Raw genomic sequence first — 288,358 nt, forward strand, 5'->3', positions numbered from 1 at the left:
TCTAAAAGCATATTACAAAAATAAAATGTATGGTGTGAATTTATGTTATGATTTACAAACATCAACAAACCAGTAATGTGATTTATGAATGTTTGCGTTACCATTATTGATTTAATACTATAGGATTTAGAAAACAATCGACTGAAAAAAATGTATTTTCATATACTGCAGCAGACCTTTATCACACTGGTAAAAAAAAATAAATTAAAAAGTAAATTATGTGACATTTATATTCAAAATGTTGAGCTCCAGAAGACAAGCGAGGCTGTCAGTGTAAAAGTGTGTGATGTTTGCTTCATTTCTGCTTGTTTTTGACTGTGTTTGTGTGCTACATCAGTTTCCTCCTCCACAGGCAAATGCATATGTAAAATATACCCAGAATTTATATTTTTCTGTAAACGGTGGAGGAAGGTGTCAGCTGATGCTGTCTGATCTGTGAAGGGTTCCTGCATTAAAAGACATTCAACTGGTTGTTTAAGCCTTGAGTCCTCGATGTACCTTCTCTTTCCTAAAAATATTTGTCAAATCTACTTCTTACAATCGCATATATTTAATTCAATTTAATATTTTTTGGTCTTTTATATATTTTTTTTAAAGAAAGGACTGTTGTCATTGAAAAAGTCAAGTAGACTCTTTTTTCTTCAAGAAAATATTTTACTATACCAGATAAAACTCATATTGTGAATTTCTGCAGCTTCACTTTCGTGCAGTGACATGTTAGAAAAAATGAAATAGCCATGTTTTAAAAAGCTTCAAGATTAATACCAAACAGAGTCTAAATTTTCTTGGTGTCAGTTAAAAACACCCAAAGCATCACAAAGTGTTGTAACTTACTGTTTTAACATGTAGTGAATCGTCAGTAGTAATAACTCAGTATGGAGCATTTGAAAGAATCAGTAAAGTCTTTAACAACTGTCATTAGGATCGGGGAACCTCAGCTTTCAGACATTGTGTTCCGATTAAAATCAGCACTGACATGATATTTATAATTGCATATAATTACAAATATCATTGGTGGTATAGTAACAGTGGAGGAGTATGACTAACAAGAAAGAGAAGAGAACAAAATAAATGTTCAACAATCTGAAAACCCGGTTTCGATGGCTGTCTGCCAGGTGTGGGCAGCTGTTTTCTCTGTTGCCTCAGCATTGTGTAAAATAAACAATTACAAGGAGCCCAACGGAATTATTTATGAGCAGTTCATTTCTTATGCGCTTTTCTAGAGCTTTCATTCAGAAGCAGTTTGGCAGGACTGGTTTATCTCTTATTTCTAAGAATAATATCTATTGTACTTAACTCTGTAGATATGCATTTGTGCTGGAAAAGAGGTTCAGACTTAGTCTCTGACCCACATCTGAGCTTCTACTCACCAACCCTACACCACCCAGTCCTGGGTTCTCTAATTGCTCTAAACCACTGAATGGCAGGTGTCCAAAAAAGACAAATCATTGTTTTTAGGCAGAAAACATCTTAAATGATAATTTAGCACTTTCTTACAAAGTCAATTCAGTGTAAGCTGTGTTTTTCCCTCTGTAACTTCGGCAAATTTTCAAGGTGTTTCAAGGCCTTAAGAGTAGTGTTTTGCAATATGCTTTCACACCCCTGCAGCAGATATTACAATCAAATAATCTACAAATTGAAGTCTAGCAACTGGAAATCACATTGCAGTCACAATGTTATGATTTTGTAAGATTTTCTGTCGGCTTGTATTGCATATTTAATGCATAATCACGAGTAAGACAAATGCATCTTCTTTGCATGGAAACATGAGACCAAGATGACATCTTGACTGTGTACCTCAAGTAGATAATAATCACAAAAGCACACAGCCCAGACTCATGCCTCTGTTTGGATTTGTTGAATTTAACAGAAAAGGACACAGATTAGAAACTTCAATACTGCATATTCAATACTTTTAATCCAGGTGTGTGGGAGAGGGGCTCATATAAAATCTCAGAGAAATGCAAACACTCCCATGGCAGGTTACGGAAACATTAGTATGATGTTGTGAGTTGACAAAATGTATCTTTTGCAGGAACAGGGTTAATCTACCTTTCTTAAAAGCAAGTAAATTCAGTCCTTCATACTCCTGCATCTCTACTGAATCAGTGTTGTTTATGACTTGTACGCACCCTGTAGGCTACAGTTTGCGCTTACATGAACTGCAGGTTTGGCTTGGTGTCCTCCGGAAGTTCACCTCGACCAGACAGAGGCAGTGTTGTTCGAAACGCACACTCTGCTGTGTTCAGACTCAGACGCGGCTGAGATTAAATTTACAACCTTTGCAAGTAAAAACCACCTTTTGCATTCAAATGTTTATTGAGACTGCAATAGAGACGGTGTGATTCAACACAAGAGGGAGCAATTCGTGGTGTTTGATCAATGTGTATTTAATGTCCACATAAAGCACCATGAAGATGTTGGGATTTATTCCACTGGCCTGCAAAAACACCACAACCCAGGAGCTTATATAGACTGATAGACAGACATACAGATGGATGGATATTTGTGCAGAGAGATGGATAGATATATAGATAAGTGGCTGAGTGCATGTACACGCCCATGTGCCCGCCGCCCCTCTGCAGGCGGTGCAGCAGGCCGGCCAGGGGAGTGTCATAACGGGGAGTGTCCCGGGCCAAAAGCATAAACAGCGGCTCTGCGCTCCGCTGCCCCGCCGTCTCGACGCCTCTCTGCTCCCGCTGCAGCTAGAAGCGCTCACCGCGGCTCGGTCAAGAAGTCAGTCACTCACCACCTACGCGTCCAGGTACGTCCATGATCCACTTTCTTCTATGGCACAGTACAGCCTGCACACAGATTGCAGGACGGTAATTTGATGCTGTGATTAGAGCTACAGATCAGTGACCCGTTACTTTCCATGCAAATGGGAACAAAGCTCTGCTATGATGGGAAAAAGAGAGCGTGTGGAGTGGAGGAGGAGGTTTGGCCTCTCTCTGCATGGATAGTCTCCCTTCACTTCTACACAAGTTCTCTCTGTCCGGCTCATTCACAGAGGTGTGGACCATCTTTTGCCGTGAAAAGCGCTTCGCAGCTGCTGCCATATATGGTCAGGCGGTGGATAAGCTGGATGGTGATTAAAACGCAGTGGTTCCACCTTAACTGGCCAGTCTTCCTTAACTGTATCAGATGGATTGAGGCTGCCATGATGTGATTCAAGCCTCACACTAAATGCAACTTGCTGTGTTTCGCTGCATCATAGTAAAAAAGCAGAAGGAGTTTATTTGAGCATCTCAGTTAAAAACTGCAGGAGATCTCAGCAGCTGCATGCTGTCTATTCAGAGGCATCTGAGGTCTGACTATTGGGTTGTCTGTTTCTATGGCAACCTCAGATGCCTCAAAATAGATACCCTACAGCTGCTGAGGAGATTCACACAGAGGAGACTGCAGGAGGGGGATCTTCTCAGCAGCTGTATATGCTGTATATTTGGAGGCATCTGTGGTTGCCATAGAAACATGCAACCAAATAGTGAGGCCGTTCACTGAGGAAGTTAGTCAGAACATCCTGAATGTGGGTTTTTGTGAAAGCAAACATGAGGTGTGTGCGTCAGACAGTGTGCTGCATATGTGTCCATGGCAGCCAATCAGAACGCACTGCCGGAGCCGCACTCAACTGTCAGACAGACTGAGATTACGGGATGCCTGAACCCACCAACTGTGCTGCACCCACTTCAGATTAAGATACAAGTCTGAGACAACTGTGTGCACACAGAGGACGGGACAGCTGAATGTCTGCATGTGAACATATTCTCTGTCCTCACCGAGGACAGAAAGAAGAGAAAGAAAGGGAATATTGTTCTTGTTTTACTGCAAGGTCGTTGTGCTTAACACATTTCCAGTGCTAGTTTAGGATGCTAATTTACTTCTGGGTGTTTCTGTTTGTTAAAATTTCTTGTCCAGGCTCAAAAACATTGAAAAAACAGTGACGAAGCATCTGTGAAGTCACCAAAAAGTTTCTGTGTTGCCACACTGAGGCCTGTAGTTTGGGTTTGCCCCCTTCTGTGAGCCAGAAATCTAAATTTGGGAGAGTGTCCTCATACAAAAAATGACAGCATGTCTTTTGGTATTTAAACATAAACATAGGTTATGTTTATGTTTCCTGACAACCAACCTATTGTGGTTATGCAGTCATGCTTTGATTGTCTTCCTAGTTCTCTCTGAGGAGCAAAAGTGGAGGTGGCATGACATTGTTATACTGCTGCAAAAAGTGTTTGGGAGGACATTGGATGGATGGTTTGGCTTAAACATTAATTTGGTGATTTACATTTCAGAATTCAAACTAGGCGAGTGTTGTGTAGGTTCACTATAACCATTGTTTCAGCATTTAAATTACTGTATAAATGTATAACAGGTTTCAACCAGGTTTTCAACCTGAACTGTAGCAGTTGAAATGATGTTAAAAACAGTTAGACATACAAAGACCTTTAATTATTTAATCCAATTTATCTTAATTTAAATCAAAAACATCAGATTGAAATCATCAATCTAAAGTTTAAGTTGTGTAAACTTAATCAGACCATAAGCACAGAGGTGGCAGATCAGAAAACACTCCTATGAGTCAGTGTTGTGAGTCGATGTTGGGTGGGGCACCGACTAAAGACTGATTTTTGTCATTTAGCTCGGGCTGAAATTTCAATTTTATTGAATGTGGTGAAGCTGAGACGGGACGAGTGAGTCCCCTGCAAATTCAGTTACATGTAAATCAAACATCGAACTTTAAGAGGGGTCTCTTAAAGCCTTAATGTCTTCTACACAAGACACTAACTTTCATAACCTCAACCAAAATACACATTAGAGGAAGCAAAGTCAGCAACACACAGATTGTTGATGAAAATATTCACTGTTACTCAGAATGGAAGTTGCAGCTTTCCCCATTGACATTAATATGGTTAATGTTTTCCCAGACAAGGAAACAAAGGGGCACACTTCTCACTCAAAACGAACATCATGTCATCTTCTAGCTGTTTTGCATGAAGGGCAGGACCGTGGTTTAGAAACTCTGCTTCACTGTCTTTTTTGTGACATGTGTGTGACAGATATTGATATATATCCTTATCTGCACATATAAAAGTTAAATAACATGTAAAATTGAACTGCATTGTGATTGTCAATCAAACAAGATGCCATTTTGACATATATATGACCAGCAAACTGGTTCCTGTGTTCCTCTCCCACGGCTGGTTCCTTCAAGTGTGTACAGGTGGATTGTTCCTGAAATTGCCCTCTCATACCCTTTAATAACCATCCATATATTAGGGCTGTTATTGACCGAGTCATAAACACTCATTTTGGTGGTGTCTGTCCTGCATTGTGTAAACAGATGAAAAGGTAGCGGCTGTTAAAGAGTGCAGAGTCCATGCAGTGTCATCTGATGTGTCCTGAGCGAGCTCCGGGCGGTCGGACAGCTCTCGAGAGGCTGAGAGTGGCATGCATGGAGAAAATGAGTCATCAGGAATCCCCCTGAAAGGAGAAGCTTTTCTGGGATAAACTCAGGACCCAGAAATCTATATCTCACAGATAAAAGTATTTAGTGCTTGCTTTTGAAGTGGGACACCAGCAGACAAATCACAAGGCGTTAAAGTATTTCGTGTCATATGAATCCGCTTTTGCTATCTGCACAGTGGATCAAGTTGTGAGTTTTCACTCGGGCCTCAAGCAAAGGCAGACACAAAAGAGAGGCTGGTAAAAGTGGGGGAGGGGCTAAATAACTGCAGTGGGAATGACACACTCACTCCATGTGGGAGTGGGGCACTAAGAGCCAGCAGATGAGGGTGTAGAAACTCGACAAATACCTCCGGCTCTGCAGAGGTGTGGGGTGGCTTGCAGACACCATCTGCTTTTCCCAGCGTGCCTCTGAAGACCCACTACCCGACAGTCATGTGACCTGTTCTATTTCAGCTCGTAGCTGAGTCAAACTAGAGTTTCCTTGAGTCACTTTATCCAACCTGGAGCTGCCAGAAACATTTAATGGTTAATGTTTGTTTTAGTCAGCTGCTGCCCTTCATCAAAAAAAAAAAAAAATGTTGCACAAAAATATTCTAAAAAACTTAAACTCTTTGTCTCTAGTACTGGCTTTGATTTTTCAAAGCGTGAGGTGATTCAGATGCTGCGTATCTCCTCTGATGTTTGCTTTATTAAGTCACAGGCAGTTTCTAACTCTGGGGTGAAACAGCTTTGATGTGATGCAGAGACAGACAGAACGTTTCTCTCCATCAGAAGGAAAGATCACAGTCAAAGGCAGCCGTTTTCATTTAGTGCCACAGAGACTCAGATCGTTAGGATACGAAGTTGCATTCTCCATGAGTGAAATATTTCAGAGTAAAGGTATGTTGCTGTTACTGGATGAAAAAGCTGTCTCCTTGAATAAGTCAAGTTTTCAAGTTTTCATAGGTGCTTTTCACACACAAATTCACACTGCATGGAAGCAAAGATGCAAAACTTTACTTCAAGTCATCAAGAAGTGAAAACAGAAGTTTTCCTGTTGCTCTCTACACTGGCCACAGTTTTCAGTGTTAGTATGCCCTGTGTTGCCTTCAGGGACTTGGTTCCCTTTGCTGTAAATCCATCTCTGAGTTAGCGAGGATCCTCTAGCCTAGCTCAGATCTGTGCATGCAAGCTGTTCGGATATTGCTGGGTGTGGCAGATGACATTAATGAATGGATGTAGTATATCAAGCAGGAGTTACTGATTTATTTCCAGTTGCTTGGGAACATTGGGTTATTGTCTTCTGTCACCACCGATGCTTCGGATGGTTCCCTAGATATTTGAGGAGAAGCAGCAGTTTGGAGGATGTGGTATCTGCCTCATTTAGATGCATTTTAAATACAAAGTGATGATTGCTACCATATGTGATTATATGATGCTAGCTGGGGTCACTAATACCACTAAACTCATTATTGTCATAGAAGTTAACATAATAGTTGATTCTTGTGTCTGTGTGTAAAGTGTGAAGCTGGCGACGGGAGGTGATGAGCCTAGCTTAGCATAAAGATTTGAGGCTGGGGGAAGCAGGTAGCCTCGCTTTGTTTCCCCTTGTTTTCAGCCTTTATGCTAAGCTAAGCTAATGGCCTCTTGACTCCAGTGGTATACATTTTCTCATCTAACTCACAGAAAAAACACAGTCTCCAAAACCTTGTGCTGTTCCTCCAAGTTGAAATATTATGATAACTGTGCCTCTTCTTCAGCTGGAATTGGTTTAGAGATATGAATGAATTCCACAATACTGCAGACAATATTAAGTACATCGCTTCACTTAGTGCACTGGACATCCTGTGCAAGAAGTGCTTTGGTGCAGTATGACACACTTTACCATTTTGGTTACCTAAAGGACTGAATCGTTGCATCCTGACAATCTAGTCACTGGTTTGAACAGGGACAGAAACTCTCACTATTTGTTCCTTGATAAACATGGTTAATAGGAAAACAGAAGGACTGAAACGCCCTAATCTGATCCAGTGGATTGGTATCAACGCTGGATAGCATATAAACCAGGTCATCCACATTGAAAACAATTTCTTGGTCACTATTGTTATAAAATTGTAATAAAACTCTTACAGAACCCTCAATTGTCAAGTGTATAGGCCAATATATTCAGAGTTTCCACATTTGATTATTTCCATGTCCCAAACATGACTGCTTACTCTTCCATAATGAAAAAAACTCATCTAAATCACCATGGAGACCATAACAAGACACTGAAACCAGCAGCATCAGCACCTCCAGAAGCCAGAGACCTGAAAGAGACCAAAATCAGCTGATGACTAAGCTATCAATTTATTGGCTCCCCTTTCCATCTATTGCTCTGTTGTCTGTGTGTGTTAAGGCTACTAATACCAGGACTTGACAAATTAAAGATTCAAAATTGCTAATACTTAACTCGCTGCTGTAAATGTGCCGGTGTGACCACGGAGTCTGCAGAAGTGCTATCTGGCTTTGAGGGATTCAGGCTTCTTCCAGCTGGAAAATCTCCACCAGGCTACTTTAGGAAAATTCAGCTTTCCACTTCCTCCATCAAACTATAATGACCATAATGGAATTGCCCAGCAGCCCCAGTTGTTATATGTCCGGCCAAACATGGGCACAGATGCTGCAGTGTCAAGTTCAGACTGAGCACACCCTTGTATGACTCTGGGGCACCTCGCTGTTTTGGCCACATTTTCACTGCGTTCAGTTCATACAGGCATTGTACATGTGAAGCTATCAAAAGGTGAGGTCTTCATGGTGTGACCCAATGAGCACCTAAACATTAGTTTCCTTTCCTTAGTGTCAGATATATCTATGCAAATAATTCATATCAGAGAAATCTTTCAGCCAGTCACCGCAATGTTACAAAATGTCTGGAAAAAAAAAATCAGGAAAGTTGATTGTGAAAAAAGTGGCTGCTGCCAAAATGATCCACTTACTTTTCCATGTGGGAACTCCCCATAGCTGCAGAAGACTGTGCAGTGGGTCTGGGTGTTACATAAAAGAGCAGAAATGGGGAAAAGGAACCCGACATTTGTTGGGTCGATTCTGAGCCACTTCCTTTTTCCAGGGTCAGCAGCAGATTCCTGCCATGTTTGTGGGCAGACCGCCACGTAGAAGAATGGATGATTCTTTTCCATTGTGGATGGTTAGTCATGCAAATTGAGAGGCAGCATGTCCAAGCAGCATTCCTGTGGAGAAATTGGATTCTGTGTCCATTTTGAACTACATGACCCCGAGTTTATACATGTTTTTTTAACAGCTGAACCCTTATAGATGTCATATAAGCACATCGTCATTTAAATAAATGAGTAAAATAAATAAGAAATGTGACATGAGAGGTCACAGAAGCTCTTTTCAGAGTAATCCGGATCTAATTTGAGAACACAGCTTCAGTTATGAGAAAGTGTTTACGCTCTCTGTGCACTGTTTACTGTGGGGGTTGTTGGAGTTGTAGGGTGTGTCAGCGTCTGCTGAAAAAACACTTGTGTTGCAGAGAATTGCCTCAAAGAGTTGATTGTGTAAACATCATGTTTGCAAAACACCACAAAGATTTAAGTTGAACCACAAAACACTTATCTGAAGTGAAAGATGCTCTCAGATCTTTTACTTAACAATCTTAATGTGACAAGTAATTAGCAACTACAGATATAGTCGGGTCAAAAGTACAATACTTGTCTCTATGTAGTGGTATTGAAATATGTAGTAGCAAGTAAAGTGCATCATATATATAGGCTTTTCAAAGTTTAAACCCCCATGTGCAGCAGAGGAACCATACGTTGTCATGTTTATGCAGACCAACAAACATGTCCACACCAGCAGAATCAGCTGATTTCCTCTCTGTTATCTCTCTATAAGCAGTTTCCAGACAGCCATAGCAAAGATCTTAACAGGATGCTCAACTCCCATCTTAAAAATCTCAAACATCCACACATGTATAATGAGAGGCCAGCGGGCCGTGAGCCAGTGCACAGACACATACTTGAAACTCTCGATTGGGCACCATGTGTTTTTCTTGCTGTCAGATATGACTGAAGTGCATAGTATGAGTGTGAGTGTGTGTGAATGTCTGACTGCTGAGTACAATAATGCACAGTGATGTCCTCTGCTGCTCCGACAGAGCCTGTCAAGTCTGGTCAAATGAACTCAATAGCCACCTGTGTTTGAAGACTGCACATTTATAACAGTGTAACAACTGGAGGTGTGAAGTTTGAAATATGAGGACATTTACAGATCGAGGAGCATCTAATGAAATATATCAAATGAAAAGTTTCAAATGCAAAGATGCTATCAAGTTGCATTATGGGAAGTGTAGGCTGCAGTGATTTAGAGACCAGAAGTCAGGATGTTCCAGCCTCTGCTTGTAATAATGCTGGTTGGATCAGAGATTCAGACATAGACAAACACACTGGAAGTAAGGATGAGTGTGAAAAGGCGAAGTCTTTACTGACCACCCGAAAGGTCATACACAAGTATGCAGTCCAAAAAAGGCAAACAAAGCAGGCAGGAGTTGGGCAAAAATCCATCAACCAGGGAGACACTAGAGAGCTGCACTGCACGCAGGAGGGAACAGAGAGACTCTGGTAACGAGCATGAGAAACAGGAGAGTATATATACACAGGGATGACCATGGGGGTAATCAGGGCCATGTGAGTAACTGGGAACAGGTGATGACAGGCAGGAAATGCATGAGAAACAGGAAGTAAAATGAGAAAATGTAACCACTACAAAATAAAACAGTAAAATATTCAAACCACAAGACAATGCTGCTTTGATTTGATAATTGTTCCTTAAATGTATAGTACAAAAATGTATAGTTACAAGACAGGCTTCTCCTCCTATATATAATTATAGACTGCGTTTCTTCAGCCACCATCACTGGCAGTTATGACTGAGTCATTACTAGCAGGACTTCCTCTTCCTGCTCACTGAAGGAAACACCCCGAGCACAGGCCACCAGTGACTCACCCTGCTGTGCATTAATATCTAACCATAACCCTAAACTTTATCTTCGTATCCATGGCAACATCTCAGCCATAGGGGGAGTGGCTTCATGTTTCCCAGAGCAAACACCTCACAAATAGAGATCCCCAGTCTCACTCTTCAAAGGTTATTACAAAGCTTTATGACTCTTATCTCTGCAGGATTTGACCACAGACTTGGAAAAATCACAGCTTGTTGCCACGGGAACGCAGCCGTGTGTTCAAACCTGTGGGGTAGAAAAGCACTAAAATCTCAGGTGTGTGTGATTTCTCTGCAGGCAGGATGGCACAGCACCCAGAGTTTGAGCGGGCCGGACAGAAGCCGGGCCTCCAGGTGTGGAGGGTGGAGAACTTCAACCTGGTACCCGTCCCAGAGAACCTGTACGGGGGTTTTTACACCGGAGACGCCTACCTCATCCTCAACACCATTAAACAGCGCTCCGGGAACCTGCAGTACGACCTCCACTTCTGGCTGGGTGAGTGCAGTGGGGCGGAAGTAAGCAGGGGCAAAGGAAAAATCCACTAAAATCCACTAAAAGTATACAAGACGGGGTAGACAGCAGAGGAAATAATGTAAACACTGCTACCAAAGAGAGGTCATTGGATTGAAGGCCACTTAGCAGCCCGCAGGCTCACTGCATTTTGCATCCAAGCGACATGAGACAAATATGTTTTGTTGATGAATTTTTCTTGTTTCCATGGACATGTGACGAAACATAGAGGAGCTGATCATATTTTTCCAGTGCAGCTACGATCCTGTTTGACTTACAAAGCAGATGAGGATCTGTATCTGTGTTCCTGGAACCTGATTTCACCAGACAGTGTTGCTGCTTTGCAGTTTTCACTGTACCTGCTGGGCACTGCGTGTGCAGTTCTGTCCACTGGAAGTTCACAGACACTGCTGTCTGTCTTGTTTCTGTTAAGTCTCATCCTGCCTGCTTTGACCAGCCTCTAAGGAGGGGAGGACAGATGTGCTTTTATAATTTGTATAGTTTGTGAAAGTTGAATGAAATGGTTTTTTTTTTAGCATGAGATATTTTGTCTCAGTTATTTTGCACCAACATTAAGCTTTAACAAAAATATTGTCTTTGGTTGATGAAGTCCTCAGACCCCTGACTATAGTAAAATCAACAATACAACATTGTAAAAATATTCAATTTCAAGTTAAAGCTCAGAATTTAAATTTTGACCTAAGATGACATCTGAATAACAAAAGTAAAAGTCAGAATAGTGAATTATTATCACTTATGAAATCATCAACATCTAAGCAGCATTTAAATGTTGTACCTGACAGGGGTGATGCTAACTTGAACTACTTTATAAATGAAGGTGTACTTATTAATTATATTTTAGAATAAGATTAACTTTATTGGGAAACCAAAATCTCACAGATGCACAAACAGATACAGAAAAGTGGTTTGTTATAGACAAGTGACCTAAAAGACTAGAATATTATGTAATCAAATATGTAGCATGAACAATAAAAATGAAAAGAGGTGGTGCATATAAATTATATGGTATAACTATTTATATATATATACAGCTATATAAACAGCTATTTTACTACATATATAGTAAACATATGTATATATGTAATATTTTATGGTAAAATCTGAAACTGCAAAGTAACCTGCTGCTGTCAGATGAAGTTTTAAGCTTTTCTGTATCGGAACACTGCAAATCACCAAATATGGAGATACATGGTTTCCACTGGACAATGATTGATTTCAGTGTCAGTATTTTAAGTCAAACTAGGATCTGGTTCAGCTGACAGTATTGACAGAAGGTGTGTCTGACTGGGTCAGTTATTAGAGTAAACAGAAAAGCCAAAAGCTGAGTCTGGTCTTTTTTTTCTTTATTGATTCTATGTGCTTTTAGTCCGCTTGATGGATCATGGAAACAGCATTCACCAGTAAACAGGATCTGATGTAACGCTCCCACATGCCTCTGAACTCTATGTTGTGACCACAAATAGAATAATGCTGCGTGCATTAATGTGTCTGCATGGATGTGACCCCCTGCTGCTCCCCCACATTGATCTCCCTTCCGAGTCGTCAGTGAGAGAAGCCGTCAAACACAAAATGTGACTCTCTGGTTGGACGCAGAGAATGTCTGCTGAGATCAAATAAGACGAGGATTAACATGGAGCGTGTGTGTGCTTCTTCTGGTGCAGGTGATTTCTGCACTCAGGATGAGAGCGGCTCGGCGGCGATCTTTACTGTCCAAATGGACGACTTCCTGGGGGGGAAACCCATCCAGTACCGCGAGGTCCAGGGACACGAGTCCAAAACCTTTCTGGGATATTTCAAGACTGGAATCAAATACATGGTAAGATGCCACGATTCTACATGCAAAAAAAAATCTGCATGAACTATGTCACATACTTTGTTTGTTTTTTGCTTTTGTTTCGATGCATCCCAAACCTGGGATCATGGGATTTTTGTCTGTTTATTGATCTCTTTAAGTTCATGTTTCCTCATATATATAAGTTATTTATAATACAATACCGTATCAAGTATTAAGAAGAGTCACTTCACACTGAAGAATCACTACAACTATTAAAAGAAATAGCACATTACCTGAATTCTGTCACCCAGCAGAAATGAAAAAAATAGATGATCCATTTTGTTATGATGTCATTATTTTGTCAGTGAAGTGTTGTAATTTCTCAGTAACCATTCAAATTATTCCCGATGTTTTTAACTTCTTTTAGTTTGGCTGAGTTAGGAGCAACTTTTCTTAAAAGGCAGGTTTTTTATTTGGAAAATTTAATATGCAACTCTTACCTTCCAGAAAGGGGGCGTGGCGTCTGGGTTCAAACATGTTGTCACCAACGAGGTGGCTGTGCAGCGGGTGCTTCAGGTCAAAGGTCGCCGTGTTGTCCGGGCAACAGAGGTGCCGGTGAGCTGGGACAGCTTCAACCAGGGAGACTGCTTCATCCTGGACCTGGGAGATGTGAGTCAGACTGAGCAGATTATTACACCATATATATTATTATACTGTAGTATTATTAGATTATATGATTGTTATTATCACAATATGAATTATTAGTTGTGGTAAACAACATAAGAACAACACTATAGGACCCAAAGTACATGTTGAATCTGTTTATCAGAGTAAAACAGGTCTTTGAGTTTTGCTGATTCCTCCTTCGGTAAAGTCTTTATTGACCTACTTTGTAATCTGCTCCTCTTTCTGTAATACAGGAGATTTTCCAGTGGTGTGGCTCCCAGAGCAACCGCTTTGAGAAGCTGAAGGCTACGCAGGTCGCCAAGGGTATCCGTGACAACGAGCGCAGTGGGAGGGCCAGAGTTTATGTCTGTGACGAGGGGAGGGAGAGAGAGAAGATGTTAGAGGTGAGATCAGCGAATTATGGGAACGAGCAGAGTCTTATTTCACTGTGGCAGACCTTTGTTAAAACTGCTGCTTCTGCCCTCAGGTTTTAGGTCCTAAACCAGATCTGCCTGTCGGAGCCTCAGATGACATCAAAGCTGATGCTTCGAACAGGAAGATGGCCAAACTCTACAAGGTGAGAGATTTACAGATTTACAGAGTCTCTGGTGCATAGTCAGCAGCTCATTTACTGTTTCTCTTCACTTTTTAATCACCCGTTATTTTTGAGTTTATAAAACAAAACACATGTTGGAACTCGCAGTGAAAACCCTCCATACATTTTTGAGTTGATGAGGTTCATGTTTGTAGAAGAGTCAAGTCATTCGATTTTCATGACGGACATGTCGCTGTCACAGCTCTGCTTCTTGATCATGTCCAAGTGATTTTATGGCAGCTGATATTCACCAGGGTAAAAATCCCAGGATTGTGATCAGAAAAACGACCCCTCTTCCCTTTAATCAAACTCTCTCTGCCTTCACAGGTGTCCAATGCTAGTGGAGGCATGACCATCACACTGGTGGCAGCAGAGAACCCGTTCGCCCAGAGTGCCCTGGAGTCCGGTGACTGCTTCATCCTGGACCACGGCTCTGATGGAAGGATCTTCGTCTGGAAAGGTCAGTGGAGGCTGCTGCTGCAGTGGGTTCACCAGTGGTTCACCTTCACAGGTGGATGATTAACACCACGGTCTAGTAGATATGTGTTTTCTTCTCAATAGTCAGGCTGAGTCCACAATCAGCTGAAGTACTTGTCACTGCCAGGTCTCAGATAAACTGTGATTTGGCCTCTGAGTAGAATCAATAGTTTATATGTTACTGTACAGACATGAGAGTGGTGTCAGTCTTCTCATCACACTTTGAGTACAAAAGCAAATAAGTGTATCTGCACAAATGTTAAACAAGCCCTCTTGCTCATTGTCTTAATCACGTTAACTCAACTTTAGTTAGAATTAACAAATCATTATAAATTATTATGATATAATAATACATTTTTTATTTCTAAATTGTTTCTAAATAAAAAATCCAAACCATTGATTTGTGAGATTTTCAATGAAAAACAAAATCTATAATATTTTCTCACTTGATTAAATGATCTTTACTATCTTTTCCCTACAGGCAAAGATGCCAACATGGACGAGCGAAAGGCGGCGATGAAGGCAGCAGACGAGTTCATCAAGAAGATGGGTTATCCCAAACACACACAGGTCCAGATCCTGCCAGAGATGGGCGAGACACCGCTCTTCAAACAGTTCTTCAAAAACTGGCGGGACAAAGACCAGACAGAGGGCCTGGGCATCGCCTACATTGCTAACAGCATCGCCAGGATCGAGAAGGTGCCCTTCGACGCCGCCAGCCTGCACGACTCCCCCGCCATGGCGGCCCAGCACGGCATGGTGGATGACGGCAGCGGAGAGAAACAGGTGAGAGGGTGGTCAGAGATGCTGTTTTAGTGCCACCTTGAAGACATGGGGCTTCTGGGATCACCCGGTTTCACTTTCCCACCTGTCGGGGGCGCAGGTTTTCCTCTGGAGAGCTCCCTCTTGTGGGAAATCCTCAGCCTGAGTGTGAATAAATTTGTGTTGTTCGTAATTTGTAGTAAATAGTTCAAAACATTGAACACAGTTTTCTCACAGCCATCTTCCTTTGTCTTCTTCTCGACAGATCTGGCGTATTGAGGGATCCGACAAGGTGGAGGTGGATCCGTCCACATATGGTCAGTTCTACGGAGGAGACAGCTACATCATCCTGTACAACTACCGCCACGGAGGGCGTCAGGGACACATCATCTACATGTGGTGAGAATATGACAGGCAAAGCAGTTCGAACTCAGAAATGAAAATATTTTATACAGGTGCAAAAGTATATATCAAACAGCAACTGTGTTTGGTTTGGAAGTTAAAGGTACCCTGTGGAAATTATGACCAACCGGAGCAGTGTTTTTCAGGGTGGGCCCTTGTTTTGATCGTTCTCATGCAAACACAAGAAGACGCTCAGGCACAGGCATGTGGGTGAAGGCAATAAATGGTTTCTGCTTCCTCTCCGGCTTTTATTTATATTATAATCAGGACTGTGGGTGTGAGGGCATGTTCCACAAATGTGCACCAGAGAGCATGATGACCACCTCCTGACTGCAAGAAGAAGCACTTCTTTGTTGGTTGTATTTGGCTGAAGAACAGGACAAAGTCAAGAAAATAAAAAACACTTAACAAGAAGGATGGGAAATAAACAGTGTGTCCAGTTTACTTGTCTGGCCCAGTTTCTCTTCTAATTGGTGGGATCATGAGTACACAGCCGGCCCTGGTTTGTTCCTCTCGTTAAGTGTGAATGTGACAGTAACACATTTGAATTCCCAGGCAGGGCATGGACTCCAGTCAGGATGAGATCGGGGCCTCGGCGATCCTCGGCGCCCAGCTGGATGAAGAGCTCGGCGGTGGTCCTGTCCAGGTAAAACACATCCTTCCCTCAGTTTGTCTGTTTGCTTTTTGTTTCCATCGGCTTATCTGCACTTTATCATTCCTGTGGTTAATGTCTCTGCTCTCCTCTGGCTCACTCATCACTGTCACCTCCGGTCTGACCTTTTTACATCCTCTCACTCTCTCTCCTCTGCCTCCTGGTTCCCCGGCTGCTGCTGCTGCTGCTGCTTCTTTCCTCCTTGGTTTCTGACCTTTTCTGTGTCCTCAGGTTGTTGGTGCTCCTATAACCACTCAGGTATTTTCCGTCCCTTCCTTGCTCCTCGTCCTCCTCATAATGACTCATATGGTTTTGTCCAGAGCCAGAAATGAAAAGAAGCAAATAATAAAAACTTTCTCTGTCTGTTTCAGATAAATATAAATATCTTGATATTAAAAAGGACCTTAAACGTCTTTTCTTTTGGCTGTTTCAATGCGATAATGAGTTCAATCAAATCTACAGTGAAAGCATCACAGTCAAACACAAACAGGACATTCCAATGTTGGTGTTAATGGGAGGTTCCTCCTCCTCTGTCGCCAACTCTGACTGCCTCACATAAACAACAGCCCAGTTTCCACACTGTCCTCTGAGCCGACATTGGAGCGACAGCGTGATGATTTAACCTGTCAATCAGCAATAAGGTTTGAAATGAACTGAAATGAAACAAGATCAGTCTGTGAACACTGAGGCGTTTAGAGTGAGTTCTGGCTCTGTGCTCATCTGAGTCTTCATTCATCCGTTTAGTGATTCATTCATCTCTGTGTTCGGCACTTACACCTCACTCCCCACGTGTGTTTTCACTTTGCATGTGCAACCTTTTTGTTCATGTCTTCATATCTTTGCTGACTCTGCACTGAGCATGACTGTGTGTGTGTGTGTGTGTGTGTGTGTGTTTGAATCTCCCCAGTGTTGAAACATCTGTAAATGTTACGTTTATTTTTCCAGGTGTTTCCCTGCTCTCACTTTCAAAATAGAGAACAGCTGTCTTGCAAATGTCTCTCTTGTATTCACAGTTTGTCAAACTAAACTTGACTTTAATTCAGCTGGTGAGGGCTGGGTATGGTTTGAGTGTGTTTTGTTTTGAGTACAATAAGTTTTGGTGCAGATACCAAAATGATATTTTGAGGAAACAAAGGGAGCCAAACATCTGAAATGTTAAACGTTGTCTAAACTTTGCTCACGTATAAAGTCGTCATACCACAGGGTGCACAGATTTATGTGTGCTGGGATTGTTTGCAGCTCTGTGGACTATAATGTGTTAACTCTTCAGTGAATATTCTGAATATTTCCATGTTAACTCAGGATTATGACGACTGTGAGAAGAGCTGACTGCACCACCTCACTGCCACAGATATTTATGACAGAAGCTGCAGAACAAAGCGACTCCTAACACCGTTTCAGTTATAATCTGCATCATCACTTTGTGTCCTAATCTCACAAACCTTGCCTCTCATCACTCTGTGGCACAGACAGTGAACACGTGGCTCAGCTCCGTGCTGCCATCTTGTGTGTGTCGTGGGGATTGCAGCAGACATTTTTCACATATTGTTGATGCATATTTCACAAGACACAACATGAGGAGGATGTCTGCTGTGATTTAGTTGCACCACCTTTAGTTGCGCTCGCAACATCAAAATGCATGCAGTGTTTTGCTGCAGGAGTTGATGTAACAACCATCTCGTCATTCCTGAGATTTAATTGTGGTGTTGGTGTGCCAGGTGAGGGTGGTGCAGGGGAAGGAGCCGGCCCATCTGATGAGTCTGTTTGGAGGACAGCCCATGGTGGTGTACAAGGGGGGGACGTCCAGGGAGGGAGGTCAGTCTGCTCCTGCAGAGACTCGACTCTTCCAGGTGCGATCCAACTCTGCAGGACACACCAGAGCTGTGGAGGTAAGAGAACATACATCATTCGCCTTCTCACTTCACCACTGCCACAGCTGATATTTAAGCACAAGCCTGGTGATATTCCCTAGATTTCCTGTTCCTCTATGCCACAAATCTCCGTTGTTGTCCAAAAACTATTAATCTGCTGGTGAAAATAGTCCCCAGCAAACACATAATTTACTCCTCTTTCAAAAGACTGCAGTGCCCAGCTGTTGAAGGTAATTATAACACTCTGATAGACTAAATGGCTTGTTAAGATATTGATTTATTAATGGCAAAGGGTCAAGTAATGAATTTGTTCCCTAGAATTTATGTTTAAACATGATGAAAATCATGACACTAAAGAGAAAACACAGAAAATCATTAGGGAGAATGAAGTGATTTAAAATAAAAAAATTTAAAATAAAAACAGTTTGAACATTGGTCAGTTGATTGTGTATAAATTAGAAAACCCTGACAGGGACCAAGATGAAACACACACAGTAGTGCTGGAGTGGCAGAACTGTGCACATGTCAATCTACAGCACCTCTGTGTTCCTGCAGCTCGACGCAGCCGCATCTCACCTGAACTCCAATGACGCTTTCATTCTGGTGACCCCTGGAGACGCCTTCATGTGGGTGGGAGTGGGCGCCAGTGACACAGAGAAGCAGGGAGCTCAGCAGCTGTGTGGCATCCTGGGAGTGTCGGCCTCCGAGCTGTCTGAGGGAGGAGAGACTGGTGAGGAAACGTGATTAACACAGAACACATTTTCTCATGTTTTTGTGCTTTTGAGGCAAACTGAATATAAAACCAGTCACATCTGCTGACATATACATACTTGGTTTTTATCAGCCTCAAGCTGTGAAAATAGTGCTTTCGTGTGAAGCTAAAGAGTTTTCTTTTTGTATCTCAGCTACACTTTTTTATAGATGAACTCGTGTTCATCTATAAAACAAAGGAGTGATTGTATCACCCTGTATCTGTAATCTTGTGATTTGCTTTCAAATATCGAAAAAAAAAAACTGAATTCTCTTCAAACAATTTCAAATCTACAACCTCAGGCTAAAACAATACACACAACAACAACAGATTAAATTTGGTTGTCCAGCAGCTCGCACATATGTGCAGTCTGGATTTTAAAAAAGCAATGGACAGACAGTAACATGGGTTAAAAATGGGTGACCAACAAGTGATCCGTTCAATCAAATTCAACATTTTATCTCTGAGCTGAAGAAGATGCTTTGTAATCTTGTCTATTCCAAATTCATGCTGTTGACACTATTGAGATTCAAATTTTCATAGTCACTGAAAAAACGTAATGTGAAAGGCTCCGTCCATAGTGACAGCACCAGCTCTGCAGCTCTGTGGAGCCTTTTAGCCTCTTTATACTACAGACTGTAGTTCTGCTTTTAAGGCCTGTGCACTGTGTGGTTCAGTGCTCCTGTCCCCAAATGAATGCTAACGCCCGGGTTCAGCGGGATGTTGAAATATACAAATGCTTGCTAATGAGTTAGAGACAACAATTTGAAGTGAATAAGTTGTGTTTTTAACTTGTTCTTCTTCCCTCAAGTGGCCAAAAAATCAGTTAATGCAGCTTTAAAGTGAAAGTTTGTAGATTAATCTTGTCCACTTTTCTTGCCAAGAGTTTGATGAGAAGATTGATACCACTCTCACGTCTGCCTGCTGAATGGGAAGCTACCATCAGCATTAGCTTAGCTTAGCTTAGCACAGAGACCAGAAAAGGGTCAACAGCTAGCCAGGCTCTGTCCAAACGGAGCAAAATCCACCTACGAGCACCTTCACAGTTTATAACGGTGCCTAATTTGTAACATGTTATACCTTGTGTGTTTAATTTGTTAAAAAAATTAAAAAAAATAAACTTCTCAGAGCCAAGCTATCTGTTGTTCCTGCCACTCTTCATGCTAAGCTAAGCTAAGCTAAGCTAACCGTCTCCTTCTCGACTGACTCTTGAAGTGTGTCTCTTCACAGACCAGTTCTGGGAGATTCTGGGAGGAAAGGCAGCATATCGCACCTCTACCAGACTCAAGGACAAGATGGACGCTCATCCACCCAGACTCTTCGCCTGCTCCAACAAGACTGGAAACTTCATCGTAAGTCTTTGGACCGAGCTTCCTCTGCTGCAGCAGCATCAGTCATTTCAAAGGGACACTTCGCACAAAGAAATGTTTTCACTGGGAAACTGTGAACCAACCCTTTAAAACGGACAGAATACAATGACCATTATCTCTAAAATGTAAATGTGCTGAATGCTCCCAGGCTCTTTGTGCGCACAGTGCATCAATCACATCATCATTAAATCCTTGTGCTTCTTCTCTCTCAGATTGAGGAGGTGCCCGGGGAGATGACCCAAGATGACCTCGCCACTGATGATGTCATGATCCTTGACACCTGGGAGCAGGTAAGCAAACCGGAGCTGTGAGTGCTGTTGCTGTGCTGTATATGAATTCAGAGCATAGCCAGGGTCATTAAATAATTAAAAAACAAATATGCATCAACCGTTCCTGTTTTTAGGTGTTTGTCTGGATCGGAAACGAGGCCCAAGAGGAAGAGAAGACCGAAGCCATGGCATCTGGTAAAGACGTCTAAGCTCAGCATCTTATTATTTAGATATGAAATCTATATATGTGGCACTTAAGAGCTAAGATCAATCAGAACTGTTTGACTGAAAAGGAAAAACACCAATAGATCTTCCTCCATTTTTTTTTTTAGAATTTCAACTCCAAATCTGCCCCGATTCTTACCCATCAAACATAATATTTTATTCAAAATAAAAAAACGCTTCCAGTCATACTTACCCCAAGAAAAAACCCCACACTGCACTGAAAAAAGAAATAATCCAAGAGTTATACAATCTTATTTGAGGATGACTAAATCTTAAATCTTATTTTTTCTTATCAAAGTTAACTTATCTCTTAAAGCACCATGTTCATTAGATTATTAAATTTAGAATCAAATGATTGTTGAATCTGTGATAGGCCCAGTCTCAACTGTGAAGGCAGCGTAGTGTATCTACAGGAAGTCAGCAAATGAATCTTGTGTTTAGAATCCAGAAAACCAGATCACTGCACCAGTGCTAATCATACAACAACCTGCATGTTGTGGCAAGTGTTTTTGTTTTGTTTGTATCATTCCTCTATATTACAGAATATTTTTAACATGTTTGTCGACACATTTTAACTGCCTAACCCCTTAAGATAATTGAACTTAGTTATTTCTCTGTAACATTAGAAATTCATGACTAAATAAGCAACAATCAAAGTTATATAAAAAAAAAAAGTTCATCACTAAAAAATATGTTAACCTCCTGCATCAGGACTGTCGGTGTGGTTTCATCAGACCAACTGTTATCAGATTCTGATTTCAATATTCTTTTTTTTTGTTTTGTTTTTTTTAGATAAAATTGTTATTTTATATCTTAAAACAAAAGAGACCCAGTGGTCCACCACTATGCATAAATATATAGGTTTCTTAAATTCTGATTGGTGCACAGACATGACATCATCTTTTTCCAGCTGAGCCTCATATGATTCTGCTTTGCATTTGTGATTCAGCTTTACTCTCTGAGACACATGACTGTCAGTAAACCAAACCTCTCCTCCTCAGCGGTCCGTTACATCGAGACGGATCCGGCCAACAGAGACCGCAGGACGCCCATCGTCAAGATCAAGCAGGGCTTCGAGCCGCCCACCTTCACCGGCTGGTTCCTGGGCTGGGACCACGACTACTGGACCAGCGACCCTCTGGAGCGTGCCATGGCTGCACTGGACGTGTGAGATCTCACCTGACCCTCCCTCCCTGTCAGCCCTGACCTTTCACCCTGCTGCTCTGCTGCAAGCTCCAATCATAAAGACTTTTTTTAGCTGTGCCCTGAAAATGAGTCATTTCTTTTTTTTTTTTTACATTTTGTTTTGTTTATTTGTTTTTAAAGGGACAAATGTCAATAACAAACAAATGTCAACCAATAACAGTACAGCTTTAACAGATACACAGGCTTCCTGTAGGGTTTTTGCACTAAATAGTCTACTATGACTTTTATTGAAGGTAATTTTATATTTTGACAATAAAACCTTTTCACTAGTGAAATGTAATAACAAACATATAGCAAGACAGTTTAAAGACTTGGTGTCAGCATTGGAAAACTCATTGCCAAGAAAACACTGCTTATTAAAAGCAATACAACCGATGCCTTAATATTCTTTCCTCTAGTTTACAGATAACCTGTTTAGCTTTCAACCTTTTTAAAGGTACTGTTCTAGTTTAAGGACGCCTTTGTAGACAAGTTGTTTGTACCTTCAGTTTAGATGTCACTTATGATATTTATTATTTTTTTAAATACCAGATTTATGCCCAGGAAGCTTGTGTGATGCTGCAGTGGGAAACCGATGCTTTGCTGCTTTACAAACCAGTTAGGTCTTCTGTGACATTTTCTGAGGTTTCCCTAAGCCTTGTTATCATTTCAATAAAACCAAATTAAACACGTTGAAGAGTTATGTCTCTACTTTTACAATTACTTGTAGCACTGTTGTGAAAGAATGAAATCCATAGAAAAAAATGATTTTAATTGGATCTTTATTTCAAGTCTTTTGATATATATGTAATATATCGAGATAAAATCATGTCAAACATTAGCAAAGTGTACAAAAAAGTAGTTGGCTGCAAAAACGAATGTAACCAGAAATCCTGAATAAAGCTTTAAGAAAATTTCATGTTTTAGTTTATAAAAATAACACAGAAACTAAAATCCTTTCTTTTCACAAGATGAGGCTTTTCTCTCTTTACTAAAAGTTGAATGACTAAAGTGAAAGTAGAAGCAGAGAAGCTGCTCAGTGGTCTGCATCACAGTGTGGTCATGCTGTGACTTAATGTGACCACCTCTCTGCTTTCTGTAACAGGCTTTAAACTCAACTAAGAGCAGGTCTAAATGGTTCCCCCAATGAAAGGCTAAGTATAGCTGTAGCAACGTAGCAGTAAATCAAATATACAAGTTACTGTAGTAAAATAATGTAACAGGATTCAGATTCCATCACAAAAATAAAGTAGAAATTTCTAATAATATCTAGACTACATTAAACCTGGGCTCACTTGTAGCAAACTTAAACCCTCCACCCCACAGCAAAACTATAATAATTCACAAGGCTGCAATTACATATATACACACATACACACACACATAAACACAATATGTATCAGGGCTGCACGATATTGGAAATAGTGACACTGCAATATTGCAAGAAAGTTATGGTAGAGGTTGACCATTGTTTGGGAATCCAGTGGGTCAAGGGATTCCCGTGGGATTCCTGTGGGATGAGAGTCAGATTAAGTATTCATCACGTGGTTGGGACGGGACAGGAAAAGAAAACCCAACAAGGAGCAACAGGGACCATAACAACTATTTTTGAACTAAAGTTTTGGCCACACACCTGTCTGCGTGTGAGGTGTTTAGGGAACACTGGTAAATTGTAGCTTCTACCAAGTCTGGATGTCAGGCGTTTAGGGGATATCTGTAAACTGTAGCTGCAGAAAATAACCTGGGTTACAGTCTCCCCCTCTAAATTGCATGACTCTGCATGCACATAAGTCACATGAGGCGCCACCCACCACAAGTAAATTCTCAACCTGTGGGAAACAAAAGAATGCCATTGTCAAAATAAAGTCCTCTAATGGGACAGGATGGGAAAGGAGTTAATCCTCTGGCACTGAGATTTATTATTTTTTTATTCTGTCATGGGATTGGAACGGGACAAAAGTATTTTTGTGGGGGTGGGATGGGACAAGAGTGACAATCACTCCTGTGTCAGCCTTTTAAGTTGTAGAATGTCGTGTTTGAGTTAATTTGACATTGCATGTGCTCACATCACGATAACAATGCTCAAACAATATACTGTGCAGCCCTATTGTCTGTGCGTGCATGTGTGTGTGTGTATATATATATATATATATATATATATATATATATATATATATATATGTATATTTTACTGTATGTATAGTAACACTTCTAAGTCAGACATACACTAGATACTGTAATGTACATTTATAGCACTAATATCCTTTATATATATCAAAAGGAGGAAAAATATAATAACTATATACTATTTGGCTTGTGAGAGAGCATATAGATCATGTGTGATAAAATATTGCTGATAAAAAAAAGATACCCAAAACCCTCAGTTATTTCCATTTGGAAATGCATAGAAATGTCATATTAGACTGTAACATAATTGATGGCAGTAAGTTAAGGCTTTTGGCTGAAAGATTTGCAATAAATTTCAGTATCTGCTCCTCCTCAGCAGACTAATGAACCCAGATAGGGGGTGGACAAAATAACAGGAACATCTTACAGCCCTGCAATACACACAGTGCTACCTGTGTGGCTGATAAGGTTCACTTTTTGATTATGTGCGAGGGATGCTGAGTCAACTTAGGATAAAAGTGTTCATAATATTTTGTCCACCAGCCTGAATATTACATGTTTTGTGTATGAACAGAAAGCACACTGTAAACATATAATAGCAACATCCAGTCTGACAACCAGTAAGAATCTGAGTGACCTCACAACCACCTTTTAGCTTGTAACCTGAAACAGCAGTAACGGCAACAGAAAAACATTTATTTAACAGAGTGTTACGTGTATGGGTGGGTGGGTGGGTGTGTGTTCCTGTACTATTTGTATGTCACTGGCCAATCTCTACTTGCTGAAGGGGTTATTTTAAGACCTCTGCATACCTCTGGAGCTGGTTAGTATGTGATTAATTCTGCCAAACACAAAATTTAAAGATTACATCAATACAGCTTTTGTCTGCATCCATCTGCACCTTTCAAAATTTTAACAGTTTAGTCTGATCACACACAACATTCGCTAGATATACAACACTTGATGTTGTTACAAGGCTATGAGGATTTTTATACCAGCATGTCATTGTTTCTGTCTTTCACTCTCCTGATTAAAGAGAGAATGAAACAAATGACATACAGTAAAGCATATACTGTATGTTGGGGGATGTGGTTATATTGAACCTCAGCACTAAGTTTTGGGGTTTTACACCAAAATTCTGTGAAAACCTATAATGGCACAACAAACAAATAGAAAACATAGATACATGGATGGATGTGATGAAAATAACTCTGGGTATAAAATGATAATGGCACTATGGTAGTGGCAGTGGTTGCAGTAGTGCCACATCATCAGGAGATAGTAGTTATAATACAGGGATGTATGTATATGTGTATTTGTGTGTGTGTGGTATGTGTGCATGTGTAATATCCAGCTAGAACCTTTCAAGTGTTTGTAAAACGGATGATGAGGAGGTTTGCTTCTGACTCTATGCTGACAGTCAGGGAACCTTTATTTCTACATTTGTGGTGTAACATAAAGACAAAAACAAGTAACACCTGAACATTCTGCACTATGGCTTTGGAGATCAGTGTCATTCACAATAACAAATCTAAATACTCTACGGCAAAATACCTACTTTGGTCATTTCTTGGCAGACAACAGTGTAGTGTGTAACTGGTGTAGATTTTGTTGTGTGTTTGATACCATTGTCTTTGGCTGACTATTTAAAATTTTTCTATTTTGGCACTTTGGAATGAAAAAAACAAATACCCACATGTTTAAGTTTGCCTATTTAGAATACAAATCCTGACAGCTTTCTTTGTGTGGAGTTATTTCCTCTCACATAGGTGTACAAAATACTTGCATGTGGCTCTGCTGTCGACTATAATCTGTGGTGTGTTTAAATGCAAAGATGGCGAGGTGATAACAGGCATTTAAACAGTTGGTGCTGGTCACCACTAGTGTTTTGAGGACAGCTTGGTGCGTCATGACCCACAATCACAACTTCCTAAACCATTGTGTTAGCACTGTACATTTAGAGAGACATGCTTAATGGACACAGGGCCTAAATATGTGTGTGTAAATATGTGTTGTGTGAGTGTGTACGTGTGAATGATGCGTATGGAGACTCAGTGTTTGATGAAGCCATGCATCATCTCCAGCGGCAGCGGGAAGATGATGGTGGAGTTCTTTTCAGCAGCGATGGTGTTGAGGGTCTGAAGGTAGCGCAGCTGCAGGGCTGACGGAGACTCGGCGATCACCAGGGAGGCCTCCTTCAGCGCCCGTGATGCGTTCATCTCTCCCTCCGCTGCAATCACCTTGAGAAGGAAACACAAGGACAGAGAGCTTTGTTCTCACAGCTCATTGGAAGAAAGCTCTTCTGTAATCTTTCATCACTTCTTTAAAAGGTATAGATACTCTATAAACAAAAATGATTAAGTTGGAGTAGACCAATATGTTAACACCCTGCAACGCAATGTGATTTTTCTCAAATCATCAAGTAGAAGTTGACATAGAAGCTCACATAGAAGCTAATGTTACCTATAAAGGGAAATGAAGCATGGGAAAGGGAGGGTGACATTTCAAACGCTTTCACAATCAATACCAATATCTAGAAATAATATGGAGCAATTACTAAATACACATTAATTATGTTGCATGTGTTTGCTTTCATAGTTTCTATTTTTGGGTATTGTTCCTCCACGAACTTGACATTGCCCTTAGGAAACTGTCTTCATTATTAGATGAAGCTTTAGCCATCATTTACACTCACATCAGAGAAAACAGCAGCCCAGATGTGCAAATTTGTGTGACTGTTGTGCGGTTTGAGAGGACCTCCTACTTTAAACACAAAGAACCACCTTACCTTGGCTCGGGCCTCGCGGCTGGCCTCAGCCTCAGCTGCCATGGCTCTCTGGAGCTGAAGGGGCAGCTTGACATCTTTGATCTCCACCCGCTCCACCTTGATCCCCCAGTCATCTGTCGCATCGTCCAGAGAGGACTGAGAGGACACAGAGGCAAGTGGTAAACATTTCCTGTAATGGGTTAGCCGTCATAAAACTACACACCCGTAAAGTCTGCTTTAACCCCATTTAACCACTGATCTCAACTTGTCCACTTTGGATAGAAACAGGCAACACGCATTTTTTATCCCAGATATTCTCACTAAGTTAAAAAAAAAAAATTCCCTCCATTCTTTTTTAAAAACTATCTTGGTTTGTTCTAAACTGTCCAGCAGATGGAGCTCCACCAGGCTGCATGTTTGTCACACCACAATACACAATCCAAAAGCTACACTTTCTGGAAAAACCAAAACCAACATCATATTACTACAAGTGGCAGATTGCAAGTCTGATCTTAACCTTTATGAAGGATGTTTCTGATGATCATCTAAAACAGACTGGTCTCTGTTCTGAGTACAGTGACTGTGTTGGAGAAAGGCACTTTGTTCTTGTTCTGGTAAATCAAATCAAACAAAGCCTCCTACAGTGAAAACAAAAGTGGAAGGTACAAGACTAAGCCTTGCTCTGCAAGCTCCTTGAATGTATGTGTAATTGCAACTGTGTTTATATTCATGCTGTCAATAATTGTCACTACGTATATTTATAGTTATCACCTGTGCGATTACATGCTGTATATTCAAAAACATGTTAATGGCCTCTTAACTCAACCCTGCTCCAAGCCAGATGAAAGCCAATATGCACTTTGCCATTTTCAAACCACCACAGGAGGAGGAAGTTCTTCATTGTATTTCAGTGGGGATGGTGAGCTAGTGTGGGGGCTGACACACAAAAAACTTTACACACATTAGTGTATGTGCAGATGTGGTCTCAGACACCCAGCATCTTCACTTTTAAAGTAATGAAAGCTGGCAGCTTCTGTCTGCAATGCTGGGTTCTAATAAAACTGGTGAAAAGTGTAAAAGGGCAGACTCAAAGGAAATTTATCACAAAAAACTTTATATGAAGAGTTGGTCTTTGTCAAAAGCCTAAAAAGTAAGTCAACTTGGTCATGACTAATGCTAACTTGTTAATGGGCTGTCAAATTTATCCATCTAACATGAGCTCTCCTAAAAATAGATTTTTGATCAAAGACAAACCATCTGACTGGATCTGCATGAGAAATAAATGTTCTATCTTTTACAGTAGCTTGATGTAAACTGAAAGTAAAAGTTTAATGAATAAATAAATAATTAAGCTCAAAGGCAACAACAATTAACTGCAGTTCACTCACGGTTCCCTGAGGTTTCCTTAGTTTATAGCTGTTACATTCTTATACACTACAGTTTGTTGGTGTAACTGACACTGACGCACACTTCAGGTGATAGATGTATTAAGCAGCTGGTAAACCTGGCTCTAAGCAAGTTGTCACCGTAATCCTGCATTCTGTTAGAGTCAGACTGTGTTACTGGAGTCTCATATTATTACCTGCATCTATTGTTACTGATGTTTGCTGTATAATACCTCACTGTGCATTTTCCAAGGGTCCGACCTCAAAAACAGCACATCTACATTTTCTTTTCTAAGAATCACAGGAACATCAGCATATTTACATAATCTGGGCTGTAGACAGTCTGGCGTCACAATATCACATTCAATAAGACAACTCATTCTGTAGTACAGACATAGGCACATGTTTGACATTGTTCTAAAATAGCTACTAAAACCTAAGAATGAAAAATCATCTATTAAAGTGATCCATGTAGAATAAGACTATAAAGATCGACAAAAATATTTTTAATGAAAATGTTAATTTGTCGCAAGGTATTCATTATCTGTAGCAGCTTTGCAAACACCTGTTAAAAGCCAAGTATAGCTAACCAACTGAATTATCATATTATCATCTATTAGGTTTTTATGGTACATGTTAGCTTGTTAGTCATATTAGGCAATATGAAAAATGCCTATTTACACATCCAGCAGAGACAGAGAAACATGAGTGATAATTTGTGTTTCTGTCCGCCTGACAAGTCTCAGTCTAATTCACTCTCCTTTAGATTGAGTCTGGTCACTGACTGCAGAGATGGCTGACTCTCTTCACCAGCTAGCTGCTAACTGTCTCAGCTGCTAAGTGTCTCAGTGTTTTTTGAAACAACTTTTTTGCCTGAGAGTCTGCAGGGCCAAAAATAACTGATTCTTTTCAGTGAGTTTGTCACTATAAGCAACACCTTCCATACCACACATATATGTTGATTCATTACCAATTTAAAAAAATATTATTCAGTGCAACTTTAACTTAATAATAACACATTTTTGCATTGTAATATTTAAACAGAACAGCTTAAATATATCAAACTCAGAAATCTGTACTGGATAAAAAAACACAACATGAAGATGAGACTAAATGTGGACAACCGGAGTGATCGTCAAACATCTCCAAGCCATACATAGCACAAGAGCTGATGGCTGTGTATAGCTGTAGAAAAAGGCTAACAAGCTTTCTATGGCATATTAGATAAACTACTATTACCAGCATATTTAAAGTTCAAATGCCAACCTACCACAACGGTATGAACTGTTTGGTAAGTGTGTACAACTACTGCTGTACTCTACCTGCATACTGTGTGCGATTTCTTCACGGTCAGAAAGGATCTCTGCCAGGTTCTTGGTACCCAGGACGTTCCTCAGGGTGGTCTGGGCCAATAGTCGTGTAGCAGCATCAGCATTAGTGATGTTAGCCACAGCCAGAGTAGCATTCTGGACTCGGTAGTAGACCACACCATCCACACTCACTGTCACAGAGTCTTTGGTCAAAACCTGAGGGCAAGACAGTGATTAAACACATACAAGAGGAAATAACAGGAAGAATTTGATTGATGTGAAGGAAAAAATGTTTGACTTGTATCATTTTATTTGTCAAAGACGGTATTACTGGCGGGCTCTGTCAAGAGTCTGTGCAATTATTTTGATGTCCTTTGAATTTCAGGGGATGTGACAATGTATTTGTTTAATGTAATTGGAAGTGTGCATGTCGTACCTCTTGCGGTGGGATGTCAAAGGTGATGGTGCGCATGTCCACATTAATAAAGCTGTCAGTGCACGGCAAGATGAAGAACAACCCTGTGGAATCACAAGAATGCAAATAGTTTTAACAAAGACTAAAGCCACTGTAAACACAATAATGAGAACGCTTCTTCACAAATGTTTGAACACACCGGGATGAATGAAATTCTGACAGAAGGCCAAGTCAAGCTCTCTTTGTAAGACTGCAGCTGTGCTGACAGCAAGGCAAAGCTGCAGATATTTGCAGCTTTCATGAGCCTGTTTCACGTCACAATAATTGAATTAGTGCAATAAACACTACTAGGCATGTGCCTGAGTGAAATAGACATGTGCTAGGTGTGCAGTCATTTAGCAAACATTAATACCCCAGCAGTTAGAGACTTATGGGCTGCGTTTCCTCTCAGGATATTGTGCATTTAAATGGCAAGATCACAACCATCTGTTCACAAGGGGAAAAGAAGACAACGGCAGTCTTTTCATGCTGTTTCCATCATGACATTACCAGCATTCTCAACAATTTACTTCTCATCACACATATAAAGAGGCCATAGTTGCTTTCACACATCCTGTGACGCAGAGGAAAATTCCACTGATAAGCACCCTAAAAAAAGCTCTGCTGATCAAAAAAAGTTCCAACACACTCTTTGCATCTCATGACAAACTGTCCTCAGGAGCCTGTTTCAAAGAAAATATATGGAGATGTGTCCTAAGTCACTATTGTATCACAGCTGTTGTAGATGGAGAGGAAACCCAGTTTTACGAGGGTGATGGTAAGGGGCATTATGGGAAACCAGATGCTGGATTGGCTCTGCCGGTGCCTCAGGAATGTGAGGTTTGCTGGTAGAGAGCTATTATTACCATGTGCTGTCATAAAAAGGGCCCCCCCTGGCTCTCAGAGGAGTCACATTTCAGCATTTTGAGAGGACACTGCCTTGTTTTTAGATCCAGTAAAAACAAGAAATCAAAGATAAAGAGACAGTGACTTATGATATGTATGCAAATTATTCCTTGTGGGAGTCCGTATTTTTATTTAAACAAATACGCTGCCTTACAGAACAAAGTCATATCACTGAGAATAGGATGATAAAGGCATTCAGACTCTGACAGACACATATGCAGCAGCATTGCCAGTCATATGGCAGTCACATATCCTTCATACATTAAACTACGAATGTGGCCACACCTACTAAACATCAGTACCCTTTGGGCTTGAGTTAAAACTTTCTTCCTAAGGAACAGATCCTAACCTCCCATAGTATAGATTTAGCTCTCCAAAGTACATTCCTGTTTGTAAGTGTGTTGACTGTATTTTGATGCATTTACTATTGCTTGGCTTTGTCTATCAGCACCTCATCACTATGAGGTTAAAGTGTAAAGTGTAGGACTGTTTAAACACACTCCTCCAGTTCCACAGCAGCGATCAAAAAATACTAACAAGAACAGACTGAAGACAAAAAGTCTCTGAAACAAGAAATTGGTGAGGATGGCAGCAGTAGATCTGAGGCAAAGCATCTACAGGGAAGATACCAAAGTTATACTGATGTCTGTGGGTCATTTAGTCAGTCACTGCCTTTAAACAATATGATACTAAACATTAAATGTGATCACTTGAAATTTATGTTAACTTGTCCAATGACTATAGCCTCCCTAAAATAGGAGGAGTGTGTATGAATATGGCTCCAATTCCTGCACTGTTTGTCTGATGTAAACACTTTCATTTAGAGCTGACAGTCAACACCTTGTTACTGTTTCATTAAACCTTGTTACTGTAACAGGGTTAAACCTTGTTACTGTTTCATTTCATCCCAGAGTGCTGGGGTACTGAGACAAAACAACAAAACATTAGTCACTGTTCAAGCATTTATGGTCTGTACTGTGTATATCTGCATACTCTCAGTTGTACGTCTCAGTTGTCATAGCAGCCAACGCCATTAAGCCTGCTGGGAAAAGGAGTCATCAATCAGGAGTCTAACTGCGTCACCAAACAGAGACCGGCAAGATCATCTGAAAAGCTGGTCATGTGACATCTCACTATTGTTTCTGGCAGAGGCACCACGCCCCAGAATCAGTCCTGACTGGACAAAGACAGACCAGTGCTTGGTTTCCTCCAGCTACACTGTAGGAGGTCAGTGTTAACTCAAACTGATCCACAAATTCACTTAGTGAAAAACAGCACGCTAGAAAATCAATTTACTCCGTGTAAAGCTCAACAAACTCACATCCAAGTATCAAGGTAACCAACTTTCCTTTTACATTAGTCACACAATGGCATGATCTCGCAATGAAAATATGGTCTAAAAATGATGATGAACTTTGTGTTGAAAAGTCAACTGATACAATAAACAGAGAGGAGGCGCACACACTCTCTCCAACACTATCATGATCTCTGTGCTCAGCATGCACCTTTCAAATTATACTAAATATACATATGTCAGTCAACTTTTATCTCATCTTTGTGGTTTCCACTGCTAGTTTAAACTTTAGTCAGTCCTCCTCCTCATGCTCTCAACACAAAAACAAGAACATTTACAATAGGAAATGTGCAGCCCTCCGGTTTAAAAGCTTCACAGGAAAAGACAACACAACTCTCCATTTAAGCAAAACTAAAGAAAACCAGAAAATCTAAACATGACCTTGTGAAACAACCGGTCCCAGAGATATTTAACTTCTAGAAAGTTCTTACTCTAACAAATGGATGCCAGAGCATAAACAAGTTATACATCCATGTCCTGTTATTACTCAGTTTACAGCATCCTCTAGGCTTGCAATCCAAACTGTGCCTTAGTTATTTTAGGTCCATGCCACCTAAAATAGTGTGTGGAATTTCAAAACAAATGTGCAGACAACTGAATTGTGATCCTGGGGGAAACAGAGGTACCATACACATAGACATGCTGGAAACATGTCTGAAGTACAGTGATGATGAAGTAAAAAAAAAAAAAATGCTGGTGTATTAAAAAAAACAAACAAAAAAAACAAAAACAATGATAGTTTCTGACCTGGTCCTTTGGCTCCTCCTCGCAAAATGCGCCCCAGGCGAAAGATAATGGCTCGCTCATACTCTTTCACGATCTGCACACAGAGAAAAACCAGACAAATGATTGTATAAGAGTCTTTTCTTTTTTCTACAAAAGCATTTACCCTGTTGACTGAAGATGCTTTTTAATTAAATAAATACAAAACAATGGTTCAACAACTTCCAAAGACTGTTAAATAAATAGAGAAAAAATAGAGGATGACTCTGCAGTGGAAATTTCCAAAAACACTGGATAAACAGACTGGGCACTCCTCTGTAATCTATTATACTCTATCACCATACCAATCAGCTTTGCTAGTACAGTGGAAAATAAACACTGAACTTGACAAGCAGCTCACCTTAATGCACATCCATATGGAGAGGGGGAAGGTAACCAGCATGAGGAGGATGGAGAACCCGACCAACAGAAAGCCACAAAAGCCAATGTCAGCGTCTTCATTATCCAAAGCTGGGGGAAAGAAGACAAATACATGTGCAGTAATAAATTCAAATGATTCTAATTGTCTGTGGGAAACTGTGCATATATGTGCATTTAAAACAGCGGTTCAAAAAGCAGATTCATTCAGATTAAACTGTTAATGTTATCTTGTTAAATGAACTACAGTTTAGTCAAATCACAGCTTCCATCCATCTCTGATGTACACGGTTAGTCAGGTTTAATGACAAGTGCATTCAGGCCCACACCCACTGCTCTAGTAGGCGTCTGATCGGTGTAACACTGGCTCCCACACCATCCGCCCTGCCTGCAGAGCTCACTTTACCTGTGACATGCAACCACTCACGGCTGAGATTCGTACCTTCAGCATCATGTAAACCATACCTGCTTGAACCTACAGACAAAGTTAGAGGTCAAAACGCCATTGAACGAGCGACTCAGACAAATGTTACAGGTCGACATTCAGTGAGAAGTCAGTGAGTGAACGGATACATGTTAGAAATACTACCTGATGTTTAAGCGAGTCAGTGTCATTAATGTCGTTACCCGTCGGTTTATCTCAGATAACTGTTAACGGTTACATCAAAATGTCTCTGAAATAATCAACATTGATTACCTTTGGGTTTAACAAATACATCCCACCCTGTGGCTGAAGGTGAATTCAGATAATACCGGCTATAACGCTAGCTAGGCTGGCTGTTTTAAAGTTTGTCGAAACTAAAACGTTACTCAGAGGTTATCGATCACTTGCTAATATTAGCATGCTAACTAACTAGCGGCGGCTTTTAGGATGGCCGCTGTTTGCTAACCTGATTTACTGTTTACTGCTGACGCTGGGATTTTCACACCAGCACACCGGGTCTTTAAGCAGTTCTGCGCTATGTCTTGTTCATGGAAAAGTCAAATAACCTGGCATTAGTATACATGTTTGCTTTTCAACCGCTGAACGATGAGCTACACTAATTGCTAGCCGTCCGGACAGCGGACCGTACGAACCGAGCAGACCCTTACCCGACTGACGCTCCCGTCTGCTTCTTTCTTTCATTGCAACATCCTCGTCGTCCATAGTTAACGCTAAACGAAATATCTCACACTGGCAGGACTGTGTTGACTAGAGGAGCTGTAGTCGTGTGGGCTGCTGTGGAGCAGAAGACCCTCCTTCACCGTGAGAGTGACTCCGCGGAGCCGTGACGCAGTGGATCAAAGTGGGCGCGGCTCGGCCTGATCACACACACTTACGAAAAACTGGTGATTTCAAAGGTCATTTACTGAAGGCTAGCTAAATGGTGCATTTCCTGTCACACATCACCCCACCAACCAAAGGTGTAGCCCGCTAATAGAGCTGGAAGTGCGTTTATATTTTTTGTTTACATTTGGAGTCATAGTGCATTAATGACACCAATAATCTATACACACCCTAAAAAGACAGGATTAGGAAACTCAGGAGAAAATGCTGGTTGAAAGTTTTGGAAAAAGATATTAACAGGACTTCCATTTAAGATTATTTTGTCAAATCTGAGATATTGGTCCTGTATCAGTTTCATAAACGCCCACTGCGCTGCAGTTCCCACACCGTGGCAAAGCTGCAAGTAAAAAGTCAAATGGCACAGACACATGAGACGAGGCCGCCACCACAGAAATGTTCTCCTATATTTGGCTTGTGCTGGTGTGTGGATGGTTCCAGGCAGAATCAAACTGTGACTGACTAATCAAGCTGCAGATGATTGGGGCCTACACCCACAGGGGCCACTCAGAGGCCTCTGAGGTCCATTTTTAAAGGTCTCCCCAGACACCAAAGACACAGTGAGAATGAAGCACTCTTCTCTGTGGCAGCTGGCAGCTAAATTAGCCAGCACTTTAAACTAGCTCATCTCAGCTGGCTATTTATAAGCCACGGTGCAGGATTAGTTAACAGCTGACAGCCGCTTCCATTAATAACCTTCCAAATTCACTTTCTATTGTAATTCTGTCTCTTAGTGCAAAGCTATTGCAAACCAGTCATGTGTCCTACTTTATGGCTGCATGATGCTGATAATCTTCAGCCATGCCTTTTTCTATACACTAGAAAAATTAGAAATGTCACCAGATATGGCAAATTATTTGCTTTTTGGTTTGTCACTTCAATAGTGGTGAGTGAATAAAGAGCTTTTAACATCAACAAACATCTATGAGGATGGCAGTGTTTTAAGACATGGACAGAACTGGACATACTGTATCGGCATTTTGTCATTGTGGACACGCAAATGCACTAGGACATATCTGAAGCATCAACAAATGGTGAGCACCTTAGTGGTGGGAGTGATGATGGCATGACATTTCTCGGAGGGGGGGTGGGGTTATTGTTATTCTGCCTTTAAGCAAACAGCAGGGGTTGTCACAGAGCCGGATTGACGTCTGTTTGAAAGGGAGGATGATGACACTGTTGTGTTACACGTCACACAACAGAACATCCACATGCTATCTAAAATCACACGCTGGGGCGGCATTATATCAGCTTTGTTTGGTGCAGTGTAAACAAGCAAAGGCAGCATAACAAGGGGTCTTCTTAACAGCAACATAGCAGGATTGAAAGGCTGGTATGTAGCTGTCAGGAGGGCTGGATCAAGTCAAGCTACCTACAAGTCAAATCTAATTTTGTCTGAAGAACAGACCAATCACTCTTATTTATCTGCTGAGATTCAGTTTACAGTTCAGAGTTGATTGATCTCTTAATTCAGTAAATCCTCCAACTTATTTACTTTTTTTCTACATCCCTAAATTAAAATAAGTTGATGCAAATTTTATGATTTAGCAATTTTCAAGAGAATAAATAGACTACTGTAATGACTTTAAATATCACCACAGCACATGCACAAATGACACATATGATGCTGAAGCCATCAGGATCATGTTATAATCACAGTGATGAAACACAACAGTGGAGATGAAGGAGATTTGCAGTGTATAGGTTGTATATAAACACCAGTTGGCGAATTGCTTCAGTGCCCTTGTACTGATGTATGTCTGTAAGCCTCTTTAGTCTTAGCTCCAACCATTTCAGTGGGAGACCTGCTCGTTGAGTTCAGGTGGTGGCCTGTACAGAAAATCCAGGCAATTCCAGGGAGTGTGATTATCCTGGGAGAGCAAAAGGGATGGTGGCTATGCATGTTGGAGTGGCCTAGAGCTCCATCCCATCTAATCCTCTTTTAATTAGGGTGAGAGAAAATGCGGGACCCCTCCTGGATTAGTCACAGCACATTGACAAAGCACCAAGCTGGGACTAGAGTACAGGACTGGTGGCCAGTGTGGCCAGTTAGGTGCAGCAAAGACCCTCTCAAGCGTGAAAAAATGCCCCCTCCATTTCCCTGCGGCTACCTGGAGTTTGGCTTTCCTGCTTCTAAAACAAAGTGTCTCTGGTCTCTGGTGAACTGGGAGGATAAGTTACAGCATATGATTCGCTCATTTCCAATCCTTCCCCCATTTTTCACTCTCACTTGATAGGCTACTGTATCTGCGGTCACACTTGCTCCCTATTATCCACCCTTTTTGCTAAGCCTACAGGGTACTTTGCCCTCCTCGTTATCGCTCCCCATCCCTAACTATCTCTCTTCATGCTCTGTCTGTCCATTTCTCCATTCCCTCCTTATTTTCTTGGCCAATAATAGAGTTTCAGCCTCATGCTGATGGGGATTGCGGTGAACAAAAGAATCAATAAAGAGCCAAATAGTCTGTGCTGCCCACTCAGATCTCTGAAAATGCACAGATAGGGCTTAAAGAAGCTAGTTCAATAGTACACAGTACAAAGTCATACAGCCTTGTTCTAGATTACAAGTTCTTACAACGCCTCAGGTCTATATGCAGAAGAATCTGGATGCAAGTGGCACATTTAAATGAATCCATAATGCAAATTGTAAGTTTTACTGTAAAACAGTAATGTTTGCGATTTTTTCTGTTGTGTTTTCAGGATCTCAGGCAGATGGACACGCACTAGGGTTCACAAATTTAATCAAAGAACATCAACTGATCATATAAAATCAATTCTTTGGTGCTAATCCAAAAATAGATAAGCGCATCTGGCATGAATAATACAAGTCTGAAATGTGACGTCAGTAGGGGCTCTATTTTCTGTAAAAAAAAAAAAAAAAAAAAAAAAAAACAGGATGTAGATTATACAGTAGATGTTTGATAAGTCATTGGATAAGTGGCCACTAGGGGTCATTGAGGTGGTTCCAGTGAGCTGCCTGCTAACACTGTCACTCTCAGCAGTGCTGAGCAATGTGTAAACTGATTAGCTAACTAAACAGGTCTAATGACTGTCTGAAACAGTGCTTCAACTGTGCTGAAGAAGAAAATGCTTTATAAATAGAATGAGTTGAATAGTTTTTTATTAGACTCTGAACAGTCAAAACCAAATTCCTGCTCTTTGTAAAACAGAAACAGACTGAGAGCTGGTCACTGATGTTTATTTTATATACAGTACAGGGTAATTGTTTCAATGGCTTTAATACACATACTGTGGTCCATTAGTATATGGACAGCTATGTACCAAATACTGATAAACAAATATCATTAGACGCATCAGTTCTGCAGTTGATGCTGTTAAAAGGTTTGCGGATTGATAAATGACTAGTCACCAGCCAGTATGTGAACTCATCATTTCAAATTCACTTTCTTAGACGGTTTGTGTATCCGCTCTGGTCCAACGCTGTACTTCCCTGCATGTTCTCAATATCACAGCAGTCTTGCAAGAGATTTTAATGGCACCTAAATGAACAGTGACCGATCAGTGTTTTGATACCATGAGATCTGGGTGTTACGACGATCATTAAACCAAGTTTTAGCAAATCCAACAGTTGTTAAATCAGCTCTGTTGATTTTAAGAACATTATGATTGATTGGGAGGATGTATTTCTTTCCAAATTTTGAAGCAAATCTAATCAGCATCATAGACATTGTGCACTGACAACACGACATGTTGGGCAAGTCAAGTGTAAAGAGCAAAACAGTGGCATACACTTTTTAACCAGAGGAATCTCAAGCAACAGATGCAAGTTTGCAACTGAGCCGATCACAGGAGACACATTTGGCATCTGTCACACACACACACTAAAACCATCAAGGTTTCATTGTGGTAGGTAGGTTGTAGAAACCTGCTGAAGGTGGCAGACATTTTACTGATCGATGGGCAGAAGACTAACAAAAAAAAAAAAACATTCAACCAGACTCAAACGTTCTGCACTGATTTGGTTATGACATGAAACACAGCACTCCTCTGCATCACTGATATACTGTGTGTCTCATTGACATGAACCTGTTTCAGCAGTCACCTTAACACCACTGAACACACTTTCCTAACTGTCTCATAATTAGGACAAACGTAGGACAATTAATTTCATCATGCATAATTATAACTGTAGTTTATTATAATTACATAATGACATGGGGCAGCCATGTAATTATAACATATCCTGTCTGGTGTAATTTATTTCACATCAGACAGGATCATTAAAGCTGAGGGGAATGAAGTGAAGGGGCTGGACTCAGAAAAGGACAAACTGCAGCTTTTCCTGCCTCACAGCCTGTAACACTGGGTGGCAGTATGTCCCTCTAAACAAAAAGGTTTCACCCCGTGTCTCCAGCAGAGGAGCTCAGTCTGTGGGAAGTGAGAGTCTCTGAGGTGACTTTAGAGGATTCCTCATCTCGCTTTGACCAGTCTGGAGCTTAAAAGAGGTCAAACCTCCTAAAACTGTGTTTGCCCAGGGTCTAAATCACTGAGCGTTATTTTAATTCACTTCTATCCACCCAGATTAGAACTATACATTAAAATTGCTCCTTTTTGTCTTTTTTCATCATGTTCAGCATATTTCAGGAGAGGGTCGGTACACTCAGATGTAGACAGGTTCAGACATTTAAAGTCAGTCACTATAAAGCTTTGCTTGCTTTAACTGATCAACAAAAACGATGCCACATTCAATCACTAAAAGCTAATTGTAAAGCAATACACGGCCTTTTTTGTAGGTGACGCACTATATAAATATCAGTTTCATAAAACTACAATGGGTCTTGTTTATTTGTTTAACTATATTTGTATGAAGACCTGTGAAAAAGACTTCCTAGAGTTTTTTTTTTTAATCTGGAAATATTGTATAATCTTATATTATCTTGTGAAATACAAGCTTCATTTAAACTGTGTGAAGAAAAATTCAAAAACACTTGTATGTTTTATTGTTTAAGACCATAATCTGCATGCTGTATGTTGTTATTTACATGTATTTGTTTTTCACTGATCCTTGACTGACATTAGCAGAAACAAAGGTATTAAATTTCCTATAGAAAGCACATAAACTAATCCACAACGTAGCCTGTTTCTCAAAGAGCTGTTGTTCTATTACCACTGTGGTTTTTCATCCAATGAGATCTTCCGTAGGCAGAAGAAGTGTATTAAATTCTAACAGACGGACAGAGAGTCACAGGAGAAGCCTGAGGGGATTTATCAACTCCGCATGAAAGAGCAAGTAAGGTCAATTATAAAATCACACTATATAGTCTTCTTCTTTTGTTTTAGTCTGGCTACATTTCCACAGATTCAAATGCAATATAAAAAAAAAATCAATTTCCATTATTATATATAATACCAGATTATCCTGGAAAAGTCTGCAACAACTGTGAATAAGCCTGCAACATATGACTTTACTCCAAAAGTTGACAGTGAAGATAGAGGTCACAGAGGTCACAGCGAAGATAAGCTGAGAACTTGTAAATCCTGTCAATCTGTTTTCAAATTACTGCAGTAACAGCATGCGAGGTGTTGTTTCCGTGTATTATGGTAATGTAATAGCTGAGGCAGGCCTTGGTCTGCAGCTCCTGTTTGTTCGCAGGTACCGCGCTCGCTGCGTTTGGCATTCTGCTCCACTTCTCCCACTGAAATGAGTTCTCTCTCTCCCTCTAAACTTACAGAGGATGCGGCGCCCACACAGCTGTTCTCCCCTGAGCTGGCGTACATAAAACATAAAAGGCGAGCCTATATGAAAAATGCACAGAGCGCTGGAATATAATGTGCTTGATAACCTGCTGCTGTCGGGCAGGAGAGAGATAAAGAGAGAGGCCTGCCCTGGATAGATTCCTTTTCTGCAGAATTCGTTTGACTGCAGGCTTGGATGGCTGCCTGTGCAAACATTTACTCACCGCGCTCAATCCATGGATCACATTACAAAGATTGATTGTTCACTTGCCTCTCACCCTCTACTATTTCATTGGCCAATATCAAATCAAATGGGATTCTTGAAAGAGGAGAATCTGAGGGGTAGAGTTGTTATGCGCAGAATAAGTAACTGTGCTTCTCAGGCAGACGTGAACAAGCCCAATGAGTGTGTGTGTGTGTGTGTTTCGAGCAAATTCCTCCCATTGTTCTTGTGTATTTGAGATGAATTGAAATGCTGAGTGCCAGGCAGCGAAAACAAGTCAAAATGATTGTTACAGCTGAAGGAATGGCACATTGCGCTGTGTTTCTCTCACTCATATCGCCACGTAAATTAGCCAAGCTGCAACGCAAACTTGCAAGGCAATTAATTTGTGACACACAGGTGCCTCGCTACCTACCGCCGTGTAATTGCAAAGTTCACAAAAGCGAAATTAAACAAGGGAAACACTGGATTGCGTGCGCTCTCTTTGGAGAATTTGTAGTCCAATTAAAGCTCAGTAGGTTTGAGTTGTGGTGGCACAGATACTGCATCCTGTGGTCGTGCCAAACCTTGGCTCATAATCATCATTTCAGCTCGAGCAATTGCCAAATATTTGCTCAGTTGTTTTTAGGGGCCTCTGGGTACTGTATCAAGAAGCCTAACTAAGAAAACAATTGTTCAGGAGGCAGAGCGAGGAGCAAAAACTCATAATGAAACAATGTGAAAATGCCTCCGGTCCCTCGACGCGCCGCAGAGAACCAGATCGAAACAGACATTACTCTCAGTTCAAGGTGACCCACAGCTTTTACCCCAGTCTTTTCCAACCAACTACACCAGCCAAAGCAAATCAAATCTATAACTCTATAAATCTATTCTGTGCAGCAGGAAGACGCACTCCCTTTCTGCTTTAATCAATACAAAAGTGAAAGCAGGTTAAAAAAAAAAGAGCAGAGAAAAGGCAGGAAATGTTGGTGTTGGTGTGTCAGAACTGTTCAAGAGGAAGTAAAGAACCAAGATGTGGTGCTTTGACCCCAGGGATGGAAGGTCAGCACACAGGACGTTGGGCTTTCTCCTCAGCTAACCTGCTTTCAAAATAACCAAACTGCTCCCCGAGACCCTGAGCAACAGCAGATTAGCCCCCCTCTGCTGCGTCTTGTCCTCTCCTGCCAACACACTCGTGCTCTCTTTTTCCATTTCCCCTCGACGCCTTCCTCCCATCATCATTTTCCTATACCCTGCTCTCCTACCCTCCTCGCTCTCGCCCCCTCACATCGTTAGCATTTAGATAGTTGAGAGCAGAGGAGCTTGGGTAATAGGCTTTTCCCTTCCCTCCATCCCTCTTTCCCCTCTTGCTCAAATCAGCTGAAGTAAGAGGGATTAAATCAAAAGAACAACAATGATGATGAGAGCGACTGCGAGGGAGAGAAAGGGAGAGAAAGGGAGAATCAGGGGGTGGTGGGGCTGGCGGTGCATAACGCTTGATCGGCTGCGAGCTCATTAACCCAGGCCTTGACAGAATTGATGTTAGAGGTGATTGGAGATTATCACATTTAGGAGATACTTCATCCCCTTATCTCTCTCACCCCACCCCCCCACCCCTCCTCCCTCCCCTTTTTTTTGTCCTTTCCTCCACGGTTCTCTTTCTCTCGATTTCATCCAGGTCAGCTGCCCCTGGTTCGATTCTCCTGGGTGCGTGTGTGTGTGTGGAGGGGGGCTTGCAGATACCATCAACGCCGGCTCCCGTGTCTGCTTGATCTCCTAATTCTGCTTCATTTAAACTTCATCAACTGTTCCACTGGACCGGAAGCGGAGAAGAATGAAAACAGCTTGTGTGGAAACAGCTTTTTCTCCCTTGCTCCTCTTTTGTTGTTCAATCTGATATGATATCCCCAAAGCTGCTGCAGCAACCCCGACCAACGCCCACACACACACACACACACACACACACACACACGCCACCTCCCCTCCTGAAACACACACTCTTGCTTATGCATATAGACACCTGCACTGCAAGAAATGTCCACCCTCATCAAATCATCTTTGTCAATCAAGTCCTAAAAGTTGTGTTTTGCTGGTTTTCTTACACGTGAACAAACTTGTGTCAGGAGATTTCCGGTAGTGAGGGTCGCTCTCTTGAAACAAGGCAGAATGAAGCAGGTCAACACAGAAGAGTAAAGAAACAGGACACTAGCTTTTAGTGCTAAAACAATGAACTGATTGTCAGAACAGTAAAGGGGAATTAGTGTCCTTCAAGCATGCACAGCTTCTGGAAACAAATGTATGAAGTCTGACAAAATAGCCCCTGATGTCTTCAGGGTTGTGTGGGGTTAGGAGTGAAAAAGATGGGGGCCTTTTAAAATACCAGTCAGTGATTTTCCAATAAAATATGCTATTGGTTGCATTATGGGAATTATAGGATGAAGCATTTTTGTAGCTAAACCCACACCTGAAACTAAAAGTCAAGACATCTTGACATATGCTTCTTTGATTTTGACTTTTCTAATTTTAAATCTGTCACAATGTGATGGAAGTGCAATAGTGAACTGCAGCAGTGGCCCTTTAATCCACAATAAACAGTCTGGCTAAAGCTTCTTGTAAACTGAGTATGTTTAGGTTTTGGACTGTTGGTTGGTCAATACAAGACATTTGAAGATGTTTCCATGGGGATGAGGAGCTTGCAACAGGCATTTTTCACTATTTTCTTGTATTTCATAAAACTGAACATACCAGTGATAATGGAAATATCTTAGTTGCAGCCTGAGTTTGTTTTTGAAAGTTGAATTGTACTGTGAATAAGTAGTCGACTGACTGCTCTGGAAGCTTCTATTACTTGTTTTAGGGGATAATATTAGTGTGTTACAACTTGGGTCTTGTTTTCAAAGGTCTGTCCAACATTTCTATCAGTTACGATAAAGTTGTTTTCACCAAACATGGACATTTCTGAGATCTGGAAACACAACGATATTGCAAAAAATGAGTACAATCAGTCAGACAGGCTGAAAACAAACCAACAATTTAATCAGATCACCCAAAATCTCATTCATAATCCCTCATCGGGATAACTGTGGTGGATATTTACAATTCACCAGTTTGAATGATAATTTTACTGCCTTTATTTTCCTCCAGACTTCATTTATACTGTAAGTTCAGTTCGTTTACAGCCTGTCCGGTCATCTGACTGCTCGTGCTTGTCGATCAGATTTCTGTCTTTTAACGAAACTGCTACATGTTAGCAATTAGCTTTGTGACTACAGTGTTACTATTACCAAACAATTGTTGGCCATATCTATAATAATAAGACCAAAGAAACATGAAGTTTTTTGCAGTGTGTTGCCACTTGCAACCCCACAAACTCAGACACACACACGCTAATCCTGCATGCCCTGGACGCCACTCACACCCCTCTCTCCTCCCTTCACACTGAGAAATTTTGCATGCCCCCTTGGCTGAGGCAGAAAATGAGATTACTGTATTTAAATGACTATGGTAATGGCGAGCATGCTGCCGGGCCCCTGTAGGATAAGGGATTTCTCCTGTGCTCATTGTTAGCAGTTTTGCAAAGTGCCATCGTCCTGCTCCAGCTCACAATGGGGATGTCATTTAAAAGACATTTCTCTTTCTTTCTCGCTTCTCTTTATGCCCCCGTGTTTCCCCCATCAGCCCCGTGTACCAGTCCCCAGGAGGACCAGTCTCTGCGTGTGTGTGTGTGTGTGTGTGTGTGTGTGTGTGTGTGTGTGTGTGTGTGTGTCAGCCTGCCCGACCCACCAGTCCAGACATAAGGTGAATATTCTTCATTCAAAGCTGCACTAGAGTGATTGGACACGGTCAGTCTGTTTTGGAAGACATAATCCAATCTATGTTTGTAATGAAGTGTACTCTCTGAGGACTGACACCATGTGTCTGCTGTGGAAACGCAGAGGACAGGTGGCCAGTAGGTCAACTATTTGGCCGTATACCTGCACAACTCAACACATTTTCCAAGAGCAGGATTTATTCTGTTATCCTGAATGTTCACTTTTAGATTGAGAGGTTTGGTGTAAAGATGCAAACAGCTCAATTCAGCATAATGAACTACACATGGTTTATTACGCCAAAAAAAAAAAAGCACAAACTGTACAAAATTCACTGTTTATACTTCCTTAGGCGTTTTCAGCGTTTTTCAGTATTTCCTTGACTGGAAGGAAACCATGAACAGCTATTTTGATAATGATTGATTAACAACCTGTGATTGAATAATTTCATCACAATTTTCTTAACTAGCTTGTAGAAACTCACAAGCCAATTTTCACACAAACTGATTTGGATTTCTGGAGAAGGATAAGTACATTTTTTAAGACTATATTGATTGTAGATGTTTCATCTTCTGGGATTAAATGTCAGAAGATGAAAATTAGCACCTTTCAGGAGTCTGATTTTGTTCATCTTCATCATATCCATTGCGGATAGATGAAAATATAAACACTTTATGTTTCACAATAGATTAAAAATATGTTAATTGATAGCCCATGAAATGCTGCTTTATACGATCAAACAAAAACACTGCGTACAGAGAATATTCCAGGTACAATCTCATGTAAATAAAATGACACACCTATTACACGTGGTTGAAAGGATTAGAAGAGGATAAACACCTGAGCAGGTTTTACAGGCCTGTTTCTCTGGTAGATACTCAGTGAGAGTGTGTCAGTGGACGCAGTTTTACATCTAACAGCTTACAACCACTAATTTACCCACATCTCCGCACTTGCCTTGTCTGTGGTATTTATTATGGGAATTTATTATGGATTCATTTGCGCAATTAAACGCTTTCACTTGACTGATTCCAGTAGGTTTAGACTTGGTATACTTACATTTTGGGCGTAGAAATAAATAGATTAATACAGAACAAGAGCTGGGTATTGACATTGGCTCCTTCTTCATGGCTTTGTAGAATAAAAACAATGTGTTTCAGGGTGGTGGGTGGTTCACTGGGGAGAACTTGTACTCATCTCTTCAATATTTCTAAAATCCTCACTACGTCCCTGTTCCATGTCAGCGATCACTGCGCGCAGGCTGCTGATCCAAACTAATTGAGGAAATTATCCCCGTGCTAATGTTGAGATTCAGCCCTTATGGAGTAACAGTGAGGGCTTTAACAAGGGAGGAGGCTCTTCATAAAGAAAAAGGATGAGAACAACAGAGACATAGAGGAGGACACTGGAGAGAGAGAGATGGAATAAAGGAAGAAAGAGGGATGTGCTCAGAGGGACGGCAGGACGCCGACTGCGAGCTGTGATGTTGCTGTTGCTTTTCCTCTGCATCACAGAGCACTTCATCATAGGTGGGTTTTTCTCCAGGTTCCCTCCCCATCCCGTCCGGCCCCTCTGCCACCATCCCCTGTCCCTCTCTGCCTCTCAGGCCCCCCGCCGCAAGCCTGATCTATTGGTTTTCAGCAGCGTGTGGAGCGATAAATCATGGGAATGGGGGCCGGTGATGATTAGGTTGCGGGGTGCAGAAAGAGAGAGAGAAGAGAAAAGAGGGGACGGATGGATTGGAGAAGGAAGAAGAGGAAGAGGCGGTGGAGGAGGAGGGGTGAAGGTGGGCGCGGCAGACTCGTGCACAGCAGACAGGTTACTGATGGTGTTTGTTTCTCCAAGGCTTGTACCTGTGCAGGGGGCAGATTCTCCTGGGTGTTACATAAAGGAGCTATGGGTCTGCTGGGGCCCGACGCAGCCTCGAGGACACATAAAGTGAGCTGAAATTACCCAGGCGCTGAGATATATACAGGCACGGCACCATTGCTTATTCTAGCCAAGCCCATTATATCAGCCCTGCTCCTGAGACGAAGAGGAGGAGGAGGAGGAGGAGGGGGGAGAAGCAAAGTGGGAACGAGATGAGCCCCTGGGAGAAGGAAATGTAGATTAATACTGTTGCATACTTTACCACAATTAAAACTTCATTTGTCTAAATGTGTGGACTTTAGCCTCATTTAAGCCTTGGTGGCTTGGTAGTTTTTTAACAGGAGAAATTAAGAGTTTGACCAGAACACATTTACAGCAAACACCTCAGATGCTGTTTTTTGTTGTGTGTCATTTCAAAAATGGATAGTTACACCTCATTTTGCCCAGCTTCTGGAAATTGGGCTCCCTGTCAATTATTGATACCTCCACCAAATCTGATTATATAAATACTGAGAGGAATGTCGATGAGATTTGTCTGGAACCGGAGCAAAACTTGAATTTATTGTCTCGTTGACAGAGATTTGCCAGTCAAGCACCCTTTAGCCTGTCACCTTTTCCTCAGGTAACAAATGCACCCAGCCGCCATGTCTGGAGCCGAGGAGTCGGAAAACACAAACACGAGCAGGGGATGATAATGAACAAGCTCGTGCGTGTGACTGAGAGCGGGATGTGCCACAACAAGCCCCCCTCACATTGTACAACTCGGTTTTACCGCTCGCCCATTTAATGGCTGTTCTCTGTTACTGTATGTTTCATCAGCGGCGCAGGGTGGCAGGTGGGAGGGATCCTGCCTTTGGAGGAGTGGAGAGGGGCTTTGTTTGCTTTAGTTTACACGCTCGCTTGTTGTTTGTTGCATGTTGGCGCGCCAGCTCTCTGCCGTCAGCCTCGCTATCATCGAGTCTGACAGCTCCGCGGCCATGTTTTGAAGGGAGAGGAGGAATTAAAAGATAGAGATGGGCGGGAGAGAAGAAGAAAGGATCCAGGTGCTTCGCTTTAACCTCACCTGCCAAGATCTTACAAAATGATTTTCTTTTTAGGATCTCTGGTTTGAGGTTCGAGATGAGGCTACAGAAAGCACCTTTAGAGCTAATGTGGGTGACTCTCCTCTTTTTCTTGGATGCAGGAGGAGAGGAGGGGGGCCCAGGATTACAGAGATGATCCTGCCATTCATCCTAGCTCTAAACAGAGCCCCGTCTTCCCTCCCCAAACCCTGCTAATTCCCTTTTGATGAGGCGTGCTAAATAAATCCTATTTCCACGCCTTTATTCCCAACCGACTCCTGGAGCGTAGATCAGGGACGCAGATTTTAGGGGCTTCTGCTGCCGTTTGGGACCCACAATGGAGCCTGTCTGCATGGCGGCCTATTCCGTCCAGTCAGCCTCATTATGCTTTCACCCCAACACATGCCCAGTGGCCCACAAACACACACACACACACACATACACACACACAAACACGAGCAGACTGACACATTTACACATGTAGGTCCATACAAATACGCCATGATGGCTTTGTGCAATTGCCGGACATCATGTCATGTACTTCAAATTGGTGGTTGGAGTGTAAGGGGGTACTTCAGGTGACTATGTGTGTGTTTGTGTGTGTGTGTGTGTGTGTACTGTGCATCTCCCTCCTGTCCTGTCGGCCCTTCCACTCTCACATGCTGAGCCCCTGCGCTCGGCTATGACGCTAACAAGCTCCTCCGTCTCTCCTGCTCTGTCTACACCGGGGCCCTGTTATTAATGGGGACCAGCTGGGAGTGGTGAAGGTACATGCACAGCCAGACAAAGCCCCATATATAATCATAAAGTCATAACAAACGACCTGATGTAAATGAGGATGGGGGTGTTTCGAGGGAGGCTAGGTTTGGAGAGAATAGGGCCACGGCTGCTGAGGGTCCGGTAAATGGAGAATCAACGTGTCATCTGACATCAAAATGGCCAGTGCCCTCTTGGCTGGCTGGCAAAGACCTGCCTACCTGACCTTTGACCTCCCCCTGGACACAGCAGACTGGGGGTCAAGGCTTGAGAGGCAGCGCTGAGTGCTTCTCCGACGGCTCATTTCTCTGCTGATGGGGCAGTTAGCCTGAGAAGAGTGCTGCCTCAGTACGTGTACGGGCAAACAAAAGACAGCTTTCCAGACTCTGCGCTGCTAGCTTGGCCCCTTTGACATATGGCACCACTATTACACAGGCTTCAGGACCTGGCCGACTTGCACAGTCTTGGATAAATTTTTTATTTTGCGATAAAATAATGATTATGATGTAAGATTACAAGCGGTGAGAATCCTGGCCTGCTCAACTGCAGTGTGTCTGCATTGGCGAGGCTTACCCAGACACATGCTTCCAATTAGCTGGGCTTCTTCATGTAAATGCTTCATAAATTATCCTCCTGCCCTGGGATTAGGTGCTCATAAAGAGAGCTAGCATCTCAATAAACAGCAAAGGTTGTGTATGGAGAGTAAATTAGAGGGACAGTTTGAGGGTAAGGACAGAAGTGGAATAAAAGAGAAAGGGTGGCAGTAGTTGATGATGGAGTTGGGGTGGGGGTGAACTCTGAACAATCCAAACTGTATTTATATTCTTCTCTATCGGGGCAATCGGAAAGTGTCATGTTACAGAAAAGTCTAACGTCCTCATACTGGGCAACTTGCTGGTCACAGACACTAAGAACAAGGGAAGTCCCTGATGTTCCAATAATATTCACACTTTAACAACATTTAAAATTAATAATATTCAACTTTTAAGTCAACATGGACAAGAATTTTTTAAAGTGCTCAGAAACATGTAGATTTCCTATGCCATCTGCTGATGAAGATCATGTGATGGGAATGAAAGCTCCACAAAAGCTACTAAGTGGACCTGAGATTATTTTTTCAGTATTCCTATAATATAATAAAAATCATTAATATTCCAAAATAATCTTCATGAAAATCTAAAAAGAATTACATGATAACGAAGACCTATATTATTAATGTTATTTTATATATGACAGCAATATATGTATATGTAACATTTTTAAATGCATAATATATACAACATTTTAGTAATATATGACATAATAACCAGTTCTATTTACTAAAGAAGACCAAAAGATGCAGCTGAAGGCAGTAAGTGGACCTTTAAACTTAGACTATTTTGTTACTTATATTGTTCACATAGGTCAAGAATACATTTCCATAATATTACATAATTAAACTACATTTGTACATAGAGATGCATAACATGACTGTATGCCTTCTATATGTGTGTATTTCAGCTGTTTACATTCATAAATGAATTGTTTATTCATAAATAAACAAGATAATTCTTTATAAGACTATTCAACTACATTAAATTGATTATACAATGAAATTAAAATGTTAATAATGCGGCAAATGTGTATTTGAAACACATGCACCAAGTTATCTAAGCCATATGAAGTTGAGGAGAATAACCTCAGACATATGGCTGCCATTATTTTCATTATTGGTTGTTTTGTTATGATTTTGATTAGTTGATCATTTGTTTGGTCAATAAAATATCAGAAATCAGTATTTTCTGCAGTGGCATCTTGAAAATGATCCAGACATATTCAATTTACAGTGATACAAGATGGTGAAAAGTATTAAATGTGACACAAAAGTTTTGTCATTTATCAAGCTGAAGTAAAACTTCTTTGTCTAATGTGTACAACAACAATAACAACAAAGTGCCTACTTTTAAGAAAGTACTGCTGCAGAACAACTTGTAGGTTCTCCTCTCTGCACACAGGCAGCAGTCAGTCCACGACCACTGAGTAAAAACCACAGCTTTTCCTAAATGGCACCGGCTGTCTGTGAAATACGTGATGCGATAATTGATAAAGCAGCAAGCCTCTGTTCAATCAAACAGACAATAGCTGGAGCATTATGAGAATTAGGCCGTTTGGTTTGGGCAAAGGTGTGGGGTGAGCGGGAGGTTTTTGAATTCTGCCAGGGTTGTAAAGCGTCAGCAAACACAAAGCACAAAGAGTCTTAATGCACTAAACCTCGAGCCACACCGGCCGTACAATGGACTGTCATATTGAATTGGCCCAGAGCTGTGGGAGAGAGGCTGTTTAAGAAGACGCAGGGTGGGAGTTAAGCTGAGAGAGAGAGCCCAGCATGACAGACACTTGTCCATGTAACAGCTCTGCAGAAATTCACACCGGGCTCTCAACAACACTCTGCTTTACTGTCGATCACCAAGACACTCAGCAACACCGGCTGTCACCTATACATGTAATATAAATGCAATCTCACTTTTTCTCTGTGATGTATATCGACCATCTCAGAGGGGCAGACAGAGACTGACACACATGCACTTGCACTCTCACACACACTCACTTTTGAACACAGCACCATACAGACAGTCAATAACAGAATGGGGTGTGAGATTAAGCCTAAGCCCACCTTCTTTTCATGTGGCAGAGCAGCCGCTGCCCCGAGATCTGGCACCAGATGGCGCTGTGCCGGTCGGTGCCAGGAGATAATCGGGACAGATCGGGCCGCATTACTACCCATTATCTTCTAATTATTCTTGTGTGGAGCGCTGATCCTGCCGTTTGTGTAAGTGGATGGCACAGAGAGCCTGTCGCCCCCGGCAGCACAAAAATCCTCCCTACTTCCCTCACCCCCTCTGGGGATGCAGTGCGAGATCAGTCGGGGAGGGGAGGGAAGGAGGAGCTGGTGGGTAAAGGAGGGAGATGCGTCTTTGTGAAATATAACACAGCGTCCCATTTTCATACAGTTGCTCCAGTGATGTCAGAATGAGGAGATCTTGCCGACCTTTGACCTATGTGTTTGTGTTACAGAAAGCAACATCCAGTTGCTCAGCAAACCAGAGCGAGAGCAGCATCTTTCTCCTCTGATGACTCTATAAAAGTAGGATAAGGATACAGTTCAAGTCTCCCAGGCTCCATTTGTACAGTGCCTGTGTGGAAACAGGCTCCAACCCCCCTACCCCAAAGGATAGTGCTAACTGCGCAGAGGCATATGGCTTACCATGTGCTGGGTCCCACGTGCACACTCTTAAGCGCGATTCTACCCAGAACATCTTCGCTTAATTATCAGCATTTTGTTCAGCATCCTGCTATTTTGCATATTAATATCTGTCAGCTCAGAACGTAATATGAGGAGATGAAGGCTTAGGCTACACTGAGATACCACTGTAAACGCAGGCTTCACTGAGCAGGAGTGCACACGTTCATCTGAACCAACTCCCATGGGGTGCAGAGTCCAAGTTGATGTGTGTGTTTTCGATACCTTTTAACCGGGACTCAAGTGTGCACGTATGCACACATGTTTGCAGAGTGTCAGAACCTGGAGGTGGCGTACGAGCTCTGCGTGCGTTTCTGTTTGTGAGCCTGTACCCGTCGTGCGTACGTCGTCAACCAGCACAACATGTTTACCCACTGGTATACACGCTTGCATGTGCTCGCGCACATGTGTGCCCGTGGCGTTTGGTAACCAGCCTTCAGACTGACATGTAATAAAACACGGCGTGGCATTGTTGATCAATCTCGCCAGCCCACGGGCCGCACAGCGAGGGCATGTACATGCAAATGAGAATAGCTAAATGCCACTGAGGGGGCGAGAGAGGGAGGCAATCACTTCAGCTGACAAACTGCGCAGGAAGGTGGATGCAGTTGGGAAGAGGGAGGGAAGGAGGGATGAGGGGAAGGGAGTGGGGGGGACTGGATATCCAGGGGGAAATTTTTAATGCAAGGTGATCCAAGAGAAATAAAGACAGCGGGCTTAATTACAAGAGACCCTGCGAGAGATGAGTTTATCTTCACCGCAGTTTAACAGTACAGGTTAAAGAGAACCATCATAACATCTACTTTGCTGATAAAAAAAAGAGAAAGTTCAGTGTGTGTTTCTGTGTGTGGCAGTGGCAGAAAATCGCAGAGCTGTGATTAAAATGTAAGAGAGGCTGTGGCTAAGACCCGAACCATTCTCCACCAAGCCGGGGTCAGGTCAACTGATCTGGGGCCACTTGGGCAAATCCCAAACACAAACATGGCAGAATAAAGGCGAGGAGGCTGGTGGTAAAAAGACTGATAGAACTCGTCCATGGGAAGATGAACAGACAGGGAGATCATGAAGGGGGAGCTGATTAACCAGCTTTTAGATCTCTGGGAAATATCTGAAGGATTGTGCCTCTAGCCCCACAAATCCTGACCCCTAATGCTGAATCTATCAACCCTGGGAGCCCCTGTGCAACAATGAGAAGTCTATAAGCTGCTCCAAGCTGCTCCATTGACGGTTCATTAAGCAACAATGAGGACAGATAACCACTGAGTTGCTGTATTGGTGGCTTTCGCTTTACACTCAGAAAGGGCTTTTAGCTTACGTCACCCCAGCTTTGAAGCACAGGGCATTCCCCTTATTCTAATCTGGGGTGGCGTATACAAGAGGCATGAGGCAAAGACTGAAGCAGGTGTTTTTTTCTTCGCACACATGTGGATGCTGTGTAGGATGTCCTAACTGTCAAACATGCCATCATCAATCCGTTTTCAGCTCCCTATGACGATGAAATGGCTGGACGACATCAAGAGGAGGAAAGATGAGGGACGTTGGATATTAAAGCTCGAGCCTGGGGCTTCATCCCACTTCAGAGCGCCTCTCCTTGATCAAAGATGGAGCAGCAGGCCAGAGATCAGCGGGGTGGAATACTGGTTAGAGAGAGATTGTCCGGGAAATAAAGGCTGCCGATTTGATCCCTGTAGTACAGCCGGCGTGCCAGCAACTTTTAACGGCTGTGGTTCAAGTGTGCTGACCGACAGTTGCCTGTTGAGTATCACCAAGTGTATGAAGCTCTCTGTCACCACAGTTTTTGTGGTGTGTCCAGCATCGTTGGCTCAATCAGCGCTCACCAGCAGCTGAATCTGCTCTGGAGGCGATTCAATCGTCACTGATTTTCACTTGGATTTCAAAAACAGCACACTGCTTTATTTCAGGGTGAGGTTGCACAGAAAACCAAAAATACCTGAGCTGCAGGCAAAGGTGAAAACATCTGAGTTTTGCAAGGCAAAGCTGCATGCAAAGTGTTTTTTCTTATAAAATATTATTATTTCCAGTTAGGAATTGTTGGCAATTTAGGATTAACTTGCAAATGTCTGCACATAAGGTGAAGAGCTCTCCGACTGGCTGCTCAGCTTAGGAAATCAGTGATTTCACCATGTAGTTTAGTTTTTACCTCTGCCCTTCCCTTTATTCCACAAGCTGAGGCCCCCAGGCTGACATGGCCAGGGTAAAGACCAGCCGAAACCTACAAAGACTGGACAAACCAAAACAAGACTGCTTCCACCAACTTGCACAGATTTCTTTGAAAGAGTTTGACAGCCAGGAAGGAGAATAAACACTGAACTGCTGATCAGTTACAACTAAATTGCTGGAGGTGGACAACCCTGTGACATATGGTGGCATTAAGAATGAAAAGCTGAATGTAAAAGGTGCAGAGTTTGGGTTAGATCCTGGATGGAAAGGACTGTAACCTGCAGAGGTAATGGATAGTGACTGAACTTTGTAAAGTGAAACTAACTTCAGGTAAAGTTCTAATATCAAGGATGTTTTTTAAGATCGTCATGAGAACAACTGACGGTGACTGAATCTGAAGTCTTAAAAGAATATTTTACATGTCACACTACATGATTTTATCTAATGATTCTGAACACTACTGGAGGACTGAGACTGGAACAGACCTGGTCCAAACTGGTCCAATCAGTTGTCACACCAAAATCATATTCATCATCATCAAAGAAAAACTTTACAGTGTCAACTGGAACTTTTAAAAATCAGATATTTCTCAGTTTGCATTATGACAAGCCTGTTCAATCAGATTAGCAGTTACATGCGAATGATCAGTGAGTTTGTTTTGTTTCTCTCTCTCCCATGTTCTTTGGAGTACAAGCTCAGATTTACTGTGGCCCTGAGAGCTCAACGCACTCCAACTTAAGAAAAGTGATGAACCCACCAAGTTCATCACCTTTTTGTGTCCCCTGGGAAAAACTTCCATTGTGTTGTGTGTGCAGCACATGTTCTCAAATTGATTTGATGTTATCTGAACTTGCTTGTGTTTTCATGAACATTATGGAACATTATGGTGCATGTCAAAGGTCAGATCACCACCAGTGCAACTTTAAACAGAAAACTTGAAGTGACGTGAAGCAACTCTAATCTCAATCTATTTTGATAGAACTTTGGTATGTGTAACCAAACTTAGGTAATATAAATTAGTACGAAAAATTCAAACAAAATCTACCTCTATATTCTTTTTAAATAAGAGCGCCATAAGACGCAAGGCAAGGTGTACCTGTGTACGTTCACTCATTTGTGCCCCTGTCATACGTTACATTCTCCACTCTTTGATTTCAGGACCTCGACCCCACAAAGGCACGAAGCATTCACCCGACAGTTCATCTTCAGCAGAGGAGGTCTGCCCTTCCCATGAGGCTTTGTGTTCACTCCAAGATCAAGGTTTGTGGGGACTGGCAGGGTCCACTCCACAACAAGAAGTCAAAGCTTCTTTTCCTCTATTCTTCCTGCCTGTGAGTGTCAATCAGTGGCCAGTCACGACCCGTGTGACAGTAATCAAAGTGAATAGAAGAGTGAGCCAGGTGGTAATTGTGTATTATTCAACTTACAGGGAGCACGCCACGCTGCTTTAGCCTGTTGATCGCTTATGTATAATTTAACGCAATCTGTGCATGTATTATAAATGAACAGGGTTTGCGAAGTGGCAAATAGAGTGCAATTAATGTCTGGGAGCTCAGAGCAGGCAGATTGACTGTCTTTAGCCTATTTTTTTGTCGCTCATTTCTCTCCTTTCGTCCTTTTTATCCCTCCCACCCTCCTCTTTCACTTCCCTCTTTCTCTCCCCTGTTCCCCAACCTCCGCTGTCTCCCTCTTTCTCTGGGAGTCAACTTTATAAAGGAGTATGAGTGAGAGTGAGTGAGTGAGCACTCTGGAGGCAGTCAATACCTTATCAACTCCTGCCGAACGCTGACACCTTGACGTCCTTGACAGCAAATTATTACTTTTTCATGACGCAACCAGGTGCAATTACAGCAACATCTTTGCGCTGTATCCTGCTGCTCCTGCAACTGTCAAAAGGCGTTCCTGGTGGGATCCTGGAGGAGCTGAGACATCAGTCTCTCAGTCCCTCCCAGATCTCTCGCATAGACAGACTGACAGACAGGAGCGAAGCGGGGGGACGGAGTGCAAAGAGAAAATAGAGGGATCCATTCAAACATGCCCAAAGATTCAGTAAATAGTTGCATTCTACTCAAATTTCTTTTCTGGAAACACTCAGAGGTTTGTTTAGAGGGGTGTTGACTGACAGCGAGAATGTGGAAGAGTTTTGTTGTTGTTGTTCTGTAGATGCGGGGAGTGAGCTAGCTGCTGCCGCCACTGCTAGCAGCCCAGTAAACAACTGTGTTTGTAATGTCATCACACACTCCTCGCTTTCTGTGCTTCACACTGTAAACCCTGTAGGCTTGATTATAAAGTTTAACCACACTTTAACACACAACAACACTGAGGAAAAAACACCAGGTAAACCTCAATTAAGACTTCAGAGTGTCACTTTCTCCCCGTAGCACAGCAGCAGAAGAAGAGAACACAAAGAGCCCACAAGCCTGTGATGCCACCCCTGTGAATATGGGGATGCTGGGTGGTGGGGGAGAAACTTTGCTATCCTGGAGGTGGATGTTGCCTCATGTCTCTTTGTGTGTTTGGTGTGTCCCATGGTTGGGAGCAGAGAGGGGAGACATGAGGGTAGCGGTGGCAATACTGTGTGTGTGTGTGTGTGTGTGTGTGTGTGTGTGTGTGTGTCATCCAGAAGAAGGACAGGTAAGAGGAACAGAACAAACCGTGAATGTGCTACAGAGACACCTGAGAGTCTCATCTTTCATCTCAGACTCATCATCCACTGATCCTCACCCCCCTCCCTTCATTCCTCCCCCACTCAGCCAATTGCCTCAGTTTCCCTTTAACTCTTCATGTGCCTTGCAGATATTAAAAAAAAAAACAAAAAAAACCCCACACACACATTCACCTGACTTATGTAGGTAATGACACCTCTGTGAGCTATTGGTTTTCCTCGGCCCTCTGTGTGTTTTTTCTCTCCTCCTGTCACCCCCCCGCCCCCCCCTTCAAGCACTACCTTCTCTCTCCTTTACTCCCTCAGGCCCCCATCCTCCTCCTCCTCCTCCTCTCCACTCTTTTTTCCTGTGGTGTCAGACACAGATTTATTCTGCCTCTGATGCGTGTAGAGCAGAGGAGTGTGAGTGAGCGGGGGGAGAGGGGGGCAGGGTCAGTGAGGAGGGAGTTGGGGGGGGGGGGCTGACTGTGTGTGTGTACAATAAGAGATAAGATCATGGCTCCCCAGGGGCTTGTTTGGCCCTGTACCCGATCCATCAAACGCCGGCTCCAAGTGCCAAGGTCAACTCTAATGAGCATTTTCTGGGGTCTTATTCTCCACGATGACCCCCCCCCCCCCAGCCCCCCACCCCCACCCACCCCCCACCCCCCCATCACCACCACCACCACCACCACCACCAATACCAACACACACTTCCACACATGCTCTCTAAACACACCTTGGACGTACCTGCTCAGCTGTAGGATGGATGGTTGTGACAGGGAAGGTAACATGCTTCCATGCTTCCTACAGGTATTTTACTCAGAAATCAAACATCGCTGCAGGAGAGCAGCCGCCCAAAAAAACCCGGCCGAGGTGAGTGATCTGTGTCAGGTGTTGACTGTGGCAGGCGTGGGGATGAGAGCTGGACGTCAATACTTTTTGAGCACCGACCAAAACATGTTCATAGCATCAAGTGTCAAAAACTGTCAAGCACTGGATGATGGTATTGGATGATTGGTCGAGACTTGGTTACTTGTTCTTTCATCAGCTCATCCCTGATCTAAATCCTCACACTGATCATTTTATGTTATTCAGACAAAACTCTTGCTGGTGTAAAGACATTAACGCTTTAATATCTTAATTGATTCTTTTTATTTCAACTTGATTTTAAAAAAATCATCTAATTTTACATTGAATTTTCTAAAATTTGCAGTACTAAAAAAGGTATTTCTGAAAAATAAGTGACTTTAAAAAACCAATCAGCCACTGAATCAATATTTTCCAAAGTAAAAAAGAGTTCTATGGAAACATATTCCTCAAACTCAGGTGTTGTATCAGGTCATCTGATCTGCTGTGTGTTTTCAGATGTGACACCCAGAAAAACCTTCACACCAGCTCGCCCAGCTGTTTCCTCTACTTTCAAGCTTCAGCAGGTTGGGCACACACTTGGACAAAAATGGGCCACAGAGCCTGGTAGGTGGGCTTTTAGTAGAAAGACTCCCTCATCATCCCCTCATCATGCACTGATCTGCCAAAAGTTGTTAGGGTTTGAAGGCTCGCGGAGCGTGGGTGTGCACCGCAGCATGTGGAGCATACTAATGAAGCAATAAAAGTCACGGCGGGAGGGGTTAGGGTTGGAGGGGGGTGAAGGCACGTTGGAGGGGAAGGTAGCGGCGAGCAGAGGATTGGGAGGCGCTGACAGGAGGTGTGATAATTGAGATGTTGCGACCCCACACATTACCTGCATATTGGCCAAATTAGGAAGCAGGGAGTTTAAGGCCAGGACGAACACCGGTGTCCCCCTGCCATGATTCACCTAGTGTGTGTGTGTGTGTGTGTGTGTGTGAGACAAATCTAGAACAGGGCCTGACATTTGTCCAGTTATGTTTTAATGTGAGAATTGGATCATGCAACTGGAAACAGTTTTATATTGTAGAGACAGAAATGCAATGAACAATTAATAATACAGATATTACATATTGACAAATACATCAGGAGAAATTCAGCAGAGGAAGCAGCAATGTTTTGATATTATAAGTGTGTAAGTGTTTATATGTGTAAAAATAAAAGTTTTTGTTCATTTTTTTGCCAAGAATCATTATTTGGACGACAGAATTTTATAAAATTATATCACTACATTATCATCTCATCCCCATACCACCCCATTCAAATACTGAAGATGAGTAAAACTGAAACATAACTGACTGTTTCAGTATTTTCTTTTTTTTTTTTTTAAGAAAAAGAAAAACATTTTGCTTCTAAAATGTTGTTCTCTTTTAAATAATTGTAAAGTGAATCTGTGGAATATCTTAAAGTCTTGACTGTTGGGCAGACAAACCAAATCCTCTGACGACGTCCTGGGTACTTGTTTTTCACAGTTGTCTTACATTTAATGATGAAAATAACTTGAGTTGCATACCTAAAGAGGAGCTGTCCTCTGCTACAGTCAGTTTAATTACTCTTGCATATTGTGCTTGTGTGCGTCTGTGTGTGTGTGTGTGTGTGTGTGTCCTGAGTGACACTCACAATGTGATTCATGGATGTAAGCTCTGCCTCTTTAATGAAGAAGAAGGCCAGGGGCCCTGCCCGCCTCTGTCTACCCAAGCAAGGTAGAGGGTAAAGGTGAACCTAGACCCTGTGCCCCCCCCCAGAGGTACAGGAACTAGAGGGGAAGCCTCCACACTGTCTACCAGCTTGTGTGCGTCTCCCTGTGGCAGCTGCGGGGGACCCCCTGCCCAATGTGAGCCCACCAATACGCCATCACTCAGGGGTGAGGGGGGGGTCTACATGACAGGTTAACATTGAACTGTGACACCTTACAGGGGAAAAACGACTGTTACCGGTTCGGCCGCTGCACCATAAACATTGAACAAGAATCCACTTCACCTCAGAGAAAGAGACTGGCCTGCGAACTAGTGCTGACACAATTAGTTATTTAACTGATTGGTCAATCAGCAAAAATGAACTATTTTACAATTAATTATCAAACTAAACATGTGAAACATTTACTGGTTCCAGCTTCTAATTGCTGCTTTTCTGTTGCATATCATTGTCATTTGAGGGTTTTTGACTCATTTCCTTTACAACCAGTTTAAAGACTCTGGTAACTTGTGGTGGAAATTTACACTATTTTCTGACGTTTTTATAGAATTAATTCATCTAAAACAAACATACCAGATGAACAAATTAAGGATATATTCATTAGTTGCAGCCTTATTCTCAAGTAACTAAACTGGCTTCTAATGCATGGCCAGACTCTTAGTTTCTGATTAGATATCTCTTGATTAAAATCATAATTTCACAATTTAGACCTAGTTTTATTTCAGCAAATTTCATTTTATGAGAACACTAAAATTTGGGACATATAGGAAGTTTGGCTTATTTTGTTAATTCTTTTGTAGTTTTTTATTAAGAAATGTGAAAAAAAATGAAAATTCAGAAGGTAGAGCAGGTCATCCACTGATCAGAGGATCAGTGCATCAACTCCTGGCTCCTCCAGAACACACGTTGAAGTGTCCTTGGGCAAGACGAACGGAACCTCTAATTGCCCTCGAGAATCATCTCTGTGACTGTGCGTGAATGGTAGAAAAGTGTGGAAAAAAATGCTGTATGAAAGTTTGGGTGAATGTGGCTTCCATTGTAAAGAGCTTTATAAGTGCACTCCATCTACCTTTTAAAATTAGCATGTTGGTATGGTATTGGCAAGTCCACCAGACTAAACTACAAAATATGTTGCCTTCCAAAATGAACCACTAGCTTGTCCTGATATTGGTGGAACAACACAGTTTGTTAGTACTTTCCAAAAGTGTTACCAGTGTCCAGTGTTGGGAAAGTTAGCACAACATGTAAATAAGACAACTTTTGAGTGACCTGGATGCACATATGAACTGACATCAACCCTCCTTCAAACTCCTCGTGAGACTGCAAACAAGCTGACCCCCAGACTGTCGGTATCTAGGTTAAAGTATAAAGCCCAGTGTTGACCGTTGGAAGCAAACCGAAAGCAAACAACGGTCTCCCGTGTCCAAATCACAGGTCGTTACACACGCTGACAATCCATCCATCCACCTTCACCCCAGGAATTTTTATGGCTGCAGAACAACGTCATGATACTTCCACCTTTGCTCCTGACGGACAAGAGTCATAATTCACCCGGCCGATCGAGGTCTTTATCCCTAAATATTATGTTGTTCTTTGGCATTTATACAGCTGGGAGAACAAACTCCTATTGAGAATGATTATCAAAAAATACTCAGCTGAGGCCCAACAACCAACTAAAATATCAATAAACAGTAAATACACAATTTCAAATCACTTAAAGCCACAGCCCCTCCTCTCATCACTCTAATGGACTTCACGGTTTAGCCCCAAGGGGGTCAAAGGTCAGGAAAAGTAGGGTTGGCCTTAGTTTGAAGGAGCTGGCATTCCTCATGAGGGATGTTTATGATGGATGATTGTAGGTCCATGTCCTCCGCCTCCCCACACCCCTCTCCATTGGCTCCTCACTCACCTCTCCGCCTCTTGGCACCATCCCTCCATCCCCTCTTATCCTCTGACCAGATGTGTTCGCTGAACTCTGTCAAGAATAATGAAACACTGGGCTGCGAGGGGCCGACAGTGCAGGACGGGTGGAGTTGGGTGGGTGCATATTCAGATCCTGCGTGGACCTGCAATTATGAAACAGACACGCGTTGGTTGGGGGGGGGGGGGGTCAGTTCTGGCATCTTAATTACTATAACTATTGATTGCAGCCTTTATGATTGTGTGATTGTGCATTCACGCCAAACACAGTGTTTTAACAACAGCTAACCTAACTGTTTACTATTATCAGTTTTAGTTCCAGGTAAGTTCACTCCTGAAGGTGACACAGTGGACGACTGTCAAGATGCTGCTTCACTATCTCACGCACAGTAAACAGTGATAACCACACATTTAGCTTAAAGAGAAAATGACATAATCAGCCTTGTTTAACTGCTGAGTGACCACATGAGATAACTAAGATCACTCGTCCAGACCAGTAGAAGTGCTTTACAACGACTCAGTTAGTAAAGAAGTTTCATTAACGAATGGAGAGCTTTGATAATCACATGACATTTCATTGCCACGTCAATCCACATTACAGCACCATGAATACAAATATTTACTGAGGTGTAAGTGGGCCCATGGGAATCCAGATCTGGTTAATGAGCTACAGAGGATCCTCATTTTTATCTCTAGCAACGTGAAAAACATCAAGGAAGTAATTTAGCCAAATTAAGACAGACAGTGCAAGGCCAAAAGTATGTAGACACCTGACCATTGGAACCATATGTGATTGCTGAATATCTCATTCTCATGGCCATTTATCTGCTGCTCTCACGACCTCCAATGTTCTGGGAGGACTTTCCACAAGAGCGTGGGACCTGGCGACAGGGTTTTGCACTCATATTAGGGGACAAGGTTTGGATCACAGTCGGTGGTCCAGGTCATCCCAAAGGTGGCGAATGAGTTTGAGGTCAGAGGTCAAACTGCTCCTCACCAAACTGGGAAAACCATTTCTTTATGGACCTGACTTTGTGCACAGCGGCACTGTCATGTTGAAACAGGAAAAGGACTTCAACAGATGGTCGGAAAAACACTGTTGTCTTAAAGATCACTTTATGCTCTATCAGTTAGGTTTTTATGTCCTAAACCAGGAAATTCAGTCCCAGGCCACATGCTTTTGGCCATTTTTGTAGCTATGTCCCTGTGCTCCTCCTAAAGAAAAAAAAGGGACATTATCACTGCACCATCATTCAAGATTTCTGCTTTGACATTTGTGGCGTAAATACAGTCACAAATTACAGCAACAAGTTTCCCTCCCAACTGAAATCAGCACAAGAAAGAAAGAAACTGCAAAACTGGAAAAGGATGTAAAAAGATGTATATGTGATCAACAGTTTTTCTGCTATATACTGCATTCGCACCAATATCCTCCAAATACATCTTTAATGAGCAAAACCATGGACACAAACCACAAACACATACAGTCACCTCACTGTGACCTTCGCTCTCATGGAGAGAAAAGTTTATGATTCAGTCAACAGGGGAGAAGAAGAAAAGTCAAAAGCTTCTCATCCTGTTTTTAAAGGCTGGCATCTGTGGCAAGAGCCCAAGTCCGTTAACGGATGAAGAAGAAGAGGAGGAAGACAGAGGGGAAGGATGAAGAAGATGGAGAGACAGTTTTTTGCTCTGATGTTGCTGCTCAGGAAGGCCTCCTGGGACAGAATCAAAACCTGCCTCTGCTGAAACCCCTTCACCACGGGCGGCCGGTGACCGCTCGCCCCCCAGAGCTGGCGGATGAGAGCGAGGACGGAGGAGTGACGGCAAAGATGGAGGCAGGGTGAGCGCATTGATGGCTAGAGTGATGATTTCCTTCACACACACACACACACACACACAAATGCCCCCACTCATCCTCACACCTCCTCCCACCTCCCCATGGTCCTAGCCCTGCAGGCAACACACACACACACACACACACACACACACATCTTCAACCACACACACACACACACACACACACACACACACACACACACACACACACACACACACACACACACACACACCATGGTTAGGCCTCCAATTAAATCAAAAGTGGTTTGTTTTTATTGGTCTTTTGCGCTGACAAGTGGGCTATCATTCTGACGGCTCTACCTGTCAGTGAGCAGCTGAAAATCCTCCGTTGACAATGCCCAATGCTTCCAATTAGGGGAGAATCAGACTCCTGCCGCGCTAGCCATCTTTCCTCACTCCCTCCCTCCCTCCCTCCACCCCCAAGCCCACCTTCCCTCCCTCTTTTCTTCTGCACTCACTCCACGATCCTCTACCATTCCCCTCTTTCTCTTTCTCTCACTCTTGCTCTCCTCCGTAATATCTCCCTCCTCCTCCTCCTCCTCCGTTTCTCTCCAGGAGAAGGGGGTCTGTCTCCGCTGCAAATTACCGACACAAAACGAAGGTGGTGGCGGCGCTGGCGCTGGGAGCTGCCGGTCCAGGGCCCTGTCAGCATTAATGAGACGATGAAGGTTCATTTCGCCCGCATGCATGTGCTAAATTCTTTCTTGTGTGACAGCTGACTGGGAAATGTGAGTGTTAACCTTATAAAAGATTCAGCGGGTTCTCATTATTTTCTGTCAACTCCAGTACCTGATGGCGTTAAGGTGCATCATTTGCATCCCTGACTGGTCCAGGGTGCAGCACCAGCTCCAGAGCAAGTGCCTTTTTCTTGTCTTTTTTTTTTTTCCACTACCTTTTTTTTAATGCTGTTTGTTTGTTGAGAGGAGTCACCTTTTTACATACATCCCCCCCGAAAGACATGCTTTACTCGACGTACCAAAACCAAAACGATAGAGATGCCAAAGTTTATTCAAAGGCGACACACATTTTTTACAAAACATATCTGGATATGTATTTAACATGGCTGCTCAAATGGGCAAGTAAATAAAATGTAGCACAATGTTTTCTTTTTTCCCACCCACAAAAGCCCAGGAAGCTGAGGAGGCCCAGCAGGCATTATTAGTGGTAAAGCTTATGGACAGAATTCCAATAGCACATTTCCACAGATAGATTATTAACACTGACAGGTCAGTGTGGACTATTATGATGAAACTGCACCTGGTGCCAGTTTATCCTGTTTCATGTTTTATACTATTGATACTTCTGCAAATATTCAAAGACTAGTAACCTGATCAGAATAAAATATTAATATCAATATTGGTCTTTAATACTCAGAATTAAATTAAAATGTCAGGCTGTCAGCTCAGCCAGAGAAAAAACACTCCACACTTTACTGAAATGGCCCAAAGGTGCCAACTTTGTTTTGGTGATAATGCACAGGAAGGTGAGAGGCTGTTTAATGTGGATCAATAATTAAGTATTATTTAAGCATCTGATGAAAACAGATGGAGAGAGGGAGCAACACACCAAGCACTGATCGTTTCCTGGAAACATTCCTGGAAATGTTTCCTCTTTTTAATATGGATCAATAACATCCTCACACAAAATCAGTGTGTGTGTGTGTGTGTGTGTGTGTGTGTGTGTGTATTTCATCACTGCGGTAACAGTTGCACTGGCCCTCAAATTCTGACCACTTCCTGGAGAGAGAGAGAGAGAGGGGGAAAAAAATCGCTTGACCAGAGGGACACTTGTCCAAAATCAGCAGTAGCATGAGCCAGATCATTACACTACACTACACACACAGCTACAGTCTAACTGCCTAGCTGCTGTCTTCTGCCAAAAAGACACTTCTCAGCCATTTAAGTATTTATGAACTAACCAGAGGCCTATATTATTTTTTCATTTTAAACCCACCTATACAGTCAGTCTGCATTAGTGCAGAAATTATTATTGTTTTTATAATCAAATTTTGATAATCATCTTTGCATTTAAACGAAACCAGCAAAAATTTAAAACATGCTCTTGTTCGAGTTTCTCAAATGTGAGGATTCTCAGACTTTCTCTGTTTTATTTCATTGTAAATTGAATATTTTTTAATATTTAGACTTTGATAATGATGTTGGTCGGACAGAACAAGAACCTGAAGATGTAATGTTTGGTTATGAAAACTGTTTCTTCACTTTGCTGATGTTTTAAAGAGAGTGTGATTATCACAGAAGACTAATTAAGCTATATATAAGCTATATATATGCACACAGTAAATAAGCATGCTGTGGTATTTTTTTTTTCTTCTTCCAAATTAATATTTTTTGTTTTCTTTTCTTTTATTTTATCTTATTTTAGCCTATTCCAATATTTAGCTAGCTTGTCTGGAGGCAGAGCTATAAACCCATTTAATCTCAATTTACCCAATTTATTTTTCCCAAAGAAAATGTGGATAAAATAATAAATGGTTACGAAAAAAGAAAAAAAAACATTAAAATGAAACTCTAATAAATACATAAGTACTTTTACATCTTTTGACAAACAAATGAGAATAATGAAAGCTTCTCTAAGTTTTAAAGGCCAAGTGATGATCACAAAAAGGAAGAAGTCAGTTTAATCACCTTATGATTTATTTACGTCAACATTACTGGAGCCTGTGGACGCGCAGCACAGTGAGGATAAAGAGAGGAAGACAAAAAAAAACTGTGAGAGAAAAGCATCAAACCACTGCTCCTTTTCATGCACCAGCAGAGGAGAAAGAAACAGCTAAGTCAGGGTGTGTGTTGCCTTATATCTGTGTTGTCCCCGCCTCACATGTGACAGCTTGCAGCCGTGATGGGACCCCATGGGAGCGGGGAGCGGATTCACTAACCTGCCGGTGTCTGAGACCGACGCGCGCCTCCAATCTGGTGGTCACATGGGGTGGGAGGGAGGGGGGGGGGGGGGGGGGGGGGTGCGGGGGTGTCGATGATGATGAGGGGGGGGTTAGTTAGATTATTAGGGGCTGTCGAGGCCGTCGCACGGGGCAAACTGTTGTGCGGGATGGAGCTGAAAGTGCACACAATGGTATTTCACGCGTGTTAAGGTGGAAAGTGCGCACAATGGTTGTGTGAAGTTTTGCGTCACGCTGCTCAGACTATTGTATGTAATTACCAGGGACTATTAGGGCGTTATTATGCGCTAAATGATGACTGTTAGTTTGTTTTATTACATTTCCCATAGTCTTTATCCTCAAATTTGAACCTAACACAAAAACATCTTGTCACGGTGGCCACATTGTGTCTGTTCCTGAGACTTTAAAGTTGAGATTTTTGACTGAAGTTGAACAAATATAAAGGAAAATGCGTGACAACTAAAAATAAAAATGCCAGACTGAAACGGTCATGATGGTCAGCAATAATAATAATAATAACAATAACAGGCATTTTTTCAGGCTATTTTAACCATAAGATCACCACCAGCCATCAACAGACTAATAATAATAACGATAATAATAACACTAATATTAATAATAATAATAATAAAACAATTGTATATTTTTTATATCAATTTTCATTTAGTCCGTTTTCTTAATGAATTTCTCAATCAAAAACATCAAAACATTTCCAGCTGCAAACAATATTAAATCAGATAATCCGACATAGTAATAAAAACGAAGCTAAATTTAAAAATAAAAATTAGTCATGAGGTTCAAATCTAAAAGGCTGAGGAAAAATCTGTGTGAAGGTACGGATCTGTGGAGGTGGGAGAGGAATCCAGTCAAAGAAAAGGAGTCGGGGAGAAAAACGCCGAGCCGCTCCACATAATAACCCCATTATAAGCCTCATCAATGATGTAATGAAAGCAAACAGTGTGAAAATTGCCTGTAAACAGTTGGATCTGAGTCTCCTGATGAATTCAGTGTCTCTTTTATCAAAGTGAGGATGAGCCAGAGAGGAGAGGGTGGGAGGGAGGGTGGGAGGTGGGAGGCAGAGTGGGCGTGTGGGGAGGTCCACTTCCAGCTCTGCTCAGCCAATGAAGGCTTGTCACAGGGGACTCACGTGGACGAGGCGCTCTTAAAACCTAGCTCCTGACTTTTCCTCAAGTTCAATTTTTTGGGATTCCCTCCCACCCCACCGCATCTCGTCCTCTTTCTTGCCAGTTGTGACTATTTAACCCAGTTTACCTCTCCCTTTTTTCGCTTCTGCAGCGCGCATCGAATCGTCCCGCGTCTTCCGCCTCTTCCTCTTTTGCTGCTTTCTTTTCCTGCTGCAGCTCTCGGACTCTTCTCTCTCTCTCTCTCTCTCTCCCCCCGCTTCCTGTTTTTGTGAGGTTTTGTTGTTCTGCTGAGAAGAATGCGAGCAGTTTTCCTCTGACGCATGTGCGACCACATGACGAGCTGCCCTGAACCTTTTCCTCCGGTCCCCTCTCCGGTCCGACGCGCCTGTACCTGTCCATGGTGCTGAAACGCATTTCCCCGAAGAAAGCGGCTCGTTGTTGCTCCAAAATAGAAAGAAACAGTCAGTACTTCTGTGTCTTTGCGGGCTCTGCAGGTGAGATCATTTCGGCAGCAGCTGGCTCATCGTCCCGGCGAGGTTTGTGAACTCAAAGCAGGAGGAGTTGATCCTGAAGGAAGCAGAAAGAATCGATTGTGACTCCATCGATTTCAGGAGGACTCATCTTTTCAGACTTGACAAACACCAGAGAACCGGATGCATGGACGATTGTTGTAACGCAACTTAGACTGGAGATATTTTCTCTGTGAAGAACCAGTTGGGAAACAGGAGACAGTGGATGCATTTATTTTATTTATAGCGTATCCCAAAACATTTTTGTTGGTTTCGGGGAGGGGGGGTTCTTTCTCCTCTGCTGGATCAACTGAGACTTAAACACCCCCCTCCTCCCTAAAATAAAACTTGTCCTGAATACCAAATGGTAGTTTGAGGAGGCCGCGATCAAGACAATGGAGGCGTCCGCCAACGGGTCCAGTTTTGGCATCGACTCGCTGCTGTCCCACAGGCCGGGAAGTCCGGTGTCCAAAGGGGACAGCCTGGTGGGGGAGTGCCGCTCGCCTCTGGAGTTCAGCCCGAGATCAGACGTGGAGAGCGGCTGCTCGTCGCCTCCGTCACCGAGGAGGGAGTGCGTGGAGGAGGTGGCCCAGAGGCAAGGTCACGGCGTCGGCCTGCCGCCGCACCTCCAGCACGCACAGATATCGGCGGGGTCGCAGCAGAGGACCGTGACCTCGTCGTTCCTCATCAGAGATATTCTGGCGGACTGTAAGCCTCTGGCCGCCTGTGCGCCCTACTCCAGCAATGGACAGCCGACTCAGGAGGCGGGGAGGCTGGCCTCGAAGATAGCGGACGACTTTATGGAGAAAATCCACAGCAACTCGTCGTCAGACAGTGAATATAAAGGTAAGGATGGAGACCTGTGTGTCTGTAGATACAGTGAAGGAACTGCTCAGCCTTGGGGATGAGATTGGAGGTGACACTGATTTGGACTCTTGGTTTCATACTGGACTTCTGGCTCACGTAGAAACAGACTAATTCTGTAGAATTATATGTTAGTTGTATGTGGCGATGTTGAGCGACTTTTTCCTGTTTACAAGTGACTTTTTGAGACCTACATTTTTGTATGTGTTCAGCCGCTGAGGACTGGTTTTGTTGCAACTTTCGCTGTCTTGAAAACATATTTTTAATTTGGACGAACCTCATGAGGCTAAATAACGATTATTTAATAAAATCAAATCAAATAACATAACATAAATTAAAGAATAAAATAGAATATATAACACGCCTTCCAGAGTATAATTTGAGAATAAAAATAAAAATAATAATAATATAATAAATAAAAAATAAAATAAAATATATGCAACGCTGTCTAAAGTATATTTCGAATATAAAATAAAATAAAATGAAAGCAATGTTGTCCAAAATATAATATAAATATAAATATGAATATAAATATGAATACTGTCCGAAGTATAATATGAGAATTTTGCTTGTTGGGTAATAATGAAAAAAAAAAAACAAAGAAAAAGACATAATTAAAATAGGTATTTTTTGGAATGTGTTTTGGGCTTTTCAAATTATTTTCTACTAAAATAATGTAAAAATAACATTTGGCAAGTCAGCTTTTTGAATTTGGGAAACACTGATCTTGACTGATCTTTTGAAATAAATTGATAGTAGCTACATTTCACTAGTGGCAGGCCGGAAGCCACCAATGAGCAAAAATCGACCCGACCCGCTGCTGCTGCATCGCGGTGGTGAAACCAGGACGTTTAGCTGCAGAGTAAGGAGCTACTGAGTTTATTGAAGTTATTACAGCTATAACATTTGAAAACCAACGACTGGCTGCGTGCAGAACATCCAGGAAGCATCTGTTGATGTTAGGGAGGCAAGAAGGAGAGAGATGACAGGGTCGCCTCCAGATAAATACCATCAAGGGCCTCTCTGTTTCCAATCATGTCAGCCATAACACACATGTCGCCTCCACTGACAGTTTAATGAAGCAGCCTGGAAAGAAGACACCACTGCAGCCTACAATGGAAAATATTCTACTAAAAATCACATTTGATACAAGCTGAAAATTATGATTCTTATTATGAATTATTATTATTATTATAGTCCTATCATAATCTTCTCTGATAGGCTCTAACAATTGCCTCCTTTAGTTCCCTGTCCTCCTGTAACTTATCGATTCGGCCTCACGTCATCAATGCTCAACAAACTCCGTGTGTGCACGTGCGTGCGTGCGTGCGCCCGCGCGCCCCCGCGTGTCACAGCGTGGATGGAGATGCTCATCCACGCGCGGAGTGACTGACGGAGCCGCGGGGCCCACAGAGCGCCTGCACGGTGGCTTTGATTTCCACGAAGCCGCCTCCTATAATATTTCAGGGATTTGATGCAATTTGTCCCCGGCGCTAATCAGATTTGTAACCGCGCAAGGCCGCCCGGCTCTTGATTCCCACTCATTTCCACGGTCCTGTGAAGTTCCTCCGGTCGCGGTTGAAAGGCTCGTCCTTCCCTTGTGGCTCAATTAGGCGGATTATTGTGCTTCTTGAGACGACTCAACTATTCAACTACCAGGACCCCCCCCCTCCCCTTTTTCTTTTCTTTTCTTTTTCTTTTTTTTTTTCTCGAGAATTGAAGGAGTGTATATCAATGCTCGCCCTGACATGACAACAGGCAGAAAAAGAACAAAGGCTGCGGGTCTACTGACGGGAGAAATATCAGATTGGAAGTGAGAATATTGGAAGAGCTTTTCATATCAATTTAAGACCAAATCAAACAGCTCCACGTCGCCTATAGGCGCTGAGTCTGGCGCCGTGATTCGCACCCTGCACTCTCTCCCTCTCATGTGCAGCCACTGTTAGAAAGACGTGCAGATAAAATTAAAAAAACAAACAAGAAAAAAAAAGAAAAGAAAAAAAAAAAAACTCAGACATTTTTTTTAACATTTTAACAATAAATGTTCGAAGCGTTTTTGTCACTTCCTTTGTGAAGCAAACTGTGCATTGGAACCACTGGAAACATGTTCAAACCAGTGATTTTTAAATAAATTTAAAAAGTTTTTTAAAAAGTGGTTTCCTCCTCTTTTTAAAATTACATTTAAAAACTAAATTAAGCTCTCCAAAGCCAAACACATCTTTTCAGATGGCGAGCAAGTATTTTTATTGTTATTATTAGCTGAAATTTTTCAGCCACTTAACCCTTTTTATTGGCTAGCACCTCTCACATGGGACGTGCTGCTCAGAGTTTCCCGTTTAAAAAAAATAAAAATACACGCAATGAAGTTATTAAAATTCAGTCTTGCCTTGATCCAACCAGAGTTCACTTCATATTTTAGGACTTTCTCCTGAGTTAAACCCTTGATTAAAGTAAGCAGCTTCACCCTGGTGAGAATCTGCTGGGCCATAACATTTTCCGTTTTTAATCCATTTTTAATGTCGTTGACACTGATAGTTGTCTGCTTCAGAGCTGCCGGCTGCTGCAGCACAGATTTATTTCCGCAGCCGCTGCACGTCCACACAAAGATGGGTGTACTGTGAGAGAGGCCTCGGCTCTGCTCTAACTCCTTCTCTCCTTTTTTTGTCTCTTCTCATCGGCGCTGCTTCTGTCCTCCAGTGAAAGAGGAGGGGGACAGGGAGATCTCCAGCAGCAGAGACAGTCCTCAGGTCCGGCTCAAGAAGCCCAGGAAGGCCCGGACGGCCTTCACAGACCACCAGCTGGCCCAGCTGGAGCGCAGCTTCGAGCGGCAGAAGTACCTGAGCGTCCAGGACCGCATGGAGCTGGCGGCCTCCCTCAACCTCACCGACACGCAGGTCAAGACCTGGTACCAGAACCGGAGGTAAGGACACTGCTCCTGTTTCTTGGGAGGGGGGGGGGGGCAGGAGGAGGGTAGGGGGGGTAATCTGGTTTCTCACGGCTGACTCATGACTGGATGGATCCAGGGACGCCATGTTTTCCTTCCACCATCACCCTAAAGGTGGCATGAGTTCATTTAACCTGAGTCACTGCCAACAGGACGGCAACTAAGCATCCTATTAATTATTGATTAATCTGCCGTTTGTTCTCGATTAATTGATTAATCGTTCGGGCTATAAAATGTCAGAAAATAGAGCAAAGCAGTCCATTTAAACATCATACGAGACAGTGGCATTTTCATTTTGAAGTTTGTTTGATTCCTTTTCAGTCAGTTGATGAATGGGCTGACTGGTTTGTACAGCTCCAGCTGTGACTTTAAAATGACATAGGCCTCCGTCAAGTACATTTACAGGAGCAGGTATTGATTTACAACTGATTAAATGATTTGATACCTTCCCTAAGAGAAACTGTCATTGCCAACGCCTCCAGGGTGACTTTTATTTTATTTCTTTTTTGGCAACCTTGATTTAGTTTCGATTTGATCTTTCTATTGAAAGACGATGAAATCGTTCAGTGACGTTTTCCCTGAATCAACACAAATCCCATTTGTTGGTGAGTTTTGATGCTGCTCAGTGCTGCAGACCTCATTTCTTCCGTTTTCAGCATCTCCACGCATGAGATAACTTTTTTAGAAGGTTTGCAGTGATATACAATGAACCTGCAAATAGTTTGCAAACCGAGGTGTCAACTTTTTGTAAATAAATAAAACTCTGAACATGCACCAGCTTATAAAAGAAACGTCTTCGTCAATGTAAAAACATGTTTTCTGCAGTTTTCGCTTGAATTACCTTCCGCATTTATTTGTCCACAGCTTTGACTCTCAGGCAGCTAAATGACATAAATAAATATAAAAACACAACACTTTGGAGTATGAATAATGCATCGTTGCATGTGTGCATATCAATAATTCAAACAAACCACTATATCTACTCAATTATCTTTATTATGAATTATTCACCTGTGTGGAGTGCAAACTAGCAATCTAACAGACATCCTTGGGTGTGAATACAAGTGGCAGGTTGGAGATTTTGGTGATTTAAAAAGAAAAAAAGGAAACAGATGTAGGCTACTCTGACTTCTAATTGGACCCCAGGTAAACAGATGGGAGTTGTTTTGGTGTGTCAGATTCAAACACACCACATTTAGAAATTGGCTTATAGTTTTGCTAACGGCTAAAACTTGGTCTTTCATCTCCTCCAGGACAAAGTGGAAGAGACAGACGGCGGTGGGACTCGAGCTGTTGGCGGAAGCTGGAAACTATTCTGCCCTGCAGAGGATGTTCCCGTCCCCGTACTTCTACCCGCAGAGCCTGGTGTCAAACCTGGACCCCGGAGCCGCCCTCTACCTGTACAGAGGCCCCTCGGCGCCCCCGCCGGCCCTGCAGAGACCACTGGTCCCGCGGATCCTGCTGCACGGCCTGCAGGGGGGCAGCGAGCCGCCGCCTCCGCCGCCTCCTCTTCCCCCCATGTCCGGCGTGCTTCCCCGGCCGGCTCAGCAGCGGTGAGCCGGCCCCTTCAGCGCCGACCTTGGCAGCTTGGGACTCATTAGGAGAAATGAGACAAAGACGGAAAAAGATGAAAACGTGACGAACAAGAGAAACAAAAATTAAAAAAAGAAACTTCTCAGCCTTGATACGGTAGAAAAACCGATTTAGGCTGAAGCCTGTGGACGGAGCTTTGTGACTGAGACTCAAACTGTCTGAGTGGAAGGATCTTTTCTCTTTTTTGGGGGGGGGGGGACATGAGCTTTATTTATAACTTATTTATTTTTCAACATGAATCAAAGTATTTAAGTTATGTATTTATTTGATCCCAGCTTCAGTATTTTCAGTTTTTCCCAACAACAGATACAATTGTTGATTACACCTCCTACTGACTTATTATTATTATTATTATTATTATTATTATTATTATTATTATTATTATTATTATAGGTCATTGTGGACGTTCCTGGATAGTGGCGAAGGCGGAAACCAATATTCTTCCATGTAATTTGAATATAATGTAGTCTGGGGATCCAAAGGAACAATTAGTTAATTTTCTTTTTTTATTATTATTATTATTATTTTCTTTGTACAATGACATTGATTTTTCTTTACACGTGAAGAACAAGCTGATCAGCAGTCATAAACCTGTAAATAAGAATATTTTGCATTTTATTCGAAAGAGACTGATTTTAAAGAAACTTTTTGGTTTGTTTGATCTATTAGTGCGTCTTTTTCAGACCACGGTGATCCAGTTTAACATAATAGGCTAGATTAGCCATCAGATAAATAAATCAATAAAAAAAAGAAAAAACATATTGTCTGAGAAAGGATGGACTACCTGCCTGGACCCACGGGCGGGCACAAACACGAGAGCTACGGAAAGAAATAAATCTATATAAAGTCTTTTTCTTGTTCTTAGTTGAAGTTTTAGCGAAGTAAAAATGTCGAGTAATTTATAAAAAAGCAGTTTTATCCCCGCAGAGGGGTGATCGGGGGGAGGCAGTCACCTCAGTGATGTTTCTTTTTTTTTTTTTTTTCGATAAACAAACCGATTGGACTCGGTTCCACGCCCAGGTGTCACTGCCTGTCGATTTGCTATAGATGTATTTGAACAGACGTTGTGCATTACTTATGTTATTTCATATGACGCCGTGATAACCCTTACCTGTTATACTCTCCTTTGGTGAAAATGTATATTGCAGATATCAAACTTGTGGAGTGGTTCTTGTATATTTCCTGGATCGTTTTTAATTTTAATTTTTTAATTTAATTTTTTTTCTTTCCTCTAGCTTCCCCCAAACTCTCTCCCCATTTCGTGAAGTTCATTTTTTTTGGTGAAATTCACAGCAAAAGTTGGACAGAAAAAGGGGGGATTTGATGTAAAAGAGAATTACTTTTATAAATGTGGAAATAAAAGTCTTTCATTTAATGGCGTGGCTGCGTGGGTTATGTCAGGTGGAATCAACACGTGGGGTGGGGTTATTCCGTACAATGGATTTCACCACCTCAAACCTGCAGGAGGTGGACGGAGCAGCAGCACCACCACAGTCTCTAATGAAGGCGACGCGACAGCTGTGAGGCCGGTGATGCTTCACTTTGTTGAGATTTGTTGATTCATAGTTGGAAGCTGCAGTTTGTGGCTGTGTTGCGCTACAGGTTTGCTTTATTGTGTTGTTTTGTCCACCCGTTGTGGGTAATGCGTGTTTTTTAACAGATAATTTAACTAATTTCGAACAACAACAAATACGCATCAGGCCTGTCACTCTTGTAACGTGACTCGCAAAAAGCAAAAATAACTTGGCGCAAAATGTAGAAGATTTCATGGTCTGGCACCAAAATAAAAGTCTGTATCTCCAAAATAAAAGTCTGTATCTCATCAAACCAAACGAAAAAACGACCTTTTTTATTAAATATAGAAACAAATTTAGTTATAAAGGCCTGATGTTTTTGAGGCAGAGAGCTCGACTGCCCACTGTTTTAAACCATCAGAGTTTTTCTTACAAAGTGATATGAACACATGTCAGTGTCAATGAGCAAAGGTTGGGGAGATGGGTGGTGCAGCTTTAATTAAACAACTCCACTTTTCTGGAAGCAGCTCGAAAATAAACACTATTTTAAGGAGTCGCGGGTTTCTATTAGAGGAAAACGTGTTTGAATGAATTTGAACATGTCTGTCACACGATTTTCCCTCCTCTGTTTGGTTTAGTGTGGTTGATTTAATTTGTTTAATGCTGAGATGAGGGCGTGATAAAAAAAAAAGTTAATAAAAGTGTCACATTGGAGCAAGAGCTTTAACATCCGTTTTCTTAACCTTTTCAGAAGAAGAGCGGAGATTTGGAGAAAGATTTTTTACAACTAACTTCAATTTGGACAAATGTTAATGTTACTCTGTGTTAATTGCAAAAATATTGACCTTATTCGGTTCCATCTCTGTGTTGTATGTTTTATTTTTAGGGTAGGCTATAAATTTACGAACAGTTTTATATGCAGGGAAAAGTTGAGCTAGAAATTGATAGCAAAGCGCGCGCACATCACGTAGTACACGCACGCCCCCCGCCCCCTCTATCTTTCACACACACACACACACACACACACACACACACACATACAAACACACACACACACACACGTTCAAAAGTGCAATCAAAGATCAATTCCAGCTAATGTCTTTAGAGAAGGGCCAACAAGGCAGAGGGATGTTCTGTCCAAAATGGACCCTCTGTCCTGTTCACCCCCCCCCCCCCCCCCCCCCACCCCCCCCACCCCCCCACCCCCCCCACCCCCCTCCACCATTCCCACTTTCCTAAATTAACAGCCGCAACTCCAATTCGTTTTCCATAAACAATGCAGGAGATGAAATATTAATGTTATGTGCGCAATTGTTTAAGTGCCCTAAATGATCCCATTTGGAAATTGATTGTTTCCATCCTTCTTTTCCTTGAGGGCGCTGGATGTGCGCTCCTCTGCCAAACGGCTCCAACAGCTGGTGACCGGGCTGGAGCTGACTGTAGACCGGGGATCAGCGTGGGGACAGCTGGTCAGCGGCTCCACCGTCACCACCCCTCCCTCCTCCATACAAATTTCACCCAACCACCCAAGCACCAGCAGCACTCCACCCCCCCCCCCACCCCCGCAGGTCTGTGTGGACTCAAAGTTATCCGGCCGTGGCGCGTTGGGGGTTAAAGGAGTTCAGGCTGACGGACAAGACTTGGCGTGTAGGATGTTAACGATTAGACAAAAGACTTTAATAGGTTTTAATTGAAAGTCGATAATGGGTTTGATAGCCAGCTCCCCCTGCTGTCATCCACGCATGGCACCTGTTATCTGGGGCCTCCACTTAGTGGCTGACCACGCCGTGAAATATCAGACTGACGGCCTGGTAACTGCCGCATTTATGATGCGGAAAATTGCATTAAAAATACAGTGGGCCGAGCCGCCGGGTTCTGACGACGGCGAAAGTGAAAAGGAGAAAAGGGAAGCGAAAAAATCAAACATCTCCCAACTTGCCAAAAGGTCATTATAGTCCCATCATGAGGATCCGTGACCGATCCAGATAACGACGACCCTTTTTATAAAAAGGGGGTTATTCTTGCAAAGTGCACAGCTGATTATATAAGGAAAAGCCCCCGTGTGTCTTGTTGGATGGCTCGGAGATTTTTTTTTCACTTTTCTTTGCATGTGAAAGGCTGGTGGTAAATCCCCCGGCTCTTTCCGTGGATTGTCCCCGGCTCAGGGTTAATGAAGTGCGGATGGAGTCTCGTTGAGCTCCCGACAGACAAAAAAAAAAAAAAAAAAAAGGCTTAGACCCAGAGGATCAGTGACTCTGCTTAATCCCATGGACTCCTAATAATAATAATAATTCAAACGAAAAAACTAAACAAAAAAACAACCTTTTGATGAAATTAAGAGTGAATCAAAGCGTAATTTGCATTGTGCTCGTGGCGTGGGAGCTTTTATATTTCCTTTCATTCCTTTCAGTGGACCAATGGAGCAAATCTGCGGCTTGCATTAGGATTGTTGCGATACACTGCCAGCGTTTTGTTGAAAAAAAATCCGCGGGGAGGATGAAAAATAGATCAATTAAAATGTTCAAGAAAGGCATGGCCTATTTTGCCGTTTCCCCCTTCACAATAGCCATAAACGAAAAGAACTAATTTTACAGTTTCGTGCGCACAAGCGAAACGTGGCTTTACATGGGCTATTATACGTGCAGTTAGTCAGAGAGGAAATTACATCCATTTATTCCCACACGTGTATAGCTGCTATATCCTACATACTACATGTATGTGGGGCATTTTGGAGTAACCTTTGAAGCCATAACAGCACACAGACGCGTTTCAAAATAGAGCAAAGGCACTTTATTACACACAGACCCTCATGTGTAATACTCCAAACAAAGTGTTTGACAGTTAAGATTTTTTTTTTCTCTAACATCCATACACAAAGGCTTGTTTTTTCTCCCTCTCTCTCTCAGCAGGACAATAAAAGTTTGAAAAATTAAACATGGGAAATGATTTTTTTTTTTTTAAAGAGAAAGAGAAATGAGAAAGGCCTGTATGTACGTGTTTCTTTTGGAAATATGGTGGTCTGTTTTAAATAGGATCAGGCTGCTTCAGTCTATAAGGTAAAAATGCAAATATAGGCTACAGTTGGATGCACTGATGTTCAGTTTGTCTGCTGTGTTTAGAGCAGCAGGGGAAAGTAGGATAAATCATATAAGACTATACTGACCCTGACAAAGTCATAATTTTCCCAAGTACATTTTATTTCTCATTCACATTAAAATCTAAAATAAAAATGTCACCTCACTTTATTCTACTAACTTTTTTTTTTTTAATCCAGTAGCTGAAAATGAGGCAAAGGAAAAGAGAGGAGGTTAACGTAAATATGAATCTGACTCAGCAATGAACAAAGACATTTAGAGAGATGAAGTAGGCTACATGATATCAGCAAGTGTAAAGAGGGAGAGTGTGAGAAGTGAAAGGAGAGCAGCAGCCGGGCGGTTAGAGATCCCCTCCTTGCCTGGAGGTACTGGGGGGCCGCAAGGAGGAATGAAAGCCTCACCGAGTGGAGGGGAGATAACCCTACTAATCATTTCCCCAATATGACGGGGGAAGAACTACAAACTTAGGTCAGGGGCGCGGGGATTGACAGCCCAATCTCTGCAAATAATGAAAGCTTTCCTCTCGGATCAGAAGGAGGGTTAGGGAGGGAGACAGAGGAGGAGAGGAGAGCGGGAGAAGGGGGATAGACGCTGGGAAGAAAAGAGGTGGAGCTGCTGCTTCACCACCACACACATAGAGAAACCTCTCATTCTTTCACTTCTCCTGGACTGCAGAGGACGGAGCATATCCAAGCTGACTGACTGAGATTAGCATATATGTGACAGCAGGTAGGCTGACTAACACTGCATTCAGGCAATGGTGACACAATGGGAAGAACGTGTACACATTATTCCAAGATAGTTTCCCCTGTGGCTATCCTTGTAGTTGCTAAAAAGTCATAAAATAGCATCAAAAGGTGTAGCTTCAATGAGATGAATTAAATGTTTTCATGTTAATACTGGTTTGTATTTAGATGTAACTAACAGTGACATGACTTTCACACATTTTGTTAATACTTTTTTTGGTCACATGAGAAATATTGTAGCCACCATAAAATCACACCATCTCTGAACTGATATTCCAACAAGTTGTTCAGCTGAACAGTGACACCTAAACTTAAGCACTTAAATCTTTAAGAAAATGTTGTATGTCTCATATTGAGGAATATAACATATTTTTACTCTTGAAAATTTCTCTTATTAACGATATAAACAAATTTTTAAAGTGAAATATCTAAAATGCCACAGTGTTTTAGTGTCAACATAAATTAGCTGTGAAGGAAGTGTACTTACATAAAATACAGTCTAAAATGAATAAAACTGTTAAGTAGATAAGAAAATATCAAATCAACAAGTCAAGAACAAGACTATGAGCATTTGACCAAGTATCCCATGCTAATGTTTGATATTTGGTCCAAATGGCCACATTTCAGTCTGTGTCCAAAAACTGCATCAGTTCAACACGCAGCCCTGAAAACAACATGGTTCACTTTTAATAGTCAACAAGACAACAGGGAGGCCGCTGTCACCCTGCAATACAACAAACCTGACAAAAGTCTGGAGGGCTGAGCTTCCGCAACCTTGGCAACTGGCAGTGTGAATAGAGATATAGATATACTTTTTAAAAGTGCTATGGAAACACACTGTGGAATAAAGAACATAAAAAAGTACAAGAAGTCATAAATTCACAAACTAATTCTTGATTTCTTCCTGATATGATTATTGTGTCCACTTTTCCCAGGGAGCAGTAAAACCTGTGTAGCTCGCAGCAGGGGGTCGGTGTAAGCCACATTACTATCAGATGACACAGAGATTATTCAATCAATACCTTGTTGTGTTACAGCAGGCTGCACCGCCTGCCACACTGCTCTCTCAGCAGCCACTTCAGCCAGACAACACGGCAGTAAAAAAAAAAAAACAAAACACCCTGAGGCCCTGACCCCCACCAGCTAACCGGCCCTGGAAATACCTCTGGGACCAGACAACAACATGGAGCAATGAGTAAATCTCACACTGATCTGTCCATGACTTCTAGACAAAGACATTCAAGGAAATGGCAAAGCCGGTGTAGGTACCAGATGTGCCCGGCCCACCAGATCTGCTGTTTCCAGGTGATGTCACACATAATGATTGGCTGTATGTCGGAAAGTGTATAGATTCACAGGCTTCCTCGTGGTCTTTGTTTGTTCACTAACTAAGGTAAGCAAAGATGGGGAATTTCTACACAGACTGTTGTGTCAGTGATGTAGATTGGCTACTGAATTTTGCATTTCAGACTTTAAATACTGTCTATCCTGTGAAGAGCTCAGTGAATCTGATACTGCTGTGAATATTTAATTAAATTCAAATAGGATAAAAATGGTTCTATAAGAAACTCTAAATCATATTATATATTATATTGGTCTGAGATTTGAATGCTGGAGGCAGAACTGATGTTTCCTCCATCAGGACAGGGCAGACCACTGATTTGTCACAGTTTTGCAGCATTTTTGCCTTCCTGAATTCCATTTGTAGGTTGTACATGGAATTTGTTGTTGTACTTTTTCTAATAAATAATGGAGCAACCCATGTCCCAGACTGCAGCACTACATTTATGCCCAGCACAGAATTAAATACAGATTTTAAAACGTAAGAATTATGTCTACATTAAACATATCAAACATATAAATGTTTTTTTTTCATTAATAATATATAAATAGACAGTGCAATCAGAAAGTATTTAGACTTCACTTTTTGTGTTGCAAATTGTTTAAATTCACTGTTTCCCTCATTAATCTACACCTAACACCAAAAAATGACAAACAGAAAACAGAATTATAGTTTTTTTTGTAAAAAGGAAAAACTGAAATATCAAATTGAGATAAGTATTCAGACCCTTTACTCAGTGCTTTGCTGAAGCACCTTTGGCAGCGATTACAGCCTCCGGTCTTCTTGGGTGTGACGTGACAAGTCTTCCACACTTGGATTTGAGGATTTTCTGCCATTTTTCTCTGCAGATCCTCTCAAGCTCTGTCAGGTTGGATGGGGACGTCAGTGGACAGACATAATCAGGTCTCCAGAGATGTTCAATTGGTTTCAAGTCAGAGCTCTGACTGGGCCAGTCAAGGACAAAGAGTTGTTCCAAGGCACTCCTGTGTTATCTTGACTGTGGTTAGGGTCATTGTCCTGTTTGCAGGTGAAACTTTGGTCCAGTCTGAGGTCCTGAGTGCTCTGGACCAGGTTTTCATTAAGGAAATCTCTGTACTTTGCTCCATTCAGTTTTCCAGTCTCCCTGTCCCTGCCAGTGAAACCCTCACAACAGGATGCTGCCACCACCATGTTTCCCCACTGGGAGGGTACTGGGCAGGTGATGAGCAGTTCCTGGTTTCCTCCAGACATGAAACTTAGAATTGAGGCCAAACAGTTAAATCCTGGTTTAATCAGACCAGAGAATCTTATTTCTGTCTTGTTTCTTGAGTCGTTTAGATGCTTTTTTGCAAACTCCAAGCAGTCTTCATGTGTCTTTCACTGAAGAGAGGCTTCTGTCTGGTCTGCCATAAAGCCCAGTGATGGTTGTCCTTCTGGAAGTTTCTCCCATCTCCACATCTCTGAAGCTCAGTCAGAATGACCATCAGGTCATGGTTGCTTCTCTTACCAAGGCCCTTCTCACTCGTTTGCTCCGGTTGGTGGCCAGTTGCAGGAAGAGTCCTGGTTGTTCCAACCTTTCTCCATTTAAGCATTATGGAAGCCACTGTGCTGTTGGGAATCTTCAATGCAGCATGTTTTGTAGCCTTCCCATGATGTGGACCTCGACACAATCCTCTGTATGAGTTCTGCAGGTGGTTCCTTCCTCCTCATGTCTTGGTTTTTACTCTGATATGTATTGTCAGCTGTGAGACCTTGTATTGTCAGGTTTGTGCCTTTCTAAATAATGTACAATCAATTGAATTGACCACAGGTGGACTCTAGTCAAGGTGTAGAAACATTTCAAAGATGATCAAGTGAAATGAGAGAAAACTGAGATAAATTTAAAGTCTAATAGCAAAAGTTCTAAATACTGTGTGGTATTTCAGTTTTTCATTTTAAGAAATGAACAAAAGTTTCCTAAATCCAGTTTTTGTTTTATTATTATGGGATGTTGGATGCAGATTGATGATGATAAAAAAGATTGAAATTATTTCAGAATGAGCCTGCAACATCCCACAATGTGAAAAAAAGTGACGGGGTGAACACTTTCTGGATGCACTGTACACGGCCCTGAACAGGGGGAAAGAATTTCATCACACCAGTTGTTAGACCATTTAAAAATACATCTTAATCCCAATATACATCCATGGTCAACAAACTAAAACTGATTCACCAAACTTTGCAGGCACAGCACATTTTTCTTGACACTATACAGTTTTCAATACAGCTGCAATTTACTATTTATAAGTGATCCCTGCATACAACTTATACATGTGGAGGAATGTCCACGATCTAGTCTCATTTGAAAGCGGGCTAAATTAGAAGGAACAGGCAGTTTCTTGGACACCCCTGCGGACCCTGGGGGTCACTGACCAGGGGCCACTGGGGGGTCTCTCACCTCATAAACATAAAGGGAGGAGAGCCCATCAATAAATGATGAGGAGTGGTATACATGTATTTTTAACGGTGCTTCTGTGTGATGTCTGGCAGCTCTCTCACACTCTGTCTCCTGGTGGAGGGCAGAGAGCAGAGCAGGACCACGCATGTTTGAATTAGGCCTTCCTCCCTCCTTCTATGTGCATTGGTGGGGGTAACGAAGAGGAGGTGGCTGAGTTGGGGGGAGGCATGTGTCTTTGTAATAAAAATAAAATAAATATATAGGTTCCTGCTATTGCCAGCAGGGTCATTGCTGTTTGTCAGTTTCCATGTGATTGTAACAAAAGGGAGTGATTTGAGTGGAGTGTGGAAAAACAGGGTTAAAAGGAAAAAAAAGCAACAATCAAATTCATGAAGTGCATTAAGTTGTGAGTAAATGAAGTCATGGACAAGTGCTGCACCTACAGGGGTTCAGCTACTGAAGAGGGGCATCAGGCAAACACTTTGATTATGTAACCAAGACGGAAATATGTTCATGTTAGTGGGGCTGTGTGATATGTATCAATACAAGTCTTTTTGGGAATAAAACAAAGACTTTAGATCAGCAATTAACAATAATTTTCATTATTTAATTATAACTGTCAATTATAATTATTTTTACCATTAATAAATTGACAATTAATTCTATAAAATACCAAAAATAGTCTGCAGAGACCTGGTGACGTGTTCAAATTGTTTGTTTTATCCAACCAAGGGTCCAAAAACAAACCTTTTCAAACGACAGTGGCATTAAAAAAGTAAAGAAGCAGACCTTGACATGTTGACTTGATAAATGACTGAAATGATCGATCTGATTATAGAACCGATCATTTCAGCACTAGAAAAATACAGTAACTTTTTCTTTTTTGAGAGACTCTGTTAATTTGGAATCATTAATTTGGATGACAAAGTTTAATAAAGCAAAGAACAATATTATCATATCATCATGATATGAAGCCAGTGAAAGTCATTATCAGCCAACCACACGTTATCAGTGTATCAGACTGTTGAATTTCTTTTGACAGTTTGGCTCCATTGAGCGTTCAAGTCTCAGCCCTGGATAAATTATGAGAAAGTTGCAGAAACATCAAGGGAGCAACACTGTCGTTTGTGGCAGGAAGGAAGTGACTGATGCTGCTTGTAGCCTACAGGGGAGCGAGCAGGCACACAACAATCAATTCAGTCAGCGATGACAGACACAGCCTGAGCCTGATTTACATGTCAGAGATTTCACCAAATTATTGTCATTATAAACGTAGAGGCAGCATTAGACTATGAATATATCTCTATCAACACACTCTTATGCAAGGCTCTACTGTATTTACACAGCAAACTCATCAGTGTCAGTTTAATGTGCAAACAAATTAACACAATGTCAGTTTTTATCTACGTTCACATCAACATATCAGGTGGTTTTAGGCATCTGAAAACCAAGGGTGTAGGTTTGCATATGGCTGGTAGGGACAGACCAATATTTAAGTGAACTAGTTCACACTATGTTTAGAGTGAAGTCATTAGATAATTTGACGTGCCCTCCCAGAGGCTACAAGATGACCAATTTAGGTGTGCTAGCATTTAATTGGCTGAAAGTGCGGGGACTATCTGGAGGCTCACGTCATATACAAATAGGCTGAGAACCAATAAGTGTGGAGTAAGTTATCAGTGCTGTCAGTCCAGTCCTCAAGCTTGGGCCTGTTGCACAACACACATAACTTCATTGTGTACTTTGTAGATATAATGTCACCAAAAAAGAGACATCAGGAGCTTTTTAATCCCCCACAGTGTCAGTAATAGGTAGTAAACTAAGCAGCCTGCAGCCACAGTGATTTAGAATAAAAACCTGCGAGCTAGCTAACGTTACCAGCCTTTCATCATTCATCAGTGGATCTGCAGCATCTTACTAATGTAACCAGTCAAGGTGGAGCGAGTTTTAAATGTGAAATCAAGGGGAAACACTGGTAGGACTAATCAATATAAACATGTTGATGTTGGATGCAAAAATGCTAAAATATTGTTTTGTTGTTATTTTTTTCTCTCTTTTCCATAAACAAGTAATTGCCTAAAGTTTACTGTCTTTTCATTACTTTTAATTTACTGTGTATAGTTTTTATTTAAATTAAATAAAGATCTTGTGTGTTAATAAACCATTCAGTTGACAGCATTAAAAGGTCCTCTTTGTTTTAGAGGTGTTTGTTCTGTCCCTACCAATGTTGAGACCAAACCTACACCTTTGCTGAAAATAGTCATCTAAGGTGACATCTTTAGATTTCCTGTTTTGTCTGACCAACTTTCTTAAAGCCAAAAATATTCAAATCAGCAGCAGAGAAGCTGCAAATCTTCACATTTGAGAGGATGAAACTAGTTAATAATTGGTATTTTTGCTTACTAAATAACTTAAATTAAACTTAAATCAAATAATCAATTAATTGACTTATGATGTCAGGACTAGGTATGGCCCACGTGCTATTTCACTTGGGTTAATTTGGCAGTTACCTAATTATGCATAAGCACATAAATATCAGATCAGCATGTCCACATGGAGGTACAGACAAGAACAGGATACACTAGTTTGTGTTGGTGTATGTGTGTTTGAGCTTGTTTGCCCACACACAGTATTTATGTGTACCTGTGCTCTTGCAGGGTGTCAGGTGTGTTCGTCTTGGGGCCAGAGATGTTGGAGAATCAATCAAGAGTGGACGGGCTAGGGACTTAAAGGGGGCCAAAAAGCCCCTAATTGGACAAGCGAGACTGGTGGCGGTGAGGCTGACTGTGTGAAAGACAATCTACCTCAGTGACCACTCCTTGACATGCCATTTGCCTCTGAGGACCCCCAGGGCTGGCCGAGCAGCTGCCCGACAGAGCCATAACTCCAGGCCAAGGCGAGGACCTCGGGCTAACAAGCCGATAACGAAAGACTGGTGGAGTGTGAGAGGGAAAGAGCAGAGAGCGGTAAAGCAAAAGTAGGAATAGACCGAGAAGTCAAGAGGAAACACAGATGTGCTAAGACACTTTTCTGCTTGCAGAAACTTTATTCTCTAACACGCACAGAAGCTGGAGATCTCACACTGCCGAGAGGATGGCTTTAATCGCAAAAGAAGCGGTGTGGTTTCCCTGCCTTGCTCCGGATCCTAATACTCATTTCATCATCAGACAAACTGACACCGATATATTTACATGGAGCAGGAACGGCAGAGGAATTTGGAGGCATGTTGTCTGGGAGATCAGAGGGCTGGTTTATAGAATGGAGGCAGCACAAACAAACAGCAGCAAAGGCCCCTGGCTCTGCACGCACACACACACACACACACACACACACACACACACACACACACACACACCGACACCCACACCTATATACACCTGAGTGAAGGAAAACACACTCTCCCAGGTTTGAAGTTTGTCTGGAGTGGCAAGCCGAATAAAGTGTGTGAAGCGTGACGCCAGGTAGGAGAGAAAACCAGCTTCAAACGGTTATCAATACAATTGGCTGTGCCAGGCACAGCAGTTTAACCTCTTTAGCGCGCCGGGTGTCTGCTAACTGGATGTGACGCTTTCTCTGGAAGGCGCCTTCTGTGGTGTCGTCTTCACAAAGACTCACAGGGGCCTGATGGGTACTGAGAGTCCCAGTTTAACTGTGCTGCGCCTCGTCCCTTTGACAGTCCCCAAACTCAACGATAATAACACCCCAAGAAAACACAACAAATTCTCCCACTTGCCAGAAAATAATAATAATAAAAAAAAGGAAAAACACAGGTTGTGATGTGCAGTGGAAATTTGCAAAACAATAAATAGTGATTCAAGTGCTTCTCACAACAGATGTCTCAAGTTAGCCTGTTTATGGGAATCAACTTTTCCTGACTGCTCTCATAACACTTTTTCCTAAGAATATCAACATCCTCTTACACACAGTAAAGGACAAACACCATGAGCCATCCAAAATATTTCTAACATATTTGTAAACATTGACACAAGTACAAAGATAAACAGGCTTCCTATAAAAATCCAGCACATCAAACATTTTTCTACACAGCACTGCAGCCTGATTTATAATCTGCAACTCCATATTGCTTGTTGTTTTTTATATATTATGCAGTTACTTCCAGTGTAATTACTTATCAGCACACGGTTTTAGCAGATTTAAAGGCTGAGATGAAATCATGTCTAATCATATGCCCACCAGTCAAACACAATTATCTAATGGCATTAATGTATGTCATATATCCTGAGGCGTGACGATGAGGAAGCAGGAATAAAATAGCTTCCAGTATTAAAAAAGACAAAAAAGAAAAAAGCCTTTTTGCCAAGATGAAGAGCTGGGAGGAAAAGGGCAGCGACGCAGCCTGCCAAGGATGTGGCGGAGGCATTAGGGATTGCAGCTGGCGTGCAGTCAGGCTGGCTGGGCGCGGCAGCAGCCCCTGCACCCCTTGATCCTGCGCAGAGGCAGGTCTCAGCAGACCCACGGGTGCCAAGACACCGCCATCCAAACCTGGAACCATCAGGCTCCACATGGACACGAAAACAGAAGAAGGAAAAAAAAAAAACATACAGGGAGCACATGCATCTGCAGTATGTATATGCATGCAGGCACACAAACATGTCCTCCTCGCTTTGAGCACAGTCGCACACACTCCCACACAAACACAAACACACACACACACACACACACACACACACACACACACACACACACACCTCTGACAGGCTGTACACAGATGTTCCCGTGATAACAATGACAATGTCAACACACAGTGCTGCCTAACTCACATCCTAAGTCATAACGAACTAGAGGCATTGAGCCTCCATTTCTTCTTCTGGGCTTCTCTCTGACAATTTGTAGACTGCTTCTGGCTCCAGGTTGCATTCTGACCCCCAGGAAGAGAAAGAAGAGAAGAGAGAGAAATGGAAAAGAGGCTCAGAGAATTACAGCGGCTGGGTGTATATGTGGCAAGCTGATCGGGATGGAGAGACGTGTCATTCGGTACCCGAGCTCTCCGTTTTAACGCCACGTCAGAGTGTGACCCCGCAGAGCTGCTGTCCCCTGCAATTAGGCCTGGGAGAGGATTAGCAGGAAGGGGAGGCAGGGGGAGAGGTAAAGAGGGAGATGGCTCGGAGAAATAGAGTAATTGGTACGGCTAACAGAGTATTAAAGAAAGGGGAGGTTGAGTCGTAAGATGCAGCGGAGGGAAAGGTGAGGAGTCAGCGGGGGGTGGGGAAGATAGACTGGCTGATATGAAGACCCAGGCAGAGCTGGTACAGCATGGTGAGGAGGCAGACACACACACAATACACAGGAGTAACTATAGCTCAGCTGCATCATGTTCTGCTGAGGTTTCTATAGAAAACTGACACACACAGTGACATGCAATCATCAGTGTGTGACAGCAGAGGGGCAGACTGGATGTAGCAGAGGGAGAGTCTCTCCCTTTGATGCTCAGTTTCTAAAATGAGATGTTTTAGAAAGAAGAGATGTTTAAAAATAGAATAAAAAGTGACACTTTTAACACAAGCCCTGTGGTTGTCTCTTCATTAAAGCCCCCCCGCCTGTTGATGTATTACTATTACCTCATCAACAGAGGAACCTACAGTGCCATCAAATCAATAATATGGTTATGAATCTTTTTTCTGCCCCCTCAAGTTTCCACTCAAAAATCTTGTTGATGCTTCAGGATTTAGTCTTAAAGCAGTTGACTGATTTAATTCCAGTCAATTCTATATTTCACAGCAATAAAATTAAAGATTGTCTATTTATTTTCCCTGTGCTGAATATGTAAGTAAATTAAAATAAATAATTACCAGTTGAAAGATTTAACACAGCTTAGATGTAGCAGAAGTTTTGTTCATTTACAGTCTTTTAGCAGCAGATGTAAAATAAGCAAGTGTACTGATTTGAATATGTATCAGGTGACATTTTAAATATTTTGAAATGAAAAGGTCATCAAGCCAGTGTCTGAGAAAAGTGAAAATGATCTGACCTTTGCCCAGATTTTGAGCCACGCTCATAAAAATCTGTAGCAACTCTACGCTGAAAGCCCAACTACACAACAAAACAGTGTGTCGCCTTCCTGCTGCTCATCTCCATTAGAGCGAGCCTCCAGCACGATTACCAACAAGGGAGCACTGCGAACCCTTGACGCTGAGAAAAACTGGTCTGACAGCTCTACTAAACAAGACGGGAGAGGATGATGAAGCCAGCGAAGGCTATGAAGAACTACTGTACAGCTCCCAGCTTCTACGCACACACAGTTAAATCAACCGCTGCTTTTTATTTTGGATACTTTTATCACTTTGGATCGCTCACCTGAGCTTCCCTCGAAGCTATTAATTTTAAGCCACAAAGTTTACTGCCAGTGCATCGCCTTACATTTCTGCCTCTGCTAAAAGAGGGGAGGGCAGAGGAGGGGAAAAAAGGCAAAGAGTAACTTATTGTTTTTATATGAGATCTATTCCCCAGGTGTTCTGGTCAATAATGACTTGATATATCAGTGACTGCCTTGCTATTTGCACTGTTTTCGGCGTGTTTTCTCTGACTATGATTGAGCGGAGCTATTTTCACGTGTGGAGAGAGGTGGTTGAGGACCAGCGAGGCTAACGTCTGTTTGATCAAAGTTTATGTGAAATTTCCCGGGGCCGCCGGGGGAGCCGCTGTTTATGAACTGTAATAAAAAGAGTCATTTTGACGGTGTGACCCCGGTGCACAGGCAGGAGGAGGATGAGGGGAGGGGGTTTGGTTATGTCTCTGTTTGCAAGGAGGAGGTGTTCACACAGGCCTTGGAGAAGGAGACGAGAAAGAGGGAAGGGGAAGGAAGGAGAGGCAAAAAATCAGGAAGTTTTCTGGGAGGAGACAAATTATGCACCTGTAGAGGATGTGAGTAAAAGAGAGAGTGATCAAAAAGGACAAAAAGAAAAAAAGGAAGGAGAGAGGGAGTGAAAGTGGGGATTACACCCCCGTGTTGTCTTAGCAGCCAGCCAACAGCTCTTAATGAAACACTTTGGTTCAATTTCTGATTCATCTCGCACAGCGTGATCAGCTTTGTCCCCAACAATCCTCTTATCTGAATTTAATGCATCGTAAATGAGAAGTTAGGATGCACACACAATTTTGCAGACTCTCGAACACGAGGACAAAGACAGAAAATGAATATATGCACCGTTCCCGCTTCGCTCAGATATGTTATGAGAAAATGGCAGTCAATAAATAGGTATAAATAGTAACCTTTGAGAAAATCAAATAATGTTGACCTTTCACTAAGTCGATAGTGTAATCCTCTGTGCTCCCAGCTGCCTGCGGAGACACTTGAACAGTATCACACTTTTAATGAAGAGATGATTGGTCTCCAGGTTGAAAAGCTTACAGCTGGACTTGGACAGATGCTCTCCAAAAGCATACTAAATGATAGGTTAACGTCACATTAGCTAGTTCCTCTCGCAGGATGAAATCAAATCTTAATTTATTCTTTTTTTTTTTTCTTTCATTTGCCTGCTCAAACATGGCACTGAAAACACACAGAGCAAGAGCTACTGCAGGGGTCTGCCTGACTCATACATATGTACCTAAAATTAAAATAAGAAAATTCAATGCAAGAAACTAATGAAAATTCTAAATGCATTGATCAACACCTCCCGCCATCCTTAAGCTGATGTTTGGTGGACGTTGAATTTAAAATATTTAGCAGAAGATGTAATGAAACACTTGCAGACAGCACCTAACAGTGCCACTCTGCACTGCCTCTCTAAATAAACCTCCCTGGGTCAGTGAAACTGCAGGAGAAATCACTGCGTGATCCAGGGAAGCTTTGCTGTGACAACACTCCTGTCTAGTTCCTGTCTGAGATTTATCAGAGGTTTCACAAAATCAATGAAGCTCGCAGTAAAAAAGATCACAGCAAACACTAGAGACCCATCAGCAGTAATAGCCATCTCAACACGGACGGGAAAGAAGTACGTCTGTCAGAACATATTACAGAAAAACACATGAGACAATGAGCTGACATGTACAACGTGTCATTTTATGATGCTTTTCTCAATATATTAAGGTCTTCAATGTGGAAAAAGATAAACTCCTGGATTTCAGACCCAGCAGAATAGTGTGTTTGTGCATCTATATGTTGCACACGCGTGATTAAAATTTGTGTAATGTGCCTTGGTCTTCCTGCCAGCCCAAACCTTCACAGCCCAAATCCATCACACAGCTCACCTACTGGTCTGTGGCTGCATGCCACACACACCCACTCACACAAACAGACACATGCGCGTACGCACACGCACACACATACACACACACACACACACACACACACACACACACACACACACACACACACACACAGGCAGGCAGAGGATTATTGAGGTAGTATCAAACAGGAATAATAAAGCAGGTTCTTAAGATTTTAATAAGAATAAAATGAAACAGTAACCACCCAGGGGCCAGCAGGGTTAATCCCCTCTATATTACTGAAAATAAAAAAAGGATAAAAACAGACAGGAGGACAGAGCTGGAGCCAGAGAGAGAGAGAGAGAGAGAGAGAGAGAGAGAGAGAGAGAGAGAGAGAGAGAGAGAGAGAGAGAGAGAGAGAAGAAGAAGAAGAAGAAGAGAGGGCTATGGAGATGAAATATAAGAATAGCGGTTGGCCGGTATCAAAAGTAGAGCCAGTTAAAAGGGATTGAAATTAACAAGAAGGTTTAAAATAGCACCAGCGGTCTTATAATTTCCTGCTCTTCCTTCCATTTTATTCTCTGACACACACACACAAACACACACACACACACACACACACAAAAGATGACACTGTTTGACTGTGTTTAGACTTGATGAAAGCTTGGTTCATTCCCTATGCGTTGAAACACCCGTGTCAGTTCAGCAGCATATTTCCAATGTCAAAGCACGTGCGCCGGCAGCAGATGGCATGAAACAGTTGGCAAGAGTGAGCGAGCGTGAATATCTGTTTACTAATAACCCTTTAATTACTTCAGATGGGCAATGGGATCAAACACCCAGACCCACACAGGAATTAGCCTTAAATGAGACTGGACTGAAAATCTAGGCTAACCCCTTATGTTGCCATAAAGACCTTTGCTGTGAGAATTAGCGATTAGAAAAACCCTTATACACAGACAGTAGAGACACTTTAAATATTCTCTTTTCCACTTAGAAGGCTTTATCTATAATCAAGCAACACAGCAGATGCTTTAATATATATTCAAGAGGAGGAAAGAGGAGAAACATTCACATAAGGCTATGGCTAATGATTATTTTCATTATGGACTGATCAGTCAGTTAATCGAATAATCATTTAATCTATAAAAGATCAGAAAATAGTTAAAAGAAAAAATGCCCATCACAAGTTCCCAAAGCCCAAAGTGACGTCTTTAATTTTTTTTTCTTCTTTTTATCCAATTTAAAGTCCAAAACTCAGAGATATTCAATTTGCAACTGGAGCCGGATGCAAGTACAATAATGTTTTTTTTACACAATAAATTATTTCAGGGCCACAAATAATCATTATTTTAACGATAATTTGCTGATTTATCAATTTATCTGCTGATTTTTTTTTTCAATTAATAGATTATCATTTGGTTTATAAAATACTAGAAAGTCGTGAATAATGCTCATCACACTTTCCTAAAGCTCAAGGTGACATCTTAAAATTTGCCGTGTAAAATCACAGATGTTCAGGTTAGGCTACAAACACACTGGACAGAAAGAAGCAGCAAATTCTACTGGTTTCATTCACTAACCAACACTGTTTGATTCTGTTTATTACAGTTACAAAACTGAATGGACACTCTTTCACATTCTACTAAATTGTAACCGATTTTTGAGACAAAAACCATGCAAATATCTGAGTGTTAAAAGATAGAGAATCTTTAAATTATTTTATTTGGTCATATTTGGTTATTGTGACCCATAAACAATGAACAGGATATTTAACAGCTGAAAAATGAGAGTGTGACTGCTCTCTAGTGGACACAAGCCTAGCCACACTGTTCTTAAAATTACGAAAATATTAATTAATAAGTAATTCTGCACATGATCTTGATACTTGCAACCCAAAACCAACCAACCAGATGATGCACACTCGATGGCTCAACAATGTTTAACTCAAAAAACACGTTTTACGCATCTCTTCACTCTGACTGATCCAAATTGAGCAGATCACGTCATTAATAGTGCGTGCAACTTCCTCCAACTGTGCGCTTCCCGGAACAAAGAGGCACTTTTAATATTTTGTACACTTAATACATATGCCACTGCTCATATGCTGTGTAGTCAAGTGTTATGAGGTGCTTCCAGGGAGAAAATCCCTGCTGTGTGTAAATGTCATGAAAAATTCCTTCATCTGCCAGAATAACGTTAACCCTCTCCATTTTGTTCCACTGAACCCACCTCTTGGGCAAATGTGTTACAAAGACATGCTCTGTCTCCTCAGCCTGTACCTCGTTCTTCTTCTACGCCTTTCATTACGTGAACAGGGAGCGAATATCGTTCGCTGGCTGCCCTTTTCCGGTGTGGATGCGTTGAGAAAGCATACATTTTAATGAAAGGACCTTTACTTCTGAATAACACTGAGGAGGGAAGAAAATAAATTGCTGTTCAAAAGGAGATAATACTCTTGGCATTGTGGGATTGCCGGGGATTGGGCAGCTGTGTGGCGACGACCCCTACGCTGAGACCAACCTGTATAAATTAAGATATAAATAGCCTCATCTAGAGGAGTATTACCAGGGGTGTGCTTGAGTGCTCGAGCACATGCTTAATGTATGCATGTAGGTGTGTGTTTGTGTGTGTGCACCCTCATGAGGTAAGCAGAGAAAAAAAGAGCATCATATGTCCATAGTACAATCTGGTGGCATGACAATTGTGTGTGTGTGGTGTGTGTGTGGGCGGGGGTAGAGGAGGGCACGTGTGCACACACATACTTGTGACAGAGTGCTGGGGAAACCTAAATCCTACTCAAGTGTAAGGCAAACAGTGGTGGCAGTGTGTGGTTATTGTATTTTCTTTGCTTGGATCCCAGTAAAGACCCCCAGGCCTGTGCTGCATGCCTGCCTGTCACCGCGGCCATCCTGCCATCAGCGGCCACCTTCATGCTGCAGCCAGAGCCCTGGCGCAGGCCCCACAAGGAAATTAAAAGGGGATTAAGGCTGGCTGACACTTTGTGGCCGATTACTCATTTATTTTTTGTGTGTGAGAAGCGCGGGGTGGCTGGGTGGGGTGGCATCTTGTCTTGGCTCGGAAGAGCTGGGTGGGGCCTGGGGGTGGTACTCAAAAGTTGCAGAATGTGCAAGTGTGATCATTTATAAACACACCCCATGGTGATTTCTGCATCCTCACTATATTAGGGCTGGGCATTGTTAGAAATGTTTCACTGTTATTCTCAATACAATACAATTTTGTTATCAAGTTTTCAATTTAAGAAATATAAAAGAGAAGTTTTTCCACAAAAAAGTGGTCAAATGTTAAATGTCTGAACACAAACAGCCGTAAAAGAACCATCCCTGAATAAAGATGAAAAATGTTGACTTAAATCAGGAACCACAGTACGTGCTCAAAGACAGGGTAAACAAAAATGCCACTGTCATTACTGCACAACAATCAGTACTGAACAGTTTTTAATATTCAAAGCTACAAACACATTTCAGTCAAATCAAACCCTTAAACCAAGTCACCGTAACTTTAAGTTCTGTTACAATAAAAGTACTGAATATAAAGTATTACTGAAGTAAAAGTTATAAGTACAGCAATTGAACTACAACAAATCAGGTCTATTCCCTGACAACAGCATCACTAAATGAGCTAATCTCATTTTAATTGTAAAATTTCAGTTGTCCTATAAGTAATGTGGAGTAAGAACTACAGTATTTCCCTCTACAATCTAGTGTCTCCCAAAATGGGAATAATGAAGTACCTCTAGATCCGCATCAAAGTTGTGCACAAGCACATTTAAGTAAAAGTACTTAGTTTCTTTCCATCTCTGTCCTGTGCTGATCTTACAGCAGGCCATGTACCATCTGATCCTTCTGAAATTTTGTTTGGCCATTTATTTGACCTCTCTGGTACATGATCCTGGCATTAAGTATGCTTAGCAGCAAGTCCCCTTTGATTCTGACGTGCATCAGGCAGCTCAGGTTTATTGCCTCTTTGTGTTAGAACTCAATATCATCGCTGCAGGGAAAACAAACTGTACAGATGCCAGTGTTTGGTCTGCTAATTAGCAGTTTGTATTAGTAATTAATAGGCATTACCAGTCAACCGGGCTCCTGCTCGGCAGCCTCCAACAGCCTGTGAAGGAGATCCAGGCAGTGTAATCCCCCCTGCAGCATCGCACCACCACAGCCCAAGAAGTTATTTCAGCATCATAGTCACTCTGAAGTCAGGACGGTGAAGAGACAGTGTGTCCTTATCAAAATGAAATCACTATATTTTAAAAAGGAAGAAGGCAGTACGGAGCCCAAAAAGCCTGGAAGCTGGGGCTTGGTATTTGACCTTTGTACTTTTTGATGACTGGTGTATGTGGCACCAAGCAGTAGGTGTAAGTCCTGATTACTTATTCTTTCATCAGGTTTTTCCTGGTTAATCATTATTTTAACCCTGTATTTCATGTAGGAAAAGTTTCCTATAGCTGCTACTGTAGATAAAAGATATTTATATTTGTCAAAGTACTGTATTGGTAGCAGTTTTTAAAAAATGCCCAATGCTACGTGACAGATAAAAGTTAGACACTCAGCACACCACTGAGGTCGGTATACACTTTTCACACCCATGCCTCTGGAGTGAAAGAGCATTTCTATGGTGCAAAATAACCTGACAAGCTTTAAAATCTGTACAGTAATGTGTCCACCACTGGTTTGGGTTGATGATGAGCTGAGGTGTGGTGGGCACGAGGTGATGCGAGGTATGGCGGGGTGGCAGAAGTTATCAATTATCCAGAGCGCAGTGGCACTCTGGCTTCCTCCAGATCTGGTGTTAAATTAAGTTGTCAGCGCTGTCTCTCCGATTTCCCCCATCACATGAGCAGACGGTGATAGCGTGTGACGGCCGCTCGCCGGAGCTCCTCGCCGGCTGCCGCCCCGCATCTCGCCTGCAATTCATCAGCTTCTGAGCACACTGGCCCAGGCTCAGTCCACGCCAGCACACGCCGCGTTGCACCGGAGCCAGCCAGCCCGCTAAGAACCGTGGCAGAGGAAAAAGGATTGTATCACCTTCCAAAAACCCGCCGTAGAGGACGGGGTGCAGTGGACTTTTGCCCCCATGTCTGCAGCTGGAGTGGACAGGGTGCATGTTTGAACTTCAGGGGTGTTTGTGTGGGTGTGTTTGTTATGTATGTGGAAAAAAAGAAGAAAAAAAAGTGTGTGGAGGTGAAAAGTGTTGAAAACAGGAGAAGGGCATCGTCTTGGGAAGCACATGAAGCACGATACAGCCTCTGGCCCTGCTCTCCTGTTGGGGCAAGGCCTCAGGTGAGGGCAGGGAATATGGGACACGAAGCAGGGCAGCTTGGCACATGGGCCCTAGCCACCAGCTCCCTCCCAGCACACTACTGAGTTGAAGGACACCAGAACATTCAGCCACAAAAGGGAAAGAGAGGCAGAGAGGGGAGGAGACAGAAAAAGGACAACCAGGTGACAGAAATAATGGATAACTGTAAAGCAGCGGGGTGCTAAGCTCTCAGTGCTTAAGTATTTATTTGTGATGAATAGTAATGACGGTACACTTACAAAGCACTTGTTTAATATGGAGAGGGCTCGAGAGAGGCGAGGATCGTTCCTGCGCTCCTTTAACAGGGCCGGTGTGCTCGGAGGCAACCACAGGGAGATGCCAAATCCTGCCCAGCCCTCCACTTCCCATCTGCATTCAAAAACACTTGCCGTCCCTTTACACTGTCCCTGCCTCGGTGCTGAATAAAACATTAAACACCATTCTGAGATATTAGCCTACTTATTGAAAAAAAACTCTGTGATTTATGTCGATTTGGTTGGCTTTCAATGCTGCCCAGCTGTCACTGCCGAGCCTGTAACCTAAATTATCTAGCAATGCTCTTTCACTCCAGTTAAGGGAATAAGCAGTCCTTTAACACTTCAAAAGGCCTGACTGCGCTAACTCTGAGTTGTTGTTTTATTTTTTCTTCACTTCTTAAGTTTAGTAATTATTCAATCTGGGTGATAATGAGCTTCTAGTTGACCTTGTGGATAAAGAATATTTTCTTTTATGTTTATGCTTCATGTTTTCCAGGCTAATTTAAGAAAACAGTGCTTAATCTTCCACCAAAAGCAGCAAAACACCGGGCCCTCAGATCCTCAGCGCCGCAGTGGGAGGACCCCTCCCGTTAATAAGCAGCATCCAGACCCCGGTGTATAACTGGCAACTGGTTCGGCAGCCATGGATCAAACAGTCATAACCTCCTGTTCCAAAGATAAGCTGCAATCAGATCTGTGGGGGATCTTTAACCAGGGAGGAGAGTGTGTTTGTGTGAAAAAGAGGCAGAACAGACGGGGGAAGTAAGCATGAAAAAGAATGAGAGGGTGGGAGGAGTGTGTGTGTGTATATATATATGTGAGTGATTGTGTGTGGTTCACAGGGAAAATGGCAGCCTGCTCATCGGTGACGTGCCTGAACGGAACCCAGAGGGGGGCCCGGACTGAGCCCCTGCGCTTAATTGGGCACTCAAATGTTACCAGGTCCCTTCCCAATCGACTTGGAGGTGACACATGGCCAAGTGAGGGAGTGGAGAGGAGCTTGTGGAGAGAGGAAATGGAGCAGAGGGTTTAGCACCTCCTGCGGCCAAGTTTTTTCTCTCCCTCTGGGTTTTTGAGTCGGGACAGCGGACGGCATGAGTGATAGTGCACTTGGCCTCTCACTGTGCCGGGGATGACAGGGCAAAATTAACCCCTCAGTGGTGGGAACAGATGAAAATGAAGCGAGTTTCAGTTCCACCTTTGTCACAGAGTGAAAGTCACCAAGCAAACGTCACTGAGCGAACGTGTTCATCTGCTGCAGAGATGAGTGCGATTGCAGAAAGAACAAGATCATCTCATGACTGCTTTGGCAAGCCCATGGCTGCCCGAAAAAATAAACAGTTGCTTTGAGTCGGGTGTAAAATAAAATGCAACACACACACTTTATCACAGGCAAAAGCACAAAACAAACTGCAGTTTCCATTTAAAAAGGCAAGGACTTCAAACGTGCACTAGAGCAAGATGGGAGCAAATTCATAATTTTTTTCCAGTTCATCAAAGCCTCCACCGGCTAATCCCTTTCTTATATAAATAGCTCTTTTGGTGGAGAGGGTAGCAGCCGCATAGAGCTCTAACCCTTATGTCCCTGAAGCTACAGCCAGGATAAGCTGTGTGTTGGATTGGCACATCGGGCTGCCTGGGGCCTGCTGCTGCGCTGGCCGCCAGTACAGATGGAGGGCAGGGCTGGGCAATGCCAGCTTGTCAGTCGGATTAAAACGACTCATTTATTCACTGAAGTATCGTGCAAAGCGACCAGGCCAAAGCGGGGTGAGGCAAAAGGGGGAGAGGAGGGTCGAGCAGTGGCGAGATGGGGGCAGCTTGGATGTGAGAGAGGGTCCTCTCCTCTCTGGCCCTGGGCCCTCCCTCCCTCTTCATCCCTCTCTCCTGCCTTTTTGCTGGTTACTTATCTTTCTAGGGCTGCCAGAAGCCATTACCGCAGTGTACGGAAGGCGGCCGGCAGGGTGGCATCTCCTAGTGCCCGGGTGACAGATTGCCGCTCGGCACTGGCGGTGGAGGAGGTGAGGGGTGGAAAGTGATTGGCTCCGATGGTCAGGAAGTGGGCACAGAGGGCTAGAGAAGGAGGTGGAGGAGGAGGGCAGAGAGTAGGGGAGAGGATGACAAGACCCGGCTGCGTGACCTTTGGTATCTCGCAAGTTACTTAAAGGGGCGCAGGCCTTGCTTTTAAGAGCATGCTTGGCAGTGGTGGCCGCCGTGGTGGTTGCAGGCCGAACACGGATGCCAGGGCAAGAAGAGGTGCCCCGAAGCTGACTTCTCTGGTTGTGCCCAGGACCCTGCTGACCCTGTAAAACCTCAGTGAGGATAAGTAGAGGACAACTGGCCATGTCTGCAGATTCATCCAAGGTAGTTCACCATGGACGGATTCACCTCTGCAATTTAAGAGCTGCTGCCAGTATCGATCTTAGAGTCCTCAAAGTCATGAAGTGTTCTGGGGAAAGATGTCAGACTTTGACCCAAAAGAGAGACAAAATCCTTAAGCCAGAGAAGAGAGCTCAAAATTTTACAGAGGCCACCATCATGAAAGCATATCATTTCCTTTTAAATGCAAAAACTGTTAAGACAAAGATACACAATTAAAACTATAGGTTTATCACAACAGTTTAGGGTCTACAACCTTCTTTCTCAAAATGGCACCAACTCAGGTCACTGTTAGGCCAGAGCTGTGTGTTTGTGTGTGTGTGTGTGTGTGCGTGTGTCAAGGGGGGTGAGGCTTGGAAGGGTTTTATCGGGTCTAATTACTCCCGATAGCTGTAATTTACAGGTTGACAGCAGGGAGAAATCGGCAAGATTCACACTTCTGCGGGTCAGCATCTGTCGCCATTACTGCGAGGCACACACTGCCGGCCAGTCGGCAAGCAGGAGGAAAACAGTAAACAACAAACGGCGTGTGACAGATTAGCAGCGCGGGCTAAAGGACCTTCCACTGACACATCATTTCTCTCGCTCCGCGAGTTTGTTTCGCGGCAGCTGTCACCAATAAAATGGAAAAGCAGGAGATGGGGAGGGGAGGTGGCAGAAGCGGAGGTGGCTTTTGTTCCAGATCCAGAGAGGTGGTTGGTGGAAGGAGAAAAAGGAGGAGGAGGAGGAGGAGGAGGAGAGAGAGAGAGAGCGGTGGAAGAAATGGAGATGGGAGGGAGGGTTAGCAAGAGTGACCTGTTTTAAAAGTCTGGCCTCACTTTTAATGGAGTATTAGCAGGAAAACCAGGGCAGGGCAACGTCAAACTGTATTTTTCCGCTGACTGTAATTACCCTCGCTATTTCTCCCTTTTTAGGTCTGCAGTACAAATTGCCAGTGTCACCCTGAAGTGGTAATTTTAGTACTGTTTGCATCAGCCTGTGTGGTACAGTCAGCAAGGAGCACAGAGTTATTCTAGAGGGTAAGCATTATCTCAGTATATACAGGATGTGAACACATTTGTTAACAGTGCAGACCACTCCAACACACTTTTCCCCTCTCCTCCCATCCCATGTGGCTCTCTTTTGCCTGGTCCCACGCTGCTCAGAGAGGAGCCAGGTCGGGCTGGTGCCAGAGAGGGCTGGTGGGCTACACTGCTCTCCCCCTGTCCACCTTATTGCCGACACACAGCCTTATCTGGCCAGCTCCTTTACATGGAGCTAACACCGCGTACATCCTGGCAAACCAGTTTTTCCTTGACCTCCAAGTAGAGGACGTTCTCCAAGTTGTTGGCTCACTAACCCGAACTGTTTCTGTTGACCAGCTCCACACAAACAAAAGTGAGGCACTCTTAGAGTAACTGCTGCAAATCACACAGGAAGTCTGACTGCTAGAGTGTTACTACATAAAGTTGAGCTCTTTCCAGAAAAATACTGACTTGCCTGAAATAATCACTGAGAACACACTCTTCATTTCTTGAGTAGAGCATTTATACCTCCGTCTCTTGTGTACCAGCCCTGCTTTTGTGAACATACTTGATCTTGCCATCACTATCACCAATTCTACTGGAAAGCCCTTTAAGGAATTAACCAAAATCACATTATTCTACTCACAATGCTCACTTTTGTTTATTCCTTGTCTCACTGTCTCATGTCAACATGCACCAACAAGGCAGAATTTTTGAAGCAGTCCCTGCTGAATCACTGTGCAACCACGATGTATTGTGCACTTCAAATTTGTAAATTTTTTTCCCTTATCGTAGCAAACTAGAAACTCAATGCTGCCTGGAAGGTAAGAAATCAATTTAAGACCTTGCAGTGATTTCTTCAGTGCATGGCTTTTTGCAGTTATGGCTAAAACATGCAAAAATGCAGTATGGTCCTTTAAGGGCAACTGGAAGCCTTTGGTACAGGTGTGTCTCCATCCCCATCAGTGAGCACATCCATAACACTTGGTGGTGGTGGTGGTGGTGGTGGGGTGAGCTTGTAGGTCTGGCCCTGTCCTGTTTAATATCTAACGGGAGACTGCCTGGTGACTCCGCATGCCAACCTTCAGAGCTCCCTGTTCTTCACACAAGTGCCATATGGGCGGCCCAGCCCCATTCCATTAGCGGGGCCCGAGCAGAGGCGAGAGCAGGCCCGGACCCCAGCCCTCCTGGCCTTCCTCTGGCACTGCCACAGGGCATGTCCTGCCCACTGCCAGCTGCCCACACTAGGTCAGAGGATGCAACAGCCGCTGCCTACCTGAGTCTGGCAGCGACCAGCCACTGGTTACAGTGAGACACAATGCATCTTCCAAAACTGGAGTGTGTTATTGGAGCCATCTCACAGGCTATCATCTATCAGCTTTTAACAGTTGAGGTTCAAGATCCTTGTTTTGCATTTACACACAGAAAACGTTATGCTGGAGGAAACATGAGCAGGTTGTGCTACATGGACCAACCTGTAATCACTTATTTCAGTCATCATATTCTGTGTCTCCAAACATCCTCATGTTCCCCAGGCAACAGAGTGTTTTAATATGATTGATGCTTTTTCTGTTTTAAAATAAAATCAAATATCATTGTGTAGATGACAAGACGAAGTGCTTAAATGTCCAGATTAGTGCCAGTTTAGTATTACCAGTAGTAATGTTTGCTACAGGGTCCATGCTGGTGATACAAATACTGACACTGAATAAAACCAAAAGCTGCAGCTTCTGCAACCACATGAGGACAAGTTCTGTGGTCATTTTGAGTTGCAAACGTAATACTTTACTGAATACCGCTAGTCCAAATAACCATTTCACTTATTTTAAAGGCTCTTTAAAGGCTGACTTATGCAGATGTGCTAAAACTTCTCCAAGAGCATCCAAGATCAGGGGAATGAAACCACTGATATTCAACATCTCCACCTATGCAGTCATTGGATTTCTTTTTAATTACATTCTGGCCCAGCTGACATCTTAAACAATAATAAACATATTCATTGAAAGTGTTGTGCTGATCTATCAGCTACTGACAATGGAAGATATAATTCATTGCTGATGCTATATATTGATTTTAAGACAATGGAACAAAACCATTCAACGACTTGTTTAAAATGAAAATCTATATACCAACGCTGCTACATTCCATTTTCCTTTCAGTAAGGCATGCTAGAGCAACACAATTGAAATATACATATTATACACATATTATAGTATAGATCCCAAAGAGGCTAAAGCGAGCCATGAAAATTAGTGGAAAATGTGATCTGAACTCCTGTCTGCTTTTACATATGATTACCAGGACCTAGTCTTTCACCTCATGTATTTGTGAATTAGGTTAAAGTGTTGGGTGCACAGGCATGTAATGTGTGTGAGTGCGCCTTCCCTAAAGACATGCAGAGAAAAGCTGGAGAAGGGCAAGCGGAGGCAGACACATTCAGCACATCACATGGGAATGTCAGTGTGTGCCTCTGCAGCCTGTACCTGCCACAGGACCTGGGGCCTTTTTTAATTAATCATCACACAGGATGAATAATTCAGCCATTATCGCTGGGAATAAATAGAAAGGCTGGTTTTCCTCCTGAGTTCCACCCAATCAGTTTCCATGTTTCCCCTTAATAACCCTACAGTTTAGGGCCTGGCCTCAGGTAGACATATCTTGAAGCCAAGTGGCAGGATTTTGTAAACTGAACAAATTGTCCCTTGATTCAGCAGTTCAGGAAAGTTTCTTCTTATACATTAGAGTCATGTGGACATATATTATCATGCAAAATTATCACGGGTGACCTGCTTTTTGGCGAGAGTCATCATTCTCCTTTAGATCATTTTTATGTGGAAGCAGAAAGTCATACTGACCTAACTGGTAAATCAGTAAAACAGGCAAATGGTCATAGTGCAGGGTAAGAAAATTTCACTAATTTGTGGATATTTATATAAAAAATTTAACAATCCTCCATTGGGAAATGTATGCAATGATAAAGCAGTGATTTCAAGATGCACTAGGCTAATAAACTAAAAGCTTCCTCCATAAAAAAGACAAAACTTGGAATCCACGGTTGTATGACATTGTGAAATGGTATGTGAGCAGCATCAACAAAGGAAGCAGCAAGTGCTGACGGTGACAACAATATCCCCTCCAAAACTGGATTTGACACCAGCTATTATGTGGACTTTTTCCAACATGGCGCCTCCAAAGATTTCACAGAATAAACTGCAGTTAACTTTGAAGGATAAATCCAAACCCACCAATCTACCTGACATAGTTTTTAGCAGACAGTCTGTGTAGTGTTTCCCACTAAGCCAATATTACAGGTAATCAATCCAACTAACACTAACAACACTCAAACTTAAGTATTCATATTTCATTGCTATATAAATCAACAGTATGAAAGCATCATAATCTGCCAAACAACAATGACAAGATAATTCATAATTAGTATCAATACAAACGCAACAAACAGCTCTAAGGCATTGTAATAGGCATACTTTTTATCTAGTCATGATAGGAATAAGTACAGGTGTTACTAATAATATTAAAGATGGCTCTGTTGTAGGCTGTGACAGTGACCCAGTAACCACAATACCAGGACCCTGAAGCTAAAGCAGCTAAATAAAATTCAGTCTTCATTAATTTTATTAACTACATCTATGACTGACAAGTCTGCTGTGGAAAAGGCCTAGTAGAGCAGAAATTAGCAACAAGCAAACAGCAACATGTCCTGAAGCTGATTCTGGGACTGGACAGAGCTAGCATCCACTCAATATACATGTTATAACGAGCAGCAATTAAGCTAGCTGCTCACCTTGTTCTGGTGACGCATATCCGGGACACAGCTGGTGATAAATCCGTCTTTTACTGGACAGAACAGGAAAGTCCGGCGTCTTGCTTCCTGTATCGTTTGAGGACTGTTGGCAAAACAGTTTTGTTGATGAAAAGCTACATAAAGAGCAACAGTAGTTAAAAAGCCGTTAAAGGTCAAATATGGCGGACTTTCTACCTTATTCTGGCGTGTCTGCCGAAACAGTGGGCGGGGCATCGACGGTTTAAATAGTCGTTGATTTTAAACGGCAGTTAGCCAACTGAAGCGTTAGCCTGAAGTAGCTGACAGGTACGAACATATCACCACATTACCAGACACAAACACTGACATATAATTTCTGAATCCATCTCAGTACAGCGGCAGTGAATTCAATTTTGTTTATGTTGCTCATAGCGCCAGCATTGTCTCTTTATTATTAGTCGGCATTATCCGAAGAACAGCGTACTAGTGTTTCTTCAGTAGAAAGTAGTTCCAAAGCAAAATGCCTGTCACAGTCAAGTGTTTTTCACATGATGAATTTAAATATCACATGTTTACCTGTGACGACCAAGATATAAAATTGGGCCTTAAAGTCTGGGACCACTATCCCATTCAAGTGAAAGGGAAAATGCTCTCAGACTTTTGCTCTGTCTACATCTTTACAGCTATGATTCACATTTTCATGATGTGGGTTTTCAAATGTGACTTTCTCTTTCCGGTCCGAAACAATTCATGTCATCTGTCTGATTTTGTCTGTTGATACTGTTTGTAAAAGTGAATGTGGGTATTTATTCTTGCTTGCTATTGTAGACATGTGAGTGTCAGATGCGAGAGGTTTCTTCAATAATTAAGTATTGACTGGAACATTTCCAGAGACAAAAGAAAAATACAAAGAAACCCTTGTCTTTCTGCTGTTATTTCTGACCTGTGATCACTGGCTTCCTTCTGCCTTACAGTCTGTTAAAACAGTTCACAGCACGTACCGTTATTCCTGCCTTGAAGGGCTCCCTCTGATCCTGACATCTTATCACCTTGACCTTTAACAGGTGACTGAACATCCCTGAGGGGAGCTAAATAAAAGCCCAGCACTGTGTTTCCTACTGATGTCACTGATATGATATCAATAGTTTGTCATTGAGAGGTGGGTTTGCTGTTGCTCGGTTGGTGTATGAATCCCAACACATCGCACAGAATTGCCTGTTAGAGGCTGTCAAGATGTGTAAGGGGGGAAGGGAGGCTTCCTCGTCCCTTCCCGCCCCAAGGACAGCATGGGGGGGCAGAGGAGCACTGATTGAGAGCAACACCTGTCAGGTGAGGATTTCGCAGTTGACAGCGCAGAATGAGCGCCAAGTCGACTGCTATGACTGCTAATCTCTGACGTGGCAACCTGCCGGGCTCTGCCAGTCTCCAGAGGGAGAGCGCCAGGAGCCCGAGCGCCAAGGCTTTTCTAGGGCTGCAGTCCTGCTAATGTCTCCCCGAACAGAATGAACCACGCTGATATGCTCTAAATACATTTCATTATCATCATCATGATTATATCACTAATTGTGTGTACCCGGTAATGTGCGGCAGCAGCCCCCTCCTGGGAGGTGTCTGAGAGACTGAATGATTAAAACATGTATGATGAACCATGCATCAAAACGTCCCTGCGGGCTTCCTCACAAGATACATGTAAGCGGCTCCACTGACACTCTGAGTGAGCAAACAGCAGAGGATGTGGTCTACTGAGGCCTGAAAGGCTGAGGAGGAACCTGCAGGCAATAACAAGACAGCAGGTGGATATTAGAGATGCAGGGGATTGACCTGAGCTGACCCCATCCATATCCATAAACCCACACTACATAACCTATATGCCTTCAGACATGACTCCAGTGGAGCCTAAATAATTCCACTGCCACACAATAAGTAAACCAAAGGCTGAGGTCCAAGTCATGGCTGGGCTTCTTTGGCCTGCGTGGTGGTTTGCTTCCATCTTTATGTGTGGTTGACAGGAGAGGATAAAGTTTTTGTGACAGCATTTGATGAATGTTTAATCCAACATTCATACATCCCAGGCTGGGATTGGGTCCCCAGTCAAAACCCGCCAAAAGACACACAGCAGGTGTGTGAAATATTCATTCACTACACGCTTCATTAAGAATGAAACATACCATGGTCCCCGTTCATTTATTCATTTCGATTATCGAAACAAAAGACAGAAAAATGAGAGATTAAAACATGGTTGGTGCGCTATTCTATATTTGTCTCACAGATTTGTAACAATTTGTTTTGTGACAAATAACTCTGCCTGTTGAAATCCCGCTGTCATCTTGCTGAGAGTCAGGCAGCTTCAGTGAGAGGAGCTTTCACGAGAGGGTTGTAACAAATCACTCTGCCTGGGACTCTCCAGCTATGCAGCAGTTTGACCTTTGACCTGTCCAGGAGCGTCTGGTGACTCGTCGCATAAAGCATCCTGATATATATCTGAGCCATCAGCTGCAGATGGGACAGTTTTCATATTTTTATTAATTAACGACGAAATATGACAATTAATGATCTCTCTTGTCGACAAGTGACTGCACTCGGACAGATGAAATGACTGATGTTGTGTCTGTCAGGGATTGCGCTCATTCTTCATTTCTCTCAGACTGGTGAATATGTCATTGTTGAATGCCAGTGCTGCTTCAACATAGATCTACCCTCCTTGAATGAATGTGTCACATAGATTACTAAATTTCCCCATGGAGATCATTAAAGTTTAATCTAATCTAATCTAATTAAAACAAGGATGTGCAAGTCCTGACACACTGGCCAAGGCTGAATGTGCTGTTTTGTTCTGAGACATTATGGCTTTGCCAAAGCATAATCGCTACTCTACATAAAAAACAAAGAAAATTTAGTTTTGATTTGAAAAAACTAAAAGTTTTATACATTAATGAGACTTTGTTAAGAATAAATATCTCAATGGCACTTTCATGAAATGTGGTTTAGACATTTTTGATTAACTTATTAGTCACTAGCACATATAAATGAACAAATGCCCATATTACTGCAGAAAATTAAAAAAGACAGTCAATAAAAACACAGTGGACAAAATGAAAAATATATAAACTGCTAATATGCACAGGATGTATGAGTAAATACAACACTCACATTAAAAATGTTAGAGCAAGCTTGATTGTGATTACTTTAGATGCATGCTGACAGTCCGTCGGGGTAATGGAATAATGATTGGCATTCAAGTGAAGTTAAGAATTACCTCAGGAATGATACACCTCTGTCATAATTTCACATTAAAACTACAGTGCATCATGAAAGTGTTCTGACCCCTTCACATTTTGTTTTGTTGCAGCCTCATGCTAAAATTATTTAAATGAGTTTCCCCCTCAACAATCCACACTCAATTCTCTATAATAACAAAGCGATTTTATTTCAAAAAGAATTTATTAAAAAGGAAAAACTGAAATATCTAATTGAGATAAGTATTCAGACCCTTTACTCAGTGCTTTGCTGAAGCACCTTTGGCAGCGATTACAGCCTCCGGTCTTCTTGGGTGTGACGTGACAAGTCTTCCACACTTGGATTTGAGGATTTTCTGCCATTTTTCTCTGCAGATCCTCTCAAGCTCTGTCAGGTTGGATGGGGACGTCAGTGGACAGACATATTCAGGTCTCCAGAGATGTTCAATTGGTTTCAAGTCAGAGCTCTGACTGGGCCAGTCAAGGACAAAGAGTTGTCCTGAAGCCACTCCTGTGTTATCTTGACTGTGGTTAGGGTCATTGTCCTGTTTGCAGGTGAAACTTTGGTCCAGTCTGAGGTCCTGAGTGCTCTGGACCAGGTTTTCATTAAGGAAATCTCTGTACTTTGCTCCATTCAGTTTTCCAGTCTCCCTGTCCCTGCCAGAAACACCCTCACAACAGGATGCTGCCACCACCATGTTTCCCCACTGGGAGGGTACTGGGCAGGTGATGAGCAGTTCCTGGTTTCCTCCAGACATGAAACTTAGAATTGAGGCCAAACAGTTAAATCCTGGTTTCAATCTTATTTCTGTCTTGGTTCTTGAGTCGTTTAGATGTTTTTTTTGCAAACTCCATGCAGTCTTCATGTGTTTTTCACTGAGGAAAGGCTTCTGTCTGGTCACTCTGCCATAAAGCCCAGATCAGTGGAGTGCGGCACTGACGGTCGTATCTGTTACCAAGGCCCCTTGCCCCCAGTTGCTCAGTTTCACCGGACAGCCCCAGCTCTAGGAAGAGAAATAGGAAGCTACATTTCATGTGTTATAGCAAAGGCAAGGTAATTTTATTTGTATTGCACATCATCATACACAGAGGTCATTCAATGTGCAGAAAATAAATAAGGGGCATAAAAATAGAGTTAAAAAGCATAATAATAAAACAGTATAAAAATACGGATTATAATACAGATTATATCTAATTGGAGTGGATCTGAATACTTATGCCAATGTAATATTTCAGTTTTTTCCTTTTAAATAAATTTGCAAAAAAATGAATTTAAACCATTTTAGTGTAAAGCTGCAACATAACAAAATGGGAAAAAGTCTAAGTACTTCCTGAATGCACTGTGGCCGTAGTAGGCTATAGAAATGATGGGAATAAATTTAGATTTTTATGAACATAAAGGAATGTACAACCACAGTATGGATTAAATCTGTGGTTTGCAATACCTTTAACTCTCTGAATGGTTTCAGTGAAGGACTCTTACAGTTTGCAGAGATTCAGTGGATTTAATCATCTACTGAATGCAGTGGACAATCTCATTATTATTCAGACTATCAAGCTGACCCGTTATTTAGAGCAAAAAACAATATGACAATATGATTGGGGATATATTTTCATGTATGAAGTAATTATAAGAAATTGACAGAGACCTAGGATAGATAATTTTGTGATTTTTTTGGAGGACATTTTTACAGGGGTGTGAATATGTTAGTTTTAACTATAGCCTATATAAAAATATTATTATACCTCCCAACAGCAAACTGGCCTGACAGATGTCATCTCAATTGTTGTTGACATTACTCACACCGCACTATTTAATTCCGCGGAGGAAGTCCCGCCTTCCTGTCCTCCCGCGCTCGCCGACGTCACTTCCCTCACGCAGAAAACATGGCAGCCGCCAGTCTGCCTGATGCTGCGAGTCCACTGCCCAGAGATGTTGTCATCAAGACGGAGCCCGAGGCTGAGGGCGATCCACTCTTGGGCTCGGAAGGAGTGTCGGTTAAGCGGGACCCCGTGGTGTCGCTCATGGCCCCGGTGAGCGGGCTGCAGCCGCTCTCCTGGTCCCAGGATCACCGCCTGGCTGTTTGCACCACCAGCTCCTTGGCGCTGATGGAGCTGGTGTGCGATGTTCACAGCAACAAACAGGACCTGAAGCTGCACAGGACCTCCATCCCCGTCCCCGCCGAAACCCTCAGACTGCGGGTAAAATATCAACACTTGTTCACGTGTTTACTCTCAACAAGGTAACAAGGTGCACCCAGGCAGCGCTGTGACGTCAGCTTGGCGAGTAAACACTGAGACTGGCTCCGTGGTGAGCTGCCAAGTCGTCTGTCTGTTAATAATATGCTCCACCACACACACAACAACAACCTTTGCTAAGCTAGTTAGCGTAGCGCTCATCCCCTCTCTCCAGCTATAATAATCAAGACAGATGGAAACAAACAATGTTCATATTTCACACTTATTATCTGCTCCAGGACCAGTTCGCTCATTAAATATTTATGAATGAACTCTTTCCTGACAATCCGAAATAACCAGAGCTGTCTCTCATCATCTCTGTCATCTCAGTCAGATACTGAAGTTGACAAAGAAAAATGATCAACAAACCAAAATACTGTGTGATGTGTGAGTGTATATTGGGTTAATGGACTAATCGGTTGGACTATAAAGTGTCAGAAAACGCTTTAATGACTGAGACAAAGATGAGTCCTTCACATTTCATGGTTTCATTGTCCAATAACCCAAAACCCAACAATGTTGAATTTGCAATGATATAAAACAGATCTAACTAGATCCAGTGAATGATTAGCATTTTTGCTTGACAAATGATTTAAACAGCTATTTAATTACCCATTGTCTCAACCCTACAGAGATATTTCCATAACTTTATTAGACTGTTATAGCTGACAGAAATGTACCATGATTGCCTCCATCACAGTTATGGCCACGTCTTACACCAAAACACTTCTGTCACTATTACCTGTTTTAATTGTTTCTTATTTCTACCTGCGATATTGAATTTATGATGTTACTGGGAGGTAAAATAGATGATTGGTGAGAGGTAGACTGGCCATGTTGAGATGTAAGCTGTCAAGTTGACACCAAATTAATAGCTGCTAATTAATTATTGCAGCCTCTTAAACAGGCATGAGACAGAACGAGGAAACTGTGCAGGACAATGAGGCATGTGGCTGCCTTGCTTCATTTCTTGCAAGACCCGATTTTTGTTTGAAGACGGTCGTTTTCTTCTTCCCTGTCTATGGTGCTGTGGCAGAAACACCAAATTCGGGTCTCCAGCTATTATGGATATTGGATGTCATGGTCAAAAGTATTGAGTCCTCGGGCACAACCCTAACATTAACATCAAGTTGGCATTCTCTTAAGGTAAAAAGCATCTGTCTACAATACAAATAATATAATTTCTTTACATGCAGATGAGTTAAGTCAAATTTATGCAGTGTTTCAGCCAGGGAGGGACAATTGATGGGAATAACCTGATTAAGTATCTTACAATATTTTTCCTTACACTGTACATCAGTGTCCAGGCAATAGCAGCCCGTGGGCCAAATCTGGCCCTCCACTGAAAATATTCGGCCCCCCCAGCAAAAGCTAAGATTTTTTTTTTTATAGTTTGCATCAAAACTCTTGTATAATTTTTAACAAATTTACTGCAACATAATGTAATAACTTTATAACATCTTGATTTGCATCTCAGACACAAGTAGGTGGCAGTCTAATAGATACACCATGTGTATAAAAAAAACAAAAAAAACCCAACAACTTTTAAGGCTACAACAACAACACTTTCATCTACCCATTAATGACAAATGTCACCGTGGATAATCTATCAGTTCAAGTCCTGTAGTACAACACACAACATATGTTTGTCTATGTGAGTCATTTTTTTGCAGAATGAGTCATAGCATAAGCTCCAAGGGGCAAATGACACCTGTCCGTGGGTACAATATCAAAGCAACCAGGTCTATAAATATATTTTATATTTTTATTAAAAAATGGAATACTCAAAAATAGTTTTGCAAGGAAAAAAAAAGTCAGCATATACTATTAACTAAAAACTGTGTTGGGCCTCCATCCAACAATCCTGATAGAAACTGGCCCACACTGCTGACCCCTATCATTTATGAAGTAAAGCCAACCTTGAATGTATTAGCAACAAGCTAATACCACTGTTAATAAGTAACATGAGCGTGTCTCAGAAATACACAGGTGATTACAAAACGACATCTGCGAGTGTGTTGTAAGTGTTTCACTATTTGTGTACTTGTCAAGCAGCTCATGTAAACATGCCTCAGAAGCACAGCCAAGCTAGTACTCACCCGTGTGCTATTAGTCTGGCAGTGGTGGACGTTTCTGTATTTTCATTATTTACTAAACTGAAAGAAAGATAATTAAAGTGATGGAATACAAATGTTGATGCGAGGAGAAACTGGAAAACTGTTTTGCTCTGGTAAATATGTCTCTGTGCAGCTGCTCGAGTGTGTAAACATGATTGTTTATAGGTTCTTCTCCACTCCAAAAATCCACTTGGCAGATAAAATATTGGACGGAGCTGAATTTAATAATCCACTAGACACAGTGACAGAAGGGTGAAGTTGGTTTTCTGCTGTCCTTTATAGATATGGTTAACTGCTTGTAAATAGGAGGGTTACTGAGCTGGGAGCAGTCGAGGACATTCACAGCAGCATCACAGTCATTGTCACAAAGTACATTTTATTATGCTGCCATGTCAGGCTGTTTAGTTCCCCCAACTTGTTTGGCATTGATGCACTTTCCCCCTGCTCATTGTGCACTGACCTATAGTATCTTTAGGTGTTAATCATAGTCTATACGTGATTGTGTACTTGAACTAATGTCTTTGGGTTTCAGCCAGTGTAAGTCAACGCTAACACTCTGTGGTATAGAGATTGCATAATACTTTTTACTTTTTCAGATTCCCTGCGATTTTTCAGTAGTTTAAAAATGAATAGCTCTTTAATGCTTTATGACGGGGGTCTCCAACATGTGGCTCACGTGCTACCAGCAGCTCACCCCCTGTTTCTAAGCAGATTCATGGACATTTATTTGCAGTGGTGTTAGTCTGTGTGTTCAGGTTTGACTGAATCATGACTCAGATTCTTGACACTAATTGACCCTGATGTGGGTTTCAGATGTTTTTGGTGCCAAATGTGAGGTTTGGATTTTGATATTTGATGACTTCCTAAATGACCTTATTCACCTGATTTGGTTTGGAGATCAGTTTGAGTGTTTTGATAATAATGTGAATAAATGTAAGCAGTAATATATAAGACATCGGGAGCTCTCAGCCCCTTTTATTTTGTCAGAGTAGCTCTCAGAGGAAAAATGGGTTGGCCTCTATGATGCTGAGTAATTCAAAGTGTTTTGAGGACGATTTGTCAGCACCATCTTTCAACAGGACTCCAGTGCAGTCTTCAACAATCCAGCTTCAAATATTGCATCATTATGTTTGGATGAAATGTCTGAAGTCTTAGTCAGCTGAAATGACTTGCAAACTTTTCTTAAACCTAATTATTGCTCTCATTTTTGTTTTTAACTTCTAAGGTGGGACCGGCAGCAGAGCAAGCCCAAGTGATGGAGAAGTTCTGCACACATCCGGACCCCACTGTAAGGCAAGTTTTCCTGGCCGACAAAGTGATGAACCCATCAGTAGGAGTGCACAAAGGAGTAAAGTATGCCAACTGGTCTCCGTTAGGTTGTGACTCTAGTGGACGTTGTTTGCTCGCTTGCCTAACACTTGACAATAGACTTACCATTCACAACAGTCCCAAGCGTCTCGAGTGGAACATGCTGGTCGATCTCACCAAAAAGTACGGTGAGCGGCTAAAGGAGCGAGGCTACGCCAAAAAAGACAACAAGCCGCCGCAGGCTAACCTACTGGACTTTGAGGAGCTGCAGCGGCGCTTCCGTATGCAGACGCCTCTGAGAATGGAGTGGTCGAGCGTTTACACAATCAAACAGGTGCAGCCGGACAACACGTGCGTGGACGTAGAGATGGTCCTCCTGGCTGTCTTAATGGAAAACGGTGACCTTGTTCTGTGGAAGTTTGTGTTGCCGTTCACAAACGGGGCAGATGTCATGTTTTATGACATCATCGAATCAGGTGTGACGAGGCCCAGTGACCTGGCGTGGTGGGAGTATGAAAACGCAGATCGCAGGATGAGCGGCTTGATCGTGGGCAGTGAGGTGGGGCCCGTCAAGATCATGCCGGTCAGCCTGTCGGGAGTGAAGGGCTACTTCACCCTGCGACACCCTGTCATCCTCTGGAAGGAGTGCGACGAGATCGCAGTGGAAAACATCAAATGCGTCCCGATGATCCACCCGATCCATAAATCCAGCTGCAGCCTCATCGTGGCCTCACGCGGCTGCTACGTCTTTTGGTGTCTGCTCGTGATTTCACCTGCTGGACTAAATGTACACAACTCTCACGTAGCGGGGCTCCACTCGCTCCCTGTGATCTCGCTGGCGGTCAGTCAACATGGCGTTGCAGTGTACACATGCTCCATAGATGGGTGGATTAAAAAGCTGACGCCAACATTTACTGAGAATACTTTGATTTTCAAACAAGAGGACCTGCTGCGCCCTGAAAACCGAGCAGGGAGGCGGATACACGGGATTGCTGTTAGCCGCAATGGAGCGTATATTGCGATGGTCAGCACACAAGGTATCTTGGACGGCAACCATCCAGTTAACAGGACCTACCAGCTTCACTTTGTGACCCTGAAAACGCCAGAAACAGCGGCGGCGCTGCTGCTCAAGTCTCCCACACAGAACTTGTACAAAATGGCCGACCTGCTTGATATTGTGAGGTGGCAAATTTTAAAAAACAAGTGCATCCCTGCGTCACTGCAGGAGGAGCTTGATCAAAAAATCCAGGAAGTAGACTTGCCCTATTTGTGGCGTTTCAAGCTCTTTCTGGTACGTGTTCTTTACCAGTCACTCCAGTCCTCTCCTGCAGATCAACGCTGGAAACCGACACATGAGGAGAACAAGGTGTTTGTGAGGGACGAGGAGGACGGAGAGGACGGAGAGGATGAGGAGGACGCTGAGCAAGAGGAAGGCGAGCCTGGTGAAGTAAAACAGGAGAATCAGAAGGAGCAGATTGCAGAGGTGCAGGCTTGGATTAATGCCGTAGAGATGCACCTGATGAGAGAAAACATGAAGAAGGTGCTGGGAGTGGTGTACCTCAACACCTGGATCGCTCAGAACACCAGCATACCCACCTGTGGCCTGGTGGAGTTCCTGGCCAAAGACACTAACGACAGAGCCTCAGAGGTAAAGCTCAGTGACTCACCTGGTAATCATTCACTCCAGCTTCTTAACCATGAGCGTCCTGCTCAGATTGATTTGTCTTTCAGGGTGATGTTGAGTATACGCTGAGAGCGATCCCAAAGTGATGCTCACAAAATCCCACATTTTGCAGCAGCACAATGTAAACCTCAGCACATTAAAGTCAGTGACGTCAATCCAGTTAAGCTCAGACATGCATTAATATCTGCTGTGAGAAAATGGCCTGAAACGTGACTTTAAAAAAACAAAGTGTTCATACATTCTCTTAAAAATGAAAAGGTGGAGTCGTGAGTAATAAAACACACCTTTACTGTTATTTTTAATTAACTCTATAGGATTTAGTTTTTTGTAAATGTGTGTTTATGATAAGTACATCGATCATGACCACACTTGTCTAATTTGCTGTTGGTCCTTCGTGTGCCACCACACAGGGTTCCCTGTGGTATCTGGCTCCAAGGCCCGGTTCATACCTGGCACTAACATGTGTCTCGGATGATCCAATCACAAGTGGACACCTCCAAGTCCGTCACTTCACACCTGCCGATTGGATCACCCAAGACACTTGTTAATGCCAGGCACGAACAGGGCCCGTGATGGTTGCAGTGGATCTGTGACGCCGCCACAGATCAGACCTGCTGCATCACGTCACCCAACACCCTGACGTCAGTTTGTAGTTTGTCCCTCCTTGGACCACCGTCAGTACGTAGCAGGGATTTAGTCATGTTTCAACAAATTTGGAATTCGTTCAAACTAATTCAAACAATTTATATTCACACAGGTTTAGTATATGTCATCAGGTGAAGATGCAGTCAGTTGGGGTTGAGCCAGTGCAGCTCTGATGTTAATATTTTACATCAGCTCAAAATAAAAACATAAGATTTGCACCAAACTCACATTCATTCTGTCTCCTCTGCTATGAAATGGATGAATTCAGTGTATTTGCCTTCACTTACACCCTCTGGCTCTGTGTGTGTGTATCCTCCTCCTCAGGTCCTGATTGGCCACATCAAGAACAAGATGAACAAGCAGACGTTCTCAGAGCGCTGCAGCCTGTGTCAGGCCGTGCTGCCCTTCACCGACCACAAACAAGCGGTCTGCACAAACGGTCACATGTGGCTCAGGTACACTGATGATCCTTGATTTTCGAAGTTTAAATCTAATCCACTGAATATGTTTTCATTAGCTTTAGCCTCACAGGAAAAGCGTAGGTTCAGACGCCACAGTTGAGCCCGACAGTCAGGACATGAATCGAATCTTAATGCCAAATGCGCTTCTTTGACGGTTTATTTATCTTCACAGAGCAGTAATCAAGCCTCCCACCTCTTGATATTTACCCACGCGCCACTCTCATCGTCTCATAAATATCGTCTGTCAAACATTTCTCCTGCCTTCTCGCTCGCTAGAATGCGGTGCCTCTGGTGGGCACTGAGAGGGAAATCTGTGCCCGTCAGTTGTACCTCAGTGCTGTTTCTGCTCTACTTTTTTTTTGTGTGTGTGTGTGTGTGTGTGTGTGTGTGTGTGTGTGTGTGTGTGTGTGTGTGTGTGTGTGTGTGTGTGTGTGTGTATATGTGTGTATATGTGTGTGTGGATATGTCTCTGTCCCTGCCAGCCAGCTCTCTAATGCCTTTCTCCCGGTTTCCTCCAGGTGTGTGTTGTCATACCAGGCCTGCCAGACGCTGACGTTCAGACGTTGCCTCCTGCTGGATAGCATTGCCAGACTGCCAAAGCCTGAGGGTAAGCACCACTTTCCATCTCCCTCCACCTCCGTCTCACAGCCACACTCTCGATCAGCCGTCTCCCCCTGTCACCTTCAACGTCAGCCTTCATCCCACTCTGCCGCTCAGATCATCACTTGACATTTTGGATCTCGAGTCAGGTGAAAGCGTAATACTGAAAAACATGAATGATTATTGGAATGAGAATCTGAAAGTGTTTATTAGAAAACAGAAAGTTGAGTCTTATCTCACTTTCTTGGTTTGAAATGTGTGTCGCTTCTGTCTCATTACACCCACATTCTGGATGAATGGCAGGCTTAAATTTTTCATCATTGCCTGGGAATGATGAGCTGTGTTGCAGGAGTAAATGATCTTTGTGTGACTTTATTCAGTTTGGCCACAAAATTACACACAGTCCTATGAGTTTTAATGAATGTTTTTTGTCTAATATTTGTCTTTTTCTTGTGAATTACTGGATGATTTTACAAATCGCGGCCCCTAATAAAATATTGAGGAAGCAGATGCTAAAAACTGAAAAGTGAAACAGGTTATACTGTGCTGTCTACAGTGTCAGTTTCTCTCTTTTTTTTTAATGTTTTTGTTTTTTTTTTGAGGGGGCATTTTACACCTTTGGTCCTTTGATAGGACCGTGTAGAGACAGACAGGAAATGTGGGGACAGAGAGACAGAGAATGACATGGAGCAAAGAGTCTGACCGGCTGGGGGCCGAGCCAGGGACTCGCCTGCTCAGAGCTTAAGCGCCCCAACCATTCAGCTATCGGGGTTGCCTCATATCTCAGTTTCTTAAATGTCATGTGAACAATAAACCTGGTATATGTAATCAGTGTAGGGGATGAGAAAAACCTGTTGTCCCCAGCAAGGTTTCACAATGTGCTGTACTCACGTGCATGACTAAGACTTCAGACAGGGAAAGTATAGGTGTGACAGGAGAGGTAAACATGTCCTCCTATCCTAAATGATTCCATCCAAAGTCCGCACAACAGCAACAAGATTAATGGGGCTGTACCTGCTACACATCAGACTTCCATACAGACAGAAACAGTGTGCATCCTGGCCTTCACTACAGAGCGTCTCTCCTGTGAGGCCGGTGACAGGCCGTCAGCCGAACACTCAGGCACACTGGACGGCAGCAGAGGAGTTTGTACCGGTGTCGGTTTCAAAGCTAGTTTAGCCGACTGTGCTAGCACTGAGCCCAGAACTGAGGGACCAGACCAGAGAACAGACACGAGTCGCACTGTTCTGCGTTCCTGTGCCCTGTTTCCTTCAAACAACCTGTGCCTTCATAGTTTCTACAACAGTTAGTTTTGGAGATATGGAATTTCTAATGTCTCATTACTCAGTGTAAAATGATGCAGCAAAAAAAAGTGTTGATTTAGGGACTTTGGGGACTTTCTTGACTAATGATCTGAATCTTTGACGGGAGTGGTGCTACAGATCATTATATAATGCATGTAAACCCACTGTGTAATATATATGTTATAATAAAATATTTCATCAGATACATGATTTTACATGTTTTCTGACATATTTGCTCTGTATTTATTCTGCAGCACAACTATTATTAACATATAATTAATGCATCACTATATTAGAGCAGCACTGCGTGCTATTTCAGATCAATCCTAATGCCCATGAAGATATATAATGAGAGACTAAATACTGGATTTTATTAAGGAAATGTGAACCACCATTGGTTTTGTGTGGCGCTTTTATAAAATGCCAAACAAACAGCAAGTTTAAAGGCAGCTACGTGGTTCCTGCAGTGATTAAAGTTGGGAGAGAAACACATTGTACTCTTCCCATTGTTTGAGGTTTGGCTTTATCTGGCTGCTTCATGCATCCCAGGTCTTTATCAGTATTGCCTGAGCGCCTGGGGCACGACTCTCCTGGTCGTTCCAGCCTATCTGAGCTAAACACTGACGGGTCTGTGCAGCTTTGGCATCTGTCAGAATCACTGTCATCCCAGCTCCTGTCTGAAGACATCTCACAGCTGTTTGTGCTCCTCTGTGTCTTGTTTTTGAACCATGTGTGGCAGTTATTAACCTTTACTGCATTAAATACTTTGCAGACATGAATAACGTTACAGCACTGGCTGCATCTGTCAGTACAAGAATTTTTTTTTGGGGGGGGGGGTCAAACATAGGTGTTACAGAAATGTTTTGCTGTGGTTATATAGAGGCAGAAGGTGTTTAAAAGTAATCATATCAAAAAAGGGCTGAACAATTAATCAAAATATTATTGAATTATATTCTATTGATTATTTAAATAAAGAGAAAACGTGTCACAGCTTACCATAAATGAGACATTGTGGTGCTACAGAGTCGCCCCAGCCTACAAATCATCTTCTCCAGATGTAAAGGAACATTGTTGTACAGACCTCAGCAAAAACCATGTAATCCTTTTAATTATTATTGTAATTATTATTTTTAAATGACTATTCAAACTGAAATTGTGACTCATATCTCAATCTCTATTTCTGCCAAAATAATCGCAGTATGATTTAAAAAATTTTTTTTTTTTTTTTTTTGCAAGTGGTTCACTCTTACAAAAAAATCTCTCAGTGAATCCCCTCATGATTTTTCTCATCAGTTCCATCATTTATTAGTGAGCTCAGCCTCTTCTTCTCCTGTCTGACAGTGCTGTCGTATAGAATGACAGGATGTCGTTTGGGCTCTTATGTGAAGCATTTTGCTGGACAGTCGTGATTGGTGAACTGCTATAGTACTCACTATGGGGACTGTTGGACTGATGATTATTGTACTTACAGAAATGGTACTTGGTCCAACATAAGACTGCCATCTTGACTATTATGGAAAAGTGACTCGGGCACTAATTCAAACCTGAGACCAACATGTATTTATCTTCACATAACAAACTGCCGTGTGAAAGTATGATATATTGTTAAACCTTGAGAACAAACACACCTTGTTTTCTCTGCCTACAGATCCAGAGTGGATAAAGAAGATCCTGCAGTCGCCGTGCACGCTCTGCGACTCGCCGATGGTCTAGGAGCTGAACGATCGGGAGGAACCTCAGGGCTTCCCTGCAACCTTCAGAGCTGCCTCCTCTGGCGCAGGGTCCAATTTTTGTCAGACATCACTGCTACAGTTTTTTTTTATTTCATGTATTTTGTTCACCTTTTTATTACTTTATTTTGGTATCTTAAAAGTGCAAATAAAAGGCTTTGATTATACGTTCAGGCTCTTATTTCCTCGCGAGTGCAGCCTACAAAGTGCGCAGAGAAACAGTTTCCCCCTGCCACAGTTTTAAATTAATATTTTACTGAGGTAAAACAGTTTGGAGTCAAACTTTATAGATTTCTTTATTTTCCCTCCCTCTAAAATTAATTCCCAGTCAGACACAGTGTTTGCACAAGGGTGCAAAGAAACAAAGTTTAAAATGTGGTTATATGTGGAGGTTTTTATTATTCAGTAGGACTTCAGGGCACCATAAATAAGCTCCCTCATTTTCCTTCTGTTGACTATATTTCCAAACCTTTGGTGTAGTTTTTATTGCAAGTAAGTGGAACTTACTCTGCTAGTCCTATTTTAGTAAGTTTTTTTTTTTTTCTTTTTTTTTTTTTGAGTGCAACAAATAATACAGTCTGAATAATACATTCTCTGGAAAAAAAAACTCAACATACCTACTTTAATTGGCACTGTAAAACAATTTCCAAGCTCTGGGAGAAGGAGGAGGAGGGAAGGGTGGTGGTGTTCAGTCATTCTCTCAGATGAGGACTTCCGCTAATGTAAACGCAGAAGAGAAGGAGCAGCGAGGCAGATGAGATGAGCAGGAGGCAGGAAGAAAGCGAAAAGTGTGCTTAAAAACCCGGCACTCCCTCCCACGGGAGCGTGTTGTAATGAGATTCAGCAGTAATGAGGGACAGAACATGGCGCCAGATGTGATTCTAATTCTAATCAAGGAGGGAGGGTGGTGGTGATTTCGGGAGAGAAGGGAAGGGGGGGGGGGGGGGGGTTAGAGAGCATATTGTTAAATACAATTAACCCTTTTTTTCATATTTGGAGGGAACAAGGGATACAGGCTCAGCAGCATGTTCTCCGTCCCTCCCCTCGGCCCCGGCTCCTTGTTTTGGAGACATGGAGGTCGGCGGCCGGTGATCAAAGAGGAAGCTGGACCTGAGAGACTGGGCCAGCAGCAGAGCCTCCTCTGTTCACTCCCACCTCTCTCATCCCTTACAACCCCGGGCCTGCAGAGGTGGGGTGGGGTCTGCCCTTCCTGTGGTGTCACTGGAGATGATAGCCTGCCCTGGGGCGAGGAGAGAGGAGGCAGCTCTGCTCCAAACCCTCAGGATCTCATGAAAGGGGACCTTTTTATTTTATTTTTCTAAACCCCACATTTCTCAGCTCAGTGGTGGCATTTATTGGCCCGAGACTCGGTGAAGGTTCAAGTTTGGGAAGAAGGGGTGTCTCCCATTTTTCTAGAGAGTGAATCATTTATCACAGTATCATGGCTGCAAGAGCTCCTGAAATGATTTGGACTGGTGGTTTCATTAGTTTTGGGAAAAAGGTTAGTTTTAGATGAAGAGGGAAAAAAATGTACTAGTAACAGTAACATACTGAGTAGAACTCCCATTTCTTTTTCTTCATTTTATCGTATCTTCATTAACTTCAGTAGCAGGTGCTAATCCACACCTTAAAAATGGCCAACTGAAGCGCAGACACTGAGAAACGACTAATGTTTACAGCTGAACCAGCCCCTTTTCACCACACACCCATCCATAGACTACGACATGATCACACAGGAGGACGTATATTCAGTCATGTCGTCTGCAGTTGTTTCCTGAAATGCTACAGAAGTCATGGGGGTGGGTGTTGGGTCTAAAACTACTCTGATGGTTGTTTACTCACATACAAGTGGGATTTGTGTGTTTTGTCAGAGTCGAACTCCAGTAAACCTGTAAATGATTCAGCTGAAATATAGCTTTCCTCATGACCTCAGAACATCATCCACCGACAACCACACATCAGTCTGTCAGGCATAATAATACTAACACAGAATGAACAGTAATCTTTTAGTACTTAAGTATAATGATGATTTCTTGTCCTTTTGAAGAGTACTAACAGTGGCACCTATGAAAAACTGTAAAATATAAAAAGAAAAAAAATCAGATTACATGTACACAACTATGGCCTCACCGATCATGAAAATTCTTGACTTTGGAAGTTTGACAAGAAAAAATGAAAAATTCTGACTTAAATTTTCCATCTTCCAGAGCTTACATTCACATCTCATGTTCTTTCTCAGCAGGAAGGAGTTGTGTGGAGTATGTTCAGTTTCTGACCTAATAAAAACCTAGTAGACCTTGAGTAAATTCTTTCCCTTTTTTTTGTGAAATTACAAAAACATTCTTGCACTCCTCTCCATAGCCTTTGTGATTTCCTGGCTTTATATTTTATTGATTCCAAGCTTCGCTGAGCTGTTTTATCTAATTTTAAAATGTTCATTTTTAGCAGCATGTGTGTAATCACCACCTTAACTAACCTAGATAAGTTATTCGAACCTTTACTAAAATAATATTTTTTTTTTTTTATTGATTTCTATTTTATCTTATTCCCATTAAATAAACAGAAAGCCAACCAGACAGGTGGTGGGGCAACAGTTTCATTGTTATTTGATGAAGAGACAAAATTTAAAGTCAAGTCACAGAAAACCAGAACTATGTGTTTTGTAGAAGAAGATATATGAAAGTATTCATGCTTTTTCAGAGATTTTCTTACAAAGGAATATAAGTTCAAAGGAAAACACGAATCCTCCTGATTGAGCCAAAAACAGCACAACTGTAAACTAACCTTGCTTTTTGGGAAAGTTGCTGAGGTCAGCACTTCATTAAAACTGCTTAAGCTTAATTACAGATTTTCGACGGCGCTCCAAAGACGTATACGCCAGTTAACTGAAAAGTTAATGAGCTCTTCCTCAGCCGTGGCTGTGGTAGGCTTGGAGTGTTTGGTGCCTTCATGGCTGCCAGGCCCCCCCTTTTTTTTCAGCCTGGGGATTTGGTGCTGGGTGTGTATGTTTGTCAAGTGGAAGTGGCTCCTCAGGTTGTAATGTTCCTGTCACTGATAGGTGGAGACCAGCTCTGTTACAGAGGTTAGCTGTGTTTGGTTGATCCTCCTCCTGCTTTAATATAATAATCCGTCAAAGAGCATCTCCACTAGTAATTACCTGCTTCCCCTCCCTTTCTCTCCCACTGTCTTTGCTCTCAAGACTTCAAACGGGGGATTTTTCTCTTTGCATACAATATTTATATCCTTTATGTCAGTGGCTGGATGGCATAAAACATTCATGGCACCTTTTCACACCTTAATTTCATGTGATATTCCTTTTGTTTTGTTTAGACTAGATTTTGAACATGATATGTCCCACTGTATTCTCTCAAGAGTATCAATTCATTTTGTCGCTTCAGAATTTTCTCATTTACACTGTAAAACGTGGCAGCTGCTTCACCGCCTCAGACGTGTCACTGCATCACCTGAAAAACACTGTTTTTCCAGACCTGAGGCTTTTACGAGTCTCCTGTTGATTCTTTTTACATTTTGTCACATTTCTGAGAGAAGTTCAGGAGTAATGATGATACCCACCGTGAGACAGTAGACATTAGTCAGCCGTCAGAGATGCCATGTTGCCTACATCACAGCAGCCGTCTCTCGGGATCTCTAGTTGTATTTGGCCATTGTGGGTGAATCAATGAGCAGGACTGGACCACTTTAACAAAGGATTTGTGAAAAACAGACTTTCCTCTTTGGTTATTTTATCCATTCAACAGTTTGAACAGTGACAGAGATATAGATTTTACTTATATTGCCAACATTACTACAGTTTTTTTTTTTAAGGCTTTTTCGCAGTGACAATCTGCCTCATTAAGTCCTGTTACAGGACTATTTATCCTTGACCATGAATCAAACTATGGACATTGCAGTTGGTTACCAGATTGTCTGCCAATGATTATGCAACTTTTGCAAACAAAAAAAAAAAAATTAAACTTGTTTGTTTGTCTGATTACTGATAATTAACAGTGAACTATTTTCTTGCTTACACAGGGTGAGAGGAGAGCACACAGAAAAAAAGGCCCTGGAGCAGACCACAACCAGGGACTTGAACCTGGCACCAGGACCCACCAGTATCTGTTCAGTACAATCATGTTGGCTCACCTGCTTTTCTTGTCCTGACTATTTAGCCCGTCATTACTGATTGTTTGAAATTCTTGTTGTATATACAGTAGCTATTCTCAGTTTTATTTATTCAGGATTCATTTATTTTTTGATAACTGCTATATGAGTAAATCTGGATGGGTGACAGATTCATAATGTCAGTAATTCACTCATTGGCCAGCCCTGACTTACTAATGACCTCATAAATCCTACTTAGGCTCCTTGTTTGCGTAGCGCCCAGACAGGATGCAGAGTTGCTCAGCTCTGAAATAAACATGGCTGTCTGTAAAGTTTGGGCCCAGAAATAAACCACAGTAAACACAGCGACGATCCAGATCTTTTGTGCAGCAGCCGGCTCCCTCCACGCCCCCGTGAGGCTTCTCTCCCGTTTCTAAAGTCTTACAAACTGAACCTCACCCCCTACCCCACACACAACCCCCCCCCCCAAACTTGTCAGTGCTAATGAAGTCAGTATGCAAGGTTGTCTTCCACTCTCCCTGAACTGATGGGGTGAACATGGTTGTCTAACTGGTTGACTCCCCCGCTCTGCCGTCCCCCAGGGGAGCTGAGCGGGGGGAGACAGCTGAGGGAGGGCAGTGACCCGAGACCAGCTGAGGGGCTGCGTGAGGCGGGTGGAGGTGGGGAGGTTGTGTGTCCATCATTAGAGTCACTATTTGTTCCTGGCTTTGAGAGCACTGAGGTGGAACTAATACTGAACAGCAGAATGGACATGGAGAGGGAGGGCCACTTTTTACTGCTACATTAATTAAGCTCATTCTCAACATGCTCCCTGTCTCCTCTTGTTCTGATGTAATTAAGTGGAGGGGCTGTGTACGTGTACGGCTGGTTTAACCTTTTCTGACATTTAACAACAGCCTCACTTTCAGAGGTGAGGAGTGACGGAGGACATGTTTTTGTTTTTACATTTACAGTCTTTTCTGCCTGTGAGGGAATGTACTATTTATTTGAACAGCAGCTATTTCCTTATTTTCATTAATGCTCTTGAGTTTGTTTTTTTTCCATTTAATTTAGTTGTATTGTACAAAAATATCAGTAAATAGCGAGAAGTGCCAGTCACAAGTCCCCAGAGCCAAAAGCAACATCTTCAAACTGTTTGTGTTTGTCTGACCATCAGTCCAAAATCCTCACATCTGACAGGCTGGAGCCAGATAATATTTGACAGATGACTTAAAGGACGAATGTCATTATTAGTGAGGGTATTAATGTGGTGTTAATCAACTTCACTTTTATTTCATTTATTGTCACTGGTTACTTTCCAGATTCTCAATTTTCCAGATCACTGTTGGTCAAATCTGATCAAATCACAGCCACACAGTCCAGATTGGGCAGATTAGCTTAGTTTCTGAGTGTGATTAGTCACAAAGGATGTTTTTGGGGTTTTTTTTGTAACTTTATCTTTGATTATTGTTTATTTAACAATGACTATTTAATGAGGGGTTTCCCTACCAATAAGACTTAAGCACAGTGCCTAAATGCTTTTGTGCAGTGCTTATAACAGAATGAACGGAAAAAATGCTAAATGCTAAGGGAATTACATTGGCCTGAATATAAGACGAAAAATAAGGAAATTAGGTTTGAAAATTACCGTTAACGACAGCAGATATTCTTTTTGAATGGAGAGAGTACAGTGAAACTACAGTCTCTGTCAGAGATAGTTTCATTATGTATTGTTGGCGGCCTTACTGCTGCTAGTGACGGCAGGACTTTCTGAGGGCTGGTGTAACATGTTTTGCTGCGGTAGAGAAAATTAAATTCAGGAGTAAGAACGAGTTCATCACATCTTCGACGTCTTTAAGGCATGATGAGTTCAAAAGTGATAACTGTCAGAGAAAATGAGGACACTGGAGGACACACTCACGGGCTACTCCACACAGAAAGTCTCTGGTTTGAGCCCAGGAGATTCTTGCTGTGAGGGGACAGTGCTAAGATCTGCACCATCGTACTTATTTAACATAGTTTATTAATACAGTCACTACAATACTACAATCAATCATCGACACTATGTCTCAACTTTGTAACTCTGACATGAAACACTTGTTTACATCAACCTGGGGGTCAGGACCCCTGCAAGGAACCACAAGGCAAACGCAAGGGGTCATGAGATAATAAAGAGAACTGAGCAGCAGAACAGATGTTTCTGCTTCACTAAGTTATATTTGTTCTGCAGACTTTCTTTTTTATTTTCTAGATATTATATATATATATATATATATATATCAGGTCACCCACTAAAATAAATTCTTAACCTTTCAATAAGTAAATCATCATTAGAAGAGGTCATAACTGGTACTCACAACCCAAACAGGTTGGGAACAGCTGGTCTTAGTGAGTGCTTTTATTTTAATTACCACAGAATTTTGTACTGTAAAAAAGTGATCTCCAGTACCCATAATTTACAGCTGTGACAGGTAATATACTCTTCATGAATTTTACTGCTATTTCTTGTTCACTTTTACTTGAGTAAAATTCTAAATCAGGACTTACTGATGTGTGTTTTTAAAGTAAAGTGTTTAAGGATTTCCTCAGTTTAATGAGATCTGTGTGGTGTGATTGATGGGCAGTTATTTCTTTGTCGCTTCAGGACTGAATAATTGTATTTTCTTTTTTTCCTTCAAGATGACAGGGATAAGGGAATAAAAAGCAGCTCTGCCTGAGCAAGTTTCAGCAGATCTTAAGTGAAACACACTGTTCAGCAGGCCTGCAAGACATCATGTAGCGTGTGTTCGTAAATACAGCAGATGATGGATGTCTGTCTCCATCAGCGCTGGCACCGTGAAGTGACAGCTCTCTGTAACGGTGACAAGTTGGGCTCCAGCGGAGACAGATTGCCTTCAGGTGGCTCCATTTTCAAAATCTAACCAAGAATTTGGAGCACTTAACTTTCCTTTTGAAGGCTGAAGGGCTCTCTGTGCCTTTTATATTCCAGATTTCAGCAGGAGGAGAAGGTGGGAGGGGGTGGGGGTGGCTTATTTGAGAGTTTGCTTTAATATCTGTCTTTCACAGATCAGAGGGTGTCAGATTCTCACACCTCATATTTCATGGTATCTATCACAGGCCATGTAAAATTCCCTTAAAAGTGCATTATGCAATATAATAGCAGGTTGGGGTGACACTTCTTTGCCAAGGGGAGGAAGGCTGGTTACAGACCTATTGCTTTTTACAAAAAGGATTTCATCACCCAGGGAATCTGTGTGAATTTCTCCAGTTTGTCTTGTGATTGCAGCCGATGACTGAAATTAGAAATGAACTCTGTGTCATTCCTGTACAAAAATGTGTTCTTGCACATGCAAATAATTACACCTTAAAGCTGACATAAAGCAAAGACAAGATTTTTGGGAAGATTTTCATAATAGTTTTAGTGACTTATTGTTGAGAAACTGTCTGAGCAGTTGATCTAGATAATCTTGTGCAGTCCTCAGAGTGTCTGCATGGGAGTGGGAGAAATTATTTCAGGGCCTGGTTATGCAGAATTTGTAATGGGTATTTTTGTTTTTTTGTTTTTTTAAAAAAAAAAGAAAAAAAAAGGAAATACCGGTAATAACTATGTGCAAAACCATTAGAATGAATATTTATGCAGCTTGTAATGAAATATTCATTAAGTTGGTATAAAAAAAGAACAACGAATGAGACTGGGGAGAGAGAGTGTGTGTTTACTTGTGTGTATTTGTGTAAAATAGGGGTGGTGGGGCCCTCATCACCTATTGCACAGGAGTACTGACAAAACCCCTGGATTGAATATCTGACATCTCTTAACAAAAGAAGCAGCAGTAGCATCTTCTTCCCCTTGTTTTTTTTCCTCCCTCTCTCTCTCTCTCTTTTTCTCGCTGCCTGAGATGATGCGAGTCTCTCTGTTCATTCGATCTCCACATCTCTCCCTCTTTCTCCACCTTTCATTCCCTCACTTCCCCTTCGTTCCATCTACCCAAATTAAGAAATTAATGAGGGATAGGTTCTTTACCAACTGCCCCCGCAATGTTTACCACTGATGAAATTATAATGTAGGCCCTGCTGTATTATTTATAAGCCAATTAGGGGAAGTGTTACTTGATTTGATGGGGAGCCGACACACAGAGTACATTTAACTAATGGAGACCAAGAGAGTAAAGGGAAGGAGGGGAGGGAGGACAGCTGAGGCGGACTATTCCGTACGATGCTCTAGGATTACGTGGCTAATTGCCCTGCTTTATCTGTCTGTCACGGATAGCCATGCATATTTTAGCGTTCCCAAAGACTTTGATTGTTTGCATTCGTGTTGGGGCTGTAACAAGTAGAGCAGAGGCCAGAGTGGAGTGTAGTTAAAAACTGGCAGCAGGGGAGGCAGGGAGGGGGGCGACGGAGAGCAGTAAGAGGAAGGGAGGTGGATGGGGGGGGCGTGGGGTGGGGGGCAGCCCTGCACAAAACTCAGACACTGTGACAGGTGGAGGAAGAGTTTTGACAAGGAGCAAAGGGGTGTCGAGGTGGGAAAATGTAAGAGGAAGGGGGTGGGGGGGTGGGGGGCGTTCATTGAGAGGCTGCAATTAGATGGCAGCATAAACAGTAATTAATTTCGCTTATTGTAGCCTGTAGCCACACATGGCTCACTGACCTCTTCTGCATATTGTTAAGAAATGATTTCATAATTCTACTTCCTCATTTGCATGGCTCATTTGCACCGCAGCATGGCAAAGTAGTGACATCCAGGGAGACAACATGGGACAAAAACCCCTCCCATGAAATGCAGATGCACACCAGCGGCTGGAAAACTGTGGCTAAAGACAAAATAACCTGATTTACACACAAGGTAGTTGAATGAGTCAATTAGCTGAGTCCAAATTAATAAAGGTTTAGCATTTATCAATTTAAGTCTTTATCTGGTGAAAATACCAAACATTACCACATGTCTGCCTCAAATATGAACATTTGCAGCTTTTCTCTGTTTCATCTCAGTGTAAATTACCATTGAAATGATCAAAGTGATTAATTGATCAATTTGCAGAAAAAATGCAAAAAAATTGCTGTCTCAGTTTCTCAAAGGTGATGATTTGATTTTGTTTTTTTGTTATATTTCATGGATGTCTTTGTTTTGTGAACAAACACCACCTTACAGGACATCACAACTTTCCACTAGTTTCTGGCTTTTCACAGGCTGACCGATTAAAACAAGTCGTTTTAGTTTTAGTTACTTTGCAGTGGGCTTTAGTCATTACTTTTTTACATTTTACAGACTAAATAATTCAATGAAAAATAATCAATAGAGAAAGTCAATAGTGGAAATATTCATTAGTTGCAGCCCCTTTAAAAGTTATTTACAAAATAAACACCAGGCCTCAAACATGATCAAATAAAACAATACCTATTACTGTTCCTAGAGCAGTTGGACATATGTAGTGGAATATTTGATTTTCAGCTAATTTATTCAGGCCCTCCAGGGCGGGCCGTAGGCCAAGACCCCCCCGGTGCAGAGCTCGTCTTGGGCAGACAAACCCTGGAGGAACATGCTTAAGTCCCTGGAGTGGAGCTCCAAGGCGCAACTCTGACTGATGAGCTTTTTGAAAGTTGATCAGACACTTATGCTAAGAAGGGGAAACTGGAGCAAAGGCATCCTTAATTATCTGATGAGGAGAAGCTTATCTGAACGGTTTCTTTTTCTCTCCTCTTTTATCCTGTCGGATCACATGGCAGAACTTTACATAACAAAAGAGCTACCTGGCTGGCCTGCTTCATTTAAAACTCCACCCTGATCCAGAGACACTCTGCATGTGTGAGTCCTGGTTCTGGTCTGTGGGTGATTCACAATAAGTCCCTGCTTCACATTACATACAGCAACACATTCTGGAGTTGTAATTTTCCTGAAATATTGTGCGATAAAGATTTCAGGCCTGAGCATATTGGAACATTTATGGGTCTTCTCCCCACAATGAGTGTGTAATTAATTCACGATTTAAAGTATTAGTACAGGCTTTGTGTGGTGATTTATTTAAAGGCTGGTACGAACGCTGGCTCGGTTTCCTCCTTTAGGAAATGGGTAATAAGATCCGATGCCAGGCCTTCTTTAGCTTCCCTCTCCACATGCACACACACAAATACACACACACACACACACACACACACACACACATCCCATATTAGCGTGTCTCCACCATTACAAGCCCATACATAAGCACAGGAGCCCTGTCACCACTGCCGTCACAGGCACCATGTTAACTTATTCATTCCTGTTAAAGCCCATGTAACTGGATAGCTGTTAATTAATATAGCTGTCGGGTAAATGGTTGCCACCGGACCATCGCCACCATCCATCAGTAACATAATCTCGGGCTTGTTTTCATGCCAGGCCTCGGGCTCAATTAAGATAATGCTATGCAAACGAGGTCTCTCGCCATTAGCCTCATCACTGAGGGGCCGTTAATGGCATAATTGGGGCACTCCAAAGAACAATTACCATGGCACCTCCTCCCCACCTATGAGATCAGCAATCATCTGCGAGCATGACTGAGGAGTCACGAGTCGTGACCGCTGGGCAACGTGTCGTGGCTGCAGATTGACCCGGGAGGTCCAACAGGAGCAGCTGGAGAGTGCAGACAGACAACTGCAGCCAAGACTGCAGACCCGTAACCCGTCTGATGGACTGTAATTACCATCAAGTGATGCAGTTATGGTGAAATAAATCATAGTGTTTATGTTATTAGGTGGTATAAAGACAGTATTTAAAAAAACAATCTAATATTGTTGTGTGCCTTTAACACATTTCCCATAATCCCTACATGTTCGCAGGATAAACGTCATGGCTCTACAAAAGAGATGAGTTCACAGCCAGTCGATGTGTTGGTCAGATGTGACATCAGCACTTTGGCTAGTGTTGCACAAATATTTATACACTCGTGTGAGGAGGTCTTTTAGACTATTTCACAAATATTTCCCAAAATTGAAATGGAATCATTGCACCTGCTGTATCATACCCGAGGGAGTCAGCTCCAGAAGAGAAGCAGACTGCTGGAAATCTGTTGTCACGTTTAATTGGAACGATATCACGAGGGGAGAAAACAAAGCTTTATTCGCATAACATCACTCAATGGAAACACACAGACCATTCGCAACTGTGTTTTGTCGACTTCTCTAAAAAGTGTCTTGTATTTTGTGCAAACCTGCAATGGAAACCTGGCTAGAGAAATGCAGGACCACAGATTAGTTTGTCTTTCACATCAAGGCCAATATTTAAAATGGTTTACATTTATATTTAATCATTTGGAAGATGCTTTAATCCAAAGCAATTTACAGGAGAGCGACATCAATAAAGCTTCAGTGTAGTAGGAGACCTTAGTGTAAGTACTAAGTACTAGTACTACTATTCAATAAGTGCACCAATAGTGCATAGTAAGTGCTAGTTAGGCATGTTAGGGTTTACAGGTGTTCAGGTGCACTGGAGAGGAGGTTTGCATTTAAACATTTTAATTTGAAAGCTGTGTCAGTGGTGTTTTATAAAACTGAGGCCAGGTCCTTTCACTGCCTAAAAAGTAAATATTCATGTAAGAGCTCCCTGTTTCTGCCCAAGTCCTTATTATTATTTTTTATTGTACCAGGATTTTACCTAATGAGACTGGAGACTTTGAAGTATTTAGGGAGTCAAATGTCAAGTTAGTCAGGCAGTCAAGTCCAGGTCAAGTCTCAGGTGTTCATTTAGACTGAAATTCAAGTCTGGGCTAAAACTCAAAACTGGGCTAAATGTGGTCGAAAGACATTTTTACATGTCTGTGTAACACATTTGCTTCAAGCTAATTTATCCAGTCCATGCTTACTGAGAGTGGCAGAGCATCGACGATATAAATCAGATGGTAAAAGTGCTTTTAAGAGTTGAGGAGGGGGTGGCAGTGGTGCGATGTTGGTCCTGGAGGGGGGATACAGGCGTCTGGTGTTGGCAGAACAGTGTGACCGTGGTGAAGGTCAGTGAGGCAGCAGGGGTCCTGGTTATGGAGAGGTTTGTGATGTGATGAGAAGTCTGAATGGAATGTATTGCAGTACAAGGAGACTTTGATAGAACAAAAACATGTTGGTTGTTCTGAAAACAATGAGATTTTTGCCAAAGAGGCAATAATATGCCCTCTGAACAACACTACATCATCAGGGCAGATTAGAGGCTACAGTAAAATGAAAATGAAACGGACTGCGGCTAGCTGGTTAGCATGCTAAGTTGAAGAAAAGACATGCTAGAGACAAGAATTAACCCTGGTGTTGCTTTCCACCTCTGGAGTCAGGAGGAGGCCCTTTCCTGCATATCATCCCCTCTCTCTCCTCTTCCTTTCCTGTCTCTCTTCACTGTCAAATAAAGGCTAAAATGCAAAACATTAAAAACATTAAAAAAAAAAAAAAAGTTTTAAAGTAGGCTTAGTTAGCTAATAAAATTTAAAACAATACTATGAAACTTTTGAATCATATGAATAGTTCATATGGGTTGTTTTGGAGGGCAACAATAAAAATATTTAATTCTTCATTTATGTTGAGAATCAAGGTATTTTTAGTGTTTGGTATGTAAAGAAAAGGCAGAATTGAAGCAACCCTGCCTTCATATGCTTCTAAATGTTTTTGCCCAACACCATAAATATGTTTATAAGTTTTCTCTGCCACCGAACATGGTTTCTTACTGGGAGTGTGTGGTGGGGCTTCAGCCACCGTAGTAATTACAACACAAGAGGTTATGATACGCCTTCGGGCAGCACTACTTTGTCATGTTGGTCAGAGCAGACTGGACACTACAGTGACACACTATGGTAAAGTAGTGTTGTGGGATTGGGCAGAGCTAGCTGTATAGCATGCTAACTCAAGTATAAGAAATGTTAGAAATAGAAGCCAAACAAGAGTTAACACTGGTGCTGCTTTCCACCTCTGGAGACAGCTCTTTGTGAGTAAAAGAATGAGGTTTGATGCTGAAATCACAATGTTTATTCTAGACTGGTGAGTAAACAGCTGTTAATGCCAAAGCTGCCTATGTAGCAATAACAAAACTTACAAATAGGGCTTTTAAAGGTGGGGTGTAAAGTGAGCTGTCAGAGATGGGGGAGTTGCGATAATTATTTAAACTTTGAATCCAAATTATCTACCAGTTCATCTTTTGTACTTTTGATTCAACAAGGAGTTTTTCTTGTCCATCCAAGCCTTGAAGGTGTTTCATCTGTCAGTCTCCTAACTCATGTAGAAGTTGAACAGAACTTTTTTGGACCCTCAAAATAACTCCCTACTCTTCACAACAATGGTACAAAAGAATAGGGCCCTTCAAAGATGAAATGAACTTTTTCACCACACTTTTCCACAGACTGAGTTACAGTGAAAACAATTTTTAGTTAGATCATTATTCTGAAGTAAAAGTTATGACTAAACGTGACGGTCTGAATATAGCAACAGGCAAAAGTTTCATGTCCCCTGCACTGCGAATCTGCCATCCGAATTTGTAAATTCCCCGGAGACTTTCTGTGTGCTGAGTCACAATCCCACACATTTTCCTTCACAGCACGTTTGTTGATGATTTGCAGGTTTTTCTCCCTTCAGCAGGAGAGACAAAGCCACATCTCTGCAAAACTGTGGCCCTTCCCATCTGTTGTCTGCTCACACCTCCACTTTGCTACATGACACACACACAAACACTCATACACTATGGGCGGGCTTCAGCACTAGCACTGGCTATAATGATTCCTCTGACACACATTGGGGCACATCATTCCACAGCACAGCACAGCTTTGCAGCTCAAGGCCCCTAAACCTCGCTCACACCGCTCACTAGCAAGATGCTTCCTGTGTGTGTGTGTGTGTGTGTGTGTGTTTGCATGCATGTGTGTGTATGTTCATGGCCATGTGGCTGAGTGGTGAGCGGCTCCTTGGGAATTTTAAGAGTCAAGCTCCCCTAAATCTTCTTGTTTCAACTTGAGAAAATCAATAGGATAAATATCCTGTTTGCCCCTCTTGTCCTCAGCCGCCCACCTCCAGCTCACTCTGGTTACTGGAGCGGAGAATCTCGCTCTCACCTCGGGCTATGTTTAAAATAATCCCTGGTTTGTTGAGCTCTGAATGGCCAAGGATCTCAGGTGCAGATATTTTTTTTTAAACAACAAGCAAGAGGGGGAATCAGGTTAACATATGCCATCAGAGAGCGCCACTGGCTAAGTCCTCCAATCGACCTGCTCCGTGTGTGATTAGGCTAGTGAAGCTGAGCCCAGCCCAGACACCGATCGAAGAGGGTACACTCTCAATATGGATGTGAACCTCGCTTGCCACGGCCACATCCAGCTGCTTCTATTGATTTTTTTGTCCTCAATTATATAATAGAAGCTCTGTTCTGGATTTGAACTTAAATCACATAGTTTGGCGAGCGAGCATGTCCCATAAATCAAGAAAGCATTTTGACTCATATGAAATAGGATTTTTATCGACTGTATTTGGCAGCCCCTCTGGAGAGATTTGCGTGACTACAGTGTGAATGTGTGATACGAAAGCGTATGTCTGGAGGGTTTTTTTTTTTTTTTTTTTGCGTTTCAGGTGATTGGACTAAAGACAAAGAGGCACTGACACAAAACTTTGAGTGTGCAGTTCAGCAGGCCACAACTCAAGCCCTCACAAATCTGTTTTGAAAAGCCCTTGGATTAGTTCTCCCAGTACACAGTTGACTCTTCTAATTGGAAGACATCCACTTTTTTAGCCATTTGATCCATTGGCAACTTTGTTGAAATCCCTAAAGTCTTTATCCTCCCAGGCATATAGATATCGATCAGGAAGGACACGTTAGGAGCATCATTGTGAGTGAAAACACAACTAGACACTTATCTAGTTTCATGGTAAAATGAATATTCAGCTCAACCTAACTTCCAGTTAAACTTCAGCCCAGTCCAAGTACAATCAGACAGAATTCAAAAATCAAATAATCTACTCGTGAGGGAATTCATCCTCCAGTCCCTGATTTAGGAAAGTCTTAGTCACAATATGTGGAATTCAAACAATTGAAATGGTCTACACTTTGTTACAAACATTCAGGATCCCCAGAGGATGATTCCTACTGACTCTGGTGATCTTCTGATTGTTCCTGTAGCACCACTATGACACAGTTTTGGCTTTTAGTGGATGGATTGTCCTTGAAAATTGGTACAGCCTGAAGCCTTAGTGATGTCTCTCACCTGTAAATTGCTTTGGATAAAAGTGTCTGCCAAATGGGTAAATACAAATGTATATGCAAATGGGGCAATCATTCTTGTCCCCTACTGGATAAATTATAATCACTTAGATCCCCTCACTTTCATCAAGTCAAAATTTCAGTCTATCCCGTACTTTGGTTTATGACCAAATACCTGCAAAATGAATGACACTCCCATCAGCCTCAGCTGTACTTTGTGCCTACAGATATTTAGCAAATGTTAGTGGGCTAACAAGCGAAACTACGATGTGGTAAACATTATACCGGCTTAACATAAGCAGCTTTGAAATTGAGCATGCTGACATTAGCATTTAGCTCAAAGCAATGTTGCACCTACACACAGCCTCACAGAGCTGCTAGCATGGCCATATACTCATATGCAAGGAGGCTTCCACTATAAAAGACCACAGGAAACCCTGTGTTTAAAGTAAATAAGCTCTGCTTGTGATAAGCTCAGAAAATCTATAGAAAAAAGGGTTAAATATCACAAATGAGCTGCTCCTTATGCACCACAGTGTCTTCATGTAAATAAATAAATAAAAACAGATGTGGTTAAATTTAAGTGTTTGCATTGAAAATGTAGTTTTTTTCAGTTATCACCAATAATTTTAAATGACAATATGACTGCTTTTCTTCTGTTTATATTTAAGCACCCAGAAACAAAAATTATGACCCCTACAAATACAGTATTTTTGCAGTGAACAGACATTATCCATACATTAAACTGTAACGCCACTTCATCCATCTCATTAAGACACCTTTCATCATTGAGTGATATAACTGTTACTGTAAACCAAAGTATTTCATGCCCTACAGACCTGGTAAACTGACCCTTCGTGCTCCGCTCATGGAGCACAAACATCGACCTAATTTCAAGCCTCCCGTCCTTCCTGCAAACGAGAGCACCGTCATTATCACCGAGTGCCATCAGACACCTGGAGGAGGAGGACGGTGGCCGAGGATGGCCGGTGGTTCGGTTCGGTGGGAGGGAGGGTAACTTGAGCCTCAGATGCTAATCTTTCTACGCTCTGGCATTTTGGGGGATAATTGTAGCCCTGGCTGAGCTCAAGTGATGATGCAGCCGATCCTCTGGAGTTAAGCCTCGTCATACTCGCCAGTTTGCTCTCTTCCCCTCACCTGTCCTTCCCGCTTTGCTTAGTCTTAATCTCTTTCTCCTTCCCATATCCCCCCTCCTCCCTCCATATGAATATTCGCCAAGATGCCTGACAAACCCGCAGTAAGAGGCAGTGGGGAAGGGTCGTGGGCGTAACTTTAGCTGGAGTAATGAGGCCTAATCCCCTGCTGACTGGGGCCTGTTTAAACAGCTCCTGGCTGAGCCACCCAGTAATGGAGTAATTAACCCCAGCGCCCTCTTATGCCCAGCAGCTCTGGTCCTCCACAACGACCGCCTCCTGTATTCCACTCTGCCCGCGTTGCTGCCTTGTCATTGTCCTGGATGTGATGGGTAGGAAGATGGAAATTGATGGAAAAACATCAAATCAGTGCTGATAGGAAATACTTCGTGATAGAGTGCAGAGTAATGCAATGCACCCTTTCACAGCGTATTGCTGCACTTCCCTGACATTGTCTTTGTAGTGACTTGTCTTTATTTGAGGAAGCCATATCATATGTGCTGTGTGAAGAAACAGTAATGGGAACAGTTCAAGGTTCAAGGGTCACTGTAAGCACTGTGAATCAGTCGAGGTGTGAAACATATCTCTCACTGATCTGATTTCCAGACAATCATACACGGCAGATTCTTTGTATTTGCTTTAGGTGGGCTCACGAAAACAATCAGCACAATCAAACAGCATACACTACACACAGGCATCCCATCAAGCCAATAGGAAAAGCCTTGTGTGTTCGTGTCCCGGCTCTCGCCGTCTCCATCCGGCTTAACGCAGAGAGAAGCGCTGGAGCGTTTGAAGTAAGCAGCCACCACACATTATGCTAGATGAAATGCTATCATGCGTGGTCGCTGAATGGTTTGTGTCATTAAGAGAATAAGGCAAACAGGGAGCCGAGCACGCTCAGAACCTGCCTGCTCGTACGCCTTTCTGAGGGGAAGGCAAGATTAAGGGGATGTTCAGAGGCTCTCGTCTGTCAAGACTTCAAAGATGCCATCGACACTCCTTGTTTCTGCCGGCGCAGCGACCAAATCGCACACACTCTGCCGCCTCTGTGGCTGTCAAAGCTCTTCTGACATCCCCTTTATCAGGTATACAGGCTTTAATCCAGACATAGATAAATAAATCAACACACAGGGTCCTGCTCTTTTCAGCGCCTCCTGGTGGCAGGGTATCTGCACGGCCAAGAAAAATATCAAGAAGTCATTAGTCGTCTGTTGGGGACAACAAAGGAAGGCCAATTACACGGTACAGAAAGGATAATTAATGCACAATTGTCAAATACAGACAAGGAAGAAAGTGAATTAACCAATAAGCAGTTCATTTTTTTTCTGCTGGCAGTCACGTCAGATGATTCAGTGCAGATAACAAGCGAGGAATGAAATCAGCGGTGGCATCAAGGCTTCCACTCACTGAATCGGGCTCATCTCCTCCTGCATGCCTGAATTGAATTTCAAAGTGTTTCTATCAGTTTCAACAAACAGAAAAATGTGTTGCTTTCCACCTTTTTTCGTGAGAGCAGAGATCCACTCTGACACCCGGTGCAACATCTGGAGCAGACAGATGAGAGGAGAACACAGGAGTTTGAATTAAAGTTGACACGTCGACATGCAGGCAGACACGCCGCACATCACAGCCAGCCCTGCGCAGCCAGGATGGACACATCAGTCTGTTTAGATATTGGTGAAACCTGCGTGCAAAAAAAAAAAAAAAAAACAGCCGCGCAGGATGGCAGGAAGCAATCTGAGATATCGACAATGTAATAAATACAGAGGAATAAACCAAAGACACAGCAGTGTGTACCCAATATGACTGCTTTAACTCACAGAGAAGTTCCCAGGAAGAAGGAGAAAAAAAAAAACACAAGCTGGAGAGGTAGTGTTGTACCTGTCTGGGTGTATTTCCGTTGGTTCTTTTCATTTTATTTTAACAGCAAAAGTGAAGCAGACAGAGATCACCACAACAGAAATATGATGTCTGAACTGTGAAGAGAGATCTGTTGTTCCATTGTTCTGTTTGTTTGTTTTGAAGCCCAGTCTGGCAGCGGAAAGCACATCCCTTTCAGAATACAAAAGATGCCTTAGAGGCAACATAAGTGAAGTTTTATGCTGATGACTGACTGTTTGACAAACATCGGGGGTGAAACTACAACTCCATTCAGTGAGGAAAAGGAAGAAGGCGTTGGAGAAAAAAAAATAACAAGGGTACCTGGGTAATGTGTTAAAGAAAAGGAGAAAAAAAGGGGTTTAAAAACTGTGGGAGTGAGAGGACAAAAAAAAAAAACCTAATTTATATCCTATAAGAGAAATGTGAGGCACCCAGGGGGGCCCTGTAAGTTGTGAAAAATTAAAGGAGACGGATTCAAACTGTCCAATTTCCACATCAAACAAACCTTGGGCTCCATGCTCCTGGAGAGGCTGCCTCATATCCAACACATATCCTCAGAAAAAGGTGCCCCCCAACCCCTTCCTTCCTCCTCATCCTCCCCCCACCTCTTCATCCCCTCCTCAAGTCCAGCACTGCAGCCGCCAGTTTTTTTTTCTTTTCATTTTATTTCTTTTTTTTTTTCAGTGGTACTCTCCATTTCCTCAATAACCCTGCTCTCTAATTCCCCTAAGCACTGTACTGGTTACACTAGCCACTGTCTCTCCCCTGCCTAATTATACCCTTGTGAGTCTATTAATCAACTTGTGAATTATTTAAGAAGGAGAGCTCCTCTGCCTGTAACTGGCTTTGACACTGTGAAGGGGAGACGGAGAAGAGAAGAGAAAGGCAGTGGGTAGGGGGGGGGGGGGGGGGCTAAAGCGATGGAGGGGGGGGCAATGTTAGGAAAGAGAGAAGGAAGGCAGTAGGTGGGTGGATGGAAGGAAAGAAAGATAGAAAGAAAAGAAACGGGAGATGGAATCAGGGTCTTCTTGCATATGTCCCCCGAGGACCAGGCTGCCTGTGCAGCGCTGCACCCAGACGAGACAAAACCCCCATCAACATTCACCCTGTTTGGTTTTTTTTGTTGTTGTTTTTGTTTTTTTTCCTTCTTCCCACCCTCTATTTTCATGCATAAGTTTTCATGATAAACAGGAAATTCATGAATATATGGAGTGATACAGTGAGAAATGGAGGAGGAGGGGGGCAGAGGGGTGAGGTGAAGGAAGAGAAAGAGGAGTGAACAGTCAAAGCCGAAGAGTGAACCGAGACTGGGAGGGAATTATGTAGACAGCAGGATGCACCTCTGCATACACTCACACACACACACACACACACACACACACACTTGCATACACATGTACATGTGCACACATACACAAGCAGTCACATACATTTACACACACACATACTCACACGACTTCACGTTGCAGGCGAACCGGGGTCCTTCTGCTGTTTGACAGGAGGCAGCGTCTCCCCAGAGCAGCAGGTACGCATGGCGATGGTGATGATGATGATGGTTGTGGTTGTTAGCATGCCGGAGTCTGTCCTCCTCCTGATCCCCTGGTCCCTCCTGCTGCAGCCGCTCCTCATCAGTCGAGAGGAGAGCTCGACCCTTCTAATGACTCCCATCGACACTGACGCCCACCATAAGCAGCCGGGGCAGGAAGAAACAAGCGTGAAAGTGAGATCATTATTATTTTCATAATGTTTTGTGCTCTCAGTCGCACCCCTGGTGCATCACCGCGCCGTCCGCAGAATCTTAATGAACTCCAGTCTGAGGAGTATTTTGGGGGCCGAAGAGACAAACTTTATTTCAAAGATGCTGTTAAAGGATCAGTTCACCCAAATGACAAAAACAATATATTTTCCTACATCTCGTGGTGTATAAACATGCGCAGATTTCTGGTTTTATTTGGCCAAGTTTTGAGACACCAGGCAGATTTCTGCCTGCATTACAACACAATGAAGGTGAATGTTATTTCATTTGTGGTGTTCAAAGCATTTAAAATGAACATATCCAGAGTGATAAATATATTTTCTGCAGAGAGGAAGGCTGGCTATATATCCTCAATACTTTATGTGCACTGACTGAATATGTTTGTAGAATTAAGTCCTGAAAAGTATCACTCTTAGAACTACTTTCCACCAAAGAAATAGTCCCTGTGAAATCTTTTCACAGTGTGTTCTGTGGACAGTCCAAATAATTTGTTTTTATGGATCTGTTTCAAATAATTTTTATTTTTCAATACCGTTAGCACCGCAAATGAAATTCCATTGTCTTCCATTGTATCAGTGTAGAAGCAGAAATCTTGGGCGAATAAAAACAAACTTTGACTCTATTACATCATGGCATCGTCATGGCTACGGACAACAATAGGTAAGTGAGAAAATCTTTTCTTTTTTGACTCATATTTAGTGAGCAAACGAGCCTGTGGGCTGCACGCTTGTGTGTTTTCAGACTGGATGTGTGTGCACATTTCATTTATGTGTGCATATGTGTGTGTGTGAGTAGCACGTCTCATTAGGTCCAAGCAGGGCCGTTGTCTGCGAGGGTGCGTAAGTCCACGTTGCTCCGTCTCTGTGGGATGTTTATTAAATTAATAAAAAGTTGCTCAAGGCGAGCTGTACCGAGGAATGCCCAGGGCTCGGCTGTGATTGGCACTCTCCGCCGCTCTGTGCTCTCTCCAGGGTCCGCCTGCATTTGCTTTAACTAACTGGCCGTGACTGAGGAGAGAAGGCTGACATGAAGCCCCTCTCCTCTCCCCCTCTGTACTCCTGTGCTGCCCCTGGCCCCAGACATCATAACAAGTAGGCAATTGAAAATACTAAAGTTTCAGTGCAAAAAGGTGGCATTTTGGGCAAATTTGTCCTACACTTTCTACTGTCATCAGTTTCTGTTTCTAGTCATGCTATTGCTGAATCATGCTGTATTTTATAATTGCAAACCCTAGCTTAAATAGCTGTTCATTAGGTTTGTTGAGTGATTCTTCAATGCGTGTTTTTCTAAACTGAAAATAAATTAAGTTCATGAGATTTAGGCTGGCTATTCCTCTTTAACTTCAACTTCCCGTTTTCGAGCCACATGGTTTTATTTTCTGAACAGAAAGAGGACATACTGACAATTCTTGCTTACCAATTCTTGCTTGCGATTCACGTGTGTTGTTCTGTTTCCGTTCACCATCATTTATAACTAGCAGCTTGGAGTGTGTGGTTGGGTGATGGTAACACCCGGCTTCTCTCCTCAGAACAGGACGGCTGAGCAGGAGGCCGAGGCCTGCGGACAAAAAGGAGGGAACCAGGCAGAGCAGAGGTCACAGAGAGAAAACAGTATTTATATCAAAAGAGAATAACCAGACAGGCAGGGGTGGAGGAGACTCCTGAGGGGAAGATGAGTCTTGTTTGTTGGAGAACCCCCCCCCCCCCCAAAAAAAAATTTGTCATTATACAACCATTTCTTACTTCACGCAAACACTTTATTTAGACTACCGGCATTATGTTCCAATTAAATACAAAAGAAAAGTCTGGCATTTCAAACTCTTCTGAGAATCTGCATATTGCCTTTCAGGAAAGAAACAAAGGGAAAAATTAAAATATATTATCATCTTTTAAAAATCCTTTTAAAAATAAACAAGACAAACACAAACAAAACACAACAAAAAAGCCCCACTCTGTCTCTTTCACTTTATATCTCTCTGTCTATCTCGCTCTCTCTAGCTCGGGCTGGGCGACTCTCTGAGGAGGAAAAAGCTGAGAGAACTCATTTGCATATAAACTGTGAGAGGCAGGGATTGTCATCGGCGGCACATTAGACGCAAGGAGCGCGAAGGGAGAGTATTTTCATGTGCAAATTTCAGCCTCGCAAACTCTGTGCATTATTATTTCATCAGCTCCTAAGAAGGAAACCCCTCCGATCCCCAAACCCCGCCATTATCCCCACGGACACTTCAAGATCCACACCAAATCCCCCCGCTGTGCCTCTTCCCCAGAAGGCCCCACTACTGAGTAGCTGTTTACACCGGGGCCCATGACACAGGAGGAGTCAATCCGCCTCTGAGATGGGCGTGAGATCAGATAAGAGGGAACCGCAGGAAGAGGGAGCAGATATACACCAGTTGTGACCAGCAATATTGGTGTTCCTTGCATTAATTGCTTGTAAACTGCGAGGCTAGAGGCTTGCTGGCTTTCAAGTTTAAAAAGGAGATTACAGCCAATTAGCAAGGCTTCTGAAAACCCTTTACTGCCTGGGGAATAGTGGCTGATCCCTAATGTGGGACAGCTGTGAGCAACAAAAGAACAGTCGCAGTCCTGCTTTTGAAAACACACTTGCAAGCAGAGCAGTTTCAAAACACACACATATAATCTCACATGCAAACAAAAAAAAAACTGATTGATAGAAATATCTGCAAAGAAGTGCTATTACAAGCATGAAAAATGAATGAGTGCATAAATGCAAACATGCAAACAGACACATACGTGCACAAAGCCTGCCCACATTCCCAAAGTGACAGAAAGGGAACAGACAGGGAGGTAAATATGTTTTAAAAGGTGAGGGGAAAACGTTTGTGGGATGGGGAACGTATTTCATCCTTTTAAATCAATTTGTCAGGTTTTTCTTGGAGCCGTGTTACCAAAAGAGCCGAGTGTTTCCCTGTAAACTGCCATCTTTAATTTCTTTGTCTGACATGCTCGACTGTACCACGACACACCAGAGACCGAGCGTGAGGTGAGCAAAAGGTTCAAAGCCCAGATGGGAGCAGAGCCTGTGTACCCCTGAGCACCGTGGATTACCTCATTCACTCTCATGTCAAACAGAAGGCAGGAAGAGGAGGAACACAAGTCGAAAGATCTCCACAGGCTCCGTAATCTACAACGATTTATGCCGAGCCCCGCGACTCCCACATTACGAGTCTCGCTCAATGATTTCCTTCTTCCTCTTTATCTTTCCTCCCTGTGTTTCATTCCACATTGCACCTGCACATCCTCTGCTACACCCCGCCGCCCTGCCATCTTCCTCCTCCTCCCTTGTCCCTGTGCACACATTAGCAAAAACAGCTGTCTGCCAACTATTCCGACTTCAGGTAATGAGATTCAGATCCTCCATATGTACCAAACAGCTTCACCTAAAAGACTTTGGGAAATGTAAGTGTCTCAGAGAGCTTAATAGCACCAAAAATAGTTTTTTTGTTCAACAGTTATACCTGTTCTGGTGTTTAAAAGGACAATTTTGCAAAAGTACTTCAGTGGATTGTTCTTCAAATGCCTTCCCATGCTGTTATGAACTATTCTTTAGAAGTCATGGAAATATTTTTAAGTAAACAAACCTTTTAAACTGTTGTTAAAACGTAACCACTGCCACATAAGCTGTGCTTAGATTTCGTAAAAATACTATTCAGCTGTGACATGACCATCAATTAACAAAGGTTTAGAGGTGTACCTGGTTAAGCGCATGTGTCCTTACGGCTAAAATGCCCAAAATACATACACAAAAAGGTTAAAAGTAGGCCACCTTAGCTAATAAAATTTCTAAAATGATACTATTAAACTTTTGAAGTTATATGAATTGTTCATTTGGGTTGTTTTGGAGGGCAACAATAAAAATATCTAATTTATCATTTATGTCGAGAATCAGCAAGGTTTTTTATGGTGTTTTTGTTTTTCTCTGCTACCAAACGTGATTATTTGTTGGGACCGTGTGCTGTGGTGGTCTGGTAGTGCATGCGTGTTAGTGCACATACATGTGCATTTTAGTGCATGAGAGTCCCTCCCGTTCAACTGTTGGCCCTCCCCATGTTTATAAACACCCAGGGACTGCCTACAGGCTAAATGGCACAGTGCAGTAAGCAGCGTTCAGGTGAAAGCGACAGCGTTCAGGTGAGAGCCATCTTCCAGAATTTCCACGACTGAAGAAACGAAACATCATCTAAAAAAGGCCTCTGACAAAGAAAGGGATGAGTCCAGAGCAGAGGCAGACGGCCATGGGGACAACTGTCTCAAATCCCAGCGGTGGTCAAAACAGTTTTTACCTGCTCTGTCAGTGTCTTTACCAGCTCCATCAGTGTAATTCATGTGACTTGGCCCTGCGGATAAGTCCAGGGCTGAATTTCTTTCCCAGCCTGACTATGGAGTCAATACTGGTCTGGCTTTACTGAGACGGAGAACGCTTCGAGCTGCTGAAGGGCTTCAGCGTGACTCAAAGCTAGCTTTTCTTCCCCTCCATGTGTCAGTAAGTAGATGCTACAAAATGTTACATGTCTGTTTTCATTAGTGACCTGCTACATTAGGCACCATAATGTTAGCTAATTTGCTGTTACCAATATTACAAATGTTTTTGGCAAATGTTCACTAGCTGGCTAACTGTCAGCCGTGCATTGAAACATATCATGGCAATGCTAATGGTTGCGGCTGGATTGTTAGTTGGTTTTTTTTTGTATACACAGGGTATTTTTTCTCAGTTGAAGTTCTTGTGTGTTCAGTGACTGCTTTCACTGGGCTTCGTAACACCTAGCTGCCTGGGAACAGGTAAGAGAGGAGTTTGTCGCTGACTGGAGGAATGAAGTGTGGCTGACGAAGTGTTTGTTTTGGTCTGAGACGCTGGTAGTCTACTGCGACATCTAGTGGCAGGGATGATCGTTTACAGAACCTTCAAAAACTTTTGTTATAATGTTAATAAAAATGTAATTCAGATAACATTAATGTTTTCATAGTATACAAACATAATTTTAGGACAGAGGAAAGTGTTGAACAGAATGTTCCCATAAATCATTTTGTGGGCCAGCAACATTTTGAGATGCACCCAATAGTGTGTCTTAGAAATGCAAAATAGACACACAATACAATTTTTTTTCCCCAAACACACACTTCTTAATTTTGCATGCCAGTGGTTTTCTATGAGGTGTCCCATCCTCTCACTGTGCTCAGGGGAGTATTTGTTTATAGCATGACCCTCTCAGGAAAGTCGACAGCTGTTTCCAGTCGAGCTTAGCGGCGACACCGCCATCCTTCAACATGATGGGTTTCGCCTTTTAATGCATCGCAGTTAACCACATCCTAATTAGAACTAATGACTTGCTCGTTAAAGAGCTCTACAGCTAATTGGTATACTGAACTGCAAACAGGGAAACACCATAAGGAGGTCAGGAATTTAAAAAATCATATGATAGTTGTAAAACGGGGGGAGGCTGACCAGAGAAAGCTGCTAACCTTCTTATCAAACTGCATTTTTAATTAGAGATAATCAATATTCAAGGCAATGGATTTACTACAGTTTATATTTCCATCAAGGATCATAAATACTTAATGCTTAAAAAAGTAAGAAACCCCAACACTCCCAAATTTTTATTCCCCAAGTTTATGGCAATCTGGCAAATCAGATATGATTAATTATAAATTGAACCATTACAGCGCACTTCAGAAGCTCACGTTCACAAATTGCATCCACAACTGGGGTTGAACATGAATTTGCTCTCCTGATATTTCTACGGCTCGTATGCAAAGTCGCCGGGTCTGATTCACATGCAGGATCTGTTCTGCACCCTGTAGTTTCATTTAGATCAAAAAGACTCAAATAGACAGAGAATCACAGGATATCCAGAATATCTGATCATTCCCCCCACATCACCTTGCCTCTGAGAATCTCAGCTGCTCTTGAGACGATCTCATTCAATCAGAGATGTAAGAACCAGAGAGAGATATATACACAACACAAATACTCCTGTCTATTGTCTTTGCTATAAGATGCAGTGAATCCAGGTTAAGTGCCTAAACAATCCTCCATGTTGGACCATTCAGGGAAGCAGTGGACACAAGTGGAAGCTTTGACAGTCACACCACATTAGTGCAGTAACTGTAAAAAGGCCTTTCTGGGATTTGTTCCCTAAAAATACTCTCACACCACTGGAAGCCAGAACCTCTCAGGAGCCTGATTTGAAACCTTGCAGCCTGAGGACAAGGCAAGCAAAGGCAGAAAAATAAATTAAAAAAGACATGCCCCCAAACTGCTCCTATTACAGACACAACATGGCAAACAGTGGAAAACAATAGAGTTATTTCAGTGCAGAGCAGAGCAGGACGGAGAGCGATGGCATCTTGGGGCAGAGGGCTGCAGGGCTGGGTGGGGGCTACCCGGGTGGAGATGGAAGGAGGGGTGCTCTAATGGGCTCAGGGAGGCTGACGGGCCCTGCTGGAGGCCCACAAGAGGCCCTAGCCTGTGGTCTTGCCTTGGGCAGGCCTGCCACAACAGCAGTCAGGTGGGCTGACAGACTGAGGGAGAGGAGGCCGTCCCCATGTGGCCTGCCATCAACCCCCCACAACCCCCCATCCCCTCCCTCTGCACAGATGTTCAGGGGTTGGGGAGCAACAAGCTGTGCAGAAACAAACAAAGATGGGGATTTAACGTCGCCAAGTTGCATCTGAGTGATATATTTCACAGGATCGCTCTAATTGAGTCAATCTGTGGTAGTTTTTAATTCAGACTCGAGCATGTGTCGACATCTCTGCTGCCAGATTAAAAGTTAAACATTTGCTCATGCAACATGGAGAAGACTGAAGTATGAGGTTTATTAATTAATGGTCATTTACAGGCTTGAATTAAACATTAACACGAGCCCTCAGCATCCACACATATTAGTACAAAGTTTGTTTGTCTAAAACAGAATAAAAGGCCGACATGTCACCGTGTGAATTTGTGCATCAACACACAAGTCTTTTTTCTCAGGTGTGTTATGGACTTGTGCTCTGTACTTATACAGTCAACCTTTAGCCCCAGAGCTCCCCGAAGCCCCATCCATATAGCCCACTGTAGGAGGTAAAGATCAGGGCGGCCCGGCCTGGACTCTCCCTTCCTGACCGGCGAGGCGTATGAAGCCTCTGGCATGACTCTCAGCATGGGAAAAGTGCAGCTTTATCACCGCTGCTCAAACATTCATCACACAACCTCTCCTGCAGTGTGCTCCAAAGGGAGACAATAGAGCCTCCATCAACTCCCATCAGAAGCTGCCGATTTAGGCAGAAGGTGGCAGAGAGGCAACTTCAAAGTTTCCGGGGCCTGGGTCGACGCACACATCACCACAAAGAAGAAGAAGAAGACGAGGAGAGGAGGGACAGTTGAGGAGGAGCAGCTCTCTTCAGTCAGGAGGGAGGTCATTATCAGGCCATGTTTACACTGGCACAGAGCACACGGATGTGTGCTGCTGTTTTAACATTTGAAATATTGTATTGCAGGCAAAGTCACTGCAGGTAAAATAGTTTATGTTCCTCTGTTTGTCTATGTATGCATGTGTGTGTGTGTGTGTGTGTGTGTGTGTGTGTGTGTGTGTGTGTGTGTGTGTGGTTGTTCCCAAAGTCTATTGAGATGTGACTTTAAAAGGTATTTGCGTTTTCTGCATTGAGAGGTGAAGGTCAGTGTTTCTCTGGCGAATATAAACATCTTTGCACAAACAGCAAAATAAATACTTTATTCACTTCGGTATCAGGAGAATATGCTGCAAAAATATCAGATTTAACAAGTAATATGTTAGTTATTGGCTTCTAAAACTCTCTTTTTTTGTAACAAACAAAAACAAGGCTTGAATCAGTTTTCTGGGTTCTAATGAATATAAAGTTTTTTTCAAGAATTGTGTTGACTTGGTCACATTGATATGTCTTATTCTGCCTTGTTAAAGGAGCAATATATACGTTTTTTTGTTCATAACATTCAAAAAATAACAAACATTATCAACACCATGGGAAGACATAACTGTTTTGACACTGTCAAAGATGTCTGTCCATTTTGTTGCAGACAACCAGCGAGCTCCATCCGCTCCCACGTTGTAAAACCACATTGTACCTCAAGAGGTGATAGTGAGTCACTGTCACATCCAACATGAGAGGATAAAGAAGTAAGAAGTGTTGCAGTCGTCCTCTAGTAACGACATTCCTCCAGTCTTTCCTCAAGCTCAGCTACTGATGCTGCAGCTCTCCCTCAACTGCCCGAGGCTCATCCTCTACTCCTGCAACCACTACACCTTCCCTGTGTCTCTGACTGGGCAGACCGGGTGTGACATTGTCGTCGTCAGTCCAACGATAACAAAAGAAAACAACCAACCACAATCACATTACAAGGAGGACCTGTATGGAAAACATGAATCCCCAATACATGCAGGTTTTACAACATGTCAACAACTGCCCTATGTTGAGCTTAGATGTATTTCAGCTAATGTTAGTTCAACATGAGGGTGAAGCTATCAAACAACATTTGGATGTGCAATAAATTGATCTCTTTTTCAGTGTGTGGGCATTGGGACATTTCTCATCAGTTACTGCAGCTCGGGCCAACTCTGGCTGGTATGGTCAACTGTCCTGCAGTTTGAGTAGCTCCATGATTTCATTTCCCACTTGCCTGCCTTCAAAAGATCTGTTATAAACTGCAGTGAGTTGGTTTAATAGCTTGGGAGCATTATTTCATTTACATGTTGTGACTGACTGTAGTTTCTTAAAGTTGTCAATGGACATGGTTCAGTGTTTATGTTCACTGTGAGCATCCATGTCCAGCTGATTAATCCATCTGTACAGTGTGACATGGAAAGGTGTGTGTTTTAGCAGTGCAGAGCTGTGGAGTGTGTGTTAACTCAGCATAAACAGTTAATAAAATCATAGTGTCAGCCAAGCATTAGGATGCACCATGTGGGCATTAAAAAAAAACAGGAATCATTTTAAGAATCAAGAACAATAAATGTGCAGTTATTTCTCTCGGTGGCAGAGATGTTTACAGTTAACCCATATTTCATAAACATACAGTGTGACGAAAATAGCAAAACAAAGTCAAACTATGCCATATCACTGGTGTCAAGTGAAGTATGATAGCATATTTGAATTGGAAATCTGGCAAAGTGACGATAACAACCTCGTGCACTCGCTCGGAAGGCGAGAAGAGGGTTAAATGAACAAAGCCTTGAAAAAGAGTCCAATTCTCCAGCTCCTGCCCCAATCCTCGCAGTTACCCCCACAAAGTACACAAGAAAAAAGAAAATAGTATCATGCATATCATTCATTAGCAGCAAATAAAAGAAATTCTCTCTAATAGTGCCCCCAAATCCCCGAGCTCCTAGCACCACAGAGCGGGGAACTAAAGAAATGGGGGAGAGAGAGATGCAAAAGGAAGCCGTCTCCCTCAAGTGCTTGTTAGGCCCAAATTATTATGGCGATGAATAATTTTAAAAATAAATAAGAAAATAAATAAATAAAAAAAGAAACATTTATAGATCTAAGTATTATCAGAGGAGCCGTGGGTCTGTTGCCAAGCTCTCTGGGCCCGTTTGAAATCCGCCTTTGTTTTTCACTTTGATCTTTAACTGCTAACCTATCCATCGCTTCACCTGATCCCCTGTTAGTGCTTCTTCACCCACTTCCTCCTGTTAAACTTTTCTCTACGTGGCACGGCACTGCCCGCACTAAGCGGTAATCATAATCGCATCATCATCATCATCCTCATCCTCGTCATCATTAACTTTCCTGTTCTTTCACAACAATAATTAACATACTGCACAGGGAGCAAGATTAGGCGGAGAGATGCAGGAGTAAATGAGGGAATATAGAGGAACGCAGAGCAAAGAGTCGAGGGAAGGAACCCATGTCGGAGGAAGAAAGAGAGAAAGGAGACATGAGAGAAAGCTGCGACCAGCTCCTCTCCTATTGCTTCCTCTCCTCTTATCACAATTCCTCTGATTTACTTTCCTTTCCTCTTCTTTTGTTTCGTCTCTTTTCATTTAATTTCCTTTCCTCGTGCTACCTCTCCTCTCCTCTACTTAGTGTAAATCTTTTTCCTTCTTGTTTGCTCTTTCCTCTCCTCAAATCTCATTTCCTCTTCTCTAGACTCCTTTCCTTGCACCCTGTCTCCTCTGATAAAAATTACTCTCCTCCCCTTTTGTTTCATTTTATCTATTGATTCTATGCTTCTCTCCTTCCCCCTCCTTTCATCCAATTTCTCATTCTCTCTTCTTTCCTTGTTTCTTTCCTCTTCTCTTTTTTCTTTCTTCTTTCTCCTCCTCTCCTATTTACTACCCTCACATTCTGTTTCCTTTCATCTTTATCTTCTCTTCTGTTTCCTCTTCTTTCATCTCTTGCTTCCTCTCCTCTCATTTTGGCTCTTCTTTCTTCCTCATGTTTCCTCTTTCCTTTCCTTTGATTTCCTCTTCACTTCTCATGCTTCCTTTTCCCCCCTCCGCTTTCCTCTATTCTGACCGTGGCGTCCACATTCCTCTTCTTTCTTCTTTTCATTTCCTTTTCTCTCATCCCATCTACTTTCCTAAACACTTCCACATTTGCCTTCCTCTTTCCTTTCCTTTCCTTCCTCTAATCGTGATTTGATGGCATGATTTGGCTCATCCCTTTTTCTTTTCTTTTATCTAATTTTTTCTTCTTCTCCTTTCATATAATTTTTCTCATCTCATTTTTTCACATCTACTTTCTCTTCACCTTTCTCTCTTTCTTTCCTTTCTAATTTCCTCTCCTCACACTTCCTCTTTTCTCATTTCATTTTGTTTCCTATTCTCATCTTGTTTTTTTCATGTAATCTCAATTTCCCTCCTTGCTTCCTTGAATCTTTTCTTTCCTCTCCTTTTCTCATCTTGTCTCCTCTCCTTTCCTCTTCTCTCCTTGTTTCCTCCCCTCTCCTCCTTGCCATCATCCTCCTCCTGAGGTTTCTGACCTCCAGTGCAGGGACATCCCAACCCTGTGCTCTGTGCCCAGCCTCTGATTGATATTGTAATGAGACTTATCCCAACATCCCTTCCTCCCTGTACTCTTCCCCACCGCCCCCCCTTCTCCCCCCACTCCCATCTTTTGCTGGTACTCTTCCTCACCCCCCTACCCCCTTTGCTCCCTGAGCCCCAGAGTGGCTCGCTCGATTCCGTTTCATCACACATCAAACAGGCCTGACGCGCTCCACGCAGGCAGGACCCAGAGAGTGCAACATCTGCACGGGGAGGCATGCAAGGGTGTGGGGGGGGACTCCGGCCTCTGAGGGGGGGAGGGAGGACACGTCATGCTACAAGCAGATGTCACTGGGATACGAACAGCAGGCAGGGGGGGACGCCGTGGGGAAAGAGATGTAGCGAGGGACCCACCCCTACAGCCCAGCCTGGGGAGGGAGGCGAGTGGAGAGTTTCTCCAAACACTCCACCTCTGGTCCCCTTCCTCTCCTCACCTTGCAGCCTGGCTCCCCTCCTGCTCCCCCTTTTGACAGTACAATTAGGTAATTAGTCATCTCAGTGCTAATAACCTAATCATTACTTGTCTGTGTGTGTTTTCTCTCCATTTCAAAATCTGTGTCCTCCACAGGCACTCCCCTGAGTCCTGACGTGGAGGTGGAGGGGCAGAGGAGGCATACAATTACCTTTGTCTGGCTACTCCCCGTGGCACAGAGAGCGCTAAGGCTCTGATCCAGACCAAAGCAAAGGCCCCTTTTTAATGGAGACAGAGAGCCTGCTCTTTGGAGAGGGTCAAGATTGCTCTCACATCCATTAACACCAGAGCTATTTCATCACTGCCTCGTTCTGGCAGGCGGGATCTGTAGAGGGACTGTGATCAGCCTCCGTCGAGTGCAGACACTGACATTTCCCCAGTTAGTGAAAGTGGCAATCGGGAGCCTCCGCTGTCAATGAGTCATCAAAGGGCTTGTTTGAGAACAGCTGTTGACGTCAGTGCACTGCCACAAGCATTAACCCTAGTTGAGAAGTGAAGTTTTTTTTTTTTTTTTTTTTCTGGATTGCTGATGATCCTTTCATCTGCATGGGCTACAGGCAGATCTCAAAGTTCACAGAAATGTTATCTGTCATCAAAAAGGGATCCTATCCTGACAGCGTTTTTATCAGAATTTGGAAAGGTTGAGCAGAACAATGAATATTAATAACTTGATTTCTGCATGCTTCAGCATTTATTGTATATCTCTCATACTTTACATAGCCGCCCAACAAAAGCATATATTCATAGAAATAATAATTGTAGGTATTCTTTTCATTTCAAGGCAGTTTGAAACTCAACATAGATAATGAATAATAGAGAATGCCTCCATCATCCAGGGTTAATGCATTGGTTTCATTGTTTTCAGACCAGATCATCCTGAGACAGAACAGTACAATTAAGGATTAAGATTTAGTCTTGAAAGTCTAAGACTTGAGTTTTAAAATGTTTGCATGCTAGTGACGATTATGCTGATGTATAGCAGGCACGGTGTTTATTATATTTTCATCATATTTTAGTTTAGTGAGTTTGCATGCAAACATGTACAAATTAGCACTAAATACAAAGTTCAACTGAGACTGATGGGAATGTTTGGACAAATTTTGACTTGATACAAGATGAAAAGCCTGGTTATCACCAACATTATTACAATTTATCCTGAGGGGGGCATGAATGTGTGTGTGCACCAAATTTTGTGGCAATCATCCACATAGTTATTGGGATATTTCAGTCTGGACCAAAGTGGACCAACTGACAGGTGGACTGACATTACAAGCCACACTGCTAGAACAGCTATGAAGTCAACACACATCTCAAAGCACAATTGTCAAATGCAATGTAATTCTAATAGTTAGCATAGTTGATTTTGGAGACTTAAGACTTGACCAGGACCTGACACGAAAGATAACATTAATTATTATAAAAGCTGTCCATATTCACTGTTTTGGATTGTGTATCTCTTGCAAGCAAAATTTATTAATAATCTAGTTTTGAAAACAGTCAGCAGTAAGTTTATGTAAAGCAGCAAATGGGCTAAAACATCCTGAGACACCGGCATGGTCTTTCAGCTGACCTTTCCTAGAGTTTTAAATTCGAGGCACCAACAACATCTGCTCCTTTTTTTTTTTTTTTTTTGAATATTTTCAAATCTCCTCAGACTACAAGTTTCCTAGCAGCACATCTTTTCCATGAAATCATCCTCATCCGTTCCTCATAATCTAGTCTCATGTTTTTGGTTTGTGGAGTTTGGATCCCCCCGCTGTGCTCGCAGCGACAGCCGTCGTGTCGTCCTCTTTATTATTCAGATTTCTTGGAGCCAAACAGCTGTTTTGCATGGCAGATTGAATCAGAGCTTGTCCTCACTCGTGACACTCAGGTGACAGATTGAAGGACTGAAGAACTGGCAGAGCCAGAAACACATAAAGACGAGCTTCTATTTAAAACTAACTGATATTGTAATCCCGATACTGTAATTCCCAGTACACCAATGAACAACCGCAACGGACTCTAGTCTTTAAGTGTACTGTGGGGGTTGTTAGTGTGAAATTTTCACATAGTGCACATCCATACTTGTATATAAATTAAGTTTTACAATGAATAAAACATCTAGACTTCATGTGCGGGGATTTTTAACTATGGAGACAGGCGTCAAAGCACAGAGAGAGAAAATTAATCGTTGCAGCCAGCAACCATTTCTCCACTGGAACAAACTGCTGCAAATGGATTTCATGAGCAAGTGCATGGTAGGCAGCAGCCTTTATTAGACGGAGCTGAATGCATTGCTTTAGCTTGATGGTGAAGTTGGTGCACTTTATCACAGTCCGGGTAATGAAAGATAACTTCCCTGCGTCTGCGGGAAGCGAGTCCGGCACCACAGCCCCCATGCATTTTTTATCAGCCGCAATTACTCAGAGCTTGTTGATATTTCCCATTCGTTTCATTTGGGAACATTTGCATCAGATAACCAGAGGCCTGCTGTAGGGCTAACCGAGCTGTGCTGCAGTAAATTATAGGTCTCCAACTGTCCAACAACATAGTGGAGGATTTGCTAATGGTCAGGCTGCAGCAGGAGAGGTCAGCCGGTTCCTTTTGACGTCTGGTCTGTTGTCAACTCTCTTGGCAGCCTGGTTTATCCATTCCAACAATTTCAGGGTCAAAACTTGTGAATGTTGACTTTATATGCTGCAAACTGACCAGATGATGTGATCAGTAGTAAAATGCAGGAGGCTCTGTTTTTGGCCTAGTACGTCTGCATGTTTGTTTGTATCTCAAAAACTACTTGACAGAGGTGAGGTGTAAAAGAAATTCTATTCAGTCGCAGTCTTTTTTTTTTTACTCCTTAATTTACATGTCAGCTCCAAATAATCTTGGAAAATTTGACGTATTAGTGGGCATATGTCAGAGGTCATGAGCCTGAATTACTTGATGGTTTGCACAATTCATATTTTTACATAGCCCTACCATTCCCAGACATCATGCAGGTAATGTCTAGAAAGCATAGCTGTCATCAACTACTCAGTTTATCTATTACTATGTATTTTTTCATGCAGCTCGAGAATCAGACTTTTTATAATATAATAATATATAATATTGCACATTTACGGGATTGCGCAGTATTGTAAGAGGTTCCTCTAGATGTATCCCCAATCTTCTATGATTACTGCAGTTTCCTTCCCGGTGGTTGTGACACCACCCAAAGGTTAAAGAGCAAGTAGCTAAGTAGCAAGATTAACAGGACAGGACAACAGAGCAAATAAACCTTTCCACCACACAAAATAAAGTTTTTCTTCTTGTGAATTACTGGAAAGTTTGACATTTTCAGGCCTCTTAAAATGATTCAGAGATATACAATATATACTTAATATATGAGAACAAACAAGTTAAAACCACTGCCTGAAGAGCTGTGTGTTACTGTATTGTCTATTTCTGTGCAGTACTCCACATTCTCTCATCACTCTTAATTAGCTGCAGCTCTGCTCAATTAATGCTGCAGGAGTGAGGCAGAGATGAAGGGATGAATATCAGTGTCTCCCTGACAGGACAGATCAGGGCTGATTGACGGGCAGGCTTCTACCCCGATCAAGGTGCAGAGACCAGGGTGGCTGCTTCCTGGTGTTTCAGATTTGTTGTAATTGACAGGTGCAGAGACGTACGGGGGTCCTGGTGGAGCTCTGCGTCGTTTATGCAGATTAACACGTCAAAAGTACAAATGAATAAATAAACTGGTAAGCACGAATCAGGCATTTAGCCTGAGGGGATGCCATCATTACCAGATTAAACAAAGTGACTAATCACAAAAACAATCCGCTTCAGAAGAGGAGGAAGTCAATAGACGCCAAAGCTTGGGGGTAAAAAGCTAAGTCATCTTAATTATTCAGCTATAGCCAAACAAAGGATTCATAATTAACAGAGCAATGACAGATAATATTTTTATTTTTTAACAGATACTGTAGTTTTAATGAACATGCTTGCCTAGCTACATTATCTATATGTTGACATACAGGAGAGTCAGATATTTCTGACAATGGAAATTTTAAAAATTCTAACTAAAAATGAGCTTTGAGGACGGGATCACAGTGATGGCACAAATTCCCAAAGCAGCCAGGCACCATGGGTACCTGAGGCAGAGGCCTTGAGGGAATACTTTGGGTCAGTATAAAGAAGAAGGTGAAATAACAGGAAACGAACAAACGGGGACGACGCAAGGTGTTTTGACACTAAAAAGAAAATCCTTCTTCCTTTGAAACCCAAATGAGCTGATGCGAGGTCCTCCTCCAAACACACAACCAAGCCACTGCCCATGAATCCAGTCCTTAGATGTCTGAGTTTGAACCAGAAACTGATATTTTTTCATTGTGTTTTTTTTTTTTTTTTTTTTAAACATATCACCGAACTGACCAGAGCAGCCGTAACCTCAGCTTGAACTTCCTTCATGTCTGGACACAACTCAGCTGTAAACACATCACTTCTCTTAAATTGGCCTAAAAGCGCCCCTGGTTTCCAGACTTCCCTCTACGCGCCATGGACACAAGCCTCCTTTGACCTTCACACCAAGCTGCAGCCTGAACCTCGGCTATTGATTTTTCTAACTATCTGTTTACTCCTCGTCTGCACACTTTCCCAGCTGCTTGGAGAGCATCGTTTGCCCTGAGGCGATCAGCAGGGCTCAGCTTGTTCCAGTCTTTGATCATCGTTCAGCCAGCGGATTAACATATGCACACTCTCTTCCTATCTTTGTCGCTGAGCTTGATAATAAATCTACGGCCCTCCTCTATCTCTCTCTCCTCCCTCGCTCTCGCTCCAATATGGGACAAGCCATGAATCAATCACCCCGATTTACGCCTCGTGTCGGACATGGATGCAAATCACAGAAGGATCTGTGGGTAAAGCTCTGCTTATTAAAACCCGATGCCTGACTCATTACAACCCGCTCATGCACATGCATGTCGCCAAGATGAACAGCAGGTACCACGCATGAAATACAGCAACATTGGTGGAGATAAAACACAGACAGACGAGATTAGCCGATTTCTGCAACTATTATCTCAATGGAGGCCAAAACTAAGCCTCACCCACTTTGCCAAAACTAAAAGAGAATCGAAAGCTAATGAAGTTAATTACCGCGTCATTGTGGGAGGTTACAGCCTCATCTAAAAGAGGCTTAATCAGAGGGAAACTGCAGTGCAGAGGCTCGCCTTCGTACCTGCCCTCGCTGTGCAGTAAGTGTACTAATTAAGGTTGGTTTGAGCCTACAACCACCCCGGTTAGCTCACTTAAAGGGCCAGGGCTTCAGGGGTTTAGAACAACATTCATAAGGACTCTGCAAGTAGGACACTGAGTAAATGTGTGAGACCAAGCAGGAAAAAGAAAAAGTGTGTGTATTTCCAGGTAGACAAGTGACTTTTTTTTCTTACAAAGCAACGTATGTGGTTTCTCTAATGGCCACTGTTGAGACACGCCCTCACTCCCTGTTGCCTTTCTCATTTATTATGACCTAATTATATCAGTATGTCGGCTAACGTGACCAGCTCCTTGCCCTAAATGCCACAATGCTCTCGTGGCTGAGCTCATACTTGCAGACCTTATGTTTCCAAGCCGTGTACCATTTAACCATGGCTTCTCGAGGCACACAGGGTTGTTTAGCCTGCACTTTTTCCCCGCTCATCCCATCACGAATGCAATGGACGAGGCAAAGGAGCACATGCGGTGAATAAAAATACAGTAACAACATGAGCTCAGGACTGGCAGGGGGAGGCGGAGTGAGTTTGGACGAGTTTCCCTCCTCATCATCAGCGTGTCGGCCTGAGCAGGCCTGCAAGGTGCTGGAGCTGGGGCCCTATTAAAAAACTGAAGCCCAGCTTGCTGGAAAAGATCCATCCTCTCACCTCAGAAAACAACAACCCTGCTCGCCCCAACAGCGAGACAATCAGCCGTGCGCTGCTCAGGGTGAGGCAGCGGTGACCCGGCGTGCCGGGATGAGGCCAGTTCTACACACTGATGAGCGCTTTCACAGACATCTAACGGGGGCGCCGCAGACCTCCTCACGACCTGCCTGTGCTGCCTTGTCTCCTGCTCTCTGCTTTTATTTGAGGTTGATACAGGCAGACGGATCGGCAAATATCGATCACGGTGTGCTTGGTAAAATTCTCCCTCCAGGTTTGAGAGGTGATTACAGGCCCTGGACCCAGCTGATGCAGACTGGGTGCGTGTATGTGTGCACATTTATGTTTTTCCTACCCCACCTGTCAGACAGGCTGAGGAGAGCAGCCCTATATTCTTTGGTTCGAGTGTCTCCAATCATCTGCAGAAGAGAGACATCTTTAAAAAAAACATCCAGACAGACAGGCAGGCAGGCACACTGTACAACACAGAAAATAGGTTATAAAGCGCGGAGAATAATGCATGTGAATCCTAATCATCGAAATTCAAATGATTTGGATGCATCCCCAACCAGCCCTCCTCTCCTTGTCTGCCTTCTGTCGAGGCCTCAGAACTCACCAATAGGATCGGAGGGAAACAGGCTGCAGATTCAGAGGGTTTGCATTAGGAATGGCCCGTTATTAATTAAGCTTGTGGGGAAGAGTTTTTTGACAGCGGCTCCCGAGGCGGCGAGCGGTGTGGATCTTGGCGCTGACCTGGACCAGCAGGGGTGGGAGCTGTGTCTTTGAGGTGGTGGTGGTGTGGGTAGTGGGGTAGAATGGGTGGTGGGCGGGAGAGAAAGAGGAGGAAGGAGGGGGGAGGGCTGGCTTCATGCCGACAGCCAAGCCTGCCACGTCTGCGTGCCCGCTTTGAAGTGTCACCTTGAGGGAAGAGCCGATGGCCGGGAAGCCAGGAGGGCGGGAGCCGCGGAGAGGAGTGGCACGGTTGGCATTGCCAGACATGGCGCTTTAATATTGCATGGGCTCCCGTCCATCTCTGTACACACTCAGGACATTCCTTCTGCTTGATTTAGTTTGAAAGTAGATCTTTGTTTTTTTTTCCTCCCTCCTTTCCCCTCCTCTCTCGCCTTGCTATGGCTCAACACCTGCGCTGGTTTTGTGCTCATTCTTGCCTGAACAAATGTCAAGCTCTGCAGTCAGAGGAACTTTAACAACTCCCTGCATTATGAAACCTGACAGTGTTGCATTTGGCCTGCTGAGTGATGTAGAGTTGATCCATATGGCTTCTTATGCGTATTAAATCATTACAATGCAAAAATCATCTCAGTCAGGGAGAAAAACTCTTACATTTTCTGTAAAAAATTAAAATTTTCTTGGAACAAGCGAAAAACTCCGGCAGTAAAGTGTGAATATTTAAACACTTCCACTAGAAAGCAACCTAATTCAAGACGCTTCCAGAAATGACTGTCTGTATTTTAGAACCAGACTGCACACTCAAGAACACATAACAGAAATGTCTGTTTACTTGTGACTGTTGGAAAAAAAATGTTAAAACTGTGTAGAATAAAAGGGCATTGTGAATGATTTGAGTGCTGGACTTTGACTGTAGTTACAACCACAGCTCTCTCTTTTCCCCCTCTACCTTCACATATCCTGAAACAACAGAGAATAACATTGCTCCATGAGAATCAAGAAAAATTAAATCTGCTTTTCAGAAAATGCATGAGATAAGATAACCTGCATTGGAAGCTGAAAGACTTCCCTCACTTCAAATAATAACAAAAGAGACAACTCCACTGTTGGCAAAAATGACCAACGGCTTAGAAGCAGTTTATGATCATCTTTAAATCGATAATCATGTGGCTTATTGGGCGGCTTTCTGCAAACTCTAAGTAAGATCCACTCTGGTGCTGCTAATTGCCAATGTTGCTTTCATCACTTCCTCAAATAGCATCTTCCTTTATGAAAAACGAAACCATATCACTGGGGACTGAACTTAAACTTCTACTATTTCTCTCCAGTCGCGCTGTGTTTGCCTGACCTGCTGCCAGCACAGCTACACAGCGCGGCAGAGAATCAAACATGGCGTTAGTTTGAGGAGTTTATCAACAGAGGCTGCAGAAAGGAGGTGTTTTGAAGTGAGGAAAAACGTATTTAAAAAAAAAAAAAAAACATTCACACTGCACGCACTTTCTACCCACTTTAACAACCGTCCCAGTTCACAAATAGCAGTTTTAACTCCCCTGATTAGCACTGACATCTGCAGGCTTTCATCTCTCTCTCCATCTTGTTTTTTTAATCAGATTAACCCAAACGGGCATCCTTTAATGGCCTCTTTTTTAGGAAAGCTGAAAGAGGAGAGATAATTAAAATAATTAAACCGCTGGGACCGGTCTCTGCACGCTCATCTTTTCTTCTTGCCTTTAAGTTTTGATTCTGCCTTGCTTACTGATTCAAGCAGCACAGAGAGAGAAAGACTCATCATCCTCACTTAATTGCTTTAAGTTGACTCTCGGAGGTCCAATTTTTCCCTCCAAAACCAACAGCCAATGTAGGATCTGATCTTTAGGTGCATGTCAGCCATCTAAATGTGGAAGCAGAGGGGGGAGGGCATGTTTCTAAACAGCCTTTATGGAGCATATTTATTTAGTCAGAGAGTGTATTTTGCATAAGGCCGAAGATAAAAAAAAAAAATTAAAAAAAAGCAGTGAAAAAAGTATCCTCTTTAATTATTATTTATTCATGGACTTTTAAGCTTTTAATGAGGACAAATGAAGCCGTTTTCCAGAGTGTCAGTATGTAGTATGCTTACCAAAAATATTCTTGTTTAGCATTTTCTTTTGCACTGTGTCCATAAGGAATAAACACTAACATTTAAATATAACTAGGATTTTGGAGCGAGACTTTTAAGCGATCAGTTTATCTTGATCTTGCGTGAATAGAAAATTTCCTGCAAGTTTTGATCAGACTCTGTGATGATGATGATGATGATTTATTAATTTTCAGTAATCCTTGTACTTGAAGCTAAATTGATAAAATGTAATTGATGACCGTTGAATTAAAAAAAAAAAAGCAAAAAAAAAAAAAAAGCAGTTTACCAGAATCTGGATGCTTTCCATTACGAAACTAACTTCTTTCAAAGTAAAACACACACAGCAACTTTATCAATCAATGACCTCCTGAACCTGACAAATATATGCTCCCTCACATCAATTATTCACTCCTATGTAATTTATTCTCACTGATATGCACACGTGTCGTATGTTTGTACCTCCTAACTTCTACACTGACAACCCAAGGAAAGAAAAAGTAGGCTATACTGTACCATCTGACTTATATTTTGCATTATAGGTGTACATATCCTGAATATTATAATTACACGTCTTCAGATGAATTCCAACTTTACTTCCTGTCAAAAAGAATCTAATGAATTCTTGCATGAGGATTTTACCGAGAGCAAGAGCCCCGACATCCTCCTCAGAGTGCAGCCCCGAACTTTACACAAGCTCGGATGTCTCTTTTCCCCCCTCGTACACTTTCACTTCATTCAGATCATTTTCACAGGGCTTCAAGTTGGCACAAAAAAAGGGAAGAATCCCTTTGCTGGAAATACTTAAGATTTATATTTAAACTTTCATGGAATCTTTGAGAACATTGAGGAGCAATTTCACATTTGCACTGACATCTAATTTCTCAAGTAGAGTCTGAAATCACAAATTGCCAAGGATTCCCTGTGTGCCCAATTATCCTGCATCAATTTCCTTGACCCTGCGGAATGCTGGTAAATTAATCATACCACTTTTTTTTTTTTTTCCCTTTCTTTTTTTTTTTTTTTCTTGAAATACATATGCACACGTTTGATAAACTAATCATACTTGGTCGGTTATGCTCACAAAAAATGATTCAGTCTGGGAAGCGGGATGAGAGTTAGCAGCGCGGCCCAGGGAATTGGGAGATGATAAAACACACACAGTCACATGTGCACATACACAAACAATAAGCATGAACATGCACTCAAGAAAAATTAAATCACAAAAATCACAAAATACTGTTAGTATGAACCTGCAATGTCTCAAAATGTAAGCTTTCTCCTATTTCCATATTTCTACAATTAAATATTCAATATATTTAAATATATTTGTGGAATTAAAATAAATTAATGAGTTACTAAAACCAAATTTAATTGTATAAATCAATTTGGAGGAACATTTGTTTTACCATCTGTAATATTTTTGGTTTCAGCTTTCCTATTTCAAATTTTCACTTGTCTAGATTTGGATATATTTTCTGAGTGGTAAAATCAAGTAAACTGAAATGTTAAAGAAAAAATAAGCAGACGGGGGAAAGAAAAATTAAATAACAGCAATGCCGATCAGTATGACCAATATATATATGACTGCTGCCATATACTGACCTTAACAGCACGATAACAGCCTAAGGATCTGAATCATCTTCAATCATCAACTGTGTAACACCATATTTACCAGTGTGCCTTACCTGTTGATCCCAACATGGCTGCAGAGTCTGGTGTTAGTTTTTTGGAGCAACAGTGTCCTCTGGTGGAAACAGGGCAACAAACAGATGAATAAAAGTAAACACAAACAACATGAAAACAGGGACACGTACAATATCTCTGGAAATAAAAAGGATCACAGAAATGTCCTCACCTGCTTTTTGGAAAGAGCAGAAGTGACGGTTTATTCTAGAAATGGCAAAACAATAATATTAGGTAAGAAATAAAAACTAGGTCATAGGTTAGAAAACATTTCGAGCACAACTGTTTTTGTTTTATGACAACTTTAAAACAATTAACATAAAAGACCCCAACCAAGCCGGTAAAGTGATAACAACAGTTCAATTATTGGTTAGGTCAATCCACACACACCTGAAAAACATTCAACTAATGAACTGCACACACACACACACACACACACACACACACACCACAATTTTACTGATAAATAAAATGATCTGATTCCAGTATTTCTTTAACGTTAGCATTGGTTTAATGTCTGAAAGTGATTCAGGGTTATAGGAACTAGCTAACTTGCTATAACTATTTTATCTAAACTACATTTCAGGCTCACTCACCTGTGTAATTACCGTGGGAATATTTCGACATTGTGGGAAATACGTTCATCCACCTTATGGCCCAGACTTGGTTGAGAAAGAGCCGGAGCACAGTTGGCTGATCTTGTCTTGGCTGAGAGACAAACTGGAGCCAGGAGAGTGAGCCTGGTCATTTCATTTTTAAAACAACCTGAAACATCTTAATTCAATAGCTTTTGAGATGTTTGTTTGAGGATTTACCTTTTGCCAGAGTCTGACTACCTGCGTTTTGTTTCCAGGTGTATGCTAAGCCAAGCTAACCGTTTTCCTGGCTCCAGCTTTAGGGTTAGGGTTAGTAAGAGTGTCTTCAAGATGTTGAATGGTTAAGTTATGGAAAGAGCAAATCTAAGAGTCTGGACAGGCATCCAGTGTCTACTTCCAATAGATACTGGTGCCCCAGACATATGTCAGAGTGAGAAGTGCTGAGGTTTAGTAAGTGTCATTTGACAAACTGGTTTTGAAATGTTAACATTGAACATTTTTTGTTATACTCTTGTACCTTTAGTTGCAGTTGTAGCCATGCATGGTTCAAATTAAAAAACAAAAAGTAAGGACTACGTCTAGAGATTATTTTCACTATCGATTGATCGGCTATTTGCTTGATTTATTATCTTATCTATAAAATGTCAGAAAATTGTGAATTAAAAGATACTGTTTTGTCCAACACTATAAAACCCAAAGATATCAGTTAACTATGATACAACATAGAAAACCCTCACATTTGAAAAGGTAGACATGAATATGTTTTATGTTTTTGCTCTCAGGAAAAAAAAACAAATCAATTATCAAAATAGTTAACTGAATAATGGTTTTAGCTCTAGGGCACATACATGTGCTTCTGGGCCCAGGTGGGTGTGACACCACAGGGGTGATACCCAAAGATAATCAAACCAACAACACAGATTAGGACAGACAAATACCTACAAACGTTAACTCCAGTAAAGAAACTCAACTAAATTGTCTTAATGACAAAACATCCTGATGCTGCATTTCCACAGACATACAAAGCAAATGAAGGGGCTCAGATTCAGCAGCGAAAAGAAAGCAAAACTCAAGAATTGTAGTGCAAAACATTGAAGACGATCTTTATTGTTCACAGTTAAACACAAGCCACTGCTTTAAGAACTTCCTTTTTTGCCATTTTGTCCCAGATTCTCCAGCTCCGGTCAGAGTCCTGGTTTCTTCAGTTTGTGCTGATTGTACCTTCTGTCTTGGTTTGCTGTAGTTACTACGGTTGGCATTTAAAGTGGATTGTTGAACATGCTTTAGATAGCGAGGCAGAAGGAAATGACAGCAGGAGTTCCCGGTGGACAACAGGATTTAGATGACTTTCAAAAGCAGTTTCCTTCTAATGCTTAGAAGAAAGTAGGATACTCAGCGTTTATCAGACCTGCAGGGAGGAAAACCTATTGGACATTTTTGATTTTCCACATTGTACGTAACAGCTGAACCCAACATGAGTAACAACACTTCTGTTGAGATATTTGAGTTCAGCCAAACCACAAATGTTGTCATGGCACTTCCAAAATGGTCAGCTGGTAATCTTTAACACAGATTTTTTTTTTTTTTTTTTTTTTTTAAGCTTGGGCTTGTGTCATTTGCCAGGTCTGAGTCAAATTTAGCGTGTGTACTTGTGAGCACACTTCACAGCTGAATTTAAAAAGTACAGGTACAACAGAATGTGGAATTTATAAAAATGCATAAAATTTCTTCAGTCCCTAAATTTCATACACTTCCCTCATTTCATCTTTACTGAAATATGAGAATCAACATGACTTCATCACCTACATTCTCGCAACCAAAACACATTCGTCTTCTGACATATTTTGGACAAAAAACTCAAGGGAGTTTTGTGTGGAAATGTTAGTTTCCCAAATCAGTCAAGCAACAATAAGGTCACACTCCCAAGGTTTCCCCGGAATAACCCAAACATCTCTTCGTACTGATAACATCCATTCCTCTGATGTAACTCTTGCTCAAATACTAGCTCAACATGAATAAAAAAAAAATACAATTTCGGTCCGTGGTCAGTGCCAAGGCACACCGAACAGATGATCCAGACACATGTAACATCTCCAGCTCTCCTGGTGTTTCATGTCTGATTTCATCTGTGGTGGTGCCTTTTAAATTTTTAAATGCTCACTTCACTTGTGCCTGGTGGTATCGACCACAGCAGATGATTTAGGTTTTATTTGTCCAATTTCTGAGATACCGTCTCAAGAGGTTTCTGCCTCCACCGAAATATAATAGAGGTGAATGGAACTTTATTTGTAGTCCTCCCAGCACTGAAAAATTACATCAAATTTTTAACAGCAACTTGTCTTTCCAAAAACAATGTCCCCATTACTTTGGATAACATACAGACCTCGTGAACTTTTTTCAAAGGAGCTATTTCTTCAGTAGAAAGTAATTTTACAGTGAAAACTGTTCACCGGGAGGTCTGAGAAATATCCAAAGTAACTAAGACACTGTTTCCACTAAGACAAGTTGCCGCTGAGTTTTACAAATTAAATGTTTTAATGCTGAGAGCACCACACACAACATTTCATTCACCTCTATCGTGTTGGGTTGGAGGCAGAAACTGCAGACACAGATTTCTCCATATTTGGATATAAAACCTGAGCTAGCTGCATGGCTGATACAACCAAAGCCAAGAGGGAGAGGTGCTTTTTTCTAATTTAGTTGATCCTACCCTTTAAACCTCAGGCTCATGGCACACAACAAATACTTAAGTCTAGCATCTTTACTAGTGGCACATCGACTTTCCCTCGATCCCTGTCACCTTGTCAAAATCCTTCGGTGGAATGAACCAGTATGAAAAAAATAAATAATAAAAAAAGAAAGAAAGAAAAACGTGGGGAAATCCTGTTGTCCACTCGGAGGAATGGAACAAATAACACTGAATTCCAATGAGTTGCTGACATGTTACTCTTTTGCTGATTTGTAGCTTTTCTCCATCGTTAAACTTCAGTCCTCCGCCCCATATCAGTTCTGTGTCTCTAACTGTGCTCGTGATGTGTTTCATTATAGTCCATGATCTTTAGATGCTGCTGCCGGGGGCGTCCTGACCCCACCTGACCCCGCCCTCCACCAGGCCCCGCCCCTGCCTTCCTCCGGGGGCTTTCCTGGCTCAAGGCCCGCTGCTTGGGCTCAGATGAGGGCTCCTTGGTGGGCACAGTGAGAGGAGTGGCAGGGGCTGGGGTGGGGGCGGGGGCAGGGGGGGAAGTCGGAATGGGGGAAGGTGCGGTGCTGGCGGGAGCAATATAAGCTGGGCACGGCGGCTCCACGCACAGCTCAGTCTTCAGGCCGTGGGCGAGGCCGGCAAGGCGCGGCGGTGGTTGCTCCTCGTCACACTGGCTCTCGCTCTTGTTGCGGAACAGCTCGCGCGCCCTCATGCCCAAGAAGCTCTTGGCACTAGGGTAGGAGCCCACCGTGAGAGGCGCGTCGGAGGGGGCCAGGGGTGCAAGCGGGTTGACGTGGGGACAGGACAGGGAGGGCTCCACCAGCAGGGGCGGGGCCAGGTCCTGGCTGCCGTTGATGGAGTTGGCTGTTGACTTGGAAGAGTTGCTCGCCTTTGGTTGCCCTGGCGATAAAGTGCTGCCGTTGCCCCGAGGGGAGTCGTGCAGAGGTCTACTGGCCGCCTCCTCGTTGGTGTGAGTTTTACCTGGCCCATCTGGCACCATGACACTGTGGAGGAGAAAATATTCACGTGTACAGAAGGAGAATCACTTCAGTTCAGTCATGCATCCATGATAATAAGCAATGTAAACAAAAGTAACTAAGGAACACAGGTTTAGTTTATTAGGTTTGTGTTAAAAATGTTCTTCTTGACAAAATTAAACATCTGCACTTGGTCAAATGTGCCTCCTACATTTTTATCATCTTAGTGTTTGTAAAGACTCCAAACTACTGATATTTTCTACTCACAGCAGAAGATGTTTATAACTTCAAAGCCTATAACAATAAAAGGATCAGCCGCAACTTCTAAAACTGATTTGTTGGTGAGGATTAGGGTTAGGGTTAGATGTGATGATACACTATGAACAATATTCTGCACTGGGAAAAAAAACTTTCTTCAGCACTTTTCCTTAAACAAGATTAAGTCTATGACCGTGCCAGCAGCTCAGTGAGACTGTGCTCTAAGCTACATGAAAAGGTCAGCATGCTAACATGTTGACCATGACAGTGCTAACATGCTGATGTTTACCAGCTATAATGTTAACTATGTTCACCATTTTAGTTTAGCATGTTAGCATGCTAACATTCACTGGCAGCACTGAACACAAAGCACAGCTGAAGCTGATGGGAATGTCATTAGTTTTGCAGATATTTGGTTATAAACCAAAGTACATGACAAATCAGTGTTATTACATTTCATCCTGTGGTAGACGTGAATGTGTGTTCCCAATTTAATGATAATCCATCAAATTGTTGTTGAGATGTTTCACTTTGGACCTAACAGACTGACATTACCAACCCTGGAGCCACGCATTAGCATGGCTTTAGCATAAAGTCCTGATAAGATTCATACTAAATCTGCAGCTACTGTGGACTCCTAACAAAACTGTAACCTCATAATCAACACAAATGTAAGTCACTAGTTGAGTGTTTTTACAATATAAAGTAAAAAAAACTAACAAAAAAAACAAATTGAGTGTTTTCTGAGCCTGACCTGGAGTCAGTTGGAGTGTGTGGGTCAGCTCTGCCCCCTGGTGGAGAGCTGGTGGCGGTGCTAGCTGGAGCCTCCATCTCCACTCGGCTGTAGAGCTGCAGGAGTTCAGTCTGCAGCAGCTGAGTGATTCTCCTCTGAGCCTGATATCTGCTGTCTGATGCCTGCAGCTCCGCCCTGAACAGAGAGACAAGACAGGTACAGGGGAAAAGACAGAGAGGGGACAGAGAATACAAGAGCAGGCACAGAAGAAATTGAGTGACGGAAAGATAAAATACTGAAGGAGGACATGAGATGCGACTTCACAGGAGATTTGTACCTGCTTCTGTCAACACAAACACAATTATGCAATGTCTGATCTACTTAGACAACTGACTCATGTTCTGCTGATTTACAGTAGTTACTATTTCACTGATGTGATGCAAAAAACATCTCAGATATCAAAGTACTTGATATGTGATGATCACTGATATCAAAGACGATTACAGTATGTCTCCCTTTTTGAGGACTTTGTGGTTCAAACTAACCCTGATACACCGACACTCACTTTGCTTGACATTTCACATCTTCGAGGAACTTTTTCTGCTCGGCGATGAGGTGTTCCTTCTTGGAGAGGTGCGTCTCCAGTTCCCCGACTCTCTGCTGCGCTGCCTCCAGTTTCTGACCCTGAACCAGCAGACTCTGCCTCAGCGTCTCCACCTCTTTCCCATAAGACACCTGCAGCATCTGGGCCTCCTGGGTGATGGGTCACAACAGCAGCACAACAAGCAGGAAGAAATGTAGAAGAGAGTGAAAAAGATACATTAAAGTTTGTGGATTTAAAACATGGCTATTTGTTTCAAATCAAGGCCGTAGACGTTGAAGCCTGGAAACCCATTCTTGACTTTGGGAACAATAAACAACTGTGTCCATAAATATTTGGACAGTTACACAATTTTCATGATTTTGCCTCTGTATACCTCCACAGTGGATTTGAAACAAAGCCATCAAGACGTGGTTGAAGTGTAGACTTTCAGCTTTAATTCAAGGTTTTTAACAAAAATATCTCATTAGTTGTTTAGAAATTACATTATTATTCTTAGTCCCTCCAGTTACAGAGGCTCAAAGGTCATTGACTGACAATCACCTTCATGAACAGGTGTGGCCTGTTCCCTCATTATTTCAAGGTCTGGTGTCACAGTGACCTTGACCTTTGACCTTTGACCACCAAACTCTAATCAGTTCATCTTTAAGACCAAGTAAACGTTTGTGCCTAATTTGAAGGGATTTCAAGAGGAATTCCTGAGATAATGTGCTCATGAGGCCAAAAATGTATTTTGTGAGGTCATTGACCTTTGAGCTTTGATCACCAAAATCTTATCAGTTGGTCCTTGTCTCCAAGTGAATATTTGTACCAAATCTGAAGAAATTTCCTGAATGTGTTGCAGAGGTATAGAAACAGGAGAAACATGAAACAATCATCTTCATGAGTATTACTACTCCAAGGATATAAACATTTGTAAAACATATGATATTGATGATCAATTGATATAAAGAATCGACAGGATAGATATCTATCAGCAGTAATCGCAGACTAAATTCACACAGAAACATTAAAACATCACACTAACATGTGGCTGTTTCATTTCTCACTTTCCCCCAAACTGAGAAGAAGAAGATGGGCACCAAATCTAATCTGAGTGGAGTAGATTAACATGAGTTTTCAAACTCATGCTGAAGTATACAGTTTACAGGAATTACAGACATTATCCCAGAGGGAGAATAGGGGAACACGTGGCTCCAGTTTTAACACACCTGACCCTGCCAGGCCTTGTTCGGGATAAAACACATTATTCAACAAGAAGAATGTGACTCTGTGGATCTATTTTCCATGTCACACAACTTGTACTCCTAACGTTTATGAGAAGAATTAATCTCATTATTAATGAAAATTAACAAAAAAGTCTGACTGTATAACATATGAGTGTATAGATAAAGTTAGCCCCTGTGACATATCTACCAGAGCTGATGTTACAGTGAAGCTTCAGTAGGGCAGTTTTGATTGGACATCCAATAAACCCAATTAGTGTCCCTTTTTTCACCTCAGCACGTCGTCTCTGCAGTTCACACACACACACACACACACACACACACTTCGCTCCACTGTACCTTTGTATTATCTGCGCCTGTGTGGTGTAACTCCTGCATGGACAGCTTATGTGCCTCCCCGAGGAGCAGCAGCTGCTTGTTCAGGAAGCTCATCTGCTGCTGGGTGCTCTCACTGTTGCTCAGCTGAAGGACACACGAGACAAACAATCATGACGGAGGGCAGAACAGCAATCACACAACAAGTAAATATATTTCAGAAGACAAGGTCCACAAAAGAACTACAGAATTACTTCATCAATAATCTCGCTGAATCCATCAAACATTCAACAAGATGCAAGAAAAGATTTGTGCAAATATTTCAGTATACACACTCACACACTCTCTAAGAAGCTAATTTTGTCTGAAACAAATTCTAGTTTATGACAGAATTCACTTTGTGGTTAACTTTAAAAGTGAAATACTAAACTTTACAGCCTGTACATTCTGTGATGATTATCTTAAGAGATCAATCCCCCTGCCCTGACGACATATAGTATGAAACCATACAGGGGATTTAATCTGGTCTGAATGTCATGAAAAAGGACCTTAAGTCGACTGTGTGCCGTCTGATTTGAAATGCCCGTTTCCTGAATCAAGGGCTCCTTGTTTGTCAGGATTTCAGTTCAGTCTGGGTCAGAGGAGGGACACAGACCTCAGACAAACCCCACGGGGCAGAAAAACACCCAGAACGCCCATGTCGCTGACCCAGAAATAGAGAGGGAGCGAAAACATCTCCAAGGCAACTGAGCAGTCTGCAGAGAGGTGACAGGACGAGGGCGGGGGCATGTGTTGTTGTAACTCTGACCCAACTGTCTGCCAGCCTGCTCACTGGCCTGCACACGTCCTCCGTTTAGGAAGAAGATCCGTCTTAAAATTTTGTTTAAAATTTCACACTGGATAAGGAGTGGAGCCCAAACTATCTCAGTGTTGTGTGAACAGCTGCCCATATGGGTTTGTTAGCAGAGGCATGAATGTCATTCTCTGGAGCTGAACACCAACCAAGACAATGGAAGACAAAAATGTAGACTACATCCGTCTTTTTGGCCGAACACAGGAAACATCAGCTGCAAGTTCTGACTGATGGTCAGTGTTATTGTCCAGGGCAGACGCACCGCTTCAATCTACTCTTTATATGCTAATAATCTGCTAATGACGCACTGATTTAACCTCTACTTCTTTTCCACACAGATAATAAAATATTACAGATCCTTTCACTGCAGTATGAGGCCAGACACAATCAAAACACAAGTCAAACCATGAGCCGAGAATGTCAGGCCAAAAGAGACACTTCCAAAAGGTCACTGTAATTTTTAAATAGCAGCACCATGACTACATGCAACCTCTTTCAGACGTGCACCCCACTGCGTAAATGTGCTAGCAAATTTCACCTTAGCCTCAAGTCTGAATAAGAACCTGAATGTCTTGTTCTACTCTCTAAGAACACGGAAATAAAAGTTCATGTAATTATTATGTCTTGTGCTTACAAAAAAATATCAATAAATGAAACCAACTCCTACATAATTACACTCCCTCCCTATATTCTCATTAAAACATGAATATCCTGCAAAATGCTTTACATAGAACAGATGAGCAAACAGGAATTCAGTGGGAGTTCACCGGAAAATGAAATAAATGATGCGTCTCATTATTCTCAGTGAACAGAGGGGACGTGTGTCTCTCTTCATGTCTTTTCATAATGATCCTGTCATGTCTCAATAAAGCCATGACAAGTATTTACTTAACACACTCCTCTGCCTTTACCTGTATCCAACTTTATCAGTTTTTTTTAAAATACTTATTTCTGTTTTAATTGATTTTTATTGTGTTTTTTTAAATGTTCTAATACGTTTCTCCACCTTATGTAAAGCCCTTTGAACTGCCTCCATTTTTGAATGGTGCTACACAAATGTAATCGCGTTGTCATGCCTTTGTTTGAATGAATATTCAGTCTGAAAAAGCCTGACATGGGATTTGAATTATATTCCGTCACCAACCCAACGAACAGACCGGGGCTCAGCTCTGTCTTTACCTTGATGGTCATCTGGTTGAGGAGGTGACCAGTGTGGCAGACCTTGTTGTTAGACCTCTGAAGCTCCGCCTCCAGTTCATCCATCCTTTTCTGACACTCCTGCAACTTACTCTGGAGACACAGGACAGAGTCGGATTATAGAGTTAACTCTTGCACTGGTGACTACAGCGGACAAATATGTTTGTAGTGTGTGCAGGGAATCGTCTGCATCAGCAAGACCAGGTGTGTGTGCGTGTGCGTGTGCGTGTGCGTGCACCTGGAGCTCCTGGTTCTTGGTGTAGTAGTCGTCTCTACCCTGCTGTAATTGTCGGATCTGACTGTGCAGCCTGGTCACCACCGTCTCCCGGTCATCCCACAGCTGCCTGTACCGCTGCTGCTCCACCTGCAGACTCTCCCTCAGAGACAAGATATCCACACTCTGCAGGTTCAGCTGGTCCTTCTGCAGACAAACACACACACACACACACACACGCACAAGTTCAGTACAAAATGTACAGGAGATTCTGAATGTCTAGATGTTTTCAGGCAGTTTGCACCAGTTTGTGCCACTTTTTTAAAATGAGAGCAGGGATGAACACACACAGAGACACACGCAGACAATTTCCTCCACAAAACTCAATCAGTGTGCAACATTTCTGAAATGTTTGCCGAATATTTTCAGTTGATTGCTGCATGAATGTAGCAGTGTTCCTCCTCCTTGTTTATGTTTCATTCCTGAAGACAAATCAGCCTTCATGGCTTCTTTGGAACCATCACTTGTCGAAAACACAATCTGTCTGAATTGCTGTCAGCTGCAAACAAAACAACTTCAGTTACATTTTCTCTGTTACGTGCAGGGGATGAGACCCGACTGATTTGGCAGCTGGGGTTATGAAACACGACAAATGTCTCAGTGATCAGAATTTAGATGCGTTTTCTCCTCTCAGTGTTGTTCAAAATGCAAAGAGGGCGCGCTGGTTGTTGAAGAATAAAACCTGTGAGCCTCCAGCTACAGGACAGTTATTCTAATTGTTCCGTGGTTCCACATCTCAATAAACAAAACCTACAACACCTCTTTTGCCTGTTTCAAATATTGTTTTTGTTTCTAAGTGCTTCAATTCAAAAGGTGCTTAAAGAGGCTAATCTGTGATAATGAGCTCATGCAAACTCGCCATAGCGTTGTTCTGCTCCTCCAGTGCAGTGGCGTTGATGATGCGTCGGAGGAGGCGTCGGTTGCGGACGGCGTGCTGCTCTCTCTTGTAGCGCTCGTACAGCAGCTGGTTGTGCAGCAGGAGCAGCTGGCTGCGCAGTGTGTGAAGCTCGTCCAGCGGAGCTGAGCCTGGGGAGGCCAGGATAATAATCATGTAATTAACACGGTCACACTCTCACACACACACACACACACACACACACACAACTACTAGAAATGAGATTAATTTATTTCTAGTGTGGAACACCAGAATAACACAGATAATGATTGAGAATAAAAAAGATCAAATTACTGCATATTAACATAAACCTGTGGTTTTGCTGAGGCTGAAAGGCTCAGGTGCAAATACCACATTATATTATCATCAACTGTGAAATCAGGTCTTTGAACTTCACAAAGGGAACATTTGCTGATCAGCGACAGACACCGGCTGGAAACTAGAAACAACACGAAGCATCAACAAGAACATAAACCTCCTACCACTTATAGAAATTTTTTTTGTAATTTTTAATTTCAATTTGAGCAGGATCTGCATTAATACAAACATAATGACAGACACTACACTAACACAGACAAGTGTGTCCATAGCACAAAAATCCAAAATTGTTTTGGTGAAAAAAGATTTATATTTCTCAAGGTAAAGTATACAAAAAAGCATCGTTTGGTATGAATATAGACACTATGGTCCTCTAATAGTATCAGTACTGAAACCTTCAAACGACACACAGCCCCACTAAATGTTGTATTCAGATAAAGTGAGAGCAAGTGACCGACACTGTGCTTCCCTCTCAGTTTCACCTTCCACCAAATTTCCTTGAAATCTGTTCTGTTTGAAATGGTGATCACAGGAGAGTCCAACTTTAAATGCATGGATGGTGATTTATAAAATTGAGAAGATGACAGCTTTTGTCAATCATAAACTGGAACAATTTATAGTAAACTGAGAAAAATTTATTAATTATATGAAGCCACAAAGGCCTGATTTTATTTTCAGAAATCAATAATTCTGTTATAGATAAAAAATCACTCCCTATTTGTTCATGGTTCTTTTTCATTGTCTTTTCATGTCTTGATGATACTAATTTAAAGATGAGTATCATTGATTCACATCCACCTGATAGGATTTTATCAGGTCTTTGATTTGAATAGTAAAGGCGTTCTGATGGTATCAGCTAACAACTCTGTGAATCACATTTTAAATATGTTTAACAGGTAAAAAAAATACAGCACTGTTCAATCACAGATAAAAACAGAAAAGCTACTACTGTCCCTAACCCCAGCTCTGCACACAGAGCTTCACTTGTTCACATGTTCAAAGGGAAGGGGAGCAGAGGGAGAAGATTTAGAGTCAGTCAGCCATAAGCAGTGACAGGAGTTTTGTTTTAGATGCTATCGAAAATACATGGCGGATGATTAAATCCCTGAGTTGTAATTACGAGTTGGCAAAGACTTTTACGAAGTCACAGTGTTTCTATTTTGTTGGGAACTGCAGCTGGAGAAAATCTGATTCCCGCTCTGGGTGACTGAGTGCATACACGGAGGTTAATAAAGAGGAGAAGAAATCTTTTAACGGTCAAATTTCTCATTTCTGAGTTGATCATGTTCTGCGTGACTGTGGGAACTTGGAGAGTTTTGATAAACCTCTGTCCGGCTTGGTAACATTTAAACATGCTGTTCACGTCTCAGAGCTCGTGATGAATCACTAGTCATGCCTAAATAATGCTCCGTCTGCAGTCTTTATAATGGCTTCTTTTATCAGTGCACGGCAGTGTTGTGGTGTTGAGCGCTTTACCTCCAAAGTGCGTCCAGTCAGCTGACTTACTTGGCAAAGGTAATCTGTAAAAGGAGAGAATGAAAAGCCGTTTGTGAAAAGGATCTCTCTGGGATATTCCTCTGTTACGCTGCTTTTATGTGAGTCTATCAAACCAGGTTTGTATGCACAGCACAGCTTTTAGTTACATTTAAAGACTCAAAGTGGTTGAATGGACAGATTAATGTACATGAAACAACTATGATACGTCACCATCATCAAGATAATCATCTACAATACATAAAGATATATTTTAGAAGTGTTGAGGACATGCTGGAATAGCTAAATTAGAGGTATAAGCAAAGTATCAAAAAGACTATTTGGATATCAATATATCATATTTTCAAACCAAGACATTGTGGTTTATAACCCTGATAAGTTCAATTTCCCAAAATCTGTCATGGCTTAAGATCTATCTGAGAAGATCTCAGGCCGTGACACTTTGACATTTTAGGAAATATGCTCATTTGCTTTAAGTAAGATGAGAAGGTTGATACTACTTTGTCTGAATGTTAAATATGTTACTGCCAGCAGCCACTAAGCTTAGCATTAAGACTGGCAGCAGGTGGAAACAGACTCTGTCCAACAGTAACAAACTCCACCTGCCAGCTCTAGAGCTCATTAATGAACATGTCATATCAGGCCTGTTTAATCAGTTCAAAAACCAAAACACGTTTTAAAATAATGTTGCCTTTAAAACATATTGGATTTAGTTCTCCTGCCTGTCAAAAAGAACGGAGAGGGATGAATTTAAATAACATTTATCTTAGTAAATGTCATGATACCAAGATACAGCTGTTATAGCTACCGTCACATTAATGTTCATGCTGCCCACCCCTGCAAGTGACCACATCATAATAAAATGCCTTATTGGTGATTTGTCTCTGACGTACTTCAGCCTGTGTCTGAGCTGACTTCATTCCCTCCGTCAGCCTGTTTGGCTCTGATGAAGACAGTAAAACATGGGAGTGATGAGCGACTGAAATGAGTCAAGGCAGACTGTTCTGTGCCCGACGCTGACTTTGCTGACACTGTCTCCGCTGTTGTATTATTGGCTCGGAGGACCAGAGAGTGCGTGTGCGTGTGTGTGTGTGTAAGGAGGGGGTGGCGACTGCTGAACAATGTCATACTTGTTCTCAACTGGGTGTTTCCTTTGGGCCGCAGTAATAGACTGGAAACAGTCCAAACAGGCTGTGCACAGTGAACAGCACATCAACACACACTCCTGAGTTTCTCCAGTGTGATCAACATCACCCTCATACTGACAACACACTCAGAGCTAGAGAGAAAGTAACTCTGTCATGGCTGCACACTCCTCTCTGTGTGTTGATTGATGAACAGAGATTTTTGTAGACACATACATTTGCAGCAGATGGTGTCAAACCTTTACAGAGGAGGGGGTGAAAGCTAGAAAATAACCTTAAACAAAAGTGTAACTGCTGTTAATGAAAGTAAATCCAAGTCAAGCCCCTCACCTCTTCAGAACTTTATCGTGGGCGTCGCTCCCCTGCTGAACAAGGCGATCCAGCACCTCCAGTGGTGAAGCAGACACTACCCCTTCCTCCTCTCCGTCCTCCAACCCCTCCTCTCTCTGCGACAGCCTCTCCATCGCCGCCTTGTGCACCGCCTCCGACGTCTTCTGCCCCACGAAGAGCGAGGCCGCCCTGGGCAGAGCCAGGTCGAAAAATGATTCGTAGGGCACCGGGGCTGGGGTCTTGCTGCAAGGGCTCGGGAAGAACATCCCCAACTTGCCCACCTCGTCGTCTGGGGCGGAGGGACTGCGGTGCAGGTGGTGATCAATTGGGGTGAAACCCGAGTGGAAGGACCAGGGCTGCTCGAGGCCGAGGGCTGAACTCCTGCTGTCCCCTCCTGCTCCTCCGCCTCCTCTTTCACTGCCGACACCGCTGGTGCTTGCAGTGTTCTCAGCTTTGTCTGGTGTTGATACAACATGGTGGGTGTCCCGGACGGGGCCTCCAGGCTGGGTGTTGGAGAGGACCTTGTCTTGTGTCTGACAGCCAGTCAGAGTCTCAGTGGTGTGATAGAAAGGGGAATCAAAGCCGCGCAGGCCCGGCAGCTCCTGGGTATCTTCAGTGATCTTCAGCAGCTCCTCTGTGATGGCAGCTGCAGCAGAAACAACATATTGAGGATTGTGATGGAGCTGAACCTGCATGTACAGTGTGTTCTGAATGTCAATGTCTGCACTCACAGCCGGTGCCAAAAAACAGCTATCCCACGCAGAAAAGCTGAGGTTTCAGGCTTCAGTTGTTTCCTCCAGAGAGGAGGAAAGTTTAACTATAAGCAGCTAGCTGTAGCAGCAGAGCATCATGCCATTTGGCAGATGCTGTTATGAAAAGCGGTTCACAGCACTGTAGGTGTATTTAGTTTTAGTGCAAGTGGCTCAAGTGGGATTTAAACCAACATCTGTTTAAAGCCAGCTAAATACACAGGGATATGAACAGGGATGTGTTTGCATCCTGGGTATTTAGTCAAGTCCAAGAGCTCAGGTTCATTTAACTTAACAGGAGAATCAATTTCCATCACAAAACTTTTTGATTCAGTCAAAACAAAACAGTGTACTGACTGACTCCGGTATAAAATCTGTAGGATGTGGATACACTGTGATGTATTGTCTCCCAAGGATATATGTAGGTCTATGGCTATTCTGTGCTTTGGCAAATACCTGTGAGGTATGGATTCGGCTGTGGAATTAATTTGTGTTGTGTTTTTATATTTAATGTTATTTACATTAGTCATTTTCTATGTTGTATAAACTTTAGAGGTGTATCTGTTCTGTTCTTTATCAAAATATATATGTGTGTGTATTGGATAATCTTGGTTTATTTTCACTGGAGATCATACATGCTCTGGATTAGCCCAAGTACACAAACAACACAATCATACACTTGAACACCTTCCTTTGACAAACATAACAAGCAATAAAAAGAGTAACAAGCTTGTTTGACAACAAATTTGATAACAGTCCTGATTTTCTGTAGTTGCCAACCTGCTAAATGAGAGCTCCAAATACATTTTGGAAGGGTCACTTTGTTGTTCTGTGACTTGGTTTTGGTGGATTATTTTCTTGAAGAAGGCACCCACAACATGACTGGATCTGGTTCTGTGATTTATATTCAAGCCAGTAACTCACCCTCCTCCTTCTCCTTCTCTATTCTCAGCTGAAGCTCCAGCTCCTGTTTCTTCATGAAGACCGACAGTTCTGTCAAAGTCATGGAGATGTTCTCAGCAGCTCCTGCATCTGATGGGGAAATGTAGGTATCACAACTGTGGGTATCATACCAAAAAAAAAAAAAAAAAAAAAAAACATCTCCAAAAAGCACAAACACTAAAACTAGGGATGCATCTCTGTCATGGTTATTTTTTAGTGAGGTCATTTGCACCTCAAGACGATAATACAACTACTCATCATCTGGGATCAGAAAGAGAGCTGATCTCAGTCGGGCCAGATCCAAATTAGATCCAGTCTAATGTTGTTGGTAGGGACCAATTCTATGTGTCTAATTGACCTAAGTGAATCAGAGTGGAGCCACTATCAGCACAGTGAAAACCTGTAAAAACCTCTACTGTTCAATCTAATACGATGAATTGCAGTAATGTGAGTCATCATGACTGACCTCGGTTTGTTGTTACTTCTGTACTCTTCTCCGTGTCTCTCACTGGCTCCTGTCTCACCAGAGCAGGTTTGCTGCTCTCTCCTTGTCGACGATCCTGAAAAGTCACAGTGTTAATTGTTTAATCATGAATCATGAAAGTGAGTCACTGTGTTTTTTGTGCAAACAAGTTCATGATCCCTGGACGACTGACAGATACAGGTTTAGATTTTCGCATTTAAATACTAGAGTTTATAGAAAGTATTGGTCGTAATGAGACTGCTGAGAACTAATAACATGACTAGAAGGATTTCATCTCTTTTCTCCCATTCATTTACTTCTGAGGACAAAAATCAAAGACTGTATTTGAAAAATCTATTTGCCTCCAACTGTTAAGGAAATGAGTTTTCAAGATGACTGAAATTAGATCATTTGAAATGGCTGCCATATTCCTAATTAGGAAACATATAAGGAACAGGATCAAATGAGTCTTTTGTGAACTTATTGGTGACGAATAATCACAATCCACCCTTTGATCTTTTGTAGTTCTGTAAAAAATATTTCCAAAAGTCTGTTTGCAGATTTTTGTCTTTCAGCGAAATCCACAAAGAGCATACCTTTCTCGGTGGACTGGACTGGACTGTGTTGGCTGGTAAGGAGATTATAGGGAAGTCATCTGATAGGGTGGGAGGTGGGGAAGAGGTGGCTGGAGTGCTGGAGGCAGGCGTTCCTTTCCCTCCTGCTCAGGTCAAAACAAATCAGCCGTCAACAGAAAAGGAACATATGGAGCGGTGCTCACATGCAACGGAAAGTGAAAAAAAAAAAAAAAAAAACACGCAAACAAACAAAAAATAACAAACAAACAAACAAACAAAAAAACACTATAGCACACTGAAGGCCGAGCTGCAATATTGACCTAACCTGTACCTGATGTGCAGTGGAAGCGGCTGGGAAGGTGTGAGGCACTGTGGGAGAGCTCCAAGTTGGGCGACATGCCCCTGGAGGAAGGGGGCGTGGCCATGCCACACAACGAGGAGGGGCTCCACAGAGGGTCCTTCCCCCCGCAGGAAGAGTTAAGTTCACAGGTGGAGTTCTGCAAAGAAACAGGGACCAAATAACAAAATTATCACAAATACGACAGACAAAACATAAAGCCAAGACAAAAACCAAACTTAGCTAAATTTTCACTGTGCTTATCTAGTTAGAATAGTTCAACACTTAGAGAATACACTGATCTGATCCTGCTGAGAGTTTGATTAAATATACTCAATATGAAATTACAGCCAGCGGGCAGTTAGCTTAGCCCGTTTCCAATCTTGATGCTAAACTAAACTGACTGATTTCTGGCTGTACTCCATAATGAATGGACGCACTTTGAAAATGTTGAATTATACCTTTAAGTCTTAATTGCTGCTCAGCATCAGTCTGTATGGGACACCTTGTTATGTGTATGCAGTTCTCAACCTGGGAAATAATTTTTTTTTTGCATCCATGTGTCTTTAGTCAGTTTATCCAAATGATAAAAAGTATATTTTATCACTCCTGGTGGAATTTGTCCATGTAAGTAGCTTTGGTTTTATCTGGTTTTGTATGAGGTTTTATCTCAATATAATGGAGAAAAATGGGAAACTGTTTCTGCTGCAAAAACTACTACTACACCTCCTCAGGATAATCCACAAGAGTCTATGAGAAGAAAAATTTGTATTTGTAATTTTTGATGAACTGGCCCTTTAAGAAATGGTTCAGGAAATATGACATACTAGTAATTTTGATGGCCCCAAATCCACAACCTTCTTCATTCATTGTTGATTTTTTGATAAAAAAATATGTTTTTAAAAATATCTATCTATCTATGTTTTTAAAAGTTGGGGGGAAATTTTGGTATCTACGCCTGTAACTAGAAACTTTCAAAAAAGCATACTGAATGTCTTTAATCTGAACTGTTCAATAATGTTTCATTTCATTATATTTATCCACCATGTAGACAAGATAAGACATGTAGTTACAGGATTTCCCTCGTTTTTTTATAATGGAAAACGACCACCTCTGCTGACATCATAAAAATGAGTATGATTAGTTTTATGAAAATAAACTAGAATTACCACCTTGCAGTTGTAGGCCTCCACCAACCAGCCATGGTGCAGGAAATATGGTCACAATCTCTCCTTCACGAATACATTATTGAATAATAGCCAGAAGTGTTTTGCTGAACATTATGATGTCACTGTGAAGTTTGACCTTTGACCTTTTGGATATAAACTGGCATCACTTAATTTCATACTTAGACATTTGCGTCAAATTGTGTCATAATTAGTGAATTAATTTGTGAGTTATGGCCAAATACATGTTTTGTGAGGTCACAGTGACCTTTGACCTCCAAATTCTAATCAGTTCATCCTTGAGTCCAAGTGAATGTTTGTGCCAAGTATGAAGAATTTTCATCGAGGCATTGCTGAGATATCTCGTTCACAAGAATGGGACCGACAACCCCAAAACACAATGCCTCTGGCTGTGGCTGGGCTGAGGCATGAATAGTGGTGCTATATTCCATACAGAGACCCTTACCCAAAATGTATTGAAATTTACTCAAGAATCTGGATGATTTCACCCATGTACATTTTTCAGGACTTGGAATTAAGACATTTGTTTGCAAACTGTAACTTAACTGAAATATAGACTTTCAAAATTAATTTGCTTGGTAATGAAAGTGGAGCAGGTGGAGGGTGAGCATTTTGATGTCAGTGACCATGAACATGTTTGAAAACAGTATCCTCCCCAACTGCGGAGGCAGAAGAACAACCGAATGAGTTTCAGTCTTTTTGGGGCAAGAACCGAGTCAACAACACAACCTCAAAATGGGTTTTCTCCTAAAATGGTGGGTCGCCCATGTTTTCCAGATTTTCTCACTGTCTGGGTCACAGAGACAAATCCTCAGACACACCCCGGGGGGCAGAAAAACACCCAGACCCCTCCCTCGTGTGGCTGGCCCAATAATAGAAAGGGAGAGGCGGCATCTCCAAGGCAACCAGCCCTGGGGAGAGTCTACAGAGAGGTGGCAGGATGAGGACGGGGGGCATGTGTTGTAGTTCCTGAAGCTTGACCCAACTGTCAGCCACGCCGCTGACTCAAAAACTGTCTGTCCACTCACTTTCACAGAACAAGGCGGGCGCTGGCTGCTCTGACTGAGGGCTTTGTGGGGTTTTTGGAGAGGTTTTTATGTCATGAACATTTGGTCTGATATTTACTCAATAAAGCAAATTACTTACAGTTGGATAGAAATGGTACATTTAATCATGAGTGAGCACAGAGTGGTCCGACAGAGAGAGTGGACCGCTTTCAAGGTTAGCTAGGGATAGAAGAGACAAGTAAACTATTGTACTACCGTAACTGTACAGCTCCAATAACTAGCCATTTTCCTAGCCACTGCTATAGTTTAGTTTGACCAATCAGAGAATCTTATGTAACAGTGACTCAGCAAAATTTTAGGATTAGACCAATCAGAGAGTCCTGTGTAAGGGCGTGCGTCCATTTAGCGTTTAAGGTCGTGATGGTGGGGAACACTTCATCAAAAAAAAAAAAAAAAAAAAAGCAATGCGTGTGGGTTTTGTTTCTATGACAACAATATATTGACAACATATCATCACTGTAAACAATCTCTCATATAACAGACTAGCATTGCCCTTTTGCTTCTTATTACTATTCCTTTGACGTTGTTTTTTCAACATGAGCACTGAGTGGAGGATGATCACTCATACTTTGTGTAAATGAACTTTGTTGCTCTACAGCCCTAGAGCAAGGCCGACGTAGGCGGACCATCGCCTCGTCCAAGACCCAGTGTTTGATGGAGCTTGGCTTATTTTAGGCAAACCAAGGGACAATCTGTCCATCCCAAGCTGTATGATATGGAAGGGTAGTTCAGACACGCCCACAACAAGCATCTCCTCCATTTTCTTGGTTACCAGGGTGACCAGTCCTGCCCCATCTGATTGGTTGCCTGAAGAGCAGCTATAGTAATGACACCAGCGCCTTTCTAAAAACTTCAGAGATTTTCAACTAGAATAATTTAAAGTGGCCATAAAAAAAAATGTTTTCAGGCCACCACATGCAACCACATACGTTCTCTCCTCATGGGGAACAACTGAAAAGACGCTGACGCTCATAAAAAACACTGTGTAGACACACTAACTGTCACTCAGTAATATTTTGGAATTGGACCAATCAGAGAATCCTGTGTAACTTGCATCTCTCAGGAAAAGTGTGGAGTGAGAGTGTTAAAAGAACATGTCAGAGGAGATTTTGGATTCTGCAGACTCTTCACATACCAGATTAATATCTATACACTCTTTTATTCAAAGAGTAAAACTGTGTGATTCAGATTAAAGCTTCTGTTCTGTGTCTTTGGTTTGGTTCCTATGAACCTGGAAGTGAATGTTTGATACCATCTACAGAAGAACTGAAGAAGACAAAAGAAAATCCACAACATCCAGCAGCAAACAGAAGCTATATCAACATAGTGCTGTGGTATTATCCTCTGATCATCAGTTACTGACAAGTCTTGTGTATTAAACCAGGATTTTGACAGGTTTCGACCAGATAATGGATGATCTTACCTGGCGTCTGGTTGTCTGTGGGCTGCGGTAGGAGGACTGTGTCCCTGAGAAGGGGGGCAAGGACAGAGGCGGGGGGAGAGGCTGCCGTGGAGTTGAGAACGGGGTTGAAGAAGAGCTTCCTGTTGTCAAGAAGACAAACAGTCTGATCAATCCTCAAATGGATGCAACCTTTGGTCTTTCTCTGCTATTTTGGACACAACTGTTCAGTGTTTGTCCTTTAAACCAGTTAAGACACAATGTTTAACATTAGAAGTAGAGAATCAATGAGGAAAAAACTGGATTTTCTTCACTGGAGAAACCCCCTCTTTGGACATGTATGAGGGCTTCAAATAACTGTCCTTTTCATTCTCGATTATAGGATTATAGGTTTTTTTCATTAATCGATAAATGTTTGATCTATAAAATGTCGCAAAATAGTCAAGAGTGCCTCTCACAAGTTCCCACAGTCAAAGATGACATCTCAAGATATCTTATTTTGTCCAAAACCAAAACCAGAGAGATATTTTATATTGATATAAAAAGGGAAGAAAAGCATCAAATCCTCACATTTGTAAAACAAAAGAGGTCAAAAGACGACCTTAAATCATAATCACAATTTCCCCAGGGATTAATAAAGTATTTTTTATCTTTAATGAGTGAAATGTAGAAAATAAAGCAAACCAAACCAACCAAACCAAGTAAAACAAGAGATGAGCAGGAAAATGGTCACAAAACACATTTAAAGGAATGACTTTGACCACATACACCAAGCCTCAGAGTTTAGATCACAATATGGCAGAGCTGAATTCATATATGAATTTTGCATCAATGCGGTGATTTGTATGGTAAGTAGTAGACTGGATTAGTCAGAAACAGTTATTCTATCCATAAACAGTTTCTCAATAAAAAAAAAACAAACATTCAATATCACAAAATATCAACTTATAATATAATATCACACATAACATGACAAAGAATTTCCCCTGCATCAACCCCTCCTGCTGAGTGTTTTCATACATCTAAATACAGACGTCTGCAAAATGTAAATGTGGCTTATAAAACATCAAACTCTGACTAGATAAGATCTTAATCAACTAGTTGTGTGTGTGGTCCAGCAGTTCAGGATGAAAGCCTGTATATTAATAACGCCGCAGTGAAACATGATGCTAAGGAGCCAAAACCCCTGTTTAATGACCATGATCACAATATGATGTTTTTGCCAACTGCGACTTCCTGACACTACACATATAATTGCCGTCAGCTTCCTGCTGTAGGCGGTTTATCATGTTAAGGAAAGAGCAAACTGATAAAAATATAAACCACCAGTGTTCTCCCTTCATGTTCCTCCAACAGTTAAACAGAAGCTGCAGCACAGAAATACTAAAGATATATGTGAGGTAGTTCAGAGCGTATGTATTATTCCAGCTCTATGAAGTTTCATTTGTATAAGGCGTTTTCTGACCGTAGCTGCTGTGGAGGTCCATGTAGGGGCTGGAGGTGCAGTCTTGTGGTCGCATGTGGACTTGGGGGTAGAAGTTCTCAGGCATGGTGGCGTAGCCCTCCTCACAGGAGGCCTCCTTGGGGTCTAGAGACACTTTGGCACATTCGATGACGATATCATGGATTTCATACTTTTTCCACCTACAGCAAAGCAAAGCACCATTAGTCACAGTGATGCAACAGACTTGGGTGAGAAGATTGAACACCAAATTGCTCCTTCGTCGGGCAGAGCAGCGGGTGACTTGCCTAGTGGGATCCAGCTCATGGTCCTTTGTTCCGGTCACCAGTTCAGGGTGTATTCGGACGTGTTCAAGCATCGGCTGAAAGGAAGAGTGGACACATAGTTTGTGTTAGCGATCATTTGGCTTCAAAAAAATCTCATCTCTAATGAAGAGCGACAGCACAGCAGCAGGGGTACCATCCTCACCACTGGTGGCCTCAGGCATGTTTCATCTGGCCCCGCCCCTCCAAAGGACCCTCGACTGACATGCAATAATTCACCCACTATTTTAAAAATATATACACACTTGCTGCAGACAACAATACAAAGTGTAAAACAATCAAATTCTTCTGTGATCCTCTCTGTGATAATGGACTGCACCCAGCACCATAACACCAACTCACCCCCACCTGACGCTGAAGCTGCAGGGCACACAGTGGTCCCTCTCTCACCTGACACCAACACTACTGGGTTCTCTCCCTCATCTGTAATGTACTGTTCCTGTGGATCACTGTCTTTACAATGAGGTAAAGGCAGTGATCCAGTGAGCCTGATTTATCCTCCACGTTGCCCTTTAAGTCTTCCTGACTGGCTCTGTGTGGTTCTGTTAAAATGCCAGTTAACATGCATTTTTTAATAGTAGTCTGCATTTTTATTCATGAAATATTATGTACTATTTATGACCTATTTTGTATTTTATTACCATGGACAAATTCCCTGAAGGTGATGTGAAAACCTAATAAAGTAGCCTATAAAATATTAATTATTCTGACTCTGAAAATAAACCTCAGCATATACAGGCTAAATTAACTTCATATGGCTCACTTACATAAAAAGGTGAATTGGAGAAATAACTTAAATACAATGAGCTGATTATCTTGCGAACACTGTAGTCATCTATGGCAGCCACCATTTCAAATATAGATGTTACTTTTAGAAGTTGTGTGTTTTCATTTCATTTTCAAAGTGGCTCTGTTTTCAGGCTGTGGTGATGTCACCGAGTTGTAATGTACTGATTCAAATTTGCCGCCAAATCAACTGGAACAAAACCAAAACTCTCTGATGTAGCCTATATAAGAAAACTATGGACCAGCAAACATTAAAAAAAAAATGTTTATGTGGTTATCATATAGTTGTAATTTAATTTAAGGGGATTATTTAAACTGTCTTTATATCAGCTAATACATAACACATTGCTACTCAATGCAGAGCAGTAGTTGCAGAGGGATGCAGGGTTTCTCCTCATCCCAAAGCCAAAATGATAGTTTCAGTTTTTAATGAGGGAATTGTTTGGATTTTTTTCTATGTTGAGCTGTATATAATGCTGAAAGTGCACAAAATGGATTTAAGATCAAGTCCATAAATATACCATTACTGATGCAAACCACTTGAATGTTTTTTTATGGGGGGCAGGGCCCCACATTAGGTCTTGAAACAGGTTGCCACTGATCCTCACCTTCACTACCTCCTCAAATGTTTCCATGTTCTCCTTCATGCTGTAGTGGGATCGTAGGTAGGACACAAAGTTGCACGGGTACATGCCGTAGAGGCGGTGGAAGAGTGAATAGACGCTGGCGTGCAGGTGGATTAGATAAACCTCAGAAACATGCCCTGAATGTGTTAAAAAAAAAACACACAAATGTGAACTTCGGCAACCGACACTGCAAGATAATTGAAAACAGAGTTAAAGTATTTTTTTGTTTGTTTTTGGTCTGCTATTTCCACCCAGACTTTCTCCCATTTAGCCGAAGTTGGGTCTCTATGCTCCAGTCAACAGCCAAGATCAATCTAGTCTGTTTCTCTACAGTCTGTGGCTGTATAATTAAAAAAACTGAAGGACTCAAGTGTCTACCCTTGAGTATTATATATTAGAAAGCTGGGGTTGACCTTTTCAAAATAAACTCAAAGACTTTCACTCCTTCATGTACAAGTACATGCATTTTGCACTAACAATGTTTTCTTGAGACACAACAGTGATGTTCCTACCGGGGTTCTTCAGGTTCCAGGACGCCAGGCGGCCAAAGATGTCGAAATACTCCCACAGGTGTTGTTTCCCAGCTTGAGGGATCATGGGTAAAAGCGTGATCAGTACCAGTACTCCAGTTATCAGCACCACTACGTCCGTATCCGTCTGCCAGGAAATTAAAGTATTAGAGTTAACGACAAAGTTATCTGACATTAAAAGGTTGGATCCTTTAATGACAGTCTGACAAACACAGTCACCCTTTCTGCATGTTTGTTCATATATATCATACTGAGGAGGAACATTTCACCTAAACAGCTCTTTATATTACTCTGTATTTAAACTAATGGACAACATAAAGAAATTGTGGGAACTTCTATACAAAATCATCATAGATCATTGTGAGAGGGACATTAATGCATGTGCCGCATTTCATGGCAATCCACCCAGTGCTTGTCGAAGTATTGCAGTACGTACCAAAGCAGTGGACCAGCAAACTGGCATTGCCATCACTGGAGCTTGTCTGGTAGCGTGGTTAAAATTTAATCTAATCAAGGGTTAATCAACAAACTTTAGAAACCTCACTTCTCTCCAGTCTGAGTAGACAAACAAGCAGTGTTGCTCTGAGAAGCACTGAGTCACAAAGCTAATCAATAACATGCTGCATCAAACCTGTAAGGAGCTTCGTGTTCTGTGGTTCAGCAACACCCTTTCAGTGCCCGCCAGTATTAAAAACCTGGTCTGTAAAACCTACATCTCCAATAGTTTTATGAAGAGACTTGAGAGCCAGACTGTCAACTGACCTGCCTACTGCTTCATGTGCCGCCACAACCTCACAAACATGATAAAAACATGTGCAGTAACTGAATATCGCATAAATTCTAAAAAGCAGATGGATGAGGAATCTCTGACCTTCATCCATCCACATACCTCTCAACGCCTTGACAAGAGGATTTCTTTGTTCACTCAGTCGTAACTGGGCCGTTACCTTTAGGCATTTGAGCAGCGAGAGCAGCAGAGGGTATCGAGCAATCTTGTGGATCCAGGACGGCTGCTTGCGGATTACATGGCCGAGCAGGGTGAGGGTGGGCAGTCGGCAGGCCTGTTTGGTCATACACTCGTTCATCTTGTCCAGGAGGTGCTGTGAGGAGGGGGGGGGTTCAGCAGGGTTAGATTTGGAGTCATTTTTTATGAAAGGTAGCTGGAGTTCTTGTTCTTTTTAATTAAAAACGTACACAAATTGTGTTTTTTACATATGTATATAGATATACCCATGGTGTGATGTGCAGAGCATTTGAGGTTACAAAAAACATTGGCAGCTAAAAATTTTCTAATTTGTTTTATCTAAAAATATTCTGGCCTCTTTAACAGAAGTCAAAACACCAGGTCGGTCTGGGGGTGTGTCTATTACATGCAAATAAAACCATATAAGACCACGGAAATAAGTACACCACAACAAATCCACATGTATTGGGTTGTTATGGCAATATGCAAACACACAAACACAACGCAACAACAACTTGGTGGCATCTGATGACATTTCTAACGGCTGAGGGCAAGACCACCAACACAACGAATGACTGTCTTGTGTTTCAAAAGTAAGTTTACATGTGAAATCCCCACATTTGAATACATTTCATTATGGACAATAATGGGAGACAAATTGGCAGCAACATATAGTTACATAGTCATTATTAGTGCTTTCTACTTTTATACTAACAAATGTCCAAGTTTAAACACCTACCTAAATGTGTTTGACAGTAAAAATATTGTTTTTAAATACTGGGATTAAGCAGCGGTCACAACACAACGAGGCATTCACTTGATCACACAAAATAAATAGGGCTAACAGCTTAGAGAAATAGTGACTGTTTGCAGGGCTAACTGGTGAACTGATGTAGCTGGCAAGCTCATGGTTGACTTGTTAGCTGACCCAGCTAAGCTAACACTAGCCAGTCACAATAGCTCCTGGAGCTTTTCTCTATTTTCTCTCAACAGTTCTCTTTACTTCCTACTGGTATTTTGTTCACTATTGCACACAATTTAGTTCAAAACAAGGTTATTTATGAGGGAAAATAAAGTTTGTGAGCTAACAAGTTTGCTTACTGACAGATAGCAAGCGATAGCTTATCTCGGTTGCTGACAGCACAATAATTTCACACATTTAACTCAAAAGACGTATTTGTACCATTAACTCCTGTCTCACAACTGTCTGCAAACCACGTTTTTACTCCAACAGAGGAAGTTAAATAAAAGTCAGTGGTACGGTAGCTTTCTCTACTTTGGACTCTCTGGCTCTCCGTCTCTCAGCACTGTCAAGGTGACTTGCTGTAGGTCAATGGTGTAAGTTTGAATGTCAGAGTTCACAAACTTGAACTTGATTTCGCTGCTTTAAATCTCAGTGGGACCAGCATTACCATGTGGGGGCGTTTCTCACCTTATCATGTGGCTCTCTGACCGAGGAGAGGATATGCATGGCCTGGGCTGAGTTTGTTTCTAAAAAGTAGTCCACCAGCCCGTTCAGCAGCATGGACCCTCGCTCTTTGAGGAAACAGGAAAAATAATCAGAAGTTAGTTTTTGACAGAAAGAGAAGCAGGTGCACTGAATCAGGTAAATTCAACACTGATGACAGACAGATAAACCAGGGTGATGTTAAACCAGCCGGGTGGCCGTACCGGTGCTGAGCTGCTCATTGATAAGGCCTCTGATCTCCTCTAGCTGGTGGAGGTCGGAGGTCTCCAGGAGCGGGAGGAGGTCCCCCACGTTGGGCTGCTCCCTGGCCATGGTGGTGGCAGTGCTGGAGGTGGAGGCAGCGTCTCTCTCACGGTGTCCGTCCCTGCCTGCCTGGAGGACTCCTGGGGCCACCCTCCAATACAGTCTCCAGGCACCTCTACATCACACCAAGACCAAATCAAATACATGTCCCAGAATTAGTTAGAGCTCTGATCTAGGATTACTGGTCACATGGCAATACCAACTCTGTACTGGGACGTAGGGTTTGTGCCATTTCTTCAAATCAGAAAAAAAAAAAAAAACAACTGATCCTCATCTAATACTCAGACATTAAGAATAAAGTCCCAGAAGAATAAAATAAACTACACTTTTTGATGATGACGGCCCAGAGATGACTTCCTTTCAGACGAATGCTGCTTCAGCCCCCATGAGGTCATTACATTAGACAACTACATGTATTATCCCCAACACTGTGTCTATATTTCTTTGCAATTTATGTTTGTAACACACATAAAAACACAATGTTTTTGGTGTAGATTTGCAAATTTCAATTTGTTACTGTATTCTCAATACCAGTGACATTTTATCCAGTCATTCAAACAGTCCCCGTTTGTGACATCCTGATGAGGAACCATAAAAAAGGCCTGGGGCCAGTTTTCCTGAACTGACGACAAGGTCACATCTTAGTGAAGTCATGTTTTGTCAGACAGGAGGGGTGGGGGCAAAGTGAAAGAGCAGCAATTGCTCCAACCACATTACCACCATGGAGGAGTCCTCATTCAAAGGCCTTAACCCCCGAACTGCTGAGGTTGTACTGAGCAGCTTCCAGGTGGAACTCTAGTGGATTAATAAAGATTAAACAAACATTACTTTAAGTCTCACTGAAAACAATAATTGCAAGGAGTGTGTTTGCCATAACGGGATTAACAGGCACAAGGATAGTTTACAAGTGCAAGCATTAGCTTGCTATCTGAACAGACATACCTTAATGAACAATGATTTAAAGTAAGAGTTCTTTTTAAGTGATCAATAGTTATATATTAACAATGGATAATAATGGGGAGTTTGTAGTGAGGAATCCATGGAGTTACAGAGTTTAAGAGTCTTTTTTCCCCCATTGTTTTGGTTTTACGACCCTGAACTTTAACGTTCTGGTTCACTCTCATCAGCTGTGTTTTCTAACCCTAACCCTAACCCCTAACCCGCAGCCGGCAGCTGTTCTCAACAATAACACTCTAAAAACCTTTGCAATAGCAATTTATTTTGTGATGATAATACATCAGTGTTGTTTTTACAGGTTGTTGTTTTGCCCCAAGTCCCACTCTATAGCTCTGCTCCAAATTCTTTTTTAACTGTTGAATTTTTGAAGTTTGGCCCTCTGAGCCAAGATTAGATAAGACAGCCCTTGATTAGTACCACAGTTGGGAAATTTGCACTGTGACATCAGTACAAAAAACAATAGCAAATCGTCAATATCAAACACTTAAAAAATTTAAAAGAGATAAATACCAGAAAATAATATATGTGTACAAGCTAAATTTCATAATTTTTGTGATTTTATTCTTGACCAACTGTTTAATTTGAACTTTACAATATGTGTTCATGTAAATAGATGGGGTTTTTTTTTCAACATCTACAGTAGTTTTCATTTTACTTGCAACCAAATTTTCAGTCCGGGTGTTAATACAGTTTTTCTATCACACCTACAATTTTTTTTGGTCCTGCATCAAAACTGATTTAACTCATAGTCTGATATTTGTACTATTTTGGCTTCAAGGTTTTCTATCACTGTGTGAGACTTATTGAGCTTGTTTTTCATTGGGTTCAGAGACACGAGGAGTTTGGAAAAGCACAAGTGTTAGTGGAAACTTTAACAAAGGTTCTATTTTATTCAAGTGTCCCACTGAGCCCTGACAGTGTGACAGCGAGCCAGCATGAACAACACCGGGACCCTGAAACTGAGGCAGCTAAACGAAGAGGTGTCGAACCATTATTAATGTTGTTATTTATTCTGCTGTTTTCCCCACCGTGACATGTCAAAATGTCTCAAGCAAAGACGGCATACCGAATTCTATTCCTACTTTCCTCAGGAAAGCACAAACTCAGCAGGCATCCACACTTTTCTCACAGTAAACACCACGTAATATGTGAAACACGCAACACATAAGCAGCTGGAATATAACTAACTGTTATGTTTGACATACAGCAAAACAGAAATGTCATCACTGATTTTCTACACCGATCCTAGTTATAGCTGAACCATAAACAGCTTCACAAACAAAACCACACTTACACAATGAAGCACAAATCAAGAGAAGTTCAGGGAACAGACTTAGAACGGATTAATCAAACGAATAAGGCGTAAAACCTCTGAGACGTAATTAAAACACTGTGACAGATCAGAATATACGACCTGCACCCAATCTGATCCAGCTAAAGCCAATTCATTTCAGTCCTCCCTGTTTACCATCAGTGCCTCCAATGAGGAGTTTAATTCAAGGTATATTTAACAACTATTAAATCACTGCAAGAATTTGATTTAAAATGACAAACCTGCCTTATTTGTTTACCATTTCAGGTTATTAGTCTATTAATGGTGTCTATCATACATTTAGGTTAGACGCTGAGTCAGCTATTAAAGTAAAGCAGAGCCGTGAAAATCTCCATCTGCAAAACAGGCATAAATAATCCTGATAGGCAGGTCATTATCGTCAGGGTGTCTGCACCGGTGTACCCAGCAGATTATTCCCTCACAGGAGTTATGAATCAGCACCAGCGATCTCATCAGTCTCTCAGATCTCCTTTCAACACTTATGCCACATACTCAACTCAACTGATTACAATCCTAATATGGTTGAAATTTGTTATGTTTCTTTTTTTTATAAGTTTACAGGCTATAAACTATTTCATTAGTGCAGAATAATAAATCTTTCAACACAGAATCACATGCTATGAAACCCTAGATTACAGGAGCTAATTTAGAACGACAAGACGACATGCAGCGTAATTTTTCTTATTTCCTCTCATGAAATCTTGTGTCAGATAAAGACGCTGCCCTGTGGGAAAAAATGTGGCAATTTGAGTCCCCTCGGGCTTCCCTCATTCAGAGCAAATCAAAACAAGGCGATAAAAGCCTGAATAAGTTCCTGTTTGTTGATTCAGAGAAGACGTCACAACGCGATTGTCTCCCTGTTATCAATTAACTGCTCGGTCATGGGGTTTCTGGGAGTCGGGGTGTGGACAGTGGATTCAGACATGGCTGTTTTTCAGCCTCTTCTTGCAGGGACAGGTCAGTGGCACAAACATGAGCCACCCTCAGTGTGGTGTCAGGCAGCTTGGGAAAATGCTCAGGAGGGACACAAAGAACCTTTATGCAGCCCAAGCGCTTCCATGTACACACTGGAAATAACATTTAGCTACGTGCAAGCTGTTACCAACAGGCTCCTTTTCTCTTTCGTGAATATTTTAAAGCAGTTTCATAAAAACAGGCTGCTCAGTCCATTCAAAGAAATGATCACCATCAACCCAACAGTTCTTTACTGCACTAAGCAGTGTTAATGCTACAACCAGCATTATTTCAATTACCAATCACTGTTTTTCATTCAATTAATCATTTAGTTTATAAAATGTCCAAAAATGATTCATGTTCACCACATTCTAAGTAACGTCCTCACATTTTTGTCTAAAACCAGAAGTTATAAAATTCTAGTGCTGAAATGAGCAATTATTTTCAGTATTAATTAATTTGCTGATTCTTTTTTAAGAATCAATATTTTCTTGATAATCAGGTAACCAGTTGGACAACTACAAAACATCAGAAAACAGTGAATAATGTCTACAATTTCCTGCATTTTGGCCAAAAGTCCACAACCCAAAAGCTATTTCATTTACTGCAATGAGAGTTTCTCACCTTTGAGAAAGTGGAGCCATAAAATGTTTGTTATTGTTTTCTTGAAAATGAACTTCAACGACTAAGCAAAAATCAAATTAGCAGCTAATCAATTTTTTGTTGACCAACTAATGAATTAACTTGATGTAGCTTTATTCAATTTGATAATGGTATAATAGAATTACCGCCCCGCAATTTCATGTCTCCACCAACGAATCAAATTGCAATTTACATCCATGTCTGTCCAGACTTATAATATATAAATGAAGACTTTTCAAGTCGGTAATACAAGAAAATAACATATGACCTTTGACCAACAAAATTTAATCAGTTCATCTTCAAATCCAAGTGAACATTTGTGCCAAATTTCAATAGATTCCCTCTAGGCGTTACTGAGATACTGCGTTCACGAGAATGAGTCAGACGGATGGACGGACAATAATAATGGCTGCGGCCACAGCTGTCGCCGGCGTGGAGGCATGAAAACAAAGAAAAGCAGCCAACTGTCAAATCTGAGAAGCTGGAGCCAGGGACTGTTCTGCATTTTTGTTTGATAAAGGACAAAATCATTATGCAGTTTGATAAGAGATAGATAATATTGCTGACAATCAGTTTTTAGTTTTGTCAATTCACTCGTCAACGAATCAACTAGAACCCAGCGATATGCAAAAAAAACCTGAAACTTTGACTGAAAAAAATATATAAAAATAAGATCGAAAAATGTGATTTTGTTGAGGCTTGTACCAAACAAGTATGTTCCTTTATGTCTGGGAAATATGATTTGTAGGCTGTGACATCTCTGTAGCGCCACAATGCTTCATTTACGGTATGTCGTGACACATTTTACCTTTATCAAAAATAAAATAAAAGGCAGCTCCTGTGATTTGGATGTTGCACTTGGCCATACTGCAGTTTCAAGAATACTTCAATTAAGTGTTCAATCTGAGAATCACCTAATCATTTATAGCAATGGCAGTTTTATGAGAGCACATATACAACTTATTCAGATAAATAGTTTAATTAATTCAGAGACAACAGCCTAACTTTAACATACCATACCATAACTTAATAACTAATATACCCCATAAACTCAAATGTTTCAAAATAATAGAGGCAAAGAAATTCATTATTTCAACATGGTGAATTTCAGTGGAAAACTGCAGTATAGGGCTGAGTAATATGCAGAAAAATGATATCATAGTAAACAGAGGTTGGTCTCTGATATCAAGTTAAAGTCACATGTCATGTGGTTTAGTCTATATTTATCTCATTAGGCTAACATGATAATGTGAAAACTGAAAGTTTTATTTGTTTTAGGCGGCAGTCTTGCTGACTGTCTTATGTTTTAGAAATGTAGTAATTGTAAAATTGTAACTAAATTGTGGATCACATTTCAGAATAAAAGAAAAAAAAGCAAACACTAGAAAAACACGAGAAAAAAAAACATACTAGAAAACAAACTATTAACAGTTTAGGGCCAAGTGTTTATCATTGAAAATCTCGCAGCACTGAAAAACAAAACAAGCAGTACAAAGATATTTTGCAGGCTCAAATTAGGGTCAATAAGATTTTGAACCTGTAAAAGTGATCGCAAATAATTTGTAAGTTTGTAGTTGTAAATCCACCTCTGTAAACCTGTAAAATAAATCTGCACGAGAAATTCGAGTTTGTTAACGTGTAGAAAAAGGTCTGCAAAAAGAAAAGAGAGACTGTGCGAATGAAAACTCAACACATGATATCAGCGATGAGGTGACACAAAGAAGAAGAAGTGCTTCTGTGAATGTATGTGTTCAGATACAGAGCAGAACACTGTGTGTAAGACTCAGTGTCCTTCGTCACTGTGTGTGATGCTGAAGTTACAAGTATGAATTCTGACCCTGTTCTCACACCTGAATCTGATTGGACGCTGACAGTCCGATCACAAAGCTGTATCACATAAGAGCCTGCACCGCCCTCCATCTTTCAGGACCTGTGGTGGAGATGAAGGTAACACAACCAACAAAACAGAGTCTAAATTCTGTTTCTGACACAGACCTGTACACAGCTGTTCACAGTGTCTTTGTGTAACATCACCACTGATACCATTTGTTCACACAGTCTGTTCTTCACTGATACAAATCTGTTCCAGTTTTCTCAAACTTGATTTTCTCATGTTACAGGTTTACAAAAGTTGATCTACAATTACAAACTCTGGACTTATTTGAGCAACATCTCAAAATCTTACTGACCTTAATTTGAGCCCACAACATTTGAGCTTTGGGAGCTGGTGGCAAACTGCATTAATCTGAAACCAGTCTACACTCCCTTGAAATCCCAGAGTCCTTCACTCACCCCGACAGGCGGCCTGAGCTGCGTTACCACCTCAGGACCCTTAATGTAGATCAGGAGACAGTCATCTTATTTTAAACTATGTTTTATTTTGGCAAATTCTTGTAAGACTGTTTTTGATTAGATGTTAGAAGCCATTTGCCCAGTTTGTTGTATTTTATTATGAGAAAAAGGGGTAACCCAAACCCCTACCGGAGTAAGTATTTTAAAACATTGAAAAAATAAAATGGTGTTTAAGATTTTACTTTTTTCTAATCCTGACCACAGCCCTGTTACTGTGAAGTTAGCATTTTAATAGATTAGGCAAAGTAGAGGTGGACAGACATCAGACTCAGGAACAGTGAGGCCAGTACAATGTGACAGAGGGGTCGAGGAGGTCACACTGTAAAACTAGTGACCCATTTTGTCTCCACTATGGCAGCAGAGCCTGAGTGACGGTGGGCCAGAATAAGCACATGCTAACAACAGCATATTAATGACTGACATGATTAACAGGAAATAAAATGTGAATGACTCAATTCAAGTTTGATGCAGCTGGAAGATTAAAGGAAGAGGGCATGATGCAGAAAGCTGCATCAGATTATGCTGAGATGCGACATCAAATAAGCAAATTAACACACAAAGGCCTTAATGACACTGAGTTATAGTGAGGTACACACTGAGAGCAGTGCAGAGCCCGGGCAGGCTGAGGACTAAGGCTGGAAAGCAGCAGAGCTGCTGCTGTATGGGGACTGACCACTGGCTGCTGCCTGTCGTAAACAACTCGCAGAGAACAATGGGCAGGGTTGGGTTTACTTTATCCCATTATAAAAATATGAAGGCAGTCTCTCTCTGCCGAGCCCATCAGCGCCTCAAAGTGCACCGAAAACGCAGATGAAATCGCAATGATGCGTTTAAAGCATCAACATCTCTTAAATCAATCACCGGGTCTTTCGGAAAACAAGTCAGTCCCACCGCCGACAGCTAACGTTAGCTGGGAGCAGCGACCCACACTCGGTCGGGATCCATCCAGCCTGTCAGCCGTGTCCAGGCGGCGGGGAAGCAGGCCCAACAGCTCATGTATGGTAAAACAAGTATTGTGCGTTGAGATTCGCTGTAAGAAAAACGCATTAGATGTAAATAATCGGACCTGTTTACCTGTTAGAGTAGCTGCACTCCACAGGGCGCCGCCATCTTGAACACCTCACAGCCCATCCCACCGAAGTCAGCCTCCGCTGTCGGGCTGCATGCAAACTAATCCCACAAGTTAGCGCCCCGTGAGTTGCAACCGCAACTTTTGCAATTAATTTACCAGCAAAACATCTAAAATAAATTTGACAAATCACATCCGATATCTCAGAAGTGTAATTTCTGTCTGCACCCCTCCAGGTTATTCGCTCTATTGGCTCCGCTGCACAGCTAAGACTGTTTTTCCAGCCTCCTCATTGGTGGAAGGATGAAGTGTGTGTAATGCGGTTTCGCGTGACCCACATGTGAAGAGCGCAGGCGCAAATTTGATACATATATTTTTTCATCAGGTAGTTGAGGAATTAGTATAGAAACCCTTGTCTACTAGGAAAAAATAGAGTTAGCAATAGTTAGTAATAGCAAAAGCAAAAAATTCATAGTAGTCCAAAACAGCGAGATGCATAATCAAAATTATCACATATGGAGACAAAATTTCACTTTTCAATTAAAAATAACAGGAAAACAAGTCAGAATTATGAGGCACTAAGAAAAATGTTGATTTTCTAAGTCATATTTATGATATAGTAATTCAAACATTAGACTTCAATACTCAGAATTTTGATTAAACAAATGTTGTATTTTTAATGTAAGAAATGTGACTTAAGTTTGAATTTTTTACTTTAAAAGTGATCATTTTGACATAGTATACATACACATCCCATAAAATGTCAAAATTGTGACATAGTGTCTCAGAGGTTTCATTTACCATGAATATCTTTGTTTTCCTGGAAGAAATGGGTTTCATCACAGCCTCATTCTATCAAAATGATTCCTATCTAACTGCTGGTCTGGCAACCTTTGTTTGCGGACTGACTTTTGTTTTGCCTCATTGGCTCAACTACAGATTCATTTATGTCATCCGCGAACAGGATGTTCAGAAATTCAGTGGGAAAAAAATTTACTGACACATTCAGCAGCATGTGAGAAAAACAGGACGTAGAGGAGCCAAAAGTGAACTAGCAGATAGTGTAAAGTGTTACTCTGAAGTGAACTGGTGCTGTCATGCAGTGTAAACCAGGCAGCAGAGTTCTATAGCTATATTAGATTAGATTAGATTAGTTTAGATTAGATTAGTTTAGATTCAACACAACTGTCGTGGTACAAGTGTCAGAGCAATTACATCCAGTTTAGCATCTAACCAGAAAGTGCAAATGGTAGCAAAGAGCATGCAGACATAAACATGAATGAATATTATAAGATGTACATCACGGAGCCTGCAGTGGAACGAATGTAGTTATATGTATAATGCAAAAAAGTCCAGCATGTCAAACTGTCAGTTCATTAACAGGGTGAAGTACATGTTTGAAGCAAATTAGTTATTTTTAACCTGTATGCATAATTACAGGGTAAGTTCACTAAGCATGCTCCGTTACAGCAACACTTACCACTGCAAAATAGAAAGAACAAGAACAAATAGAATCACAAACAGGTCCAGACAGGGTTACCACTGCAGCGTCAACACTTCAATCAGCCTCATATCAGACAGTTTAACTTTTTTTTAACACAATCAGTGTGTGTGTGTGTGTGTGTGTGTGTGTGTGTGTGTGTATTTAGATACTGCAAGAGTAGTGGGCACCACCTATGGGCAGTAAAGGTTATGGCAGCACTTTTACATCTTCACACTCACACATGCAAATACAGATGAGTATTATAAAACCGGCTCAATTAAACTTTAAATGAAACTCTAAACTGTATTCTGATATCCAAGTTACCTAAATAACGAAACTGAGAATTATAGCTGAGCCAGACTTCACATGAAGCTTTACTGTGAACTCGTCCATCTGGCTAGTAGGGCCTAAGCTAGATTTCTACCCTGAATGATTTTCATTATATAAACACAACATGCATCACAAAGTACATATCTAACATAAAGTTAACACACATAAGGGCTTATTAAATTTAACAGAGGAGAAATATTCACAGAACCTTCTATTAAATGTTTTAACAAATAAACTTACGCCACTGTCTGCTGATGGTAAAGGTTTGTTTACATCTCTCATTTTTCATTTTCCACCTTTGAGTGAATTACATGTCCAAGAGAATCCTCCTGCTCACTGACTGTTCATGACTGAGGTATTTTCGAGTTCATACAGTGATTGTGTTTTATCCTCCATGCTCTGATGCCAGAATTTATCATCTAAAAAAATATAGTTTTTACGGTAGAAATAGATGTCAACAAATATGATCGTTATTTCCCAATAGTTCAATCTCTTATCAACATAACCCACGTGAGATTTCACATCTCCAAAACCTATTCAAGTGCCCACAAGGTGGCGCATTTGTACTTCTTCTCTCTTGTCGCCTGAATCCATTTCTCCTCCTCAAAGAGTTTCTCGGCTCTTCCACTTGATGTTTTTGAACAGGGGTCCACAAGTTGACAATTTATTTATTAATTATTTAATGAAAAAAAACAAACAAACAAACACTTAACTACCCATTTTTGTCGTATAATGTCCACCTTGCTGCTCGGTGTAGCCCGCATGTGTGACACCAGAGCATCCTGTGAAGAAATCTGTCAGGGCAGAGTATCAGTAATGCTTTAATAAACACAGACAACAGTCAACAGTGTTAATCTCTCGGACTGGTTTGGTGTGTGTATCTTTGGAGGAGCTACAGTCTCATATGATCTTTTGGCCATTTAAATCCTGCACACAAGTCACACACACATAAGGTGGAGTAAATCCTGTAAATCAAACAATGTTAGGTGGGAATAGTTGGTCGGATTTTTTATTTATTTATTTATTTTAAACTTGAAATTCTTACTTGTTTTTGCCTTTTTTAAAGCTTCAAATGTAGGTTGTATTTATATGATATATATATATATGTGTGTGTGTGTGTGTGTGTGTGTGTGTGTGTGTGTTTGCTTTTAAATTAAATGTCTTTCTAAGACTGCAAATAAGCAGCTGGATGCAATAAATTGTCCTTCGTTTAACGCATTAACATTTTAAAAAACACTGAACTTAAATGTGAACCTGTAATCCCAACATTTGTCCCCGGAGCACTTGGTGTTTGGTGTAACTGTCGCAGGAGCAGCAGAGGCCCAGTGTTTCTTTAGGCAAATTTCCATCTGCAGGTTGGCCTTTTCATTGGTTGCAACCACACTCAGATTCCCCTGCGAAATTATCTGATTGAAAATCAGGGAGGGGAGAAAAAGAGACAGCAACAAGTGTGATGGTGTAACACTGCTTTGCTTTTCTGACTTTTGGGAAGGGATTTAGCGACGCGTTTTCCTCCGCCGAGCCGAGTCGCATCTGGAGGAGAAGGAACTTATTTTTATTCCTTTTTTTAAATTTAATTTAATTTTTTTTTAATTACGCCGCGTTTCATTTCGACGGAAACCCGCTGGGTTAACGGTGAGTTCCCGCTGACTGTGAAGAAAAAGTATCTTAGGAACCAAGCAAGAGGAAAACTTTTATTTGACTTTTATGACTTTATTATTGTCATGAGTAACAGCGCAGTACAAACTGTGACAACATCTAATTGTGCTAATTACTTGCATTTTCTGTGTCTCAGTCTGTCAAGAAAAAAAAATCATTTCTGCTAACCGGTTAGTATAGTTTACCATCTGGGTAATATTAGGATGGACTGGATTATAACGCACCTGTAATTTCAGTCGGAAAGGATATTAATGAGAAAGGATGCACCCGGAAGATCTTAGAATAAGGCTACATGACGGAAAGTTTGTTTTTTTTTTTTACCAAGTTTGACTGGATGAACGTTTTTATTCACATCTGTTCTCTGTTCCTAAATTAGCTGTAAGAGTTAACATTATTTGTCTGGTGTAGGATCAACATGCCCCGGTCATTCCTGGTGAAAAACAAAAGGTGCACTTCCTATAATGTTCACCGATCTTACGAAGACGAGCCGAAGGCCCCGATATTTGCAGGTAAAACATGGCTTCATCTGAATATATGACGGACACAGTGTGTAGGTCACAGAAACTACTGCGGTCTACTGTACTTTCCCTATACAACTATGTTAAAGCAGCTTGCTGTGTTTGAAACATTTGCATCAACGTCAGTTTTTAGGCAAATAAGAAAAAAACATATATCAATCATGCATGTACCATTCATAAACTAATACCTCAATCTCCAGCTGGGAATTTCAAGGTGTGGCATCCAATATCTAGAGAATCTATTTAAACAAAATGTCCTCAAATAGAAACTGCCAGGTTTTGTTTTTATAAGATGTTTACTTGCTGTCTAATCACACAGAGCCACGTCTTCTGCTTGAATCAATCACACTTTTATTTGTTGTGGATTTGCAGAGGTCCCACCAGCAGTTCAGAGCGCCGACTCTTCAGACAGGCCTCAGTCAGAGAAGCAGTTTCCCGATCCAGATCACAGCTCTTTTGAAAAGGAGGAGGCAGAGCTTGCGTGTCCCTTACCTGTTCATCCAGAGCCAACCAGACCTCCTGCAGCTCCCACACAGCCATACTTCCTGACTGGTGAGCTACCAGTGCATTTATCTCCCGTCTTCCTCTGCTAAGTCCATAGTATAACTTTAATTCAGAGAGGTAAAACCTGTTGGTTCTGTGTCTGCATTTGCACCCTCAGAGCCTCACATGGCAGAATTCCCTCCCTACTACAAGCCAACATATGCCTGGGAGCCCATGCCCTCTTCCTACGAGCTCCGTCAGATGAGTTTCAGCCCCACGGTGCTGCAGCATGCCAGCAACCTGTACGGCACCCACATCAGCCGCAGCCCACAGCCTCAGCAGCCTCTGGACTGCAGCACGCACTACTCCCCCACGTCTGACCCCTACCACTGTATCACCTGTGACAAGGTACCTGCCACATGTTGGCTTCTCACCTGCACGTACAACACGAAGGAAGAGATAAGAATAGCTGTAGAGTGATTTCACTTTGTCAGCAGGCTTTATTGATGGACTAACTCTGTTTCAGGTGTTCTCAACACCCCACGGCCTGGAGGTTCACGTCCGGAGGTCGCACAGTGGCACGAGACCTTTCGGCTGCAGCATCTGCAGAAAAACCTTCGGTCATGCTGTCAGTCTGGAGCAACACATGAACGTCCACTCTCAGGTATATCAGTGACTCCAAACCATCACAAGCTACTTCATTTTAAAGGTGTACTCCAACAATTTAATATTGCACTTTCATAAAGTTTGGAGAGACGGTTAACAACTGAATGGTCAGAATCAAAGCAGCAGAGGTTGAGATATTCAGACTTTTCTCCCAAATATTGATTAAGTTTTGAAAATACTGGATCCTACAATTCCCATAATGCATCACTATTCATTAGAGCCTGATGACAATTTTCTCAGACTTCCCAAAGCTCCTCTAGACAGAAGACCTCCTACAAATGTTTTTGCAGACTGTGTAGTACTCACGCTCAATCTTGATGTGTGATGGTGGCATGCCCCTTTAAAGACATATTTAATAATAATAATGATTATGCATAAAAAAATAATTTAAGAGGAAATCTGGCTTCAAACTGCTCAACATGAAGGAAAGTACCGTATGTTTTAGGCTTTTGAACTTGTTTGTTGAGCGCTCATCAGGACACTCAACTCATCTTTTGAAGTCATGAAAACAAGAATTAACGAGTTTCAGTTCTGACACTGGTTTGAGAACAGGCACTGAAATCATCATAGATTATCAATTTACATAAAATAAATTTAATGATCAATTGATTTCACTAAATCCCTGGGTGAAGTTTTACAGTATATACGTGAATAAATGACTTTCGCTATCTTTTATGACACTGACAAAACAATCTCACCACAAGGTCCATTTAGTGGAGAATTTTTTGAATATCTACAATTGACCCTTGAAAATAAAATTGCTTTTGAAAATAAAAAAATTAACACTGAAAGCACCAGAACAACTACTACAGTAAATGGACTTTGAGATTATTTTATCAGCTGCTGTTTCCAAGGCCAAGAATGAACTCTGAAGTGCAGCATTTTTGATATCCTGCTCTCGTCCAACACTTTTTGTGCTTTTTGTCGTTTATCAGGAAAAAAGCTTTGAGTGCAAGATGTGTGGGAAATCATTCAAACGCTCCTCCACCCTCTCCACACACCTGCTCATCCACTCAGACACCAGGCCTTACCCCTGCCAGTACTGCGGCAAGAGGTTCCACCAGAAGTCTGATATGAAGAAGCACACGTACATTCACACTGGTGAGTCACAACATGGAGATTGGCAGGTGGCCATATTTTTATGATACTAGTAAAAAAGTGAAACTGTCCTTGCCTCCTCAATGCTGTAATCATCTGCTTTCCAAGTGCAGCATGCAGGAATTGTTTCCAGGAGTAATATAACTGCTGATAAATCAGAAAAAGAAACTTAAACAAATGTCCTGTCAATTTGCATATCTGGTTTTCCTGCTTCGTGCAGAGCTCCGTGAAAGGAACTTTATGCAGTCCACATTTGTTGCCCATAAATGTTTAACAAATCTGAACAATGGCTCGATTCTTCCCTCATATATATTTATTTTTATGGTAAAAATATTTTACCATAAAGGTTTGTGATCTTTGTTCAGATCACAAACCTGATTTTCCAGAATCAGTGAAAATTATATTGCAACTCCTTTACACAAATCATTTGAGAATGATCCAAGATTTGATTGGGTAGATTTCTCACAGTTTTCTTTTTTTTTTTATTTTATAGGTGAAAAGCCCCACAAATGCCAAGTGTGTGGCAAAGCATTCAGCCAAAGCTCCAACCTGATCACACACAGCAGGAAGCACACAGGATTCAAGCCGTTTGGTTGTGACATTTGTTCCAAGGGCTTCCAGCGTAAGGTGGATCTCCGCAGGCACCACGAGAGCCAGCACGGCATGAAGTGAAAACCAAACGAGCACAAGACCCGAACTGCAGCAGTAGCAAGTGTTTGTATACATGTACAATAAATTTCTATGAAAACGATAAGCTGACGTTAATTTAACCTAAATATCTGGTATATTTTGGATGGTCTTTACAGAGAAAAGTACAAGAATAAAATTAAAAAAAAGCTGTGAAATCAAATTCTGATTGAAGGCGATTTAACTTCAGATAAATGTCACGAAGAAATTGAGTAGTTCATCAAAATATATTTAGCTAATATATTGGAAGCTGTCTTCTTTGTATGTGGATAAATGAGAGTGAATGTGCTGATGTAATTTTTGGTTTCATAGTTAATGTAAAATATGCTGAAGTGATGTAAATCGGCCTGATTCTGTATGTGAGTTGAGAAATGCTTTCCTCTGAAAAATAAAGGGTGAACTGAGAAGGTAAATCTTTGGTTGCTTTGTTAAATAAAACTCAATAAAGACATGCAAAGTAAGATAAAATCTACAATCCTTCATAGCTAGAAGGTAAAATACACGCACAGTGTTTGTCTAAGATGACACGATGAGCACTGTAAACACACTTTTTCCTTACTGTTCAGCTCTTTCAGGCTCTTTCTGTGTGTTTTACTGAGTCACTCTCCCGTCGGTTCAGGATGTACAAGAACTACATGACTGTGGCCTCAGGTGGAAATCTCTTGTAGGACCAGAGATAGTATCCATTCAAATAACACACCCGGAACACCATGCAAATCCAAAGCCAGAGCCCTGTTCATTCCTGAAAGTCAACTAGAAAGAGGATGAAGGAAATTTTTTACATTGCCCAAATTAGATATGCCACTCTGTTAGATGCCCAGCAGCTTCCTGGTTATTGCTGGAGAGGCAAAACCAGTACTATAATCTCAGTAAAAAATCAGAATTACACAAACTGTCAGGTAGAATTTTATCCACACACCCCTGCATGCAGGCAGTGTCGCCGCTTGGCCTTTACAGTGACTCTAATGGGACACAGGGATTAATAAGGGGCTGGGGAAAAAGGGATTCATTACTTAGTCAACTGCCACCACACCCAGCCAGTCTGTTGGAGTTACTTTAACTCACCACCTTCCTCAAACACCAAACCTGTTAGGAAATTAAGCTGCTCGAGGCAAATCACATCATCATCCCAGCCTTTTAAATCTGACAAACACTGAGTGAAGCTCAGTCACAATTTGAAAAAATAGATTTTATAGTTAAGTTGGACAAACTGCTGGTGTAAAGTAATGGTAAAAAAAAAGTTACTTATGTATTAATCAATGACACTTTTGTTATTGTGCCACACACAAAAATTAAACAGCAAGTCTCTGTAGCTTTTACTCACCTTTACATCAGAATATTTCAGGATTTTGTTGAGCCATTTCATGGAAAATTAACTGTCTTAGTTATCATGGTTTGCACAGTAATAAAGAAAATGGGGTCTCATCCAATCCATCCAAATCATTAATTTTTCCTCTTGCGCTACTCACCTGGAATGTGTGTCTACTTAGACAATTTAAGTAAATATTATCCAGAAATATTGAGTTTCATTGTATTACTTAAACCAATCTTAGTATATTGTACTACTAAGAAGGAATCACTGTTTGCACCAGAGTCTTTGGGTTGAACAGACTCAAAGATAGTGTTTTTTATCCTGGACCACTACCTCCAACCATCATTGCAGCACCTTGTCAGCTTCTGATTGGATAATTTGCTAAACTAGTTTCATGAAAACAACCACCATGCTGTCTTCACTGTTTTCCAAGTCACTGGCCTGTGTCTCACCAAAGGTGCTTTCTCTTCTGCAGTGGATAAGATGTGAGATATCTGAAGTCAAGACCACCACCATTTTCTCTGTTGAAGAGAAATGCAATGAAGAAGGCTACGCCATTTTCTCCCTTCATCTTTTCCTTCATGTCATGAAATGTGGTAAGGTCAGGCCAAACTGACTTTTCCTTAAGTTCAAATTTTAACGTGACTAAAAGACTTTCCACAGTTTGGCTAATATCAACATTTTTGAGTGATGTCACTTTCAAACGGGGCTTTTTGAACCTTGGCTTGTTTTAAAGAGGCAAAGTGTTGGAAAGCAACACCAGTGTTACCTCTTCTTTTGCTTCTATTTATAATCACTTCTTTTTTGCACTTAATTTAGCATGCTAACCAGCTAGCCCCAGCCAGGGGCCTTTTTTCTTGTAAATGTAACAATGGCTGAAGCTCTTGACAAGACTGGTAAGTAAACAGCTGCTAATGCTAATGCTAGCTATGTAGCAACAGCAAAACCTATAAGGCTTGAATATGGACCATTATCTGCCTCACAGATTACACCATCAACTTCTTCAGGAGCAGTTATGTTACTAACTTTATTTTGTTTTACATTTTAGGCCATTAAAGTTCAATGATTCCAGTTAGATTGTACAAACAAATCATTGGGTCACTACTAAAATAGTGCATTGCTTCTACTTTCTTGTCCCTCAGACTCTAAGGATAGGTTACTGATGAATCACTTCCCTGTTGTATTCCTCTGCCTTCAGGAGGATGTGGTTAGGGTTAGGGTTAGTAAGTTATTTAACTTAAAATGTTTCCTCCAATCTGTTCAACATTTACTGAAAGTCAATTTCACTCAAACCAATTACTTTCTCAATTATCCTTATACTTATATTTGTATGGCAATCAGTTACCTCACATTTTTTAAGTAACGTCAACAGAGGAAGAATACCAGCTCTAAACTGTGCAGCTAAAGATGTTTGACTTCCAGATGAATGAGATATCATATGTGTTACAGGGCCAAACACAGTCAAATGAACAAATTAAAGGATGGGATCACACTTTCAAGTGCGAAAGTTCATTCATTGGTGATTAGGGGAAATCAGTGTTTGAACAGGAAAGAAAGGACACGAGAGCTTACTGTCTGGCAAACAAATCTGATGGCTTTATGCAAAATTTGTTGATATTGCCAAGGCAACAGGGTCTGTTGTGATCCTGTAAAACAGTTAGGACTGTCGCTGCATCCTGGTGTGAGGAAGCAGAGCAAATCAAAATCCTGCACAGGTAACTCAACAGAAAAGACAGGCACGGGATGATCTTGGGTGGGACTAAACAAACAGGACCTAGGTCCTGAAAGGGGAGGGGCAGTACTGTTGGGGGTAACAGCCTAGGGAAAAACGGGTGAAAATGAAGAAAGCATCTAGGCCTGTATGCACCTGTAATTCCTTCACTGGTGAACAGGTGTATGGGTGTGAAAAGCTTCATGCAGTGGAGTAATTCTGATTTACACAGATGTCAGACAAAGCAGCAGAAGAGGAGTATGGTGGAGGTGTTTAGGTGGTTTTCCAGCTCATGATCATTTGCATATGCATGTTGCCTGAGGTGTTGTGGTAGCCCAAAAGTTTCAAATTTACCTGATTTTCTTTCTAACTGTTCAGCTCTTACGAAGCTTCTCGTGGGAGACAGTCAAAGATACTGTAACAAAAGAAGGTTTTCTCGCACAGATATATTGAGCCAACAACAGTGAAATATTTTAATACATTTTCAGTGTGACAGGTATCCATAACATGTTGGCACAATCTGACACCAGAAACAGTCTCAGCACCAACAAACTACAGTGGTCGACCAAATCTGTTCCATTTTGCAAAGATCAACCAACAAATTAAAAAAATCAAGACTCAAAGATCAGGGCTGTGTTGTCAAAACCAACACAGCCCAAATTCAAATGCAACTCTGTCTCTCTATCTCACACACACACACACACACACGCACACACTGACTCAAATAACAGGCAAAGATGTGGAGCACAGAGCTGAAATTTGTCTTGTAAATTAGGTCCATGCAAATGAACCCTAGCGTGTGCTGTGGAAACACTCCTGGATGGATGGCTGAGCACGCCTGAGGCAATGATGACACATTCGTGGAGGACAGAGCAGGAGAGCCCCGCTTTCTCCCTGCAAAATCAAACAAATGTCATGGGAATCTGAGTAATCATTTTCTGTTGTAAGATACCTGTCACCATATGGACCTTTTTTTATCAGAACTTGTATCTCCAGCTGGCTTTGTTTTGGACATACACATTCCCCCTCCCAAAAAAAATCACTTTTACAGTTGCATGACCCACATTCTTTCCGTGTGAGCTGATTAAGCAATTTAGGTTTCAGATGATTAGAACAACTTGTTTTTCTGTGTTTATTACAACTTTCTGTCAAACATGTAAAAACAGAAACCTTCCCTCTCATGCAGCTCCTTCCATAAAATCAGGGCTGAAATGTAAAATGAGCCAAAAGGAGACCACGAGTGGAAACTGGTTCATTAGGTTCAACCTTACTTACAGTAAACAAGGAAACAACATGAAATAATATGAAATAGCTAATGATTAATATCAAATATCAGAGACCACACTTGTTATAAGATGAAATTACGATGATAATACCTTATTCAAAACATTCAAGTGTTGACGCAGCAGAGGGAAGAGGCCAAAAAAGATGCAGCTTCAAAGTATTTCATTAAAATAATGAAAACAGTCCTGATAAACCCAGGAGCTGCTGTTTATAGGACAGAAAAAAATGCTTTCACAGAATAGGTTTGTGCATACATTTCTGCATTGCATAAGTGCAATTTTATAAAGAATGTAAATGTGGATATTATACATAATAAAGATAGTAATATTGTTGGTGTATGGTGTAAGGAGCTTCAGTTTCTGAGTTTTATTGTTGGGAGTGACCCAGAACATACATGTTTTATTAATAAAAAAGCAAAATGAAGTAAAGGTTGACCCTAAAATCATGATTATAGATGATGATTATTATAGAATTGTGTTACTTATGTAAAGTCAGTGTGAATGTTGAATGACATGCCAGTGATCCATCACTTTGTTTTTAAAACAGACAGAGTAATCCAAACATAAAAATAAGCTGTCAGCAGATTTCCTCTGTATGACTGGACACAGGAAGGTGCTGTGTGATCACATCCGCTGCTGTCACACAGTGTGGGGGTGTGATACTATTTGACTGCCAGTAACACTGTGTTGTGGTCCTGCCCTCCTATAGATAAGTGCAGCGATGACGTCTGGACAAGGCTGCACCCACAACATGTCATACAATCAGGGTGAGAAAAAAATAGACCAACATTTCTTGAGGGTGCTTTTTCGAGGATTGTGGGCAACACAACCTGCTGCCTTCAAGTTATATCCAGCCTGGTGTTATTAAAAGAAGAGCCCTGACACTCCAGTGCAGGAAATAGAAAAAAACTACTTGCTAACTTGAAGGATGCGCATGAACATCCCTTCTTACAGTTGCAGGCGTGAGCTTGAGAAATCATTTTAAAACAATACTTTCTCACCTGTGACCTTTAAACTTAAAGGTCCAATTTATATTCATTACTCACTAGATTTCATTTTGAAGGTTAATTTATCGACATCTATGTAAACAGCAGTGGTAGGGGCTGATACTGATGGGGCACCCTATAGGTATTTATAGGTCTTGGACATAAGCCATATAGTGAGTGGTAATACGAGAACCATCAAAACTGTCCAAAATCATTTTTCAAAATGTCTTGTTTAAACTAGTTTGTTGCTTAGTAATGAATAAAATGTATTGATCATTTATTTATTTTTAGTTTTAAGCAAAAAATTCTCCTGAAGGATTTGAAAGCAGTGTTATATCTAGCAGATAATCAACTGCAGAGGATCCCAACCTGGGGCTCGCGTCTCCTCCAGTGGGTCACAAGATAAATCTGTGGGATCCCGAACTGACAGGGAAGGAAAGCAGACAAAAAACATTAATGTAACACAGCATTAGATTTATTTCTTCAAACATTCCTTTAGTCAAGTTTACTTAAGCTAGTCTAGCGAGTGGCATAGCTCTATATGGATGATTGTGTCTGTCAGTCCGCCACTTTGGTCCAGACTGAAATCTCAAAACAACTGTTTGATGGATTGTCATGAAAGTTTTTTCATCAAACTCCATCATCAGGTCAAAATTTTAATGATGAAATATCTGAAAAACTAGCAACTTTCCCGTCATCCTCAGCTGCACTTTGCTTAGTGCTAATAAGAATTAGCATAAATCAGCTAAAACAGGGAGAAATATCATACTTTGACTTGGTCGGTTATTATGGGTCAAAAGAAAACATTGCTTTGTTTTTCAGGTCGCAAGCCAAAACAGTTGGAAAACCACTGGTTTACTTTATGATAGGTCTTCTTAGCATTTTCATAGCTGCATATAATAAAATGTTTAATGTGTGTGCAGTTGTGTGACAACTGTGGGTGTTTCTTTTCATCAGAGCCACTTGTTGTATAAATTACCACCGTGTAGTGACAGAATAACTGATAATCATCTTTCGTTTTGCCTACGGAAAGTGGATAGGCTTTGCGGGTGTGGCCCTAATGAATACATCAGTCATCCAAACATGGCCATGCATACTGAAAACTTTTCCAACTGACTGACATACGGGGGCGAGCTGATGGTCCAGAGCGACAGAGGCTGAGGAAAGGGATGACAGGAGAGAGGGGCTATGCTGAGTGAGAAGTCTGAGTGAGTGGGAGCTTGGGTGCGAAATCTGAGGGCAGCAGGCTCTTCCAGCATGAGCCGGGTGATGGAGGCTGTCTGATAACCTTATCATGGCCTCCCCACACTGTAACGGCTGGAACAGGCCAGCAGAGAGGCAGGGAGGAGCGGACAGGCCCTCGACTGAGATAGCACCAAGAGCTGGACAGATATTCTGTGAAGGAGCACCCCCAAGAGAAAGAGAGAGAAGAATGAAAGAGAAATCATCATCAAAATCCTCACTTCACCACAGCACACAACAGATTGTCAGTCAGTGCCCTCTGTCCCCACCTCTTTCCCTCCCACAAAACACTGAGCTTTGTAACACTGTGATAGACATGTACAGGCTGAATGTCATTGATGATGTTTTTACTGAAGCTCTGATAGGATTCACAAAGTAAGAACAGTTTTGTGCTGTCGAATTTTCCATAAAAGGAAGTAAACCCATAAGAACAGATACAGTCAACACAGCGAAGAGTGTGGAGGGAAGAATCTGATAAAATCAAACTGAGCTTCAGAACAGAAGTAAATAAACTGAAAATAAAAAATATATGAAAACCTCAAACAAAAAAAAAACCTTTCCAGTAATCCACTTTACACTGATCGAATAAATGATATGAAAGAGAGTAAGTGTTATCTTTTAAATAAGTATGGACAACACAAAACGGCAGACACAGACACAGTTAGCAAATAGCTAGTAAATTACAAGGATTAGAAGAAGTCAGATGTTTCCCTCAGGAGTCTGTAGGGACCAAAAACAAAGCTAAAAGAGAGTGAATATTGAACTTCAATACACCAGTTTTTTCCACTGCCCACTTCTTCATTTGAGATCGCAGGAAAAGCTATGGAAATGTTACGATAACAGTTTAGTTCCAATACAAGGCATGGAACTGATGTGTTGCACAGAGAGTTTATGGCTGTTGTTCATTTTCAGGTCTTGTCAGCTGGGTTTTTACATGTATTTTTACATGTATTAATGGTAGCTCTGTCTCATTCAAGTGTCTCCAGCACAGAAACTGCTTAGCTTAGCTTAGCCCTTAGAAGTAAGGGAAAATGTAACATAGCCAACAACCTTTGTCATTTACATGTTGCAAGCTGGCTTTAAGAGTTACCTGTACAACTGTACTCAAAACTGGCAACACCACTGACGATGGAGCTGAGCTTTTGCAGGTGTTGGCTGGTCAAGAAGTAGGACGTACATCTACCTTGTTGTTCAGGTGTGAGTTTTATTCCTACGTTTGTGGAAAAAACAAGTTACAATGTGAAATAGACAGCTCTAGGTTTTGTTGTATAACTTACTGATTTTCATCTTTAAGCTAAGCTAGGCTAGGCTAAACCTGCCCCTGTACTGGAAGCACAGGGATGAAATTCAGTGTTGCAGACAGGTTCATAATTCATTGGCTGCAGTGTTAAGATGCAAAACATATCACATTCGCTGACTTCCAGGAAGTTATTTTTCCAGTCTCTACAATGTCACATGAACGCACCACTCCAGCAGCATGTCACTTTGTAATTGCACCTCCATTTTCACAGACACCAAGCATGACAAAATAATAAAAACACTTCATCAAGTACCAGATTGTTCTTTAAAAAATAATATGAGAAAAGAAAATAAGAGACAATCCTAATACGCCAACTCAAATGACGATGATTCAAAAAGTGAAATGGCTACAAGCCTGCGTTGTGCAAATGTTAAGCTTGGTACTCCCTGAAAGACATGAGAAAAGAAGACAAACTAGAATCAAAGTAAACAGTTTCACACAAGGCTGTAATTGCCTATATAACAACATCTTAAATAACTTGGTAAACACACAGACACATCTGTTTTTTCAGTCTTCTTTCTTCTCTGAGGGGATGACGGTCTGTTGACAGTTTCTGGGAGGGACAGCACGCAAATCCTCTTTAGTAAGGTCCCTCTGAAAACAGTGGAAGTCTCCTTCTGACAATACAAATATACTTTCAGTAGATGTTAAAGTGTTGCATATAGAATAACAGATTATTCATATAAAATATTAAAAGTACATCCAGGAGGGTTCAGTTACTGTTATATACAGTTATAAAAACTTGAATGAGGTAAGGCTGAATTCCCACAGCCAGCTCTTTCCCTCATTGAGCGCATGTTGTTTGGTCATAAAGCGCCATCGTGTGGCCGAAAGGTGTTCAGCAACAGCCGCATGATTGTAGTATGATGTGTACATTGAGTTGACTGGGACAGTTTTAAAACCGAAGATAAAAGAAGAACAAGTAGTGGACTAATATAATATCATTTGCACTGTGTAAAAAGAGTATTTAATGATGTAATATTTAAGAAATATGAATATAAAATGATATAAGAAGAAAATAGAACATTTTACTGTTTACCGTACTGCTTGAATGTTCTTGATTATTTTTTTAATTTTTTTATTTTTTTTTTGTCATTTGACTCTTTCTACGCCTCGACTGATATTGACAAGAGTAAACAGAGGAGACGTTTTTTGGTTTAATAAATGCCCGCGGAACTATATGTGTGCACAAGCGTTTCTGCCCGGCGTTATTTTGCACTTGGACACGTAGTCACACTCCGAACAACGGGTGTTTTAGCGGGCCTTGGTAAGTTTTAGGTGTTCTCGCTTAAATATCGTAAACAGAAGAGGCACGATGGCGGATCCCGATGAGCTGAAGCTGGATTTTACTCTGAGAGAACTGAGTGTTTCCTGCCCGGCTGAGGACGAGGATGTGCCCGGCAGCTCGTCCACCGTGCAGCTGCGGGACAACAGGCTGGTGTGTGTGGAGTATCCGGCCGTGGTCAACAGTGTGGCCAAGATGCTGGAGACTCTCGGGGGGGAACAAGCAGTGTCCAAAGTAAGTGGACCACAGCTGGGACGGACAGCAGCGGCTGTCAGGCCTGGGCTTTTACTATCTTAACTTTGTGTGTTAAAGTTAGACTTAATAAGATGCACTGTTCTGTAATGTCAGACTTTACCTTGATGTTTGTTAAAATAATCAAGTGCCAAAAACTGTAAGACAGACATAGAGTGCATATATATCTTTATATCTTTATTATTATGTATGGTGTTGGGGCATTTGAACTTAATTACTGGCCAAATTTTAAGGTTTCCAAACGCTTGTTCACCTAAATAAAGGTTGTTGTCTTTAAGGTTGTAGTTTTAAGCAGACAAGCAACTGAATAGTCAGATAACAGCTTAGTGACTGTTTGTCAACTGATTGCCATCATCTCTGTTGTGTCCTCACTGCTGTGGTAAAACTACACTAATCTGACATCTGTCTGTGTTTCCTGTTAATCCTCAGACCTTCGCTCACCCCAACCGGCGGCTTGAGCTGCGTTACCGACCTCAGGACCCTTTCTGTCACTCTCTGTGTGGAAACCGCTTCCCGTCCAGCAACCTGCTCCTTAGAGTGAGGCGCCGGGTGCGAAAGAAAGACCCCAAAGAGGCTGAGATCCACATGGAAGTACTCGGAGTCATAGGAACAACATATAAATTCCAAGGTTAGATCAAAAGACCTGACATATGGCGTCTTTGAACATTTCAAAACTACAAAATATGAATTTAAGTTATGTAATCTTTATTAAAGAGACGTGATTTGATCAGATGGGTTGACTTTTCTGATTGCATGTTCTTTGCAGGACTGGCAGACTTTCAGTGCCTCGCTGTGCATATGGAAGGTGGGAAAGAAGAGTCTTTGTACAACAAAATCATCCTTCGCAAACCGGAGAGTCAAGAGTTCTTTGAGCAGCCCATGCCGTACTTTCTTCCCCCGGCCATCTTCTCGCGCCTTGACAGTCCTGTGGATTATTTCTACCGCCCTGACATCCATCAAAAGTCAGTAACAGCTCCAGGTCAACCTAAAAGCTTTTTCAAGATGACCTTTTGATTTTGGGAGCAGATTACATGATTTAAACCCTGACTGGTCCACAGCGGCTGAAAGAGATATACAGCCTGAAAGTAGTGTTTCAAAAATCTTAAGTGGATGTTTTTATATCAGTTTTCTGGTTTCAGTATTGGAAACTCTATATTATTAATTTTACTGTGATTCTGTTCCAGATTATCAGGAATATATTTGTTACATTTCCCCTCCATTCTGTTTGTAGCCAGATGCCCATCAGCAAGAAGAACTTTATCGGTTTGAATCGAGCTCGTCGGCCCCATAACGCCATTTTCATCAGCTTCAGGGATGCCACTGTGCCCACCGAGTGCCTTGAGGCGGCCAAGCTCAACTGGGCACGAGTCTGCCTGAAGGAGTCGGACAAAGAGGCTGAAGAACAACTGAAAAAGGTCTTTGTGCTTCTGTGGTTTCTGGGAGCACAGCATGCCCTCTGTTGATGATGGAAGGAAGTCGAGCTCAGCAAAACGTTCAAGCCGATATTTGAATGTCCTTCTGACAGTGATGTCTATGTTTCCATCAGGCTATTCTCAGCAGTTCACCAGCGTAGCACAAATCATCATTATCAACTAGGTCTCACTACAGAAATAGCCTCTGTTTGAAGTTGGAAAATGTTGCCTAATGTTACGCAGGTATGACTTACCGTCCTTTTCTGGGCTTTATCTTATCTCAAACCAAACTTTTTTCCGCCTAGATGTTTGAGAGCCGGCCCATCTGGTCACGGAACGCGGTCAGGGCCAACATCAACATCCACCCCGATAAACTCAAACTGCTGCTGCCCGTCTTCGCCTACTACATGGTGAGCTGAGGATAAAGAGTGACGTTGCATTTTAGGGGGAGTAAATAAATTCTGTTCAGTGCATTTTCCCAGATGTCATTCAGATATCTTTTGAACCAGTGAAACTAAAATGAAAATACTAACTGAAAACTCAGTGAGGAATCCAACAGAAAAAGTCCAAACTAAACTATTAATTTGTGAATATAATGAAGCTTGTAATAGTCTCCGTCAAAATTGAAGCCTATAAACTTCACAGAGGCAGTATTTATTGCAGGGCTGATGTCCACTCTGTGTGTTTGTGGAGTGATTCATTCTCAGTCCGTTCTCTGCTGTAACAGGATAATCACCTCTCATTGTCCTAGTTTAGAGTTAAACATCAGACTTGCTTTTGCAGGTGACTGGACCGTGGAGGAGTCTGTGGGTGCGGCTGGGCTTTGACCCCCGAAAGAGCGCAGAGTCCAAGAAATACCAGATACTGGACTTCAGGATCCGCTGCAGCACCAAGCACGGTGAGAGCCTGAGGCACGACAGGGCCACAGAGTTACTTGTAGAAAAAAAAAAATTAACAGTATCACCAAATACTGGTGTATTTGGTGATACTGTTAATTTTTTTTTTTTTCTTATTTTGAGACTTATTGTAAAGTCAAGACCTCTCTGCCTGACACTGACTGCTGGTTCCTCTTTTTCCCACTTTTAGGCTATTCACTCTCTGACATGCCAGTGAAAGCCAAGAGGAGCTCCCTGAGCTATGCTCTGCCCATCACATTCAACAAAACAGGTGAGTGGGTGAATTTATTTGGATTAATCTATTGTTAAGTTATTTTTTGGCCATTTTATGCCTTTATTATATGATGAGACAAATGTAGAGAGACAGGAAATGGGACATAAAGAAGGGAAATGACATGCAGGAAAGAGTCTCGCTGGCTGGGATTTGAACCGGGGACATCTGCTTAGAGCATTTGAACAGGTGTGGTAGGCCCACAGCAGACCAGCTCACAGAGGGGACACGTGTATTTAAAGTCCCCTAAATGTCATGAAATAAAACATGACCTCATAAAACTGAACCAACACGAGTGATTAAAAACATGTATTTCCAACCAGATTGTATCTCCTGAGATCTGAAACCCAAAATGTCGTGGTCTTCCACCGGACATTTACAGTGGACAAAGCAGGTGAATTAGCTGACAGGGTCAGGGTTTTCTGCAGAAACCTGATTTCTTAAATGTCATGTAAACAAGGAATGAGATTGTGTGATCTGGGTGAGAGATTGAAGAAATCTGATTTCCCCAAATAGAGTTGTCTTAAAGAACACAGACGTCTTGTCCATGCACACAGATAACCAGGACTCGACCACATGTGCAACGCAGACAGGGAAATGGAAGAGGAAATCATTACACATAGCAGTGTGTCATCATATTCAAAATAATGTCAAAGTTCAAATGAAATGCAATGTAATTTTTGACTATAAGGAAAAGCAGTGCTCTCACTACACACTGTCTGTCCTCTAACGGTGCTGTTAGCCCTCTAACAATCACAGACATAGATAAAACAAAAAACTAAAATGAAGAGGCAGCTTTTTATAGTAAATCACATACTACAGTTAAAGTAAGGGAGAAATGCTTATAAAATACAGTCAGAGGTTTGTGAGAGTATTGTCTGATTCCCTGCACAACCTGGTTCCATGTATCCATGTAAACATGCTGAGCGTAATTAACACGATATTGTACAGCCTGAAGAAAGGACTCACTCTGTTCACTAAATTAAACAGCAGTAACAAGTCCTCAATAATCTCCATTTACAACATGTTGGGTAAAACTGCTTCTTTTCTTTTTTTTGCAGGTCCGCAGCCAGCCAGTGTGATGGATCTTCCAGCTAATGAGGGTCCCAGTTCCAGTCGAGATACAGCCCCAGTCACTTACCAGCTGAAGGTCAGTGAAGGTTACATTGTGTGAAAACGTTAACGGAGCATGTCCTGAGATGCTAATTGGTTTCAAGCTGTGATGTGGCGATAACTGCTGCAATAAACACTGACCTCTGTGTCACCTCCACAGGAGTCGTCCTACATTTTCAGAGAGGGCATGCTGCCTCCTCACAGACAGATGTTTTACCAGCTCTGTGATTTGGATGTTGAAAGGTACATTACAGTATTGCGTGTATTATTTTTCATCTCTGCTGATTTCATCTTTCATCTCAGATTTTATTCAGTGACAAACTACTCTTTCTCTCTTTTGACCACTTAGCTTGTGCTTTAAATGGAACAAAATTTAATGTCCCACATATTGTAGATATTTTTTCTTTTTCTTTAAAAAAAAAAAAAAGAACATTATTTTTTTTAAATAATTAATTTTATTAAATTCAAAACAAGGAGCCCTTGGAACAGCAAGTCTAGCATGTTTTAGTTATTTATTTATTGTTAGGAGCAGCCCAACACCACAACACAATAAATCAAATATCAAGGAAGTGGTATCAAATCATTAATAATTATTAAATAAATAAATATTAAATAAAATGCCCTCCTTGTTGTGTCTCTGATCTTAAGTAAAATTATCATTACCCTAGGCATGTATTCAAAATATAAATATGTTTGATACCTTAATGTGTACATCAGTTTAATATTCTAGCTGGTAAAGTTGGGGCTAATTTTGTTTTATCTTTATCTGTAATAATGATACAGTAAAAGACAATATTTACCTCTGAATTGTTACGATGGAGAAGTATGAGCAGAAAAATTAAAATACTCAATCAAGTAAAGTAGAGTAAAAATGCCCTAAAATTTTACTGAAGTACAGAACTTGAGAGTAAATACACTTAATTACTTCCCACCACTGTTTGGGTGTAATGCAGCCATTTGTGTGTTTCCAGTATCAAACAGATGATTGAGCAGAACAGCGGTAATGAACAGGGTTGTAACGAGCGGGACGGCTGGTGTGTTCTCGGCACCAAAGACAAGCTGAGGGACATAATCTCAGCCATGATCAAGAAAGTCATCCGAGCACAGAAACCAGGTAAGGAAATGTCCATCACAAAGAATGACAGTTAGGGTCACTTCTTGCACACATCTGTATGCGCACATTATCTACCCAGTTACACTGATCAAATACTTTTTCTCTTACAATAGACACAGACAACTATACAAATACTATACCTGCTAAACATCAGCATGTTAACATTGTTGCTGTAGCATGCTGATGTTAGCACTTAACTCAAAGTCAAGTACAGCCTCACTGAGTTGGACACTTGTAGTCAAGTGTCTGCTTTTAAAGAGATGGAGACAAGAGTTAACATTGGCGCTGCTGCACTGCTGGAGACAGCTCTTGGTGAGTGAATGAATGAAGTTTGAGGTTGAACTTGTAACGTTTCTTCTAGACTGGTAAGTAAACAGTTAATGCTAATGTTAGCTATGTAGCGATAAGAAAACTTACAAATAGTTCCTTTAAATTTGCTCCAGAGAGATGCAGCATTCACTGGACAGAGTAGACGTGGAAAGAGGTGTCCCTCTTGCTAGCGGGGCAGTGCTTCTGACTCTCCTTTATAGCAAATAGCTAAAGTTTATCCAAAAAGTAGCCACACTTTTTGCTATGTGCATTTAAAAAAAAAAAAAGAGGGTCTGAATAGTCGGTTAATCTGGCAGCATATGTACTAGATTGGCAACACTGCATGCTGTAAATGCCTCTCTAATAGAAACTGTTTGCATCAATACATTTAGAAAGAATGACAGCTAATGGGGAAACTCCAACACCTCCAACTCACCTGGCCAACCAGTGGTATAATTTTGTGATTCAGTCACATGGCATCTGGCTCGCTAATGGTATACCTTGATCACTCAGTCATTCAGTCAGTCACTCTATTGTGGACGTTTGTGTTTAAAGGACTGGCCCCACTGTTGTGGTCCAGTCAAAAGGGGGCAGGATTTTGGCTCCTGTAACAACTTAACACTTGGAGTGGGGGGCCTATTTTTTTGTTATCTCATGTTGTTCCTCTCCCCCAGCATTGCCAGAACTTCCCAAGAGAAGCAGACGGAAAGGTGCAGGTTTAAAACCCTCAATGAGAGATATGGATGCAGAGGAAGAGGAGGAGGACGAGGACGGTGAGAACGAAGAAGATGACGATGATGAATTTCAGCCGTCTGAGGGAAGTGAAAATGAGATGGAGACAGAAATTCTGGATTACATGTAACAAAGGACAACCATTTTGATGCGGTGTCTTGACTGTTAATATTTTGCAGTATTTTTTTCTGTAAAATTGTATTTAACTTAGTTAAATGTAAATTAAAAACAAGAGTATTTCCAGACGTTTGTGTGAGAGCTGTATCATCCTTACAATTAAGTCTTAATAGAGTATCATTGGGGTGTAGTCTTTCTACACATCACATCATCAAATTCCATTCAAGGTTATGACTGAAGAGGTACACACATATTTAAGATAAATGCCCTAAAATGCCATGTGCTGGGTTGTCATAAGGCATTTGTTCATGGGTCACGTCCTATAAATAATGTTTCTGTAAGATAAAATGGACAAATGACGACAAACACAAAACAGCAGTGAGTGTGAAGAACAAAGTGCAGGGTATTTTTGTGGTCTCTGGCTGGGTGTACAGTAATGAAATCTGTTGGGTTGTGTTTGTTTTCTGTTTTTAATGGTTCTCTGTCTAATGGTGGTGTCCCTGATTATTTTAAAACCGTTGGTGTGTGGCCACAGTTACAAAAACTTGGGCAAAAATATTGACGAGTTTTAGAACCCCGATGTTTTCTTTGCCGCAATGGGAAAAAAATAACATTTTCAAAACAGTTTCAGTCTAGTTAAACAGAATATAACAGTTTTGAGACTGCCCTTAAGGTTATTAATGAACTTTTAATAGCTGCTGATGCTTGCATGTGTTAATCTTTGCACTTATGGGCCTTGGTGCAGACTGACATAATCAGTCACGGTATTCTGTTAGACTGAGGCACTAGGTAGGGAAATGTGATACCGCCTTAAGATGGTTTTCCTGTCGAATAATAGAAGAATAAGAGGTTCTGTGTCTCTATTTGTCTTCTTTTTCTCCTGATGAGTAATGGTGTGCCTCAGGGGTCATTTTTGGGACCATTTTATTTCCCCTATACATCCTCTAGACATGATGTGTCTTCTCAGTGTTATGCTGATGACACAACAATGTACCTGCCTGTTAGATCCACTGACCCTGGAGTTAACTAAACAACTGCCTACATGATGTCAAAAACTGGATTTTAAAAGATTTTCTGCAGCTGAACTGAAGCAAAACAGATTTCTTTGTTAGTGGGTCCCAGCCCACTGCAAAACATGTTCTGCCATCTGCTCGTTCCCTGTTGGAACATATTAAGCCTGTTGCAAGGAATCTATGCGTTAGGTTTGATAGTGATTTAAGTTGTGAGCAGCACATTGCAAAGCTAGTACAATAATGTTTTTATTATTTTAGAAATATTTCAAAAATATAATGTTTTTACTTTTAAAGACACGGAGATAATTCTACATGCCTTCATTTCATCATCACTTGATTACTACAACAGCCTTTTTACCTGCTTAACAGAAAATCTATTGATTGACTCCAGACTGAACCACAACCAAGAGCCATGATCACATCACTCCTGTTTTTGCCTCTTTACATTAGCTTCTGGTATCAGGAAACCAGGTTTGCTAAGGTTATATGAGGTTCTACCTCAAAGGCTTAACTTTTGAATTGGCTACAGCAGTGTGACTTTGAGTCCTGTCGGACAGCTGTGTCAACTCGGCAGGGTTTGGCTTCCTGGTGCGCAATTGCAAAAGTTGGAAAATCACTTTTCAAGTCACATAAACCTTTGATATTTAGGCATGAATGTCTGATTTACTGTGTTTAACTCACTAAATACCTCAAAACTATTACCATTCATATTACTATATCCAAAGACTCCTCCTAACTATGCAATCACAGCACAATTAACCTTTGTAGAAATTATTAATTGATCATCCAAAAAACATGGGGTGGGGAGGGAGGTGGGGTATAATTTCCATGTTATTACTATTCCGTGTTCTGTACTAATAATACTATTACTATAATAATACTATAATACTATTCTATAAAAGTACTGCGATGGTTGTCCTTACACAGGTTACTCAGGTTCACTCCTTTAATCAGTTTGCATGATGGCTGTGTCGTGAGGTGGTGCAGCTCGTTCTTCATTTTTGATATTTGTGAGAAAATACAGCCACATAAAGACCAACCAATCAAATTTCAGATTACATATGTATCAAGGAGAGAAGAGGAGGGTTTATTGAAATATGTCATCATGTCTCTATCAGGAGATGTCTTTAATAGTTGTCTTAGTTCTCAGATAAACAAGTTCACATTTCCAGTCATGTTTTCAAGAAGATACAAACCTGGTTTGGTGAATGTCCAAGGACGCAGGGAGTCTTTGAAGTTTTTATCAAATGGGTATTTCACCTCCCATTACACTTTTGGCAGGATGTGGCTCTGATAAGACCTACTATGACTGTAAACATTTTAAGTCGGTCACTTCATCGTCCTGCTCAACCGTCAATGTTCAGTGAAAACTGCTCATCTCTTGCATTGAGAAGCTATAAAAATACAGGTTTGAATGTATTTTTAATGTAATCCACACTAAGTATTGAGGAAAGTGCCGTGGAGACAAGGTGGTTAGATATTACATGTTATGTAATAGTGAGAAAGGCAGACCCACAGACCACACACCAGTCGGATGATGTTTAGGGGAGGAGTCCCCTTCATAAATAAAGTCTGGTCAACATTGAAGCTGGTTCTCACAGTTTGGCCATGATGGGGAAGCTGGGGATCTTGGTTGCTGTTGCTGTATTTCTTGAGACGGTCTCTGCGACCTCTGTAAGTGTCACACAAAAAATTTAATTATAGTGTTTAAAAAAAAATAAAAAATGCTATGTCTGCATCTATAGGCATTTTAAAATCTAGCTGCTGCTGCTAATTAAGAAAGTATGATTATTGTTTGTAATTTATTTATTATTTCTAAATTTGCACAATAAATTGCTTTGATAGATAAATGGTGTGGAGAAAAAAAGGGCTTGTAAAGCATTCTTTAAATTGTAATACAATTGATAGTTTGATTCAAACATATTTATATTTTTTCCAAAACATGCCAAATTAAAACAGATAAATCAAACATAAATTCAACATACCAAATGCCATCACTGTATGTTAAAAAAAAGACTTGTATTCAAAATTTTTGATGGACTACCACATTAAGTTTTTTTGTGTGTTTAATTTTCTGTAGCTTGGGGTGGTTTATACGGAGGGAGGGATGGTGGAGGGCAAGAACATTCGTCTTGGGTTCCGCCGTCACATGGACATCTTCAGAGGGATTCCCTTTGCTGACATCCCTGGAAGGTTTGAGAAACCACAGCGTCACCCTGGCTGGGATGGTGGGTAGACTGATTATTCCACCTACTGGATTTTAATATATATATATATATACTATAATGATGCTTTGTTGCTTAAGAATTCACAGTACAAACCAGTATAATTTATTTTAGCAACAATAACCATATTGTTTTAGTGGGAACATGGTGTCTTAGTCTATTTGTTTTATCTGTAATAGTGAATGAGCATCAGCTAAAGGCCTAAACTGTATAATGTGTCATGAAAACATGCCAAAATTTCACAAGTCTTATGCTGCTCTTACACTGCGTGACTTTCATCAGGTATCCTGAAGGCCACTGAGTACAGGAAGAGATGCCTTCAGGTGAATCTTCTCATGACTGACACCAGAGGGAGTGAGGACTGTCTTTACCTTAACATCTGGGTTCCTCATGGTCGCTCAGGTAAACACTGACAGAAGTTGACAAAGATTTATGTCATCCATAATCGATCAACACTACAACTGGCTCAAATTCTCTTTTGTCTCTAGTGTCCACAGGTCTGACGGTCATGGTCTGGATCTATGGAGGAGGCTTCCTGGCTGGAGCCTCGATGGGTGCTAACTTCTTGGACAACTATCTGTACAGTGGGCAAGAAATTGCCGACAGAGGAAATGTTATTGTGGTGACGCTGGGATATCGTGTAGGAACTCTGGGCTTCTTGAGCACTGGAGACTCTGATTTACCTGGTAAGCAGCAGTGTCAACATTATACAAAGCCTGGTAGATGTTGATAGTGCCAGTTTTGTAAAATTTTCCATCTTCTTGTCAGGAAATTACGGCCTGTGGGACCAGCAAGCCGCCATCGCCTGGGTGCACAGGAACATCCGCTCATTTGGAGGAGATCCTGACAATATCACCATCTTTGGAGAGTCTGCAGGTGGAGCTAGTGTTAGCTTCCAGGTGAGAAGCTTTTTTTTCTGGACTTGTACCTCATTGTATGCATTTCTGTATTAAAATTGAAATTATTGAAACGGATGATAATAAAATGCATAATTTGTACACGAGTCTAACCTCATTTAAAGAATGCACTAAAACATCTGTTTTTCTGTCTGTCTGCCCACAGACACTCACTCCCCACAACAGAGGTCTGTTCAAGAGAGCCATCTCGCAGAGTGGGGTGGCCCTCTGCCCATGGGGTGTCAATAGGAACCCCCGCAAGTACGCTGAGGAGGTACATCACAGCTTCTCTGAAATGTTATACTTCTATTCAACTTTGAACCTTTGTTTTTGGTAGAGTTAATTGTCATGTAAAGGTAGACATATATCTTCAGGACCGGAAAACAATTTAAGATTATTTTAACCCTCTCCTCAGATTGCACTGAAGGTCAACTGCCCCACTGATCAAAATATGGCCGCCTGTTTGAAGATGACTGATCCTGTGCTGCTAACATTGGCTGGCTCTCTGAGTCTGTCCAGCTCACCTGATTGTAAGGCCTACACTCCACACAGCCTAGTTCACATTTTCATTTTAGGCATAGTGTCAGTGCTGTCTAGCGCAGCAATGCACAACGGTGTGAGCTTTTATGCCTTTAATAACCAAACCAGAAGTACCGCTGATAGTCTATCCATAGTCGAATTGGCCATAGGCACCATCTGGACAAAGCCCCATATAAAAAAAAATCCACAAAGTCTGTCCCAGTGAATAAGTCTAGGACAGAATTTTTTTTGACTGGTGGCAGAAAGAATTGCATAGGGAAAGTGAGGCTTATAGGGAACCAATCAAAAGGCAGATGGTGTCATTATTCTGAAGGCCCTTACACTGTGCCATTAACATTTACTTCATAATAAAAGTTAAAACAAAAATGAGTCTGACTGTATCTGTCTGTGTTAGACCCCCTAGTAGAAAACCTGCTCCTGTCTCCTGTGATCGATGGCGACTTCCTGCCTGATGAACCTTACAACCTGTTCCACAATGCCGCTGACATTGACTACATCGCTGGAGTCAATGACATGGATGGACATATCTTCACTGGTTTAGATGTTCCTTCGATCAACTCCCACCTGGTTGACACCCCTATGTGAGTTGATAAGTGTTGAAACATTGACAGTTCTGCAATTGATCTATCCAGAGCATTTCGTGAGAACTGTATAAACATTTTTGGTGACAGAGACGTGTTTTATGAGAGCTAACTTTCAAACCTCTTCTTCCCGAATGCAGTGAGGATGTGAAGAGGCTTCTGGGTGCGTACACTAAGGAGAAGGGCAAGCCTGGTTTGGACAATGCCTACTCCACATACACCTCAAACTGGGGATCAAATCCCAGCAAAGAGACTATCAAGAAAACCGTGGTGGAGATTGGAACAGACTACATCTTCCTAGTTCCGACACAGGCTGCCCTCTACCTTCATGCTGCCAACGCCACGTAAGAGCAAGATCTTATGATAGAGCTAATATTGTCAGTTTAGATATAAGCCCTTTCATTCCCCACATTGCTTTAGAAGGTGAATAAAAGCAGGGAACAAGGGTTTTAATCAGCTAGAAAGTCTGGAGTCCTGTAATGGCCCTGTTTTGGGATTTTACAAGATTAAATCAGAATTCAGCTGTTACAGTTTTTGTTTGTTTTATTTATTTATGTCTCTCTTTTTCATTGCCCCATCCCCATATTTTTCTTGTTTCACCAAAGAACTGGACGTACCTACTCCTACCTCTTCTCTGAGCCCAACCGTTTGGGCGGCATTGGCAGGCCCTACCCCAGCTGGATGGGAGCTGACCATGCTGATGACCTGCAATACGTGTTCGGGAAGCCTTTCACCACACCACTGGGATACTGGCCTCGCCATCGTGATGTCTCTGGCTATATGATTGCATACTGGACCAACTTCGCCAAAACTGGGTATCATTCTGCAGACACAAGACATAGAGCACTGCAGAAATATATAAACTGAATCAAAGACTGAAACAGGAAACTAGAATTGCCTTTATTCAGTTGCCCTGTTTTCTGCTTATGTCCACAGAGATCCCAACAAAGGTGACCTGAGTGTGCCCACTACCTGGCCCAGATTCACCAGCACTGGACACCAGTACCTGGAGATCAATTCTAAGATGGACAAGGGCTATGTGAGACAGAAGATGAGAATGCGTTATGTGCATTTCTGGACCAGCATCCTGCCCAACCTGCCCGTAAACTTCTCAGAATAGAGAAGAGAGATTTTCCAATCAACCGTGCACCTTGGTTCATGAAAAATAAAGTGGTTATGAATAAAAAATAATTTTTTTACGGTTTTATTTAATGTGTTGTGCCTCTTTAAAGGAGATACTTTGTTGGATTGAGTATTTTTAACTCTGCAATAATGACAGCTGCTATAACAATTTAGTGCTGTGCTATTCAGCTTTATTTATATTTATATTTAATGTATTTAATGTAATTTAATGTAACAGTGGTGCAGAAGTGTGTTTTAAATTCATACTGTAAAATAAACAAAATCAAAAACAGACTGTAAAAATTACGATATTGATGTATTTTATTAGCTTGATATTCAGACTGCACTGCCATTTTTTTTTACCAGTCCATCTGCCTTAGCTAGCATACAGTTAGCCTAATCAGTTTGTTTATTAAATACATGTTAATGCATGAAGGTGCTATAATATAGGAAATTCAGACAAGACCAAGTCAGTAATTCCCACAGCTCAAATTAAGAGTCTGATGTTTTCCTGTTAGGACACCAAAGAACTAGACACATTTCAAACAAGGCTTTGTGAGTTCTTTTCACTTCTAAGACACGGACACGTGCCAAAGAAACAAAGGAGAGGCTATGTCCTTGTTTAACCGCGGACAAAAATGAAAACTGTGATGCGCTAAGGGGCAGGGCAAATGTTGGCAAGCTTCCTAGCTAAATAAGATAACTTAGCCACCGTTTGTCCCATTCCCACCCTCAGTTTACTATTTTCTACTGTTGGTCATGTTGTCATGAGGAGCAGGGAACTAAAGATTAGTTTAGGTAAAATAAGTGGATGAGGACAACCACATAACATAGCAACCACACAATTTAAAAAAGTCATTACAGTGACACTGCCGTCTTTCTGCGGGTAGGTTACTGCTAAGCTTACCTCTTCAAAAGGAAAAGGTTTTGTTTGTATTTGTGAATGTACTGTCTACAGTATACAGTAATATATCCTGTGCAGTATTTAGAAGACTTTTAAAAAAAAATAAAAAATTCTGGCATTTTTAGGCCTTTATTTAAAGGTAAAGTGAGAGAGACAGGAAGGTTGGGGAGAGAGAGGGGGGAAATGACATGAAGCAGAGGGTCCGAACCCTGGCCCACTGTGGTTAGGACAGGCCCTTAACGCTCTACCACCTTTGACCACAACCAGCTTAACCTCACCAACCTGAATTTATCAAAGCATTATGTTCAAAAACCCATGTGTTTAGATTTTGACTGACAAATTATATTTGTGTTATATGTGCTTTCATTTCTAGTGTTAGCTTCTCATTTCATTACCAATGTAAAATATGTTATGTTAATATGTAATCTAATGGAGGACAATGGAGGATTAGTCGTCGTAGAGATATGTTTTGACATCAATATAGAGTTTATTATTTTACTTGGTGTGGTGGTTTATTTAGTCTTTTACCTTTAACGTAAATTTTTATAATAGACACCCCCTTTGTTTTCACGCAGGAATTCAGGAGTTGGATAATTGAACAATATTAAAATACATGAAAGCCCAACAGCCTTGTTCACTGAAGCATGTGCCTGCGTTGTACTGCCCTCCCTTTCACCCTTGAGAAATATTTGACCCCCCTGATTGTCATTGTGTAATTTGCACTCTGGTGTATACCACTTCATACCACTGCCACTGCTTGTAACGTGTCATCTTTTGTTATAATTTTGCCTCAGTCCAACTTGAGAGGATGAAGAAGTAGTAACTGCGAGTAGGCTATAAAACTGTGCTGCAGTCGTCCTCTTTCAGTGATATTATTCCACTCTGCCTCAAGCTCAGCTGCTGATGCTGCTGCTCTCCCTCACTTTCTCTGACCGCTCAAGGCTCATCCTCTGCGCCTGCCACCACTACGTCTTTCTGACTGGGTGCAAAATCATCATCATCAGTCTAACAATAACAGAAGAAAACAACCTACCACTTACATAATCACATGTGTGAAAAACATTGTTCCCCAATCCATGCAGGTTTGGCAACATGTCAACAACTTGCCTATGATGAAGGCAGATTTATTCAAGCTAACGTTAGTGCTGGCGGCCCACGGGAATTTTTCCAAGTATGGCCGATGGGCAGTCTGAGGAGCGGGGGAAGGAGGGACGAAAGAGTGCATTTCCATGGTTCTTACACATTCTCTCTTTAATCAGATTTAAAATGCATCCAGAATAAGTGAACTTAGGCAAATTTACAAATAACTTCAACGGGAAATCAATGAAAAACAGAGCAGAGGATCTGTTGTCACAGGAAAGTCTGGTGAGGGTTTGGTCTCTCTGAATCTCTAGTTTGAAAAAAAATACTAAAGCTCAAAAACTTTTTTCAACAGCAACATTTCAGCAGCGTGGAGTTGTTTTGGAGGTTTTATCTTATCTTAAACCGTGTATTATTTGCTAATCTGAGAATTACTCCACCTGTTTCTGTACGTCAACAACACCTTGGCTTCAATACCAACTTTACAAGGACCACGGGGCTTTCTCTGTTCCATGCGTTTATGTGTCTTAAATATAATATAGTAGCCTCAAAATGTTAAAGTGTTCAGACCTCTGCCCTCTCACAGAAATCAGAAATGAAACAAAAGATATTGTCCACTCCTTGTTAAATATGGGCAACTCTGATTTAGATTTGGCATAAAGTGAGTGTCTGTGTAAGTCTTCGTCACACTTGGACTTTAGTTTCCAAGACAAATAAAACTTTGTGATCAGCTAGAAAGGATTTCCCAAAATATGACACTGCACCCCAAAATATGTGGAAACACACTGATCATTCTATATATTTTGTGAAACCTACAACATGATATAAGGAATGGCATATCTCGACACACTTGACTTTACACTGTGTTGTTTCCCACCAGAGGTCAGAGGTGTAGATGTCATGGTCAGTGGGACAACAGGGTGACAAGGTTGTATAACACAAGTAAACAGCTATATTTACCATTAATTCTATCGCAGGGGGGATCTTGTGTATATAAGGCCCTCAACAGGCGTTCGCTGGTTTCTGGACAGCCATGGAAAAACTGAAGATTCTGTTGGCTGCAATCTTGTCCCTGGGAACAGCCTCAGCAGCTTCTGTAAGTCTGTAAATTTATTTTTTTTTACTCATTACAATTTACAAATATGTGAATCAAAAGCAAACACAAAGATGTGTGACAAAAATAAAAATCTTTGCTACTGTTGGGATGTTGATTGTTAAAATGGTGTTTGCCTTAACTTGCCATGAGTTTACTTTACACCATTACTTCATGTGACTGCAAATTATCAGATGGAAATTGAACAGCTGCTCAAACTCGTATATTTGCAACAATGTTACATAAAATTATGCATAAAAGTCTGTCTAACCCTAATCATTCAATATAAAACATAGACCTTCTACTCTGTTAATAACTTTTTTAATGTCATCATTTACTGTGTTATATATTTTTAAGGTAGTCACCTTTGTTTTCTGCTGTGACTGAAGGTAAAAGCTTTTTTTGTGTGTCTCTAGCTGGGCGTGGTGCAGACAGAAGGTGGCAGCGTGCAGGGACAAAATATCCCCCTTGGTCTTTTCCGCTCTGTGGATGTTTTCAAAGGAATTCCCTTCGCTGCCAGACCTGGAGCCTTTGAGAAACCCAAACCTCACCCTGGCTGGGACGGTGCGTTTAAATAGAGCTGGCACATGTAGAAGCTTAGAAATCTCACTTGCATTGCATAATCACTGAGGATGAGGGTTTTTTTGTGTTACCTGCCTAGGGACAACAGATGTAAATTAGGATTTTTGCTGTCTGGCAGGTTTACATTGTGTATTTCGTATTGATGGTCATTAACATGCATTGCCCCTATCAAATAAACAAAAAATTAAATACATACATTTTCATCCCCAGGGATACTGAAGGCAACAAAGTTTGCCAGTAGATGTCTCCAGATCAGCATGCTCCAGACTTCAACTTTTGGTGGTGAAGACTGCCTCTACCTCAACATCTGGGTTCCTCACGGCCGACATGGTACCTGTTTTGGGTTTATCCATACTAATTAATAATTAATTAGAAACATTGATACAGAAGATGAGGTTACTTGTGAAATAAAGAAAATGCTTCTTTCATTCTCCCCAAGTGTCATCAGACCTTCCAGTGATGATTTGGTTGTACGGAGGAGGCTTCATGGTCGGTGGCTCTATGGGACCAAATTTTCTAAACAACTATCTGTACAGCGGTCAGGAAATTGCAGACAAGGGCAATGTTATTGTGGTGTCAGTGGGATACCGTGTGGGAACGCTGGGCTTCCTCAGTACAGGCGACTCTAGCTTACCTGGTAAGTACAATTAATGGGAACGGCCTGAAACAGAAGAAATCCTGTGTGTTACTTTATATTTTGCTACTGAAATAAAGAGGAGTAGTAGTTAAAATCAGTCTTGATGTTTCCGTGTCAGCAGACTGTATTCATGTGCTTTTGACTCAAACTTTGTCACCATGATAGGGAACTACGGTCTGTGGGACCAGCACGCTGCCATCGCCTGGGTGCACAGGAACATCCGCTCATTTGGAGGAGACCCTGACAACATCACCATCTTTGGAGAGTCTGCAGGTGGAGCTAGTGTTAGCTTTCAGGTCAGAGGCTTTAAAAACATACCATGTTCCAATAAAGGTATAATATGGTGTAGTAAAGGTATAATAAAATAATGGTTTTCTGAATAGTTCATAAATCACTTATTTTTTATTGAGAGGCCAGTAACAATAAGAAGCACATGTGGGTTACAAGGTTGAAGAAGAGCAATTTGGTTGATGTATATCATTCTCCTGAATAATAGCTGTTGAAGCATTAATAAATCTTTTACTAACCATTAATAAAGCCATTGGTTACAGCTTATAACTGCCCTATAAAGAATTACTGATAAAACAAATATACTTTTTACAATACTTTTAAGTCATAAATGGCAGATTTAAGGCCTGAAAACTGTTATTTCTTGTTATTTTTTCTATTTCTACAGCCAGGCAAATAAAGATAACTTCAAGTAATAATTTTAATACTGTATGTATTTATTCCTACACAGACCCTCTCCCCTCACAACAAAGGGCTGTTCAAGAGAGCCATTTCCCAGAGTGGTGTTGCCTTCTGCCCCTGGGCTTTCAACAGGAACCCACGCAAGGTTGCAGAGGAGGTGAGTCATTGTCAGATACCAAGGAGACATGAGAGGTCCTAATTTTAGATTGTATTGTAGAGATACAACAAGATAATTATACTATTGTATACTAATAACTAACAAAATCATTCTTATGTACAAAACTGATGTGAAGTATTGAAATTCTGACTTTTAATAACCAAAATGTCTGCTGATATATTTTACTGTCATTATATTACATACAGTGTATATTTAAGTTGCATTTACATTGAAATGCAGCGAATGTTTTTACCATCACCTTTGTAGATAAATTGAGAGGTTGATTAACTTGCTAATGATGCAACTATGACCTGTGTGGAACTAATTAAAGAGTCCAGACAAATCATTCATTGCATTTGTATTTATACCAAATATAGCAATGCCTAAAGTAAGATTTGTCTGTGAAAGAGCCAACTGTTATCAGTGAATAAACCAGGTAAATATGGTAAATCAGCATATATGGAAAACTTCCCAATCTTTTAGGCAAAAAATACTAAGCAGTAACCACAGTTACACAAGTGCAAAGACAATCTGGCTGATGACTACAGGAATGGGGCTGCACCCACCTGCAGGGCCAGTGGGAGTGACAGGGTCTGCAGCAGCAAGAGATGCTATTGAAAGGCTTAAAAAACATGGTGCAGGAGAAAAAGAATGCAAAATAGAGCCTGGGAAGACGTGGGCGACGTGACAATATTAGAAAATCTAATTTAGAAAATCTGTGAACCGCTGTGAGGATAGTGGTGTTGACTTTAGATGGAGACAAATCTGTAAAAAGTCCAGGGAGGTATGAGACCAGGAACACTGAGGAACAGGAAGAGAAATAGGGTTTGGAGAAGGCCAGACAGAGTGAGACGAGGGATATTGTTCTGGGCACACGCTGAGCAGGCAGAGATGAACGATTTTTAGAGGCTGAAATAGGTGAAAATTAACAGTATTTCAACAGGGGAATAAAAAAGTCCCACTGGCCTAAATGCAGTGAGTAGGCATCTTGCTAGCCGTCATTAAAACACGTCTTGATTGCAAACCATGTGTTCAGGTTGCTGTGAAGGTTGGCTGCCCCACTGATGACAGGATGGTGGCCTGCCTGAAATCAACTGATGCACGGACTCTCACCATGGCTTCTCCTCGCATCCAGCAAGGCTCCCCAGACTGTGAGCATCATTACTCAACATTCACAAATCATGTTATAAACTGGAAGTAGTCAAATCATGAAAAATTACTATTTAACGTGCAACTAATTAAAACATATCATTTAATTTTGGTTTTCAAAACGGAGCTAAAATGTGCTTTAACAACAAAAAGATAAATTAAAAAAAAGAGATAAGACGCCACTTTAATCAATCTGTTTCAACCTGTCTCAGATCCCGGTGTGACAAACCTGCTTCTGTCTCCTGTTGTTGATGGAGACTTCCTCCCTGATCAGCCTGCCAACTTGTTCCACAACGCTGCTGACATAGACTACCTCGCAGGGGTTAATGATATGGATGGACACCTCTTCACTGCACAGGACATTCCTTCCTTTCAGAACAAGAATGAAGAGACTCTTGTGTAAGGATGATTTGTCTTCAGAGGGAAGACATTTTGTTGTAGGCACTTTGAAACCATGAAAGCAAGAGAAGGAATGTGGAAGTCTGCAGAGCCCTTTCACTAACAGAAAACTCTTCCTTATTATCTGTGCAGAGAAGATGTAAAGCGGCTTCTTGCTGCTTATACCAAAGACAAGGGGCAGGCTGGTTTTGAGATTGCCTTCGCTGAGTATTCATCCAACTGGGGGTCAAAACCCAGCCAGGACACCATCAAGAGAACTGCTGTGGAGATAGGGACTGATTACATTTTCCTAGTTCCCATTCAGACTGCCATTTACCTGCATTCTGCTAATGCCAGGTGAGACTAACTGCTGGATTTTGACGTTTGAATTATTATTTCAGATTAGATTTACCATTTTACATCATGTTAGATGCTTTGGTGTGTTCAACATGTGAACCTCCAGTCACACAGTAGAATTAATAATCTGCCTGTTGTCTAACAGGTCTGGCCGTACCTACTCCTACCTGATGTCTGAGCCCAGTTTGATGGCTGGACCGGGCAAACCCTACCATGACTGGGTGGGCGCTGACCATGCTGATGACCTGCAGTTTGTGTTTGGCAAACCCTTCACCACACCAAAGGCTTATGGAGACAGACACAGGGACCTGTCCGGCTATATGATTGCATACTGGACTAACTTTGCCAGAACTGGGTAAAACACACAGAACATGCATGTCCAACATTACAAAATTTTAATAGCTTAAAGGTGATTTTACAAAACTTCTTTCTTTCCGTCTTTCTTCCTCTGTTTATTTTCACAGAGACCCCAACAGAGGAAACCTGAAGGTGCCTGTGGCTTGGCCTGAATTTACCAGCCCTGGACACCAGTTCCTGGACATCAACGCTAAGATGAATGACAGCTCCATTGGACAGGAAATGAGGTCACGTTTTGTTCGCCTTTGGATTAGCACCCTTCCCAGCCTTCCATCATATCATACCACAGATGCTCAGTGATCTGTTTTTAGTTTAAATAAGACACCAATTGTACAAATAAGAGTTTATTACAATAAACTTAATGAGTGAAAAAACTGTCTGTGGCTTTTTATATGGTTCGACTCCTTAGCCTTTAACATCATTGGCAGGAGATGTTTAATGAAAACCAGAGTCAGCAAAAAACCCTCTTAGTTGGCTGTCATAACATAACATAACATAACATAACATAACATAACATAACATAACATAACATAACATAACATAACATAACATAACATAACATAACATAACATGTTAAACATCATCTGGAGACCTTTTAAAACATTGTGGACCTCAGCAAACAATCCCTCTAAATACAATATTGTATGCAGAAGAAAATGATTGAAATGATTGAAAAGTCAATTGCTACACAGACAAGCAACAATCAACCATCCAAAACTAAATTGAATGCACAGATTTTGAGTAAGCACACCAGTCGACAGTTTGCTAATCTGTCTAATCATAGCTTAGCATATTGCAGAAGCAGCAATGGTGGGGCTCTAGTAAAGAGCAATAAGCAAAGACAAGGGCAAAATTCCAAGGAATAAATTTCAGTGTTTTTGCAGCTCTAACATAAACTGCAACATGAGCATGTCCAGCTAACTAGCTTACTATCTTCAGCTGCAATTTAGCTTTGCTTTCTAGGCCAAGAGTTATATATATATATATATATATATATATATATATATATATATATATATATATATATGTATATATATATATTGTGCGGATACAGTTTACTTTCTGAAAAACACATTCACAAGTTATATTCCAGTAGTTTTGTTTCCCATTACCCCTGTTTTTTTTCCCCATAGTGCCTTTTTGGTTTGCCCTGACAGACATTTTATGTTTCGACTTTTAAAATTAGTTTTCATTCTCTTTGGTTGGACTTTTTGGTTGATTTCCTGTTTTATTTTGAAGTTACTTCCTTGTGTGTGTCTTTTTGTTATTCTACTTCCTGTCTTTGTCCCGTTTCCCTCCAGTTTGATTGTGTGCCCCACCCTAATGTGTTTCACCTGTTTTCTATTACCCTCCTCCATTGTGTCTATTTAGTCTCTGTGCTCGCTCCTGTCTGTTTGTTTCATCATGGTAGTTTTCTGTTTGTTTGTTTTTTGTTGGTGCTGTGTTTCCCTCATGTCTTCAGCATTTAGGTTTTCTGTTGAGGACCCTATTTTTCCTGAGTTTGATCTCCTGTGTTTGGTTTTGGATGGCCTTCAAGTGAGTTTTTGTTTGGACATTGTTTATTAAAGCTCCTCCATTTCACTTTTCTTCCTGAATTGCTGCCTGCATTTGGGTCCTCCTATCTTCACACACAACATATTTCTCAGGTTAGGTTATAGGATCCCTGTGGAGTTATGGTTAGTTTCATTTGAGGTTAGCATCACAAAAGGAGCTTGGTTGGGGTTAGGGATATAATAATAATTACTCCTCATCTAAAGCATTTTCCTTAATTGAAATTGAAGCACATTGTTTAGAAATAGGAACACTAAAGCATAATTCTACTTTTTTTTTTTTTTTTGCTTCCAGGTACATTGTAGTAAACAACCGTGAGCAACATCCTAACAGTCTTTTTCCAATAATATTGTATTGTAATATTAGGACTCCATAGCCATGTAAGAAAAAGGCTGCTTCTTTATGTCCATTCCTTCTTTATGGATCATGAACTGGTGAGAATGCTGACTTTCTGACTGGGGTATTTAGCATAAGGTCACTTGTAGCATGGTGTGATGTTTGATGTGCATAATTAAGACTCTTTTGGACTCTTGCTTTAAAATGAGTCGCCCACAGTGTTTTCAACCCACCCGAAGAGTAAACAGTAATTAGCTAGCTACCTACACCTACTACAGCTTGTAAAATCTGGCAGTTGACAGTAGTTACTTCAGATGGCAAAACTGATCACAAACTAAAAACTAAAAAACCTGCTTTCGTGTAGCTACTTCTGCACATCATACAAACATCATTTCAGAAATTACTACAAATCTGTTTTGATTGATGAAGTTAATAACTTTCTCTTTCCGTTTTGGGTAAGGAAAGAGAAATGTTTTCAGTTAACTTGGGTAATAGATTGCTGGTGTAAAATGATTCAAGCTCCAGATTAAGTAACCTGCTGGCAGCTTGTTGTTCACTTACATAGGATTCTGGTTCAAAATAAGACACTTTAACTAAATTCAGTTTAAACCGGCCTGGGATACAGTGTGGGAACTCTGGGCTTCCTGAGTACTGGAGACTCTAGATTGTCTGGTAGATGCCAGTTTATTTCATTAAATGAGTAACAGGGCAATGTCCAGCTAGACTGACTTTAGTGACTTTGTTTCCTAGATTGTTTTTTCTTTTGACAGGAAACGACGGTCTGTGAGACCAGCATGCTGCTACAGCCTGGGTGCACAGAAACATCTGCTCATTTGTAGGAGATCCTGACATCATCGCCATCGTTGGAGAATGTGCAGGAGGGGCTAGTATCAGCCTGCGATGAGAGGACTCTTCTATACCTGGGTGATTGGGCCAATTCTAAAGCCCCCGCCCCCCCCCCCACCCCCACCCCCCCCCCCCCCACCCCCAACCCCAAACACTAACCCCCAAAAGGCTAAAAGATGTGATCTGTGCCATCAAAGGCCTGATTACGTTAACATTTCAAAGTGATTCATCTCACCTGAGCTGCCACATTGACATCCATGAGTCCTCAGAGACGTCTAAAGCTTTGAAACAGATGATAGATATTACATTTAAATCCACTCACATCCACACAGGTGTTTTAAGTGTGGCTGATTAAATCTCTGCTCAGGTTGAAGTTTTTTACATATAAATATATCAGAAGTTGATCTTTTTCTGTTTTTGTGTGTTGTGTGTGACTCTCACTCCCATCAGCAAAGGGCTGTTCAAGAGAACCATCTATTAGAGCGAGGTCGCCCTCCGCCCCTGGATTGTCAACAGGAATCACTGTAAGTTCACCGAAGAGGAACAAAACAGCCCATGTGAAATATTGGTTTTGATGGTTTTAAAGACATTTTAGGACTCCTTGATAAAATAATGATCTGGAATTTAAAGGTGTACATGTACCTAAAATTAGACCTGGGAAATTAGATATGCTTTGAACCCTTGTCTTCTCTCGCCAAGTTGTCCTAAAGGTCAGCAGCACCACTGATCACAATAAGGGCACCTGCTTGAAAAGGACTGATCCTGTGGCTCTAATCAGGCAATAAGTGTTATCTAACACAAAAATAAGGAAATGGAAATGCATATAAAAGACCTGAGAGATAATGGACCAGAATGTTCTGCTCTGGACATCATTTCCAATAGATCAGGTCTAAGATGAACAAGATGAGAACGAGTTATGTTTATTATTGGACCAGCATAATAAAGAGCTTGTGCAGTCACCTGTGCAGCTGGAGTGTACACCTGTGGCTAAAATCATCAGACCAGGAAAACAAATGCATGACTATTGTGTATGATATTTACTAATTTTTTGAGTTAATCTCAAATAACTTTATAAATATTGTCCTTGTGGAATAAATGTACTGCTGAGCAACAATAACAGGACAAGAAGCCGACATTACATTACAGTCTGAGATCCCTGCAGTTGTGACTGTACAGGGCATCACTGTTAAGAGACCACAAGAGGGTGCATGCAGAACATGAGTCAGCTCTACTCAGGGTACAGGCATACTGATATGACCTGACCATATTAAACTTCACAAATATTACACATGAAATGAACTAACTTATGAACTAATACATACAATACATACCATGAACTTGGGGACTTCACCTTCACAAAGGTGTAAAGGTGTTACTTATGATTACTTACTTAATGATATACTATCCTCAAATACAGTTTACACATATGGACACCCCAGTCAATATTCTTTTGTGCACTTTTGGTGTGAGGCTGTTTTTCATAGTTTCACATCTTTGTGGCAGTTTGTTGAGGGGGGCCTTACCTGTCTCCAGGTGACAGTGCGCCTGTGCACAAACCCAGCTCCAGGAACTTCTTATGCATGTGATGTTACCGAAAAGCAATCTAAACTTGTCATAAAATGATAAAACTTTGTCAGGGTTTGACAGGGAATGAGCCTGTGTTAATAATCAGCTGCAGTCAGGTGCCTGGGTGTGGCAACAAAGTGGCGCATCTCGTCTCCAAGGTGTCAGCTTCTCACTCCTGGGCGACACATCATGACAAATCTGCCAGATTATAAACTAACCCATGCATACTGTGTCAGGGGCTGAGTGTCACTGCAGGCTGCGAGGGAGACAGTGACACCAGAAGTATGTTCACTGGGAAGGTGGCTGCCTGTGTTGGGCTCAGCGTAGGCGCGGTGCTTATCATACAAAGTGGAGACCCGCTGGGCCCTGCGGACTACGGGTCCTCCATATGGAGAGGAACCGGGCTGCTCGGTGCTCCGGCTCGGGCTGTGCTTTGCATCTTCGCCGGAGTTTCCCTCCTCGCCATGGGCTGGCTCTACAGGCTGCTCTTCTGCCCCCTGGAGCTGTTCAAGGCGCTTGAGGACGTGGGATACATCGCCGAGGACGGTCGCTCCAGAGCCCAGGCGGCAAACGAGGTCCGCCGCAGGAGGAAGACCGGGGAGCTGCCTCCGGTTTATCCGAACGGCTGGTACCGAGTGCTGGACTCTCACCAGCTGGAGAGGGGCGAGGTCAAAAATGTCTCTGTTCTAGGTATGATAATTGGTGGTGGTTGCATTACCACTGCTAAAGTCACCAGCTGCCATGTTCTTACTGTGTGTGGAAGTGGACAAACGCAGGGTCACCATAAATAACGCACTCAAGCAAAAAATGCCACTGCCACCAGATGACCTGAGGTTCAAGTGATAACAAAGGCAGGAATGATTGTCTGAAATTATTCCAGTATTCTGGCTCTAACCAGTCATGCCTGCACATGACTGCTTGTGCAAGACGACAGACTTTGTTTTATTGATTTGAATCCACTGTTAAAGTTTATCTTAGAGTTCATGATTACATTAAGATATGCAGAGGATTTACTGCAGGCAGTGTAAACAGCCACAACTGTCCTGAAACAAGACCAGGAACTTCTCCAGAGTGACTCGGTGTGAAGTGCTCTCAATAATAATAACCAGTGAGAACCACATTTTCAAAAGGTCATGTAAATGTGAATTATGTTAATTACGCACAAATGAGCCATGATTTTCAGTTTAAGAACATTCAACACAAACAAAATAGTGTAATTCTCAAGTACAGAGGAGTAAATGTGGTGTTCAAACAATCTAACTCATTTAATACATAGTTTTTAATTATAATCTAGTACTTTATTAGGAGCTGTTGTAACAATCACACCTCCTACAATGTAGAGAAACAATCGATCAACTGACACAACTGTGGTGATCATTGATCGTTGAGTTGAAGTCATTTTTTTTCTTGCCAAACATTTGTTGGTACCAGCTTCTCATGGGGGAGGACTTCCTGCTTTTCATCATTGTAAACTGAACATCTTCGGCATTTGTTTCGTCACGACACACTAGATGACATCAACTTGGGCTTTAGAAAAATTGTGATGGGAATTCTTCACTATTTTCAGATATTTTAGAGACAAAACGATAATTCAGTCAACCAAGAAAAACAAATAAAATAAATCAGCAGATTAACTGATGATGAAAATAATGATTAGTTGCAGCCCCAGGTGATTTAGCTTTGATTCTTCGCTGCTGGTCTTTCAGTATCTGCCAGTTCACCTGGTCTCTGTTTCAGGCAGGCATGTAGTGAGGCTAAGTTGCCAGGAGAGACAAGCTCATTTTACAGTTTTAGGTTTACATTTCAAACAATTGCCTACTGTCTTTGTTAGAGTAGTTTACACACAATGGTGCTTAGTAATGCTTTTTTAAAAAAAAAAACAAAAAAAAAACACAGCCTCATTGTTTCAGGTCAAACACACTGGCAACTGTCGTGGAGGCGGCTGTTGTGGTTACTCATTGACTGACTTATCTCATAATGGTAGTAAGGCTGGGTGGTTAGCAGTGTCACCTCACAGTTCTGGGGTTGAACCTGCTGGGTGCTCGGGGCCTGTCTGCGTGGGTACTCTGTCCAAATAAATGCAGCTTAGGGGCGACTCTGAAATGCCTGTAGGTGTGAATGTGAGTGTGAATGGCTGTTTGCCTCTATCAGTGACTGTTTGCCCAGCTGGTACTAAGGCCCTGACCAGGGTGTACCCTGCCTCTTTCCCACTGTTAGCTGGGATTAATCTTTCACTGATTAATGGCAATAAAATATCATTAAATTGTGAAACATTTTGATTATTTGTGTCTTAAGAGCAGTACTTGACCTCGTTGATGTAGTGTTTATGGAGATGTGACAGCCAACCTATCCTGCATCATGTCTGTCTGTGATCAATAATATGACATCCTCATCATTCACGGCTTTAAAGCTGTGAATGTGTCATATCTATGGCTCTGTGCTGCTTGATATGTAGAAGCTCTGTTACAAAGCTTAAGCTTCTTTCATGCTGATATGTGATTTATTTAGGCACATTTTCATTGCGACACATGATGTAAAATGTGTTTCACATTTTAAATGTGTTATTCTTGTGTTGATATGCGGTGGGACCGTTTGATCTCCTCGCAGAGTTTCTTTGAGTTTGAGTTCAAAAAGGTTTCAAAGAGTGTGCGGTGCTTTCATGCTTCTGTCGCGTTACCTGTCAGAAACAGTGTATGAAGGCTTTTACACCTGAAAAAATATCCACCAGTGAAAAGAGTCACCTGCTCTTGCAAACAGTTTCAGAGTACAGCTATAATCAATGATCACTTTTGTTACCAATTCATCAACTGTTGTCTCAATCAACTGCTTAATCATTTCATCTTTAAATGTTGTTACTAGTGATAAGTGTCACATTATTTGCTTTGTGCAACTAAAAGTCCAAACAGATGTTCAATTCAGTTCAGCAGCAAATCCTCACAATCTAAAAAATATTTTGTTTTTGAAACAAACAATTAATAGTTTATCAAAATTTTGGTCAATTAATTTTCTGAAGATTGATTAATGGACCAAATTAAAACATACTGTAATTACTTGACAGTAGTTATTTCAATCATGAGTTTGCTCTGTCGTCAGGGAGATTAATCTGTTGACGGGATGAAATTATAGTGCATGGCAACAGAGCTGTCTCCATGACAACTGAGCAAACTCATTCCACTGAGGAAGACCTTGTGATGAGAAAAACTAGTAAGTGGACCTTGGGTTGGATTTTTTTTTTTTTTTTTTTTGTCAAACTACTTCTGTGGTCAAGAATAAACCATCATGCTTTAATATGTGGTAAATTTTGAATTATTGTATGTACTGAACTGAGGCTTGTGATCACACGTTGAAAGTCAGCTCTACATTTTGGATGTTTTACAGCCAGCACCAGAGTAGCAGGTTATTAAAGCTCCTACAGCCTGAAAGTGTGCTGCAGATCAGTGGCTGCCAAAGTGGGGATGAGGGGTTGCCAGAAAACCACCGGGGTGTCTTGGCATGTTGGAAAACATTAAATGAAATACAAACTGGACTATTAGCATTTTATTTTCATTATATATCCCTCTCTTTTCTCCCTCTCTAGTCCCCTTCAGCACACTTTCTTCCTCCAGCCCCAACATCGTGCTGCCCCAAAGTATGTTGACCCAAATCCAAACTTGGCCTCCTCCAGGATCTGCATCCTGCTGTGAAGGACCGCAGTGTCTCGCTCCTAACGTTTCTCTGTGGTCATCCATTTGCCTCATATATTAAATTCTGCTAAGTGTGTCTTTTCCCCTGTGCTGTTCTCACACATTGCACTGCGGCTCAGTTCTGCCCCACAAATGTCTGTGGACAGCAGCACGGTGCTGTGTCACACCTCATTTGGATGATCCTCATTTTGGATTTCCTAGAAATGTGTTGAGGAACAGCTTGACTGGGCACTGCTGGAGCTGGCTCAGCAGTTACTCTTAACTCCTGTCATCCAGCCTGCGCTAATCTGGGAGCAATCTGAGCAGTGTAGGTCAGCCAAAAGTCAAACCAAAGACAATAAATACAGTAAGCAGAGATGTGGTGCTCTGACTGGGCATAAACTCAGTTAGCACACTCACCATATAAAAGTAGTTAGAGATCTACCATAGTTTTAATCTCATGCATTCATTCATTAGCCACACCACTTATCTTTTTCTTAGGGTTGCAGGCGGGGTACACTCTGGACAGGTCACCAGTCTATCACAGGGTGATAGTTGCAATCGATCCCTGAAATCTAATCGGACCAGGCCAAGTGTAACCATCTAAAGCAGTGACTTCAAATGTTTCCCTGCTTATCCTCTGCAAAACAGATAGACAGTGAGATAAATCCAGGATAAGCCCATAAAGTGGCCTAAATCTGTTTAGAGGTGCTATGTGTAGAATTTGAAAACTTCAGGTTTTGATGCCCTCTAGTGGTCGTACTAAGAAAGACACTGTTGTACTATGGCTCACCGTACACACAGACTGCACCTATTTTCACTTTTGTGATCTACAGCCACAGCATAATTTCTAAGATGTCAAAATCACATAAAATGTCTGCCTAGAAGGTTAAATTATTAATGAAACATCAGTTTTTAACAATTATTGCCAAGACATAAATTAGAAAAAGTGAAATTTATTGGCACAATTTTAACACTCTAATCTGTGGTTTATCTAAGATTAGCAAGTACACACTGTGCTTGTTTGTCAAAGTCTCACTTCATAATTCACTTAATAGCTCAGAATAATTGGAACAACAAGAAATATGTCAGAAATGTGTTGTATTGGCTGCTGTGTGCAATATGTTCCTTCCTTTTATTCACTGTACAACAAATTGGCAGTTGTTTATCACAGATTCGTCAGACGAGTCTGGAACAGTCGTACTTCAATCAATATATCCTGAGTCTGGGTTGTATTAAAAGCCTGCCCCTGCTGTGATTAAATATCCTAGGTGAGCAGGTAGCAGTGTTTCGAGGCCAGGATGGGCAGGCCTATGTGCTGGATGCCTACTGCCCTCACCTGGGTGCCAACCTGGCTGTGGGAGGACGGGTGGTGGGAAGCTGCATCGAGTGCCCTTTTCATGGATGGCAGTTTCGTGGAGACGATGGCAAGTGTGTGAGGATCCCCTATGCAGAAAAAGGTATGAACTGAAGGTGATGTTTTTGTCAATTTACAACTGAAAACAAGGTCTGACACATTTGTTGTTTTTAAAAAAAAAAAATAAAAAAAGTCAAGTGAAAAAAATGGAGGTGCTTGCACAATGGTTAAGGGTTCAGCAAAAATACAGAGGATCCATGTGGAACATGAATATTTACAGAAAATTTGTGACAATTTTCCTAGATAGTGGCTCCAAACTGATGGGAAGTGGGTAGCATGATTATGTCGGGTAAATATAATGACTTACGACTGTGGTATTGTGCCGTTTTCTATGGTGTTTAAACACTGAATCAGTAAAAGTCTGGTGTTCATATGTTGATAGACAGTGATGAAACAATTGTCAGTTTAACATTTCTCTGTGTACACCCTGACTAAAGAAGTTTCATTTGTCCTTCAGTGCCAGAGTTTGCCAAGGTGCGCAGCTGGCCCAGCTGCGAGGTCAACGACCAGATCCTGGTTTGGTTTCACTGTGATGGAGAAGATCCTCAGTGGGAGGTGCCAGAGCAGCAGGAGATCACAAAGGGACAGTGGGTCTATCGGGGGAGAACTGAACATTTTATCAACGCTCACATACAGGTGGGTGCAGATGTGTGTGGAGGTGTGCATGTGTTTCATTGTTTGAAGGTGAAAACTATTGTTTGTCGGATGATCTTCCCTCAGTGTATCTCACCAGACAGGAGGGAGGGAAAATGACCATCAACTCCTAACATCTGTTCCCCTTCAGTCCTCAGAAAATCCACTTTTTGTTTAGCTGTGTGTGAATTCAGTATCAAACGCCCCCAGGCAGTGCGGGAGAATGTTGCATGGTGACCTCTCGTCTCTACAGGAGATTCCTGAAAATGCAGCGGACATCGCTCACCTTGCTCACCTGCACACCCCGGGCATGCTGAGCGGCGTAGATCTACGCTACACTAACAGCAAAATCTGGGAATTTGTGCGACATGACTGGAAGGTGAGATGCTTCTGCAGATTAGATGGCTGAATAATTAACTTTTTTGGATCCTAGATAACACAGAATATATTTATTTTGGGAGGATGAAGTGTTATTGAAGTGTACTTCTGTGTGAATGCCTCTATTTGTACTTCTTGTGTATGCATGTGTGTGTGTTTATTCAAGGCTCAATGGGAACCAGAGTCAGAGCCCAACAAGCATTGTTCCCGGATGCTGGTGCAACACTCTCTGACTGTGTTTGGGCACCATTGGCCTCTGCTGGATGTTCACGTTGTGGCCAGACAGGTACAGTAATGTTCAAGGTAGATATGAAGTCAGTGCATAAGATCCTGTGATTGACAGAATAAACAGTAAACAAGTGAAAGTAAAAGGGAGTTGATCCATATTCATAAGGTTTTCGATCAGAAATATCTCACAAGCCTCAACTCAAGACCAAAGAACTGAAAGTCTTTAAATAGCTGTTGAATTTAGATGAAAAGTTAACATTAACACGGCTTAACATGATTTCTCTTTCAACTTTTAACCATTTACTACAGCTGTACAGAGCCTGAGAGATGTGGACTGTGTGTGCGATAACAAAACCAGCAGGACTGAAAATCTCACACAGTCTCTAACTACAGCTGAGGAAAATACTGGTCACCACTCTTGTTACATTGACTGTAGTAAATAGTAAATAAGTGCACCCTGAAACCACTAATCTCTCTGAGATGACCAGTGGCAGAGCACTGTGGGGGAAAGGATATGGTCACTCCAGTTAGGACAAGACTGGGTGGTCAGCAGTGTTATTGTGGGATGAAATTAAATACATGACAATATGGGAGGGGGTCATTATTTGGATTAAACCAACAAACAGTCAGAATTCAGACATGATCAGATCAGGACACTGTTGCTGTTAAATAATGCAAAATATACTTAATCATTTTGATGACCAACCTTAACTGATACACTCAATGACAGATTTTTACATTGCAGTATATTACCACAGGATAATTACAACAGACAAAAGCTGTGCTATGTTCCCATAAACACTAAAATACTAAAGTCATTTAAAACAGTACCATATTGTAAAAAAAAACAAACAAAAAAAAAAACAAAACAGAATCTCACTGGCACTACACTTTATTGTATTTAACATTGCAGTGTTGTACAATAATTTATTTACAGCATCATTATCAGTACTGTACTGTGTACTGTGAAGCATAAGAAGGAAAATAATAAATGATTTACATTTACACCAAAAATAATCTTTATATTATATTATATATACAAATGTTATATATTCTTTATTATAATGATATTTAAAGAACTTTCCTCTGCACATAATTCTGGTGAAAACATTGTACATATTGTCCTAATTGATCAGAAAAGCCAGAGATCCCCCACTGTCACTGACTGCTTCTGATTCTAGTCTGAGTTTCCCATAATGCCTCATGTCTCGTATTAACAGCCTTTACAGTTTGTGACTGTAAATGATGAATCAATCCCCTGTTCATAAAACCACATGGCAGGAAAGTCAACAACAATGTGAATGATCTGAATGATCTGAAGATCGTGCATTTGCTTGTGTTTCAGGTGGGTCCAGGTGTGGTGTTCCTGCTGTTTGACCACAGTTTCCTGGGCCGGGGTGTAATCATGCACTGTGTGACCCCCGTGGAGCCTCTGCTGCAGTGTGTCTCTCACACCATCTTCTATCAGTCTAATATCCCACCTCTGGTGCCCAAATTCATCCTCAAAGCAGAGAGCATTCAGGTGCAGTACACACCTCCCTTCTTCTGTCAGTGTAACACAGTCTTTCATCATCAGATCTGAGCTGCAGCACCGCAGGAGAAAAGTCTGAATCCACGGTTGTTCTATTATATCTGGAAAGAAAAAAAGTTAAAGCTCCACTCATTTTTTTAATATAAAATATTGATCAAATAACTCAGTGTGTTGTGAAATTCTGCGGCTTTAAGGAGATTTTTAGCCTCCTTTAGCTCATAGTTTTGGTTGTACGTCACATTTACTGTATGGCTCAATCTCAGCGATCTCATCAACTTTGTTTCCAGCAGCAGCAGGCCGATGTATTATAAGGTGTTTTGGGAACAAACATCAAAACTTACAAAGCCGCAGGAATGATGTACATGCTACTTTCACATCACTGTTATTTATTAGTACAGACCAGCTCTGATGTGAAGAGATCATTGTGTGTCTTCACCTCCCACTCTGCACTTCACTCTGCGTTTGATTTAATTCTGCCTTCACGTTGCCACCAGAAGTAACACCACGCAGTCACAGAAAAGGTGTAAATAGTCCTCATTAAACTTGATAATTAGCTGTGAAAAAATGAAAACTAAGAAGAAAAGGGGGAAAGTATTTTTTATGAATGGTAAACTAAAGTTACGTGTATGTAACAGTGTCTCCAGAGTGGGTCTGAAATAAGTCCAGTAGCTACAAGATACATTTTTATTAAACACTAAACAGAAACCGATGGTTACTGTGTTTCCCCTTCAAAGAATATATTCAATAATATTTCTTTAAAATGAATAATTTATTTATTTTCAATAAATTATTGTCATTTTGTTTCTCCATGTGGTTTCAACACAAAGAGCCACCAGAGAAAGCTCTTTTTTTTTTTTTTAAAGGTTTGGTTCGAGAGATGGAGTCTGAGTGTGGACTGAAATGCCAAATCTCAGCAGCTGATGGAGGAACTGTGGAGTGACATTTAATCAGCAACACTTCACACAGAAATCCCTGCTGATAAATTACAATAAATCTTCAGCAGCCATACCGTCTGCTGGATTAACAAGTGTTCAGTGGAAGTACAGGAGGGTGGAGGAAGTGGTGAACGTAAAACAGACCGATATGTTGCGTTTGTGGGTGTAAATCAATGATCATTGATCTTCTGCTGTTTCCTTTCTGCGTCTAGTTTGAGCGGGATGTAATGATCTGGAATAATAAGAAGTACATCTCCAAGCCTCTCCTTGTGAAGGAAGATTCAGCCATCCAGAAGCACAGGCGGTGGTTCAGTCAGTTCTACAGCGAGAACAGCCCGCGGCTGCGATATCAGCACGACACTTTAGACTTTTGACCTCTCTGGACCACAGGAGGAGAGATCAGCAGAGAGGACGTCAGGCCAGGGTTGACATTAATCAGACATCTCAGAGGTGGGAGTCCACGATTGATTTTCAATTGTCACATATAATACATTAAAAGAGGAAAGGAGGCCTGAGTGGTTTGTGGGATGGGCTTGGCCTTACATTATAAAGCCCAAATTTACTTTATTCCTGAAAACCTTTTCTTGAGCTTTTTTAAAGCAATATTAAGAACACCAGAAATGCCTTTTTATGATGCTGACAAGAAGATTGTAAAAACCATTTTACCCTGCAAAATGTGGATGGTGACACACACTGTGACATATATACTGCATATACCTATCTTCATAGTTACAGACTTGTGCTGTCGTGACAGTTTGAGCTGGTATGTGAGGTTTATCTGACTGGAGTTAATGCTCCTGGGTTGAGTTGGTATCAGTTTCTTTCTCACTTTATCTGTATTAGAAATGTTTAATCTTCCAAAATGTAAGATTAAGTCTTTAATGTGTAATCAACAAAGGCTCTGCCCCAGCCACAGTTACAGTGAGAGGTGTGTTTGTTTTCTAGTTGATATCCCGGGTTACTTTCTGGTTATAGAGGTGAGCAATGACAATGACTTAAAGGAGCACTTCACAATTTTTTCTTACCTGTTTATCTTTCATATCTGAAATCAATTAGACTTTGATTAAGAAAAAAGCTCGTGGTATTTCATGCTGCTGCAGTTCAGCATTACAGTAAAGGGTTGTTATTAATCTTACTTTACCGTGCAATGAGAAATACATTTTTTGGCTTTGCTAAAGGAAAGTTGTCATCACAAAAGAAGCGTTAATTATTAACGTTCAATAAACAGGGCGTTCACAATCACTCAAAATCAGCAGTCAAGAGGTGGGTAGAAATAACTCTCTCTCTCTCTCTCTCTCTCTCTCTCTCTCTCTCTCTCTCTCTCTCTCTCTCTCTCTCTCTCTCTCTCTCTCTCTCTCTCTCTCTCTCTGACCTTTAAAGCAGCAGGCAAAGAAACTGAACCAAGTGGCATGTTCTGTGTGTCTGTTGATCTCCTCCGCTCTGTTTAATCACAGCCGCACCTTCACACAACAAGCAGCTGCAGTGACAATCAGCTGGGGCCGTGTGTGTGTGTGTGTGTGTGTGTGTGTGTGTGTTTGTGTGTGTGTGTGTGTGTGTGTGTGTGTGTGTCTCCATCCATCCACGTCGGTGTTGCAAGCATCAGTTATGTAAGGTTATATACCTGAAACTATGGCAGGGCAAATTAAATGTAATATTAATTTAATACTGCAAATAATGATGATAATAATAGTTAATACATTAATGGGGAAACAAGCCGTATATATCGTTTTGACATCGACTGAGGAAGAAGCAATCGGCGATCACCAAGATCATCATCCATCAGCACAGCCCTATCAGAATATCAGATGGATGACTTGTGGTTGTCACAACTCCACGTTCCTTATGAATTACATTAACTATGAACTGTTTGTTTGGCATTTTGGGAAATACAATTATTTGCTTACTTTCCAAGAGTGAGATGATAGGATTGATGTCAGTCTCATGTCTGTGTTAAATACAGAGTTGTGATTAAATAAATTAGCTCAGCATAGAGACTGGAAATATCAAGCCTGGGTTTCTTAAAGTGAAAAACATGCGTAAATGTCTTAACTTTAAATTTCTGATTTTAGAGGCAGTTAGGTGCAGTTTATACTAGAATAGAATTGATACTTTATTGTCCCCTTGGGGAAACTTTTTCCCAGTGATTGAAACATGTGAACGTGTCATCCTCCACCTGCATGACCATACGACCAGACAAAATAAAATACTTCACCCAGTCAACACACAGTAAGTACACCAGTCATAGCAGTGTTAGTATTGCTCATGGCTCCATCCAAATGTAGGCTAATATGTGGCTTCAGACAAGAAAACTGAACACTGGACAGACTCGACATCAACATCCCATCACAGCACATCGGTGCATAGTGGCCAGTCATGCACAGAGGCCGTCAGGAAGCAGGGGAAATAAATACAGTAAAAACTTACTGAAATAAGACGTCTTCTCATAAAGAGAAGATGTTGTGTTGTCTCTGTTCAGACCCACTGAGCAGAGAACCAGCAAAAAATTAAAACCTATTATTACCTTTCAAGTGTTATGTTTAAAGAAATGATTACTTGTGATATGAATGACTGTCTTGTTCTGTTTCTAGAAAGGGCTGGGTAACGAAACCTACTACCTGAGGGTAGCAGTTCGAAGGCAGTAAAAAGTGGATGCTTTGGACCAGCTAAAATGTTGTCTGCTTTGCTGAGGGATCTCACTCTGTAGATGTGTTCTAGGCTATTCAGGTTGATGCCTCGCAGCTTACTGGCAGTTGTTACTATTTTCCTGAGTGTCTTCTTTTGTGCTTCTGTTGCGCAGCCGAACCAGCATATGATGCAAAATGTTAAAACACTCCACAAAGGCGCTATAAAACATGTTGAGCAAACTGCGGTCAACATCAAATGAGACCAGCTTTATCAGAAAATAAAGCCTTTCCTGCCCTTTTTTTCTGGATGAGTTCTGTGCACTGATCCCACTTCAACCTGTTATCTACAGCCACCCCCAGATACTTGTACTCAGTTACAGACTGTATGGGCTGCCCTCTCATCAAACCTCTACTAAAACCTGTGCTCAGGATCTGTATCTGGCAGCTTGCTGTAGCCATGCTGTACATGCTGCAGTGCAGAGAGGATGGATAAGCTGTTTTTGTGAAACTGTCTTCATGAAAAAGTCACAGCATGTAACTGCTCCTAAAATCGCAATCTTAATTTTCTGATTTCTGTTCAAATTAAACAAAATAACAATACTTTACCAAGATGCCCCCCCCCCCCCCCCCCCCCCAACCCCCAGCTTCCAGTGATTATGCTAAGCTATAGGCTAACCACGTCCTGACTCCAGCTCTGTATTCTGACAGGATGTAGATCTTCTTATGTAACTGTTGGAATAAAAGGCAAGTGTGGATATTTTCCAAAAATGTTGAGTGATTCCTTTAACAAGCCGAACCATGCGTACACTGACGTGTCAGTTAGATAATGCATGAGCATCAGTTTACTTACGCATTTCTGAACTGGCAACAAATGATGAACGGGTCCTTTAATTATGACAGATGATGATTGGTACGTGAAAAGCACAGTTTGTACATCTATAGCTATATTCTTACCTCTTTTTTTCCCCAGAGAAAGATTCATGTCAGAATACAAAGAGCTTATTTTTTAGGATTATATTTAATTAATTTTCTTCCCTGTCCGGCCGGCATTTGTTATTACATTTTGCATCTCGTGCTGCTTCTTTAAACACTTATTTAAATAATTTCTGGTTATTTATGTCTCATCATTTATACAGTGTTGCTCTTACACTGTCATAACTTGGTTTCCTCTCTTCTGCTCCAGCTGATCTGCATGTAAGACAGAAATATGCAGTTTAAACATTACTTGTCTTTTTGTTTATTTTCTTATGGTGCACATTATTGACTGGTTACTGATTTAATAATGATGACTGCAGCCCTGTGAGGCTTTTGTAAATGCTACAGTGTCCGCTGGGAAGTATAAAAGCAGTAATTTTCAGTTCATGTGGGACTGCTTGGCATTGCATTTTAATTTCTGTTGGATTGTCAACTGATCGTAGAAGAGAGATGACGCATTTCAAAGCAAAGAACCAGAAATGTTGGAAAGCACACTACTTCTTATGAATAGCAGATGAGCTCCTCACTTCCTCTCCCTCTCAATATTATAATGCATTTCCATATGTGGCTAATCTACAGATGTAATGTTTATTGAAATATGCTGAATAAATCTGCTCCTCTATAATGTGTTTGCTCATGCATTTCTGAACTGGCAAAAGCTTTCCATTGCACTGAATATGTTACTGTGTTAAATTGAGCGCAACAGTAAAATGTTCACTTACTTCTCTGAGGCTCATATTATTGCTTAGCACTCCTTATCAGTGAATGTGCTTTTCTTATCTGGGCTTAAGGTGGGAGAGAACTGTGTTACCTTTGTTAAACTGAAGCATTACTTCAACAATTAGTTCAGTTGAGTTTTGTGCAGGAAGAAAGCAGTTTCGCTGTAACGAGGAAACATACTGAGCTTGTGTCAGGGCTGTGTTACATGTATCCAACAGACAGAACAAAAGGGACATTTAAATCATAAAATATTGTTATGAAGGATGGCTGAAGCAGAAGTCCTCAAAACTGAGGTGGAGGGAATTGTTACACTGGAAGAAAGGTGCCTGCCAGCTTCAGAGGAGACTTATGTTAGAGCTGTATACACAACAAGAGGAGCGGAAACGCAAGAGGATGAGAACGACTCAGTCATGCATCCTCTGCTTCACAAACATCAGGACGACCGCGATGAGAATCACAAAGCAGACACGCAAACAACAACAGATGGTGCTGACCGAAAGACATCTGTTCCACAAGAGCTGCAATCGGCTGGCAGGGATCAGCCCGGCTGCAGTGGAAGTGTCAGCAGCGCGTGCAGTGACAGCAGTCGGCACGAGTGCCCCATCTGCAGCGAGCTGTTCCACTCACACGGAGATCACCGCGTCACCTTGCTCCACTGCAACCACACACTGTGCCACCACTGTATAGCTGGCATCATGAGGAGGGCCAAAGACCCAGGCCGGCTGCAGTGTCCCTTCTGTCGACAGACCACCCCGTTCCCGCAGTGGGAGATCAGGAGACTTCAGGAGGAGTCTTACTTTAACAGCTTCTGTGAGCCCGCTCCGGCCCTCACCATCAGTCCTGGCCCTGAGCCTCAGGCCGCCCCTGCGCCACCGTTGTGCTGCTTCGCTCTGGAGAGGCAGCTGGAGGCGCACACACACACAAACATATGTGGATGCTGCGTGTACCCGTCCTGCCTCGTCAGAGGACTGAGACTGATGCGGCTATACTCCCTCTGCTTCTCCATCACTGCCCTGCTGCTGCTCTTCCTGGTGCTGCTGGGCGGTTTCCTGTACGTGGCTGTTCCTGTTATAATGCTGTCCATACTTTTTGGTAACAGCTAAATTTCAGTTGTCTGACTTATTTCTATGAATAAGCTGCCTGCTGTTTTAATACCATGGCAGATGCAGCAGGTGACATTTGGGGAAATGTCAAATTTAAAATGTCACTTCTTCAGTTTTATTAACTGAATTTATTAGCTTTCATTTCACGTAACCTGACGCAGGCTTGGAAAAATGGGTTTTTTATTCTAGATAATATAAATTGAAAAAAATTCAGTTTGGATTTGCCAAAGCTAAACTGACTCCTAAACAGAATGATTTCCAGGTGCACATTAATTAGACTGAATGCTGTAACTTGAAAAAAGAAAATCAGTGCCAAGTTCATCAGACAACATTTCTAACATGTCTCTAAAACTGAAAGGATCCAGCCTCTCATCACTTTGTCAACCTCTGACTTTTGTCTTCTTTGAAGCTCGTCACAACTTTGTAGGATTTGGTGCCACAGATAATGGAAGTTTGACTTTGGATGAAAACTCCTCACATCTTTCTGGGTCTTGTAGTGACCTACTTCTCATCAGAACAGCTTGGATGCTCTCTGCCGTTACTGCTGCGTATTCTTAGCAACAAAAACCCAGCTTGATCTCCTTTCATACTGCACATGAAGGAGACTTGGCCCCTCGATTTAATCCTCTATATCCATGTTATTCATTCAAAAGAAAGAGACAGGAAGCAGTGATGAAAGCTGAAACTGATGCTCCTCTGGGCTTGTGTATTTCTTTTTTGTTTTGTTAATTATGCATTTGCACCTTTAAGTTTCATATTATTTATCTGTGCTTTTAATTAGATATATGTAAATCCTCTTAGATGATGAATTATTGGTTATGTGCAGAGTATATTGGCCTCTTTGAAATTAATTCAGGATCAGGACAGGGGCATACAGTGCCCAAGACACAAACCACACAATGGCAAAATCCTAAATCTCAAATCCAGCCAGGAACCTGATATGTGACCCCCTCTTCAAACATTTTTTGCATGTTGTATGTTCAAATCAAAATTGCCAAGGCAGAGATACCTAAATTTTATTGCTAAAAAAGTTCAGATTTATCTTTAAAGCTGCACTCATCACTTTTCTACAGCAGATCAAATGACTGTGTGTTATGGGAATAGTTTTAGACATCTGACAAACCCAATGTCAGCTGCCTGCCCAGCATCAAACAGCAGCCAAACTTAGCAATGACTTGGTAAAGAAAGTGGAACAACTGGCACCAAAGAACCAAATATTTTCGTGTCTCTAGCCTCCAAAATATCTGCATTAACAAGTTGCAGAGAAACGCAGCTCCAAATGAATAATAATGTTTGCCATAACAACTTTAAAGGTTATATGTCAATGCCGTTTTTAGTTTGTTCCACTGCCCCCAAGTGGCCAAAATAATAATAATAAAAAAATATATATATAAAAGTAGGGTTTTTCTATTAAGTTTTCAGTACTTCAGGTTCCCAGTATCTTTGGTTGACTGGCTGTAAACTCATTAATTTCAATGATGAAGCAGAGGTAAAAGCCACAACATGATTCTAAAAAAATATAAAAATATGTTACTCACATTACTGAAAAATACTGATGCCCACTTTTCTGGGCAAGCTGATGTAGAAACATAACACCTTATTATGATTCAACATGCTGAGCTGCACGACAAGAATATCCTGTGAAAAGACAAGTCAAAGCACTCGATTCTACACACACAGACTCCACGTGTGTCCCTCATACGTTACATCTACATTGTGTAACTTTATAGAAGAACAGGATGGTAGGTCTTTAAATCCTCTCTAATGACACGTGCGCCCTTTTGCTAAGATCAAATCTTAATTCTCCCCTGACTCGGTGGACTGTCAATTACTGCAGCTAGGTCTCTCTAATGTGAAATGAAAAATTGATCCATATTGATCAGGCCCGCAGCCTCCCACAAGGCTTTGCAGGATGTTGGGAGTAAAATCCGGAAGACTTTGTGTTCTCGCAGCATGAATACTTCAGCTCGGCTTTGGGACAGGCAAGCAAGCAAGCAAGCACTGAGGGGGCTCGCACATCTATAATTTATGCGAGGACTTCACACTACATGAGAAACACATCAGATAGGCAGCCATCCATCTGCAGATGACTCATTTAGGCAATCTATTTCCAAGACCTAATCAGCTCTGTTCATGTCAGAGCACTGACAGAGCGTGGCTTGTTTTGCTCCCTGCTTTGGTCAGAAAATATGAGCTCCATGTCCAACAGCTATAGACAAGAGCTCGATGCAAAATGCTGCTTGAGTGCTGCATGTAAGTGACCCTCACACCCTTTATGGTACATGTCTTCACACCATTCGATATGCACATGTTCAGGTCTGAGCAAATGTGTTCTGAACAACACTCTTGTGTAACACAAAAAGCTTAAGACGTGCATTTTGCCGACAATTGCTCTGCTGTCATGCTAAGCGCTAAAGCATGTAGGAGTTCATGTATGACAGGCTCTGTCTGTTCTTTCCTCCCCCCTGCACTCACTTTGTGTTTCATACGTGGGTAATTCTTCAAGCAGAGGCACTTTTGACTGTATGAAATTATAAAAACATGAAGTGAAATTACTTCAGTCTCTTTTATCTTTGATAAAAATGTGCCAAGGTTACGATACAACAGATTTGAGTTTTGATGTTTTAAGACCCTTTAATGCTGCCTAAGCAAAATTTCATCACATCCATCCACAACACAGAAAAAAGAAGGGATCTAAATTTACAATGACACAACAAAAGGTTTGAAAATAACTCACAAAGAACTTACAAAAAAAAGTAACGAGTTAAAGTTAATTAAAATGCTATTATAGCAGTTCATATACAGTGATGCTGCAGCAGTATGCTGCACAGGTGATAAACATTTACCAGCTGGTGTAGTTTTATGAAGGAAATGATCTTTCTTTAAGGTCGCTAGCTGCAATGGCTTCTCCTTGTGCTTCGCTACCATGATTTCAGTTAAGCCAGCTAGCCTCACAGCCCTCCCAACTGCTCCACTGATGTGTGTGTAAACATCTTGGTGGTGTAGCTGACTAACTTTAGCTTGTCAGCATGCTGGAACCGTGACTGTTACATTCGTTTTTATGGTGAAATGCGTACACAGTAAGGGTGTAGATGATTTCCATTAACTGCAAAGGCTGGTGTAGTTTTATAAAGACAGCATCAGTTAGGTGGCTGCATGAAAACACTGGTGCAAAGTGTGTTTAGGTGAAATATTCATATGTTTATGTATATTTTCCAACACAAATAGGAAAAAAAGGAACTGGAAAAATAAAATGTACTATTCAAAAATGACTTGAGGAAAATAAATTATGTTTTACTTTATTTTATCAACTGATTTCCTTTTTTCAACCAAGGACAGCTATAAAACTTTAGATTTCTGTTTATTCTCCATTTTAATTGCATAACTAATAATATTAGTCAATCTACTGGGGTATTCATTTATATTTGTGAATTGTTAAAATTGTAGCTACATTTTGTCAGTTTAAGGACTCCATACATTTTGACATTAAACCACTTCTGTCTTTCTGTCAGCATTGCCTCTGAATTTATATGCTTACATTTGAATTTATTCAGTTTGACGTTTTCAGTTGCTTTTAATGTTTAAGTGTGTGTAAGGTACTTTTATGATATTATTATTATTATAAGCTATTTAAATAAATTTGCACAGTGTGATGGTAATGATTGTGTTCAGGTAAAAAGTTGTTTTGTTATTAACCTAAACACACACACACACACACAAACATCCCTCTCCTGGCCTGGCAGAGGACTGTGTGGGTGGTGTATGAGTCTGCATTCCTTCTGTGTGGATGGACTCCTCAAAGTGTGAACTCAAGAGTGTGTCCATGTGTGTGCGTCTCTGTGTGGATTAGCGTGTTTGTGTGTACACTTAAGTTTAAAAGCCTACAATGATCTGTGTGTGCTCGGCTGCCTGTGATTATTTTTGTGCATTAGTCCCACTGAGCTGGGGAGTCTTTACAGGACTCAGTGTTGTGTTGCTCCAGCAGACAACAAGTAAACTTATTATATAATGGCTGCAGAGAAGATTGTTCCAGCTTTATTGATGTGTGAGCAGTGGCTGAGTGGGCTGGAGGAGAGGTAGAGGAGGGCTTCATAACCTCATTTAATAAGAGGCCTTCATGCTGTCAGGGCCATCCAATAAGTGGTGAGTTTCATACAAACTGGCTGTGGCAGCCATGCCGAGGCTGAGAGGGTAATCATTAGGTGCTCTGTTCAACACCATTATTTTTTCAGTTATTTTCAGTGGTTTGATGGTGGCGGGGGCTTGTCTCCTCCTGTCTGTGGCTGGCATTTTGGAGGCAGTATTTTTGTTTCAATTTAAGCTTATTTACCTCAATGAGGAACAAACGCCTTTGAGAGTGGAGCCATCGAGGCTGAGCACCAGAGAGACACCGTGTACCCAGATCCTGGAGCAAACAACACCCGATCAATCAGACAAACAACCTCAGCGGCTCCAGAAGTCATACTACTGCTCTGCTCTCGACAGGTTTAGGCCTAAATACTCTTATAAACACTAAAAATATGTCTTTCCTTTGAATTGATATGATTGCTATGTTGTCCTTAGTGATGTTTTCTTTCTGTGTGCTTATGTTGTCTGAATGTTTTGTCACTAACCAGTACAAATCATGGACAAGTGAAGGATTTAAAAAAAATCACCAACTGTATATCTTTGGCCTAAAAAAAAAAACTTAAAGAACCCATTAAATTATATGTTTTTCGTAGTCTGTAAACATCTGTTGTGAGCAAACTTCATCCACTTATGAAGACTGTGTGCTGCGGTTGAAAGCTCTGGAACAAGCCAGGATTGGGACCTTTTCTTCAAGGCTTAATCTCTTTTATACTCTTTTCCTCTGTGGATCTGGAAAAAAAGTCCAGTGAACTGAACTAACCTGGAAGTGGAAATAACATGCTCAAATATGTTAAAATGAGTTTTAAAAAATAAGGTGCTTCTTCAATATCCCCTTTAACACTGCACATAATTTCCATCTTTATCTGAAGTTGTGAAAAGTGGAAAAAAAGACGTATTCATATTTGAGACTATCTCATTGTGGAAGCACACAGCCCGCAGCTGATGAATGTTGATTTCCTCAGCCTTGTGATTAATTTATCAGCTCACTGCAACACACTGAGAGACGCCACAGTGTTGTGTGATCCATAATTCACAACACAGTTCAATGATTTTTAAAATGGCCTCATTTTCAAAACACCTTTTATTTCAATTGCAGGAATTGTTTGTATTAATTCTGAGAATAAACACACCGAGGCTCAGGGCTAAAGCCCCTCGGGGAAAAATATGAATGTTTGACTATGAATGATTAAATGTAAATGATAAGCTGCTGTTTGATTAACTCACACAATAGGTCTGTTCATTTTTATGTTCGTGCCCTTTTGATTAAACTGATGCACTTCGACGTTTTCCTGCTGTGGTGAAAAAACTCACTGTCGGCTCGCCACAAAATGATTTCCTCCCTGTGAAGATCCCTGCGTGTGCATGTGTGAGTGTGCGTTGTACAAAAAAATATATATATATCCTGTTTCCTAGGCAACCAGGAGGTTGATTCAGCTCGTGTATCTAGCTGCAGGGATGCTCCACAGCGCGGGGTCAGAAAAACATCCACACCACGGCACAACACGCGTGTTTAAAGACGGACTTGTGTTGAAGTGTGGCGGCTGGAGAGACGGGTGACCCCGACGGCCTGCGTGATGAACGGGCTGTCCAATGGGGTCGCTTCACTTAGCGCAGTCAAATCTAACCCCCCCCTCCAGCCCCCTTCAGTTTGGAGACAAATAACTCATATGGAAGCCCGTGTCCGTGGATCCACTCTGACCTGAAGCCCTCTCTGTTGGAATAAACATCCTTCCCTCCTCCCCTCCATCTGCTCTTGTGCAATCAGTGTATTTAAATCCCACAATCATCTGCTTCTCATTTCAAACCACACGCATTAACAAAGCCTACATGTTAATGTGAATGGATTCTGCCACCTACCCATGCCCTGCAGGTATATGCAACCTGAGCCTGCACGTAGGCTTCCATCAGCGATCTTGCCTTTCATGTCCTATTATAAATAACACAGCCATTCAGTGTATTTTGAACAAGTACATTTATTTTTCATACGAGCAGCTTCTGCTCCAGCAGCAGCAGCAGCAGCAGCAGCAGAGCATCACCGCCAACGCGCAAAACCCAGAGTGTGGAGCAGATACGGCGGGAGCGCGCACTACCGCCACGGCGCGCATGCACAGCTGTCAGCACCAAGGACAGCAGCCGCTCAGCCCGGAGCAGCCAGCGACGCATCAGTGAGATCAGTCCGCACGGAGCGCAAGGAGCAGCAGCCGGGGGAAGCGATACACACCCCGGAGAGGAAGCCGGACTATGCTTCAACTCTTCTTGCAACAGCACAGGGAGGTGTGAGCAATTCTGCAGAGGAGAGCAAAAAAAAAAAAAAAAAAAAAAAAAAAAAAAGGTGGACAATGCGGTTTGGACTGTCCTGGTTCACAGCCCGCTCCTAATATGCTTATGCACATTCCTCCGCATTGCACATAAATCCACCTATTTTTTTTTCAGTCTTCTTCTTCCCTTTTTTTTTTTTTTTGGCCTCCCTCCCCCGCTCACAACGCCCACCTGGATCGTCTCTGCAGTCGCGCATTCAGCTGGCTGAGCCGTCCTGCTGTCCAGAAGCTGGTCGAGCCGACCCGCCACCGGGGAGAGAAGCGACCGGGCTGCGCTGCGCTGTTTGCTGCTCCACACGATGCGTCTGCTTCTGCTGGCGGTGCTCTTGTCGTGCTCCTGCGCGCAGGCCGGCTGCGAGCCGAAGATCGTTAACATCGGGGCCGTCCTGAGCCAGAAGAGATACGAGCAGGTCTTCAAAGATGCCGTGACCCAGGCCAACCAGGTCTACGGCAGGGACAAATTCAAGCTGACCGCCATCTCCGTCACGCATAAACCCAACGCGATCCAGATGGCTCTCTCCGTTTGCGAGGACCTCATCTCCAGTCAGGTACAGGGAACATCCAACAGCTGCTTCATTCATCTCTGAGTCGTGGCTCAAAACGCCAGCTACATATGATCCATGCATACCTCCACCTCAGAGTAAAATGTTTCGCTGCTAGACTCGGCATCAGGGGGTTTTTGGGGGATGGGGGGGGGCGGGGAAATCTCTATGCTTTGCAATGGAAAGTTTCTTTCAGGAAACATTTACATGTCATAATCAGATGTGTTTTCTCACACAAGAGCCACTGAAGTGCGTATTAGACCAGATTGGTTGCCATGACTAGACCGTCATCAGTCTTATATCCAGACAAAACAGTTGTCTGTCCTCTCAGCATGAACATATAATCACACATATGAAAACACCAACAGAGAGCAGACAGTATATCATCACAGGCCCGCCATTTGTCCAATTTGGCATCAATGCTGCACCTAAAACCACAAATTAGTCCACTTTGTGTGGTTCAGATCCCGTCAACTCCCCACAGACCCATCTGCTTTACAGACAGCCAAAAATAGGCTTTGGTTTGGGGCATGTCTCAGATGAGAGGGCAACTGTGCATTTCAGGACACACATCTGCAGATCCAGTGAACTGCAAAGGAACCAGTGAGGGGTGAAAATGTGCAATACGACGTTTACAATTACCAACTTGGCGTTCAATGTGCATGTGATGCACGGTAACATTTTGGCATGAGGAGGCTGACGTGGCCATGGACACTTTGAGCAAACACTTTCTGCATGTTCAGGCGTGGATCACTCACTGAGCTGCAGTTTGTATGATGCGATGATATGATGCAGTGGTAATGTGGAAATTTGCACTGTTATACTGCAGTGAGATTAAAAAAGAGCTGGAATACAGATTTTCTTGGGAACTGTTCTCTTAAGCGTAAAATTCATACCATATGTGCCACAGATCTGACAAACCAAACATATGTCATAAGTAATGCATGGTGCATGGTGATTGTTTGTGTGTGTGCGTGTGTGTGTGTGTATGTGTGCGCCTTTGAGAGTTGTTAAAACACTGACACACACTCGAATGCACCGACTATCTTCTCGTGTGATGCTCTACATGGCTTTTAAAAAGCGCCAACATTATGTCACAGCATGTTGAAGCACCTCGCTCACTCTCCATTCCTCCCACACACATAATTAAGCTTCATGCAAAAAACACACCCACAGCTTCAGTGCTGCTTTCATGTCCCTGGTCCTCTGCTTAGTGTAATGACTCTAATTGATACAGACTTGTAGAATAATACTGTCGCATCCATGTCTTCTGCCACCCAAAGCATGAGCGTGCAATCCACCCGTTAGGCTGTGTGCATTACACCAACAATGGCTCAGTTGGCTACACACACACACCTATTGTTAACGGGACACAATCAAACCCTGATTTAGACAGAAAGTGTATGGAGGGTTTCATCAGATGAGATTGGTTTGTAGGCGAGAACAGTCACTGAGAGGGAAAGTCTGTGGCAGATGGAGGAGTAGATGCCTGGGAGCAGTCCTTGGAAAATAGACCTCATTTTTGACCCAACCATACGGACCACTCATATCCAATAATCCATGCCTGCACAGCCATGCCAGCTTCATTCCCCCTTCCTTCACATCTCTGTGGCACTTCTAAAGGCTGGGCTTTAGGAGAGGCACACACAAGTGCAGCTTTATACCAGGGCTGCTGCCTGGCTTTGGTTTACTTAATGCGGGAATAAAACTAAACCAAATGTCCACAAATTGATATTAGTCTGCCAGCCCACACAGTGAAGACAAAGGAAAAGATTTGCTTTGCTCTTCTGTTTCTCTGTTATACATGAGTTTGTCCCTGACTACAACTTATAAAGATGTTCACGGTACAAAAATGTTATTTTTAACCTGTTATACAACACCTGCTAAAAGACTATACTGTATTTAAAGAACACACAGGTTTAATTCATTTTGAGGTAAAAGAACTTATGTTTCAGTCGAGGCTGATGTACCATCAATGCAAAGCAGACAACTGCCTCAGAGCTGAGATTCACTGGGGCAATTTTTTCATATTAATTTGATTCATTGTAAATATAAAGTAGAAATGAAAGGGCCTAAATACATTTGTATTTATGTCTCACATGTTTCATGATCAGGCCCCTGTAGCTGGTTACTCAGTGTTAACTGATGAAATCTTGATGCTGAAACATGTTTTTCTACAACACGCTGAAATTAACTTTTTATATTATTTTATGTAAACATAATGTAGTCATCTTTGTAAATGAGTGTAGAAAACAGAGCTGAGTGCATTGTTTCCTGCAGTATATGCAGGTACATCAGAACAGATTCATGTATTCTGAGTCTTCCTGTTGTGGCTTCTTGATACTTGTGACGTAAAAAATGATTTGCACCCTCCCCAACATGTGTGTGATGAGTTATAGCTGAAATGTGTATATAAGGTACGTTTGTGGCACAGGGCACAAAAGAAAACCTGTGCTATGTTCAGAATGGATGAGACTTAAGTTTTTATCCTTGTACAGCCACTGGTATTAACACTCTGTCTTCATGCCAGAGCCAGAATGAAAAAGTGTTCTTCCTCTGTGTCTCTGCAGGTCTATGCTATCCTGGTGAGTCACCCTCCTCAGTCCAATGACCACCTCACTCCAACGCCTGTCTCCTACACTGCAGGCTTCTACCGCATCCCCGTGGTGGGGCTCACCACCCGTATGTCCATCTACTCAGACAAGGTGAGTGATGGATGAGAGAGATGTAAAGAGAGAGAGAGAGAGGAAAACAGGAGGGGAGTGAACAGAGAGCGAAGGAGTAAGGAGCTCCCCTGGGGCACCTTCAAAAGCTTCTCAGATTAAACGTCCCATCACTGTCCATTAGGGGAGCTGTGATTAAATGGGTCTCCAGCTGAAAATTGAAAGAACATCATTAATAATGCCTCTGACCTGAGTAATGTTTTTGTGAAGCACAAACCACCAAAATGAAACTTTAAAGCAATTACATAAATAAAATACCAAGGACTCAATTTAAAGTCTGTTTAAGTAAGTGACATCTCAGATAATTTTGCAAATTAAAGGAAATCAGAGGCTTTAAATCCAGAGATTTACGAGAGCCTGGGGTGTCTGTGCGTGGAGTAAGGCCTCATGAAAGCGTTTTAATACTTCTTTACGGGATGTTTGTCCTTTAGAGATTAGGTTTGTCATTTGTTTAAGAAACAGTTTTTTATCGTTAATATGATGTCACTTTTTCGAGAACTAATTCTGCTGCAGGCATTTCAGCTTTCAGTATATTGTATGTTATGTCAGTATGCTGTTAGAAAAGTATATTACATGACTGTCCACATTGTGCCGAAGACAAGATTTGAGAATCTGGCTGCAGAGATTTGCTCCCATTCAGCCACAGCAGCATTAGTGAGGTCCAACACTGATGTTGGCTGATAAGGCCGGGATCGCAGTCACTGTCCCAGTTCATCCAAAGGATGGTGGATGATATTGAGGTCAGGGCTCTGGTCAGGTCAGTGAAGTTCTCAGAAAAAAACCCATTTCTTAATGGCAACAGGTTCTCTGCCCTTATCTGCCCTTTAGAACTACACATCCCTGATCTGATGCTCCTATCTGCAGGATGACGCAGTTTGTCTGTGCTGTCAAAAACTATTACACATCACAGTTTCATGATGCGACAGCACAAGTGTTAAGGTTTAGGTACAGAAATGACTTGGTTAAGATAAGGGAGACATCATAGTTTGAAGTACTTAGTTAAACTGCATATATATGAGAACTATTGTACAATTGAATTTCCCCTAGAAAATGAATAAAGTCTATCTATCTATCTATCTATCTATGCTTAGAAAAAGACTTGAGATTTTGACATAATTTGTGTTAAAATTACTACTTCCTTAAAGGAGCTATTTGTAGCTTTTGCTACTGCTACGTAGCAAATGTTAGCAACAGCTGTTTATTTACCAGTCTTTCCTTTGCTTTTTAAATTGTGTCTACACAGAAGACAACAAAAAACAAAGAGTGCTCAGAGAATACTATTGGTTTGAACATCTATTGCAACGTCTTTCGTCAGGAAACAAACATACAGGATCACAAAGGTTCAAATCATCAGAGTACTTAATTGTCCCAGTTCGCCTCGAGCGAGACGTGCGCTAAGATTTTGGATGGAAAGTCACTTCAAACAAGACAAAAAGAAACATAAATCCAGCTCCTCCAAATCAGCCCAAAATCTCAGTGGGAGTGTTTCTCATAATCCAACTTCATAATCCACATCAGAGTAAAAAAAAAAAGAAAAAGTGAACTAAGGATGACCCCTATTCGATTACACACACAGATACACAAGATGGCATCACTTAACACATATTATACGTATGATCAACCTTTATAATATTAATCTGGCCTATAAGTGACCCTGATTACAATATTTGGCGGTGCTACAAGATTATTCTACATCCTGTGAGACTTGGTATCAGAAAGTGATGAGACAGGCTGGCCAGACCGGTGTTAGCTGGTTAGCATGCTAACTTCAGTTGAAAAAGTGAAACAAAACGTTTTCGTTGCTTTCTGGAGACAGCTGTTGTTGTAAAGGAATTAAGTTTGATACTGAACTCAAAGGTAAATAAACAGCTGTTAATGCTAACGCTGGCTACGGAGCAAATAGCAAAACTTACAAACAGGTCCTTTAAGGTTAGGAGACCTTTGTGGTCATATAATTACAATATCCACTTGATTAAGGTTAGCAAATAATTGTGGTAAAAAGAAACCAGTGCCAACTTATGGTTAAAAACAGGAAACAAACAGTCTCTTGTGTTGTTGACCCACCCACCCACCCTGACCTTCAGACTTTTCGTCATTACGACTTCCCTTTATTGGAACTAATGGGGCCTTGCTCAAATCACGAAAAAAAGCCCCAGGAGACCGTGCCTTCCACGTGTTATCTGGCTAAATCTTATATAACACAGTTACAGAGGAATTTTTCCCATGTAAAGACTTAAGTAACCTTTAAAAAGGTCAGAATCTGCCCTTGTGGGAGGTTTTGTCCTATGCAGCAAGTGATGAGTCATTGATTAAAACTTACGTTGTTGACATGACCATGTTAATCCCTTCATTTCCTGCTCCGTGCTCCTCAGAGTATCCACCTGTCCTTTCTGCGGACAGTCCCTCCCTACTCCCACCAGGCGCATGTGTGGTTTGACCTGATGCGCGAGTTCAACTGGAACCACATCATCCTGATAGTGAGCGATGACCACGAGGGGCGGGCTGCTCAAAAGAGGCTCGAGACCCTCTTGGAGGAGAGAGAAACAAAGGTGAGACGCTCCAGCTCCCAGGGCCCCTCCCCCTCTTCCCTCCCCCCAGGAGTGTGTGTGAGCATGAGCGTGTGAGGGTGTAAGGTTTTTAAACCTCAAAGGTCTTCTATGTATGTAACTGTTTTCCTTTCTGTTATGTGGCTACATCTCTTTCTCACCATTGTGTAAACATTGGCTAACACGCCTAGAGACATCAACAGCGTCTAATGTGGTCTAATCTGACAAAAGTTTGTATGTTTATTTGCTCATCTTCACGTTGCTTTTCGCCATAGTCCAAATTATCCTGTGTCTATCCACAGTGGGAGCCAAATAGTGGACTTTAACGTGGGGCTTTGCAAACCATCACAGACTGAAGTGTTGAACTGTTTTATTTGGGGCCGTGGTGGAAGTCGGGTGTTTCTTTCCTCTGGGTGTGTGATGATAGACAGTTTCATTATTGAACACAGAGGGCTTGTGTTTATTGCACCCTGCTAAGTCACGTTCTCAAGATATGTGGGATGTTTTTGCCTTTTCAGATCACACTGATGCATCCATTTTAAGTGTAGCTCTGAGCTGTGTATGTGGGTCAGTGAAATGCTGATCTTCCTTGAGTCAAAACAGACTTGAGACTGCAATGATGTGTGCCCTTTAGGAACAGAGAAAGAGAGAGATAGAGAGGAAAAAAATAAGTGCTATCTATTTCATCCATTCATTTAATAAGATGAAATTACCTTGGGATATGCTCCTCCTTTATACTCTGTCATGCTTGTCCCTCTCAGGGGCTCATTGCTGTAATTGTGCGCCTGGATGAAATGAGTCTTGATTCAGAGATTTAATTAAATCAGAAGCCGAGGAGACACTGAATGTGACACACACCCGAGGTAATTTGCAGAAGGCAGTTGAGGTTAAAGCGCAAGCTTCTTATAGTAAGTGAGAGGGATCAGTATTGATCAACAGCATCCAACAGAAAAACATTTCAGACATTTGAATCAATCACACTGTGAGTGACTCACATTCTGAACTGTAGAAGAGAAATTTGTGTCTTAAAGCCTTTGAATCCAGGAAGTTCTTTTTGGGTTTGCATAATCAGAGTTTGAATCTCAGAACGAACCCATCTGTGCACCCCATTCCAGCCCATAATGCTGAGAGAAGTTGCTGCAATTCTGCAGTGAGGCTCTGTAATTGTGCATATATTTAGTTATGTCTGCAGGGCCAGCTCCAGCAATACTGGGACTCTGAGCAGGATTAATTTGAATGTGCCCAAATGTGCACAGCAACAACTGAACTGAGAACCCGGTGAAACATGCATTTTTCCTATTGTTAGAAAATCCCAATATATTTATGTATTTGTATCCAAAGTCTGATACACAGTGGCTTCAGAAAGTAGTCAGACACCTTCATGTTTTGCACACTTTACTGTGTTGTAAATTTAATTTTAGATGGATAAAATTGCCATTTTTGCTCAATAACCCATAATGATAAAGTGATGTTTTAGATTTTTATGCAGATTTATTAAAAATGAAACACTTCATGCTTTATCCTTGATATGTGACTAGAGCTTGACTTGAGTCCACCTGTGGCAAATGGAATTTATTAGACATACAGTGGTTTAGAAAGGCGCACACTGTGCACATAAGGTCCCACAATTCACACTGCATGTCAGGAAAAAACCAAACCATTAGGTCCGAAGAACTCTCTATAGACCTCCGCAATAAAATTATGTGGTGAGGCATAGATCAGGGCGAGAGTATAAACTACTTCTAAAGCTTTGAGTGATCCCTGCAGCACAGTGGTCAGCAGTCCTCTGCAGACATCTAAGAACCTGCCAGGACAACCTTCTCAGCAGCTCTCCATCAATCAGGGATAGTGGCTTAAAGGAAGTCGCTTACAGTAAGAGATATGACAGCCTAGTTGGAGTTTGCCAAACAACATTTAAAGGACTCTGAGAGCACAAGGACAATGATTCTCTGGTCTGATGAGACAAAAATTGGACCCTTTGGGCAGAGCTCCAAACACTGTCTTCACTGTTCATCACCTAATATCGTCCCTACAGTGAGGCATGGAGGTGGCAGCATCAGCCTGGGGGGGAGGGGACATCTCAGTGGCAGGGGCAGGGAGACTGGTCAGAATTCAGGAAAGGATGAATGCAGCCAAATACAGAGAGATTCTTGAAGAAAACTTGGTCCAGAGAGCACGCAACCTGAGACCGACACTGACCTGAAGCACACAGCCAAGACAAAGCTGGAGAGGCTTCAGGACAAGTCTCTGAGTGCAGCCAAAGCCCAGGGTTAGACCTCATAGAGCATCTGTGGAGAGACCTGAAGATGGCAGCTCACAGACACTTCCCATCCAATCTGATGGAGCTTGAGAGGATCTGCAAGCAAGAGTGAGATAAACTGCCTAAATCCAGGTGTGCAAAGCTTGTAGAGACTTACCCAAGAAGCTGTAATTGTGGGCAAAGCAGCTTTTACAAAGTGCTGAATTAAGGGACTGAATGTGTTGGTAATTTCGCTTTGCAGAAAAATCTAAAAGCTTGTTTTCACTTTGTTATCATGGGTTATTGACTGATGGGAAAATTACACTTTTATAATTAAATCTACAACACAATTAAGTGTTCAAAAAAGTGAAGGGGTGTGAATACTTTCTGAAGCCACCGTATCTTCTTCCTCTGAGCTTCATCGTTGTCCAAAAACTATTAAAAACACACCAGTGAGCCACTTCCTGCATTAAACATACTATAGTTTAATTTGAGTCAGTGCCACATACACTGTCCCACTGATACAAATATCCACTCGAGCACTAAATATGTATTAGAAATAGTCCCCCAGAGACCCACTATTTACTCCTGTTTGAGTGACATTTACTAAAAATTACAGTGCCCAGTTAGTTCAGAAACTAGAATAAAAAACCAATACATCTGTGAACAATTTTTAAAGATTTACATCTTTCTGAGAGGGTAGAGAAGTCATAAAGTATAGAGAGACACATTAACACATTTTGGTCTCTTCATGGGATTTTTCCACAATAGTAAAAATATAGAAAAACACCAGCCTTATGTTTTTCATAATACCTGTTTGCTACAGTGTCATCATTATGGAAATTGAATATAAAAAATACATTAAAAATGGGACCTGATAACCTAAAGGTGCAGCCCATCATTTTGATAAAAATACCATCAAATGTCAAAATTTACCGCCCCAAAATACATGAAAGGTGTGAGGACATTTGGGATATTTTTTGGCACTATTACAAAATATGGATGTGTGCTTTGAAATACTTTAATCATGGCTACAGAAGATAAATTCAGATTTTTGATTTGTTGGTTTCCCCCTGGTGGCTACATTCATTGTTTGGATGGCAGCATCAGCTAAACACCTAAACTGTGAATACAATAACAGCTTTAACTACCTCAGGTGATGGTAAAGGATGTTAGTTTGGATGTGGCAGATTACATCTTTGACACGTTATGCTCTAATTAAAAGAGAGAGGTGTTATTCTTGATAATCACCCGGTTGTGCTGCATAAACTCAGTAAATTGACATTATTTTTAGCATGGCAAGTCATGAGTGAAGCCACAAATGAGGTCGCAGGGGGATCACTGTCACCAGCAGCAAAGAGGCTCTGGACACAGTGGACTTAGTCAGAGTGCAAACGTGACCAACACAACATGAAATATTAATGCCTGGCTGAGGATACAAAAATAGATCGCTCAGAAAAACTCTTAGGGAAAAGAGACAAAGGCAGGCTTTTTGTTCTTCCCTATGCTGCTGGAAGATACACACTGAGAGTATTTCTACATGCTGAAGATACATAAATGCTCTCATTTTATAATACAGTTCTCAATGGTAGATACTTGGTATTTACATATAGTTGTAAGGGTTATGACTGTCAGAACTGAAATGTGTACAAAATGTGTAAAAATGCTCTTATCAAACAAATTGTCTTGATGTATGAGTCTTCTCAACAAAAAGGGAGAAATGATCTGCTCATTGTTGGGATATTTCACTTGTCTCCAGTATAGTCTCATACGAAACTGTTCTTTCATCTTTTTAAACATCACAGATTTGACTCAATAAAGAAGCAGATTTAGTGTAATTATATATAAACCTACTGATGGTGTTTTCATTACACAGGAAAAATTGTTGAAATTTCAGTTTTGATAAAATAGTCTTTTAACTCCTGATTATGATTCAGGGTGTAACTATTATCATGGGCGCCTGGATATGTTTTAAAATGGACTATGAAAGATACATAGTTGGTGGGGTGTCTGACGGTCCTCGCCCAGGAAAAGCTACCTAATGTTAGATGGGCGAGGTGGCAAAGTACATCAGTATAAAACTACTATTAGCTAAAAAAAAAAAAGTTTGGCTGTAGTAAGTGGGCCACGCAGGAGATGGGAATGACCACGTTCCAGTACAGCAAACCAGAAGCTTGGTATTGTTGTTGCTTGCTTCTACTGTTGCGACAGATCCAGTGACTTTTGGGACAAACCTTATTAGCCACTTCTCGCAGAAGACAGTTTCCAGTATTGCCCTGCGAGCGTGAGGTTGGACTTTCCCTCTGCAGTCACGCCTCACTATATCTCTGATTCCACTGTCCACACAGAGGCTGATGTGAATGAGTCTCTAACTTTCTCTCTGAATGATCATTTAACAAGTAAATTACAGCTGAAATCACAGCACAGCCGTGCTATCTACCATGATTTAGTTGGACAATGTTCTGGTAATAAAATAAGAATTTTAGCAGCAGAGCAGCAGCTTGGAAACGTTATCCTGTACTGTATGTATGTCTTAATAGGCTGTGTTTCTATCACTATTTCATACTTGTTCCGTTGCCTGACAACAGAAACAGAAAAACATGTCAAAGAGAGCAGCTTTATTGGGAATACAGCTGTAATAAATACTGTACATGTGAACACAGAGAGTAGGAGATAAAGGGCTGAAACCAGCTGAAGGCAAATAAGACAGGGTCCAGCCATATACTAGTTTTTGGCCTAGTTTTGTTTGTTACTAATTTTTGTCAGTTGCTGAAAATAATAAAATGATAATTGATATAGGCTTCTCAAACATAACCACCTGATTGTGGACACTGTATGGAATGAAGTTTGGCAGCAAAACCACAACTTTGATCCCCCTAAATGAATAATGTGGATGCATTTGCTCCACCTGCTCCATTGCTTAGGTGCCCATGACAATCACCTCTCAATATTCAAAATCAATTTCTCAAACTAACATGACTAACACAACGATCACAGCAGCAACATCATGTATAGGCCTTAAAAGCTCTTAGCTGATGTGAATGGAAGATTTCTGGATGGTATTTATTGTGAATTTGCTTGTCAGCCTGAATATTGTAGTGATGATCAGCCAGTGTCCCCTCTGTGAAGGGAGGGGATCAGGTCCAGAGTGCACGGAGGTGTGAACTGTGATGTAAGGCAGCTGAGCAAGAAACTCTGTAAAGCAGGAAGAGGTATTTTCCTGCACAGTGGCTCCCTGTCTCAGACAGGACTCCTGAGTGTCTCCTCTCACACACAAAATAGGACCTGAATCCAAATGGTGAGTCTTCAGGTGTCTGAATCAAGTCTCTCCTGTCAGGTCAGAGTCCCTTATCTTGTGTTGTGACCAAATTCCATATTACATATGAAATATATAGAGTCATTACTATATAATCTTTATACCAGTGGTTCCCAACCTTTTCCAGCTCATGGCCCACTTACAAAATCTCAAAAATATTGCCGACTGACATCTGGCCCCGTAACAATACAGAGGCCAAGTAATACGTTCTCAGAGCAATGTCATGGCATGTCAATGACAACATAAAAGTTCCTACCATTGGTTTATGACATTGCCTTACTATGTGGAAAAAAAAACAATGAAAGGAGTTTTTTTAAATTTTTAATGTTTTTAAAGATCATTTTTGTTTTAAAACATTTAAAAACATTATTTTCATTTTCATTTTCTTGTATAATTACATTTTTTTTTAAATTGTACTGTTTTGCAAATGATTTGTCAGCCCACTTGCAATACCTTCACAGCCCACCATTGGGCCCCAGGCCACAGGTTGGGAACCACTGTTTTATACAATACTATATTGTTTTAGCAATGGTAGTTAAACTTTACAAATAGAAAGCAAAATGTTTTTTAATACTTACTTTAATAGTAAGATTTAATACCTATTTTCTTGTTTTCCATGATCTTTCTGGAGCTGTCTCACTACCATCCACAATTAGTCTGAATTCTTTACAGCTGTGCAGCAGCCCCGATGTGCAGCAAATGGTGGGACCATGTCATTTCAGAATACATTCAAAATTCAGGCAGAGTATATTAAGCTTTGTCACTTTTCCAGTGTGAACGTGTTACATCCATCCTCAAATCCAGTATCCTTAGTATGTAGTATTGAACTGGGAGTTCAATTTGCAGTAGATGATGGTTTCTAGCTTTTTATGTGTTGTTCCAAGTGTCTGGTCAGATAAGTTAAAGACTATGAATAGAACTGGCTGCAGCCTCTGAATCTGGCACTTCAGGGCCAGAGAAATGATGTCATCTCAGCAGATGGTTGGATGGTTTGGCCGTTTCCTCGTGCAATTTTGAACATTTAAGTGCTCTAAAACTTTTAATGAGCTCTTCATATTTTTTAGGAGGACTTGATGGTGTGAGTTTTGAAAATGTGATCGCTCTCTCGATTGCTCTCTGTTTGTGAAATGCTACGTTTCCAGATGTGTAAAGTTATTTTAAAATATGGTGAAGAAGAAACAGCGTTTGATCTGATTATTTCTTGTAACTGAATGATGCAGGTGAATTACTGAATCATCACTGATAAGTGAATAAATTACCCTGAATAATATATTTTGAACAAGTATACATGATTTCAGCATTAGTGGTCATCTCTGATGTTTTTTGCAAGCCCCTCTGTTAAAGATCCCAATTCGAAGCAGAAAAGTGGAGATTTGTTGGAATGCTTTACTGCCCTCCATTTTCAACTGTTTATAATATTTTTCTGTGTCTGCATATTTTCTCTGTGCACATTACTCATCAGAATAAAAAAAGGAACTATGAAAACCTCGACCAACTGTCCTATGACAACAAGCGAGGACCTAAGGTATATTTGCATGGTCAATGCACGCCGCCCACCAACTTTCCAAACGTAGCAACTAGAAACCAGCCCAAACCAGTCACCAGCCGACCCAGAAATGTCCCTCTCTTGGTAGCACGTGTTTTCTTTAATTTTTACTTTGAGACATTTCCCTATGATTTAAATAAAGAATGATTTTGTTATGAAAAATCTATAATTTTCGGTCATTACAGAAAAAAAAAGAAATCAGTGAACAGCGCCCCGCTTTTATCATTTTCATTTTCTCCTTCAATAAAGGAATGCATGACTCAGAACACACACAAACACACACAAAAAGAGTTTGCAAGTCCATTCCTTTGTGGAGAACCGGTAGTGTGGGACAAAACCGTTTCCCAGATGCTACTTCCTCCTGTTCTGTAGCACTTCCCTAGTTTTCAGCAGTTTTTTGTTGGGGGAAAACGTCCCCCTCACCCCCCTTCACCTGTTTTTAGTTACTGGTTGCATTGACCTTCTTCTTCCCCCTACCTAACACATGCACGTCCTTCTTTGGAGCCTTGATAACCCTCAGTTTGCATGCAAACAAATGCAAAAGTTTTTTTCCCTTCAAGCTTTTTTTTTTTTTTTTTTTTTTTTTTTTTTAGTTCAGCCGGTTCCCCTGGATCGCTTTCCTTTTTATCTCTGTCTTCCGTTTTCAAACAAAATCGGCCAAGCTCAAACCAAGCAGGTAAAGAGGCAGCATGGTGTCTGAGGTGGGGAAAAGTAGCTGGCTTGACCTTTCTTATGCCCCGATCACAGGCAGAGAAAGTCCTCCAGTTCAGCCAGGAGACTAACTTAACTGCCCTGCTGCTGGAGGCGAAAGAGCTGGAGGCCAGAGTCATCATTCTGTCCGCCAGGTGAGATTTTCACAACAATCACAAATTACACATTAAATTTCACTCATGCGTTGATGAAGGTCTCATATTTACCTGACACCTGCTTAAGAATGCCCTCGAGGTGCCAGCTGCACCAGTATGGACACACTTTTACCTAATTCATCGTAAACCGGCTTCACCCGGCTGTGGAAGCAGGTGACATTAAAATGATTTCCCTGTATTTTAGGTTGAATTTCAGAAAAATGTTCTTGTGGAAATGTGTCTAAAATTGCATGAATTGCTGCAGAGGACACACACACATCACTTGAAGAAACTAGATACTAAATACATGGAGTATCTGATATGTGAACCAAAGTGCATTTGTGTAACCAAGCTGATTGAGATAAAAATCCTTGAGAAAATTAGGACTAAATAGACAAAAATGAACACAAAGATATTTCACATCATTAATGTAATGTACAGTAGTAATGACAGTGATACTGTGCATATAGTTCATATTACATGTGTGAACAATGTGTGAAGGAACTAGTATTGGGGTTATAAGACTTGTCTGTAAAAACACTGATAAAGTCAAACTATCACAATCCCTAATGACAGTTGCCGTAGCAATCAAGGTCATAATGATATAATGGACTGAGAATCCAGTCTGTAATGGAGGTCTAGTCATACACAGGAGCCCATGTATGTGCTTGTATGGGTTTTATACAACCTTTCCAAGGGACAGCTTCAGATCTGGGATAGTGTCACACTAGTTAACCTGTTGATGTTTGTAATTGTCTATTGCAACATTAATACTCATTAATACTCCTGCTGAAGATATCAGGTGTCACACACAATGGCAAATGCTCTGATGCAGAAAAACTATCTTTTGTCTGTTTTCAACGTGGTAAATTCCAGTGAGGAAGACGCTGCTGCAGTGTACAAGGCTGCCCGCTTCCTCAACATGACAGGCTCGGGCTACGTGTGGCTGGTGGGCGAGCGGGAGATGTCGGGTAAAGCCCTGAGCGAGGCGCCAGACGGTACGTTCATCCAACAGAGATCAGTGGGAATACACGAGTTAACCCCGGCTTCACTCTGAGGCCGATCATAACACTTGGAGGATTAAAGAGATTAACCATGGAGCAATGGATGCATTTACACGATTAACTGTATAGTGGTGTGTTGTGTGTTGAGCATTTAAACGTTGAAGCTTTCTAAGCTTAAAGGTTTAAATGTGGTGTGTCCACACTCAGCTTTTAGTTTAAATGTGTAGCCTATGTCCTGGATTATTCAAAGGTAAATTCATTGTGCTCTTGTGTCATATTAATACCCTGGTTTCTAATGAATTATAAAGGGAGAGTTTTGCAACAGGTAACTGATAGAATGGTAAGATACAACAGCCTCTTTTCTCTTTGTTCCTGGTTTTTTTTTTTTTGCACAAGTCTCACAATATTTTATCACTTTTCAGTCACAAACGTTGAGCGTCATCCTCCCAGGCACTCTGACACAATCAACCCTAGCAGAGCGTTGTTTTGTCCTGTCCATGTCCCATCTCATCCACCTCCACTGCAGCTCCCTCCAGGTGTCTGCAAGACTGATGGACCTGGTTGCAATCAGAAAACTTAGCTGAAGTTGGATTGTTGCTTTGTTGAGATTTAGGTCTCATGGTATTTATGTTTGGTCCCAACACAGATAATGCTTTGCCTGTGCAGACTGCCCAAACCTTAGCTGGTAGGGCCACATAAGAGAAATCCAACTTCAAGGGACTCTTTACACATGCTGTGAAAAGGTCATTAGTGACAACATCAGAAAAATGGTCCATTTATTTCTGTTGCCTCATCTCATAAATGACAAGATGTGGATATTTTCTGAGTTATTCTCCAAGACACAAACAGGCAACGAAGATGGATCATGCAACTGATGTCTGACCTTTATTCAGGATGTCTAAACTGGAGGCCCTATAAGTTTTTTTTCCACTCTGTGCATTGCAAAAGGATCCAGGGAGGGCAAAGTTTGCTCAGGTCAGTGATTGTCTTTGTTGTCGGCCTGGTCTCAGGTCTGATCGGCCTCCAGCTCATCAACGGGAAGAATGAGTCGGCACATATCAATGATGCGGTGGCTGTGGTGGCTCAGTCCATCCAGGAGCTCTTTGAGAAGGAAAATATCACAGAACCCCCGAGAGGATGTGTGGGCAACACCAACATTTGGAAAACAGGGCCCCTTTTTAAACGGTAAGATTGAATACACACCTAACGTCTTGCTTTAGGTCTATTTTTTTGGTAAAATTAATGGTTTAATGAGGATATCACAGTTCAATTATTATGATAAGCAACTTAATAAAATAGCAAATTGGATTCCAACTCTTTCTTTAACTATAGTTTAGTATTTTCTGACTATGAGTGTTAAATGATAGAAATGGGTCAAGAAATTCATAACTTAAACTTCAACTCTGACTTAATTTAGCTTAAGTTATGTCATTCAATTTCAGTTTCTGATGGTTGAGCACTAAATGGAGAGCCCTGCACTGAGTGATACACAATAAAAAGCACTGTCGCATTTCTAATAGATCACTCATGATATCCATGCATGACCACCTGTGCACCCATTCACACGCACAATCTCATTTGCTTGCCGCAGGGTGCTGATGTCGTCGAAATACCCAGAGGGCCTCACAGGACGCGTGGAATTCAATGACGACGGCGACAGGAAGTACGCCCACTACAGTATACTCAACTACCAGAAGACTCGACTCATTCAAGTTGGCATATACAATGGAACACAGGTAAACTGAGAGGCAGGGGCGACTGTGAAGTAATTTTATAGAAATAGAAGAAAAGTTCCTAATTATGTTATACTCACTGCCCATGACTGGGTTGTACTGCATTGTACCCACTCTGTTAATATAGTCATCCATTTTTATATAGGCTACATCTACACTCATACATTTTATGCCTGGCGTCCACGTTACCCAGAATTTCTGAGCTGCTCAACTGGAGACTGATCCTGTTTTAGTTTGAATATTCCAGTGTTGCGCTGTAGTGTGGACGGGCAAAAACAGAGACCTTTGGAAATGATGCTGCAGACGCCCACATCCGCTCCCTGATAAGATCTTCTCGGTCATGACAATCAGTGCTGAATGCAACATGGATAACGAAATACAAGTGTTGCTGATCTTGCTCTGCATTTTATCGCTACACCTGCATTTGTTGTTCCTCATTTATTTTCTGCAACTAACCAAATCCTGTTTACGCTGGCACGCGCAAGCCCAGTGTACGTGGACGGTCATGTGAAATGGCATTTTCAGGTGTGTTAGTATGGATGGAGATTATTTCTGATACAGAGCTACAGTGCTCGTTTGGACGGGGATCATTTTCTTTTAAAATGAAAACACATTAGTGTGGATGCAGCCATACTGGACGTACAGACCCAGTTTTCTATCTATAGTACAATGGAATTAATGTAGGATGAAAAACACTCTGCAGTTCCCCCACAGCTACCACTATGCAACATCACTCTGTCATAGTGAATGAGGGAGATGTCAAATATTTATTACCATTTTTATTGCTGTGATGAATTGGGACATACAGTACAGATAAAAATTACAACAGAGGGATTCTAAGAGGGCAGGAGAAAGTGGAGAGAGAGGAGACACGGAGAGAGAAGTGGTGAGCTAAAGAGCAACTTAACGTCAGGCTTAAAAGTGTTTCACTGCCGCCTCTGGTCAAAAGTTTCAAGCCTGTTTCACCTCTGGCCATGGTCAGCATGTTTGGTCAGAAGTGAAATGTCAGTAAAACCATGACTTCAGTGGATATTATGTTACCCTCTGAACATTAAAAATGACTGGTAACTTTTTTAATCACTAGTTGTTTTTGCTGAGATGCTTTCCCATTAAACACACACTTATTTCTGCTGGAGGCGTGTAGATCCATCCACTCTTAAAAGCGTTCAACTGCAGAGGGAAAGCTGGAGATGCATGTGTATGGAAATGCAACCTACAGTGCTTCATAAGTCCTAAATTTAAAACAGACCTAAAGAAAAAATATTTAATTTTATTACTGACCATTTTACAAAAAAGCTTTCAGACAGATTTCCATTTATTTCACTGCAGAATGAAAATCAAATTGCACATAGCCGCTGCTGTTGTGGAGCAGCAATGAGTGAACAAGAGAAACCACTCTGCCATTATGAACAGTCTTTTGGGTTTGGCTCTACAAGAACATCACTCATGAATGCAACTGACCATTTCTCAGAAATGAAAATGGATGAAATTTTCTCTGTATTGGTTTACCTACCTACCTGTCTCATGTAAGTTGATGCAGTGAGTGCTAAATGTGGGAAACTATAGCTAAAACTGTAAAAACTGGTCTGCATAAGATAAAATATATTTGATTTTAGCATTAAATTCATTCTTGACCTCAAAAGTGGCCTTCATCAGCAGATGCTCTGGTAATCTTAACCTTGTGTTAAGATTATTTTGTCAAATCATATTGAATTTGTAGTTAATGGTGGTTATTAAATACATCAGCTATGCACAGCCAGCAGAAAGGCCCGCGAGGACCAGCACTTCAGTTTCCTGCTGATAGGTGTGATAATAATAAGTTCCTGAAACCCTCAGGTACGATACATAAGTCAGAGGCCAGTGCAATAAAGGAAAGAACCGCTGAGCTGTGGTTATTTAAAGCTGACTCATTAGTGTTGCCCACACACAGTGTTGGAGCCTCATCAGCAGCATGCCTTCTGTCAGCACTCACCTATAATGCTTTACATGCGTGTGGCATCCCTGCAGGTGGTAATGAACAATCAGCGGAAGATCATCTGGCCCGGAGGAGAGACTGAGAAACCACAGGGCTTCCAGATGTCCACTCGATTAAAGGTAGTGTGCCTTCACTTCGCTGCCGCAATGTGACATTCATGTCCACACAGATGGAGTACGGAGCGGGGCTGATATACTTTTGTTGGACAGTGTGTTAACGTTTGTTCCTCAGAGAGTGAAGTTGATCTGTGTTCATAGAGGAGGCAGTGATTTATCTGCTATGACTTTTATCTCTTCAAATTTCTCGTGGGCCTGCAAAGAACCTCTCATCTGTATCCTTGTCAGTTATTTTAACATTCATCTGTTTGTCCTCGTGTGTCCATGAGCATCTGGGAGTTTGTACATGGGCATTTGTGAATCTGCTGGGAGTTTTCCAAGTATTTTTGTCCCTCTCGCTGCAGCGCTCTGAAGTCCCTCGGGATCGATCTGATCCAGCTCTAACGATGTGATAAACAGCTTTCTGTCCCATCTGTTGTAGATAGTGACGATACACCAGGAGCCATTTGTGTATGTGAAACCCACTCTGCCGGATGGAACATGCAAGGAGGAAATGACATTAAATGGAGTCTTAATTAAAAAGGTTATCTGCACTGGGCCCAATGAGACCATCCCAGGTAACACATCAGGGACGTTTATATTATCACTGTGCTTTTACCGCACTCGCCAAACATCCACTGGAGATGCATACATATATATGCAGTAGGTATCTATATATGTATGCATGTATCTGAGTGTGCCATTCAGAATGAGTGACTGCTGGGATGCTGGGACATGCTTCCTCCGTATGCTGTGTGCTGCGTGACTGTGTGTGGTCGTCTGCAGTGCACTGTGTCATGTACCTTGTTCAGTCTACGTGCGCCGCATTTGGATTAAAAAGAAAAACACGCACACGTTTCCTCTGGATTGATTGTAACTTGCAACCATTGCTGGTTTTGTTACAGGTCGCCCAATTGTACCGCAGTGTTGTTATGGATTCTGTATTGATCTCCTGATCAAGTTGGCTATGACCATGAACTTTACCTATGAAGTGCACCTGGTGGCTGATGGGAAATTTGGAACTCAGGAGCGGGTCAGTTTTACATTAACAGATATATTTGTCATGTTTTTGCATGTGGCACAATACTCCACTTTTTTTTTTTAATCATTTTATTTCACTCCACTAACACTTTTGATCTCACTGACTATTCAGAGTCAAAGTCATAGAGCAGAGATACATGACGTCAGACGTCCAGAGGGTGAAATTGCTCATCGTCACTGATCTAGTGTCAGTTTTTGAATGTCTACACTAAAGGACTGAGCGGGCAGCAAACACCATGGCTGAGTATTGTTGTCAGTTTGGAAGTACTAATTAGTTAGGAAGGTAATGTCACATAAAACCCACTTGAAAATCTACCAGAGAAAAAAGGAGAATGTTCCCTTAGCAGAATAAAATTATAGTGGTGTCAAACAAAACAAACACAGTACCTCAAAACAGTTTTCTCTTTCTCAGTGTGAAGCTTTATTCATTACCGAGCTCTTGTCTTCTTCTGACCCACCGCAAGCAAGTTTCTGATTATAAACCTGGAAAAAGATTAAATTAAAGAATTTCTTTGATTAGCAATGTAGTTACCTCATATAACCATGATTACCAGGTTGCCTAGCAGGCACCTGAGCAAAGTGAAAAGATGGCTTAATAGTAACATGGCTTTAATAAGATGGAGGATGGATAACATAACAATGTACTTTTAAAAGCAGCCTCACCGAATGTACAGCAGACATTTAAGACACCCAGCAAATTTTGTCTCTGTTATCATAACTAAACAATCAGATTCTAATTTATTGGCCACCAGCTACTGTGGTCATTGGATAAAAAGGTCAGTTTCCTGTTTCCCGCAACGATTTAGACACTTTATAGTTTGGGTTCTGTTATTTTTTTCTCCTCTTCTCTCCACTTGTTTTTCCCCATTCCCCCCCGCAGATGGCTGCCTCGGTGTTTTGGTGTGCTCTGCACCAATCACCAGAAAAAATTCCTTGTACGTGAAAACATACTTGGCAATAAACCTGATTCTGATTCTGATTCTGATTCTGATAATACCTATTTTGGGCTTTAGTTGAGGTGAATCACACAGCTCCATCTGTAGTGCTTAACAGCATGTGAACTTTGTCTCTTGGTATGTCTTTTAAGATCCTTTCCACTATCTGAATGTCATCTTTACATCACACCATCCTGATCAGACTTGCAAAACCTTCTGATTTTAATATATATACCAGGAGCAAGATGTCCAGTGTATTTTTTTAATCAATCACTATCTCTTCTATGGTTTATGACAATAGGAAAACATATATATACAAGCCATTTACATACCAAAAATAATTAAACATCATTTATATATGAAAACACATCTTGTGATGACAGGGCTAATTTATTTTCATCATCGCCCTTGAAAAGTTTTTGTCTTTGTCATCATCTAAAAAGACAATGTCATAGTAGGCTTAGCTATATTTAACCTAACCTTGCATTGCTCAAAAAGGGGCACCTTCATGAATTTATAGAGCCCAGAATGTCCCTCACATGCACCTTTACTTTATCACATTCAAGTTTTACTTGTTGACACTGCCCTCGTTTGCAATGCTACCTGTATATTCACAACACAGTAACTTTTAGCTAACAGTTTGGTAGCATAGATATATACAGTAATAGTGCTGCAGCAGTGAGAAAAGGAGTTAGCACGTTTGCACATCTGGTTCCCCCATCCTGAAGTCTCTAGTTGTTTTTAATGGGTTTTTGGTTAGATAACTGAAATAAGGTCTGAGATTAACACAAGCTCAAGACATCTTCATGTTTTATTCTATAACATTAAATACATCAGTAAATAAAATAAGGTTTCACATGTCGTAAAAAAGGTAGTTACTAACAAGTGGCTAAATGAGACTACAGAGGTTAAACGTCATCGCGCTGAACACGAAAACTGATCTACTCACCAGTCCACCTTTACTGCCTTGTTGTGTTTACACTTGTGCTTTTGCAATTTATAGAAGAGGTAAGCACTAAATCAAACTACAAGTTGGAAGTTTAGTAGTGGTGATGTTGAAGTCATGCGGCCATGATGTAGTTTGTTTATAGCCTGATAAAAAAAAAAAAGCCTATAGCTTTTTATTTCTGGCGATTGTATAAGTCATAAAAGTGGTGTTCATTTGTGAAGATTATTTTTCTGAACAAAATGTTAAAGTATCGTAAACCTTTGTTTGTCACAGAGTTTAATCCAAAATCCAGTAGAAAAATCCCACTGGCTTTTTGTCAAGGGGACCAGGGTGATGCTAACGTCATGGTTGGCCTACAAAAATATCTCATCCCTGCAGCACTTTCTAGATGCATCAGTGTGGCCACCATATTGGTATGGCAGAGCTACGTGTCCCAGTGCATGTACAGTTTAGCTAATAGTATAAGATCTCAGAGTCCCTGCATTGTTTATGTAACTGTTTATATTATTGTAAATATAGCGTTGGATATACAGAGTAATTACACATCCAAGCCATGTTGTAATGCCATGTTATTATTTAGTTGCAAGATGATCTCTTTGTGACAGAGTCCTGACCAAAATTGCAGCATGACTGTGTAACACAACCCAATATAAAATCAACATTCACAGAAGTGAGACAAGAGAGGACATGAGGACAAACACGATATAATCACTTTAAAAACCTGCATGTTTTGAACAGATTTTCTCTGTGCAAACAATCATCTCTAACCCAGAAAAAAAAGCCTGTTGTGCAGGCACATCATGAGCAGAGGATTCTGCACTTTTGGTTCTCTACACTGTATGATCTTTATAAACTACTGCAAATAGCAACAACTCTGTTATGTAAGACAGAGACAGTTTCAAAGATGTGGAGCACGCCTAGCCCCACCAGACTTAACCCAAATCCTTAAAGCCTGGAAACATGCAGTGGTCTAGACGACAGCGGGTTGATAGCTGATGCTCATGTTAACACCTTCCTTGTGGGACTCCAGGTGAACAACAGTAACAAGAAAGAGTGGAATGGCATGATGGGAGAGCTCCTGGGGGGCCTGGCTGACATGATTGTAGCCCCGCTGACTATAAACAACGAGCGAGCCCAGTATATCGAGTTCTCCAAACCCTTTAAATATCAGGGCCTCACCATCCTTGTTAAAAAGGTAAGTAGCCTGTTTGGTCTTCTGTCACGTCCAACAACCACTGGGGAGTTACACTTTTTGTCCTGTTGTGTAATCACCTACCCACTGGGGCAGTTTTTATTTCAGCTGCCATATCACAAACCCCAAATACAGACAAGATGTTATTTTTTACCTTGTTTTCTACAGCACAGACACAGTTGAAAAGCTGAAAAGTGAATTAGAAAAACACAAATACTCTCCCTATTATTTTATCTTATGTGGGCAGCAGTTTGTCACATATGTAAAAGGCAATACAACAATGCATGCATACCTTTGATTCATGGTTCATCTGAAAATAGTCAGCGAGTGGGATGTTGATCTATATGCAGCCATGGTTTCTGCTAACGTTACATCTCCTTCATGGATCATATCGGTGTTTTTGCACATTTTAGCCAATTTAACTAAAAGACCAGTATTTTCTTTTGTTTGTCTATAACATGCAGACATAATTTGTTGTTCATTATCAACCAATAAGCGACTGCGCTGTGTGTTTTCAGGAAATTCCTCGCAGTACACTGGACTCGTTCATGCAGCCGTTCCAAAGCACACTGTGGCTGCTGGTGGGTCTATCGGTGCATGTGGTGGCGGTGATGCTTTACCTACTAGACCGGTTCAGGTACAAGGGGGACCTGTGTGTGTATGTGTGTGCCCATGTGTGTGTGTATGTGTTTATGTGTATTCATGACTGAAAGTGCAAGTGTGCTTGTACATGCACTCCCCTGAGCGCTGCAGATCTTCCCTCAGTGTGGACACAAAGGCAGACAGAAGGGAAGATTGGCTCCAACCATCCCACCGCTCTGTCCCTGCGCCACCGTCTTTGTCTGCTTTCTTTCTGTGGACTTTGTCTCCTTCTTGCTTTGCTTGTTCAGTTCCCTTCCCTGCCTGGGGTTGCCAGGGTTTTTCCCTCCTGCAGGTTCTCAGCCATTTCTCATTTTATCTCCTGCAACCCTCCCAATTTCTCCACTCTAGCCCGTTTGGAAGATTTAAAGTAAACAGCGAAGAAGAAGAAGAAGATGCCCTCACCTTATCATCCGCTATGTGGTTCTCCTGGGGAGTGTTGCTGAACTCTGGAATAGGAGAAGGTGAGACACACCCAGTAGGAGAAACATCATTGCAAATCATCTCGTACTGAGCAGTAAATGATCCCTTTTTCCCAGAACACTGTAATGCCGTTGAGTACTTTGATCTTTACACAGCTTTCAGTTGTAAAAAGACCAACATCAAGGTTAGTTGTGGCTCCAGGTGCTGCCTGACTGTGGAGATATTCTTTGCGGATGACAGATGAATTCCTTTCAAATGACATTTTGCAATGACAGGCTTTGATGCAGTTTGTCTTTAAACAGTTTGGACCTGTTGCCTTTCCTTGTTTCATTTGTCTTCAAGTGTTTCCTTTTTAGTATTTTTAGTGGGTTATATTTTTGGTAATTTCTTTAGTTTTACATCTTTTATTCTTGTAAAACCACAATACACTACAAATATGGAAATACAATGCAAAAAAAAAAGTACAGTAATAGTAAGAGTACTATTAGCTAAAAATGGCTACAGCTCTGGTTTGCTTTTCGTCAGCCCTTAACCCTTGTCGTGAAGGATTTTATGTCTGGAAATAATTTGATTTCAGTTTGCAATGAGTTGACAGGCCTTTGTGGAGAAAGCTGATAAGTTCATAATTGAGTACTGTGATATACTGTGATGTAAGGATCCATAATCCTTTCTATCATTATTGGCAGTTGTAGTCATAACAGTAGTAATAACAGAAGTAGCAGTTTATCAACACTGAGTGGTAGAACTGTTAGTTAACAGTGATGGAGGTATCAGCCCAACTACTCTACATTATTAATCTGACTCGAATTAGAAAATGACTGAGCTGATTAAAACTTGAATTCACCACACAGGTGCGCCGCGCAGCTTCTCAGCGAGAATCCTGGGTATGGTGTGGGCTGGTTTTGCCATGATCATTGTGGCTTCTTACACTGCCAATCTGGCTGCCTTCCTGGTGTTGGACCGGCCTGAGGAGCGCATCACCGGCATCAATGACCCAAGGGTGGGTAGAGTGTGGTGTCATGACCATGTTACTACAGAACATTTTTATTTATATAAAAAATTCAATAGATTATACCATTGGAATCAACTATATCAATGGAAGTTATTAGAAGTCATTACTCGACTGTCTTGTCGTTGTCTCTCTGTGCAGCTGAGAAACCCATCAGACAAGTTCATCTACGCCACGGTGAAGCAGAGCTCCGTGGACATCTACTTCCGGCGGCAGGTGGAGCTTAGCACCATGTACCGCCACATGGAGAAGCACAACTATGAGAGTGCCGCCGAGGCTATCCAGGCCGTGCGTGACAAGTGAGTCTCGGCCAGGCCGGGCCGACCAGGGCACGTGTCGGCCGGCTGCTCAACCTATCAGGCACACAGACCAGGGTCAGTCCAGTCAGCTCAGGGGGGGGGACATGGACCTCCGGACCAGACGGAAGCAGCAGGACTTACTGCTGTGTTCCCTCTGACCCAGGCCCATCGCCCGGCCAAGGCAGACGTCAAGGGACAGTGGCAGGTGTGGACGTGGCAACAGCACTGACACCAGTGTGAGGTTGAGCTAACATTGAGTCGAGGAGCACCCTTTTTCAGGTTGTACCCAGACGAACATCTTTGAGATGGGGGGAATCCAATGGGGGACGCGCCCTCACCCATCTGGCATTGGATTTCATTTGGGCCATAAGCAACGGTAGAGATTGCTGGTAAACGCTGAATGACACACACGATCTGGTGTGCGAGAGAGAGAGGGGTGGGAGCCGTAAATGTGTATGTAAATCATTGTACTGTTGCACCGTAACCCCCTCCTTCCCCTCCTCCTCCTCCTCCTCCTCCTCCTCCTCCTCCCTTCCTTCCTCCTCCTCCTCCTCCTCCTCCTCCCTCCCTCCCTCCCCCTGCCCCACAGCAAGCTGCATGCTTTCATCTGGGACTCTGCGGTGCTGGAGTTTGAAGCCTCGCAGAAGTGCGACCTGGTGACCACGGGAGAGCTGTTTTTCCGTTCGGGCTTTGGCATAGGCATGCGCAAGGACAGCCCCTGGAAACAGAATGTGTCCCTGGCCATTCTCAGGTCTGTCCCAGCCGAAGCTGCATTACTCGTATGACTTTTTTGTTTCTTATCAATATGATTTCATGGTCACGTATTGACCATTTATAGCCACCCAATACATTGCCTTATGTCACATCTTCTATCTCTGTATCTTCCCTCTCCTGCCCTCTCTGTCTGTCTCTGTCAAGTTTATGTCTGTTTGTCTCTACACCTGTCCAGCTGTCTGTGTGTTTCATGTATGTTGCTATCTGGGAGTGAGCGGCTCGAATATTCCGTCATTGCGGCGTGTATTAACTTTGTCACCTCTCTCCCCACCACCCCCAACCCCCTGCAGTTCTCATGAGAACGGCTTCATGGAAGACCTAGATAAAACCTGGGTGAGATACCAGGAGTGTGACTCAAGGAGCAATGCCCCAGCCACACTCACCTTTGAAAACATGGCAGGTATGGTCCTAATGCCGTAGAGAAAGCGTTAAAAAAGTGATTGGACAAAAACTGCAGTGGTAAGGTACTGTAGCCCTTTTTTGTCCAATACCTTTACAAAATCGTTGTTTTAGTGTCGGCGTGGGTGCTCTGTGGAAGTGTGCCGTACAGTATCTTGTGCTGTGGCTTTGTGCGGTTGTGGTCTTCTATTACTACTGTGTGGGTTGCAGCTGCCGTCGTCAGTAGGAAGCTGGTTGAAAAAGGAGGGGCGACCACTGGGCATGACGGGCAGGCCATGCATTCATGCTCAGTGGGAGCGGCGGAGTTGCAGAACAGCTCACACATGTATCTCTGCTCTCTTTCTGTTCATCTGTCCCTTTCTAAAAGGGGTCTTCATGCTGGTGGCTGGAGGCATAGCAGCAGGGATCTTCCTCATCTTCATCGAAATCGCCTATAAACGACATAAAGACGCCCGCAGGAAGCAGATGCAGCTGGCCTTTGCGGCCGTCAATGTTTGGAGGAAGAACCTGCAGGTAGGAATGATCCCCTCTGCCTGCTCACACCCAGGGTGGAAAGACCCCTCAATCAGGGTTGATTTCTGTCTCTCAGCCCCTCTGGGAGCTTTTTATTTTCATCAATAGTGGTCAACCGCCAGATCGCCATATGAGAAAGCGTGAACTCTGATGTCCTCATGTACTGTAAGAGGCCACCCTGTAGGTGCTAAGAGTCCCAAGAGGCCAACAGCGCCCGTGTCTCTTGTGTGTGCCTGCAGGAGAGTAAGGAGGCCTCAGGAAGCCAAGCGGTGGCCGGGACCCCCTCATTAGTATGTAACTAATTAGCAGGGCCATTTCCGCCTCCATATCACCTCTTGCTGTTAGAGTAACAATAAGATAATTAGCCTTGCGATCCTCTAACATGACGGACATCCGAATTAAAACTTCACCTTTCATGTCCATGGCATGAACTAGTAGTTCTAAGCTGCTGTGGTGCTTACACGCTTCATAAGGTCAGATGATGTGGACATGGAAAGCCAATAAAAGTAAACAAACGTCCTGCCAAAATGTATCATAAAAACAATAATAACAGTGATTACTGGCGCGGTGGGTGCATTTTCATTGCGTCACCACCGATTTCCATACCATCAGCAGCCAGGGGCTAACAATACAAATAGAGCATAAAGAGCAAAATCAATGCCCTGCTACAATTACACAGCAGTGACTCTCCCAGTATTGTCGGCATCACTGCAAAGCGTCATGCTACAGTGCACACTGTGTCTCCTTATCCACTTTGGTGTCCATAATGCAGACACCAAATGAGAGTGTAAAACTTGCATGACAGAGGCTTCATGCAAACACATTAACTGTCTCAACAGGAATCCGTTTAAAAGGTCAGTTCTCCCAAATTTCAAAAGTGCATATTTTTCCTCTTGTTCTTCTTGTGGTATCCAGCCATGCAGATAGTTTTGATTTTACCTGCTGGGACCAAACCAATAAAATTGAGGTGAATGGAATTGAATTTGTGGTTCAAAGCCATCTGCATGGTGAGCTTCCACAAGTAAATGAGATATTTTTTTTTTTTTCTAATTTGAGTGAACCGACCCCTTTAGCTACAATCAAACAATGCAGTCCTCTACTCAGCACATGAAGAACATGATTTGCCCCTGTACTCCAGTGCAATCAAATGTGCCTGCAAAGCATTGGAGCATTGGAGCACCCTTCCTACACCCACACACCCTCCTTTCCTTTATTATTTACGGTTTCACTCCCTGATTGGATTGCTTGGAGGGTTCAGCATTTGATGGCCTGTCACACTGTGAGTCTGTGATGTGGCCCTGGCAGCCTGTCTGCTGCCTCTCTGTAAGCCTTGAACCAAAACTCAGTGTCTGGCCCCGCTGAATAGAGACAGCAGGGCTGGAGGAAGGTACAGTATAAAATCACAAGTGCCTGTCAGCAAATCAGTGTCCTTCTCAGAGTGTCTGCCATCGACCCAACTATTGTATGTAACTGTCATGCGTGTCCTCATATAGATGTACATTCTCCAGGTGCAAACAGCAGGCGAGTGCATGCAAGGGGGGCATCACTGAGAAAGGAGAGGGACACACTAAACTGCCTGTAGACCAGCACGTTTCAGATCCATATCAATGACGATCATGTTGATATCTCTGCACCGCTGAACAAAGACAGCTCATGTCTGCTCATCTCGCTCATCGACCGTCACTGTGGGCCCTCGAGCTACAAAAACGGACACACACAATCTTCACTGCTCTAACTATAACTGCCGTAATGGGGTCTCATGCTCTCAGGAGCACACAGGGAGCCCACGAAGTCGAACTAATACAATCTGTTCAGTTCTGCGTGAATATTATTCAGGATATTATTCATACTGTTTGGGTGCACTGATTTGATCTAATTTTCACAAATGAAAAACGACAGCTTGGTTATGTAGGACACACATTCAACACAACGGAAAATCTAAGTTCACAGTTTATGTGGCCTCCTCCTTCCTTAGTACAGCAAGCACTGAAACTTGGAGTCCCATCGTTGGCATCATTTTTGACTGCTTGCACATGTGTTTGTATGTAATTATGTGCTTACACTGCAGGTTGGTGTATTATGCAAAGCACTGTGCAGTACTGTGCACCCACAATACCTTTCAACACGAGGATGAAATCTCAGAGAACGTGCACTTCTGACTAACCAAAATCTGTTCACGTGGTACACCCCTCATCCTCCGCAGGCTGACCTTATCTCGACATGCTGTTAATGCTCAAAAGCCCTCTAAATATAAGCTAACTACCATACAAAATAAAGGTGCATGCACTGATAGAACTGCATGCTTAAGACAGTCCAGCTTTAAGGAACTGTAGCCACAGAGATGTAGAGGGGTAGACCTATTTAATCTGAGTAGATATTTATATTTGGGTAAGAGAACATAGCTGTCTTTTAATGATGATTTAATCTTTATGATCTAAATTTATAATCTATATTATAAGTATTATTGTGTGTAGCACTGTGTAGCTATGCTTACTGTAGTATAGCATTATTTTCAGCAATAGCAGCTAGCTAAGCTTTAAGAATCAACAGACCAGCACAAAAGGCAGGCAGACAAAGCTAGCAACTACCTGGTGAACAAAATGGTGTACTCGGCAGCTAAAGAGCCAGATATCGAGTGTTGACAGAGACCAAAAACAACTACAGAGAGTGAATATTGGACATTCAGCACATCGGCAGAAATACTTCAGATGCTAACATTGCTCTGTATCTGCTGTACATGTAAATCACTAGCTGTTAGCTAACTACGTCACCATCAACTTAAAAGGTGATTATTCGTCAGTTTTGTGTTCATAGCTTGTTTCTTTTGCTCCCAAATGGCCAAAAAATCAGCTATTGCAGATTTTAAAGCCATGAAAGCAAACTTAGTCGGTCGCACAAAAAAATTTCTGTAACATTTCCAATGTAGCTAAAGTACAAAATTTATAGTCATGCTAATGGAGAGGTTACACTGTCTTAGAAAGCTGTTCCTTCACTGAGATCATTTTAAAGCATCCACTTAAAAAAAAAGAAAAAAAAAAAAAGCAAATTTCTTCAGCTACAGTTCTTTATTAAAAAATATTTGGAAATTAGACAACTGTTCTCCCTCTCTGTGCCAAGGACCAGATATAACAAGATAGCTTAACCTGACTGTGAAAGGTGCCAGTGTGTACAACATCCCTCACCAACAAGGAGTAGAGAGGTGAAAAATACTACAAGAGCACGTTAGCTTTCTCTATGTTAGAATAAGGTTTGATATGGTGGAAACCAGTGTTTTTCAGCTCTGAAGCTGTTACATTTACAGATACATGAAGTAACTGATATTATGGATTGTGGATACCATCTCTGAAAAGTGCTTAACAGTAAATAAATGTAGATAAAATTTTGAGTAAACTTTGCAGAAAACGAGTCTAGGTTTTACAGAAATATAAGTACATATTACAAATGGAACCATCTGATGATAAAAATGTAGAATTTACATTTCTTCCGTTGACTTATTTTTCCATATCCCTCTCAACATTGATGCTAACGGCAATATATCTGTAATGAGTTAATACTGACCAATGATATAGGTTGAACTTCCACTTGTTTTGTAACTTCCGCTAAATGCTACCAACTATAATGTATTCTATAAATTTACGTCATACTGATATACATATGTTCCACTGATTTGTCGTAGTAGTGTCGTACTGTTGCTGTTAGATTTTGTTAACCACTACATCACTGAGAGGCTACACGTCCGGCTTTTGGCTTTCCCTTTTAAAACAGATGTTATTCAGAAGTGCACAGTCTGAACAAGACTGAAACTGGTGTCAATTTGGGGTGAAAACAAAGTGTTGGAGACCCTGTTCTGTGATGATGATAATGATGATGTATAATGATGATGCACTGCGGCGGCTCACTTGTTTCCGGCACGAAACAGGCGGCTTCTGTACACTGTGCAAGTCCCATGCCGCGCTTCATCTGATGGTCCAGCATGCCCTGCATGGCCGGGACTGTGCACACGCAGCACCTCATCAGGGCTCAGAGCGGCCAGACTCCAATCCTGCAGCCTCAGACGTGTAAGAAATGGAAAGGAAAGTCAAGATTTTAAGAAGAGAACTGTCGTCACTTGGGCACTGATTTTTTTTTCCTGAACCAAGATGAAACAGTCAGAAGCACTTGTTACACAGGCTGACTTTCACCATTTACTAACAAGTAATGTCATCTTCCAACAGGAAAAATATTTTATTTACTATTACCTGCACTAAAATTGAGTGATGTTGTGCACCAATCACTCCTCTGCCAGCTTTCACCTATGCTCCACGCCAGCTAATGCCTGCTGTCCACCTGATATCATGTCATCAGGAGGTTGAGAGAAAAGTGCCGGTTGGCGGGGTGATGGGTGGTACAACTGTACCCTAAAAGAGCCAAGTCATGTGACCTGATGAAAAAGGATGTACTGCGGGGCCAGTGCTGGCCAGGGTTGATTTGTCATGCTATTTGTTTTGTGTTTACTTATTCTATGTTTTCCCCCTTTATTCCTTCCCTCCATCCATAAAGCGTTTTGGCATGCTGAAATTCACACCACACTGCCCCGCCCGCCCGAAGGGCCTCCCTCCCGGCAACTGCTCACTCATCCTCCACTTATACTTTACTAACATCCGTCCTAGAGTGCTTTCTTTTTTAGAAGTACCTTCTTTTAGCCTCCATCTTCTCAGACCATGAAGTCACACGTAGAAAAATGGCAAACTTACTTTTTTTTTTGCACTTTAACTTTAGAAGTAAGAATATTGTTTTGCAGCAGCAGTAGAAAGCCATCCCTTCTCAAACCTTTTTTTTTCTTGCACCCCATCTCATTCTCCATCCCATTCCCTTGTGTGTGGGGTGAATTTCCATTATACCTCTTTAAGGTATAATGACTTTAAATGGGCTTTAATTACTGACTTTTGTCGCTGTTGTTTTCCCTCTTTGATATGCATTTTAGTGGCCTCTGATAATGTAGCTTCTTGACTTTTTATACCTGCCTGGCTTTGGATGTGGTTGTTTGCTTTGCTAGTTTTTTTTTTAACTATCCACCCTTTTTAGTTCCCTTGGCTTTTGCTTAAGGATCTACTTTAAAGTAATAACGATTCAGTGGATGGAAATTTATTTTATTTTTCTTTTCTCCCCCTATGCAGCCCTCTTCCTCTCTAGAGACTCAGGATGTAAGAATACCTTAATATGAGTTTTTTTGCACACAAACATGCAGTTATTGTGCTGAGAGTAGCTGTGGGGCACTCTGATGGTATGAGGGAGGGAGGGCACCAAATTGGCTTTGCCGTCTTCTCAGGATATGGTTAAAACTGCTTCTTTTTCTTTTTTTCTTTGTCTGACCTGTGTCAGAACCAAGTACTGAGTAGATTTGAGATATTTTGTTAAGTGATATTTGGCATGTTTAGTCGATCCATTTATGATTCACGATCACTTGTGTGTTGAGATGAGGAACTTTCAACTGTAATGTGTGTGTTCAAGCAACATTGAGCGCGTAGGCAGATTATTTTAGCTGGTTAAAGTAGCGTAATGTAGGTATCACACCCACTGACATCTTTACTAGTCATCACTCATTTCAATGCATTTCTAGGGGCCAAGTGAATGTGTCAGCACATTTCTAGAGGACTATTGTGCCATCTTGTACAGTCCCAGTGTGATAATGTTACATAAAATGCAGATGCCCTCATATCAGCCTGAACAGACTATTTCCACTCTCACATCTAACTAAGCTTTATCCCTTTCTTTCTCCCTCTTTGCGCATTTTACATTTCCAAGTGCTGTAGTCTTTCTCACAAGGACCCTCCCTCTATTTAGTCAATATAAAATAAGGTAATTTACTTGGGTGGCGGGTGGTGGTGGTGGTGATGGGAAGAGAGAATGGGTGAGACTGAAACCACGGTTATCACCCCAGCCAGAGAATATGAATAATGTTTCTACATATATTTATTTTAGGATAGGAAAAGTGGTAGAGCAGAGCCCGACCCCAAAAAGAAAGCCTCTTTTAGGTCCATCAGTACCACCCTGGCCTCCAGCATCAAGAGACGTAGGTCCTCCAAAGACACGGTAAGGAGACGAAGAAGCAACATCTTCCCTTGTTTACTCCTCCCTCTCTTTCCTTTTTTCTTCTCCTCTTCTGTCTCTACTTTCAGCCCTCTCCTTTCTCTTTCTCTGTCCTCTCTGCCTACATCCCCATATCCGACCGCGAAAGAGTCCCATGCTCACCCATTTCCACCCGACTCCGCGGCCTCTGCCACGTGTCTGTCCGTTCACCATTGATCAGCCATCACCATTTAGCATCTGTAGCTCCTCTACAGGCCGGAGGGCATCAGTGCAGGAACTCAGGTCAG

At 41.8% G+C, this 288,358-nt stretch overlaps 11 protein-coding genes and 1 long non-coding RNA gene across 27 annotated transcripts in view; 9 read left to right on the forward strand and 3 right to left on the reverse strand.

Annotated features, from left to right (window-relative positions):
• Nucleotides 1-2,606: 2,606 nt before the first annotated feature.
• Nucleotides 2,607-22,663, forward strand: gsna (gelsolin a). 2 transcript variants are annotated; one of them, XM_071465273.1, is made up of 17 exons: nt 2,607-2,764; nt 10,739-10,936; nt 12,634-12,788; nt 13,254-13,415; nt 13,667-13,816; nt 13,900-13,989; nt 14,335-14,467; nt 14,966-15,270; nt 15,512-15,645; nt 16,204-16,294; nt 16,532-16,558; nt 18,019-18,189; nt 18,727-18,901; nt 20,153-20,274; nt 20,505-20,582; nt 20,696-20,756; nt 21,788-22,663. In XM_071465273.1, exons 2-17 carry the CDS (start codon nt 10,744-10,746, stop codon nt 21,955-21,957), a joined length of 2,217 nt encoding a protein of 738 aa, XP_071321374.1. In that variant the 5' UTR covers nt 2,607-2,764; nt 10,739-10,743; the 3' UTR covers nt 21,958-22,663. The 2 variants fall into 2 exon arrangements, with proteins under 2 accessions (XP_071321374.1, XP_071321375.1); XM_071465274.1 differs by lacking the exon at nt 16,532-16,558 and having other exon boundaries at nt 2,608-2,764.
• A 73-nt stretch (nt 22,664-22,736) lies between these two features.
• stom (stomatin) lies at nt 22,737-102,882 on the reverse strand. 5 transcript variants are annotated; one of them, XM_071465279.1, is made up of 8 exons: nt 102,829-102,882; nt 102,634-102,736; nt 33,398-33,507; nt 33,022-33,094; nt 29,997-30,079; nt 29,573-29,776; nt 26,887-27,021; nt 24,813-26,338 (listed from the first exon to the last, which is right to left on the reverse strand). In XM_071465279.1, the coding sequence occupies exons 1-8, from the start codon at nt 102,865-102,867 to the stop codon at nt 26,150-26,152; spliced, it is 936 nt and encodes a 311-aa protein (XP_071321380.1). In that variant the 5' UTR covers nt 102,868-102,882; the 3' UTR covers nt 24,813-26,149. The 5 variants fall into 5 exon arrangements, with proteins under 5 accessions (XP_071321383.1, XP_071321380.1, XP_071321379.1 ...); XM_071465278.1 differs by lacking the exon at nt 102,829-102,882 and adding an exon at nt 60,751-60,907; XM_071465280.1 differs by lacking the exons at nt 102,634-102,736; nt 102,829-102,882 and adding exons at nt 33,821-33,889; nt 34,507-34,729.
• Nucleotides 65,275-74,818, forward strand: barhl1b (BarH-like homeobox 1b). The gene is made up of 3 exons (XM_071465277.1): nt 65,275-68,035; nt 70,751-70,973; nt 72,251-74,818. Exons 1-3 carry the CDS (start codon nt 67,585-67,587, stop codon nt 72,552-72,554), a joined length of 978 nt encoding a protein of 325 aa, XP_071321378.1. The 5' UTR covers nt 65,275-67,584; the 3' UTR covers nt 72,555-74,818.
• Nucleotides 102,648-118,102, forward strand: gtf3c4 (general transcription factor IIIC, polypeptide 4). 2 transcript variants are annotated; one of them, XM_071465272.1, is made up of 5 exons: nt 102,648-102,939; nt 111,429-113,159; nt 114,165-114,295; nt 114,820-114,908; nt 117,854-118,102. In XM_071465272.1, the coding sequence occupies exons 2-5, from the start codon at nt 111,459-111,461 to the stop codon at nt 117,916-117,918; spliced, it is 1,986 nt and encodes a 661-aa protein (XP_071321373.1). In that variant the 5' UTR covers nt 102,648-102,939; nt 111,429-111,458; the 3' UTR covers nt 117,919-118,102. The 2 variants fall into 2 exon arrangements, with proteins under 2 accessions (XP_071321373.1, XP_071321372.1); XM_071465271.1 differs by lacking the exon at nt 102,648-102,939 and adding an exon at nt 107,722-108,050.
• Nucleotides 118,103-137,765: 19,663 nt separating this feature from the next.
• Nucleotides 137,766-160,190, reverse strand: LOC139611932 (uncharacterized). The gene is made up of 4 exons (XR_011686400.1): nt 160,066-160,190; nt 159,896-159,954; nt 139,438-139,578; nt 137,766-137,938 (listed from the first exon to the last, which is right to left on the reverse strand). It is a non-coding gene; the product is annotated as an uncharacterized lncRNA (long non-coding RNA).
• Nucleotides 160,191-161,565: 1,375 nt separating this feature from the next.
• On the reverse strand, nt 161,566-194,435 carry tsc1b (TSC complex subunit 1b). Its single transcript, XM_071465998.1, has 22 exons — nt 194,300-194,435; nt 186,888-187,102; nt 186,649-186,752; nt 185,200-185,352; nt 184,235-184,379; nt 183,705-183,859; nt 182,275-182,348; nt 181,991-182,169; nt 180,550-180,668; nt 176,867-177,032; nt 176,557-176,678; nt 175,964-176,057; nt 175,480-175,587; nt 173,807-174,452; nt 172,314-172,357; nt 170,484-170,650; nt 169,589-169,771; nt 169,333-169,443; nt 167,325-167,447; nt 165,724-165,911; nt 165,180-165,353; nt 161,566-164,194 (listed from the first exon to the last, which is right to left on the reverse strand). Exons 2-22 carry the CDS (start codon nt 186,994-186,996, stop codon nt 163,507-163,509), a joined length of 3,852 nt encoding a protein of 1,283 aa, XP_071322099.1. The 5' UTR covers nt 186,997-187,102; nt 194,300-194,435; the 3' UTR covers nt 161,566-163,506.
• A 2,970-nt stretch (nt 194,436-197,405) lies between these two features.
• gfi1b (growth factor independent 1B transcription repressor) lies at nt 197,406-201,625 on the forward strand. Its single transcript, XM_071466769.1, has 7 exons — nt 197,406-197,742; nt 198,175-198,275; nt 198,657-198,836; nt 198,946-199,175; nt 199,294-199,431; nt 200,369-200,534; nt 201,025-201,625. The coding sequence occupies exons 2-7, from the start codon at nt 198,182-198,184 to the stop codon at nt 201,201-201,203; spliced, it is 987 nt and encodes a 328-aa protein (XP_071322870.1). The 5' UTR covers nt 197,406-197,742; nt 198,175-198,181; the 3' UTR covers nt 201,204-201,625.
• An 8,629-nt stretch (nt 201,626-210,254) lies between these two features.
• Nucleotides 210,255-216,677, forward strand: gtf3c5 (general transcription factor IIIC, polypeptide 5). The gene is made up of 11 exons (XM_071466616.1): nt 210,255-210,571; nt 211,019-211,217; nt 211,356-211,551; nt 211,821-212,004; nt 212,307-212,411; nt 212,785-212,899; nt 213,088-213,168; nt 214,230-214,318; nt 214,442-214,524; nt 215,253-215,395; nt 216,379-216,677. The coding sequence occupies exons 1-11, from the start codon at nt 210,368-210,370 to the stop codon at nt 216,564-216,566; spliced, it is 1,587 nt and encodes a 528-aa protein (XP_071322717.1). The 5' UTR covers nt 210,255-210,367; the 3' UTR covers nt 216,567-216,677.
• Nucleotides 216,678-219,098: 2,421 nt separating this feature from the next.
• cel.2 (carboxyl ester lipase, tandem duplicate 2) lies at nt 219,099-223,015 on the forward strand. The gene is made up of 11 exons (XM_071466367.1): nt 219,099-219,240; nt 219,647-219,794; nt 220,074-220,193; nt 220,280-220,477; nt 220,560-220,690; nt 220,854-220,961; nt 221,103-221,217; nt 221,622-221,808; nt 221,949-222,152; nt 222,414-222,623; nt 222,745-223,015. Exons 1-11 carry the CDS (start codon nt 219,175-219,177, stop codon nt 222,926-222,928), a joined length of 1,671 nt encoding a protein of 556 aa, XP_071322468.1. The 5' UTR covers nt 219,099-219,174; the 3' UTR covers nt 222,929-223,015.
• Nucleotides 223,016-225,855: 2,840 nt separating this feature from the next.
• LOC139611581 (bile salt-activated lipase-like) lies at nt 225,856-230,704 on the forward strand. Its single transcript, XM_071466366.1, has 11 exons — nt 225,856-226,010; nt 226,424-226,571; nt 226,800-226,919; nt 227,029-227,226; nt 227,392-227,522; nt 227,966-228,073; nt 229,110-229,224; nt 229,435-229,621; nt 229,754-229,957; nt 230,103-230,312; nt 230,422-230,704. The coding sequence occupies exons 1-11, from the start codon at nt 225,948-225,950 to the stop codon at nt 230,612-230,614; spliced, it is 1,677 nt and encodes a 558-aa protein (XP_071322467.1). The 5' UTR covers nt 225,856-225,947; the 3' UTR covers nt 230,615-230,704.
• Nucleotides 230,705-234,685: 3,981 nt separating this feature from the next.
• Nucleotides 234,686-245,263, forward strand: LOC139611626 (cholesterol 7-desaturase nvd). 2 transcript variants are annotated; one of them, XR_011686338.1, is made up of 8 exons: nt 234,686-235,303; nt 239,547-239,735; nt 240,150-240,328; nt 240,579-240,704; nt 240,870-240,989; nt 242,277-242,453; nt 243,610-244,541; nt 244,576-245,263. XR_011686338.1 is itself a non-coding variant. In XM_071466452.1 (7 exons), the coding sequence occupies exons 1-7, from the start codon at nt 234,898-234,900 to the stop codon at nt 243,769-243,771; spliced, it is 1,359 nt and encodes a 452-aa protein (XP_071322553.1). In that variant the 5' UTR covers nt 234,686-234,897; the 3' UTR covers nt 243,772-245,263. The 2 variants fall into 2 exon arrangements, 1 of the variants encoding a protein (XP_071322553.1); XM_071466452.1 differs by having other exon boundaries at nt 243,610-245,263.
• A 9,798-nt stretch (nt 245,264-255,061) lies between these two features.
• Nucleotides 255,062-288,358, forward strand: part of grin1a (glutamate receptor, ionotropic, N-methyl D-aspartate 1a) — a 38,367-nt gene continuing 5,070 nt past the window's right edge. For 2 of the 9 annotated variants that reach the window (XM_071466005.1, XM_071466006.1), the window contains exons 1-19: nt 255,062-255,813; nt 258,378-258,512; nt 260,903-261,079; nt 268,094-268,156; nt 268,925-269,022; nt 269,899-270,020; nt 271,037-271,211; nt 271,618-271,762; nt 273,767-273,853; nt 274,272-274,416; nt 274,732-274,862; nt 277,785-277,949; nt 278,465-278,583; nt 278,937-279,049; nt 279,860-280,008; nt 280,159-280,316; nt 280,906-281,067; nt 281,381-281,490; nt 281,857-282,002. In XM_071466005.1, coding sequence (XP_071322106.1) covers nt 255,565-255,813; nt 258,378-258,512; nt 260,903-261,079; nt 268,094-268,156; nt 268,925-269,022; nt 269,899-270,020; nt 271,037-271,211; nt 271,618-271,762; nt 273,767-273,853; nt 274,272-274,416; nt 274,732-274,862; nt 277,785-277,949; nt 278,465-278,583; nt 278,937-279,049; nt 279,860-280,008; nt 280,159-280,316; nt 280,906-281,067; nt 281,381-281,490; nt 281,857-282,002 — 2,649 coding nt within the window. In that variant the 5' untranslated portion in view covers nt 255,062-255,564. Of the gene's footprint in view, nt 255,814-258,377; nt 258,513-260,902; nt 261,080-268,093; nt 268,157-268,924; nt 269,023-269,898; nt 270,021-271,036; nt 271,212-271,617; nt 271,763-273,766; nt 273,854-274,271; nt 274,417-274,731; nt 274,863-277,784; nt 277,950-278,464; nt 278,584-278,936; nt 279,050-279,859; nt 280,009-280,158; nt 280,317-280,905; nt 281,068-281,380; nt 281,491-281,856; nt 282,003-287,158; nt 287,186-287,963; nt 288,075-288,358 lie in introns of all 9 variants that reach the window. The other 7 variants (XM_071465999.1, XM_071466000.1, XM_071466003.1 and 4 more) reach the window with 7 other exon arrangements.

The sequence above is a fragment of the Trachinotus anak genome, unplaced genomic scaffold (assembly GCF_046630095.1).
Source record: "Trachinotus anak isolate AG129_WGS33_773 ecotype Australia unplaced genomic scaffold, CSIRO_AGI_Tana_v1 ptg000028l, whole genome shotgun sequence".
Classification (NCBI taxonomy): Eukaryota; Metazoa; Chordata; class Actinopteri; order Carangiformes; family Carangidae; genus Trachinotus; species Trachinotus anak.

Coding starts and splice junctions, on each gene's coding strand:
- gsna (XM_071465273.1), top strand. CDS start 10,744: ATGGCACAGCACCCAGAGTTTGAGCGGGCCGGACAGAAGCCGGGCCTC. Junction 14,468..14,965: donor AAGGATCTTCGTCTGGAAAG/GTCAGTGGAGGC, acceptor TTTTCCCTACAG/GCAAAGATGCCAACATGGAC. Junction 16,559..18,018: donor GTGCTCCTATAACCACTCAG/GTATTTTCCGTC, acceptor TTGGTGTGCCAG/GTGAGGGTGGTGCAGGGGAA.
- barhl1b (XM_071465277.1), top strand. CDS start 67,585: ATGGAGGCGTCCGCCAACGGGTCCAGTTTTGGCATCGACTCGCTGCTG. Junction 68,036..70,750: donor GTCAGACAGTGAATATAAAG/GTAAGGATGGAG, acceptor TCTGTCCTCCAG/TGAAAGAGGAGGGGGACAGG. Junction 70,974..72,250: donor ACCTGGTACCAGAACCGGAG/GTAAGGACACTG, acceptor CATCTCCTCCAG/GACAAAGTGGAAGAGACAGA.
- stom (XM_071465278.1), bottom strand. Junction 33,095..33,397: donor CCATATGGATGTGCATTAAG/GTGAGCTGCTTG, acceptor CTCTGTGTGCAG/ATCGTGAAAGAGTATGAGCG. Junction 26,339..26,886: donor GCCGCGAGGCCCGAGCCAAG/GTAAGGTGGTTC, acceptor TTCCTTCTCAAG/GTGATTGCAGCGGAGGGAGA.
- gtf3c4 (XM_071465271.1), top strand. CDS start 107,736: ATGGCAGCCGCCAGTCTGCCTGATGCTGCGAGTCCACTGCCCAGAGAT. Junction 113,160..114,164: donor CTAACGACAGAGCCTCAGAG/GTAAAGCTCAGT, acceptor CCTCCTCCTCAG/GTCCTGATTGGCCACATCAA. Junction 114,296..114,819: donor AACGGTCACATGTGGCTCAG/GTACACTGATGA, acceptor GGTTTCCTCCAG/GTGTGTGTTGTCATACCAGG.
- tsc1b (XM_071465998.1), bottom strand. CDS start 186,996: ATGGCCAGGGAGCAGCCCAACGTGGGGGACCTCCTCCCGCTCCTGGAG. Junction 180,669..181,990: donor GGACCTCCACAGCAGCTACG/GTCAGAAAACGC, acceptor TCTTGACAACAG/GAAGCTCTTCTTCAACCCCG. Junction 174,453..175,479: donor AGAGAAGGAGAAGGAGGAGG/GTGAGTTACTGG, acceptor TTTCTGCTGCAG/CTGCCATCACAGAGGAGCTG.
- gfi1b (XM_071466769.1), top strand. CDS start 198,182: ATGCCCCGGTCATTCCTGGTGAAAAACAAAAGGTGCACTTCCTATAAT. Junction 198,276..198,656: donor GAAGGCCCCGATATTTGCAG/GTAAAACATGGC, acceptor GTGGATTTGCAG/AGGTCCCACCAGCAGTTCAG. Junction 200,535..201,024: donor GCACACGTACATTCACACTG/GTGAGTCACAAC, acceptor TTTATTTTATAG/GTGAAAAGCCCCACAAATGC.
- gtf3c5 (XM_071466616.1), top strand. CDS start 210,368: ATGGCGGATCCCGATGAGCTGAAGCTGGATTTTACTCTGAGAGAACTG. Junction 212,005..212,306: donor CTGAAGAACAACTGAAAAAG/GTCTTTGTGCTT, acceptor TTTTCCGCCTAG/ATGTTTGAGAGCCGGCCCAT. Junction 213,169..214,229: donor CATCACATTCAACAAAACAG/GTGAGTGGGTGA, acceptor TTTTTTTTGCAG/GTCCGCAGCCAGCCAGTGTG.
- cel.2 (XM_071466367.1), top strand. CDS start 219,175: ATGATGGGGAAGCTGGGGATCTTGGTTGCTGTTGCTGTATTTCTTGAG. Junction 221,809..221,948: donor CACCTGGTTGACACCCCTAT/GTGAGTTGATAA, acceptor TCCCGAATGCAG/TGAGGATGTGAAGAGGCTTC. Junction 222,153..222,413: donor CTTCATGCTGCCAACGCCAC/GTAAGAGCAAGA, acceptor GTTTCACCAAAG/AACTGGACGTACCTACTCCT.
- LOC139611581 (XM_071466366.1), top strand. CDS start 225,948: ATGGAAAAACTGAAGATTCTGTTGGCTGCAATCTTGTCCCTGGGAACA. Junction 226,011..226,423: donor GAACAGCCTCAGCAGCTTCT/GTAAGTCTGTAA, acceptor GTGTGTCTCTAG/CTGGGCGTGGTGCAGACAGA. Junction 227,227..227,391: donor AGGCGACTCTAGCTTACCTG/GTAAGTACAATT, acceptor TCACCATGATAG/GGAACTACGGTCTGTGGGAC.
- LOC139611626 (XM_071466452.1), top strand. CDS start 234,898: ATGTTCACTGGGAAGGTGGCTGCCTGTGTTGGGCTCAGCGTAGGCGCG. Junction 239,736..240,149: donor GATCCCCTATGCAGAAAAAG/GTATGAACTGAA, acceptor TTTGTCCTTCAG/TGCCAGAGTTTGCCAAGGTG. Junction 242,454..243,609: donor TCAAAGCAGAGAGCATTCAG/GTGCAGTACACA, acceptor TTCTGCGTCTAG/TTTGAGCGGGATGTAATGAT.